The sequence below is a fragment of the Dromaius novaehollandiae genome, chromosome 2 (assembly GCF_036370855.1).
Source record: "Dromaius novaehollandiae isolate bDroNov1 chromosome 2, bDroNov1.hap1, whole genome shotgun sequence".
Classification (NCBI taxonomy): domain Eukaryota; kingdom Metazoa; phylum Chordata; class Aves; order Casuariiformes; family Dromaiidae; genus Dromaius; species Dromaius novaehollandiae.
Genome location: NC_088099.1, coordinates 118,523,090 through 118,727,416, shown reverse-complemented (window position 1 = coordinate 118,727,416; position 204,327 = coordinate 118,523,090). Strand labels below are relative to the sequence as shown.

Below are 204,327 nucleotides of genomic sequence, written 5' to 3'. Positions count from 1 at the left end.
GCCCTCCCTTCACAGCCTGTGCATCCCATGAAGCTGTCCATAAGTCTCCCTGGGTAATCTGCCAAGGCCTGCCGGACAGTGGAGTAGGGACAACGTACGTGAGGATGATTGTATGTCCATTGCAGGTCTCACAGGTTGGAAGTAGAGACGATAGCTGTAGCTGACCTGGTAGATTTTGGAAAGTTCCTCTATACTGAGCTTGGTACATCAGAAGTGTCAGCAATTTTCAAAGCTGTGGATGTAGCACGCTAAAGACTACCTTCCAGCTCTCCGGTCTCTTGTAGCATTGACTGTTAGCTTGCAAAGCAGTACAGCTGATAATTGTGACCTGCTCTATTCACCTGTCATGTCCCAAGTGGGAAATAATATGTAAGATGAATAAATTTAAATGTATCTCACTTAAATACATACCTTATTTTAGGAAACTGAGAGCAACAGAAAAGGCCTAAGGAGAGGTCATTCTCAAGAGCTGGATTGATTAATATTTAGATTGCTTTTCCACTTTCCATTATGTGTGACTGGCTATGTGAACAGTCTCAAAAACTCTTACTGATTCATTTCTTAACCAGAAAAGTCTTATCTCATAATTCCAGGCTCTATGATTGGAAAAACAGCATGAAAACTGTTATGAATAGATAATGACTAGTGGGAAGAGGGAAGAACTGTGGAAAAATGGATTTGCTTCACAGACTGCTAAAAAAGCTATAGAAATGATAGTATGCTGAAATTCTGCATTTGTTTTTAAATGCTTGGGAAAAAAGCAGCAGATGTAATGAAATGTAAAATTACATTGACTTGTATGTGTGGGGTAAGTTGCAACTAAAATACTGTAATAATAAAGTCTACACATGCAAATTACAGTTTTTGTTCTGATATACAGATGTGGGCACTTGTTTAAGCAAGATGTCTATCTACAGGAATAGCTATACTTTACCAAATGTTTTTAGTGTTTTAAAAGGTAATTTCTACAATCTCAACTGTGCAGGCAGATATTTTGGGTAAAAAAAAAGATTGTTCTTAAATCTTTAGCAAGCTATCAGCTCGGCCACTCAGAAAGAAGACACTAGTTCCTTGCTATGTTCACTACAATTCCACCTTTTTGTGCTCTTATCTTACTTTGCTTAACTGTTTGCCTTGTGATTAATGATTAATCTCTGACACAATTATTTTATCTAGCCATATCTAATACAGTGCCATGGAGAGTCATCAAGAGATGTGAATGTGTCAGCTATGAAGAGCTGGCATAAATCAGCGTGATTTCATTCATTTCAGTGAAGCTGTAGTTTTATGCACCATTTGAGGAACTGAAAGGTCTAGATTTATCTGCCTAACTGATCTTTTTTGGTTGATTTGCTTCCATCTTTTTTCCATTTGCTACTACTGCAGTAGGCTGGAGGCTCATTAACATTGGTAGAATGCCAAAATCTGCTCTGTGTCTTTCCCCTTTTAAGTCTCCCTGTTCCTGCTGAAGGAAACAGGAAAAGAAAATGATGGAAAAGTAAACTGTGGCAAAACAGTCTGAGAAGAAGATACTGCCTCTCCCAAAAGTGGGTTTTAGCAGCAACCAACTAGGCTATAGCCAGAAGCAAGTAAGCAATCATGCAGCTCCTCTGAGAGAAGTGGCCACAGGAGCTGAGCTTCCTTTCTTTTAAGAGCTGATGAACTCTAGTGGTAATTTTTCATGTACTAGTTGAGAACACGTGAGAAATGCAAACAGAGAAAAGGAACAGTGATTATTTTTATTGAAAATGGCAAATAGTGTAAATTTGTAAAAGCATTGATCATAACTCATAATTTTTGTATAACTAAGGGATACTGCCCCATTTTTTATGATTCTCTCTTGCATATTAGTAGCAACTTACAGAAAGTGGAAAAATTAAATACAATATCAAACGATTGCCTCTCTTTTTCCTTTGCTGTTTTCATTTTCCTTGTGTTGACATTCCATTTTCTTATGCTTACTTTCTGTTTCCTTTAATCTTCACAGTTTGCAAACGATCACTAGGGCATCAGTATATGACTGTAGCATTTCTGATGTCATGCAGCTTTAGAAGATATTTGGAAAAAGAGCAGAGAGACTCTGCTACTTCCTTGTGTTGTGCTTTGGTAGGTGTACAAGGAGTATGTGAAGATAGAAGCAGGGGCAAGGTAATACCAGACCAGGGATACATCAACAGAAACATTTACTGTTCTTGGATGGAAATAATCATTTTGGTGTTATTAGAATAAATCTGTAGAGAAAACAGCCTGATTCTCAGATTTTGTACCTCTATATTTTTGCTTTCATTTTTTCCTCCTAATTGTCTAAATTGCAATGAGTGATGCAAGAATCCAGATCGATGTACTATTCTTGTTATTTATTTTATCACCAAACAAGACTCCTATGACACTTTGGTGCGACAATCCCTACCTAATAGCTAGTTATCCTACTTAAAATCAAGTCTTTAAAGGAAAAAACTCCAACAAATGAAAAGTATTTCATAAATGATATAAGCTTCTAGGGAGTTTTTTATTCATGTTAATGAAAAGAGTATCAAAATACATGTAGATTATATATAGGAATGGTTATGCTATGTTTTTGACTATCCTTTAGTTTTTTTTCTTTTCCTTCCCTCAAAAGTACACTTTTAGTGATCCAGAACTCAGAAGTTTGAAAACCGCTGAAAATGAGTATGTAACACTGGAACGGGAAACACTAAGTATGCTACTTGAAACAGCTCCTGGATTGCTACCTTATCCTTTAGCCTGCCATGACACTTTATATATCATGTAGTATTAAAAGTCACACCTTACTTACATTGTATTTTTCAGTTTGTTCTTACTATGACATAGGGACAAAATGTAACCGTGGATTTCATAAAGCAGGTGCCTTAGCTGTGCAGCATCCCAGGCCCTAAGCGGGCAGCTTTAGGAGACTCTACTGTGCTGGGCAGCCTGGCTGGTCTCCGCTCTGGCCGTGCTCAGCTTCAGCACCGTGTGAGATGGTAGGCAGATCACGCATACTAGGGTTTTTGCAGATACTTTATGCTTGGGTGTTTATTTTCTGGGTGCTCATGTTGAGATAGTCAAGGTTTGTGCTGCAGAAATGTTGAGTGCTCACCTTTGCTATGAAGGAGCACTTTTCTTTAAACATATAAAGCACTGTAAAGTACTAGTGCACTGTAAAATCAGACCTAAAACACTGAAAACTAGGATTTTTTTTGGTAGGCATGGCAGCTATCTGTAAGAAAAAAGTTGAATGTATGATATGATCACAACTGTGCTATGAATACATGTACATTAAAAGTTTTAAAGCAAAAAGATACATAGAAAGGTTCCCAAGAACATTATGTTCCTTCTAGAAAATAAAATGTACAGTAAGAAATGCTCATATCAATATATTGGATGAGGATAGATATTTAAAGAAATAAGAAATGTAAATGCATATTTTAATTCCTAATAAGCTTGATTATTTAAAAGGAAGAACACCATCTTTTGTTCTCTCACAGGTATTGCAAAGGCGCCTAAATCATGCCTTGCAAAAGGGCCTGCCTTCTTTCCCCACCCTTTTTGCCATACCATAGCATCTGCTTGTACTGTTTGAGGGCACCCTTGTCACCTGTGCTCTTCAGAATGGGGCTGCTGTAGATTTCATGGAGTAAAGACCATCTCGTTAACAGATCTGCACTTGCTCCGACCCATCTTCCAGCCTTAATGAATCCTGCTAAACCTATTGGCCTGCATGCAGTCTTGTGCTAACAAGACTACCCAGCTCAGCTTTTGGATCAGAGCTGGCTTGCTGGCTTGCAGCTAGCTTGGAACCTGAGGAAGAGAGCTTGGGTGGGCCTGCAAAAGGCCACGGAGGCACAGTCAGCGCAGGCAGTTCCTCCTTCCAACTTCTACTGCACACGCAAGCTGTGATTCCCTTAAGGTTTCTTCACTAAGAAAAAAGATGCTTGTAATAATGCTAACTTGTGCTTTACTATTTTAATGTAGTCAAGGTAATCTGTTCTTGTATTCATATTTATAAACCATGCTGCACTCTTTGTTTCTATACTCTTTATGTCAGTTTGTGTAAGGATCAAGGAAACCACCATCTGTCTATTCATCCTGTACTTAAGGAAAAAGGCATAAAGCTGTTATGTGAGGAAAAGACCAAAATGATCTCTGAGGAAAGAAAAGGAAAAGAGGAAAGTAGTGGTTCTTGATCTTGGGGAGGTCAGGAAGCATTTTCCTGCAGACAGAAACTCCGATTTTTCTCCTCGAGCAGAGCACCGTCTAGTGCCTTCGCAAATTCTGGAACCAAATGTTCTATAATGACTTGAGATGGGACCTGATTCTCTAAAGATTACACAGGGGAGAATGTATTCAACTTCAGACTGTACAGCATTAAATTAATAAATTAATTTCCTCTCCATGTTTATGACCCTACACTGAGCAATGAGTTCAGCCTTCATTCTTCTCCATGATAAACTGAAAAGACGTACGTTTTTAAGCTTCAGTTCTTAAGGCTTATTTTCAAGCCCTGGGCTGTTTTTATGGCCTTCCTCTTTGTATACCTTTCTTCAACTGTTTGGAAATGAAAATCACATTCTGAGAGTAGTAAGCTGTCAAGGCAACACCCTTCCTGCTTTCGGTATCTCTCCTTTCTATAACAAAAGTGGGCCAAAAAAGTGCAAATGTAGACAACCAAACAGTGGCAACAGTTCTCACAGCTATAGGTGGGAGAGGAGCTGATGAAGGTAATAGTGGTGAGGTTTCCAGGGGTGGTAGCTAGGAAGGGTCTGAAGAAAGGAAGAGGAGAGCTTAAAAATGTCTCATTCTGGCACTCCATTTCTTTTTATACATTTAAGTATTGGTTCAGTATCTTTAATCACAGCCTAATAGCAAGAGCTTTTGTATAAGTAGCTGACACTCATGTCTGTGCTTATTGTTCTTAATATCTTTAAAACTGTTCTTTTTATTGTCCTGAGTGCTCTTGGCCATTGTTATCACACTAATCCTTTAGCTTTCCTTATCAGTTATCTTTCACAGAGGATTCTGAGAATTGTAATTGCCATTAATTCGCCTTTCCCCTCTCCCACTTCAGTATCATTTTTCTGATGACAATTTGACCTTTTCTTTCGCATTTTCCCTATAATCCAAATGTATTTCATCCAAAATAGCTTTCTTTTCCATGTTTGTGTAATCATGGCTTTTGGGTGAACCGATGTCTTTAAGTACATCTTAGGTTTTTGACACTTTGCTCTTTAAATTCATATTCCCAGTTTGTTGTACCAACAGCAGTTTTAAACTTTGTGAAATTGGCTCTTTGACACTATGAACCATTCACATTACTCCCCAGTTCTGCGTTCTGTTTGCACAAAATAAGTTTAATCAGATCTTGTACCTAGGCAACTGCTAATTTTAGGTCAGTGATTGAATGAGCTTACATACTTGGGAAGAAATAAGTCCAATATTTAGTTACACTTTCTTGTGCACTGCTCTCTGCCGAGAAGTTAATGTTATCTTTGGACAGCCTGCGGACATTTTGTTGTTGGCTGCCCATTGCCACTGGAAGTCGGTTTTCTCCCTTTGTATCATGAGTGGCCGTTTCAACAGCAGCATGTCTCTCCCCCGACGAGGAGTCACGAGCAGCAGGACCCCGAGCAGCACGGGGGGACCCGCGGCAGCCCCAGGCCTCCACAACGTCTGCTGCTTCCTCCGGCGAGGCCCGTGAGCCGCCTCTGCAGGGCCCCCGCCCTGCGCCAGACGGCGACTGTTACGATACGAGCTCGGGCCAAGCAGCTGTCGCGACACGAGCCCTCTCGACTCTGGCCCAGGGGAGTGCCCCCAGCGGGGTGCTGCAGCGGGCAGGGAGCCAGGTTCAGGCCGAGGGAGCCGGGGAGGACGCCCGGGCGTTTCGAGGCCGGCTCCCGCCACGGCGGCCGTTGCGGCCGTTACCCGCCGCGGCGCGCAAGGCTGGCGGGGGGAACGGGGGAAGAGCGCGCCCCCCGCCCCTCCGAGAACCCAGCGGCGCGGCCCGCCCCGCCCTTCCGGTGCTGCGCGCGCACCGCGCCCTGCTTCCGGCGAACGGGCCCCGCTTGCAGCGTCATCCTCAGGGGCCGGTTTGAATGAGACCCCGAGGGCGGGGGCGCCGCGTCCGAGCCGCCGCCATCGCCCGCCCGCCCTGCTAGCGCACCTCGCCCCCGCCCGGCACCACCGCACCTCGCGGGACGCGCCGCCCGGCCCTCCGCCATGCCGCTCTTCTCAGGTGAGCCGGCCCCGCCCGCTGCCGCTGGCGCTGCCGTTGGCGCAGGCACGCGCTTCCCCCTCCCCCCCACCCCGCGCAAGCGGCCCCTCCCGCCTCTTTGCGGGGGCCCCGCCGGGGGGCACTGGGGCCAAAACGCTGGAGAGGCTTTTTTCCTGCTCCCCCCGAAAGAAGCCGTGCGGGGCTCAGCACGTGTCAGGCTCCGCTCGCCGGTTTGCTGCCTTGCCGGGCTCTGCGGCGAGAGCCGTTTTCGGGGCCCCGCCTGGGACGCAGAGCCCGGTCTTGGGAGGGGGAAGTGTTCGTGTGGCCTCGCTGCGGGGGCTGGAAAGCTTTGTCGGCGGCAAGACGGGCCGTTTCGACAAGATGCAGCTGCGCGAGTATCTGTGGGGCGAGTAGTACGTTGTGCCTCGCTGCTGGCCTTTATTTTTGTTTTGCACGAAGATGAGTGCTGCTGTCTGTCAAATGAACTGTACCTCTGCATCACTTCCTCCAAATTGAGGTTCATCTGCCTCTGCTCCTTTAAAGCTGTTATTTCTTAGTTAAAACCAGAGAAATTCCAGTTTTGTAAAATTGCATTGCATCCCGCTCACCCTTGTTTCCAGTAGCGGAAGTTTCTAATGATGACTGCAAGAGAAAGCCTCCCGCTCTCCAATGACTCTTCTAGGAGCAGTTACTGGTGTGTCCATGTTTTGCAGCTCGGGCCTCTTGTAGCATTTCAGTACATGAAGAACAGATTTTAGAAGACATCAGCACTCACTTGTGTCCCTCTTTCACTGCCATTTGAATTGTAGTTGACAAACTGGGATCTTGATGCTAACAAAACAGTGCTTTTCCTGGACTCCTAGCACATCTATATAAGCTGTGTTTTCCATTCAGTGTGGCAAACGTATCAGTCTGTTTTCTTAGTTTCCGTTGTTTTCAAATAACTCAGTTCTCTTTTATTTTGGAAACTTTTGCTCGATATTTCTGTTGTGATCTCTGAAATGAAGGCATTCATGCTCATCTCATATCTACTCTGAGTGCTGAGTTTTCAGAAACAGTGATGGTATAGATTAAAAACCACTTATTCTCCCGCGCATTTAACTTAGTGATGGTGGATGACTGTTCAAAAACGCAAGACTTAAATGTGTGCAGCAGACTTGTTCAGGGACTGAGTGGGTTGTCTCCCAAGGAAATGGGAAAGGACCTGTGCTTGGTAGATACTAAAAATGCAAAATAATAAATATGTTTTAAAGCATTTTAAAAAAAGGTCAGGCAAATTAAAAGGGACTTTCTGATAGAAATACTGAAATGCCAATAGTTTGAGCTGTTATGCAGGCTAATAATTTAGACTAAATCTTGGTTATTCTTCCTTATTTCCCTTCCTAAGTACTGTGTACACCTGAAATATTAACCTTTCTGGAAATTTTTTGTAATCACACCTTCTAAGAATTCTTTGTGGGGGGAAAAAAATAGAGTTGCCACAATAGATTTGCCTAAAACATAAGTACAGGCAGGAGGAAGCATATGACTTTCTCAAAGCATGGTGTTTCAACCACTTACAGTGCACTTGAGCAGGGTATTTCTGTGTGCTATATTTTGCAGATTTTCAGCAAAGCTGCAGCTGGCTAAAGTAGCCTTTTGAACATTTGAAAATGATTGGAAGTGGTTGAAGACTTATAAACTGTTGCTTAAAAACATGCTATTTATCCTAGAATTTTTTGTCTGCTCTTGGTTAGTAATAGATTTACCAAAGTGAAGTTAATATACCTTTGTGTCATTCTGCCTAACGTTTCTGCTGGTGATGCCTCTTTCCAGCCTTGAGAGGCACACTCGTATGACCAAATTTTGTTTGAGTTCCTAATTCCAGCCCTGCGCCCTTACTGGGGGTAAGGGCTTTTGGAGCTGAAACCTGTGGCAGCTGATTGTCCATCTTTGTATGCAACTTTAATAAACCACATTATTTGTGTGAACAGCATCAAAACTAAAGAATGTAATAGTGACTGTTTTATAGAGGGCACTGTAAGGTTAACATTCCATTAAAACAAAGCAGAAGGTATTTGATTTTATGCAGCCTCTCTTGATGCATGTTTAACATGTCATGTGGCTACTGGTATTGTTTACATGAAGGTACAACTACAGCTATCAAACAGTAACTTTGCCTCTTAAGAACATGGTACAGTTTGGCATTGAAGCGGAATGGAAATGCTATGGAAAACTTAACTGAAAGCATACAACTAAATTTGCTTCAGAAATTTGGTTGCAGTTAGCAGTACCAAGAGATTGTGAAAGTTAACTATCTAACTGCTTTTGTGAAGATTTACGTAAAGAATGCTACTGTTTTACTAAATGCTTTTACTAAATGTTTTACTAAACGCTTCTGTTTCATGCAATTATTGTTTGCAGAGTGGTTTCTCAGTATATATGTTGCTTTGGAAAAAATAAATTCTGATGGCTGAGACACTTTACCATAAAGGTGCACCTTAAGTTGATTATTGACAAGTTTGAGAATGAAATATTGAATGATATAAAAGTAGAATTTAAAATACTCATTTAGTCTTAGGATTTACCTTTTTGTGTGTTAGGAAATAATCTAGTTTCAAACTACTTTGTTTGCAGTCAACGTGAAATGGGGGAAAGAGAAATTCGATGGTGTGGAGCTTAACACTGATGAACCTCCAATGGTCTTCAAAGCTCAGTTGTTTGCACTGACTGGAGTTCAGCCAGCTAGACAGAAGGTTATGGTTAAAGGAGGAACTCTAAAGGTAGAAACCCATGCTTATGTATTATTTCTAACTATAATATAGTTAACAGTAACAGTAATTCAGAATGTTTCTCTAGGTGATCTTTCATGATACGTATTAAACTGACTGCCATTTTTCAGAAAGAATTCTGTATGATCTATTGCTTGCTACGAGAAAGTACTGGCAAAAGTGTGTTGATAAATGATTGGGAGATATAGGCTGCTATTTTAAAACTCTTTTTTGCTATTTTGTACCAAACTTTACTCTGCTTGGTGTTTCTGTTTTGTTTTTAATGTTCAGAATCTGAGTGCAACCTTTTTTAGCTTGTTTAAGAAGAATTTCTGTGTTGCGGGCCAGTGAAAACAAAGCAGACACGACAGTTCTCTGGCATTTCTTTGCTGGAGACTTATCTCAGTATAATGGAATACGGGCAACTTTCCTACAAAAAAGTTGTTTATATCTAAGCAGTGTTAGACAGTAAGCGAAGAACCTTCTTGAAAAGGTGACTTGGTTCCATTTTGTCAGACAGGACTTCATAATATGTTCATAATTCAATATTGTGGAGTCTTGAATGAAACACGATCGTATATTTAGAAATATGTGGTTAATGTTAATGAAAATACTTGCTTTTTCCTGTAAGAAAACTAATTTGTCTTTTATTTCACTTCAAATACAGGATGATGACTGGGGGAACATAAAAATAAAGAATGTAAGTTTTTGAGGAATAACTAAATTTTACCAGTTTGATTTTTATTTGGGGATTTAAAAGAGAATGTGAAATTTTTGCTGTTTCTGTTTGAGTTAGTAGTTATTTTTTAGAAGTCAAGACCTCAATGAAAAATAATTTTAGAGTATGGTTGTCATACCTAAGCATTCTTATGAAGTCCTCACCATTGATTTGTAAGAATTTTTCTTGCATCTGTGGAGCAATTGCAACATCTTCCTGAAGTACTTGGAGTATATTTTTCTTACTTAGAAGAATTACTGTGCTGGATCAAAACAGCAGTCCATCTGTGCAGTCTGTCCATGACCATAATAGCCAGAGATGTTATTTAGAGAGAGCTTGTGAACTTGGGCACTCTCTGTGATCCGTTGCACTTGTACTCCCTCAGCATGGAAAACCATTGCATTAGGAACGTTGGAAAGTACAACTCTGCCCGTTGCCTTTCGTGTCAGCCCGCTGAAATTCTCTCTTCCATGTTAAATAGGTTTATTTAAAAACAGTGCCGTTAGTGATGGTTATTTATTCATACCCTTGAATAGTTCAAAAAGAAAACAAAAAATGAATGTATTTGTGTTTCTTACCTTTGTAGTATTGTAACTGGGAACCACAAAGATTTTTTTGGGGGGGTCATTTTTGTTAATGCAGAAATCTCGTAACTCTGCTTGGTACAGGTTTTACTTCAGTTCTTATTAGAGCAAATTGAGCTAGGTTGTGTGACTCTTAACCTTGTAATTAGTTCCCCAGCGTCTGTTAGAGGCCAGTAGCAATATGCAGCTCTTGTAGCAGAATCATTCAGCAAAAACCCCAGTACATGATATTCCTGTCCTTTTCTGCATACTGTAATGCTAGTAGCTGCCTTTGTTGTCTTAATGTTTTATGCAGCTTTAGGGGTTTTATTTGCGTTGTCAAAGCAGTTTCCATTCTGTTATTGGATGGTCCCTCTTCCTTAGCATTGTATTTTTCAGGACCACCAGGTATTTTCTTCCCCTTTGATGGGTCTTACTGTGTAGAAGTACTCCTGTTGAATGCTGACAAACTCCTTTTCCTTATGCTATTATAGGAAGCATGGTAACATGACTAATTTTTTTTTTCTGAATGTTTTCTTGACCTCATACCTAAACTGACTTAGCCATTTTGGTTATTTTTTGTATTTTTTATTGTTTGTTTAGTTTCATGTTCCCAGAACTTGGTAGACCAAAGGATGGTACTTCCCTTTCCCACTTGCTTTTCAAATGAAAAAGCAATTCTAGATTCAGAGCTGTGGTCCTACTTTCACCAATAATCACCTGAAACATTTCCCTAGATCTTTGGCCAAAAATGAGGGGTTTTTTTTGTTACGCATAGAATTCTGAATTTGATGACTTGAAACTTCTGTTGATTGAGAATCTCAAAGATTGCAACTTTTTTCAGATTGGAAGGTAGCTGCTCAATTATCCTTTGTTCCAAGGTATCTTTTAAGTGGGAAGGAAGAGTGTTTGCACTGGAATCTCTAAGATAGTTGATCCCTAATGGTCTGTCAGGAAGGGAGCCTTCCTGAAAACTTTGCAGCAGGATATTTGATTGTTAAATTATTCACGATTGGAAATGTTGTCAGCTAGTGGCAAGCTGACCAGAATCAATGGAAACATCTAACAAAGATAATACTATGTTTTTGTTAAGTACTTTTTATTTGAGAAAGTTGTAGCTTTATTTTAAGACAGATTGACGGATTGTTGTCTTCTTTCTTTGTTTTTTTAGCAAGATGTAGTCTTGAACAGCAGTGCAATATCAATTTTGAAAAACTTGAGAGAAGGATATTGCCTGTCTCTGGGGAAATACCTGAACTGTGTTATAGATTTATTTAGTTATTTTTAAGGAAACAATTGTCCTTAAATATTAATCACTATTTTTACTGTGTTTCCAGGGGATGACCTTATTAATGGTGGGTTCTGCAGATGCACTTCCAGAAGAGCCAGTTTCTCGACCTGTCTTTGTAGAAGACATGACCGAGGAACAGTTAGCTTCAGCTGTAAGCATATTCTAACTTTGGTCTCTTGTAAACCTTTGAATAACATCAGATTTTTAAATACTTGTAAATACTTGCACTTGCTTAAGAGTTGATTTTAAAACTAATGTTTGTTTAGCATTTATAGTTTCTCAAACAAAAACAAATTCACACTGACGACCCAATTGCTAGCAGTGATGAAAAGTCTGGAATTTAACTTATATAACTAATACTTTTTTTTCTTGAGCAGACAGCTTAGTAAATTATCTAAAATAAAAATGGCATTGCTAATGCTTTCAAAGACAAACTTTTATTGCCCTGGCTGTATATTAATATCCTGAACTCTGCCTGAATAGGAGCTCTTAGATGTGCAAAATTGTTTCCTGGCTCATCTACAGCTGTGAAGGGAAACTAGGGCTGGCTTGGGATAGGGATTTTTGTTTTTGTTTTGCATGCAGAGCAATAGTTCTTTTACACATGTCTGTATGAAAATGGATCAGCAGCTTAGGACTGGTTATTTACTTCAACATTTAATGCTTTCTGTGGCAGCAGCAGCAGAGGGGTATTCATGTATTTTGAGACAAATCTTTTATGCAGACTGAGTTAACTGTGAGGCAAACACAGGAGATAATTCAGTGTCAGATAACATTTTGAAAAAGTCACACTGCATTTCTCTGATTCAAACTTGATATGTTGAATTTAAGTGTCTGTACTGAATATATGCATTAAAAATGGGGTACACAGCTAAATTAGTTCTCCATTTGTAAAACTGAGTGGTATTGTATGCTGTCCTACTTCAGCTTCATTAAACAGTTTTTTATAACTGACAAATACTCAAATATGTGGGTTTTTACCAAAAAAAAAAAAAAACTGTGCTATTATATTGTGATTTATAGTTGTTTCTGAAACTGGTTAGTTTAATTATTATTTGGCCTTCACACTTGTCGAAATCTCAGCAATCCACAAGCTGTCCAAAAAGATAATTGATCTGTTGCTAACTTTTGGAGAAAAGTGAAACATAATGCTTTTTGTTTCTAACTATCAACTTCATCCCATTCAGAGTTCTTCTGAAAACTGATTTTAATTAAAACATCAGTGTTGCATACAAATGTATTCATGTGGAAATTTCACGTAAAACTTCATCTTAAGGTCAAAACTTGAATGAGATTATAATTGAACTTTCTGAATGACTGCCTGCTTGAAGAATATGCTCATTAAACTAAACATGCACAGAAATAATACAGAGCATTTGCATTCCTGAATGTCCTTTAAAAGCACTGAATGGTGAAATTAAACTAATCAAAAAATAGATCTGAAAAGCTTCATAAAATAAAGTTTGATGGAATATGCCAGGTTTTGGGCATCTCAGATCATTTCTTTTCTGACAGGTTGATGTCAAATTATGGTACTTACACAAAAATGGTTACACATCTCTCAGACCTTCAAGCACCCTTGTAAATTTTTTTGGTAGATGGAATTACCATGCGGATTGACAAACCTTGGCAACACTTGCTACATGAATGCTACAGTTCAGTGTATCCGCTCTGTGCCAGAAGTGAAAGAGGCCCTTAAAAGGTACGATTCAGTATAAAAATATGACTAAAATGTTTTCTTTAGCTTGTGAAATAGACATTTTGTGCAGTAGTCATCTTTATATTGCTATGGTTTAACATAACAATCTGTTATTCAGTGTATCTATTACAGATTTAACATAACACTCCATCAAAGTTTATCCTATGGCTGTGATAATCTAGTCTTTTTTTAAAACTTAAGACTATATATATTTGTTGGAACTATATTTTAGTAGAGAGATGTAGTTTAAAAATTAATTCCTATCAAGACTTGTTTAAAATACTTAAACAGGCTACTGAATTTGTAACCCTGTTTTCTGGCACTAGTTCGTAGGATTTTCTACAGAAAGTACTGTACAAGAGTGCTATTCCTTTGAAGAATTTTTTTTTTCCATAGCTTTGTTGCATAACTTGTTTTCAGCTATGAAATTCTAAGGTGATGGACATCTTGTAGTTGGAGATAGGGAAGGAACCGTACGTATTTCTGTAGCAGAGAACTGGAAGAAGCTGGAGGTGCTGTGGATGTGTAAGGAACAGAAGAGACACTGATAAGAATCTGTTTAATTAGGTCTGATCATAGAATATTTTTTCTAATTTTTTTTTGTTTTCTTATTCTGGACTGAAAGGTGGAAATAATCTTTTTTGAGCAATCCATGAGAAACCTGTACTAAATGTATAAAGATCAGAGGAAGAAAAAAGTGCATGAAAGTATGGGCCTGAAGTTGTTCTCCAGGTGAATCATAATGAGAGAACCATCAGTATTTTAAAAATTGTGAGGACTAGGTAGAGCATTGCAGGCATTACTCATGGTTAGCTTCACTCATCTAAGCATCTTCGCTGCTTTTTTGATGCTTTGTTATCCAAATGGATTTTCTGGATATTGTAAACACTAGTTATTGAAGTACTTCACTTATAAATTTTTCTTCATTCTGTTAGCAAATGATCCTTGATTACTTTAACTCTGCTAACACAGGTTTATCAGCATGGAGAACCATTTGTAGAATACTGAAACTTTGTATTTTAAAGCTCTTTTTTGTTGTTTTTCAGTGTTGTCATTTTAGGAAAATCTGTATATTTCTACTTAAAGGGCTCTTAAGTTATTGCACTGAATCAAAGTATTTTACAAACTTATTTTACAAACATGCCAAATGTCAAAATGTACCATATAAAACTGGCAGACTGCAATACAAGATGTGGCCTTTTTGTCTGTGGGAAGGCAGACTCCCAAGCAGCTACTCTATTTTCCACTAAAGATTCAGCCTTTATTTGGCCTTCCCTGCTTAAGAAGGTGTATGGCAGTGGTAGAGAGGTGAATGGACTTAAATGGCGAAGCTTACTATTATTTTTATTTCTCATCAGCTGTTCTGTTACTCTCTCCAGAGGTATTCCCCTTTTGGTAGTGTGAGAGGAGGAAAGTTTCCTGCTCATCTTCCAGCCATAAATGGGATAAACTGAACTTAATAAACTAAAAAAACTAAAACTTTTTTTTAGCATTCAGTCTGAGATTAAAGCAAGCATGAGATCCTCCTTTTGCTTGAAGGCTTTGAGAAAGCCATCTGTTCCTCATGCAGGTGTTAAAGAAACCATTTGAGAAGGAGTGGTAAGATCTAGTAATATGAGTGGGCAATATCTCACCTCTCCCTGTTTTGCTTCTGCTGTGGTGAGTGGATGACTGCCCTCTTTCTTTGTATTTTGTCCATAATCTATCCTTGAATGCGTTTTCTCTGTCTCTTTGAAGAGCTTGTGGCAGATGTTTCAGAAATGGGTTAGCTTTTTTTTCAGACTTTTTCTCAGTTTCTTTATAGATAGGTTGTGTCTTTGGGGCAAATGGGTCGGGAAGCAACACTGATGCATACTTGCCAGGCTTCTCAGTTTGCATGTTATTTACCATCCCAAGAAAGCCAGTTTTTCTTTGCTTCCATGCAGTATTTGTGGAAGAACTGATATTTTGGTGTGAGTATGAGTACACATCGTCTTCAGTTACTTCAGTGGTGATTGATTTCATCTGCTACTTTTTTTTTTTAATCTAGCTGCCTCTTTTCTTTATGGTTTAAAAACAGATTGCTGTTCATGATTTAGTTTAATTGCATGGGAGGTATTTTTCATCTCTTTTAGGTATGGTGGTGCCTTAAGAGCTTCAGGAGAAATGGCCTCTGCTCAATACATTACTGCAGGTTGGTGTTGAGGGTTTTAGGCTAGTGTGTAATTTCCTGCTAATTGGAGATGAAAATTGTAGTCAAAGCTCTGTGTATGTTTCTTTAGTGCATATGTCTTAGGAATTTCAGATCTGCTAGCACTGGAGGACTCATTTTACTCTGTTACTAATGCCTTTAAGAGTTAGACTGACCATGACTGCGAAGCATACTTCTCTGCATATTGCCTAGCTGCATGCTAGGGAAGAATATGTTCAAGTGTGACATAGATATGAATGCTTTACATCTACGTCTCTTAGTGCTTTGCACATAGGCATAAAGTAATCGGAATTTTCTAAAGCAGACTCCTCCGTTCCTTGGTATGTTTGTTTTATTTAGAAATATTTTAGTGACAGTTTGTTGTTTCACTTAATGATGAGCTAACACCATACTCCTGGAATACGCATTCACTGATATTTTTTAATATATTTTATTTGGCTGAGCATTATTAAGGTGATAGCTGATGCTTTATCACTGGTCTTCGCCTTTACCCTAAAGACTCAGATTTCATAAATAGAAAAGAAAGTAGTATCTTCAAAAGGAAAGCTACTCTTTGTTGTGGTGATCTGGGTGCCCACAATGTGGGAGCTCATGATGGCCCCATATTTCCAAGCTCTAACTAGAATTCTAGTTAGACCCCTTACACTTGAGCAAGGGTACTACTTGTCCACTTTTTCTTTTTTTACTCTATTTCATTGCCCCACTAAGATGCTGGGCCAGGACACTGGGATTTCTACCAGTCCATTTAAGGAAAAACAAAACAATATAAGGAAGGAAAGGTCCAGTTTGTGGGTATGCCTGCTGATCGAATTTTGGGGTGGTAAGTTCAATGGTTACTCTATACAACCATGCCTGCCCCTCCCCTTTCCACTGCCTTTACTTTGTGTCCCTTATTTTCTTTTTAAGGTGACAGCTCTGCTTCTTAGGAGTCCTAATGGTTTAAGAACTGAGAGTCTTAGTTAACCCTTTGGTGCTGAGCTGATCAAGAACTCCTGCATGACACTTATGGCACTTTTTAATTGCTGTGTCATATCAGTTGTCCCTCTTCAGTGTTGAAGATATATCATAAGGAGAGGAAGAAACGGACCTTGGTTCCTTGCAGTCTTCCGTGTATTCACTAGTTCAAGAGTTTCATTCATTAGTGTCTCCACTTGTAAATGAGTGACCATGCAGACCATTGCCTACCTCACAGGGTTATTGTGAGGGTTAGCAGATGTCTCTGAAGTGGTTTGTGAATTTAAAATGCTGTAACATAAGTAGATAAGACATGTAGTAGTATGTCTGGGGCTAGAGAGAAAGCCATGTGTGTTGTCATGCAATCAGTAGCATTCATTGAATTGCACATAGTTATGAACTGTCTGCATGTATGCATACACATACTTGTTTTCCTGGGTGTTAAATTAAGCATGAGTATTGTCTACAGACTTTAGTTGAGAAAAATGAAAGATTTTTCCAGCAGTAGGTAAAACTTAAGTTGCTCTAGAGGATAGATTGTGAATGCCTTCTGTTTTTTCTAGGTGTAGTCCCATTGTGAAAATACTGTTCCTCAGATGTGTTTCACATGAAATCATAAGACCTCAAAAAATGTTTTTCTGTTAGCAGCCAGGAAAGACAAGGCACTATGTGCCAAACTCTCAGAATTGTCATCTTTATGCTTGCAAAGTTATGCTCACAAATGAGATTTTAGGTGCACCTGTTATGCCACCTGGCAAATTTAGCCCTATTGTGGAAAGATCGCATTTGACAATGTTAAATGTTCAATCTTTGAATGTTGCTGCCATCTTACTATTCTTTTCTAAAAAAATTCCTGCCATGTTTTAATTATTTTTCCACTTCTCAAAACATTCACTTACTTTTTCTTTAAGCTCTTAGAGACTTGTTTGATTCCATGGATAAAACTTCCTCCAGTATCCCGCCTATCATTCTCCTGCAGTTCTTACATATGGCCTTCCCCCAGTTTGCAGAGAAAGGTGATCAAGGCCAGTACCTTCAACAGGTAAAGGTTGCTCACTTAATTTATGGTTTGAAAATAAAGTATGAAACATTGAAAAGAGTACATTGGAAAGTGAGGGCAGGAGTATGTTAAAAACTTCTTCCCCTTGTGAAAGTAAACAATTCTTTTTATCCCAGAGATGTATTTGCTTTTGTATTGTGTAGAAAAGTTGAATGTAGTCTCAAGTGCCAAATTTAAAAAGGTGTGTTGGAATAGGAAGGGATTCTTAGTTAAGGAATCTTTGCATTTTACATTTGGTTTTACAATGTGAACATTGATGCTTTTAATATTACTTTTTAAATCATAACACCAGAAGTCAAATTTAATGTCCTTTTTCCTTCCTAGGATGCCAATGAATGCTGGGTACAGATGATGAGGGTACTACAGCAGAAACTGGAAGGCATAGAAGGTGATACAGTTATGGAGGTAATTGTAGACTTACTCTAACCAGAGTTAAGATTCACAATACCATACTCGTGAAGCACCTATATGTTTGTTAGGGTAATCAGTTTTCTGAGTTATTTACGATGTCTCTGTAGTCCAGTAAGTGAAACCGCTTCCTGTAGCGTAGTGCTACCTGTACTGTGTGAGTTATGCTCTGGAATGTGCCGTAGGAAGACTGTCTCTCTGGGCCTTGCATGGCATGTTTTGGACGAGGCTAGTGGTGACTCTGAACATGCAGCAGCTGGCCCTGATAACCTGCAACTTTAGCACATCAGAACTTGTTTCTGAAAAAGCATCCTTGTGCTACAGCACTCTTAGCTACATGAATGCTGTTTTAAACATAGAACTAATGTAATCAACCTAATAAGAAACTCCTTTAAGTTCTTCCAAGACTTTACCAGACTGAATCTCTTCTTTCTCTAAGCTGTTATCTGGAGAGTTTTGGTAGTGGCAGAGATCTGATAAATCTGTCTTAAAGTTTAGAGCAGTCTAACCTTGTGGCGGGGGGTGGAGAAAATTTTTTGATTGAAATCTCACTTGCTAATATGCTTTGAAATAGCTTTAACAACAGTGCTGTAAATACATTGTTTTAAAATGCTGTGTGGGGAGATTAACTAGGAGAAAATGTAAATATATAAAGGTGAAGGATTTCACTTTTAGAAGAATTGAAGAATTTTAAGAATTAAATCCTTTTTTATGTGTGAAGACTGTTCTTATGTGCTATTTAAAGTTACAGCATAAGAGAATTTGTTTTACAGACAGACTCTGGAGCTACAGCAGCAGCTTCTAAAAAGAAAAGTTTAATTGATCAGTTCTTCAGCATTGAATTTGAAACAGCGTATCCTAAAAACTAAGGCAAGACACAAAGAATGATAATGATTTGGTACTTTAGGAGTTGAGTGCCAGGAGAATGAAAAGCATCATCCAAAATAACATAGAAAATAAAGGTGCTTGTCAGGGAAGAGGGGGGATGATGTATTGCAGGTGTAAACAAAAGTTAAAATTACGATCAGGTATACTTTGAGAGAGAGGAAGATGTGGGGAGGAGGAATGGTAATGGAAATTTACATCAAGAAAAATACTGAGTTTAAATGCCAGGTTTCCTCCCCAGAGAAGATTTGCAGTTACCTGCTTCAGGGGTGCTGAGACAGTTTGCAGCTTATCCAAATAAAAGTAAATGTCTTCCTAAATAGCCTTTCTTTGGCTACTTACGGAAGTGTTGCTGATATGCTTAGCAACATGCCAGAATGTGGATGAAGGATGGCTTGACGAAAGATCGAGTTCTTAAGAAATAAATTAGCTGCACACAGTTAGGTGAGTAAGAAATTAATTCAGCTGACAACTTTCAAGTACTTTAGAGAGAACAAAGAGCAGGTGACCATATGGTACACATCTCTCATCCCAAGCATTATTCTCTCCCCCTTCTTCCACCTCAAAATCCTGGCCATCGTTAAACTGACTACCACTTTTCAGAAAGAATTACCCTTGGGCTTTGCCCTTTTAAAATAAGGAATCATTTCCTAAGATGAGGTAGTGTATCTCAAAGTGTGGTAGTAACGGTGAGTAAAGGCCTGCCTCTCTGTCCCTGTGTTGTGGTGTTTGTGATCCATGAAATAGTTGGGAAGAGCAGAATGAGTAGCGGAGAAGGAGGAATGGTGCTTTAGGCCAGTGGCAGGAGGAAGTTTGGTAGAAAAGTTATGTTGCAAGCCCTAAAAATGTGGTAATGGCAACATTTGTAGAACAGGTGCATGCAGAGCAGTCAGAAAAGTATCTTATTAGAAGTAAGTGGTTGAGAGAAAGGGATTGATGATAGAAGTATGGAAATGAATGGAATGACTGGAGGAATGAATATAAAACACTGAAAAAGCAGACCTCAGTGGAGAGGACAGATGAAAAGCAGGGGAGGGAGGCTGTGCACAGTCTGAAGAAATGGGAAGTCTAGGCAGCAGCAGGACTAGAACACTAGTAATTATAAACAACTAAGTGTAATATTGCAGGGGTCTCCTAAGGTTTGATGTTGGCAGCCAAGTAGTATCATCAGTGTCCTGCAGAAAGACAAAAACCAGGCAGGCTTTGCAAGCTTAAGTGCTGACTGAAGAACTTACCTTAGTATGCCGTCTGCCTCAGCTACCAGTCGTTATTAGATATACAAGAACAGATATATTACTAAGGTAGGGCTGTTCAGTGTTTCAAATCTTTGTTTTTATACCAAGAGAAATAAAAGTACTGTTGATGCACAAGGACAGGGTTATATTACTTGAATTCCTGTGCTGTTCAGCCTATCCTTTTACCTAGAGCATTAGTTCAGCTCTTGGTGCATGATGGTTTTCCTTAATTTTGCGAAGCATGAAATGTACAGAAGCTGAAGAAGAAGAGGTGACTAAAGGAAAGGAGAATCAGCTTCAGCTTAGTTGCTTTATCAATCAAGAAGTGAAATATCTGTTTACAGGACTAAAATTGGTAAGCCATTACAACTTCTTTTTGTTTAATTGACATTCTAAATTACCTGCTTTTTTTTCCATCTCTGACTTGGAATAGGCATCTGTTTTCCAAGCTTTACTCCATATCTTTTTCAAGATTTTTTTGGGTGTTGCAAAGAAGATGGAAGTGAAGATGAATTGTGTATTAATGTAAAGTAGAATTCAACAGAGCATTTTTTTTTCCTTTGGACCTTGACAGGGTCTTCCCTATGCAGTTATCCAGCTGCAAGCCAGTTTACTGCGGTTTTAACTTTAACAGAAGCTATTTGTTCAGTGGGCTTACACTCCAGACTGTAGCAGTACTGTGATTTAAGCATGCTGTAGTTGGTTCCAAAAAAGTCTGAAAGTCAGTTTTACAATAGGGTGGCATTTTCATTGCTATGTTCTTAAGAAATACGGGTGCTGAAACAAATAAGCTTAAATTTAATTTTGCAGATTTTTTTTTGTGTTAAATTTTCCAGGACACATTATGATCTTTATACTGACTATTTGAATAGGACTTCTTAAAGTAGTATGTGTTTTTTGTATGCGTTTCTCAATTTTGAGGTTTTCTGGAGCATCTGAAGTAGCAAGAAAAGCAGTTACTACAAAAAACTTCATTGTAGCTCCTATTACAGAGTATTAGTACAAAAGTAGAGATGGAAGCAGTATTCTAGTTTGTACAGGACTGGACCAACTTGCATGGCGCTCAGATAATCTTTGTATCTATTACTAGTAACAGAATTTAGAAGGAAGAGTGAAGTAGAGTAGGTAATCCTAACCAATTATAAACACTGTGAAAAAAGACACCTCCCTTCCAGGTCAAAAAATGTCTTTCAGAATTCATGTGCTGGATTGCCTGTAGCAAGAGAGGGTCACAACAGTAACAACCAGGCCTGTCTTTCTGAGTTTGGAAACGTCCCTGGAAGTTCACCAGCAGAATATCACCATCTGTCTGCTTATTTACTGCTCTGTCTCCTTTTTCAAAAACCAACTAAAAGACTGAGAATCAAGAAATGTGCAAATATTGCTGTTGCAAGAAAATTTAGGTGGTTCTTTTTTTCTTTACTTGTGTCCCGAGCATGGTATGACACATTTATAAGTAAATAAAGATACTTCATTTGCAAAATGCAGCTTTCTTGCAGAATAAAATTTTCTGAATTTTCTGCAGAGAGAAACTTTGTTAGCGTTGTTGGCGATCATGAATGACCATGGAGCTGAACAAATAAACATGCGTGGTCTGTGCCAAGGAATTCCAAAATTCAGTATGATGTAATGAGTGATGGCAACAGGTAGAATAGATTGGCAGAACAGATTGGCAGAACAAGATTTAGTTTGTGGTTTCTTTATCCATGCTGTGCCTTTCTTTAAGCTGTGCACTTTATAGTTAAACAGATCTTTATTTATTTATTTATAGCGTCTTCAAGAGGAAATCACCAAACTCTCTCCAACCTTGCAGAGAAACGCACTCTATATAAAATCTGTGAGTGGTTGTGCTGCTGCTGTTTTTATGTTACTTTTCACTGTTTTCGGTTTTCTGTCCCAAAGCACAAAGTCATTGCTGGAACAACATTTTATGTTTGTAAAGTATTTAGATGTTCAGTACCAAGAAACTGAATATTAGAAGTTGAAATTTATTTCTCTGAATACACTACTGTATGGAGTTTCAAGATGGGAGTTGTTGTATTCTTATATGTTGGAGTATAAATATATTCCAAGAATAGCCTGTAGTTTAGGATGAGCAGTGTTTAAGGTATAAATGATGTGTGAAAATCTGAAGTAACAGCTTCTTCTAAACTTTTTTTTTAGTCTAAGATTAGTCGCTTGCCGGCGTATCTGACTATTCAGATGGTTAGATTTTTTTACAAAGAGAAAGAATCTGTGAATGCCAAAGTTCTTAAGGTGAGTAACAGTTAACTGCATATTAAAGTTTAATCCTTCTTTATGCTTTTCATCGTTTCTTTTTTTTAATTAGAGCTACATGACTAGTACTTTCAAGTTATCTACACTTTAGTGTTTGCTTTTATATTACTCTAAGAAACATTAACAGTACAGCTTCTTTGCTTGAGTTCAAAACAGTTTTGTTACTAGTTGTGATGATGTGTGGCAAACTAGGCTTCCAGAGTAGACTCTGAGGGGTTTTTTGGTGAGGGAGAGAAGTTAAGTTGCTCCAGTGCTGATAGGATTTTTTTTTTCTCCCCACCAGTCTTTCAGAGGATAATATTTAATTAAGGAGAGGGCCTTGTTTTCAGTCCCTAAACTGCTCTGTAGTTGATGAGAAAATGTTTATGCTAATAAACACTTCCTGTATTAACTGTTTTAATTCTCATTTTCTGACTGGCAAGTGCAAGAATTAGTTGCAAGCAGCTAAATGTTCAGTTTTGCTTTCCTTTGGGCTGTCCGCTAGACCTCATAGGCTGCCCTGAGAGATTCATGGTAGATGATGCCTGTTCCTTACAAAGACAAGCAAGGGAATAGAGAGTGAAGCATTTTAGCAATTTTAAAAGACTGTTCAAATAACTTATGTTGGCATTTTTGCATGTATGCAGTCATTCTGCCTGCATTTTTTTCTTTAGATCTGTGTAGATATTTCCCTAGTATGAAAGTATGTCAGATACTCAAAAAATCTAAATATTTATATTGAATCTAGCAATTTAAGATAGTTTCTCTTTATGCCAAGTTAGATATTCTTCTGTAAAAATACCGTAGCCTTTAGTTAAGTACTGGCAGCAAGTGTTATTTTATACACTTCAGTATATCAAGTTCTCATAAATATGATTTAGTTGCATTTAATTGGACTTGGTGACATGCCTTTCAGTGGAATAATGCTTTAAGGTGGAATACCAATTATGCTAATAACCTTTATGCTTTTTTATTCCCAGGATGTTAAATTTCCTCTTATGTTGGATGTGTATGAGTTGTGTACACCAGAACTTCAGGAAAAAATGGTTTCCTATCGATCAAAATTCAAAGACCTAGAAGACAAAAAAGTAAATCAACAGCCAAAGAATGTAAGTCTCCTGACAATTTCTTGACCATTTTGATTAATGTAGTATTCCAATTAAGAGTTGTACACCTGAAATTCTTTTAAACAAATTTATGTAGTGATGCTATGGGCTACAATGTTGCATACTTTTTCCTGCGTGTCTGTTAATATAATCTAATTCCTCTATCATGTTCCCTGCGAGATCTCTGTACAAGCCCTTTCATGCTCTAATCAGAATTGTATGTTGGTGAATTGAATAAGGTTATTGATGGTCTAAAATGGTCTTTGGTTTCATGTGTTGATATACTTGAACAACTGGAAACCAGTTTGCTTACATTCACTAAGCTTAGATATCAGTTGATTGCAATCAGTGTTTAAATTTTCTGCCTGAAAAATAGTGACTTTGACTATCTTCCTTGAAATACTTTTTACTGAAGTTCAAGGAAACTCTGACTAGATCGCTGGTGGGTCTGCCTTGGTGCTAGGGGCAGTAGGAGTATAGAACCATGCAGCTGGCTTGCATGATTGTTTACTTGTGTACTTCGTAGTCATATTACTAGAGAAACCAGCGCAGAGCATTACTGTGTGCAGACCTTGGGGATCTTTTTCAGGTTGCCAAAAATCTGTGGGGAATAAATTGTCTTTTGTGGGAAAACCTGCTCTGAAGGCTCTGAAAGTTTTCAGACCTAAGAATTCAAATGTATTTGGGGGAAAGTATGGATGGTTCACTTTTGTATATGTTAATATGTATATATAAAATAAATATTTATAATTATTGTTTTCTGTATACTGCATCTATATAGATATACATACACATTTTTTCATTCAGAAATCAAAATTAAATAGTTTGTTACAGATGCAGGTTTCACAGGAATACCAATAAGGACTACAGCAAATGTGGCTTCCTTAAATATATTGCTTTCCCATTAGCATTCCAACCCCTTGGTATTGAACTTAGATCTATTTCATGTATTTTCATGAATGCAATATTTATTCTTGGTATGACTGGATGAGAAAGTGGCAGCACATTAGAGCTTGCCTTGGACAAATTTGTTTTTCCCCTTATTTTAAGAGTTAAAATGTCATCATACAAATACATCACTTACATTTTTATTTCAAAGTATATTCAAACATAGGGCATCTGCCTACCACTGTTATGCACAGAAGTTTTCTGTGAATTACACAAAACGATCTCTTCAAACGTTATTGCTTGCTGGTAGGTCACTTCTGCTTCAGTGGAGTATACCTATACTCTGCTCACCAACTTGAAAGGGGAAGGTACTGCCACTCGTCTGACTGATTAAATTCAGGATATATGTACTAGTGAGCTGAAAGACAATACTGTTTAAACCTTTTTGTAAGTGGTTTTATCTGCTGCCCTGTCTTGCATGTTATAAAATTGACTGCCCTTTTCTTTATGAAGAAAAAAGTAAACAAACTCAAACTTGGTTTTCTTAGCCATTGTTTGCTAGCCTTTTTCCTGTCCTATTTCTTGGCAGTTTCATTTAAGTATTTGGATAAGACTTGCATCTCGTTTAGACAGAAGCGTGGAGAGAGGGCTATTTTAAAACAATGTATTGGCACTTAGAATCTGCCTCCTGTATTTTGTTGTTGCTGCTTCTACTGCTAGGCAGTCCCTAACAAGGAATAAAACCTTCCATTGCAGGATCCTTTTGATGTTCCAGACCTGTAAGTGTGCTGGGTAAGCACTCGGGGTAACATATGCTAAAATGGTTACATATTTGCTTTAAAAAGTGATCTTGTTTATATTAGGGTTTTTGATGTCCAGCTGGAAATACTGTAATGGAATCTGTTTCAAGTTGAACAACAAAAAGGCTAGGCTTAGAAATGTCTTCAGAAGAACGTAGAGTTGGTATTTGATATGGCTGTACTAAAGCTTTTTCAAAACTATTCTACATTAATTTGTCATACTCTCTTTTCTAGTCTAGTAAAAGTGATGGTGCACAGAAAGAAGTTAAATATGAACCATTTTCTTTTCCTGATGGTGAGTATTGGGAAGTATACCTCTTGCTTAAGTGGACCTTGTGGTAGGGATATTTTGAGAACCCCCCTCTTTTTTTAATGCCTGTGAGAATGCATCCTCAAAAACTGACAGAACTGTAAGGATTGGATAGATCAGGCAAGTCTAAATGCTGTTAAGGTAGTCAAAGACATTCTTGTCATCTGTGGGATGAGTTTAAATTGTGGAAAATATGCACATCAAAAGACATTTGCATGTTACGTGCAATTGTGTTGTAAGCATCCTTGGCAGTGGCAGAAAGCTGAAATCAAAAAACATAAATAGGACTTTTTTAATTGCTGTGGTGTTATTGGCTAATGAATTTGGGGAACTGGGATCCTGGGTTCTAACCATAAGAAGTTCCTTTGAGGCAGTGAGTATATTTATGCAAGTTCTTGCAACTTTTTTGCTCTGTTTTTGAGGATGGCTATGATCAAGGATGAGAAGCCATGTCGGTGGTAGAATATTCAGGTTGCTTGGTATTAAAATGGAGAACTTCCCCAGTTCTGGAGGGGGCAGTTACCAGCTGAGCTTGAGCTGCTTGTAGATCACAGCACATGACCAGGCTTTACATGAATCCTGAGCTTATACAATTCCTGTTAGTGTGAACTCTGGTCACCTGTTTGACTACTTGATACTATGGCATATCTGTGTTAGCACACCCAAGTTGCCTCACTTGTGTGCTTGGTGTATTGTCAAGCTGTTGATTGAAGAGCAAAAGTCTCATCAGTTTTCTGAAAGCTTCAATAAAAGTGCTTTTCATCTGGTGCTCAGAAAACATCAGTGGGATTTTTGCTGCAATGCGAGCTCTAGTTAAGATTTCTGAAACAGTTGCCACAGTGAGTGATGCCACATATTATATACTTTTTTGATAATCATGCTGTAATACTGAAACATTTTTCCATGTTTCAGTCCAAATTCATGATGAAAAGAGATGTGGGACTCTTGAAATACTCACTAGCTTACTGGAAAAACATCTGTGAAAATAGTTTCCAAAACTAATGTGTACAAATGAGACAAATCTGCTTTTCAACTGTGATATGCTGTTGAGGTTAGTTCAGTGGGCTCAGTCTGCTTCTAAGATGTTTTAAAACAAGTAACTCATTACTCTTCCTTTAGTACAAAGCTTCTTTCTTCAGAGTTCAGTGCTGAGGATGGATGATACTGTGCAAAAATAATCTTGAAGATCCTGTTTATCCAAATTGTTACAGTTCAGTGCTTTGTCAGATGTGTAATGCACCATCTTAGAGGCAACGGGGAACATTGACTAGCTCAAGCGCACAGTGAAAATAAGATATGCTGGAGTGCAGAGAAGTGCAGCTAAGACACGGCAGGGACTATAACTCCCTTAGTACCTTCAGTCTGAATTAGCCAAGTTTTTCCATTCTGTAGGGTGTCCTAACTCTCTAGGTTATCTCTACATAGCCTAATTGAACTAACTGAAGGGTGGTTGACCTGTGTATTCAGGTATTCTCAGCAGTATTGCTGTACAGCATGTGCTCAGGAAGTCAGTCCAAAAGTATTACGGTGACTGGCTGTACATCATCTGTTTAATGCTTTGGGCTTACTGTATTTGTATTACACCCAATATATATATTTATATACACAGTATCCTCTAGGGGGCATGGCTGAAAGCTACTGCTTTTAGTTCATAATGACTTAAAATTATGCTGTAAATGAGGGTTTACACACCTACAGCAGTGCAGTAGGTCTAATATAGCTTTGGTCTGCATGCTGTTAGAACTGCTAAAACACTTCATGCAAGACTTACTTAACTCTTTTTTTTCCCCTCCTTCAGATACTGGTTCTAATAATTGCGGCTATTATGACCTGCAGGCAGTGCTAACGCATCAAGGCAGATCAAGTTCTTCTGGGCATTATGTGTCGTGGGTTAAAAGGAAACAAGGTAAAAAACCCCAACTAAACAAAAAAGCAGTGTTTAGAGAAAGAACCTAGCTGTAAAGGGTGCTTAAGGGGCTGTTAAACACTCCAGTTTTATGTGCCTACATTGCTAATAATCCTCTTGTCTGTCTTGCAGATGAATGGATTAAATTTGATGATGACAAAGTCAGCATTGTTACACCTGAAGATATTTTGCGGTTATCTGGGGGTGGAGACTGGCATATAGCTTATGTTCTACTCTATGGGCCTCGCAGAATTGAAGTAATTGAAGATGAAGCTGAACAGTAGTCTTCAGTTTTAGTCATTCTGCCTAGGTGTGAAATAAATGTTGATTACTGATCACTTTAACCCCAGAGCTTTAGCACGTGGATACATACTTTGTTCAGACTTTTTCATGTGAAGAAGGTTATTGTTTAAAAACTGATCCATGTACCAATTAGTCACTGCTGGACTGGACTGCCCACTGTGGTGGTGACAATACTTAAAATAGCTTTAATGTCTTGCAGAAGATAATTTTTTTTAAATGAGCCTCCTTCCCCCTTCCCCTCTAATGTCATCAAGTATTTATTACACACCTATTCTCACATTTGTTACTCTTGCATGGTCTATACCACAGTTCAGTAGCTGTCCATTCTCTCCTTTCCTGGCGGTTTTGTCAGGAAGGTAGAAGTAAAACTGTTGCCTCATTGCGTAACTCAGTGCTGCTGCCCATAGCCAACAACCATGGCTACAATCAAGTATTTTGTCCAGCCTGACCTGCTGATTCAGTCTGTTCTGTTGCTGGCATTTCATGACTTTAAAATAAATTGTGATCAATAACAATGTGTCTCCATTAAAAAATGGTCATGTCTTGATAGTGTAGTTAGTATGTGTTTGTCTTTACTACTTAGCCACTACTGAGCTGTATGTCTCAAAGCAGTTGTGGCATACTGTTGGCAGCTACTAATGATCTTAAATCCCTATGGTTTTTTTTTTTTAATTGCCTGTCATGGCACTTTTCCTATACAGAAGTCTATTATGGTAGGTTAAATCCGGAAAATTGAGATTCACTTACAGTAATTTCTGTTCTTTTCCCCATGGGAATATAGCAGATGTGAGCAATGGTGAGGCCAAAATAAAAAAGCATCTCAGCTACAGACAGAAAGCACCAGGCCATGAACAGCTAGTTCAGTTCAACTTCCACGTAGGGGATTTGATTTCTAACAAGTGTCCTGGTCCCTTGTGGGAGAGCTGCACTAGTAGTGTTAGTCCACATTCGTATGAAATAGCTTAAGTTGCATCTTCGTTAGCATTGACTGTACTGTGAGTTTAGCTGTGCCTCGCTTGCTTTCCCCTTCTAGAGGCAGTGACTTGATGACGTGAACTTCGCAAATAGTTGTTGTATCTTATAATTTCTGTGGATGATTATTGTACTGCCTCCATTACAGCACAGCTTCCAGTGTGAGCAGATGAAAGGCCTAAGGATGTTTTTTATTTTTTTTTTTTAAAAAAAAAAGCTTAAAGGCAAGTTTCACTACCACCTCATTGAGGAAGCCCCAGTGCAGTACTAAATCCACTTCTGTGTACACCACACAAATGGTACAGGTTCCTCTTTGTTTTTAGACACTTCTTCTGCCTGCTGTTAGGAAGGAAAGGCAGATAGAACACGTGGCTGGAGTTGCTGGTTTGTGGAACTACATTCTCCCCTCTGTGTCCCTATGATTAGTGCTTGCTCTCAAAACTCCTATTGTAGGCAGTTGAAAAACACCTGCTGCCAGGCTTTGGCTCAGCCTTCTGCTCTAAGCAACTGTTATGAAAAGGGAAGTGGTACCAACTGCATAACCTACCCCTATGAAATAAACAGGTCTTTATTACTGGTCATAGCCTGGTTATAAAAAAAAAAAAAGTTAATTACTTTTCCTTCCCAAGAAGTACCTGATCTCCCTTTTTTTTTTTGCTTTTTTTCCCCCTAATTATGAGATGTGTGCCTTTATCCCATCCAAAAATGTGCTTTAAGTTGTCTGACTGGGAAAAGATACTCTAAATAAATTAATTACTCGGACTCCAAAAACTCTCTAGGAGAAGCATAAGTTATTAGATCAATGTATCCTGTCATCTCAATTTCCAGTGGATTTTACTTTTTTCCAGGTATATCACACTGCACTTCTTACCTGTATCATAGGGAGCAGGGCATAAGTCAGTGGTAGGGATACTCACATTCAGTATCTCTCCCCTGGAGGCTCTTATTTCCATCCTTCTGTTTGAGGGCCAGACCAGTGCAGTCACATCTTTATGACACTATACTGAATAAACTGTCAGATGCAGAAGACAGATGCACTTCTCAGTAAAAAAAAAAAGTGATACTCACAAGGCTGCTCTGCTGCCAAGTCAGAGAAAGGGACCAAATCCAAAACAGACAACAGCTGAGTGCCAAGATCTCTTGTCTTGGACATCAGAGTGCTGAGATTACAGTTCACACCTGAAGAATCAAGAACATCAACCACGAGACACACATTCCCTCATTCGCTTCCTCTTGTAGCCTGCCTAATCCCCAGTTTTCTCAGCATCAAGAAGGCAACATTCATTTTACATCAGTAATGGAATAGGGTTCTCACTCCCCCCTCCCCCTTCAAGTAGAAATTGCAAATATTAATACCATGCTATTGCTCTGATTCCATAGGAGGCTGCAGTTCCAAGTGCAGAAATCCAGCCTCTTCTCAGACCAGCTTTTTGTTAGTCATCCCCACACCTGAATGATATGCCCAGGACCCTTAATCAATTGACATCTTTGTGTACCTTCTACCTCTCAAAAGCTGTGATAAGAGCTATGACCTCCCTAAAAAAAGATGGGAATCATCTTGCCAGCACACAACATTCCCCAGCAACCTGCTTGTGAAATTCAGCAATCATTTTTCCACATCATTTTTCCTAGTGCTCCAAGTCTGGCTAACACCACCACTAAAATGAGCCAGACCTTCAGATTTAAAAGTGAGAAACAGTCTTGGACTCATCAGACCTGTGCTCTAACACCAGTTTTTAGCTAGTTAAAAAAAAAAAAAAACACACACACACACACACACACACACACAAAAAAACTGATGTAACATATGGCACTGCAGCTATATGCTTCTATTGTACGTGAAAGTCTCAAACCTCGGTAGTCAATGCTTAAACTAAAAGCAGATTGCATATTGCTTTGAAGAGCTGTGGATGTACACGATCTAGTCAATCTTGCTCTCTGTAGAAACATTTTTGCATCAAACACTTCAGTTTCACATACCTACTGTGTGAAAAGCTTAATATATTTTCATTTTCCTGTCTTAATTTCATTGAGTATCCCATTTACTTACAGCATGAACTACAGAGTTAGACTTGTATTATTTTCAGCATTCACCCCACTGGCCCATACCAGCTTTCACTGATGCTCTCCCTGTTTAAATCCAAAGGGGGAAGCAGGCACAGAAAGTTCTAATCAATAGGTGTGTGGGCAGGAACCAGCCTCAGTGGTGTTAGCTAACCACTGTGGAAATTCAGAGCTATGATTTAATAGCTGAAACAGAATACTCCGCAGAGGGAAAAATTCTATGATACGTAGTTTTCCAACTACTCAGTAATTAGGATAAATTCCACTGAATTAGGTAAATTTTACCACAAGAAATATCCATGAAACAAACTGCAACCAGCTACAATTTAACACCACAAAAAGAGCCTTGATTTTTGAGAGAAAGCAAATCCTGCTACATGGAATAGTTTCTGCCCACCAAAGAAAGAGCTATGTCCTTACCATGAATTAACCCGCCACACAGTAATGAACTAAGACATAAAAATACAATGTTTACCCTGACTCAGAGGAGTTTGTACATAACCAGGCATAAATGTATATGCAGAGACTAAAGTTAATAATTATTAAAAACATGCATAAAAAAACCACCCCTAGTTATTGACTATTAATGACCAAAAAGAACCAGTTCTTCACCATGACAGAAGAATCCATGGCAGCAACCTTCCAAGGACACCAGTTCTTTACTGAAAGTAAATGCTATTTTCTCAAAGTTGAGTTGCAAACGTACAGCTTGATGGTCTACAGATCCCCAACACCTCAAATGATGAGTTAGAAGTCATTCATACCTATCCCTGCTCTGAGAAACCACACAAAAGATAGCATGTGGTTACACAGACCATCAACCACCCTGTCTGAAAGAAGTGGCCTTGGCTCTATTGATACCAAGCCATTCTACTACAGTCTGCACAGAAAGCTGCCTCTGCCTCCATCCTCCTTTTTACATTTCCATCATTTAAGCACAAAACTTGCTACTTCTGGGTCAGGATGACTAATCTTTCATTTCTCAGGAAGTCCAGACAACAAACAGTGTTATAAAAAGGTTTTATTGTTTATTGAACATAAGATACCTACCAAATATTTGTTACCTAGCAACAATAGTCATAATAACAACAACAAGAGTTAGACTCTGAAGTGAATTAACTACTGTTTTCAGTGTCATTTGTTAGGCTTTCTGCAAGGTCATTTAACCCAGCTTTGTTCAGTGCAGTAATCAGATTCTCAGGTGTTGCATGTGTCCCCTCTTGATCCTGCCAGGCAACCAGCAGCTGCTTGGCTCTCATTTTCATGTCTTCACTATCTGACTCAATCTGCCGTATATCAGAGTCCTTCATTTCCAAATAGGGGGCCAAAGCCTTCCATTGTTCTCCAAGCTTGCTAGCAAATGACTCAATTTGTTCACCAGTCATGGCTTTGTCCCGTTGTACCTCCGGACCTGGAAAAAAAAGAATCAAAGTGAGACTCAAGGAATATCTCAAGTAGATACAGCAACATCTGCCCCATTTTAAACCTGTTATTCACTAACAGACTGACTAACATGTTTCAGCTAGTCTTTAACTCCTACTCAATAGCTTTGAGTGCTCTCAAATGGATGGATTTTTTACAGAAGTATTATCTGTGTTTCAAGAGAAACATCCCTTATTGCCCATAGAAATGAAAAACTTGTTTCTTAAATATCACTTGCTTGACTGAGAAACAATTGCTGAAGTCTTAAGTACATCAGAACTGTCTCCTCCAAATTAAAACATTTTTCAGGCAGAGGCAGCTTTCTGTGCAGTTTTTACGAGTAGCCTGCAATGTTCCATACATAGGTCAAATAAAATGCAGAGTGGTCTTTAATATTTCATTGTCTTCTAGACTTATTTTAGTCACTTGATGCAGTTACCCCAAGTTAACTTGCCTCAGTTTGTGAAAAACAGTTTGCCTCCTTTTTACTGTGTTGCTAAAGGCTGAAACAGGAAGCAAGTCTGATGTTCCTACTAACAGCAGGAGCATGAAGAGGATATTCAGCTTAATAGGTAGTCAGTACTTCGAGGCTCTCATTCTGGCATCAAGATAAAAAACACTGAATACTGTGCTTTGCTCAGAATCCAATTGCTGCAGTGATTACACAAGTGGCTTTACAAATTTATACAGCTCACTGTGTTCTATAATCTGTGGCTTGCTTACCACCTATGTTCATTTCACACTACTCTAAAGAAAAAAAAAACTAAAGGATGAATTACCTATGCATGGAAGTTGATCATACTCTTAATTTTTTACATATATCTCACCCTTGCATCACCTTAAAAGCCAGCTGGCATGGACTTAAAGTTTTAACTCCTTCCAATGCTTATCAGTCACACTCATTTATCTGAACTAAAGCCATTACATCAAAGGGAAAGAATGGAAGACCATGAGCAATACAACAAAAGCACTCAGATCACTTCCATTATTTCTAAGCAACAGAGGGTACAGCAGACGGCACCTATCCCATCTTTGCTTTAAGACAGGATTTAAAGAAAGATGTAAATTCAACACAGTGAAACTGGGAAGGCTGCTTCAGGCAGTGTTAAGCTGAAGAACTTCTGCATTACTGGCAATGAGACTGTGGAAAAAAAGAGGTCAGGTGCTGGATGGAAAAGGGCAACAGAAGAGATATTTACAAAGACCCACAGAAGGCTTTCCAGTAACAGAAAAAAATCTTTGAACGAAATCATGAAGTGTACTGATAACCAGTCGTATCTGCTGTGAGAGTTCCATACCCTACATATCCAATTTGCCCATGCTGGATTCCAAGAGGTAGCATAGAGAGATACATCACATAAGGGAAAAGGTACGATGAGATGGAGGCATGAATGAGGATGGAAGAAGGCAGATTCACAGACACAGGAGACAGGGAAGGATAGTTAAGAGCAAGACATACTGAGGTTATAGGCAAGAGACAAAAGTGAAAGGACTATTTCACGCAGAGGAACAAGAGATGACATTTGTCAAGAAGGTTGCTCTTCTCACAGAGAAGGCTTTGCCTTTAAGACGTTTAAATGAAGTGGAAGTAAAGATCTCAGAGATGGAATATATCTGTTTCTGACAGCTGCGTAACTACCTACCCCAGCAGGTGCTAGAAGGAGACACTTACCCACAGCTATTAAAGAGTAGAAATAACAGGTGAGAGGGGCTGAGGAGCACTCAGGTGAGTATTTACACAGCAATGCTGACATTTTAACTATAAACATCTAGCAACATCGTAAACATACACCATTCAGCAGGAATGGTGGTAGAGGTTCCTCATGAAAGTGCTGATCCAACGTGAAAAAGTTGGACACTTTTAGCAGTATGACTCATGAAACTATGGAGTTACTAGTTGTGTGTGACCTGGCGAGGCTGCACCTTTCAGTATGAATGGGGGCACAGGTCAGCTTCAGGGTAACCACGATAGGTGACCCTGAGTAGAAAGTATGATAAAACACAGCTTCTACAATATGCATCAAGAGAGAAACTGTGAAAAGACCAAGAACATGCAAACCTTACTTTCATTGTTTTCCTTTAATAAAGCATCATTATCTTCCTCATCTTCATCTTCGCCTGTTTTTATTTCTTCAGAAGGAGGCTACAATGAGAGAACTAAGTATCATTGGATGAATTTTGTGTTTAAAGAGAAATTTTACAGCTGCATGATGATCCCTGGCATGTGTGTTAGAATGGAAAATTTGATAGGACCCCACCTGAGAATTTAAAATCTCCCAGTCTTCTGTATCCAAAACACTAGAACAAATGTTCTAATAAAACACAGTATTAATAAAAAAAGTCTTATGAAAGTATCCACTGACTTCACAGGGTTATCTCCTGTTCTTCTCACAATAACTACAACTAAACGTTACATACAGAGCTTCATAACTTTCTTAAAACAAACAAAAACCCCAACTTTACAGAAATCTGCATCACTGAGGAACATTTTTTATTCTTCTTCTTCACTAATTTTGTTCCTCTCCTAGTATCATCTGTACACTCAAACTTCTCTGTACAGTAGTTAAATGTGACAAACAAATAAGGAAACAACACTGCTTTGATTTAGCTATCGATCAGACAAGATGAACAAAAGGCTGCTTCTTCCTATGCTTCAATCACAGGCTTTACCTACGTATTTGTTTTTTGCCACAGCATCTGATAAATGACAGTAGTATCATCAGGAATACTGCATGAAGTCGTACTTTATATATTAAATATACATTAAACTCCCTCCACCCCCAATATTTTTTCTAAAACTCCTTTTAGCATCTAGTTAACCTTGATTGCTGAACAAACACAAAAGCTATACATTACAATCCAAGCTTCATAACTCAGTAGTTTCGCTTTACAGACAAGGAAGCTCTCCAATACAGAAGTATGGGTTCATACCCATAACAAACTGCTGGGCTGTGTGTTAAGTCAAAGGTTTAGGAAACGCCCCCCCTCAACTGGCAGTCTCTCTTATAATTGTGTATAAAGAGATCTGAAAGACCACACACCCCAAATTTGTATTGCTAAACATGCAAAGGGGTGAGTGCCTTCGACTTACTAGTCTACAGGTTTTATTTTTCTTTAAATATTTTGAAAGTCAGAGGGCTGACAGAAGAGCTCTGGTATCTTGCTGCATCAACTTAGCATAGCATCTTCATCTGCATACCCTGCCCCTTTACTAGGGGCGGCCATCCCAGTAGTCAGTCAGCAGGACAGCCTTAGCCAGAGCTACCCCTATTTGTGATCCAGAATGCCAGCTTACACCTTCAATTAAGTTGGTTTGCACTACAGCACTGAACTCAAGTATCTGGGGTACAAATATATTCCTGTCTACAAACTCTGCTATGGGTGCGGAAAATCTCAGATGACCATAGCCATTTGTTCACTGAATACAAGGCAGAGCTCAACAGTTAATTTGTAAGTCAATGTTACAGCTGTTAACTGTTTCAAAGTTCAGTGTTACTGAGATCTTCATGGATTAGACCAATTTTACTTGCTATTTTTAACTTTAGGGTACAAGCCTTTTCATTTCTTTTTTGTCCCCCTCTCCCCCTATGTCAAATGGTCTGCAGAAAAAGACAAGCAAGAAGTCAAATGAATTCAGAAATTACAGGACAGCACTACTTACAGGCAGCTCCTTGGCTAATTTGATTACCATGTTTTCTAGATATTCTGGTAAACTCTTGAATTGTTGGTTTGTTGGCTGGAAGAAGTGGGGACTTCTGCGTGCTAGTAATCTTAATGCTCTCCAGCCATAGTTAGAATTGTTCACAGCCCTATAATAAAATACAAGTTTGGTTGGTAACAATCTTTCATCTATAAAAGGACCGAAAAAGATCTGAGTCATTTCCTGACTAGTATCATTCTGTCCAAGCTTATAAAGCTTTTTGTACATTATTGGAGTCCTGCACAGATAATAGTAATACAGAGAACAGACTGTTTTCTTTAACAATCCAAACATGAGAAAGACGAAAATAAAGAGAAATAAAATAAACATCTACATACTTGTACTTATTTTCAACCATGTTTTCAGGATCTGCCTGTTCAATAGCTTCTTCAAAAAATTCCTCCAGTGTTGGCATATACTCCCTATAAAATAAAACAGAGTTTAATACTCCTCACATTCTCTCTTCTAGCAGAGCTGTTTTTTCAGCTACTTCATATACTTCTCAAACTACATGCACAGAGGCCGAAAAAAAGTCTAATCAAATTTAACATTTGCAATTAAGTAAAGAATCCATTAGCTACGTGTTGCTATGAGATTATTTACTACATAATCACTGAAGTGTATGAGTAGTTGCTAGCACTGCCTATTAAATGTGCTTAACTCTTCTGCTATTAGAAAGTGACAAGAACATCTGTAAAGACTGTTCAGTGAAAAAGGCTAGGGAGATGCAAGACAATTTTGGCAATGAGGAAATGAGACTTTCATAAAAAAGTCTGTTACAACTGGCTGGCTGCAGTAGAAATATACTCTTGCGTGCACAGCTCATGAACACTTGGGAATCAAAATGGCCGTTAGTTTTGTACAATTTAATAGGACAGAATAAGTAGCACATGGTCTCCTCCCCCATATACACGCACATTTCAGTTTCATCTGCAATCAGAGAAAGCAAGACTACTACTCCCCATTCCACTTACTTATGGTCACTAATTTTAGAGTGGAAAAAATACTAGGTAGCTTAATGTTGTACTCGCCAAGGCTTGCCTTGTAGTGGCTCCCACACTTGCTCAAACATGTTCATTTCACTGCCTGTGGCGGTACCTGTACCATTTGCTGAATGTAATTCAGTTAAAGTCCATTCAATATAGGTTTAAGGCTACACATATCAGAAGAAATTGATTTGAGGTGGACTCAAAACTGGCTGAACTGCCAGTTCAGCATTGTGATCAGCAGCACAAAGTCAAGTTGGAAGCCAGTCACTACTGGTGTCCCCCAGGGGTTGATACCGGAACCAATATTAACACCTTCACTAATGACCTGGAAGATGGGACAAAGTGCACCCTCAGCAGGTTTGCAGACAACACAAAATTAGGAGGAGTGGTGGATACACTAGATAGTTGTGCTGCCATTCAAAGGGACCTTGACAGGCTGAAGAAATGGCACAACAGGAACCTTGTGAAGGGAAATGCAAAGTCCTGCACCTGGCAGGGAATAACCCAATGCACCAGTACAGGCTGGGAGCTGACTGACTGGAGAGCAGTGTGGCAGAAATGGACTTGGGGTCCTGGTGGACAACCAGATGAACACAAGCCAGCAGTGTGCCCTAATGGCAAAGAAAGCCAGCAGCCTGCTGGGCTGCAATTAGACAGAGTGTTGCCAGCAGGCTGAGGGAAGCAATTCTTCCCCTCTGCTCAGCGCTAATGAGGCCACATCTGGAGTGCTGTGTCCAGTGCTGGGCTCCCCACTACAAGACAGACACGGACATAGAGAGGCTGAGAGGGCTGGGACTGTTCAGCCTGGAGAAGAGAAGGCTCAGGGGGGATCTTATCAATGCACATAATTACCTGATGGGGGCAGGGGGAGGGAGGAGAGGAAGAGTGAAAAAGACTAAGCCAGACTCTTCTCCACAGTGCCCAGTGGGAGGACAGGAGGCAATGGGCACAAACTGAAATACATGAGATTTGATTTGAGCATAAAGGAAAAAATTCTTTACTGTGAGGGTGACTGAGCACTAGAACTGGTTGCCCAGAGAGGCTGTGGAGTCCCCATCCTTGGAGATATCTGAAATCCAACTGGACACAGTCTTGAGTAACCTGCTCTAGTTAACCCTGCTTTGAGCAGGGGCGGCTGGAGTAGATGATCTCTAGAGGTCCCTTCCAACATCAGCTATTCTGTGATTCTGTGATTTAAAAGACAGTATTTGTGGTTCATAGGGGACATATTGAAAGATCAACTGGTTCTTAAAACAGCCAGCAGTTGCTCCCATAAGATATTAAAACAAGTATGTAAAGAACCATAACAAAAAAAAAAACAGTCACAATGATCAGGAAAGCTTGCTGCTTTGAAGATTACACTGCGTTCCTTAGACCTGTACGATACTGTGAGCCAAGATTATGTCACAGGTGCAGTGGTACAAATTAGGCTCCCAGTGACCTGATCTGTATTTCTCCTACCTAATGTTTGACAGAGACACGTCCCCTTCTATAAGGGAACCTAGTGATCAGTCAGGAAGAAGAAGAGCTCCAGTCTATAAACTCACTTTAATTTTGTTTTGAAAAGTAAGTTTTGTCCAGAAAAGCAGTGTCCCATGCATGTTTAAGTGCACCAATTTATTACTGGTATTGAAGGCTGCATCATGAAAACCCAGCTGATTTGAATCCTACTGTATTTTGCAGTATGCAAAAATCTTAATGCAAGCTACATTTTACCCCCCAAATTTATGTATGAAGAAGACAGACAAGAAAGTAATATCCCCATCTGAAAGAAGGGATGAGGAATCAAAGCAAAAAGTTACAGCCACTTGTCCATGTTCAGTCACAAAGTCTATAATAAAGCTTGGAACTGAATCCAGATCTCCTGGAATCTTTTCTTTCCTGCTAACCATGGCATGCATTTTCTTGGTTCATCTCAGTTTGCTTCATTTGTTTTATGAAGTTGGAGCACAACATAATCATACACAGGGAATCAGAAGTTTTGGTTTCAAGCACAGCTCCATCTTTAGCACTCTGTCTAGCAAAGACATCCCAGCCTCACAAGTAAGGAAAGCACTTCCCCTGCAGTGCTCTCAACCTCTGGAAAAGCAATTGATCTATTCAGGGAAACTGCACACCTAGTACCTCTTCCTCGGCATCCAGCCCTTCAGCCACTACTAGGGAAGTTATCTCCGGGAACTGTCTCATTCCTTACTCAAATTTCCATACTAGATACCAAGTCAGCACAAAAGGGAATGATGTACAACTATGAAGCAGAGTACATTATCAGTATTTCCTGTGACTGTGCAAGCAGAAGAGATAACCAAAAACTATATTTTTCTGCATCTGCATCACTAGTAGATCCAGTATACTCTGAAACAATTTTCTCTCATCTAGTACTATTAGAAGCACATACCTGTAGGCAAATCAACACCTAATAGCCTGCTAACTTCATTAGAGCCAGGCTTGGCAACTGTCCTTTATTATATAAGTTGCTCAAGTATACAATCACCCTCCATAACATAGAAGTTTTCATCTGGCTTTTAGCTTAGATTTTACTTTACTAAGTAATGAAAATTACTGACAGCACTTACACTAGTAAAGAAAACGAAAAGGAGATTTCAAGACAAAGTTCCATATAATTAGCTACTCTCAAGATACAAAGTGAAATGGCATACTATAAAGGATCACCCTACCTGCTTCCCTTATAGAATTCTGTAATAAATGTAGTTTTGTATAACCAGAGGGCTGGAAGCTAGCCTTAGGCAACAATCCACCTTTTCTTACCTACCTACTCTCAGATTTACAAGCTTCCATGTTGTCGGGACATAAATTCCAAAGACGTGTTAGCTCCTCACTGCAAAGAGAAGCATAAATCCGTATTAAACTCCATGTTCATCATTCAGTAAAGACACAAGAGACATGCTACAGAAATTCTCATCCCAAAGCCTTTATAACAAATCATACCATACAATGTCTGTGATATGACATATTAGGTATTACCAGAAGTGACAAAAATTCTACCCGATGTTGCAAAGTAGTAGGAAAACTGCGTATTAAATTTCCATTGCACTCCGTTGCTGATCTGTGATCAGAAACAGTATGAAACTCTCTTTCCAAACTAGAAAAGATTGGGCTGTTCTGTTTTGATACCTGAAATAATTTACCACTTTCTTTTTCAAAAAGGACATTTTACTAAACACCAGGTACAAGGTCTTCAAGGTCAAGACAAGGCCAAACTTTCCAGTCTGGGTTGGGTGAACAGTTACAATGAAAAGACTATAATTTCTCCTACAGAGAAAATGGAAAAATGTAGCACTTGGTAACACGCACAATAAGGCACTTTTGTTAGAGAGGATCCAGCAAGAAAAATTCTTTGCCCCAAGATAAAATACCAATGGGTGTTATTTTAAAAACCATGACATAGATACATTTTAAGCAAATATAAAGAAGAAAAAAGAATAAAAATTGATCCAGCAAGTACAAAAACACTGATTTTCACTCTGTAACTTAAGGACTATTTATAAAGTATCTATAAAAGATGACTAAGGAAAGGAAGCCTACTGCAAGTCTTAAACCAAATGACACATTCCTTGGATACTCTGTCTTAGTAATTCCAAAGTGAGGAAGTTTGAAAATTATTGACTAGAAAAAGCAGCCAGTAACAACAAAAAACAAGAACTCTGTAGCGAAAGAAGTCGACGTACTTCCCCATAAGGATTTTTTTGTTTGGTCCTTTTCCTAAGAAGTCCTCTGGAGCTGGCCTCTTTCTCACAGGCCTCATTGGCTTTGAATCTGGAGGTCTAAAGGAGGGGAAAGAAAAAAAAAAAGAAAAAAAAAGAAAAGAGATGTGTTCTAGTATCAAACCAGTAATATTAGAGAACAAAATTAGGCCAATTCAGTTCAGATGGCTTCCAGTTAAATCATAAAGAAGTATTCAGAGGGACTGTGATTCTTCGCATGGGGAGATAGAAGAAAGAAGACAGAGAAAGACAGAGAGAGAGCGAGAGAAAGAGAAAGAAAGAACATGAGAGAAAGTAAAGAAAAGATGAGGAAAGGGATTTGCCAGACACCAAAATTAGTTCATTCACAGATTTGAAGGTCTATCAGACTCCCGTTACAGAAAAGGAAGCAAATCACATTTATTCCAGCAGCGCATACTAAGTGTGATCTACCCCTGCTGCTGGCATCATCTGCACTATGATTGCAAGTTTTCTTTCCCCAAGTGCCCCTGATTTTATGGGATCAGCAAATGGAGATCCCAGACCACTGAGGTTAGGGTAAGACCTACCCAAGCTGAAACTCTGGCTGAGATCTAAAGAAGGAGACAGAATATTTATAAAAGTCAAATTTCAGAATTTTACACTTTTTTCCATCAGCAGTAATTCCTCTCTTCTCACCACCACCCTCCCTTTCATGCAAAAGGCTGAAATCAAGAAGAGGTGGTTCCACCTGATCTGTCCATGAAAGAAACTCCCAAAGAGATTATGACAGGGCTGCTCCTTGCTATGAAGGGGGTATAGTCTGTGCACAGAAAGAGTAAGTTTGGAAGAGGAATGCTTGGCCAGCACATCATGATAGTTAAATAAATATACCACTGAGCCAAAAAACAAGTTTTGCCACTATGTAGTAACTAATCACACAAGAAACCTTTTGATGGCTATATCCACCTAACCATTTTTTTCCTTTCAGGTAAGTGACCACCACCAAGTAACAAACCTAATTAAAAAAGGCATGTGAGAGAAGACTTGTTGGGTACACGGCCCTGTCAGAGTCGTAATCCCAAACAAAGACTCCTTTATAGGCAATCCAAACTGGTATACAGAAAAAGTGAGCCCCCAGCTTCTTCATCCTGGAGCATGTCCTTAGACAGGAAGGGTCACAACACGGTCAATCTCCCCAGTCACTGAATCCTTGGTATTAAGGGAACAAATGCTGCCATGAGACAGTGAGGAATGCTTCCCCTAGACCTGCACATACATGACCACCTCTTTGCTGGCATAATGAAGCCCTAAGATTTTTGGTACAAAATACACAGAAGGGACATCCACCTACACAAATCTCACAGTTGTGTGAATCATTAAGTACATACACACCACAGGCATATATTCCGAAGTCAAACATCATTTCAAATAACCATCAAGCTTCTACTTCATAATAAAGGTACCTTTCTTTCACAAAGCTTGGGCAGCCTTCATTTTTCCAAGAGTTCCAGTTTTCTTCAGTATTTAATATATGCTGGAGAAACAAAATATTTCAACTTATTAGGGTTACTTTCAAAGATGGCCCCAGAGTTTTAATTAAGGTATCATAATTAAGAGGAAAACTTTGTTTTAGCTGGTATGTTTCAGACTCTATTTTGTATATCATCAGTTGAATGTCTATCACAGGTACACTCTCAGGCAGCTGGTTTGGTTTATTTATAAACAGTATCTCTCTCTTTAATAACTATGGGAAAGGCTGTATTTCTTCTTCTCTAAGCAAGAAAATACATGCAGCCAAAGTAAAGGGAAAGAGGAAAGCAAGAGTAAGACAATCTTTTTTTTTTTTTTTATATTCCACTTGCATTTTATTCCTTTCCATGACTTTTCACACAGCATTCCTTTCTGTGAAGAAGCTGTCACTTTTTTTTTTTTTTTAATAACCAAACTCTCCTCTCTATATATGTGCACATATATGCACATTTCCATTTTGGTCCAGGAGAAGGAGAAAAACACATGTAAATGTGTTTAATGAAAGCATGGGAAAAACATGATACAAAATAAAAAGATTTTTTTTTTTTAAACTAAGATAGGATGAAATTCTCTCAGAGTTTATGCCTATGTTCCAAAAGCTAGTTTAAACTGATACTCCCTTTCTACTCTCTGTATACACTTTGTTCAGACATGCACCAAAGTACTTACCTCTACCATTTTTGAGAATCTTTCCCCATCTGGGGGATTTTCTGAAAGAAGCTATAATTGGGAGGGAAAAAATATGTTAATTTTTTGTTTGATACTTGTAGCAGAATACTAAGGGGAAAAAAAAGGTGGTTCTTGCTTCACAGATGGGTAATCTAATATTACATATGATAATCATTTTTTGGTATATTTTTTGTAGAAGTATCTATTGTACCAACCTGGTAAACTGCTTTCGTAGTATCTTCAATCCAAAGAGACTGTTCATCTGTTAGAACATAGTTTGAACTGGATTGCCAAATAAAAAAAAGGGAAAATAAAAATTGGCCTAACATACAAAGTACACAAATTTTTTAAAGATTTTTTTTGAAATTTCTCATTGCTTACATGTTTTTAAATGCAAGGAGTTCACCTACAGAGCAAAACAGCACTGAGGACCCAGTATTTACACTACACACTTTCTGAGACGGGTCTGGATCAGAGCTGAAACAGGTACTTTGAATCGGCTCTGGTCTGGTCCCAAGGACTGAACACGTAAGCTAGTGGAGCTGATTAGACGTGCTCCTGGAATACATCTTCAGTTTAGTTTCATCCAATAGAAAGTCCATCTGTATAATTCAAGATCACTCCTTAATGTGGACCCAAAGTACAGCAAGTGAGTACAATCAAGTGATTTACTGCAAAAAGCACACCCCAAACTAAAACACTATTGTAGACAACACCATTGTAAAAGAAACAACTGATTTACAGGCAGTAAACAGAACTTGAAAAACCTCAAAACATGAAGTCTATAGCATAATCTGCAGTCACTAAACAAGAGACACTACCTTCTTGGTATATCTAGAATTGTAATACAGTTGGCAAGTAGAAGCAGAAAGAAAACTGAAATAAATACAGTACCTAGGACATGGCTCACTTCATTCCCAAGAAGACATGAGAATTTTTTTTAAAGATGTTAGAAGTCAGATGAGAATCCAATTTTTGGTTTTCACTAATTAAAGAAGAATCTATTTGAAGCATATCTATTACAGCTCCATTTAAAATATTTAATAGCAGTGTAACACAAACCAGGTTTTATGAAGCACTAGGTACCTTAAATGGCAAATAAATACATAATTACGGCTAGCCAATAACTTGAGAAAGACTTTTGGAACTAGCTTCTCTTAATTAATAGGATGTAAAAAAGCTCACTATCTTTTTTTAAGGAAGAGAATAATCAGTATTATTTTGCAACACCTGCACCAAGTGTTATGCTACTCCATTTATATATTATTCCATCCTTGATCACCAACCAGTTGGTACTTTTAATGAACTGCGGTGTTAGTGAGTGTCATACAGTCAGTCTACAGTACAGAACCGCAACTCAGGAGAGCCGGATTCTACTCCTCTGCCACTGGATTGCCTTGGTAAATAATCTATAGAATAAGGATGATACTAACCTAGTTAGCAAAGTGCTTTGAGATCTGTTTATAAAAGGCACTAGATTACAGCTGAAAAACAGCTGCCTTTAATATTAATGATTACATGCAGATATGGTCAAGGGCACAGGAAATGAACAGACTGGTAGGTATTTCCTCAGTATAACATTAGATCGCATAGTAGAAAAGGATAGAGTTTTGTTCTGTCCTATCAATTTATAAAAGCAATAATCACCATTACTATTTCCTGATATTTTAGACAGAATTATGTAGCAAAAACCCAGCAAACAATGTTACATGAAGATCTCAGCGTCAATATAGATTCAAAATGAAGCCACATATGAATAGCTTCTGCTCGTCTAATGGCTTGCTGCTGCCTAAGGAGAGGTACTACTCCTTCCCTCTCCTAGTTGGCACTCACCTTAAGCCAGCTCTAATGCCCTCTACTCTTCTGAGATCCCATTCAACTCACTAATCTGGCAGAAAACTGACTCTACAAAGATGAGCAGATAGTTTTTTTGCTGAACAAACTTAAGAGAGTTCAACAAACACTAGAGCCACTGCAAGGGAGGGCAGAGAATCACACAGAGAGAAGAAAAAGGTAAGAATGAGACTTCCCCCTTCCAGCAATAATGAGCTGTTAAAGCCCTTCAAGCCATCTCCTATATTTACCAGTCCAGGGCTCCATAAGTTTCACAAGAGCTTTAGAACCTGCAAATGTAAGCTTTCTAAACACATTTTGGTTTGATTCAAAGTTCTTAGCTCCCCATCCCCAAAACACAAATATCCCCACATTACCTTTTAAATTTAACCTGTCCCTTTAGATACTGAAACAGTATTAGATACTGCAACAAGATGTGACGGCGAAAGTTACTGTCACTCAGCTGTAAATCCATCAACTAAACAAAAACAAAAGAATTACACATGTATTTTAAAGACACTAAGCATACATGCACACAACTGTAAAATCCAACAAAGATTTTTAGATAAACCAGATGGAGGTTTTTTTTGTTTTTTTTTTTTTTTTTAAAAACAGAAAGATGAGGATAAGGCACCACAGAACCTGTATCAAGCATCACCTATACTTTCAAGGCAGTGCTCCACAAAGTACAAGGATCAGTAAAACTGTCATACAGCACAGTTTGGAGAAGACAAATATCAAAATCCTAATGAAATCAACCACTCAGAAACGTGAGGAACCGAGTGTAAACAGTAAATTTCTATTTTTTTGTTAAACTAGTTTTATACTGCTGGACTTCACAGCATTCTACCTAAGACATCATTCACCTTGAAGTGAGCAAGAACTTGGAAAAACAAATATTGACTTTTGTTTTCAATAATGGAAAGACAGCTTGCTCACTCTTCCTATGAACTACTTGCTATGTCACAATTTGGCTACCAGAAATGGGAGCACCCTCATCAAAATTTGCACAACGATACACTGCTTGATTTATACCCATGTGCTGCAGCATGATAGATCATACAAAGGAAGCAGTTGAAGATTCTTTAGAGAAAAGGAGCTTTGATTATTAGGTGTTAATTAAGTGACCAGTTCTATATCTTTTATGTTATTTGTTTTAAAACTGTTGATACACAAGTCAAAAGTTTATTGGGAATTTACCTATTCTTCAATCCCAGAAAAAAGAAAACTCGTTTAGCATCAAGACTTATTTTCTGTCATCTGCTAATGCATGGATCTAAGAGTTAAAGGAATATATTATTCCAAAAGACAGACAAAGATTTTAGCATTAATTTCAACAGTGCTGTATTTTTGTGATAATGTTCATGGAATTCAAAACTCTCAGTATCTTTTTCAAAACAACTTTATACAAGACCATAGTGAGGCAGAAAATATTGTTAATGCACCATCTGCCAAGTGTAGAACATGTAATTGTAAATGCAATAAAAAGGCAACAGATCTTTAAATATTTACTCTCCTTTAACTTCCCTTCCTAGATGTAACAATACACATCAAATGCCATAAATATATCAGAAATAGGAAACACTGAATCATCAAGCGTCAGAGAGAATCCACAGAGAAAGAATAAAAAAAGAGAAGAAATCTTTCTAAAGAAAGTGGTCAGACATTGGAACAGGTTGCCCAGAGAGGTTGTGGAGTTTCTACCCTTGGAGATATTCAAAAGCTGACTGGACATGGCCTTGAGCAACTTGCTCTAGTTGGCCCTGCTTTGAGCACGGGGATGGACTAGATGATCTCCAGAGGTGCCTTCCAACCCCAGCTGTTCTGTGATTCTGAGAAAAGAAATCACCTACCTTTTCACTAGTTAGGAACTTTGCAAAATACACATGTTCTCCTCCTGTTTTTAGTTCTTCCAACTTTTTTCGGGAAGCCTGAGTGTCATCCAATTTGTAACTTTTGAAAACAGCCAAAACTTCTTCTGAGTACTATAAAACAAAGATATTTACCACATGGAAAAAACAGCTTTGCAGTTAATTAGAAAACTATACTAGACTTAGCACTGAGTGGAAAATCATTTGTAAACCTGTTATTAGCCTGTCAAAGAAACACCTATGTGCTAGAGTGACCAGTACATAAAGGTTCTCTGAAAGTCACACGTGTCTTAGACAGTGAAAGTTTTTCTTTTTTTAATCATTTCAGAATGTCTAATGTTTTGGAGCATTTAAAATATGCTAAGGATAAAAAAAAGTTATGGTTGCGAACAGTTCATGAATGCTTTCTTGTTTAGATGTTATCAAGAAACAAAAATCCATATGATGATATAGTGCTATATTCAAATATCACTTCAGTTGTTTGGAATATGTACAAGAAAGGTACAGAATGAAAATTACATTTGCAGTGCTACTCTTAAAATCTATTCAGAACCTTAAAACTAGTGAAGAAAAACTGTCAACAAAGTTCATCTGAGAGACCTAAGCTTGGTCCTATCCAGTCTCTCTGAACCATACTTATTTTTTTTTCCTTTTTCTTTTCCTTTTTTTTTATTAAAAAAAACATTGAGAATGCAAACCTTTTAAAACAAATTTTTAGCACGGTATCTGAGTGGATTTTATTTCTTATCACCAGAGCACAGAGAATGAGGATTTAAAAAAACAGACTTCTTACAATTAAATGAAAACTGAGTGGTAAACTGTGAAGAAACCAGGTAGCTTAGTGATAAATTGTGAAAAAAAACAGTATAGCTTAGTGATAAATCATCCTCAATATTCAGAGTGAGCAAAACTGAAACACTGCTAATAATTACCCAGCTGGCTCAAGGGGAGGTTCAAATCATTGCTTCTATAAAAAAATCTGAGTTTCATTAGAAACTTCTCCTGCACAGGATCCCACTGGGATCAACATGGCTCCATTTGAAAGCAATAAAAAAATGTATCTGCATTTAGTGTGAAAGATCTAGGACAAGGTAAAACTATTTTTCTTATTAGGAAAAAAAAATTCGCTAGCATAGGTTCTGCTTTTTGCAGCTGACAAATGATAAAAATGGTACTTCTAACATCATTGCAACATACGAAGTTTGACTTCCTGCCAGTTACAGCAACACTTTAGCTTTATTAGAGGATTTACTGTACATCTTAATAAACTGTTTAGTGTCAAAGGCTCATTCTAGAAAACAGCAAAATGCATTTCCCTATACACTATTATTTTTCAATTGCATTAGCAGTTGAATCTTGCACAATCACTCTTTTATTCATGGAAATGGCAATTTTTACATAGGCTTAAGAGCTGAAAGAACAAACTAAGATTACCTTAAGAAAAGTTTTCCATGAGACTTTCTCATAGCACTGCACAGGATTCCGAAAGTAATCTTGAAGTGACCAGAATTTTCTATACAGGTTATAATCTATTGGAATGGAACTGAACAAGAACAACAACAGGTATGAAAATCCATATTCAAATCAATATATTAAACTCAAATCCACTCAAGAATGTGCAATCACCCCAAATATCACTTATTTTGTAAGTAAAATAATGAAGCTAACAGTGAGCCCTTCTTGAGAAGACTAAAATTTAGAATTTTTCCCTAGAAGTTTTCCATCCAGTCTTTTGTTACTTTATTACCGTAAAAGAAGCACAAAAGGTAAGAAGTTTTACAGTATCTGGAGAATAAAGAGGAATACAGCCTTTTCTCCTAAAAGCATATAAAGTATGCATTCATTATCTCCCTAATACATTTTACCAGAACAAATTTTGTCAAGGTATTTGGGAGAATTGTGAAAGAGAGAAAACAATGAAAGTTTTTGGCCAGGGAACATTACTTTTTCAAATAATCTGTATATTTCTTTCCTCTTCCAGGCAACCTCCACTTAAACAGACTGACACACTGCCAGGTTGTGAATAATCTTAAGAGGGCAGGAAAAACATGATTCTAGAGACTGGATCTGAACATGGAGTTTAGTGCTAGTGATTTTCCACAGAATTGAGTTATTCACTTACAGTTTAATGAGAAACCAACACTAGGTTCATATTCCTCATTTACCAGACTTGATTTTCCACAACACCCCCAAAGCATGACCTAAAGCAGAACTTTCACCCACAGTAACAACTGTATATACTGCATGTTAATTAGACTGGTAACTTGTAGAAAATGACCATGAACATGAATGACACTGATTTTCTCAGGTCTTCTGGTTAAAACAAAGAATAACTTAGAACAAAGAGGAAAAAATCATGACAGATACAGAAATGACTACGCAAGACAGCTGCTGTTTGCTTAAAGTGGCCTCCCTCATTTTATTTAGAAGTGCCTCAAACAGATTGCTTTAATGACTATCTCCTGTACAGAAGCATAACAAAGTATTTTCACAGTCCAATGCTGCCTTTCCTATTGGAACCAGATTCATCTTATGGGAAACAATTCTAAGCAGCTCCAAGATCTGAAAATGCTAACATAGAATGAAGAAATTTATCTTGTCAGAGAAATAAAATTCGATCAAAGTGACAGCAAAAGATAGAACAAATATGACAGATGTGAAAAGAAACAGCAGCAGCAGGAGTCCATGCACCATTTCATTTCAGGGCTGCTCTCTAACAAGGGACTGGGCAGTGCAGCAGTAACTACTGTGATCCTAACGTGCAGGTGAGGAAGACCAGCAGATCAAAAAGCATGTATAAAAACAAAGAAACAAAAAAATACAAAGCCTGTATTTGTACAAGTCTTTTTCCCCATGCTGTAACAAGTCTACTATCTAATTATGTAAGGTAATAGAACAGCCATTTGATGCCTATGATGGCAAAAGCTCAGCCACATCACAACAGAGCTAGGAAGCAAACTGAAAAAATACACCATCTAATCACAGTTGTGCATATTACCACTAGCCAAAAAAATCTGTCAAAAAGCATGCTAGCCACAATGCTTTCCACATGCTGCATACCTTCCTCTTTCCATTAGGAGTGTGGTTAGTTAGAAAAAGCTTCACTGAATACATCTGCTCATATACAGTGCTCTGCCAATTTAAGAACACTGTAATTGCTTCAGCCAATTTAATGAAACTCTTTTCAACTATATCACTATGCCAATTATAATTCAGGTGCTGGCAATCTATTTTACCTTTAAGTAGTATGTAAGTTTATCCCTTCTTATGTTACAAGCCAGAAAATATAAATTACCTCCAAACTGTCATATAGTAGTCTACAAAATTTTTGTTAATACATCATTTATTACTGTTTTCAAAATTCAAGTCTTTAGCTGGGTAACACTGGATATGTTAAAAAACTAAAGGTCATTATGTCCTGATGTGGATTTCTCTTGCTCTTACTTCAAGAAATTCAATTTGTTTTTCAAAGCTTCCTACTAGGGACTAGCTACAACTACCCAAGTTTGAAAACCACTGCTTATATATCTATGAATATATCTGCTTTGGAGGAGATTCACTGTTTTTGTGGAATTCATCAGAACGTTGTATTGAGCAGCTTAAACTGTGCATTGTAGAACTGCTGTACGATCAAAATGTGTGGCTTTTTCAGTGCTTAATAATATACTCCAAAATAATAAAAAGTATAACTTCTTCAAGATAAGTAGAAATCCAAATATAACATTTAAGGGTATTTACAAAACTAGCTCTAAACAGTCACTTTATAAGATTCTGTTTCATCTTTTAGAATTGCTATAAGCTCACCAGCTTGTTGGTGCTTCATCATCTCCCATTTCACCTTCTTCTACATCCATTCCTTCCTCTCTCTCCTCTGTGTGCTAATGGGGAAAAAAAATTAAAAATTGATACAAATGCTACTGTAATTTGTACAGAGTTTTCATAGGGTTTTTTTGTTTATATATTTTATTACGCTTTAGATCACAAAGTTTAAGCTTGTAATTCAAAAGATCCCTACAGCATCATTCTAGTAAACTGCACAGCATGTTCCTGTCTTAACACCGTACTGTGCTTTGAAAAGTACAACTTCCCGTGCTTTCTACAGCCAGAAGCACAGCCTATTACAAACATTGAAGGGATAGCTTTATACTCTGTACACTACAGGGAAAACTTATTACAATAAGCGACAGTGCTCAACCCTGACATTCAAATCAAAATTTTATTTTCTCAAAGTTTGCACATTTTAATGTACTAACATGCCAATTTCCAGAATTAGCAGTTTGGCCTGGAAGAGAGGCAACTAAATTATGAACATAGAATTCAAAGTATCAATCACAGCGGTGTATTTCTGTGCAAACAACCTTATAGGCTCACAGAATGATTTTCTGTAGAATAAGTGGAAAGTGACATAGGAATTTTCACCTTCTGTCCTAGAGTGCTCTCGTGTTCATTGGTATTGAAAACTGTGACATTTTCCAGGTTAAACTGACTCTGCAAGTTAAGTCCTGTGGAAAACAAAGGGTCAGTCTTAGAAGCTGTGAAGTTCATTAGTTAGTTCATTCAGTTAGTTGTTTATTGGATATTATCATTAAATTATAACAAAGAATTTTAAATGAAAAACATCTGAAATCTGTGTTGGAAATCAAAACAAATGAAAGACACTTACAAGTTCTAGGGTAGACACAGTAACTTAAAAATAAGACAAAAGTTCCAAAGGATTTTGGTCTGCAGTGTAAACTTACAAGATTCAGCACACTTAGTCTTTGTTATATGTTAGTGTGATGAAATGCAAAATCTCACCTGATTTTTCTGAAAGAGGAAATAACCTAGCCAAGAACAGCTGAATTCTTCCACAGAAGACTGTGTTTTGTGACTTAGACAATCTTCTTAGGAGGTCTAAATGTTGTAAAAAGTAAAGATTATTAGCATTTATCCCCCTTCCAGTTTCTCAGTCGCAAACATTTGTTTAGGAGTTGCTAACTACATGACCTATACAGCTAATGAAAGGAAGGTAACATCTTCAGACCAACGATATTTTTCCCTAATGCATTCTATCAATTCTTTTAATTGCTACCATGGCTAGAGAAGTTAAGTTCAAAAGGAACCCTACTCAAACAAATACTGTCTCTGATACGAGCGTTATCATTGCTGAGGTATAAATATTTCTCAGATGTTCTTCTGTGATTGTCTACATTGATGAAAAAGATTACCCTAAGGTCAGAATGATATTTACATCAAACAGCAAGATTTATGAATATCTACTAAGATGAGCAGTCCACCTTTTAACTTTATTACTTATTGAAGACATCCTGATGTAATTCAGTTATTAAACTCACTTTCAACTGCTGTGATAGGGAGTTCTTTACTCCCTATGACCCCCATGAAAAACTATAACTCACCATTGCACATTCGTAGCAAATAATTTTTCCCCGCAGAATAAAACGTATTCTGAAATGGATTAAAGGCATCAAGATCATTAAGACATAGCAAAACCTCCTCGAGAGTATTGTTTTTAATTCAATCACATATCACGAGTAAATATGAGTCATTCCTACTGTTAGCTCTAAATTTGGGTTTTCCCTTAAGTAAGAGAGAGGTTTCACAAAAAGGCAACACAGAACAAGCAATCCCACTAATTTCAAGGAAGCATAAAACAAAATTTAAATCTAGACTCCATACATATAGTGGCAACAATGAATTGCAACAGCAGCATCTGATTTTCTCCCTGAAATACACTGATTTAAGTGTCACTGCCTTTATCCTTCCAGGTGCATTTTTTGTACAACCGTAAAGAGAAACATAACAAGATTTAGAGCATTCACAGCACTAGAAATTTTGCAGTAGGAGAAAGAAATTTTTAGGTATTTTAATTAATGATAAAGAACAATTCTTGAACAAAAGCATGGAAAGCAAGGTTATTTGAAATAGAATAGAGGGTCAAGAAATCCAGGCCAGGAAAACACTGAGAGAAACTGCAATATTCTTCGTGTATTCCTGAAGCAACCTATTAAGTTGCTGCCACTTGTGGTTCTGGCAGTACTGCAGTTTCAAACAGCAAACAAAGGATCTTGAGATCCAAGATTTCTTATGATCTCAAAGTAAAATGCAGGCAGGTTAAGACTTCTGCCTGAGACCTTGAATTCCCTCTTCAATTAACAGAAACTGCAGCACAAGAAGCTCAGCAGCTTGTCACGGAAGCTCTTCTACTGTTACCGCACTACTGTATGACAAGAGTGTAAAACCCTCAAATAGGCCCCAAAACACAGTTTGTTCTTCAAAAGCAGAAATATTTTAGGGCAACACATTCATTCTTGCTATAGTCCTGTAATGGAAAGCTAATTAAGGAAGTGACCAAGATGAATTCTTTCTCTGCAGATTAGAGAGTGGAGGAATCCCCTACAATTCCAGAGGAAGGAGTTGCATAAAAGATGAAGAGTGAAAGTACTCATACAAATCACGCATCATAAGTTAAATTTCCAGTTTCTGAACGTGAAACACACTGTAGACTGGGCAGAAAAGAGTTAAAACAGAATATCAAAAAAGAAATCATAATTTTGATTATTAATTTTCTGACCTCTTTTGCCCTGACTTTTTAAGCCTCAAAATAAAGCATACTCAGCGCGACTATTTTAACACAAATAGATACAAAAACAATTAACATTTCTTTGTAAAAATGGTTCAGATAGACAAAAGCTTTGTAATAACTATATTTTGGAAAAATACTTACAGATTTCCATGTAGCAACATTTTTCTCCACAAAAGTGAAGATTTTGTCACACTGATCCAAAGGCAGGCAATCCAGAACATCTCCCAGAAGCACAAAAGGGGTTGATGCAGTGCAAATACCTACAAAGAATGGGAAATACTTTATTCAGCAAATTTGAACTGAAATGAATAAAGATGTGCGGAAGTCAACGGACATTATGCTAAGAAAAAGTTCTCCTGGTTTCCTGAAAAGCCTAACAAAAACATCAAGGTAAAGTATGTACTTCCACTGAACCTACTGTACACATATTCAAATGAGCATTAGCATAGCTTTGCATTAACGTATAACAAATAATAAAGACGACGTAAAACTCAGAGTCACCAAAATGAAAAAATGAAATTAAAAAAGAAAAAAAGAAAAACTAAACAAAACCCAGCACCAACCACCAGCAACAACAAAACAAGTTTTGTTATGCTTCTTAGAAGGCTTTTGATGCAGGCCAAATGTAACAGTGTGAGCTTTCACACATGGTTCTTCGCTTACCCAGAAACTAGATTACACACCTTATGCCTCTCTCCCAATTACTGTGAAACAAAGTGAGCTTCTTTTAAAGCTTTTACTGACAACAGAAAACCTACATGGTAGATTTCCATGTTAGACTTCCAAATCCACAGCTGCTTCTACTAGAAACCTAAAAAGTTCAAATGTCTTTTCCTCAAGTAAAGCACCCCTGAAGTCAGTATACTGGTGCTCTGTACTTGCGTAGTGTCTGCATTCATAGTCATAGGTCATGTTCTTCTACAATTCATAAAACATATATCCATTAAATACATATTTACTAAAACAAAACCATATTTGATAGGTACAGGAAACATAAACAAATGGAAGCATGTCAAAGGTCGTTCAGATGATATTAGCACAGTGATCTCTGACACAAAAGACAGTTGTAACAACAGACTCAGGCATCTGAAAAACAGCTGTGTACTAACAGGTCAGTATCTGGGAGACTAGCACACATATTCAGGAGATGTTATCTGTGACTCTTGACAGTGACTGACAAAAAAACCTAGGATAAGCCTTTTCACCTTATAGTCTCATTGGCCTCACATCTGAAATCAGGATGGGAGACTTTTAAGCATTTTACAGAGGTCAACAGCAGTAGAAAATCCTGATTATGTTACAACCAAACCCACACACTTTCCACTATATATTTAAAGAAAAAGGTTCCAACACAGCTGCTGCAAATACAACTGAATTTAGTCATATTATACTTCACTCATCTCCTGCATGATAGATTTATTCCACCACTTACCTAAGGACCACATATTACCAAAGCTAACTGCTGTACTGTAGACTACTTAAAAGCAAGATGGTAAACAAATAAATCAAAAACCAAAACCTCCCAGCCCCTAAAACTGCTACCAGATTCAAGAAAAAGATGCTCACCTTCTGTGACTCCATTAATAGCAAGAGAAATAATTGCCAGGAGATTTTCACAAGGAGCTTTGTTTATCTAAACAAACACATGACAGGGTTGAACTTCTGTTTTGACATTAATATATTTAATGAAACCAAAATTCTTGTTTCCCAACAGACAGATTTTAACAGATTTTGACTCTCTACTTCCCAAAATTTCAAGCATTCTATCAATCAGACCCATCAATTACTATTTAAATTTTTTATGTAATGAGCAATATTTCTTGACCTCTTCTGGCCATTAAGGACCCTACAATACCTACTGTGCAGATGTTTGTTTATCTCTGAAAAAAAGTATCCCACATTCTGCCTAAATTGAAGTTATATCAAAACCAAAATAGTTTGAGTCCTTTCATCTACTGTCATGAAGTACATGCTAGTAACAGATAACCCACTCCACTCTGGAAGTGTAATTGTAGAATAATGCATATTTATGAAACATGACTTTAAGTCAGCAGATTTTCAGAAGCATCACAAAAAACTGCTGGAAAACGCTAAGTGAGCATCTCTCATCAGTGTGGTATCTGTAAAACCAGCAATTTCGTCCTACTTACCAGTCTTCTTTAATTGTCTATATTAAATCTTAATTACGTAACCTTTACATAATTTGTATTTTTTAATAAACATTATTTTCTAAAACTAAATTAAGTTGTTGTTAAATTACTATATGTTAACTTGCAAACAGAAGTTTCATTTACTTTAACAGGCTGTAGCAGTTTGAAGTACTTACTATTTCTTCTTCTACAATAACTCTAAAAGCTTGGTCCAAGGTGCACTTTTTTTCATTTTCACTGCAAATGCAAACATTCTACATTAGTTAGTGACAACTATTAAACACAAGATTAGTAAAAACGATCTGCATAGCCACCTTTTTAAACCAAGTGGCAGCTACTTACCTCCCAGGAATCTGGTTGAATGCATTCAGCAATGGTTTGATAGTTTTGTGATGCAGAGCCTCCCTGGTGGAAGTCTACACAAGGTAAACAAAAAAGATTACAAATGCATTAGGCAACCAAAGTTACTCTGATGGATCACTTTCTTCCTCTATCTGACAGAAAGCAGAAATACTAAGGAATCTATCTGTGACACACCATTCATCAATTTACAAAAGAATTTCTATTAACAACTTACCCATATAACCTAGCAGATCATCACACCTCAAATCAGGGCTAATAGTATGCTGTAAATAACATTTCTAAGTGAAATGTTAAAGAGCATACTATTATGACTGACACTGCATCTAGAACAGTTGAAAGATTCATACACAAACTTTCACCTGCCAGACAGGCAAGGTGGTGGTTTAAAAACATTACTTCTGATAGCAAGCTGATCTAAAAATTTTCTGTAATGAAATCAATAAAATGGAATAACTGCCTGTGCCTCAACTGCTTCTGTGCAAATCTCAACATCTTACTTTAAAACTCCAATAAACTGGACCTCCACTAGAAGAACTGAATGGACTGGGTACATACCCAGCTCAATCTGCACTGGTAAGAAAAAAGTATCATTCAGCAGAGGTGCAAAGAAGATAAGGACAATAAGCTATGGCACGTTTTACTGCAAAGGTTGAAATACATCAGCTTTTAATTTAATTTTAAATTAATTTTAGCTAACTAAACCATGGATACTTTTCTCATTTTAGCTCACCAGGTTAGGCTAAACTGGTATGAAAAGGCTTGCCCAAAAGTTTATACCATTTTCTTAAACTGAGTTTAGCACTCATTACATGAAAACACTCTTCAGAAAGATATCCCAGCTATAACTGCTTTCTGCAGTACTTAGAACATAGCCGAAGTTTTGCCACAGGCCTACTGAGGCTAACACATACCTCAGTGTTAGTCAGGACCTAAGCATCATTCAGCTGCATCCATTATAAACATTCAAATTTTTGTTCTGCTGATAGCTGCTGCTGTGGAGACTTTTTGCTGATATAGGATTCTTTGGTGTGCAACTGCTAATGTTAAAAAACCTGGATACAAAACTAGGGTAAGGTGAACTGAAACTAGGACAATTTTATTGTCATGTAATACATATCCTGACAAGGCCTATCATGCATTAGCTATGCATAAACACAGGTTAACGGTAGTTAATGCTCACGCAGAATAGCACTAAGATGATAAACTCACTCAAGAACTGGAAAGGGAAGAACCATCTGTCAAGATCCCCTCTCCCGCAGCAAAGGTAACAGCACCAAGCCAGTGATTTGTTCAGTCTGAGTGAATCAGCAATCAGGTGCAGCAGGCAATGGTGTGAGGTATCAAATTGTGTATTGTATTATACAAATTATAGCAAAATATAAGTTCATTAATAAAATTTCTAGTGTACATTCTTCTGTTCTTCACATTTGTCTTGACCTTGTAAAACTACAAATCTTGTAATAACATTACTGGGTGGTTTTAGAACACTATGGACATGGAGCTTTATCTGTTTCTCCAGCTGGATGAGTTTACCTCTTCACATAAACCCAAAGTAATAAAAGTAAGGAAGTGTTTGTACACTTTCCTACAACTTTCTTCATGACAGCAAAATAAAATACACCTATTGCTTTGGTATACATGTCAAGTCAAACTCTCCTCTGCACTCTATTCAACTTCACAGCACAGGAAGAAGGGAAAGCAGGTGAGTTCAGCTTTGAACTTGGTACCTGCCTTCACCCAGCTGCACACTTGGGCCTCGAGCAGCCATTTAACCTGCCGCTCCCTCACTGGTGCTCACCCTTTCCCCAATCCCCGTTCACTCAGGAAACCCAAACGAGCCGAGAGAAATCGTTTCCCGTAGCCTTCCTCCTCCCGCGGTGATGACTCTATACCGGCACTCTGGGCAGTACCGAGAGGCTCCAGGAGGGACTGCCAGACCCTCGGAGATAGAGGGGAGCCCGGCGGGCCGTTGCGGGGGTTAACGGCCGGCCGAGGGAGCCCAGCGCGCGCCCCAGCGGGCCGTTGGTGCAGCTGGCGGAGAGGGCGCGCTGCGCGCGCGCAGCTCGGCGGAAAGAGAGGGGGGAGGGGCGGCGCGCCGAGGCAGAGCGGCTACACCGACGCGAAAGGCAGCCTCCCCCCCTCCCTGGCTCGGACCCGCTCCGAGCGGCACAAGAGGAGCGAGAAGCTCCGGCCGAGCTCGCGCCGCCGCCGCCGGGCTCACCGTGAAGCGGAGTCGCGCCTCAGGCAGGCTGAAGAGCGGCGGCGACATCGTCCCGGCCGTCCGACGCTGCTCGGCGCGCGCTGATGACGCCGTCGCCCTCTCCTGCCGCGGCGCCAGGCCCGGCGGGGCCCACGCTCCCGCCCACTCGCGGCGGGCCGTCAGCGCCACTCTGAGCGCGTTGAGCCGGGGCGGGGGCGGGGGAGGCCGGAGCAGAGCCCCTGGGACCTTTCGTGTGTGGTAGAGGAGCACTGTCTCCTGGGGTGAAGGCTGGAGTTGAGTAAAGCTCTCTCTGTCATTCCACAACAGGCTTTTAAGTAAATAAGGATACGTGGTCTGTGACTGGATGCTTTTTAAAAAGCACGCGGTCAAGAATAGTTACTCAAAGAGCATGTTTCCAGTAGGTGGTTTCCACAGCAGTCTGTCCTGTTCCAAAGCGTATTTGTGATAAGGACTGACGCTTGTAGTGTCAGGCCGTTGCTAACTCGTGACAGATGTTTGGTAATAAAACATACCACATGTTGAATAGAGTAGGATAGAAGCACCTGGGAGCCTGTTCAATTTGAAGCACTGCCTGTTGATAACCTGTATCCTTGCAAAGGCAGCACTTTCATCTGGTGAATGAGTAATTTCTGAGCAATCACTATCCTGGTCAAAATAACCCTTATGTCTTTTAATGAATTTTAGGTTATTCATTCTTCACTCCAAAGTGAAAAACAATTTATAAACTTTCCCCAAACACAAGCTCTCCTTTATTGCTTCATTTGAGTAATTATGATCTCAAATGAAGCTGAAAAGATTATGGCATAAATCGGCATTATGATCATAATTAAGCATGCAAAATTAATATAACCAGCAACAGTTTGTCGCACTATCCCGAAAGGTCTGCCACTTTATGCTGAGGGAACCTCCACTTCTAATTTGCTGGGAGGGGAGCACTGGTCTGCCGGAAACCATGGGGGCTCTGCCCCCATGAGGGAGATGTCTCCCCGTGCGTACTGTGTCCTTTCTCAGCACTCTTTCCCTAACCATCCACTACTGGTCCCTGCTGGACCACAGTTCCACGAGCTGCTGATCCGTTGGTTTCTGACCACCGAAGGGAGACGGCTGGCTCCCTGCTGTTGTACTCCGCTGGAGATGATTCCTAAGGACACTGAACTCTGACCTATGGGAACTGTTCTGAGGCCCCATTCAGGTCCTCCGATATTATCCCTGTCTGGAGAGTCTACTGTAGCTCTGGCCAAAAATACGTAATGTCTGTAAGAAAGTATAGAACATCACGAAAAGTGAGATATTGCCAGAAATATTTCCATATTGCTTTTTTAATTGAGAAAATCAAACACGATTTTATGATGGATTTAAATTTGAAAACCTCTGCTATCGTTCTATTTTTGGCTTTTATTTTTTAAAATCTCTTCTGTCCTTCTTACCCTTCCATTCCTTCCTTTCTTTCCTCACAAAACCGCAATAACTTTAAATAAAGGAAAGGAAAGGATTGTCTCATTTATCTGAGCCCCCCTCTCCCTCCCATTCCCTCAGAATATATAATAGAGTGAAAGTTTGCCAGGAATTATCCAATTTTCATATTGAAAATAGATTTAAAAACCCTTGCAATTCTACTTTACAGTTAGAAATACAGGGAGCAATTCAGCGTGGTAAACAAAGGTGCTCAGTGCCATTATAGAGGTGCCAGAGTGCTGGAGGCATCTTCACAGGGCTGGCAGGTATGAGCCAGGAGCCAGGAGACCTGCATCCTTCAGAAGCAGCGGTTGGAGGCCACATGAGAGCCCCTTCCAAATCTAAAATGGCGCTGGAGACCTGAATTGCATTCACAGAAAAAAACAGTGGGATTCATCTCACTACCCTGCACATTAAGCTTGTTCTCCTTTGTACTGAGGAAGAGATACTGGCTTAGAGTTATCTCTAAGGCATGAGCCATCGCAGCAGAAGGTAGGCATCTAAAATAAGCTAGAGGAGTAATACCTTACAAATATCTGTTTCTCTGCATTTATTGGAATGCAAGCCCAGGTCACTTGACCAAATTTAAACACCTAAGGTTAGGTGAGATGAATCCTACCCTGGCATGTTTTTTCCTTTTTAGATGATACCTGAGTATAGAGACATTACAGGGTCAGCACTATACAAAACACCTAGAAAAGATGCATAGGTAATTATCTTGCTGAATAACACGGAACATACTTCAATTTTTCCTGCATCCCTTCCCCCTTTTGCTGTCAAGAGAGGCAGAGACTGTCCTGATTGAAATATAAGCAAGCTCATCCTGTAGTTTTTGTTAGCTAAATCTCCTGGTAAACAGAGTGGTTGTCTGTCTTTTTCAGATTGCTATTATGGTCTCCTGGGAAGGCTGGAGGAGAACTTTCTTATTCCTGTTGACATTTCCATCCTCAACAGTGTATGAAGAACTTGCGAAGGGCAGAGATGCACAACAAATGTATTTCCCCACCCACAACTCCTACCACTCTGAAAACAGGAACAACGTGTTAGCTGAACAATACTGAAGAAGCTCCCAGTGGAGTTGGAACATTGTTTTCAGCTGACTTACAGATGGTCATTTTTTTGAGCAGGAACATTGTTTTCAGCTGAGCTGCAAATAGTAATTTTTTTCTCAGGGAAGGGAAATATTGGCTATTTATATGCTCTTTTAAGTTTCTGAGTTGGTCTGCACTGCAGATACCCAACCAGCCAATTGTTTTCATCTCCTTTTAACTCTCCTTTTTAGTAGTCATTTATTTTTTGGTAAATCACTAGGAGAACTTGACGAATTTAGCTCAGAACTGAAGCACTCTGTATGTTGGATCACCTGTTTTGCCCTTTTGCAATACCAAAACTTCAGGCTTTCAATCAGATGTGCTGTCTGAGGTATGACATGTGCAAGCAACCCTTCTGCCAATGTCCGACTCTTCACTATGGCATTTCCGCAGTTGTCTTCTACTGTTGGCTCTGAATCCCTGAAGGGACCACATTTTCTGGGCATGTCTTGGAGCTACTGTTTGCAGTGTTCTGACATATGCTTTGATTTCTAGTAGTCCGCTGCCCTCTCTGGAACCGCAGTCCTGTCTTACATGGAGCTTTGGGCGTTAAATGCCCCGGCTTTTCGCCGCCAGGCACCAGCGGGCTGTAACTAGCCCTCGCTGCCTTGCCAAGAGAAGGGATCATTCATAGCTGCAGGTTAAGGCAGTTGGGTCAGCAGGTTGGCTCACCCAGGCCTGCACTGTGCCTGTGCTAGCTCAGCCATTCATGTCTGCACTGCTGCTTTCCAGAGGCAGAGCAGCCTGGGCCAGGACTGTGGGGGGCTAACGGGGTGGGCTTTTTGGGGGGGGGGAAAGTGTAGGAGGAGAAAACTTTTCAATCAGCAAAGTTGCTTGCAAGGGGAGGGTCTGACAGAATTGTCAGGAGCACTAGAAAATGGTATGCCTCTGCTGTGCTTTCCTTTTTTTGTGTGTATGGTGAAGCATTGTCATTGCTTTAGTCTGCATTTTAATTCAGTGAAGCTAAAGAAAGCCAAGCATATTGCCCCAGTGTGGTTTCCCACTTCTCCTGGGCATGCTATCTTATATCTAGCTGAAAAGCTCAGATTCTGCAAACTCCTGTTTCATAAGTGGGAAAAAATAAAATACTCAATATCTTTTCTTTTTGGGAGAGGCAAAAAAGTATTAAAATTAAATGTATTATTATTTAAATTAAATATTAAAATTATCTCTCAAAGTATAGAGGGAATTACATTTTTCCACTTGAGTGGTGTGATTGCAGTTAGTTATTCTACCAGTGGAGGGAAGTGTTTACACAGAAAACCAAGCTGCAAAGTCACAGCCACTCAGTTTGGTGGTTGCAGTTTCGCTTGTGGTTCGACTTCTGGCACTGATGTTGGTCTGCTAATGGAAAGCTGGTGGCACTCTGCTGGGGAAAGTTTGTCACTTCATCTGTAAATGTAACCATTGTATGACACTGTCTGAAAAGTGCAGAATGTGTCAGAACCATACCAGTTCCTTTCAAATCATAAGAAAGGCAGCTTCATAATATTGAAAATAGGCTTCACATGATTTATCATTTTGAATGAGTCGGTCACCTGCTTATACTGTGAGACATACTGAATATTATCTATTTAGGCTTAGAAAAAACTTTGCTTGGCTTTTACAAGGCTTTTTTGTTATTCCTCATCTCTTATTTTGATAAATTAAGGTATACTATAAGCTGAATAAAGGGCTGTTCTGAATATATCATTCGAGATTATTCTATTCCCCCCACCACTGTATGAATGAAAAGCAGAGAAGAGCTCTCCAAATAGTAAAAAAAAAAAAAAAAAAGAAAAAAAAAAAGAAACTCTTACAAAGATAATAAAAAGCCAGTAATGAGTGTCTTATGGAGATATTGCCAAAGCAAATGGAGTCTTTTTTAAAATACAAATATTCCTTCAGCCAGGACTGATGTTACAACTGAAGAGAGAGAAGGACTGCCAGCCTCCTGAAAAGCGGTCCTGTGCAATTGTTAGTGAGTACAGCATAGAAGGAGATTTCTTTTTCCAGAGTAGGAGCTGACAAGCAGGAAGAAAAATGTTACCATTGTGATTTATACCCACTTTTCACTTGATACAAGTACCGAATTTTTCCTCTGTTTGGAACTGTCTTTGTCACTTTCCCACAGATCTGATGCGGAGGGGGATCAACAGTGAGTTACTAGTGCTCATGTTGGGATATCAACAAACGAGCCTAGCAAGCTGGCCACAGGGACTGAAGATGTTAGCGCCCCAGCAGTCGCTCTGCGCCCCGGGGAGAGATTGCTGTTCCCACAGCACAGTCAGCAGCATGACAGTTCTGCTTGCTACTTGGCTGTCTCAGTGCAAAGTCTCGACAACTTGCTTTAAAGCCATCTTCACCAACCCTGTAAGCGAAGATGCCAAACTATTGATAAGCGGACAAAAATCGCTCTGTTTCAGGGATCAGAAGTTCATTCAGAGGAGTAGTGCTGTGCATCTGTAAGGCAGGAACAAATTAAAGCATCACAACTGTTTGCGAAGTGAAGAGGAGTCAGTGTCATAAATTAGATAGCAATATGTAAACTAACACTTTTCAAAAATACATCATCGATTGAGGCTGTGCTAGCTGGGAAGCTAAGGGGGCGAGCAAACATGTTAATATCACTTTCTTAAACCTAATCTAGACAAAATCTGGTTTTAGCCCAGAATTAAGACCTCTTAAAAACTTTCACCAGTTGAAAGTTCAGATGAATGAATGCAATTAATAAAAGCAGTATCTCAGAACATCTCTGTGCTCAGAGGGCAATTGAGAGAACAGAGATTGTATCACCTTGTGTAGATAGGCTGTGCAGTTTGAATTACAAAAGACTTCACTTAAACCAGACTCTGTCTTTCTGGATAAAAGCCCTTTCCCAGACCAAACTGAATTTCCATTATAGCTTCTGCTGTCATTCCTATGGAGTGATATATTTGGAGCCTCCAAAGCCTCCCTTCTCTGAAGGCACGAGTACCTGGAGCTTCGGTCCCCTCCTTTGCTGCCCTCCCTTGCACTCACAGAGCTCTTCAATGTTTTTAGCACTTTTCCTCCCTGGACAATATTCTACAACATTCATCTGCTTAGAATGGCTGGCATGAAAGGTGGATAAATCACCTTATTAGACTAGTTTAAGTAGCTTACCTGGTATTTCCAAACCAGTCATGGGAAGTTGCACAGGATAGAGCCTTTCATCTTCAAGACAATTAGAAACACTAATACACAAGCTACACTACCTTTGGTACATAATTTTCAAGTGACATCCTGCCAGCCATTTTAGTGTGTTACTGACTGTGAGATACAATTAATAATGTACATAGACTGATGAGGAAAAAGACAGATTAACACAAAAAATTCCCTTCAGGAAAGATTTAGTTACAGTTAAAAAAAAAAAAGGTGTATAGCAGGGAACTTTTATACCTTTTAGTAGTACTACCTTTAGTAGTAACAGTTTTCCCCAGGGAACTTTTATATTTGTTAAATCTCATGATGCTGTTCTATTGCATTTAATACTTCGTGTTTTTCTTCTCCATTTCCTGAATAAATTGCTCAGGAATGTATCCCATATGATCCCATTCCATCATGCCAGTTAGAGCAGAAATGTTTCATCAATATATTTTGATGGCATTTTTCAAATAATTTGTCCACTGTACCTAAAAAGGGTCAAATTTGTCACCAGATTGGTCTAGGTGACCTGAACTCACCTAGAAATCTGTTCCACACATGAATTTTTTGTTTTACAGAGAATGATTGATTTCCTACTTACATCTTTCATCTGGGACATGGGACTTATTAGTGCTGCTGTCCTAGAATATACCACTTTCTTAACAAGATGTAGATGGAAATATGGTCACTAATGGAAATGGGTTCTGGCCCATTAATTCACTTTAATGATCAAGACCAGGGTTTTGATCTGAGAGTGAAATAAAATGGGAGTCAGTGGAAGGTGAGAGCGTGGAATGATGCTCTTGAAGCATGCTAAAGGCATTTATAGGCTGATTCTGCCCAAACTAGAGCTCATTGTCTGCACCCACATTGAACCTTGAAAAACACATTGATTCTAACAAGAGGTGATGGTCAGATGACTCACTGTACCTAGATATGTGTAATGGCCTAAAAAAACAGAGTTGAAATCTGCCCTTTTTCATCACTGATTCTCAACAGTGAGCTGGGAAAGAGGAGGGGAATTTATTCATATTGGTCACTTTTTTGGTCTGTGTCTAAAACTCTATTTCTATACATTTTATTGTTGTTATTGTCATAATTATTGACATACACAATTTTTGCACATAAATATTAGTATTCTGTGGAAATAGTAGTCCATGAAATATTTTGAAATAATATTATTTGCTACCTTTAAAAGTTTCCTTTGTATTTGGCTAATTTATCATGGTTATCTAGGTGTCTAACTTTTTCAGTTGGCAAAAGCAGTTACCCTATATGGTTAGTTTTATCCCAATGCAGACAGTATGTGTCATTTTTGTTGCCAAAATAATTTACTAAACTTTATATCTCTATGCCACTAATACTGCAGAAATCTGGCTTTTTTCAAAAGCATCTGGCTGCTATTCACAGCTCCTTCCCTCCATCAGTAATATCTTCTGGATTATAAGCTAATAAAACTACTGTGAGTTCAGCAGAGACCTTGGATTAGCTTGACATTTTTATCTAGAATTTTCTTACAAAATACCTCTCATTTTGGGCATTCTCTGCTATGGAGAATGCAGCTTTCATTTTATTCACAATTCCCTTAGAATTTCAGCCTGGGTTATTAAAGAATTCAGCATTTTCTGGGCCACATGCCTATGTTCCTATACCATGAGTGCCTGGGTTTACTTCTTTTACATTAGTCATTGTTATGATTCCTGAAGCATGACATTGTGCTTGTGCTGCTGAATAGGGATAGGATTTTTGCAGATTCATTTCCTTTTGATTGCACTGCTGAGGCTTATTCCTTCCCCCTTGTCATCCTCTTTTTGATTGTTGATATTCAGGTAAAATACAGTTCTGCCCCAAAGAACTTGAAGACTAATTCAAACATAAATACTGCACACAAAAACAACCAACATCAGAGGCAGGGCACTAGAGGTGATGTGAAGACTTTCAAATGAACTTTTCTTTGAGAATGATTTTGCACTGAGAGCAAAGCTGCTTGGCACTCCAGGCATGGGGGGAAGATGACATGAAAATGAGAACCCTGGAAAGACATTGTGGAAAAGAGTAGGAATTAATAAAATGTAAGAAGGAGACAGAGTCAGAGTCTTGAAACTCTGTAGGATGAGCTTGGCCTCAATGAGGATCGGGAGAAGAAGCCCTTGGAGGAATCAAAGAGAAACTAATGGCAAATCCACTGTGCTGCAAGCACTCATCCTTTGGCAGTCAGTTCTGGCTCCATTGCTCTGTGTGGTTTAGCCTAGTCTGAATGACCTCTTACTGTCAGATGCATAGATAAGAGAACAAGAAGTAATCACCTCTTGTAGTTCAATCTGTAGAAGTACAGTCTGAAAAAGCTCTGCTCAGGTTGTGTAGCAGGAATTCATCCAAAAACTTCCTCAAACCAAGACAAACTACCTGGGCAAAATCTTTAAATCAGATGAAGCTGGTGCTCTGTAAGCTGTTGCTTCTGTCCTGTGCTTCAGCACACTTGCAGCACACAGTTTAAGGAGAAGGATTCTTTTAGCTTGGGTGCTGCATCATCACAAAGTATTGATCTCATGTGTTGGTTTTCTCCAAGGAAGAACAATGAAAAGAAAGAACGGAAAAAACCTTGATGTTAAAAATTATAAAGGAACATCATTAAATATATTAAAATAGCTAAAGTCTATAGTTAACAATATTATCAAAATACAAAGAAATGTAGGTAGGCCTGGAAAGAGAATTAGCAAACTGTGTGTCTCATCATCTGGCTTACTTCACTACTATGTCCCTTTCAACTTGATCTGTTTTTTTGTGTTGTAAAGAAAAGGTCTCCATGCCCAAGTTGAAGTTTGAGAAGTACCTTGTATTTTGTGGACCTGCTTTTCACCTCAGCCTGCTGCTGTCCAAATGTTAGTCTAGATTGTCTGTGCATGGGGTTTCTTTTCTCACCTTCTCAGACTGATTGTGGTTGGAAACTGCCAGCTCATGGCAACTGATGACATTCTTTAAGAGTTAGTTGGAGACAAAGTGGAAAATCCATCCGTGCCCACGTGTAAATTCTAACTAAGGCATGTGTCATTGATAAACTTTGCTATTGGGGCTCTCTGTTATACTATATTTATATCAATTTATAGCCTGAAAGAATATTGCTTTGGCTGCCTTTCAAAACATGAAAGCTGAGCATATGTGGATTCATTGAAAAGGAAATTAGTCACTCTCGTTGCTTCAGAGTATCCAGTCACTTTAAAATCCCAGGAACATCAATATACTTTTCCATGAAATAAATGCCCCAGAAGGTTTCTTGTTTTCAGCATTGTCTTAATGCAACTGTTTGTCCAACTACTAAAGCCCAGTTCATCTATTGAACTATGAGAAAGCAGTTGGAAGCATAGCTTGTTCAATCAGAAGAGTGAATAGACTTGAGATCAGCACGGTGCTTGTGTTTTGGTCAGTTATCTCAAAGTGCTTGCTGCTAATAGAAGTCGTCTTTTTCCAGGCCGCCATACATGTCACATGGCACTGGAAAAAGTTCACAAAGAGACCCACTGTCTTTTAACACTGAAAGTAGTAGTAATCCTAAAGCTATCTACTCTCTCACTCTCTGTTACACAAACACACACATTATTTTCTTAGCTTCACTAAGGTGAACTGTTTCTCTAGATGTAAAGAACTAGAACAGGTGCAGGAGATCATTATTCAAATGGTGCAACCCACCATGGTGATGCAACCCAACTCCTTTCCAAGGGATAGCGTTCCTAACCCTGTGACAAGTGGTGAGCAGGTTGCTGGGGACACTGCTATGGAAAGTCTTCCCCAGTCTCCCACCAGGGGACCAAAATGAGCACTAATATCCAAAATGGAAAAATGGCTTTGGTTAATAGCAGAAATCTCTTTGGCTCAGGGGCTGTTCTAAAGCTCTCCCTGGTCACCAATGGGAAAGAGTGGGAAAAAAGGTTGTTTTTCTCTGGGGTCCCTCCTAGATGAAGAAGAGCCATGAAGCCAGTCTCTTGAGGATCCTTGTATACTTGGTACTCACTTGTATACCTCTGTTTCTTCAGGTGGGCCCAGAACCCACCAACCTGTGGGGCCTAGATTAGGAGCATAGCCCTCCTAAGAACCTCCTCTAATAAAACTGAGGGTGATTCAGGTTTTTAGGGGCATGAGTGATGCTGTGGTGATGCCAGTGTCTGTACAGAGAGCCTACAGCAAGTAGGCTTTTCACTTAGGCACTTAGTTAAGTGTGGTAATTCAGGTAGGATGGATCTGAATGACAGTAGATAAGTTAAAGATCTCCTCTACTCATTTCATGCAGTTGTCCTGATCAGCGACTGGGGTAGACCAGAGCACTGGAACGATGATTTTCATACATTGTGCATGTCTACCCTTCCATCAGGCTGCAACCTCAGTATAACTGCTAAATTCACTTGCTAAGACAGTATCAGATCTGCCACTTTTCCAGATGGCTGCTTGCTTTAAATGTTTCTTACAAGACTAGTGAAAAATCTAATCAGCCTACTCACCTGGTTATGGTATTGAGACAAAGAATTTCTTATGAAAACTGAGAGTGAACTGCATATATTAAGAGATAAATCTAGCACTGTAGTGCTTGAATTGTCATTTTGATTGCTCTTCTTGTTTAGATGATTCTTCTGAATTTCTCACAAGTCCAGATATTTTCTGTGTTTTTTGTCCCATTACTCAGAATTTCAGTTTCCTTATGACATCTGGTAATGGCTTTGCTGGTATTTTTCTTCATAATGAGACTTAAATTCTCTAACTATTCTAATTTCTGCATAGTTACCAACAGCTAATTTTTTTATTGTTGAGGAGTTTGACAATCACGTAATTAAAATGAGAATGTTTGTATGGCAGCATAATAAATTCTGAACCATTGAACTGTGATCTTTGGGATTTGGGGTCTTTTGAGCTTGTGCTCATGGCTGTGATTGCAACAGATTCCTAACAGCAATTCAGAAACAAAGTTCACTAGGTTGCTGTTAATCTAAAGTCTACCAGGGCTTTTGCTTTGCTCAGATATAAATTGTGGAAGTTGAAAATCCAGATTAAGAGTCTGAAGCTCCCAAACCAGCAAACACTTAAGCACCACCTTAACCATGCGAGGAGCTCCAAATGAAAAATTCATCAACAAGTTCTTGTGCTTTGCTAGACCTGGGAGCTGGGTTGCAACCAAAGGAGAACAGTCACTAGCAGATAGAAGAGTTTGCCTGGCTCCTAGGAAATGTGCAAGTTAAACTCTATGAAATTTGGGGGGAGAAACTGAAAGTAGTTTTACTTTACTTGCCCCTAACTGCAAACTTATATGGCTTTCCAAACATTTTCTCCTTGTTTCCAAATTGTTTTTCTCTTACTTCAGAGCACGTTGGAGGAGAAAGGAGAACTCATTACACAGAGAAACACAGGCAAAGAGCTGCCAAACACAGGAAGTAAATGCACTGAAAAAAGTGAAAAATGTTTCTTTCTAATTTTTTAAGGTAGGATTAGGGATCTGAGGTGCTCCTGTGCTTCACAGAATCAATGATGCTCAGATGACAGTGCGGTTTCTAACTTAACAATAAAATACTCAAATGATAAAAAAATCTGACTAGAGATTTCTATCAATCACATCTTGTCTTGTTATATATAACTTATCTACTTTAATTTCATATGCAAGTGACTTCTGGGGTATGCAAGAGAACAGTAATAACTTTTCAAAATATTCACCTGAAGGTTCAAAGATTATTTGACCTTCTATTAGTATCTGGATAGACTAAATATAGCTGTAGGGGCCTTTTTTAAAGTCTACAGCTGGATAGGAATTTTTGTTTCAGTTACAGCCAGTGGAGCCACCCTCTTGCTGCAATTCTGGATCTAAGAACATTTTAAAATCTCAGTCTCCTTAACATAAGAAGAAGGATGCTTCTGCCTCCATCACATTTCAAATGCCTCCATCAATGTTTGTAAATCAGGGGGAGAGGCACTGCAAAGAAAGGCTACCTGAAGCAGAGCAAACAGTATGCACAAACCTTATCCTGGCTGTTTGAGCAGGGAGCACTTGGCACAAGGGAACTCAAGAGATGCTGGGGAGGAGCTAATCCTCCTTCCTGGCACAGCTCTGATGATGTTCTTCTTAGGTAGTCCATAGCCTTACTGCTCATGTGCTCCCTCTTTCACATAGTTTGGAGATGAAGGCTGGTAGACCTAGCCTTAGTTGTACATTATACATAGCAATAATAAAACTTTGTGTTTTTCCCCCCTCTTTTCTTTTTTCTTTTTTCTTTTTTCTTTTTTTTTCTTTTCTTTTTTTTTTTTTTGCCACTTTTGCAAAAGAAGGACCAGGACCTCCCTCAGAATGTCCTTCTCCTAAATCCAGTCCCATAACTTGGGTTTGTCTGCTCAGGATGGGCTTATCCTTCATTGCCTTATTTAAGGACAAGCCATAAATGGTTTAGTCAGCTGCTATCTGTTTTGTCCTGTAAATGAGGCAAAGGGTAATTTGAGTCAATTGATTACAAATATCTGGTGCACTAGTGGAATTTTATGGGTGTTTATATTTCTAGTCTATCTTCCAGCCAATTTTTTCAAAGTATTTTGCAGGTATTCCTGCCTGAATACTCACAAAACCTTTCGTTGGTTGGCAACTTTCATCAGCATCTGTAGTGAATAGTCAGTGAAACTGGGGTGAAGTCATTTAGACATTGAACAATGAAGCTACTGATATGTTTTAAGTTAAGCACATGTTTAAGTGATTTACCATATCAGGACTTCAAATGTTTGCCAAATGTCTTCCAGAAAATTGATGGTTAAGAGTAGTGTCCATATCTCCTAAACCTCCACCAGCCTCAGGCTTTAATTATTATAGCAAACTACTGTTTAATTTAGTAAAAAATTTTCATAAGCTGAGAAGAAAAATGAACTGTTTTGTTGTAGATTGCTGAATGTGGAAAACTTCTTCCTGTGACAGCGTTACGAGATAGGACTCAATCTAATTCCTTCCACTGAAAGAAAGACTGCAGAGACTGAGCGTGTTTGAAAAGAATCTATGAAGTAGGAGGATGGGCATCTTCTAGGTGAATCCTCTGTTGTTAGACTATAGAATTTTTAAAATAACAGACAAATTTCTCCTGGTATCCTGGAGGGCAAAAAGTGTTAACCTATCTCCAGATGCTGTTTGCCTAAACTGCAACTGCATTCAGTAATTCCCTATTAGACATGGTATAGCCTATTTTAAAATCACTACTTTGTTTCATTAAAGCAAGGTGGCGTATGTTTCAATACAGGGTTGTTCAGCAGTAGGTTGGAAGAAAGTAAAAGGTAAATGGTGGTGAACAGGACTAAAAAAGCAAATATTCATGGCAATTTTTTTATCTCCTGTAGCAGTTGGGGCTGTCTTTTTGACTCTTGCCTGTTCAGGAAGCCCAATCCTCACTGTTAGGTTGGTTCAGTAAGAAACTATGACTTACAAGTTCACCTGTTGGGTATCAGTCTAGGTGCCTTTCCTCCCATGTACATCCCTGTAGTTACAAGGATAGCCAAGTCTCTCAGCTTGCTAGTGAAACTAGTGTAATTGTAAATCCCCTCTCTTTTCTCCTTGCCAGCAAAAGACACTGACAGGTCCGTTCATTATTGGGAAGGTGTCAGTCAATGGAGGCCACCCATTCCTGCCCCATGTCCTCTGTTTAGGGGGGACTAGGCTGAGCACAGCCTGTGGGGAGGCAAACCCCACAGCCTTAGCCTTAAGCTGAAGGAGCAGCTTGTCTGTCCTATGTCTCTGCTGAGACTGTCAAATTTGTCACTTGTGATCACTGATACCTGTGCTGGCAAGTAGCTCATTTGGGAACCAGAATCAAAGCCACTAACTCCTTTCAGTCACCGCCACAGCAATGTGTTGTAGAGGGGCAGTGAGGGCAATGTCCTTCCCCTGTGATGCAGCTCACTTGAGGGCCGGGCTGTACAGCTGTACAGGTCCACCACATGGACCAAAAGGGAATGAGAAGCTTCTCAGGAGCTCTCTGTATTTCCCCAAAAACGTGGGAAGATTGCAGTGTCTCTGTGCTGCAGTTCTTTCCTGGAAGTCCCCTCTTTTACCAGCTCAGCAGAGAAGTTGGCAGAAACGTGGCTTCCTCCCATTTTGCTGACCAGAAGCTCAGTAAGGAAAGACATGATCTTTTTCAAGGGATGCCATAGTGTATACCCTTCCCTGCTCACGCCACAGCACCCTTTAGGAGTCCTGGAGCACATCCCGCCTCTGCTGTTTCTCACACATTTTGCCATTTCACTCACAACCACACTATTGGCACTGCTAAAAACAACTACTTCTCAGGCAAATTCAAGAGCTGAAGTTAACTGTTGCACTCAACAGCACTGCTCTTCTTCATTAAGTTTTTCTCCTCCCTCTCTGGTCAGCATGTCAATGACATGATTTGACCTGCTATATTAATTTCACAATTAGAAGCTGGTTTGCAAATCCTTTAGTAAGTGTTTTAACTAATATTTTCCAGGCTTCTCTAAGTGCACACAATTCATGCTCTAGAATTTAAACTATTTATGCCATTATAATCTCATTCTTATATGAACCAAACTAGACCAGATCAAGGTGCTACTTAGCAATAGTGGGTGCGTTTACCTGGTGCTCTCTTATGCTGTGGGTAGCTGAGATGTTCACAAGAGGGTGGCATATGACACAGCATGGTACCATGCTCTTCTGAACTGGCAGCTGCAGACTGGTCTAGACACCCTAGAGCATTTCAAAGGGCATGAAGCACCTATGAGTAAGCACCTGAATAAATCCCTTGCTCTCTGGTTTTGCTTTGTTAGACAGTAATTTTTTCTGAACAGAAGCAATGGGTCTGATTCTGCCATCCCATCAACATTACACCATTGTGGCTCCTCAGATGTATCACCTCATGCTGAGGAGAAGCACCTGCTGTGTGTTCCTGTCCCATGCCTGCACAGCCCCGATCACACTGACAAAAAACAACAAAAATACTGTCGTAAGTTCCATTTGTCATGTATTTTGGTTAATGATCAAAGAATTAACCTGTTCTCAGCTTTTTTGCAGTGGAAGTTCAGATCCTTCAGCTGATTTTGTTGCCCCCCTTTTCATATGTTCAGAGATTAGGGCTGGACCTTGCAAGCTGCTGCGTGTGCATGGGGAAGGAGCTGCCCCCGCCCTGACTGAGGCTGCTGGGCATGGGAGCACACCTGGATGCAGTGTCAGCCATTGCAGGTGAGCTCCCACGCAAGGGCTGTGGTGCAGGAGCTCCCAGAAGAACACTTTTCAGCTGGCAGTTAAACTGTTAAAATAAGACATACTTGGGCTTCAAGAAACTTTTTCTTGGCTTTCCGCATGGCAGGAGTGTCATCCCTCATGCTTTGCCTGTGGCATGAGGAGCATGCAGCTCAAAGCGTGGTCAGAGTGCTGGAGTCAGCTCCAGATGGCTCTATGTGGCCTCTCATATAGTGAGCACTCATTTATACTCTCTCTATACTTGAAACGAGAGCAATATTCCTGGCTTTTTCATCTGGTTTCACAGCCATATGTTTGTTCAGTATTTTTTATCCTGGCTAGTGCGATTACGAAGGAAATAGTGCAGCAGTCCTTGCGACTGAGGGAAAAGAGCAAATGAAAACCGACATCAGTCTCCTTACCCAGCGTGCCAACTACCACATAGTTATGGAAAATGCAGTGTGCATGATTTTGCTGCATGTGATCCAAAATGAAAAAATATGTCGCTATGTCATTTTAAAAAGTGTATCTACAGGGTTGAAGCAACCACGGGTGACGCTGTGCAGATGGTTTTCTCTTGCCAGGAAGAAGTGTATTGGGGCCAGGGTCTTTTAATCTGTCATATATATAAGCTAAGATTTACAATAGGAATCAGACTTGAAAATGTAAATGGATTTTCAATTGCAGAGTCTGCTCCATCATAATGGCTTTCATTCAAAGCTTTGTCTGGATAGAACAACAGCTGTTCTGCCTGTGTTTTTTTCTTGTTTTATTTTATTTTTAGACTGTTCTCATATGTAAAATGCCAGGAGATGGATGTAGACAGGGAGACCTCCTGGTGATGTCTGCTAAATAAATGAAGTGCTCCCAGGGATGCTTGAGTGAGACTGTACTTAAAGTGTTTTCTTCCTTATTTAATAGTGCAAACACACAGGAGAGAGTTGGTTTCAGCCAGTGAAGAGTCTTGGCCAGGACTTTTGGTAGTCATGCCCACTCCCAAACATGGCAAATCTGGATAAAATGGGATGTAGAGGTCTGATCTGCCTTCGAAATTTGCTTTGTGTTTGAAATCCCTGACTGCTGACTGTTGAGAGTCCCCAGATGGGTCCAAGTTTTGCCACCTAAAATTACTAAATGGGGAAAGCTGGGGGCCATTCGTTTATAAATGCCACCTTTAAAATTCTTACCTAAGGAAAGCACTTGGTGGATTGTAACACATGGATATGCAGAGCTGAACTGTCCCTGATTTGCTAATTCAACAGTTTTCTATGTTTTTGAAAACCAGACTACCTTCCTTATGTTTCACTAATTCCTCTTTTTCCACATCTGTATCTTGATACTGTTTATTACTATTATTAAAGACGCATGTTTGACTATTCATAAAGTGCACCTGTTCAGATGGAGATCTCAATGAGAGTGTAGTACTAAAATAGGAGTTATGGATACAAATATCATTGTGGACCTCTTTCCCAGAGCATACTCTGTTTTGTTGCTTGGAAACCTGCTGCATATTCTTGCTTTAATCTTTCTTCCAGAGTCTAGCTCTGCCCTTCTAATACAGCTGGAACGCTAGAAAAAAATTCTGTGTTTCAGAACTTGTGTAGGAGGAAAAGGATGCAAAGGACAAACAACCAAGCAACAAAACAAAAGCCCCAACCCAACTCCCTGGAGACTTGGAACCACCAGGAATTGTTGTTTGTGCTGGGAAAAGACTACATGATTTTAGGCACCAACTGAATGACATGCTTCTCTCAGGCCAAGGATATCATCTTTTCCCAACTGAGAATGGGAATTGTAAAAACCATGACAGTGCCCTATTATATTGTTTCTGAGAAGAGAGTGTCTCTGCGGTTGATCTTACTAGAAACGATGATGAGAATATCAGGGTTCATTTCCCTTCTCAATCATTCTCCACCTATTTCTGTCCTCCTACAGTTTCTGTGAAATACTACAGGGCTCCTCCTGTCCTTCTGATGGACCAGCAACAAGGCCATACATGCGGTTAGGTTTGTTTCTGTAAGCAGATAGCACTAAGCTGTCTGCTGTTCAAACGTCAGTTCATGCTGTTCTCACAGCAGTTAATCCAGGAACATTTTTTGCTTGTGTTCCCTGCTAGAGTGGGATACTGCAGTACCAGGGGATGTTTTTTCTGATTTCCACCTCCAGACTTTTATTTTGACATTAAAAAAAGAGTGAACAAAAACACATTTTTACTATTCAGAAAAATAATTTATCATCTGTTTTGTATGAATGGGGGTAATAGAGCTGGAATTAAGGAAACATCATCTTTGCAATATGCCCAGAGTTCAGAATGAGAGGGATTCCGGAAGAAACCTCTTCCAAAGTCACAGTTACAGACTTGCAGCTTGCACCAGCAGGACATCTGGCAAGGATGGCAAGGGCATGACTGCGAATGCTGGGAGTTTGGAAGCAATTCTCAGTGCCTGGAACCACAAAGATGTCTGCGCCTCAGATTTGTGTCTGGGCAAGACACATATATCAGAAAAAGTAACTAGCAGAAGTTACATGATAATCTCTGAATCAGAGATTTGCATCTTGAAGATCAAGAGTCTAAATCTGACCTCAGCTGAGATTCAAGAACACTGCTCTGATGTAAAAGCAGACTAAATGTGCTGAAGCTCAGCCCTACAGACTCATTTCTCAAACACTTTATAGAACACAGCACTACTTTATAGAAAGCAAACACCTCTAACTCATTCAGTTCAATTTTCTAATTCAATAGGAAATTCTAATTCAATACGAATTTCTAATTCAATAAGAAAACATCCTCCATACATGTTTTGTTGCTTTTTATCATCTAACAGTACTAGCAAGGAAACAGCATCAAAACTTCCACCATTCAGCAAGAAGCATGGTGTGTCCTTAGATAATCTTTTGCAAAGTTAGACCATGGTATCGGAGACAGACTCTGCCACAGGGCTCCTCTGGTTGTCAGGGGAATGTGTTCCCATCGTCCCTTAGTGCGTCTCAAGATGAATGGCTCCAAACTGACCACTATGGTTATGGTGACAATCCCAGGAGAGAAGATATTTAAGCTGAAGGACAGCACTGGAATGAGAACACATGTGTCTAAACTGGACATGATTGCATTCACACTTGTTATTAAAAGAAGTTTCCTAATAAAGTTCTTGAAGAGTAGCCAAAATGATTAAAGGGACAAAAAAAACCCGAATTATTTTTAAGATAGAACTTCATACTTTTTTTTGAGGATTTAATGACATTGGACTGCAGAGAACCAGAGAAGTCAATAGTCTCAGCAATCCTTTAACCTGCTCTCCTCTGATCAAGAGGTCTCTTCATAACTTAGTGTCATTTGTTACCTCTTATCCACACAAGGGATTGCTCACAACTGGGCTGATGTTGCTTTGCTGTGATCGCACTGAGGTCTGCTCTGCAAAACAACAGCAGAAAAGGCAGTCTCATACACCTAGGAGGCACCATTCTGTTTAATTTAGTATTGAAAATAAAACAAAAAACCCCCACCAGCATTAAGGCGTATGAAAATTAGTTTGCTCTATGCTAATGTTGGTTTCATTGGAAAAAATGGCCTCTAAAAATCAGCTCCCTGACGTATAAAAATAGACTACCCAAAACTGAATCATACTTTTGAAAACCTAAGACTGTAGTCTCTTTTTTTCCTCTAGCCAAAAAATGGGGATGGCAATACTTATATACCTCTGGGATGCGCTTTGGATAAGAAAATCCTAACCACATGTAAAATATTCTCAAAGAAAAGCATTATTTGCTTAGTGATTTGCTCTTATTGTTCTGAAATTAAAAAAAAAAAAAACCTCCACACAAATTTTGGAGCATCACACAGAGTTTATTTTGAAAAAGAAATCAAAGGATGTTTTTTTCATCTCTGAGCCAGATGGAAAGAAAAAACAAACGTATTCCATCCTAAGAAAGGAAACACATGAGAACTTTAAAAATTTTTTAGCCAAGCTTTTTTTTTTCCCCCCCCCCCTCAGAAAACTCCATGGAAAAAGTGAGGTGGAGACAGTGACCGAACGAATGACCTCTGGTCTTAGGAAGACCTGGCTTCTGGGGTACAATGGTTTTGTCCTCGCAGCACGATGCTTTCCTGCGTATGGACGCCCAAATTGGCCCTGAGTGAACGTAGGTGAGCGCTGACTGCAGCCTCGCCGTGGTGGTGGCCCCCTTCTCCATGAGCCTGCTGGGCTACGGGGAAGTGGAGCAGAGGGCCAGGCTCCTGCGGCCGGTCCCTCAACGGGCTCCTCCTAGGTGAGCTCAGACGTCCACACACATCAGCACGTGGAGGCTGCTGAGCGGCGCTCGGGCACCTGCATGCCGGGGCAATGTGACATTCGCCAAGGAGCAAACATCTCACAGAGGCATCCACGGAGGCAGGGAGGGAGGGAGGGAAGGAAAAGCAAGTCTGGAGCCATGGGCTGGAGACACTCTGTTCCCGTTGGATGCTGCGACTGCGCGAGAGGCTGTGCTTTTAACCAAGGAAGCCACACGGGGCCTTTGAGTGGTTTTGTTTTCTTACACGTGGATAAACTCAACATCCTCCACAGCCTTTCCCCTACTTACTGCCGAGCCGTTGCCTTTGACAGCCAGCGGCCACCCTCTGCCCGGCTCCTCCGCGCCGCCAGTGATCGCAGGCTAATCCCTGCTACTTGCTAAAAACAGAGGAGCTGTTTGCCAAGAACGGAAAATTAAAAGAGGGGCTCAGCCACTTGAAAGAGAATCAGCAAGATTAGATTAGCCATTATAAACAGCCAGTTTAAATTAGACACAATAATGGCTAATCTAGGGACTCATCCTGCTCCCTTGAAGTCAAGGCATCACGTGGAGGGGGGCAGGGGGGATGGGGACAGGGACACCATTCGAGGTGTTTTGCATTCTTCTGTGTAGATAGCGAACTTCAAAAGGTGACTCAGAGGCATTTTGTCTTTTGTTCAGCTTAGCCATTTAAAACCAATTATCTAGCATCTCGATGCTGCAAGAACAGCGTACTAAAACTACAATTAAGAGGTAAAATAGTCACAGTCATGCTTAGAACTAGCTGTGAGAGAATAGGCTTTAATTACAATAACTTGTTTTTCATCTATTTGATTTTTAATACCTCTGAAATGCCTCTGAGCCGTTGTACACACCAACCGGTATGTGTCACTTGGTCACACGAGCATGCACAGAATAAACAGCATTCGCTTCTATGTCGCCACCTCGTGCTTCCTTTATGGGCACAATTGCAGGTATTTATAGACATCAAAGAGGGTTGAGAGTTTGAAGATTATAAGTTCTAATCACCTGAAGGTGATTCAGAATAAATTAACGAGCTGAGTCAGAAATGAAATGGAGGAATCCAGCACTGGCTGAGGTAAGGCGCAATGACTTTGCACCCTCTCTCCCTTCCCCACTGCTTCGTGCAACAGGCGAAGCGCTCGCCAGTGAGGGAAAATATGCTCTCAGCGGGCTTGCATGTAGCTTGGTGTAAAACATGGAAAAGAGCGATGGAGATGTGTACTTGACATGCCAAGTTACAGTATATGTGCATATGAAGCCAAAACTCTAGCTGGGACAAAATAACCTCCCATCACTTAAAACTTTCCACACAACCTGCGTTATTGTTCAAACCATCCAGCAAGCCGACTTCATAGGGACGTTTTCCAGAGCCCATGCGGCAGCTCTCACTTCCATGACAATTTCTTGGCCTTCTCTGGGGTCCTGCTTGCATCCCTGCCAATCCCTCTCCTTTCCATGACAGTTTCTTGAGCTGCCTTAACACTTGCCCAGCTCTCGCAGTGATTTCGATCTTTGTTGCTGTTTGACACCTCCTTTTCCCGCTTGCAGGGATACTGGATCAGAAAGATGGTCTGCCTTGGCCTGCCTGCCTCTTCAGGCCAGATTTTAAGGATGACTGAACAAGCCAGGCATGTAAACAGAGCGTCCACCTCAGGCTGGTTTTGCCTCACACCTACTCGCTTTGCTTCCAACGTGTGAACAGGCTGCTCGAGACCAGGCACTTCTTGTTTCCCAGTTAAAGGTGGATAACACTGTTATATATAATTGCAAGCCAGAGTTGAAATTTGCTTTGAAATAAGTATTTAATTCATAAACATGTCACATCCTTAGATTGTCCTCATTCAGTGATGATTTCCATGGTAAGGCCAGACCATTGCCCACAGTTTAGCATAGCCGCCATGCAAGTTTTCAACAAGCTAAGCGGGCATCACTGATAAATGCTCCAGCCATTTTTTGTAGCATTATGTAGTCATGCATACAGCTGTAGCCGTTGATTGTGACTGCAGAGCGAACCTCTTCAGAGGAACTGGAGGGCATTAGATGACTCTCAGATTATCTCATCTTTAGATGTACCATCACTGCCACTGCTGATGGAAGAGAAAGATAGTGTCTTTTGGTTAAGCACAGAGCTAGGAAACAATACATCTGGAGCTTAAATGGAGGTTGTCATCAGCTTCTTGGGTGGACATAAGTCCAGCACTTCAGTAACAAGCAGGAAGAACTTCATTTAACTTGGTAGATGCTCAGAATTTACCTAAATATGCCAGCACTCAAAATGAAGATAGCAGTGCTTTTCTGAATCAGTGTGAAGCTCCATTCACTGAGGTTTGTGAGGCTCTCTGGAAATGCAAGGAATACTGTTGTACCTTTTTATCCAAAAATAGCAGTTTAACATTGTCGCTACAGGCACTTGTGTAAGTATGTATGTAAACACTACAGCATGTATCCACACACAACTCTTAGGTACAGAGTGTACAGTATAATCATGTTGTATTCAGAACTTCATGAAAAAGCAAAAAAGGAAAGTCTCAGGAAATCCAATGTGTTTCCAAAAAAGCCCTGCCTCCAAGACAGCTGCACTTCACTGGCCTTTCACTTTTTAATTAAATGTATGCAATTTTCGTTTTGTTCCTTTCTCATAGGTACCACAAGATAGATTCCCAAATGTAACTTTTTGGGTATTTTCTTGAAGTAAATTATAGCTAATATTAAAAAGTCTCCCCCCGAAACGAACACTGGAGGGAGTGCAGAATTCAGCGATGCAGCAGTCTTTACTTGGTTGTTCTTGGGAGTGATATCCGAAGCCCAAAATCTTGTCTCTTTCCAACAGAGCTGGAGTATTTCAACAAGCTCATCCGCGTTCAGCCAAGGTAAATGGGAGGTCAGGAGGCAATGCAAAAACAGCTCTCTTTCAGAGGAAGCCAGAACAACTTCCTTCATGGTGTAGCCAGTGGCCATACACAGAGTGTAAAAACTGGGAACCAAGAACAGGGTTTCTGCTAATGGACTTGAACTGGCTGCTAAGTTTTTAATCCCTGATAAGCTGCACTGCTGCCTAGATGACAGTTCCTGGGACTGAGGAGGAAACTGTCTGGGTGATGATATCATCTCATTAGCCACACTGCAGTCTGTTTGGTAGCATATTTTATTTTCTAGTTTGTTTGGGAAAGAAGTACTGCTCCAAGGAAATAATGAGATCAATTTACAAAGCACGTTAGTGAAATGCAAGTTGATTAGACTTTTCTAAGTATGGCACATTTTTATTACCAAATTTTAAAATCTATCTTAGAAAGAAACTATTTCAGCATATGCAGCTCTTTTGCTTCTGTTCTTAAAAAATTCATCATCTGGGCAGCAGCTATTAGAGCAGAACTCCCCATGAATATGGAGAAGGAATGAAAACATTTCAAAATCATTATAAGAAGTTGGTGATTTACTTCCGTGGCATTTTTTTCAAGAATGGAGGGAAGGCAGGAAGGCAAGAAGGAAGGAAGGAAGGAAGAAAGGAAGAAACGAAAGAAGGAAGGAAGGAAGAAAGGAAAGAAGGAAGGAAAAGCTTTTATTAGCAAGGTCTTTGCATAGGACCCTGATGGAACACTGACTGTGATCAGAGCTATAATGACTATCCAGTCCTTAGTCAACTTCATTGTTACACACACAGACTAGACTGCATACAATAAGGAAAACACTATCTAAAATCTGCTTTAAAAGTTATTTAACCAGAACAATTCATCTGGGAAAATACAAATATATCTAACTGGAAAAATATTTCTGTATAGCTGAGCTAGGCCTGATAGCAAACCATAATGAATTATTAGTACCTTTATTGTTTTCTTTGGCTCCTGTGCACTATATTTGTAAAAAAAAAGTCAGTAAAAAAGAGAACAATTGTAAAAAGCAAATATTTTGTACAAAAATACAAAGTTTTAAAAGCTCTTAAAAGTATATTCCATATTATTGATAAGAATTGGACTATATATATATATTTATATAAAATCTATATATTCGTGTATCTGTATAATTTTCCTACATTTGGGATTTTAGCAAATGAACATACTGTTTACACAGTTGCTTTATACGTTTTTCTATAAATGAATGACCAACAGTCTTACTCAGATTGACAGAATGTCTTTTCTCAAAAGACAAAGTTACTTATGTATGTGGTTACTGGTTGGGAAGAAAATCTGTAACTGAATTAGTCCAACTGTATTTCTGATAAGCTCCTGATGCTGTGGGTTGAAAGCCATGGAATAATTGCAGGATGCTGAAGAAGAGTTGCTGCTGAATTCCATTTAAACCAGTTTTCAGTGCTTGCTTTAACTCTTTCAATTTTGGTAGGAGATGTTGGTCTCTCCCAGGATCTTTCTTCTTCTTTAAGGAGATTTCCATAATATGTAGGTATCTGTAAATTCACAGCCTCTTACACTCCAAATATTTGCGCTGCAGTATGAGATAAAAAAGAAAAACAAACAGGAAAAAAGAAAACATGTAAAAAGCCTGTAACAGTTAAATGCTTTTCCAAAAAGGAAGCTTACTGAGATCAAGGTACCTCAAAAAATTTAAGGGAACTCCTATGCAAGTTCTGTAAGTGCAGGAGGAGAAATATCTGTAAAGCATGAAGTTTTGCTACAATAACAAATGTATATAGAAAAGGAAGAGCACCTTACACTGTTACATGCTGTCCTTCACTCTAGACACCCACATGGAGTTATACACACACAAAATGCATTTAACACTAACTCTCAGGATAGGGTCTATTTGTTTTTGGAAGGCTGGTCCCCAAGCCATCTTTAAAACCAGATTTGCCCACTGCACAGCCTATACAGGTCTATAAAAACAGCCTCTTGGGTGGCCAGGGTCTGGAGCACACGTGCCAAATCATGCCTGACATTTTAGGCACACTGAAGGTCTCCAGAAGATGGTCAAGATGTGGAGCATGCTATGTTATGGCTGCTTTGGAGGCTGGCCTTTAAGAATGCAATATATCTAGCATATGTATCGGACAGAGTATTAGAAAAGCTCAATCTGGGCTGGAGCTGAGTAGAAGAGGTCTAAGGGTGATGTTCCCTTTTCCTCAGCAGCACATTTCTATCGCATATGGCCATACATCTGGATCTTCTCTCTAGCTGTGCAATATTTACTTGAATTTGGCCTGCTACAGGTAGAGTGAAATAATCAAATGAAGTGCTTGCTCACCTTTGTCCATGTCTTTTTCACAAATGAAATTGTTAACATCTTCACAGTAAAAGTCATTCCAGAGCCCAGCGTAGATTAACCCGGCACAATCTTCCCCTGGCCCATGCCCATGGCTCCAGTTATCAGGTTGCCCGGTTTTCCAGTTTCTTTCAACAAAAGAGCAGTAGATATTATTGCACAACGCAGCCCACATGACAGTTTTTCACCACGAGAAAATTAACAAAAACATCATGAGATCTGTTCTGAATGGGAAATACACGTTGAAGCAAACAATACATGACTCTTGCAGAAAATGGAAAACAGATGTATTACAGGGAAGGGAATCTATTCAGCCCCAGGCTGCCAAAGCTCAAAGACCTAAAATTAGACTGGTGAACTTTATTTTAGTTCCTGAATGCACATGCACATACAATGCTACACGTGCACTGCTCCAAACCTGCAAAAGTCTGCTTCCTTCATTCCTGCCAGCAGATGGTACTAGGAATAGCTGGCAGGCTCACAAGCACTGCACGGGATAGCAGCGCGTGTCCCTCGGGAGCCGCGGAGGTGCTCCGGCTGCACCGAGACAGCCTCTCTGGAGGCACAGCAGAGCTTTACCTGTTTTACAGGCCCATGTTTGGATGGGAAGTGAATTTTCGGACTAACACATGATTAACAAAGTCTACACACACAGATCTTTTGCGATCAAAAAGCCTTGATGGTGTAACTTAACGCAGCATGTAAAGACATCGCAGCAAATGTTTCCTCATCCTGTTCTTGTTTAATAAGCGAGAAATGCTTCCAACATCGAGACTTAAAAGTTCCATTTTCTTGAAGAAACAGGTTGTTGAACAGAGCTTGTGATTGCTGGCTAATATGGTCCATACTCAGCTAAAAAACATGGCTGCCTGACAAAGGGTTTGACTAGGCACCTTTTGACTAGGCAGCTTTCCAGAAATAATTAAATACTTTGAAAATCAGTAACTGACAGTTCTGAGGTTACTACAGGGCACCTAAAACCACAGTGTAGTGGAAACCTATTGGAAGTAGTGGCTGAAGAGGGAATCAGTCACAGTGCTGCTATAAACAGAGAGAGAGATGAAGGGAGGGAGGAAAAGGGAAAAATATTATGGCGCATTTGAAATACATCTGACTTTTTCCATGTTTCTCATCAAAATGAATGCGAATGAGATCACAGCTAATCATTTTGTAACATCTGACTGACTGTAGCCTGTTTTTCTGGAGCACAGCAGGCTCAGTTCTATAAACTCTTTAGTCCACTCCTCAGTATTAAAAATTTGGGTGGTTGCAATCTGTCCCATTTAGGACAAATTAGGTGTAGCCCTACGATTCCTGGAGAGCTGCCAATTCAGTTCTCATCTGGCCAAAGTTTAGATACCATTGTTTCATGCATTTTCCTTATGTTTAATGCTTTCCACTTGGATTTGGGCTTTATCTAAAGGCTGGACATTTTTTATCAGAATGAGCACTCTATTTATAGCCAGTTGTAATGCAAATAAGGAAAATTCAAACCAAGGCAGAAAAAAACCTGTCTGCGCTTCCCATCTCCACTTTGTAATAAAAGTCAGGAGCAAATGTTTTGGCAAGAAACACTGTGCTGTGTAGTTATGTGATTCATTCAATATTCAGTTTTCCTCCTAGTGAGGAAATAAAGTCTTGTGTATGGTGAAGGGAGAGAGAAAAAAACAGTTCAGTGGCACCCTAAGTAAAGAATTATTTCACTGGCATCTACAAACCTCTGGATTCACTGGATAATTTCTAGATGCTGCTTTGAGAAGTGGCAGCAGGAACAGTAGCATCTGCAGAGAATAAACACCATTGTTCTTTATTTACGTACGTGTAAACTGGTAAGGATCCATCCAGCCATCTCCATTCATTTTCCTTCTCTGAATCCGTAAGCCCAATCCAGAAGCTGCCTTTCCCAAGAATCTGCCTTTTTAACCATTGCTGTGGAAGAAAGATCTCAGTCCATAACGAACAAACATGACCCTGTTCAGAGTTAATGAGCTACTCTTGCTTCATGAGCGTCTTTGTTATCAGAGCAGGAAGGGCTAAAGAGATTTTTCTAAGCTGAAGATATGTTTCATGAGTTAGCCTTGCAACCCCTTACGCTAGCATCCATAGTGCTGTTTGCACGCGAGGCAGAGAGAGCTAGTCATGCAAATTAGCTTGATAAAAAGCCACAGGCAACCTCATATAGATATATATGAAAAAAAAACCCCAGCAAAGAGTAAGCAGTTGTATCTTAATGTTCCCACTGCTACATAATCACCAAATAATTATCCTGAACAGTGGTTAACATATAGCTAGATTTATAGCTAGATAAAAACATTTGTCATAGTAGTCTTAGGCTGTGTGTTTTACAAAAGACAATTTAAAAATAAATTATTTTCAACACTGACAGAAAAATATATTCCGATAATACACAAGGTACAATGGACTCCATCTTCCAAGGTTCAAAACTCCTTCAGTTCTCACCACCTCTCCTGGGTGCTTCATGCCCATCAGCACCAGCTCAGCTCACACTACACATGGACTAACTGCTGAGCAGTCAGAGGGCAGACAAAATGCTAACTGGAGTCCATCACTGTGTCTACTTCCCTATATATGAATTCATGATGTTCTCGGCTTCCCACTTGCCCTGTAGCTTCCACATGCAGAATCCCCTAAGAGTCTCTCTTTGAAAAGCAGAAAGAGAAGTTAGTTACCTGTTCCTCTTTGTTGTCTATGATAACCAAACGTGATGCCTTCTCTTCACAGAATAACTTTGCCTCTTCGAAAATTTCTCTTTCAATTGAAAAGTAGTAACACTTTTCTGTATAGTTCTTCCAATGAGGAGAACAACCTGTGATGTGAAACTTTTGTGTTAAACCAATTACTGATAAATCAGTGAGCCAGCAGTATCTTTCCACATGGGGATAAAACTAAGTGGAGGATCACACACCCATCTACAGCATGCTATCATCTTTAGATAGTGTGAGAATGTGCTTGTCAGGACCCTGGCTCAGAATATGAAACCAAGGCTAAACTGCATGAGCAAGGGGACTATTTATTACTCATACTACTACTGCTTTCTCTTTAGCTGTAAATATTAACTTAAATCAATTTCAGAGCATCAGAGAGAAGACCAACAGGGAAGGCTTCACTTGAGAGTACTCCTTATTATGAATCTCAGAGATTAAGTGGAGACTAATGTAACAGAGGTAATTATAAACCACTGTCTCCCTGGTGGGCACTCTCTGCTAGGTAGATTTGTATCTCAGTAACAGAATCTACGCAGTGTGTAGATAGCTTACCATTAGCCTCAGGCACCGATGTAGGTTCACTTTGTAGTGCCATTGGCATTCCTGGACCTGGGGGCCCCGGTGGGCCAGGCGGGCCCTTTGGACCAGGCAGCCCAGGTACTCCAGGTAGCCCAGGCAATCCTCGAGGTCCTGGCACCCCTGGCTCTCCCACAGTTCCTTGCAGTCCTTGAAATCCTGGTGGGCCTTGTGGCCCAGGAGGACCATCTTTGCCTTGTGGCCCAGGTGGTCCTGGGTCTCCGCTTGGTCCTGGCAGACCCGTCTTGCCAGGAGAGCCTCTCTGACCTTTGGAGCCAGGTGATCCTCTTGAACCTTTCCCTCCTTTTTCTCCTGGTGGCCCAGTTGGCCCAGGTGGGCCCTTTTCACCTGCAGGTCCTGGAGGTCCTGGCTCTCCTTTCTCTCCTTTTTGTCCTTTTAGGCCAGAGGGGCCAAGAGGACCTGCAGGTCCTCTGTCACCTTTAGGTCCCCTTGGACCAGGAGGACCTGAAACAGTATAAACATTCAAAGTTTATTCAAAGTAAGTTCAGAAAACAAAACAGATAAGCCACTTGGGATCCCTGTTTAATGTATCTCAGACCAGCCATACTGGATATTCAGCACCTTGAAAACCCAACCAACAATACTTGTGAATGTACTGCTGCTTCTCAGGCATCATATAGCACTGCTCTTTCCTGAGCCTCCCTGAAGTACAAGATACAGAAGAAAAACTTCTGATGCACCTTATCCTGTGAGCTTGACAGTCACATAATGCCACAGGTGAAGTCCCTACAAGACAGTAAATAAATGCAGTATTACATTTTGATACTTCTGTTCTCTCATTCTGCTATGCTCCTTTTTCCTTCTAGCCTGTCTCTCCTCTCTTAGACTATCGGACTGCTGCTCCTGTGATGACCCCATTTGTTGCTTTGTCAATAATAGGTTGTCAAAAGGAGAAAAAAGATGGCTAGTGAGCAATAGGCCAGCCATGAAGAAAGACCAGAAGTATCATCTGCTAATTGGCTGGTTATAATAAGAAAAAGAACAATACATATGATAGGAAATGGGAATATTATAACAGCTTTTCATATATAAACAACAAAATAATTTTGGATTCTGATCATGGATAAGCAAATGCCTTGCCAATATCTTCTTTTTTTCCGAAACCTACATCAGAGATAAGTTCCTACACTGGAGTCATTCGGACCTGGTTGAAATGAGAAAGGTTAAGGTTATTGACATATAATCTGGGCTCTAATTCAGCCCTATTCTATTTGGAGAAAAGGATTTATATTTGTCATTAGAGTTTTAGGCCTGACTGGTTCATATCAGGTTGGCAGTATGAGTGTTCTTTTCATTTAGAAGAATAGCTGGCTGGGAAAAGCTTCCTAAACTTGATGTTATTTATTTCTGGAGAAAATAAAATATCCAAGGATTAAAAACTAAGCAAAGTAGGATGTGTTCTGGCAGGCTAACAACAGGCTTAAAGTGAAATAGCAACTTGTTTTTCAGTAAGGGTGGACCTTCCTGGGAATGGTCCAGTTTATATTTTTTAGCCGTTTCCTCCTTAGCAGAGATTGGTTTCTTGAGGTTCCACACCTTCACTAGCTTATTTTAGAAACTAAATCAAAAGCAGATCCAGTCAGTCAGTTGGAATAAAATTCTGCTAAGTCAGAACCTTCTTTCATAACATTCCCATTGCAGGTATGTAAAGAAAGGGTATGAAAATTAGTAAGGCAGGAAAATTCAAGCTATTCTTTCATTTCCAAAGCTTAGGATTAGATAATGGAAAAACCCAGGACTCTCTACCAACATGCTCTGGGAAAAAAACTTTCACAGAATTAAAGAAGTTCCTGCAAGCAGGAATTCAATATAGATCATGAGTATCATTAGAGAATTTGCATACCTTGCAGGATAGTGAAGTTCTTGATAAGCTGGCCATGTTTGGAATCTACCAGCTTCATTTCTTCCATAATTACTGACAAATTGGCAACTTCAACATCTAGTCTTGACCTCATCAAATCCTGTTGCATCTTGAGAGATGCAGAGTCTAAGCGAATATTGGCTAGTGTGCTGTTCATAAAAATCAGCTCATCTGAATGTTTACTTAAGGTGTCTGTACAAGTTGTCCTGACCTCATTGAGATTGCTAGTCAGTGTCCGTAGATGATGAGCAGTGTAGCTGATGTTGCTAATGATATTGACTATATCAGTCTCAAAGACCTGGAACCGCTCTTCTAGCTGGCTGAATTTGGCAGAAGTTCTGTTTTCATATTCTTTATGCTGTTCCTGGAGATCCTTTAGATTTTGTTCATTCGCTTGGGCAATTGTGGTGATGTTCTCCATTTGCCCACTGAAGGAGCTGAGCTGATTGTTCATGTCTTCAAGTGTATCATTGTTAGCTTTTGCCAATGCTGAGTTGTTGGCTGCTAAAGTCTGTAAATTTTGTACTTTCTCCTTAAGCCAATCAGTGTCCTTCTGGGCTTGAAGGACAACCTGCTGCAGATTTTGAAAGTCATTCTTGATTCTTAGAATAGCCAAACTTGTATCTTCCATTGACTTCTGCAGAACACTGATCAGATTTCTTTGCTGTATTTGTGTCAGGTTTAAGTTGTTCAGGTTCATGATGACCACATTATGAGAATGCACTTGGTTTTGCAAATTTGTTTGGATATTACTTGTGTCCTGTTGAAGATTGTTGATATAGCCAGTATATGCCTGAAGAGTCTTATTGACACTGATGATCATGAAAGAGTTGCTATCTAAGACACTTTTCATTTGGCTCTGTCTATCATCTAATACATTTCCAGACTCTTGCAGCTTCTCCAGTGTATCTTTGTTTCTGGTAGTTTTCTCCGCAATGTCATGAAGCTGCTGACGAAGAGCCAGAATATCAGATCTGAAACTAGACAGTTCAGTGTTTGTATTCATGGCTTTTTGTCCAGCTTGGTCATCTGTTAGACAGGAAAAAATTGAAAGGCTTTAGGATGCATTTTTTAAAACAGTACAAACAAGCACAGTATATTTTAAATACAGCTAGACTGTCAAAATGTTCTGTCAGTAGAACTTCTACACTATCTCTTCCAGAAGAGAGAAACCATAAAGCAAAGTTCTGCCACTAGAAATAGGTTAAGACCTTGTGTCTTGCTGAGGAGAACAGAATGGTGATTCTATTGTCATATACGGGAAAAACTACAGTTAAAAACTATGATAAATATATGCTTTCAAATACGGCTTGTATCCTGAATGATAAGCAGAATTCAAAATATTGGAGAAGTATCAATAAGTTTATGTTTTGAAGTTACAGCTGGCTTTTTATGGAAGTTCAGAAGCAGATTTTAACAGTTCATGTTTTCCCTTCCGTATTCTGGCAGTGAAATATTTTCACTGTGATTTAGTACATATAGTTATTTTTTTTAAATCTTGGTTTTACTTTTAGAAGAATTCTAATATCTATTTTAAAACAATCCGGGCTAGAGACAAAAGTTTTGCCAGCAGGCTACTCCAGCTATGATAGGATATGATGCATTTCTTTTTTTTCTCTCTAGCATACCACTAGTGCTTTTAATGACATTTCTTTTGCTGTTACTGTTCCCTCATGTTCTGAGTTTCAGGAAGGCAAAACCTTTAATCTTTGAGGAACATCTCTGTTCTTGCTTACACTGCTCTACAGTATACTTCTGGAAGCTTGCCTGACCGTGATTAAGCTTCTGAGGCTGCCCAGCTCGTCAATCAGGACACAGAAACTAAGGAAATGAGCAGCCAACACTCACTTTTAGGGAAGATTCCCTTTCTTGACCTCAGTCACTTCCCTCTGCTACACACAGTTCATACATTTTTGTCTTCATCTAAGTCCAGCTATGTTTATGAATTACAGAGTCTTAAGTCCATATAGATGATTCCAAAAGAGGGCAGGATGGTTTTCATAAACTGCAGTGAATACAGTTCGGTATGGAGCTTTCTTCTGGTATGTTTGGATGAGCCATGATGGCTAATAGCAAATGGTGGCATTCTGCAAATGGACACTTGGCCAGAGCACAGCTCCTCTCCCTGTCATTTGTCTCACTCTAGGATCTTCTCAGCCCTGTATTTACCTCTCAGTTATAGCTCAAATTATATTGTGTTCCTCATGCAGCTCTGACAACTGCCATGTCCACACATAGCTAATCCCTAAAGGCCTGTCTTTCATTTATGCCATGCTGCTATCCCTCTAACTTTACAACAGCTCTCTTACCTTTATGCCTCTCACACACATTGCCCCATAACTACTTTAACTTCTTCCATGGCAAGTCAACTTCAATGGGAACTGATGGTCCTGAGCATCTTGCCAGTTCTGGGCCATCCAGTCAATAGTGTACAAAATGCTTGTGCATGAGCTGGATCAAAGGTGCTCCAAGTTGTGATTTAATTAGCAAAACAACCCCAAAATGTTGCACGTGCTTTCAGGTGTAACACTTACTTCTACAAATGTATCACTGCAAGTACCTGCCACTGAATTATCCCATGTCTTTGAACTAAATGCAGTGTGTAAATGCTTCAGAATATATTTACTTTTTCAGGAGAAAAAAGAGTGTAAAAATTTATGATCAAGCTGCAAGCTATTAATTTTTCCAAGCAATGGATATCTCCATATATGGTGTATGAAGCTAAACAAAATATATTTCAAGAAGCAAATGCACATATGTGTATAAGTTTATATCTATATCTATATTAAGCTAATTATATAAATGATAAATTCATGTATACATGAACTGCTAATGAACAGCTTTGCTTCCTTTCCAGACAAGGAAGAAAAGTAGAAATGTATATCTAGCAAGTGGAATCCTTACACATGATCTTTTTCCATCTTCCTGCAAATTTAGAAGTGTGGTAGCACTTAAGAGAGCTGAACTCATAACAACTTTGTGTCCTGTACTCCCTGAGGTTTTTAGGGCACATTTCATGGAAGTTATCAACTTGCCTCGGGGCTAAGAGTTTTGAACAGTCTATTATTTGTGCACCCCTTAAAATGGACTTCAGTTTTGAATCTTAATTGCTAAAACAGCATCAGGATGACTGGGTGACAGATTCTCATTTGATTTAGAATCTCTTCTTTTGTGTAACAACTTCTGCTCTGTTTTACATCTCTCATTCAGAGAAGACTCTCTCCAGGACAACTTTTAAGTGTCTATTTAAGTAAAAATGATATCAGAGTGACTTCAGTGGGAACTGTGAATGTTAAAGTATGCTTAAAACGCTGTACTAAGTAGAGATGATCTTAACTATTTTTAAATGCTTTCTGAAGCAACTGAGAAATTGGAATATAAGTATTATATCTTGTCATGGTCAGAGATTTTACAGACAAATTCTCAGCTGCTATCTGCCAGGAAAATACCCCAAAGGCATAATGCAAAGGGGCTTTGCTTGCATGCAGATTACCTAATTTCTTCAGACCACTCTCCACCTCTGTGAGTTTTTCTGTATATCTTCTGTGGGACATTTCCAGACCACCTGTCACATTGTCCATTTTTTCTACAACTAGGAGAAAGAGAACAGTATGTTACGGAAAGAAGAAAAGTGAAATTATGAAAAAAAAAAGATAGTAAATGATAAAGCAAACCAGAAGAACACTACAAGCATCAAACATAAAAAAATCTTTAAAATTGCCTTACTTGCCACTAAACTCTGCTGTTGTTCTGTGAAATGTTGGAAAGATGATCTCTTATTTGCTCATGGGACCTGGCATTCTTCTAGAAACCTCTCCAATATGCCAACATCCACCGAACATTTTTTTGCTAAGGAACAGTGCCTCCCATGAATGAGGAAAACCCTCTTTGAGAGTTTTCCTCTTGAACCAAGGCCTTTTCTTTTAACGATATCTCCATGCTAAAAGCACACCACAGTGTGATGAACATAGACAAGTTCCTCAGGGCCCAGAAGTGAGGTAGAAGAATTGCTTTTATTTTGCTATGGGCAATTTGTCCTTAAAGTGAGCAAATATTTTTTTTTTCTGAGTCTTTAGATTATTAAAAATTGCCTCCTAGCTAGCAAACTTTAGTCTGAGACACCAATTTGAAGATGCAATTATTAAAATATTTTTGAACAACTTTTAAACATTTTGATAATGATACATAGCACTCCAAATGGTCTTGAAACCATTCTGGCTCATTAAGATTGAATGGATGGTCATTCAGCAAGTGCAGATTTATGGCTTTCTCTGATGTGCTCTTTATTTTGATAACTGATAATTTGCTGAGCCATTTTCCTGTCACTGGGACAAGTGGATGATTTGATAGCATTGATACAGAAATGGAAAAAGAGCCCGGAGAGGCTTACAGTGATAAAAATACGTATTGCTGAAGCAATGCTTGCAAGGCTAGAGGCAGCCTTCAGCTTCCACGCCAAACCTAGTTTGATATGCTATTGTATTCAAACCATAACCACAACTAGAAATGTCTTCTCAACACCAGATTGTTTAGTTCTTTGGCTATGCTGGGAGCAGAATGGATCTGCATCGACCCCACATGAGGCATGGTGCCAGCCCCCCCGGGTGCTTCCCAGGTCTTTGGATAGTTGTAGCGGACAGATGAATGAATTTTTTGCCTTAAACATTTCTTGGTGCATGGGGTGCAGGCAGGCCATAACCCCGAACAAGCCATCTGTCCCTGGCGGAAACAGGACTGGGCTGCTGCGACCCCTGAGATGGTCTCCCTGCGACCACCCAGAACACACCGAGCCTGCACTGAACGAGACCACAATCGGGCAGAGACTTTGGGATCCGTTTTTAGCACAACTTCTATAAAACTTGCTTGGCATGAGTGGCTAAATTTGCTGAAGCCTTAGGCCGCACTCCCTAGTTTGGTGAGAAAGGGCCCCAGAGCTGGTGCAGGCGGGAACCATAAGGGAGTTACCAGCAATTTGCATTCCTGTGCACTGCTGAAACAGTGCTAATTGCTGGAGTTACCACCTCTTTGTCAAGACCTTGAGAGATGATGGTGGGACCCGAGGAAGGAAGACACACCTATAGGATGGAAGACACACCTGTCGGCAGAAACTGCAACAGAAAAGATAAGGGAGAAAAGAAACAGCCTGCCTAGGAACAACGATGAGATCCAATAAGGAGCAGGAGACCCCAGACTCAAAAATTACTATTGGTCTGAACTACCACGTGGGGGGGGTGGGAAACTTAATTTGAAAAAGCTATAATTGCCCAGGGATCTCTTTGTTCAGGGTCCCTCTTTGGAGGTACCCAACTCGAGCTGTAACCACTGCACGCGTGTCATTCCGAGCTAACCTAGGGTCGGACCCAACTCGAGTTGTAATTACTGCACGCGCACCACCAAAACTTACACCCAGGGTGAAGAGGACCCACCTACCACCAGACGGGAGCCCCCCCCACTGCCGAGACTCCCAAAGGAAGAGGACCAACAGGACGCCGCTGGATCCACGGGTGGTGATATCTTTCTCTCTCTCTCTCTCTTTCTCCCTCTCTTTTGTTGAATGTTGGTAAGATCTGTTTTTGTCTAGCTAGTTGCAGTATTCGCCATTGAATTATCCTATTTGACCACATGCCTTGCCTTTGTGTTAATAAATCTTAAAACCGGTTGGCTGGTGTCGTTTCACCTTAATTCAGTCCAAGGGCATCACGAACTTGGTCGTTTGGCCCCAAGGGGAGGGAGGTCGTCCTGAACGACTCCTTTCGGGCCGCGACAATAGTGAAGCCAATTCTGCAGACCAGTGTAGGGGCAGGGGCTACCACTAACTCCTTCTGTCCCTGAGACAATCTGCAACCAGAAAATAACCTCAAAGAAGTTGCTGCCACATAGGGAACTCTTTTCTACCAGAAATGGGAATTTAGGGGATGTTTTGCTTCCTGCAAGAAACCATAAGCACCCCAGACCTTTAAGGCATAGCCCACCAAGGGCTCCTTCTTGATTCTTTATTAACTTGTTTTTCTGACCACAGGTACCACAGATACACCACAGCCTTTTAATGCTTCCAAAACATCAACAGGAAAAACAGCAGGCCAAAATTATCACTGGTGTAGCTGCACTGAGGTGAGTGAAGTTATACCAGAGAAAAAGTGTCAAGATTTTCTGAGGAGACCAGACATCCTTTGGTGAATTACCTTCTTTCTCCTTTCCCTACTGCTAACAAGTCAGCAAAACAGAGGCTTTACTGTGCTCATAAAAGTAGAGTCAGAGGCAGATTTCTGTATTTGGGATGATGGCAGCTGGCCTGCTAAATGCCAGATCCAGGCTACAATACTGACTGCGTTTTCAGGGGGATCATTGCTTAATACCCTCTGCCTTAGAAGGGATTTTTCCTCCCAGTGTAGCACTAACGTTTCACTGGTCCTTCTGCCTATTAAAGACACTCTTTGAAATGCTTTGTGCTGTTTTTCCTAAAAGAAGTCAGACTGATTCTCCGTTTTTCCTGCCCAAACTCTCTTCCAGGCTGGAGCCCAAATCAGCAGTCCTTCAGTTAGTTTTCCACTGATGCCTATATACATCTATGTATCACATGCAGTGAGCATGAGGACCATGTCTGCCTTTTCTTTTTGGTTAGCTCTAGGTAGCGCCTTGTGGTGTTCTGCTTTGTTTATGGATAGTCACTGTGAAGGACAAAACTCACTCCAGGCACTTAGAGATGACCTAGGGAAAGCATCTGGATTTAAAAATCAGGCCTCCTCCAAGTGTTTGTGCTGAACCTTGGCCTTGATGGGCAGTATCTCATCAGCTATAGATCTTGTTAATCCTGATTCAGTGTAATATTCACGTATTTTCTCCAGTTGTGCACATGAATATTTCTTAATATTAATGTAAGCAAAGTGCAGCTTCTTACTTTCATAATTCAAATGAATGCCAGTCTGTTGTTCAGCTCTAAAGCTTGTAAAACTGAGTTTTTATGCTATTCTATAACAACAGGAATTTTTCATGATTGAAAAATAATCTAACACTGGTAACTTGGATTAAAATGTTCTCCTGAAGAGTCTAAAGCGAACGAAAATAATAGAAATCCTGCCAATACATAGTAGCCTGTACTGGCAAGGAGCTGAAATTGAAAGGAATTGCAGATAGAACAGAGTATGCTATTTTCATTGTCAAAACTTGAAAAAATGCATTAAAAAGACTGTAGCTGGTCTGTAGCTATGAATGCTTCTTGTGTAGAACACCCCAAAAATATGTTAAAGCAGCGCTTTAATAAACCTTCCTGGTACTAGTTACAATTGGCTGTGATATCTGGGGAAGATTATGCTTGGCCTGAAAGATCACTAATGATCACTTTTAAAAGGTCATTCTATTGTCAATAGCTTGTCTCCAACAGAAAGTAGTAAATTTTAATTCTATTGTGTAACTGGGAACCAGATAACAGCCCTGAACCAGTAGAGTCTGGTCTGGAAGATGCTGGTTTAGAGAGCCTGGATAGAGAAGACTGCCTTCAAATACAGAAGGTATTGATTTTTGTCTATTTGACACTAAACTGTCAGTACCTTACCCCGATTAAGTGATGTGAAATGCAGAATTAGCTTTATTGGGCAAACTATTTCCTTTATTTTAATTCTGTCTCCCCTCAGAGGGCAAGCCGATGCTGGACTGTGAAGCGTGCAGCAGAGAGTCCAGAGCCAACTCCAAACCACTGGCTCCAGCAGCTGCAGCAGTCGAGAGCTCTGCCTAAGCTAACAGCAGAGTTAACTGAAGGATTTGCAGTGATGCAGGCAAAACTCAGCTTTGTCATCCCACAGACAAACCAATGTATATGTTTGCTTTGTACAGGAGCAGGATCTTAGCCTCCATTGTCAAACAAACCATGGATGACTTGATCGCCTGTCCAAACTCCCTCCCCAAGCAAGCTGTAGCTTATTTACCTTCCTGCACCCCTTCCTGCTACTGCCATGCAAGTGGAAAGGATGAACTGTGGGGAGAATGAGTAAAGAGAGCCATGGTCAAAGTAGGTTTCTGCTGCTCCCAAAAGTCTACTTCTCCCTAAAAAAAAAAAAAAAAGCAAAGTCTGTCTATGCCTCACGCTGGCTTTGGCTAGCTTCACCTTCATTCTCAGCTGGGTCAGATATCTCTACATTGTGATCTACAGGGCAAATATGTTTTCTGTCTTGAAGAACAGTCTCACTTTCTGATAAGGTCACTGTGGAAATTTGTTAAAGGTCCTCCAAAAGAAGCAAAAACTTTAAGTAGTTGCTGACCAGAACAGTGAGAAATGTCTGCACTGGACCCGCTCTCTGAGGCTCAGTCAAGAAGCAGGAAAGTCCCATCTCACCAGCATATGATGGCCTGAGATAATGGCAGGCAAATACTGTCTGAGAGACAGTTAAAATAAGTAGATGAAAGTCACAGTGGGCACTAGTCAAAAAACTTCAAAATAAAGACTGACCAGAAACAGACAACTATCAGAAATTCAAATTCAGAGCATGTTAACTTCCCTTATTGGAGTTAAGTCAGAGAATGATCATTCACTTTAAATAGACACTGGCTGGTGCCAGAAACATTATAACTTTGGGGATTTTTTTGCATTTAATTTAAGAAAGCATGTGTAAAAAAATAAAGATTGCTTTATTAAGGTTTTTAAAAATAATTCAGTATTTCTTCTGAAGGTAAACTAATAGTAAACTCAACTTGCCATTCCTTGATGACCTTGATGTTTAATTCATGTTTTGATTTCAGCTTTCTCCAGCTTACTATGCAGTTTTTACCACCAATTTGGAGTTTTGTTCTATGCTGATTTTGCCTCCCATTGAGTTATTTTTTGCCTGCCATATTTAATCCACTGATTAGTAGCTTTAACATTTTAAATCACAAAGGATATCTAAATACCATGTAGGAAATTAAAGTTTTAAAAGTAGTTTTGGGCTTTATAAACATAAGTGTAGGAGGCAAGTTTAATGGAAACTTAGCTAAGAGATTGAAAGAATCCCTGATGCCAGCAGAATTCCTTCTTTCAGTGTAACATCACAATAAAAAAGACAAGCCAAACTCTGATGCAGAGGGGAAAGTTCAAGAGCATTATAAAATTTTATTTTGAGTTCTGTTCTTCCTTTAAGGCTTAATTCCTTCCTAACCAACAAAAGTATCTCAATAATTTGTTTGACTATGTACTGTGATGTTTTTTTTCTGACTAAACTGGGGTTTTGCCTAACTCATGGTTTCCCTGCAAGTTAGTGCTTCAGGCATTGTGGAGACAAAGCTCTCAAAGTGGAGGATGCAAAAGGCAACATTTATACCTGACATGATAATTTGCTGCTTGGAGTTACTGAAGGGATACTTTGGACTGAAAAGGACTCTTCTCCAATGTATGCCTCCTTCCTTGGAATTTAGGTGGAGCAGATGCCAAGATGACTTAAGGACAGTGAACAAGACATGCATTAGCTGCGTTCCTATATTTTTTGCATTTTAGTGGGCAAGGAAATTCTTTTGTTCTCGCCCATGGTAAATGTTGCTTGGTAATGCTATGACAGAAATGCTAGTCATGCACAAATAACTAGCCAGGACAAGAAGTAAGGTTTGAATTGAGTGTAGCGATGAAGGGGCCTCAAGATGAGAACAGAGCTTGGGTAAAAGACAAGACTCTGCTAGAGGCCCGTAGAGAAAGCAGCTTAAAAACTGTGGATTGAGAAGAGGGAGGAAAACTCCCTCTTCCCAAGAGATTTTTTTGGGGCAGTTTTCTTATTCCTTTATTCTTACATTTACATGAACAAAGGTTTGCCAAAGCAGACACAGACCAGTGGTCCCTCCAACTTGATATACTGTTTCTGATGCCAAGTGAGATCTGATTCTTCTAGTAAGCCCCAGAAATGACAGCCATGTAATAAAACTCTCTTGAGGAAAATTCCTCTAAATCCCAGACATTTAGTGGCTGGGTTATAGCCTGGAATGATCACACCCTCACCTGCTGTAAGCAGATCTCCGCAGATTTATACCTCTCTAGCTTGTATAACCAAACAATTTTATCTTTATAGATCAAGGGCAAGTTTTTAAATCCTACAAAATTCTTTTCCTCAAAACCTCACTTTCAGAGGCCAGTTACACATTCTTTGGGAAAACATCTGATCAGTTATATACATACTGCTGTTCTTTACATTATGTTGTAATGTACTGCATTCTCTGTGGTTTATAGTGAAAAAGGAGCATCTATGTGACTCTATCTACCCTTCACATTCTCCCGTTTCCCTTGTTAAATTTTCCGTTTAACCCAAACAGTTTTCATCTTCTTCCCACTCTAAACTGTACCCAATCCTTTTAAATAAGTATTTATCCCTTTCTATTTCTACAACTTCCTTTTCTTTCACTGGCAAAGGACCAAAGGTGATGTCAGTTCTGCTAGGAGCACAGCTGCTGGCAGCACACAACACACTGCATGCTAATCACATGAGTATTTACTCTGCTTCTTGAAGGGTTTTGAAGCTACGCTTAGAGCCATACTCAAGGAAGCTAGTTTAAAGCTAGCCTGGTTTTCTCCACACCATTCTGCAGGATCCTGTTATAATACTCACAATGTACTCACTTTCTTTTCCTTTGCAGAGCCTCACATCTCATGCCTTTAACTTTTTAGCGCTGTGATTGCACAACAAGCAGACCGTGACATCAAACCATGCATAAGCACGCCTAAGTGGCTACAGGCAATTAGTCACCACTGTGTATGGCAGCTTTAAGCTGCTCTTTCCAATGTGCCCTACCTTGGACTTGCACAAAAGAAATTTCCTCCATTATCAGGTTGCCCAACTGCCAAGGGCTAGACTCTCTGAAATTACTGCCACATCTTCAAAGTGCCTATAGACTTTGCTCATTAAAATAATTGTAGGTAACCCAGTACACTGGCACTTCCTGGTAGAAACTTTCTTCCAGATATTTCAAAGTAATATTCATCCTACACTTTGTTCCTCTAATAAGTATTGTAATTATATTAATAAGATCATCCCTGGCCTTCCATTAAGTAAGACATTTATTCTGGAAAGATGCTGGTATGTATAAGGAAGCCCAGTGAAATCAAGGTATAGCAGGGGTGGGTGTCCTACAGATTCAGTCTTCAAAGATCAGCAACGTAACACCGAGCTGAGTCTTTCAGCTAATACTCTTTCATGATGGAAAAATGATCATTTTGTTCTAACCTTTTTCTTTTTTCAAATTTCTTAGATAATTTCTAATCTAATTTCAAAATTTCATAATTATTTGAAAGAGCAAATCTAAGGCTGCAGTTTGTTGATATGTGTGTCAATTGTACAAGAATTCCCATTGCCAAACATATTCATATCTGAGGTGAAAATGTAATAAATTGCCTAATATATGGAAATGCTCTTGGATGCTTAATTAAAAGTGAAATTTTGTGCTTGATACATACATACCTTTGTATCCCAGAATGGCTACTGTAATTGTTAACAAGGCACATAAAATATATAATAAGATGATGGAAAACTTCAGTGCCCAGTTATTTTTACATTTGGTACATTGAGTCCCCTCCTGAATACCTGCAAAAGAAAATTTAAAGAATTTTAAAACAAGGGCAAAGAACACATTGCTGGTTTTATCTCCCCATTTCTTCTCCTCCATCTTCTAAAGAATGAAATATTTATGTAAGCAGATGATAACTGGATACCTGTTTGCCTGTGCTGCCTGAATAGCCTCCACAGCTGTTAAAGTATCAGTTTAGTTATACAATCACTTTCGGGTTTCACAGTGTTAAAGAGAAGTAGGTTCTGTTTCACTGGAAAAAACGTGGCTTTACGGAGAGACAGTACTATTTTCGGAAGCTGCTAAGAGAGCTATGGAGAGCTTTGGAAGTCAAATGATTATTAGGATGGCCTCTGTCAGCATCACGCAGCAGCACCTCTCAGCATCCAGTCTCCCTACACCAGCAACAGGAGACAGTCAATACTCAGGCAGAATGAAAACACAGAAATAAAATAGTATTGTGAGAAGCTGATGAGCACTGGCCTTACTTTGCAACCATCACCACAAATGGCTACTATGTGAATGCTTTCTTTCCATAAGGAGAAAAACTTTGTTTTTGCTTGTTTGTTTGTTTGGAGAGTACTATTTCCAAAGAGACTAAGGGATACTACACTGGTAAATCTAGTGGTAGATCTATACTGGTAGAATCATGCTGATGAATTTTTCTGTGTAGACAAGTTTAAGGAAAAGGGCTTCAAGTTGATAAGTGAAAGTAAACCTTTACTGTTTGATATCTGAGCTTTTTACAGCATGTTTTGACACCAGTCAGTCTATTATAGCGGGAACCAATATTCCTGTTTTCTCCATGTGATCCTCTGGAACAGCTTGAAAGTGGTGGAAGATTTGAATAAGTTACCAAGAAAGTCAGGAGAAAGATGAATGTGTAAATACAAGAAAATATGATGACTGTGCTGGAATGAATGGGCTGGATTTATCCCTCCTTCCAATGTGCATTAAGTAGATCAGGATAAATGTAGCTTTCTGTGCCTGTTGAAAAACACATTTCTTTGATATTTTACTCTATTTGTGTACCATTAGCAGAGTCCTACAGGAAAGCTTCAAGCTCCAATAAATTGCATGTACCAGATTACTTAACTAATCAAAACTTGCTCCATAACTTTTTATGAGTAACTTATATTTCCCCTGAGGTGTAACCCACAGCTGATTTTACTTTTCCCAACTCATGACCTTCTGTAGAACAGCTTTTAATTTTTTTGTTGTTTAAGAGGAAAGCGCAAGGCATTTCCCCCGTGTTTATTGAGGACTGGTGACTGGCATACCAAGCTAAGTCAACTGTATTTATCTCTCAAGGAACAGCAGTTTCTAGTGACTTCCTTAAGCCTACAGTACTTGAAGGAGGGATTACCATACTGAAGCAACTCAGGAAGAGGATTCATACAACGTTTATTTGACAAGGCATTTTTCTCAATTCCCTTTGCACGTATATTAGCCTTGGACAAGGCAGAAATGCATCGCGCACAGGTCAGCTCCTCTTTCTACACTATGTTATCTCATGTTTCCTAAGCCTTTCAGTTCTGATGTCATATCCCATTGCCATGTGATGAAAGTGATGTCATGGATTTGCAATACTTGGGATTTAGGACCAGTTGGGCACATTCAGATGCTTTTTTTTTCAGATATATTAGGGGAAAATAAAACAACGATTGCAAGCATAAACCTAAGACCAGAAACTGCAGAGGGGGGAGGATTCTCTCCTCCCTGTGTAGGTGAAAAGGAAAGGAGCTGTCAGAGATGGGCAACTGCGGAGACCATTTAGTGGTGCTGGGACTTGGAAGAGTGGTACCTCCTGTGCCACAAAAGATACAGCAAAGAGTCCATAATTCAACAGACAAACTTCCTTATGGGTCCTGGTGTGTGGGCTGTTTTCCTTTGCTTCGCAGACAGTCACAAGGAGTTTGCTAGAGGGAAGTTCTGCTCGTTGAAGAAACCAGAGAACGTGTGGTTTTCCAAAGTTTTGTAGTAGATATTCAGAGACTGAAATTATTTCATAAGGGGGACTCATGGCATCTTGGGCACCTTTTTGCTGCTGTTAACTGGTACTGATGGACTTACTGAGTGCTATGTACTCTGTACTGAATGCCAGGTTCTTGTTCTGGAGGACTTAAAAATCAGATTCCAATTCTGCAAGTCTTCGAACATCCTACATACCAAAAACCACAGGAAGCTTGGGCACAACGCACACCACATTTGCCTTCTAACCCACACTGATAACAGAAAGCTTGATTTTAATATTAATGAAAGCAGTATCAGATCTGTAACTGAGAAGATCGATAGACCGCAGAGGTACAAAGTGCAGAGAAAACCAGAAGTAACTAAATCTCTGACAGCAACCGCACATAGAAAAGTTTCACTTGATTCCAGTGTCACATTAAGGTTACTCATTGTGTGACAAGACCTGATTTCTGTCACTGCACGTTGACTTCCTGGATAGTGCAATGGGCTGAAAGTTTGCTGATGTCACTGACTGTATTGCAGTTCATCATCTAATATTGTATATATTCCAATACTTCATAAAGATCACGTTTCACTTGTCTCAGTTCTCACTATCGCTGCTTCAATAAAACAGCACTTTGGCTTTTTGGAGCTTTCACTTGCGGCATATTTCAAACTGACATCAGAGCGGCACCCCAACAAAAGCCAGACCTTTCCATTTTTTAACAGTCCAGCCCTGTTGGTATCAATAACATAAACACAGCGTATTAAAGCAATCATATGGGCTAAAGTGATTCCATTAACTCAGCTGGGCTGGAACTCTACATTGCATTGCCTGCTTGCTCTTTCTGCATGCCAGCTTAAAACTGCAGCTGACTGTCATCTACCCCATGCTACCTTCATCTAACTTGCCCCAAATCCAGGGCTGTAATAAAAGCCAGGGAGCTTTAACAGCCTTCCTTTTTTTCTTTTTTTTTTTTTTTTTTTTCCCTAGAGATGGACACAGTAAACTCTGTCAGAACCACTGAATTTATTCTTTGTTACAAATACCTAGCTATTCATTCTGCTGCTAGTACCATCCGACCTTACAGTTTACTAAATGTATGAAAATTGCTAAAGACAGAGGTACCTAGAAGAAAAGATTTTGAAGAATGTTTCTGATGCCTTTTTGTGTGATTGAACAACCCAGGCTATAAGCAAAGGCAAAAGCTTGAAGGTAGCCCTCTCTGTGCAAGGATGAACCCTAATGTAACCAGGGCTCCCTAACCTCTCCAAACAAGGAACCTGGATTCCACTTGCACTGCAGTTCTTCACCACTATCCTGCTTTAGGACCAATCCCAGATAGGATTGTTCTGATCTGGAGATGCGTGTCACTGTGAGGACACTCTTTTTGTTAAAGGGTTGATCTGAAAAGACATGGTAACCAAAACATGAAGAAACAACAGCTGGGAGAAGATTCCCAGTGCTCACTGTGCTTACACAGAAGCCAGCAGGCTGGCATAAAATACATAGGTCTGTCATAAAAGCTCAGCATCAAGTATTGAAGGAAGCTATGCTTGGATTTTAATTTGACAAAGCTTTCACCAGAATCAATTGTGTTTTTACCCACTTGGGTGCCTGCTTTCATGGCTTACCCATAATTTAGTGTTCTTCCAGGAGATGTGTAATAGCTCCTCTAGAAAGCTGTAAAGCTGTAAAGTAAATGTACAGGGAAAGACCCTGCATGCCCCTTCCATTGATACAACAGATGTAAAACCTGCCAAACGGGGCTCTCGGCTTAAGTCAGATCTTCTCAGTTTGTTACTGTTGCTCCTTGTGCAGCATACTCCTCTCTGTGTTCGGTACACATGGTTTTAATGTTGGTCTGCTCCCAGACATTTGTCACTAACTTCAAAACCCAGGGAGTCAAGGTCACTTCCGGATGATGTGCATTTCTCACTGCTGATTTGATCAACATGTAATAAATATCAGATGGGACACAATGTGCCTCATTTCACTGGACACATGCTTTTTTTCCATTCCCTTTCCCGACTTATTTTAATAAGAGCTCTGGTTTTTCTATCTCACTGTTGGGAAGACATCTGGCCAAACAGACAGCGACCCAGTACAAAGAGATCCTGCTGGCTCACATGCTTTGGGGACCCCCTTCTCTGCAAACCAAGATGGTCACAAAAAAATATGCAAGTGAGACATCCCCCTGTTACCAGGCTTTGTAGTATTTGTTTTCATAGCATTACATTCCAGCGACTGAAGACTTTGTTCTCACGCAGGGGGTATACATCTGCAGATTCCTTTTGGGCTCCAGATAAAACTGAGTTCTTGGGGGGGAGGGGTTGACTGTTGTTGTTGTTGTTCTGTGTTTTTTACTGGGAGACTAGATACTTTTCCCTTCTGACATGGAGTAAACGCCCTGCAGAATGCCTGACTCCTCAAATGTGTTATGCTTCAGGAACTATGTCTTAAAACACTTGAGTATGACATGCACACATATTTCCTTGCTCAATAGTTGTTTTGGAGGGTATTTTTCTCTGCGTCCTTTTCTTGGCTCTGGCTTCAGGATCTTAGGTGGCCTCATAATATTTCTGCTAGCAGATCAGTATTTACAAAGATGTAAGGTAACCCTGACAAAAAAGTAGTGATAAGATAATTGAAGAAATGTAGTGCAGGAAGAAAAATACACACATTAGTTAGGAGAGCTTTTTCCCAATGTGATTTGTATATTAAAAGATAACATTCCTTGAAGCTCCAGGGGAAGACTGCGAGCCTAGTTTACAGCCTTAAAATGATAATTTCTTGAGACTAATGCTTTCAGAACTGATGAGCAGTAGGTCTAGTAACTATATTTAAAGGGGCATGAACACACTATGGAATATAATCAGCTTCTGTAAAACATGTAAGTAGGAATCAGATGTTGAGAAGTACTTAACTACACAGAGTTGCAAACAAGCACCCAGTGGGTGCCTAACTCACTAGCAAATGTAGATGATCCCATCAGGAATCCCATCAGGAACCTATTTCTAGATTTAAAAAACTAAATCCCTTGAAAAATCTGGCTGCAAGTGCTTAAATTGAGGCACCCAAGTGTGAAACAGCAGCTTTGTTCTAATAAGCATCATTAAGCATCAGGAGGAAAGTACATCTGTCCTTTGGGCAGATAGAGAGGATTTTCAAATTCAGGCATACATGAGTGCATGCGCATATATATATATGTGTGTGTATACATGTACATGTATATGTTTTGAGACAGAAAGCTTTTGTATTGACACAACATCAGCATATCGTTTTAGCACGGTCTGATCAAAAGCAGACACATCTTTGCCAACAACAAACCTCACATAGCTTTCAGTTTACCAGATCCAGGCAGCCACAAAATTCAAACCGAGATTTTCATCTTCTTTTCTGTGTGCTTTTAGAGGTTAATAATCTGCCCTTCATGGTAACAATTCCTGTGATCCTCTGTGAATGGTTTAGTTACAGTCAGCAAAACTCAAAGTTCAATGGCTCCATATGACTAACAGAAAGCACCTCACAAAACAATCATCCTTTATAATGGTTATAAATGGCAAAAGTTTAGACTGGTTTAAGCTTTGCTTTTTTAATTTGGAGATAAATCTTCTTCTTCTTTCAGTTTAGAGTATGTTCTTGTACTATCAAGGCTATAACTTGAGTGAGTGTAAATAGGCATGACCTTTCCTTTTCTACCTTTTCCCTATCTAAAGCATACTGATCCCTCCCCCCACATTAGGGTTATTAGAGTTATGGGATGGGGAGACCCTATAGCACGAAGTGGCAGCCATGGGAAGCATAGCATTTGTCGAGGCCTCTCTGAGCGCCTGGCTCTCCAGCTGCTGCACAGTCCCACGACCCCTCTCCTGCTCTGGGACCGAAATGCGGGTGGACACACAAATGTGGGGAACCGCGGCAAGGGCTAAAGGAGCAAATTTCATGGCTATTGCATAACAGGTCTGCAAGAAAGCATCGAGCCCGTAGGTTACCATTGTGGAGCGCCTTGCTGGTGAGATTCCCCTCTGCTGCCTTTATTCAGACTGAGCAGCTCCTTATTCCACTGCTCCCTCATCTGCCCAAATCCATACACAGGGCTTTTTTGGGGAAGAGCTATTGACCAGGTAAACCAAGACCCATAGTTTATTATATGTTAGAAAACAGGTGTGATACTGCCTAATCATGTCCTCTGTCAACCCCTGCTTCACTCCTTGGCCAGTCTCTTGCCATGATTTCCCTCCTCCTTGGCTCTGGGCCCTGTGAGTGGCAGCCTTCCTCCCACATCCACAGTCTTCTCCAGGCTGTCTCCTTAATGGCAAGAGGTCCTGCTAGCGCAGGTGCTGCAATGTTTGCTTACGGGTAGGTTGATTGTAACAGTCTGGTTAGGTCTATTTTCAGATTTTTACGATGCTGTTGGAAAAAACAGCACTAACATGCTGTCACTTGGTGTGGAATTTACTAGTGTTGCTTCTGCTTTTTTAGCCAACTAGGGACAAATGCAAGCTATGCTTATTTTGCAAAGGTTTCTGTTTGTTTACCAGGAAGCAATTAAAGCAGCTTAGCTTGAAGTCTAAGCGGTGGGTAGGTACTCACCTAACCAGTGCCAGTTTTCCTATGCCACGTGGAAAATCATGAAACATGGCAGCAAGACAGTGGCTGAAACAGCCACTCTATATTTCAAGTAAACACTGCAAGACAGTGCCTCTTTCTTCATAAATTAATAAATAAATTGACCAAACCTGAACCACTCCATCCTCACAAGTTTCTGCAGTGCCCTGCATAATCTGATTGCCCTGTTACATAGCTGATGGCTTGTGTGAATAAACTCAGGAGAGGGAAAAAAAAATCCTCAAAAGCTTGTCCTGTATATAAGAATTTATGTCTCCAAAGAGCTGCGCAACTCCTGCCAAGGAAAGCGTTGCCTGTTCCTGTGATTTTATCATAAGTTTCGCATTGTTGGGTTCCTTTTTCACCTTGATGCCCCTTTCTTCTAACTATTGTGTGAGAATTTCAGCTTGCAATTTAGGCGATCCGTATACTCCTAGACTGTTAACAAAAAAAAAAAAAAAAAAAAAAAAAAAGAAGAATCTTGAGAAGTGGTTCCTTAAGGCTGCAGGCCAGAAGACAAAAAAAAGTATCCACCGTTTACTGCTTCTCAGGATCCTTGCCCTAAAGTGCCACTCTGAGCACCGGCCTGGAAGGACTCTGCCCTGGGGATTGGGGCTGGCAGGAGAACAGGCTTCAGTGTTTCCACCCCGCCCTGAAGAAACTGGGGGGGCACTGAGCTCTCAGGTCAGGCTTGCTAGAAGAACGCAGGGTATTTCAATGGAAATAGTAGATTTTCTTCTCTCACACAGCTTGGAAACATCCCACCCTCCCTGATCTGCAGGCTGGGGTCCGAAATTCTGCACACAGGAGAGACAGGGTAAATTCTCCTCCACAAGACCGAATCTGTCAGAGGCAGCGGCCCCTTCCCATAAATCCATAATCCCACATCTGACATAATAAAGAGTCTCAGAGGGCCAACACTATTATCTCTGGAAAGCTTTCTGCCTAAGACATACTTTATTCTATGTAATGTACACAAACCCTTTCATTAAAGGAGGGAAGAGCCTTCATTTTTCAGCCTGGCCATCATCTCTCACTTATTTATATAACCCAGCCAGCATTTTCCCTTTGGCTTTGTTCTTCTTCACAGTAGACCAGAGATTCACAAAGAATTGTCAAAAATCCTAATTATACACTTCAGTAACCATCACCATTTAATTATATACTATTACCAAACAATGTCCTACTGTGATTAAACACTAAATATCTTAATTGAAAGGATACAAAAAAGCCCAACCACAACACAGGCTAAGCAGAGATTGCTGAGTGTCTGAACTGTACGTTACACAAATATTATGAGTAGAACTGAAGGACTATTGTGGTAAACCTTACAAAAAATCATGGACTTGCTACAGTTTAATGTCCAACGATAGAAATGTGGTAAGAAAATCACACTACCAGAGGGTCCAATATCCCACAGACTACTAGATTCAAACATATGTCTAGTGCTTAACTCAAACTGGAATAAAACCCAGTAAGTGCTGGTGCTGTTAAATAACTGTCTGGAACAAGAGAGATGTGTCTGCCCTCAGTTCATGAAAATCAAGCAAGGGATCACTCAGCGCACTTCTCTGGAACGAAAACCCAAAATCTAATTAAGCCACTTAGAAGACAGAAAAACTAGAGCAGTTAAAGGAAGATAAAAGTCATATATGAATTAAAGACCTGTTCATTGACAGGCAAGATAGTGACAATACTTTACAGCAAAAAGCCTCTCTCAAACTGTACCACTAAACAGATTTCAGACTGACTGGCAAGAAGATATATAGCCAGATCTATGGGGAGATCAAAGCCAGCTCTTTTGGACTGTGCAATAGCCTCCTAAGACAATTTGTGGATATTCCATCCAATGAGTTAATTAAAACTAGATTGAACGAAGCATTAGCAAAGATGGACCTGTCCTTCAGCGTTATGGCATTTAGCCAGATGGCTGAGTAATGTCATTTCTTCTCTTAACTGCCTAAATCTGTGCCCTCCATTCTTAAATAAGCAAGCTTCCTAATGAAACATAGCTGCTAATGAAGGTGGTATAATTTCATGACTAATGTACATAATTTTCAGTCTTAACTGAAATTACACTAGACTGAAAGGACAAAAAAGCTAACAGCCTCAAAGTATATATTTTTCCTAATAGTATGTATTTTTATAACACAGTACTTAGGTGTTAGTGACCTTAGTAATAGTATTACATGAACTGGTAAGTAGAAAAAATAACAACTCTGTGCTTTGTGGCTTTTGAGATACATTTCTTTAAAAGGGCAACATGATCTTGGCCAAGGCTGTAAGTCTGCTAGGTCATGATACAGGCCACCAGTGACACCTATACTGCAGGGGAACAGTGACATCCAAAGCACAGGTGAAAAACCCATTCTCCTTTCAGGAAGCCTTTATTGTTAGTTTTACTAACTTCTCTAATGCTTTGCGTTATTTTAGGGACAACACTAAAAAATGCTAGATTGGCTCTTTGCTTTATAGACTGAAGAAAAGCTCACCCTCTCCAAATGAACCCTCCAGTCATTAATAATGAGGCAATGTTTTTGTATTCACTCACATTGCCACAAATAGTATTCCAACTATGTACAAAAATTAAACTTTTTTAATGTGCGTTCCTAAGTCAAACGGGAATACTAGGAGACCATCTGTTCCATGAAAGTTTCTGTGGAATGTACATACGTGCACATGTGCACTTCTAATGGAATCTAGGCAGGTCATTTATTTAAACGTATTATAAAATCCCATGTGTCTCTGCAAAGTGTGCTTTTAAACTCTTGTGACTCATATGAATCTTATCCAATTCTCACTAGGCAAAAGGAAGCACACTGGATGCCCTTCTCATTCATCAGATTTTTTTTTTCACCTCCACTACCTGGTGGCGCAGAACAAAATAAAGTTTCATCCACATTGGACGGCATAAAAATTGTTTCTCTTTTTCCATTAGTGAAAAATACAGAACTGCTTTTGATGAGACTTTTTGGAGGAAAAAAAAATAATTGCCTGCGGACAATGAACAAGTATTCTGGCTTCATGTGGAAAAGCAAAAGTTCAAAAAAGTTCTAAAGATTGTGATTTGTTAGCATTAAAACGTGGAGGTATCTCTATTTACAGGCTTCGTTACATGTTCCAGCTGGAATATTGTAATGAAGAATTGACATCAACAGAGTTGAAAAAAGTTAAAACCTCAAATTAATATGCAGACCTTGACCTACCTTTATCCACTGGAGAAAGTGGTAAGGCTTCCATTGCCTTCATTGAGAGGAAGAATTGCCTCTTTTCCAAATGCAAAGTCTAACTGAGGACGCTATTTGCAATTTAAAATAGTTAGGCCCTCACAAAATAAGCATTGATGGTGTTTCTGCTAGTGCTGGCTACTTCACAATTACATAGACCCCTTATCTGGAATGAGACCAAGTGACTAGACTTTTGCACAGACATAAAGAGGGCCATGAGGAAGAGCACAGTAGGTCCTCATAAAAGAATGTGAGTGCAGAAAACACATTAAGTGTATGGAACCATGCTCTGTTCGCCTATTAAATTATGGCTGTCAATGAAAATAGCCCAAAGCCACTTCCCACTAGCCTTTTCCATGACCACTCTACAGTCCTAACACTGCATGGCTGAAACGTCATCACAAAACGAGAAGAGAGGATCCCTACATGCATTTAGCTCATGATCATAAATCTACTGGCTGTAAATTCATTTCTAATCTCCTGAGGCTACATGTTCAACTACAGGAGAGAACTTATGTTCAGGTATAAACACTGTTCCTCTGGAATTGCGCTGTTTGACTCCCCTCCGCTGAATCGAGAACACCGCATTAAATCATCTCCGAAGGAGAGTGGCTGACAGCAATAGGATTTATTTTTCACCTTGCTGTCCTTCTAAAACCACTTTCTAAAGATAGGGTGTTTTCTTCAGAAGTATTGCAGGCTTGATGGCAAAGACAATAATCCTGTTTCCATCCTCCACTCTCCAGCCTCCCACAACCAACCTCAGGCTTTACCTCCCTTTCCTGAATCTTACTTTTCAAAATAGATGGTTTCTGGTATGAATCTGGATTTCTAGGCTAAGAGGAAGGACCATGACCCAATTCAGCTACCATCTTTCATTTTTTCTCATTCTGTTCTCCTCTCTTCCCTCTCTCCTGTCTTCTCTATGTCCTGCAATATCTCTATCTCCTGAGCTCTCCCCACATCCTGGCTCATACACATCTCACTAGCATCCAATTTCCTGGATAAAAAGCAGGCTTAGAATAAATTCTTCATGCAGCCAGAACATTTTTCACACAGTTGTGCCAATGTGCACTGGCTGTGCAACAATGAGGTACAACAGTCCTGATAAATGGATTGTTTCCATGCAGTACCATCACAGTTTCTGTGATTTTACTTATTTAAAGATCCTCTGTATCTAAGGGGGAATTCTTATTCCATAAATTACTATAAGAAGCTTCCCACACAGAGGCAGAAGTGTGGCTGATAAATGCAATTCTTGGTTTCCCTCCTAATAATGAAATGAGCAAATGTGGAAAGTTTCTCTTCACAAGCAGCTGAAGAATAGTGGAATTAAATCTGCTTGTTACAACTGAGGAAAAACTATGCAGAATGGCATTCAGAGCACCGTAGTCACAGACAAGAAAAGTGACTAGCCAGAAGTCCAACAAGCATACGACCTACCTAATGTCAATGGAATCACATCGTTAAATAGATGAAAATTCTAGTGCAAACATAGAAATATGGAAGTTAACAAATCCATTCAAAGTGTTAACCTACTAAATCTGCAGAGCGTACATACGCCTCATAAAAATCTGCCATTTTTAGGCATCATGGGAAATTTATTAGACCACCCTCTAACAAAGCATTAAACATGTTGCTACAGTAATAATAGCACTAGTAGTAATACTAATAATACTGCTCTTCCTGGAACATAAACCCATTGCTGAATTTGTTAAAAAGAATCCATAATCCTTTACGCAGTAGCTTACGGAAAGCTAAGTATTTGCAAACTATTATTTAATAGAGTCAGGAAATTTGGCTCCGGAGCAGCACAGACAGGAGAGGTCTGTTGTGAGGCCACCGACTCCAGTGATTCCCATGTCCATAGGCGAGAGGCTGAGAGTCTCACCAGGCGTTTCAGGCTCATTGCTATGAGTTTTACCAGGGGACTGAGGGTTACACTGAGCGGCTTAAATTGATCCAAATGTTTTTCTTAGTCAGAAGAAAACAGTAAAAATTGGAAGATTTTACTACAAATTCTAGGTACTTTAATGGAGAGAAAATACTGAGTATTAAAGGGCCCTTTAACTAAGGGGCAGAAGGCATAACAGAAATCTATAGCTACAAGTGGGAATTTGCAAAATGTTATTTAATACCGGAAGTTGTAAGGGGAAACTGGTTTTTTTTTCTTAATTGATGTGTAAATATATTATTAGAAGTTCTTGAGAAATGTACAGTCCTATATATCAAATGACCCCAAACTAATCTTAGCTTGTGTTTCAGTGAAAGCAGCCCTAAGGTAACTGAAAATAGTATTTGCTTTTTTGGAGGGCAACAGTTCAGGAAAGGAGGAGGAAGAGAACCGAATGAACTCGGGCAGATGAGATGTGTAAATTTTTTATTTTCAAAAAATGATTCTTCCTGAGGCTAGGGCCAAAGTCTTTTAGACTGCATACCTAAATATCTGCCTTATAACTTACTCATTGGTTTTCAGTGCTCCTCTAGGATTTGAAAGTAACTTTATCATGCCTAGTAACTTTATGTCTTTAACACACTGAAGAATTTTGAAGTCCTCAAATAACAGCTATAATATTCCGGTTTCTCTACATACTGCTGAAAATACAGGGAAAATGGTCCCTTCCTATACTTAATGTAAAAGGTGGCAGACACTTAGAAAGTTTATGGAATTGCACTTACTTATGTCAGGCCTGAATTTGTTTTCCAATTCTTACTTTTTGGCAAATACTAAGATTAATTGCTCCTTGAAGCAAAAAAATGACTGAAGCAAATCTGGGGTCAATATTTAACTTCAGGGTCAATAAATCTTGATTTTTCACTCCAAAAGAAGTGAATATCTGCTGTTATTTATGCCATGCTCTGCAGCTGCTCTTTCGAACTCCAGCAGAGAAATACATCACACCCTTGACCCACCGTCTTTCAACTTTTAAGTGTGGAGACATTATAATTTATTTGCTCAATGCAAGTGTTAAATGTTTTCAGTAGATCACTGCACTAAATGTGCTTGCTCCTTATCACAATCTCAGTTACACAAGTGTAACCTCTCCAGCTTCCACAGTTACATGCAGTTTATATCAGTGTAGGTGCATCACAAACCATGAAGCTGGAAAACGTCTTTTCTTCCACGTCGAACTGAAAGCATATAACAAGAGCAGCAGGCTAAACAGCCAAACTGGCAGTTCAATGAAAATTTTAAATTAAAAAATTAACCCATGGCTCTATAACCTGCTTAAAGAAAATCTAATAAACTTCAAACTAACTCTTCCCTGTGTCTTCAGAATCCACAGGCACTGAATCACTGTAATGCTCTAAAACTTTTTAAAAGTAAGCTGAAAAATAATTTTCATGTATTAAGAGTAAAACATTTTCTAAAAATATCTGTTTCTCAGCAGTTTTATTTGACTTAGAACATTTATTTCTTGGCTGGTTCCTTGTATGTCAAATTTCAGCCCAATATGATTTTTTCCATGGCTGAACTATATACTCCTGAAAAGCACATGTGGAAATGTTGAAAATTGTAAACTATAGCTAATGGGACACATTACAAACAGGCCCATGAAAGGTAGAGCTTTCAGTGTGAGCGGAACCATTAACATGAATTTAATATAACACATTTTGTTTGTTAAGCATATTTCATACATCACCTCCTGGTACTCTGACAGAATCATATTTGAGCCTCCACAGAAAAGAAATATTTGGACACATAAGGTATGGCATTTTCACATCAGATACTAATGGCTTTCACTACTTCGCGTGCTCTTCTTGTTCTGCATTACCGGCCTGATCCCCAGCAAGTGACAATGTCCTGTTTGCTGGTTTGAATGATGAATTACTCTTTTTAAATAGCTAAGACAAGACTTTCTCTAATGTTGTGAAAACAAAAGCATTCAAAAATATTTTTAAGGAGAATAAATGGATTCAGCTCCTTCATATCCTCTTACGACAATACAATTTTTTATTGGCAAGATCAAAGGTAAAGTCTGTGCAATTTTACAAGACAAATGCAATGCAATTAGAGTGTAGAGTTGCGCACACTGATACAAATGAAACCCTAAAATAGATTAAACCACTTGATAAGTGTTCTGGCAGCTCTTGTCTCAAAGGATGAAAGAAGATATGCCCAATGAAAGCGTTATACTCCTTTAGAAATCTTAAGGGCAGTATAATTTGTTATGCAGGTTCTTTTCTCTTCCACTCCTTGTTTTATTGAGATCTTTGTTAAAGGAAAGTTAAAGGCACTTACGGAAATTTCCTTCAAGTGTTCTGCCAAGGTGCATGAGCAAATTCAGGTCAAAATCTTGCTGTACATGGACAGAAGCCAGAGTACAGAAGAACACTGTTTTTAATCACTATTTCATTAGTTACTAAACAGCTTAGCTGATCTGCAATATTTTGTACTGTCTGAAAATGGCACCCAGTGCTCTCTTTGTGGGAGATCCCTCTTTGGCCTCTCTTGGTTATTGACACAAACACTGTGAGGTTTCCAAAGGAACACAAAACTTAACACATAAGTGGTTATGAGCACAAGGCAGCCATTCAAGGAAACTGAATCATGGGAAAGTGGGGACCCTTTATAGAAAAGGCATGTCAACGTCATGCTTGGAGAGCAGCGACTCTGAAAAGGATATTGGGCGTTCAGGCGACAAATAAGATACCAAAGATTTGCCAGCATGATGTTTTGGCAAAAAGAGCAGATTCAGCTTCCAGGCTTGCTGCAATGAACAGGAAATTGGAAAGGCCTTGGAAAACACAGTGTTAACTGGAACCTGGTCTCCATAAGGACCCCCAAAGCCCAACCTACAGCTCTGGCTTTCAAGGCCTCTCAAACTTGAGACACCACCCAGAGCCTGGACAACCCTGGACAAGCTCAGTGGCTCTGGGCCAGGCCAGTTGTGTGAACGCCAAGAAAAAACGGCTCCTGGGGTTGGTGACCATGGCCAGCTTTGAGGGAGCCAGCAGCTCGAAGGGCCTCTGGCTCCACAGCAGCACAGACAGGAGGGGGCTGCTCTCAGGCCACCGGCTCCAGGAAGTCCCATGCCCACAGGCGGGAGGCTGCAAGTCTTAGCAGGCATTCAGGCTCAGCGCTACGAGTCCCACCAGGGGACTGAGGGTTACAGCAGGAGGCTTAAATTGATCCAAATGCTTTTCTTATTCAGAAGAAAACAGTAAAAATAAGAGATTTGACTGAAGAGTAGGTCCTTTAATGGAAAGGAAATCTGGGGTACTGAAGGGCACTTTAATTAAGAGGCAGAAGGCATAACATAAAACCGTTGCTACAAGTTGGAGGTAGAAGATGCCTGTTGGAAATGAAGCAAAAACTCAGGCAGCGGGGGTGATTACAACTGGAACAGAACACCATCACAGGGGATTCCCTCTGTTTTAATGTCTTTAGATTCAAGCCTGACTCCTCATTTAGAAGATACACTTTAGCCAAAACAAAGTCACTGGACTTAGTGCAGGAGTAACTGGATATAACCGTACGGCCTATCACACACAAGAAGTCAGAGAAGATTAAGGCTTTTTGGCTTTAATTTCTCTGAATGGAAATAGGTGTGTCTCTGCTCTGGCCTGCTGCACAGGAAGTACATGCATTTTGGGGGAAATCAACTGTGATGACAAGGCATCTCACCACCCCGAGGGGGACGTGCCTTTCAGATCCAGCTGAGTCCAGAATTAAAATGGGGAGAGAGCAAATAACCCTGCCAGATGTTTTATGGCCATGGACGGGGACAGTAGATGATAAGGGTGGGTGTAGCTCTGTACTCTGAAACACCACAGTTTTTTTTTCTTATAAAGTATAGGCCAAGTCTGTCTGTTCAAGAAACAAATAGGAATCAAAAGTGAATCAAAAGGAACACAGGCTGGAGGCTAATTAAAAGTCTGTTTCTATTAATACAGTGGGAGAAATTGTTCAGGGACAGTCCATTATGTTGAATCATGGCCCTGTAATGTTGCCAGAATTAACTCACCAAAGCTCTTGGTATCTTCAGTCCAGCTTGTTAAACACTACTGCTGAAAAATCACGTTATCTCTGTTACTTTTCCCAGCGAGCGTGCATCATCTGCAATGTGTAATGTGGCTGTTCTTGGCCAGGTTCTCCCATCATTCAGGTATCCAGAGGGACTATAGCAAAGGCAAAGACATGTCTCTTGTCCAGGAGTGAAAGGACACATTTTTGATTTTGGTCCTTCTTTTCTTTAATGCACTGAACCAACGTCCTAAAGCTGACTCTTCCAATCTGCAGAATCTTCTGCAGAACTGCTCACCAAACTTTGGAGGTGCTTTTAAAAAAAAGCACCCAAAGTGCAACATTTTCCTTGAAGAGTACACAAAGTATATGGGAAAATATGAGGGAATAACAATATTTCAGCCCATCAGCATAGACTGGGAAAAGATTATAGCACTAAACTACGCATATTGTAGCCACACAAATCAATGAAAATTTCCTGGTAATGCTAGTGACTGCTAAAAGGCACAGTGTGGAAAGTAAAGATTCAGGAGTAGGATTTGAAACAGCCAGCATTCTCTAGAAAACCAGAAGTGCTAGCTTTGACAGGCTTATAAAACCTATTTACTGAAGCAGCATTTGAGATTGAATTCACTGATATTCACAAAAAACAACTGAGATCCAGCTGGTCCTTACAGTTCTGCTCTGAGCATACTTTCTGCTGTATTAGCACTCCTGAGTTACAGCAGTAAAAGTAAATGTTGCATTTCAGGATGATTTGGTGCAGACTGAAAAAGTATAATGCATGATATAATAAGTTCAATACTGTAAGATTTGTAGAAGTATTAGACAGCTGTGCATGAAGGCTTAAGCATTAAAACAAGTTTTGTTGCAAACTTGCCTTTCTCTGCATCTGTTGGGATGGCTCCTTTAACTTGCAAGGGGACAGAGAAGGTTTCTTGTCAGCTTTTGACATCACAACTGGTAATCAATACATCAGCCTTTTATAGCCATTGAAGTTGTCCCTGGAGCTGTAGCTTTAATTATGCACCACCTTCATCAGAGCTGGCGAGGCCGTGTGCAGCTTTCAGCCATTACTCTCCCACCCCAGGAGACGGGGGCAACTGTGCTTTCGGTCTGCAGAGCGACAGGGACTCTGCCACGGAAATGGACCAGTCACGGTGTAGAAAGCGTGAGACACCTGCCCCTAAGGTCCACTCACGTCAAGAAAGTTCACATTCATACTGAGTGTTTTAGCAGTCTGTAGGTGCATTACTACTGTTTTTCACCTGGTTCATCTAGTCAGTGGCAGGGTGTGGAAACATGAATGCCCACTGCAGACAAAGTGATAGTGTAGTTCATCTGACTACAGCTATTAACAGATAAAATGCCATTGAAATATGGAGGGTGCCTTAAATTAACTGATTTTTTTTTTTTTTTTGCATTTCAACAAGGATGATTAATACGCTGCAAAAAGAGGGACTGAGGGCCTGTCTTCTAAATGCATCCCCATAGTACCTGACAATCTTCCAAAATGAAAAATTGCCTTTAATTTTTTTTAAGTGCTAGTGTTCAGATTCAGTGCCAGTTCCCACTGGCTTACTCCATCTTGGAGCTAAGTCACAGATTAATCTAGGCGACCCTCTTAGAGTAGCGAGGCCAAATTCTCTTTGTACCTGCTCCAGTGGGGTCTCACAGAGTTAATGTCCTTGCACAGATAAAACCCAGAGCACAGTTTGATATGCTGATTGTTGCCCATTCCCTGCTTTTTGACTCTTTTTATAAGTTTTTATAATTTTTATAAGTTTTTATAATTTTTATAAAATTTATATTTTAACTTTGCTTGATCAAGACTCTCTCTGGTGAATGTTCGTTTGTTTAAGCAGACTGAATTTGTTTAGCAGCCATTACAGCCTGAAACTCAGCTCTGAAAGATTATTATAATGAATTAGGATAATTTTCTCTAGTGTAAATTCACCTCATAAATCAAGTCTGGTATTCATATGGCCTTGCAGATGCACCAACTCACTTGCAGCTGTAGGCAGTCTGAAAATGGCAGGATTTGACCCTAAATCTGCACTTGTTTGATGACGCAAAGTATCATGACTTTCAAGTGAACAGATAATTTAAAGATGTTTTATAATACAGATTCTTAAGGAAATCTAGCACAAAATAGCATTGTCAGCAAAAAGAAGGAAAAAGTGGAAATTAGTGTTTTTTCTAGTTCTGGCCTCACTACAGTTTTTCAAATTTATTTTCCTCTGCCTCTGACATCAGTCAGTAGAGTATTTTTTCAGTCTTGATGCACTGTTCAGATCAGTGGAATGTGAAAGAGAGATGGTCTTCCCCCACAAGAATGTCAAGCACTTCCAGGTTCGAGGGAGGAACTAAATGAACAGCCTACATTTAAAAATTACCTGGCAGCTCCTGTTGAAATTGGGACCATTCATCAAAGAAACAGTTTAACGTTAAATACACAAGTAGGAGGTTAGCTGAAGTTGCTGGTGGTTCAGCCCTTTTGAAAGTTGGTCTATTATTTTTATCTAGGAAGTTCCTCCATACCCAAGGTCCCTGTTTTTAAGACTCTGGACCAATCCCAGTTCCAGTTTTTGTCAGTCAAAAAGTAACTAGAGCTCCTGATTTAGGCCAAGTAGACACAGTAAAGCATAAATCTTCACAAAGGCTCTAGAAAAAGAAACTTATGTATGATTGTATTTGGGACAAAAACAGAATTCATGTGTGTGGAGGAAGTCTGTGACTGCAGCAACCACAGGCTAGAAAAAAGAAGAAACTTTTTCTATCATTTTAACAGGTTTGTTCTTTTTTCCAATAGAAACCTCACTATCTTAGTCACAAACATTTTGCCCCCAAATTATTTTTCTAACATAATACCATTTTCAGTGCCACATTCACCAGATCTACAGTATTTTATGATGTTCATTATGAGAATTTTAACCGTGGTATTCTATATTTACATTTGTCCTTCAAATACAGATCGCCAGTCATCATACTGTCCACTCTCAATTGCACAGGAGCAAAAGTTAGTTACCAAGCAAGTAAAGTTTGAAAGATCTGGATTCTTTACTGCAGAGATACACCAAAGTCATAATCCAAGGCTTTCCATAGAGCTTGCTGCCCTTCTGTGCAAATTGTCTCTTTTGAGCCAAATTCTCATCTCCTCTATACCAATGCAAATCCAGAATAATTCCAGTGATGTCAGTGTAGTAACTCTAGATCTAAATTGATACAAATGAAAACAGAATAAGAACTGAGGTATTTAAGATATTATTTGTTGAGATAAACTATAGAAGCCCTGTCCAACAGCTCTGGTTTTGTGCTTTAAGATATCTTCTGGGACACCCCAAAAAGATGTGAAAAGAGCTATGTGACATCATACGGCTAATTTCCCCTATATGAACATATATGCAGCTAGACATTACACATCACTCCTGCTTGGTATCCCTCCTGCCTTTGCAGTATATTTCTCATCTGTTCAGGAATTCCAGCTCTCCATGTGATAATTAAAGCTTTATGCAATATGAGATTAAAACCAGAAGAAGCCTTTCCAATAGGTATTTACAATAATGTTCTGATTTTCCATGTTATTTCAAAAAGGAGCATAACAACAGCTCATTCCTTGCTGGTTTATGAATAAATCTCAGACTTCTAACTCAGGTTGAAGCTGTCATTAAGTCCTACAAATTCTTTCTTTAAATGCATCTACAATGAGCTTTCTCTACATTTTTTCTGCTAAAATTGTGGCCCCCAGGTTGGCCACCTCTTGACTCAATTATTAAAATCCCCTTGCCACTGAATTCTTTACATTTCTTCCCGTACCTCCCACTGAATAGCTCTAAGGCTATCACTGCTTCCTTTTCCCCTAATCTGACTTTATCATATTTCCTATATTCTCCTACTACTTCTCCATTCTTCTGCATTCAATTCTTCATCTCTGTAATACAGAAATATACCTATCAGTCTCTCCAGAGGTCCATTTATAGGCATCTTCTCTCTTCCAGCATCTCCCTTTTTGTACCCTTGGCTTTGCCCCTCCTTCACTTGTAACACTTGTGAAAAGCAATGGGAACTTGTATCTGCTCTCATCTCCCACGACCAGAACAGTACCCCGGTTCTTGTGCACAAAGAATCCTACCCCAGCTCCTTCAACTCTTCTGAATGCCTCTTCTGCAAAACTCTGATGCTCTCCAGATCCAATGACTGCATTACATGGGTGTCTGCAGCCTGACCTCCTCCTGCGTTTCCTATCGTGTCGCATACATCCATGCTTTTAACCTGGAAGCAATTCTGGGCAGGAATGCTACTGTCAGTTTTGAATATTTTACACTTTGAACAGTGCTAGGCAATGTAAAGTGTATTATAAATAACTTTGTGAATACAGTATTATACCTACTCCACCTGGAGCCTTCACAATGAGGTCCTTTGAAATACTGCAGAAAAAATTTGAAAGAGGAAAGAAAAAAAAAAAAACCCTAACACTCCTCCTAGCCCTCAAAAGAACAGGAGACAAGTAACCTAACCATTTCCATGGTAACATCCCTTCAACAAATATTCAGGGGAAAATGTGCTTTTCTAAAATCACAGATCCAGCGTTCATGTCGTAAGAAGTCTTAAGTTGATGGTATATCAAAAGACAGTTATCACAGCATTGATAAACTTGTTATCTGAACACTGCAGTTGTCAAAAAGATGTTTGTGCTAACCTCACAGCCTACCTGGCTGCTGAAAGAGGACACATAAAAGAAGTGGTGAGCCAGAAACAGCCTGATGTTAAACCTGTATTCAGGACCACATCCTTTCAAATGGCAGTTTAATCTCTAACAAGATGCGTAAGGATACAAAGACTATGTCTGTACAGCATAAAATACCTGGCAACTGTCAAGGATCAGCAGGGTTCACCACAGTCTGTGGGTTCTGAATGTATTGTCTAGAATGGACTATGGTTTCTACGGCTGAAAATGCCAGCAGAGGATGCAAACTTTGGAAAATACAGAAAACTCTGATCTACAAAGCAACTGGATTGTGGGGCAACTGACCCCACTTGACCAGTGTGTGTTTTCTTTATTTTAAATATTGCTGACTAAATATAAAAACCAAGAGTCTAAACCATTTTGGGAGGATAGATGACTGTTTCAGAAAGATGTGGGAAATCACCAGGACCTGATAATAGAATACCCTGCAGCTGCTGAGAGAGTAAATGCATTGCTTGGGTGTGTAAGCAAGCCCAGAGAGGTGGTATAACTGTGTCTAGTGACATTGTGCTAGAATAATGGAGCTCATTTTTGCATGCACTCAGTGAAAAACTGAAATGCAACAATGATTTGGACAGAATAGATAAAAGGAGGATAAAAACCTGCCTTAAAATGAGAGGCTAAAGAACCTCATTTTATTGAGTTTATCACAGACAAGGCTCATATTTTGTTCCTACATGAAACTTTTCCTGATAATACAGGGCTTTCTAGCAAGCAAAGTCATAATAAGAGCCAGTGTAGGGGACAGTGAGGTTAAACATATTTCTAGTAGACACAAGCTGATCATTTTTTATCAGAGATGATGATTAACAATGGGAAGCAGTGGAGAAGACATTTGATGAATTCTCTGTCACATGAAGTTTTAAAATTAAGACCGGATATCTTTTAAAAAGATATGTCTTAGCTCCAGAAAAAAAATTATGGGCATCATTCAGCAATTATTCTATCTTGTATTACGCAAAAGGTCAGATTACATGATCATAATGGTGCCCTCTACTTGTAAAGTTATGAGCTTATGCATTTTTAAAACACTTTGGTACAATTAACAGTTTTCAGAAACTTAAACTACATGATTATAAAAATGAGTCACTGTCTAGAGGGGGAGGATGAAGAGGGTATCTCACAACAGCTAGTAGCCAGCTGCTCTCCTTATAGGAAATGGACTCAACCACAAACAGCCAACATATAGATACCACATGAATGTCCATGCAAAAGACTCCCTGAGGGCAGAGAGGCTGCCTGAGCCATGTTTGGTTCTTCTTTGGGGAGGAGATCGGAAAGGAAAATATTCATAATAAATTGTGCTTGTTCACTTGTGCATTTGAAGAGATTTTTTATCTGAACTCAATTCCTGTTTCATCAGTGGCTAGATCTCTCACATTTAATCACTGTGCTTGAATTTCAGCTTGTGTTTGCAAAGCCACAGAGGTCAGGCCAATCACATTCAGACTGGCTGGACAGGCAAGACTCAGGTGTCAGCCAGAGCCCCACTGTGGTGGAGTCTCCCAGCCTGAAGACACAGCGGGCTCTTTCCACTCCAAAATCTGAGGGCGAGCTCCTGCATAGGCAGCATGTACCACCAGGGCAGTTGGGAGTTAAGCGTTCAAATTGTGAGCTAGCATGACAGTATAGGCTGGCATGCATTGCTTCGGAGGAAATCCCCATAGCCTATGGGTCAGCACATTTCTGTTAGGAAATCTGAGACAAAGCACAAACTAAACAGGCAACAGGCACGTATGTGCATAAAGAAACTGTTGAGTCCAGACATAGTTTGGCTTCAGTTCTTCTTAAAAAACAACCAAACAAAAAACCCCCAATATTTAAGTTATTACGGTTTTTAGTATTGTGAGGCATCAGGGTATGCTATTTAAAAGGGATCCCCTAAACAACATGTACAAAAATGCTTTTTCTTCTTCTTTTTTTTTTTTAAATCCATAGCCATGAATATTCCAGCATGCTTCAAGAGTCATTGTGGATAAGTGATGTCTGTACCCCACTGTAATTTTCACTGAGCCTAGGATCATGATTGTGCACACTGCAGTCATTGTTCTTAGTGATGGTTCACTTTCTCCTTGAGCACCATAAGAGCTTTCACCTCAGCTTTCAGTTTGCTGACAACTCTTGTAATTGAGAAGAATACTGACATGGTCTCTGGCTTTTCAATAACACCATTTACTAATAGATAACTTCTTTATTTTACTGCACTCATACATCATTAGCTAAACTCCAAATCTCCCTGAGAAAGAGCATGTGATCTGCCAGTAAGAGCCTTTGACTTGGGAGACTAACAGGTGTTCTCTGAGACCTTGCAAACGCACCATTCTACATGACTGCAAGTGTATTTGTCCTGCTAATGTGAGACAGGGAGCCAAGAGTCTCAAGTTAACACCAACCCATCCCTAGACTGAGGGCACCACAGCATTAATGCTGCTGAGTGCTGCACCAATATAGACACCTTAGCCCAGAACCTTTGTTTTGAGTCCCACTGCATCATAGAAACAGATACATCCCTCAACTCTTAGGTATTGAAAAAGAAGAAGAAGGACTAATGCATATACAAGTTTTGAGAAAGCTTTGAGAAAGACACTGGTATAATGCAACATACATTTTAATATAATACCATATTCCTAAACTTGCAAAATAAGGTTCCACTTTTGTCTTCACATTCAAACACTCAGAAAGCGTTATCTAAAATAGCTCATGAGGCCTGATACCACCCTCACAAGAACTGGTTTAAAACAGAATTACCTTCACTGGATACAACAGAATTCCTTCCCTGGAAAAAGAGGCTTTAATGAGCTTCAAATATCAGACTTACTGCAAGGACCACAAGCCAAAATCTACTTGACTTTCCCCCCTCAGCCTCCCTGTCTTGAAAAGCAAACTTCACATCTGCTTGTTATCAGTAGTTATCTCACAGCACGCCTCTGAATCATTTAGAAAACTCAAAGCGCATGTTTATCCCTGCTGAGGAACCAGTCATTATGATGCTATTTACAGGCCCCTGGTGACCCAAGCTCACTACATGGTGTAGAAAACTGCCAAAGATTTTGTCTCAGGGGTTCTCACTGCTGCTAGGTTTAATTACTTACCACCAGCTTTTCAGCTGTACGACTGCACTCCCTCCTTTAAAGCTGCATTGTGAGGCATGCCTATGTGAGGACATGTGGGAAAGCTGAGATAAATCAATTAGACATACGAAGCACGTTGCATGTAAATTACAGCAAGTTAAGTCCTCATGTGGTAGCTCTCCTTCAGGAGAACAGAAAGGCTTTTGCTTTCCTGCATAGACAACTTCAAAGCAGCACCATTTTACAATGGTAATATGTAGTGAAAAGCAATGAGGGGCAAGGAAGAGATGCAAATTGGCTGTGGGCAATACATTCATATCTAAAAATGAAAAAAGCTGACTGATTCTTACTGTGGAAGGATGATACTCCCTCCTGAGTAAAGGCTTGCCAGCTCAAGGGCTGCTTCTTACCAAATACGAGGCACATGACCTCTTCCAGTGCTTTTGTGCTTAGGTGGTCAAGATGAGCCTTACATTTCTCTCTGAATCACGATAGATTACTGCATCACTACAGGATGTTCAGAACAAGCTTACTGGTTGTGGGACAGAAGGTTTCATACGGGGCTAAGCTTCCCCTGACATTCAGAGCCTCAGATCAGACTCAGGCCATGTGATAACTGTGCAGAGTCAGCAGCTTTGCTCAGTATTTTCAGTCTTCAGAAAAGCCATTTAAAGCTCTGATCTTAGAGCAGGTATTCAGCTTGGAAGTGCTCCTTACTATACCAGAGAGAAAACTCCCAGCACCAAATCCAGACCTTTCCCATTCTGGAGCAAAAAGCTTAGGTTATTTGTTTCTCCCTGTGCAAGGAGGGGAAGTTTCTTCATATTAGTTTTTAAGCCTCTTGAAAATCTGTGCAGGGCTAGCTGCACATGCAGTTTTTTATGCTTTTGAGTCACAACAAAGCTCTATGTTGTTTGCTGACCAATGCATGTATCTTCAGCAGTGATGTATCTCTAGCTTTTTTCTGATCTAAGAGTGTTTCAATAAGTTAAAGTTCCCTCAAAGGTTACTTTCATAGACACACACCCAACTTCAACATCAAGAATCTCAAGACTGCCTCCTCATCTCATTTCACTAATGAATCTTTGCGCAAAGTTAACAGCATTATACATGAGTGTTGTAGCTTTTACTGCTTTCAGAGAACATCTTTGTGAATGGACATACAAAGAAGGGAACTACAAGGCCAGACTGTGATTCTCACAGTAAGCATGTGAGAACTTGCGTGAAGCTATTTACTGTATTTACTGTAGCATAGCTGTGTGATGTACCAGTTACAGACAGAGATATCTACTAAAAATTCTACAGAGAAGTTATAAGGTGTCTGCCATCTTTTTAGTTCAACCAAAAACCTAAAAGAATTAGGGGGGAAGAAAAACCCCAAATACTTCAGCAGATTGAAAACAGCTGAGTGTCACTGAGATTTCCATTTCTTCATGCGGAGAAATATCTGTAGCTGACAACTTCAACCACACGTTCTGCAAGCCTCCTCATTTCACACTGCAGGGGGGATGTTTATATATCCACTCACAAGCGTTATGTTCTTTAATAACATAATATAGAGAATTGGAAAAGGTTAGAGAGAAAGTACTTGGGTACAGATAGGTCAAAATCCAAATCTAAGTCTAACTTAACTATGCCTCAATTCTCATGTCCCTATTACCAAACTAGTGTAAAACAGTACATTTGACTACAGTTAATATTGCTGGCTTTATTTTGAGAACTCAATGGAAACTTGATGCTGGATTAAAAAAGGCTTCAACTTCAGTGTACTGTAGCACTGGGAAAAAGTTTAGAGACAAAGAGTACATACAAAATATCTGCTCTATAATATAAATAGATACTAAAAGTTTAGTTAACATTACATAGCAGTTTGACAGAGTAAAGTTTGAAGAAATCAAATTAGAACTGAAAAATGTGTACTCAGTTTATTTTGCCCATCATAGTGCTACTGGTCCAGTTCAGCAAGTACTATGGGGCTGCAACATTACTCAGAAAGGAAGCTCTTCCTTCATGAAACCAGTGCAGTAGTTTTCTTTGTTTCTCCAGTTTCTGGCTCGGACTGGGATTTGGCCTGATTCTTTTTGCTGAAGCTCAGCTTGACCTGGGATGAAACTCCAGAAGTGTACACTAGTGACATACAACAGGTAAAGACACTGATGGATTGGAAGGGGTCCTTTCTACTGCCATTGCTGAAGACTGTCATTCACCTCTCATGCAAGAAGGTCATGATTTGGAAGTGGCACCACCCTTCTGCCTATTTTCACACATAGTATTTGCATCACTGAAGGATTTACAACCTTATTTTTAGGTCTGCTACAGTTAACCAAAGCTAACTGCTACAGTTAACCAAAGCTTTCCTTTTATTAATTTATTTTTTCAAGACGTAACTATTGCAATGCACTCAAGCTTGGAGCTACCCCTGAAGATCATTCAGGGGTCACACACCGTGGCCTCCCAGCTGCTAGGAATTGCTCACCACAGGCAACATGTCACAACAACTCTTTCAACACACTGCACATTCTCATCTCTACTATATTAATCTAGGCTAGCTGAGACACGCAGAAGTTTAAAAAAAAAGCTAGCTTGCTTGGGTTGAAAAACCAAAGGCTTCATCCACACAAAGATTAGACAATGTCTCACTTCTGGGTACACTGCCATGTCAAGTGATTCCCAAGCTTTTAAGAGATGGACCCCACTGGTTCTGCTTTCTCCTCTTATGCCCTGCTCACTCCAGGATCACCCTGGAGCCTCCTTGTGCACAGACCTCGTGGGCAGAATCCTCCTGTGCCCCTCCAACTTGCTGCTATCTCTCCTGCTATCCCTTTGCTCTCCCCTTGCTGTGCAGGGATTTTCTGGGCCCCTGTGGTTCCTGTGACGCAAAGATGAAATCCAAACTGTTATGCCTGCAGCGCTGATTCCCTGTGCTGTGGCCTCCTCTACAACTCAGACTCCGCATACATCATTGACCTTGGGAAAAACGGGCACCTCCCAGTATGATTCAGAGAAGCCACTGAGCTGAGAAGAGATGCACAGAAGCCAGGAGGAAATGCTGGGCTAGTGACAAGGGTCTGAACACCACCTCTGTGACCAAGCTTGGGGCCTGTTCTGAGGCAGCAAGAGCATACTGGTGTCTGCTGGGTCTCGCAGCAGGGAGTTGTGATTGTACGCAGCTATCCCTTAAAGCCCGGAAAGGTGGAAGGTATATAACAGACAATGGTTATCTGGGACAAGTCAGGCTGGCTATAGGAGAACCAAAGCTGAGCCACAGCCTGTCTCTCAAGGCTGTGCTCTGATCACCAGTTCATCTAAGTGTGACTCTTAACAGTAAACACCACAGCAGAAAGACTAGCATAAGTAAGCACGTATGGAGTCTTTGAGAACACAAACCAACCTCTTTTGCATAAGAATGCAAGCAAAGCTGTTTGAATTTAGCTGGCTATTGTTTTGATCTGGATGCAGCCTGTTTATACTACCTAATTGTAGTCATTCCTGCGGCTTTGTTTGTTTGTTTACTACAGTGCTTGGGAGTTCAGGAAAATGTTGCAAAAGATTCAAATAGCAAAAATGGCGGTCATTCTTTAAGCTAATGTTTATAGTTTATAGGAACATGCATTACAGGATTGCAAAACTCCAGAATGTCTTTGGATAGTTTGGGGACAACTTATGCAGTGCTGAGAAACAGCTATTTCAGATGGAGTAGTGAACTCTTGTAGTATCAGGCATGCAAGATAAATCACTTATTCAAAGACAGTGGTAACACTACCAATAAGTTCAAACAAGATCACTACAAATTAAGTTCTACCATCATAAAAAAATCTATCTGAGAAGTTCTGAGATCAAGAAAAAGGGAAAGAGGTGAAAATTAAAACAGCTATATTAATTACTTACTTCCATTCTTTCTCAGAATCAAATCGTGTTTCTTGTAGGATTTTAAAAAGTGCAATATATAACAAGCCTTTTCAAAGAAGTTCATTTTTATGTGCACTTCATCAAATGGAAAGGAAACAAAATAGAACAAAAAGGAGAGACATCATAGGAAACTAGCTGTTTAGTTTACGCCTTTAGTCCTCAGCTCATCTGTACATAAGGTTTTGGGCTGAACAGTTAGGTTAGTTTTAACTTAATTAGTTCCTTACTAAGAAGTGTGGCATAGGGAGTAGAACTTCTTTCTTGTCACTTCCAAATGAAAGCAATCATCTGCTTTTCTGCTCATTTTTTAAGCTATTTTCAAGATCCCTTCTATTTTCACCTCTAACAGAGGCTTGAAATGGATGTGTGCTCTGTCTTATTTTCATAGAATCATAAAATGATGGAATAATTCGGGTAGGAAGGGCCCTTGGGAGGTCTCTAGTCCAACTTCCTGCTCCAAGCATGGTCAGCTGTGAGATCAGATCAGGCTGGTCAGGTCTTTGTCCAGCTGGGTCTTGAAAACCTCCAAGGATGGAGACTGCACGATCTCTCTGGGCAGCCTGTGCCACCGCCCAGCTGTCCTCGGTGTGAAAAATCATATCCAGTCTGAACCTCTCTTGTTTCAATTTATGTCTGTTGTCTCTCGTCCTCCCAATCATGCACCACTGTGAAGAGCCTGGCTCCGTCTTCTCCATAGGTGCTGTGGGACTGCTGTTAGATCCCTTCAAAGCCATCCCATCTCCAGGCGGAACAAGCCCCGGTTCCTCAGCTTCTCCTCACAGGACAAGTGCTCCAGCCCCGACCATCCTCGTGGGCCTCTACTGAACTCACTCCAGTTTATGCACATCTGTATTGTACTGGGGAGGGGCCCAAAACTGGGCATAGTTTCCAGATGTGGTCTAACAAGTGCCAAGTAAGGGGGGATGACAACTTGCCCCAACCTACTGGCTGTGCGGGAAAGGAAGCTGTTATAACAGCCCAGGAAGCTGTTATAACCTTATGCATTGCCAGGGCACTTTCCTGGCTCATATTCAGCCTGCCATATTCACCCAGACCCTAAGGGCCTTTTCAACAGACCTGCTCCTCAGCCTGTTTTATTCCTATGGCCTCTTCTTTCCCACATGCAGGATTTCCCATTTGTTATTCTTTAATTTTGTAGGGTTCCTGTTGGTCCATTCCTCCAGCCTGTTTAGATCCCTTTGAATGGCAACCCTGCCCTCAAGCCTGGTCCCCCCCTCCAGTTTGGTGCAATTTCCAAATTTGATGAGAGTGCCCTCCATTACCTCCTCCAGGTCACTGATGAAGATGTTCTGAGATGAGTTTGTATGACATACTTCCCATACTCTGGCATTTATACTCCAGAATTGTCCTTCTTTCCAGGATTTGTCAATCTTACTGATACATAGAGGAAAAGAGGCTGAACCTTCTCATATGCTGGTTGGAAAAAGTAAGGTCCACCTAAAGAAGCAGAGGTCCAGCATCTTATTTATCATGGATCAACGGGAAAGATCAGGAAGAAGGAGCTTATAGAGCTCCATGACAGTTAGGAGCTGCAATCTTGCTTTTAAAGAAGATATTTCTATTCTATATCCATTACATATGTATGCTTGAAAATCTTCCATGCCTTCAGAAGTAGAACCTACAATCCTGGAACAGTGAGGCTGAAACAATTCTCTAAGAGCACCATCACCATTCTTCTTTCTTTTAATGGCAATTAAGTGCTCTGACACATCCAAAATCACAGAAGCTTCCTTGCTAACCTCCTCGTGAACACTTTCAGGTGGAACATTCTCTGTACTCCCTTTGCTTCTCCTGCCTAAATTATCATATTTACATAGTCCTGTGTAACTTCTTTATTGTGACACTGATGACATTCACTTCTTGTGTGCGGTATATTTTCTACAAGTCATGAGTATTTAATTCAAGATATCTGTTCTCTGTTGCCTGACCTTGAAATTTTCTCTCAGAATCACTCAGGGTTTTGCTTTGCTTCTTTTTGTCCTTTATTTTGTTGAACCTCAACAAAAAGTGTTGAGATTTGCAGCCTCAGGTTCTCCCTCAATACTGAGGGTTTCTCTGGTTTGTGCTGAAATATCCATCTCACACTTTCTTCCTTCCATGTTCACATCTGGAGTTAGACATGATGTCATTAGTATGGTATGTCATCTGCCTCATCTCCCCTGGTAAAAATGAGGAAATTTGCTTGATGCTCAGCATTCATTCAAAAGTCCTAATGGAACACGAAACTACTGAGAGTGGCTTATCCATTCTGGCCATTCTGTGATCTGTCTGGGTTGTCAGAGCTTTTCGAAGGGATTTTAACACTCATTGCGTTGCTCTTAGAAAATACAACTTGTCTTTTTCACAAATTTTAATTCCTCTCTGCCCTTCCCCTAGCCTCAAATACCATTTCTGTGTCTTTAAAGGTGAATTCTTTTCTGTTTCCCTTTCAGTCCAGCAGAGAGATGGCCCCTTTTCTCTTTCAGTGGGATCCGGGCCTTCCTGCTGCAGCTGCTCCCTCCTGGCTGGCAGCCGACGCTCTCATCCAAGCTCTCTCTTAATGTAGTTTATTTTTCTCTGTCTTACTCGTTCCATTTTTTGCCTTTTCTTCAGGCTGGACATCTCTTAATCAGTCTCAGTCTTAGCCCTTTCCTCTCTCAATTCAGCCTTTTCTGCTCTTTTGGGTTTGGGAGTAAGGGGAACAAGGCTTCCTTGAAGTGATTTACTTACTCTCTTTGTGCCATTTTCCTTACTCTTCTCTTCCCCTGCCAGGAAGGTCAGGCAAGTTCCGACCTTGGGTAACGGTGCAAACTGGAACATTTGTGGTCACAACAGAAACGATTCTTTAATTAATTAAACGATCCAGAAATTACAGAAAAAAGCCAGCAGAGCTCTCCTGCTTACTGAGACCTAGAGTATTAAATCTTACAGTGCCTTCCAGTCTGAAGTTTACTCTCAGGGAATAAAGTCATGACTCTGATACCATCTTTCTATTTTTCTGCATTTCACTTTTACGGGTGCCAAGGGACTGTAACTTTAATAGGTGTTCAACACAATAATATGTTTTAGGAAAACCAGAGACTTCATGGGATTCCTACCCATTCTCATCAGGCTTCTCACTTACCCAGACATGCTTAGAGCTGTAACGTATCCACTGAAAGAGTTAGTCTCCTATTGACAGTGACTAATTTCATCAGCAAAATCATACCAACGCTTTTAATATGATACAGAAATGTCTTTAGTATGTGCTGCTGTAATTGTGATGAGCATTACACACCTAACAGGAACACCAACACCAAATCTGGTCCAACATGGAGAATGATAATATTTGAATAGAAATGTTCATATTTTGTGACAGTTCAGTTTCTCCTTGATAGACATTTTCTTTGGCTGAAGCAAGCTAATGTTGCTCAATGATGTGAATCAGTATTAATGTTTATGATAGACTTGTAACTGTTATTTGGCACACCTCTATCTGTGTGCAGTCACTCAGCAGCAATACCAGCCAGCAATATTTCTCAGCATTTCCTGATCATTCAAAAAAATTATTTTTAATGCTTATTTTAATTTTTTTAAAAATTAGCTCTTAAATGTCATGACAGGATGCTGTCAGCAACTTGTTTAGAACTATGACTGAAGGGCCACAATGTTGAGAGACTTCAGATATCTCACGGAATCTGTAAGATATAATGATATGAAATCTTTATTGGAAAAAAGTAGTGCCTACATTTGTGCCTATGGATGTCAGCAATCATGTACTATTGAATTCCCTGGAAACATGAACAGGGCCCTACAGTTTTCATCTGGAATGTTTCAAAGCCATATGGGCCTCAGCTGGGTATGAGAATTCGTCCTATCCTTATGAGAAAGAAATATGCTTTAGGAGTCTTTTTCGTCTGCCTAACGTGTTCATTGGGATAGAGCCACTCTCTCTAGGAATGCTGGGCTCACTGAACAAAGCAAATCATTTATGGAGAATACATGGCAATGTCAAAAGATCATTTGATTCCATGGTAGAGGTTTATTTCACCAGCTCTTAAACATCTAAGCTAATGTTTTTAGCAATGTCAGCTGGCATTAAAAACTAGGGCTGCCATTTGATACAAAACTATGATTACTGTAAACCATGAAGAATCCATGTAGAAGCAGTCCTTAATTAATAATCACATTTGCTTTATTACCCCCAAGTTTGCCATGCAGTGTTCAGTATCCTCCTTTTTTGAGAAGCCACACTTTTACCAGGCCATCTGCAGAAGAAAGTAACTGCGTTTAACAGAAGCCAGCCTTTATTTGGAGCTGCAGAGGGAACTAATTAAAGGTAACTGAAATCACAGCTGCTAAAAAAATTATATGGAATCTAAGTTATTTTGGAAAGCTCTCACTGTTTCTCAGTGTAATGTACGCAAAATATGACTGGAAATCTACCATGATGTTAAACAATATAATCATGGCAACCAATCTGGAGTCATGCACCTGGAATTCAATATGATACTAATTACAGAGATATGTGTAACACCCACGTATGTTTTGTGTGTGTGTACGCACAAACAACAGGCAAACATTTTATACATGGAACTTTTTAGTACTCTTACTAGCTGCATATAATCATGAAGACTCACGAGAGTGAAAGATGTATTGGCATTATAAAATTGTAATAAAGAGATGCCCACTCTTTTGCAAAGCAAAGCGTTTTATAATCACACATGGAACTGATTGTTGAGAATTAAATACATTAAGCATTACTCAACCAGTCTTCGGTTCAGAAAAATTTTCTTTCGATCATTTTCATGTAACCAAAAGGCTTACACTTCATATGTATACAAAGAATAACAGTACTGAAACTTGGAAAAAGAGTTTCAGATGAGATTTGAATTATTTGTGGTTGATCCAAACTCAGGGCTCAGTGGGGAGTTCAGATTTTACATTTGCAGAGGGATGTAGCTGTCAAAAAAAGGTAAAATCAATTCATAAAAAACAGCAGAAAACTAATCTGATTTTGTCATCTGGACCTTATTCAAAGTAAGTTCTTTAAACTGAAGAAGAAGGAGTTGCATTTGAATTCCCTTCTGCTTTAACTGTTTCTGTCCAAATGATGTTCATCATCATAAGATTTAAGTCTCTTTTTCAACTGATTAATATAACCGGCTCTGCAAAAGGCAGGCATTATTGTAGATCGGTCCTAAAGAGGATATGGCTTTACTTTTACAGGCACATTCTTCTCCTTATATCCAACATATTTGTTATTAATTGCACTAAACGTTTTGGGGTAGCAGTGAAACATTTTCCCCCAATACAGTAAAAAAGGGAGCAGGAGATGCTTGTAATATCAGGCAGCAGCTTGTTAATGACAGACTTTAAGCCTTCCACGAAGCTCACTGCATCAAACCTGAAGTCCTGATGGAGTCAAAATAAATTCCTCCGAACCCCAGTCTGTCTATAGCATGTTCCACTGGAGGAACCCCAGTGTTTCCACCCAAGAGATACAAAACTGCATAAATAACTTGGCGATGCCTCTGCCAGTCCACAGCGGGTGATGCACCGTGCTGCCTGGAGAGCTCAGTAGCTGATTCTGAGGTTACCAATTTGACTGGCAATACAATACTGGTATAGAAATGCAGGCCTGAACTGCTGCTTCAGATCATGTTGTAAGAAAACATATTCAGCGTATTTCATTTTCTATGTGGTGTGCACTCCATGACTCGACAGCAGAGCAAGACCTTGGTAGACGATTGCTCTAATTCTCTTTTGATTGCACATTCAGGAGTTTTACGCTTCGCAGAAAATCTGAATCACCATACCCAAGGGAGAATATGTGTGTTGCAATGAAGCCCGGCCTGACCACAGCAGGAGATCAGGCAGGAAAGAGTTTGAAACAGGCAAGTTGGTGTGCCCCTTGACAGGGTTTGTAAAACTTTCATTTAGGTGAAAAAAATCCAAGCCCTTTTTCGTGCAAACTGAGTGGGAACATTTGCTCTTTACCCTCTCCACACAAAAGAAAGTAATTATAGGTGTCATCATTCTGAATAAATGTGAGAACTCCCAGCTCAGATTTTCCTAGGATACTTTTGCCCATAGTTATAAATAAAAAAAGTCAGCTAGAAAAAATCCAAAGCAGCTTTTAGGGTCTGAATTTGCCAATCTGTCAAAAGACAGATTTCCACAAAGGTAAAGACAATTTTGACAAATCCCCAAAGCCACCACCATAGCCTTGCTTCCATTCTTCCATCTACAGAGAATTGTGACGGGTTTGTAACTCCAAATTTTAAAAACTCAATCCAGAAAGTTACTCAATTTAGAAAATTACTTTTTACGCCCTCTTACTTATCGGGTTATTTTCACCTGAACTTTCTCTTATTACTCTTTCCAGGTTCTATTACTCATCTTGAGTAAATTACTTTGCCTCAATTAGTTGACTTTCACTTCGCTCCTGTGAAGAAAAAAAAAGAGTGTGGAGGGCTATAATACAGTTATCACAGAGTTTATCCAGAGTATGCTAGGTTTTGCTGATAGCCCTGCTCTTATAAGTGGCAGCTCAGCCAACATGCAAATATCTAAGTACTGTACAGCCTCACAGAAAAAAAGTATTAGTAATATATTGTGAAAAAACAATCTCATGAGAACCCTGGTGACATCTCAGTACAAATATTACTTGGAAAGAAGAATGAATACCAGAAATTAATTCATTTTCATATATTGGGAACAGAATGCTGTCCCCCTGGAGATGAAGAGAAGGAATTAAGGCTGCAAATTGTCAGGACAACAGCTGCATTTACCACTTTGAGCAATATGTGGTTAGCAAACATCTATTGCTAAAAGACCGAAGTACAAATCTCCAACTCATATATTATTTTTGCCATCATATGTGGATCTGAAAGATGGAAATCTATCAAAGACATAGACAGAGTCTGAATGCTTTTGAAAATAAACACTTCCAAATAATACTAAGCACTAAACGTACTTCAGTGATAACACATACCAAGATACATCAGTGCATTCAACAACTCTTTATCTCTAAAGTGAACCAGAAAAAAACCGCCCCAAAACAACAACAGGCAAATGTTGAAGAAATATGTAAAGAATGAAGCTGATTTGTTTGCCATAACAGGCACTGAATAGGGCAGTGGATAAACCTTCAAACAGCCTGGCTAAAAGAATTCCTTCTTGAAAGCCTGCTTGGAGGGGGAGAGCGACAGTACTTAACAATATACATAACATAAAAGGATTATTTCCAGATAGTCAGGGACTGCAAAGCCTTCTTTGTGCCCTAAGAAATGTCCGATGCCTTAGGCAGGATTCAGCCCCAGATGCAGCAATTTTCACAAAATTATTTGCCTCATTGGAAAAAATTTTTTAAAAATGAATTCGATTTAAATTTTTCTCGTTACCTTCTTGTACCTCACACATGGTGGCACAGCTGAGGAAAGCCACCCCAGAAGCCAGCATGTCGGCTTGGAACGGATAATGTCCTTCCATTGCCTTCTACTGAGGCTTAGAGCAATTTGTGCAGTCAAAAGTGTCTCAATGACTAAATCCTGCTGAAATCAAAGAAACATTAAAACAGAAGCATAAAATATCACCTTGCTACATTAAAAGCAAGTGTGAATTAGAAATGCAGAATTAGTTCAGGACCATCTAGTCAAATATCCTGTCAATTCAAAGTATATTCTGTACAGTTTCTGTTTTTTTCTCCAAGTTATCTCTGATTGCAGTTCTAATGGACCCTCCATTAAACTGCGAAGCAAAAAAGCCTAAAAGAGGTATATGGAAGCCATAGATACCCTGTATTAGGCCTGCTCTCAATTACACCAGAGTTGGAAGGAGTGCAAATGAAAACCAGACTGACAGTCTGGGTATTTTATGTCTCACTGTGACCTGCAAATTTAGATACTTTCAAGAATATCATATATGAAGTTTGACCAATAAAAGGCCCAGAGATTGAATGATCTCAGCTTACAGCAATCTTTGTTTTGAGTTGATTAAAGCATCTTTCCCCATCTGAGATGGGGTTGTGGGTCACATGAATGAAAGGAGATGAAGAACACCCTGGTGTTGCCCTTTCAGATCAAATGTGTTAAGAATGACCCTGACGTGGCAGAAGTGTTGACTGACAGGCTCTTTGCCTCAGACACTGGAGAGGTTATGCAAATCACTGTTTATGAGCTGCTACAGAAGATGTGAGCCAAGTTTGGTAGAAACCACCACGCTGTTCCACTGGCTCATGAGCCCACCCAGAGGAACTGAAAACCTCAGACAATGTTCCTTTCTTATGGAATGAGAAAATGTCAAGCTGAATTTGAGAAAACTAAAAAATTGATTGACTTGGACTCCCGTGCCAGGATATTTATGTTCCAATTGCCTTCTTAAAGTAACAGCAGATAGTAGTTTCCATTTTCCTTTAAGCTACTTTTGAACAGGAGAAAGGGGCTGAAGAGTGACTTACAGCCTGTGCCAATAGAAAGGATTAAGGTTGTCAGGATACTATGATAAGAATTATGGTGCTTTCGCATTAGAATTTGGGATTGGAAGTACTTAAAGAGGGCCCTGACAGAGAAACTCAGAGGCTGTCCTCATTTTCTTGTCTATCTACTGCTCCTAACTGCCCCCCTTCACACTACAATGAGCATTGGAATAGAAAGGCTTTTGATTTTAGTTTGGAAATCAGCTCTAAGGCAAGCAAATATTAATAAAATACCAACATGTAGTTGAATGCATTCTCCAAATTCCTAAACATGGAGAAAAATTTCTGACAGAGTGATAGCACTGGAATGAATGTATTCTTTTATAGAAGGTAAGGACTGGCACCATTCAGAGAATGGCTGACAGAGAATGCATGTTTGTTTGCATGGATGTATATTTGTCACACAAGATAAATTCACATCTCATCACTCAGCTCTGCACCTTCCCCATCCGACTGCATTTTTCTTGGAGGGGGGTGCCTCGTATTCTGGTTGTAGCTGTACTGATGCTGAGCAGGGTAAAGGGTCACTTCAAGTGATAGCCACTGATCCTGCTCATGTATCCTCTTGCGAGACCCAAGCAATTCATGAGAGCCCTGTGGAAATGGCTGAGCACCCTCTATGCTGCATTAGCCACGCGCACAAGGAAGGATCCATCTCTCCATCGGACTCAGAGCATAACACTGTAAATAAAGAACGATGTTCTTGTTCTAGCAGCTCTGACACATAGGACTGTGATGTATTTGCCAACATGTTAAATGTTCAAGTACGTAACCACAAAGAGGAGAACAGAGGAGTGGGAAGACAAACCACACTTAGGTTATACAAGGCTATATCTTTATGGAGCAGAAAAACAGGCCTGAGTAAGCCCCTGGGCTGCCTCTTGGACAGTATGCTGTTTGCTTGTGGACTCTATCTGAAAAGTCTGGGAGACCGTAGAAGACTATGTCCTAACCTCTAACAAACTCAGACCTTATGAATTACTGCAGACAGTGATGATCCTTCAAAACTTTCATCTACATGAAAAAATATATTCAGATTCTTCAGAGAATCTTCTACAAGCAAAAGGAAGTTCTCCTGCTGAATGTCAAACAGTGAAGCTGTAACCTGGGAACCTGTATTGAGGGTAAATTATTAAATAATCAAAGGAATTAACAGTTCAGTTATTAAATCAGCCATTCAGCTGTATTCACAGACTAAGAAATGAGTAAAGAATTTCTAATGAATAACACAACCTGTAAATTAATTCCATAAAGAAGAGGATTTGGATAAACCTAGTAGTCAAAGAGAAGTAAAAGAAGCATGCAAAAGTTTGGAATTTAAATAGACTCATAAATACAAGACATGCAGCTGTAGGCGAACAACAAACTCCTTTAACATGCTGACTTTCTAAAGAGCTGCAGATATTTTGAATGTTTTCAGGATAGGCCGCCATGATTCGGGTCTTCATTTTTGCCAAGTAACAGAAAGAAAAGCAAGACAGCCCCTAGAAACACAGCATAATGCAGAGAAGGCAGAGTTAATGACTGAAATTATTGTTGCTGTTGGAATTATTATTGCATTATGCACAGGACAGGGTACAGTCCTACAATGCTATGGCATAACCTCTCCCTAATGCGCAAAGTGTATTACGGCAGGATGTGTCAGGGCCCTGGGGGTGCCCATAAACCGTATTCGCCCTGACCCGTCTCTCCTAGGTCCCCCACCCCATACCCTCACCCACAGGTTAGGAGCACCACTAAGTTCAGGCCTGGGCCCCCAGCCCTGGCCAGAGCTACGCTGTGGGTCAGCTTGTGCCCAGCCCTATCACATCTTACAGCTAAACCTTCGCAGCACCTAGTTTGCACCCTTGCACTTGCTGGAGTGCACAGTGTTGGCATAGAGATGCTTCCAGCACATGTGCTGCACCATATGCACATGAAAAAGCAGGTTCTTGCCCACCTGAGTGAGTGGTAGGGCTAAAAAGGGACTCTTGAAATCTTGGCCCTTTCTAGCTTCAGTGAGTAAGCTAATAAAGAAAGTCATAGAGACACTAATAAATAATGATAATTAAAACATATTCTGATGGTGACGGAGGAAAACGGATGATGAAGGTTAGAGAAGAAGCATAACTGTAAGGCAGTAGCTAAGCTTCCGGTTCTTACAAAAACAAGAGAGAGACTATGAAGGATGCCATATTGCACTTGGCTCTTGTCCTAAAATAATTCCACATTATAAATATTTGACGCAGCACTTAAAACTACTGCCTCCACAGGATTTAATGTAGTATAATGCAATACATCTGTTTGCTACCCACATGGTACAAAGAGTCTGAGTGGGTAAGATATTAAAAAGCAATGCAAAACCATATTGTACATCATTACTTCTGTGTTTATCATGCTGTGTTTATTAACTATTGAATGAAGACTGTGCAAAATGTTTCGTAATATTTGAATAGTGTGATCTTGTCCATTTTATTAAAACTCTGAGACTACATCAGCTCTGTTCCTATCTTGACTTTCTGTATTCATGAAAATTACCACGAGAAATTGTCTTGCATGGGCACTGCATTGCATGTGAAAAGTTAAGAGTACCTATATAAACATGTAGTAGCATAAGAAAGGTGTGGCCAAGTAATTTAAGGAAATATGCCTTTTTTTTATGTCTTCAATTTAGGTACTAGAAGTAAACCTAATTTCACCATCACCAGCTTATATATCTCAAAAAAATGGTGTATTGAAGATATGTGCATTAACCAAATTTAAAAAACCTTTCCACCACCCATGTTGCAGATAACTGAAACTTCCTTATTCTACTTCAAAAGAATTGTAGACTTGCCCTGCTTTGATAGTTATCTCCTGTGTTAGTTCCTCTGTTCAGCATCCTTCCCATTGACAGTTTATCTTTCTCAAATCATTAAGTGCTATAGCCAAAGAAAAATGTTAAAAAATTCACAAATTACATTAACAAATAAACAAACGAATGTGCAAACACATAGGAGACGATGCATGCTTTCGTTATTGCAAATCTGTTAGTCTCATGTCAGCAAACTCTACATTGGGTTTTTGTTCTTCTGACAGCAGTATAGACTGGTTTGAAAAGAAAGCTGCACTGAGAAGGTAATTACAACACAGACTTAGGGTTTTCACCTGGTACCATGACCGAAGTGTGCTAATCTGTGGTTCTTCCAAACTTCACAGAGTTTTTTGAACAAAAATAAAAAAGGGTGGCACAGTAAACCTTCTCAGCATCAGAGGATGGAATCTCTCTTTATTCACATTTTGCTTTAGTTAAAGCATTTTCACATTGTGGTAGAGCCAACTGGTCCACCAGGATTTTCAAAGGCCCAGACCAGCTCAGATGTCTTTTGTCCCTTTGGAAATGTCAAACGCTACCTCCCCAGGTTGAATTAGAAAGGCAAAGGTGCTCATGAAACACCGTACCACCAGGAGCTACGGCTGTGTCAGGCTCCCAGATCCCACCTGCCTTAAAAACATTTAAATGCCTGGAATATTGTCTGACACGTTACTCAGGGCTCTGGGTATTACAACAGCTACATTTTGGTAAGCTCAGTATCTGTGACAATCTTTTCCTACGCCTGAACCGCAACTTTTTATTTTTTCTGTTATCTGCCTATGAAGCAAATACTAATTTTTTGAAATCGCCTGCACATCTCTTGGAATATCAAAATGCGTAAGTCATTCAGCAGAGAAAACCAGAAGATTTAGGCACATTTTGGCCATGCCACTAGCTTGAATCTGTTACTGTATAACCTTTCATAACTGCGCCTGCTCTGGGAAAAGACACAAATCTCTCTTTTGTGGGAAGCTAGACAATTAGTCACTCTAAATAACAACGTATGAACTACAGCTAAAACCTAACCAGACTGGTAAACAGGAATTGCAAGACTGTGATTTTTGCTTCTTTACCCAGAGTTTCATAAGGATGAAATAACTGCTTAATTCAGCCTTTCTTTAGCACACAAACCAGGGGTGGTTCATGGGAACCATGCAGCTTACTCATGGAGCCATGATTTAACATAAATAGTAACATCTCGCAGTTCCTTTTGCCTGTGTGGCTCATCCCCAAGAAAATTTGGTATTTGCTAGTCAACTAGTCCACAGTTTGGGGATCTACAGGTTTCCGTCAGGCCAAGCTAATGACCAGAATGTAGCCTGTTGTCCATACACAATCTTCCACTCAAATGCACAAGAGCTGGATTCAGTACCCCTTCAGCCAACAGCTCTCCTCCTGCAAGAGCCAGGAAGTCAAGGTTACAGCATCTTATATAAAATATTAATTTTTCACACTGGACAATGTTCACACTTTTCTTTAGCAAATACCCCATCCATGGGTACTTGGTTATGGACAAATTTCTGATATCACACATACTGGGGGCTAACGCTGTGGTTGGGGGTTTCTAGGAATATGCCCCACTATACAGTAATGTGTTTTGCACATACATTAAAAAACAGGCTCTCCATGGAAAGGCAGATGACCCACTGTACTGGTTACAACTCTAAGCACAAAAGAGTAATCGATTTCATGTTCTTGGTGATTTTCTTCAGTTAGCAGAACTGGAAAAGAACATAAATTGGCTAAAATATGCCACTGACAACCTTGGTTAGCATCTGCACTTAAGCTAGTTTTATGGAGGTGCATATGCAGTCCTTTGTGCATTAAGTTTTTTTATGTATTATCTGTGTCATTTGTCAATTTGGGAATGCAAAAGATAAATAAGAATTAGATTGACTAATTTAGTTACATGACTTGATTAACAACTGGTTAGCTTTTTGTAGCTCTAAGTCATCATACTCTCCCTATCTTTACAGAGGTCATAATTAAGAATATATTATTCACCTCATTTGTTTGCAGTACAGATGGACCAGGCTGAGAGCAGCAAGAGTGAACTTGAAATGTGGGTCATGAGTTTGGATGGTTCCAAGAAGTTTCTGAGCTAAAATATTTGATCTCTTGAGCCTGGAGGACAGTTAGAGCAAAACTGGGCAGCACCGGCTTTTCTTTAATTAGCCTCCAGTTTGTGGTGTATGAGGGTTCAGAGCTTAAATTGATTCTTACATAACTCACAGTCCTGTTTTCTTTTTCCATCGATATTACTATTTCCATTGAAAAATATTTAGTTTTTAAAAAGGAGGGAAATGTGATAGTCATTTATTGCCCCCACACTGCTAAGAAATTCCACGCTTTTATGTGCAGGAAGCATTGTGTTGATTTTGGCTTCCCCATGGGTTAAAAATCTTGTTTAAATGTTGCAGAATCTAAATGCTCTTTGAGGTTTTTCTGTGTTGTTTTATGGAAAGGCTTCTGCCTGATTATTTACAGATGCTGTCTCTGAGAAAGCCAAAAATAGTCCTTTACTAATTCGAAATTTAAACTAGCATTTTTATTATTTTATTGTGTAACCAAGAAACTCTGCTCTGGGGTCTTCAGTTCAAAGAACAAAACAGAACACTTGGACTTTCCGTTGGCATCGCATGCAATGAAATTCCAGTTTCACTAACTCCAAGTGCAGGCAGACCTTCGGGTGCTGCCTAGCAGAAATGCAGCCTCCAAAGCATCTTGCAGCATAGACTTCCCAGGTTACACTACCACCATGGATTCACACTGTTAAAAGTTAGTTCTCCCACAGTAGCACAGAGTGTTTAAAACAATTTTAGGAATTACAACAGCCATTCAAGCCACACTGCTTTTCTATGGCTGCCCTGGCTGAGTGTCAGTAAAGGATTTTTTTTCAACCATTCATGAAGTGCTAAGATATTTCTTGAGTTCAGCAAGCAAGAAATGTGGCTCAGGCAGCTTAGCAAGCAAGAAAGTGTTTCATCATATGAAAAACTTCTCCAGAGTTTCTCTTCCCTTCTCCAAGGTTAAGGGGAGTTGTGGACTCGAACTAACAGGGGGACCACCCTCGCCAAAGGGTAGCTGGAGAGCTTGGATATCATCCTTGCACTCTGAAGGCAGCTTTTTACTCTTTTTCTTTCAGCAACGGGCAGCAGGCAGGTCGCACTTTCCTCGCTGCCTCAAGTGACTGTTTTTCTAGCCTGGTATATCCATGGTTGGGGTTTGCTTTACTCATCTAGGGACCGTGTGTTCGACTATTCCCACTTGACAGGTACAGCTGCTCTGGGGAGCCCAGCACAGGGCTGGGAACAGTGAAAACCGGGGAGCTGGGAGTCTGGCTGCTAAACTTTATTTCTATCTCCCCCAGCGCTATGATCAGTGCATGGTTTAAAAAAGTGTTCCTGACCCTGGTGGACTCTTCAGCCGCTCCAGACCCCTGTGTCATTTGGGAAATAGGAAGGAGAGTGGTGTATTGGAAACTTAGCATTACAGTAAACAAAAAGATACATTACTGTTATCATTACAAACATTTAAGCGTGAAATGCTGAGGATAAAACATACATTAATGTAATTTTCTGCCTGTCAGCAGGTACTAATATCAGCTAAGAGCTGCTGCTAACTCAGTCTGCACCAGCACTTGCCTAGATCAACGTGGCTTTGAAACAAAATAGGAGCTCTTTAGTGGATCACCAGCCATCAAAATCCACAAACTGAGTAACACACATATATTGCACAAAGTCTGTGGGCCTATGTAGCAGACCAAATCTCTTTTGAACAGACTAGCCTAAACTCTGGATAGTCTCTTTCAAATACAGGGCTTGGAATGTTTGTATTTATTTCCTACAGCCTAACTTCTTACCTGAAAATATCAATATGGATTTTCTGAAAATAACAGCAAACCTCTCTGAGGTGATTTCCTTTACAGACTTTTTTACTTGGTACATAACATGTAGTTGTTCTGTGGTTTCGTCTAAAAAAAAGGTAAACTGGACTATACCCAATTCCTGCAATAGGAAAATTCCTGCACTTCAGATAAACACAGCTGCCAAAGTGTTGAAGAGGCTGGTACAAGGACAAATAAATTAAGTTCATAACTGAAAGTACCAAAATATTATCACTTTATTTTGAATGGCAGAAACCTCTTGATAAGAACTACCATTATCAGATGTTAACTTTTTCCAAACAGATTTCTCCCAGACATGGAACCACTTCAGAAACATGATTACAAAATCAAATTTGATCTAAAATTGAGATCGGCTCTTTCCTTCCTGAAATTCACTAGCACTTGGATTCCTGCAGGTTCTGGATGGATGTAACTCATCTCCAACACTGGTACACTCGGATCTGCTCCTTCTGAATTGTGCCATGAGCTGGGACATAGGGCTGGAATTATGGAGTGATACAAGATGGTGAAGAGGGAGGAATTCCTAAAGGATGTATCCTAAAGATGGTGTTATACTTTTCGTTAAAATCCATTGCTCTGCATGACAGAGGCACCCTTTTTGTGTATGACCTTTGGAGGATGCTGCCTGACCAGCATGACTACAGATCATACACTGGAAAGACGGGTATGGTAAGTTTAGTCCTGTAAAGTTTCTTAGCTGCAATGCAAGTTGTTCATACGGGTACTGTTCTTATTCCTTGCAACTACATTTTGAAAGATAATTTACATGAAAGATAATTTGCACTGCTTTGCTACTGTTCACCCAAAGATTTTACAAGTATTACAAATACCTATAAATTTCTCTAACACTGCTGTTCCCCACCATTGCTGCAATTTAAGAACCTCTCATAGTAACACTAAACTTTTAGTAAGCATCAGAAAACTTCTGGCATTTATCTGTTGGGTTACAAGTTATTTGTTCTATGCCTTTTGTGTTTTATTTCTATCATGGATTGTGGATCTGAGATATGCTTGGGTAAACTTTCCTAATGTCCTATGAAGGTTAACTAGAGCCCCTTCATCAGTCTTGCTTTGTCCCCAGCTCCCTCACACTTTCTCCTGAGCTCTGTGGTCTGCTCTGTCCCAGAGATGGAAAACCACACAAACTTGGTAAAGAGTGTTTTCTCTCCCTCACCTTTTATGAAATCCCCAACGTGAAAGAGGCTTTGTAGCACAGAGCTGGAATACCGTCGGGATGGCCTGCCTCTCTTCCTGCTCTATAAACATGGCTCAAATTATTTTCTAATTGTTCCACATGCTCCATAGGAGCGCTGCTCTGCTGTGCGACTGCAAACAAATTCCTCGTCTCTGTGCCTCAGTGTACTGAAAGGATGTGCTTATTTTCCTTGTACTTATTTTCCTGGTTGAAACCATCAATAGTCACTGCAAGATGAGCAGTGATTTCTTACAGTTATTGAGAAAAAGATTTTCATAAAAACTCTTTTATCCCTCACCTTGCTGATGAATACGCAGGTTATCAATGACATAATACATGAGAAACCAAAAGATCTGTGTTCGAGACAGAATGATTTCCCTTTCTCTAATCAAAAAGAGAGTGGCTAGCAAAAATCTTTAGCATCATATTTCTTCAATAGGTCAAATGGATGTGCAAGATGTAACTGAGCATTTTCCTCTGTAAGTATATGCTGTGAGGGTGACAGTTCCTGAAATATGATTGTGTAAAGAAAATCCCTTCATGACTTTGGAAATCTGGTTCTGAAAGGAAAATTGTAGGATAATGGCCTCTGGTGAAATAATAATAGCAAAAATAATAATAATCAGGATACTTCCCTAATTCTACAAGCATTATTTTCATCACCATTGCACTCAACACTTGTGACTGATGGCCCTAACTCCTACACTGTTTTATTCTGTCATAACATGTGAGGTGGAAAGTAAACCCCACAGCTCTTTTATTTCTTCCTTATTCAAAAATCAGGAAGCTTCCTTTAACAACTATACCAACAATTAATTTCAAGCCAGAACAAATGTAAAAGGGAAGCTTGCACAATTGGCTGAGAATTGTATCCAACCTGCAATGTCACCATTTTTACAGTGGAATAAAACTGCTGCAGTTGGCCAACAGTACTGCACTGATAACAAGAGCATTAAGTGGCAAATCAATTTCTTCCCTTTTGAGGGATTTTCTTCTCCAACCTTTCCGCTTACCCATTTACAAGCCTCCAGGTACTATGAGGAAATCCGCCCAAAATTAAGTTCTTGTGTACTTACACTGACAAGACTAGCATCTAGCCAGAGCCTAAACCTGATCCCTTGTAAGAGCACTGGAGTGGACTAAATTTATTAGAGAACTGAGTCCTGAGCCCAAACAGCACATTGGATGCAAGTCAGTTAGAAAACTGACAGCCAGAAAACTGGCTCAGTACTTTGTAGGGCTGGCGTTTGATTAACCTACCTTGGACACCACTGCAGTAACTGAACATCTGAACATCACTGAACAGCACTGCGTCTGAATGCTAGTGGTACTAATTAAAGCGTGTTTTTCTGTCCCTGCATTACCCTGCAGCCATATAAGTGTGCATGTGAGAGTAGCATGAGCTACCTTCATGATGAAGAGTCTATGGTGGAGATGGCTCCTAGCATACAGATGCCTCGCTCTCCCTGTTTCATCATACCACCCCAGGGATTTCCCCAGGAATTTCACAGCCTTTCTTGTAACAAAGCACAAGTTTGAAAGATTCCCGCTATCTTCTCATATCTTCCGCCTGCTAACTACCGACTGCACACAGCTCTTACTGCCTTGTGCCGGCCCAGGTTTTAGCTGTGGTTACTCAACTCCTCCTGTAAAATTTCACTGTTTCTCTCTCATAACTGGGGAGAATTTTAAGCCACAATTAATGAGCCATGGCTAACATGCATCATGGCTAATATGTCATCAAGACTGTGTCTCTGAAAGCAGCAGTCTCTGCTGAGCATCGGTTCTTGTCTTCCCCACTTTGCCATACTTCTCTGTGTATCTTAGTAACTTGCATTATGTGCAACATCTTTTGTTGTTTAGCACTAATAGGATCCAGTTGAACTATGCATAATTGCATCCAGGTCTCCTTCAACGGATGGCTTGTTCCCTCTGTCAATGATCTAATAAGTAAAGAGACAGACCATAAAATGGAGGTGATTATTACACTGTGGTGCTCATGCTAACAGCTGGAAGAGATCATGGATTACCGAAGTTACATGGGCTTTGGGATGGCCTCTGCATAACATTTTTGAGACCCAGAGTATCTTTCAGTGACCATGTTAACATATCTTTTCATGTTTCTTTATCCTTCTTCCTAATGTTTGCTTCCTTCACCCCATTTCCTGCATGGTGAGGAAGGCTATTTAATCTCATCATGGGACTATCCTTGTAAAGGCAAGAGAGAAGAAACGTGGAAGAAGTCTGTAGCTCACAGTAATACTTAAATAATAGTTAATGGAGGATCCAAGACACTAAATTCTCTCTCATTAATACCATCTTAATTTAGTTAGCAACAATAAAAAGTCATCAATAGGCAGAAGAGATTGATGCCAGACAAGTTAGATTGGTGAAATGGCTCAAGTGAAAATTCCTTAGCTTGGCAGGGTTAGAGGTCAGTATTCCCAGGAGGACAGATTTGTCTCAGGAAACATTCCTGCTGAACGCTTCTTCTCAGGTTCAGATTCTGGTTTAACCAAAACACAAAAGCTGCAGTGAAGTTTCTGACTGCTGCCTTCTTTTCGCTTGCAGGCACAGACGAGGTGGCAAAGCCAAAAGCAGGGCCCCAGGAGCCCCCACCTCTGGGAAAAGGTGTGGGGACGAGGTGAGCTGAAGCAATACACCGCTGTCACTCTGCCACTCACCCTATCGCTGTGCTGTCAGGAAGCGGGGACTGCAGACCTAAGGAGAGGGATGAGTGCTGAACACTGCTTGTGAGAGGATGCGCTGAGCACTGCAGGGGCAGGTTGCTTACCTGCAGCACACGCCAGCAGCACTTCTGCTGGCAGATGGCAGTGCAAATGCATCGCTCAGGCCTGAGCAGCCTGGTTACACCTGGGTAGCTCTTGTTCTCCGAAGAGCTCCATCATCCTGCATTACCCAATGATGAAGCTACCCTTTCTTTACCGCTACTTGCTTAGCCAAGGACAGCTACACTTCATTAGTTTTCAGCAGTGAGCACACCCTAAAGTGACTCTAAAATCCTTCCTAGCAATTGAATCCCTCACTCCCCCAGCCATTCTCTAGCTCCTCTTGAGTCCACCAAAATCTTTTGGAGAGGAACACGGCAGGACAGCAGGACTCTTTCCAGAGTTCACCGGAAAAGCAACAATTCCCACCCTATTCATGTTGCATATTTTGGGAGAAAGGCTGTTGAGCTGAGTCTGAAGATGGGTCCATGCGGAGCTGATCCCTTGACAGCATCCTCTCGAAGAAAGCGAATATCATGACCGTCCACCTGCAAGGATCCAGCAAGAAGGGCTGCAACTCTCCAAAAAAACCCTGTTGACTATCAGACTATTGAAATAAACTATGCATCAAACTGTTATAATAAACTATGTTATAATAAACTATGCACAGAGAGGCACGAGCTGTCTGGCATGTTTTACTGGCTACCTTGCAGTTCTCAACATAATTCAGATGAAAAGCAAGACAGAGCTGGTGGACTCAGCTGCCTGCATAATCCAAGGGAAGACTTTCAGCCGTTTCAGTGGGCACTATGCCCATTTACACAGTCCCAAAATAAAGATGTAATTGAATACATGGGTTTTTGTCAGGAAGAACTGCACAAAAGTCAGTTCTCACTTGTTGCTCTCCTCCTTCATAATAAAATTCAGTTTGTTTATTTCTACTGAAAATGGCCTAACCATGTGAAACTTCGCTCTTTGATGTGAGCATATAATACAGTAAGCAAAAGTAACTTATGCAATAATTTCAGGTGCTGAACAGAATAAGTTAAATATCAGAAAGGGCAATAACTTGGACAGTTGCTTTTTTCATCACAGTAAAAATGTGAGTTCAGCAGGTTCTATCCTTTCTGCTTTTAGAGCCTTTCAGAAAAACACTGCCCCTCTGTTCTGGACAGGTCACACTCCTGCTTCACCCCAGCTGTGAGCCCTGATACCACCAGTGGAATTTGTACAACCTGAGCTGGTTTGTTTATATTTGCTTATGAAGAGCTGAGTTAGGTCTCACAGATGCTGATGTGGACGCAGGGTGACACCACAGAAGCCACAGACTTGTCTAAGCTCATGCCAGAGACACCAAAGTACTGTAATACCTTCTTCCATGATGCTGCTACAGCAAAGAGTCTGTCAGCAAATTCTGTTGCAGCAGACAACGTTTGGTGCAAACACAGTCCTGATCTGTGTGGGGCAGCTGAGCAGTTGCATAGCCACAAGTACATCGCTTGATATAAAACTTTTGCTGTACTGATCAGATGTAATGGGAATGTTACATCCCTCCTCATCCTCTGTCCCCATGGATATACCCAAGATATATCTTAGAAGCATTTTGAAACTATATTTTGAGCTCTCTAGATATGTTCTCAGTGATTCTTTGATCGTGCATGATAGACTCAATATATTATGACAGTCAAGCTCTGTTTGACAAAAAAACAAAAAAAAGAAATAACCAGAAACCTCTCAGTACATGTCCCTGTGTGGGTTCCAGATTACGAAGTTTAAACTACACAAGGATGGTTAATGCATAAAGTTGGTCTGTTCAAACAAACTATTTATTGCTTATAAAGACTTTGGGACTCAGTCGTTAAGTGGGGATGGTGTCATGAACTCATGGATGCTCACAGAATGCTGCCTCAGTATTGACTGAACTCCTCTGTGTTGCCTTTATTTTTTGATCTATTTAGGCCTCCCGCCTGGAAGCTGGCAAAGCTGACATGGTTGGCTGCTGTCACATAATTCCCTTGGCTTGCAGATTATTACCTATTCTTTGGTCATCTCAACTACTCAGACTAAAAGCTCTTTAATACCTGCACAGTTTATAGCGTAAACTTTGGTTAGCACCGGACGATACTGAAAGAAGCATCATTAATAACAGCAACAGCACACCATTTAGACATTATAAAGGGAAGAGTTGCTGGCTGCAAGCATGAGACATTTTGATCACTCCTCAGCTTTTGTCCACACATGAAACATACAGTTGCTATAAATGGAAGGGCATTCTGCAATAATTTTTTAGAGCAGTGTGCTATTGATTAAACCATAGTGAAGAATAAAACATTATTTGGAAATAAAAGCCAATGGAAGTTTTTGGTAAAATACTATTTCCATGGAATAAGGTAATTCCATCTGAAAAATTTTAATTTTACAAATATTTTCAGGTGTTCCTTCAGGACAGCCCTAAACTGAGCTCTAGGTAATGTTTAGATTCTGGACAACACAAGTGTGATTAAAAAAGCCTCAAAACATTCTATAAAGCTGAAAAACTATTTTCCTCAATTTCCTCAAGTGTGTTTATTTCAACATATGTGAGGTAACAATAAAACAAAAAAGGGAATTTGATAAGATTTCTAAATAAATCACTGTGATACCCCAAGCATCCCTGGTGAGGGAGCCAAGTCTCCTGGTGACAACTGAGACATAATTTATCTAATCTGGATTTCCCATGAAACCCAGCAACAACAATTTAATATCAAACTGGAATAAAGCAGAGTAGCTCAGTATTTCGGGAATTCTGAAATATCATTTCAACTGAAGATCTCAAAATAAAGCATTCTAAAGCATTTTCATGATGATTCTTTTTACAGCCTCCCCTCTTTGGGGGGTGGGGGGGCAAGAAAAATGTTAAAATGCCAGAGTTTTTCTCTGTGACAAAAGAGCCAAAAGTTTTGGAGAAGGTCTAGTATTAGAGCAGTATGTCAGTGTTCCATTCTCTTTGAACAGAGGTATTTCCTTATAAAAACAAACTAATATACTTGGAATTCAAGTGTAAATGGAACTCAAGTGCTGTGCAAAGCAATCATGTTTACTATGTGTAAGCCCTAAAATGAGATGCAAATGCTAGAAGCATCTGCTGCTTAGAAGCATCTCTTCTATATTGCAAATATCGGGGGTATTAATCATGCTGAGAACAGACTGAAAAAATACCTTTTCCATCCAGTCTGTCATTAAGCTCCTGATCTCACTGCTACAGAGTACTAAAAGCGACAACATGCAAAAAAAAATCTACGGGTAAAACACCCACTTGTAATAACCCGTGCAAGCGCTCTGGCTCTCCCTTCTTCTGCGCTGAGGCCAATCTCTAAATTGGAGTAACCCAGCAAGCGGAGGGGGCAGGTTTTTCCATATCTCCCCAATTCAAAGCTTGTTGCGCCGTATTGCAAAGCACGCAGTGAAAGCGGCGTTCAGAGAATGGATGCTGCCCTAGATGGCAAAACCTCTGGTCTATTTGGCAATTCCCGTGTCGAGCTGGACAAACTCACCTTTAGAGTGAAGCCCCTGTTTGAGCATTTTGTGCGCTGGCATGAAAGAGTTTTAGATAACCAAAGCGAGACAAACACCGAGAACAGAGATGCAGCCAGTGTGTTGCTGTTGTGTGGAGGTCTGTGTCATCATTGCTACAGGTTTTGCTTTCAGGACACAGATCTGCTTTCAACTGCCAGCTCCTGTCCAACTATGGCTTTCCCATATATATTCATGTAAACTTGTCAGCCAAGGGGACTGACTGATTTTTTCCAGTGTTAAAGGGAGCCACAGGCCTGGGTTGATCAGGGTTTGGAAAATCAAACTCAAAGCATGTAACGAATGTGCACCCTGAGCCAAAGCCACAGCACAGACGACTGGAGTAACACACATTGACAACCGGCCAAGGCAGGTGAAGCACAGGAAGGAAGAACATGACAGTTTATTATTTAAACATGAAAACTCTATTTTGAGAAAGTATTTTTCAGAGTAGCAGCTAAACAGAGATGAAGACCTTTGATTCTACTTGTTTTATCTATGACATGAGATATATACAAATGTATTCCATATATACAGAGTATCCAGACTCTTCAAAACGATATGATACCTAAGTTACCTGACAGATGCCTAATGAAGACACCAGCCTCCAAGCCTTTACTGATGAAGCCTTGATGTCAACAAAGGGAAAAATGCAAGTCTTGTAGAAGAAACTGTGGTAAACTGGGAGACTTTGCCAGCATCTGCCTCCTTCTCATTTTTGAAACAGACCATGCTTTTGCTAGTATACTTTCTCTAACATTTCGTCCTGTTGATGTGGTACCCACCACCACAGCTCATCACTGACACCAAATTATTCTAGATAGGCTTGACTGTATTTGAGTAAAGCAGTAAAAAATAACACACCACTTTCTAAAGCAGTGTTTGTGCTTAAGAAGAGGGGAACTTGGCAGAGGATTCGCAATTTTAGTTGTGCTTTATGAAGGCTGTTGAGGACCCAAATTTCTATGTGTGTATGAATATGATTATGGGGGTACGGGCATGGGATTGCCAAGGGCATCCTGTGACTAGGGGGCACGAGGGGCTCCTGGCTGCGTAGGCAACAGGATGAACCATTAACATGGATTCTTCCAGCCTTGCCCGCTCCCACCAGCCATTCGCAATCCTTGCTCTGGGCTCCTGAAGTTAGGCCAAAATAAATGGGGAGAAAAAAAAAATTCACATTTTGGGATAGAGGGATATGAGAGAAATATTCCTCTGGACATTTTTTCTTTTCCTTGGCAGCCACCGGACACTGCTCACAGGTTTGGTATGTCAGAAGTGGTCCCAGCAGGGAGAGCCCCATGCAGGTGAGGTAGCCATTTAATCAGGGCTGTCACCACCACAGAAGTGTTTCACCTTTGCAATGTACATGGTATTTATTTGTCCTCATCACACTAGACACAGATAATATAAAGCGAAAAAAACAGTAAAAATTGTATGGGTAATATGCTTTCAAAGGCAAGTGAACTATTGTGACCAGAAATCTGTGACAAGAATTCTGTTTGGCCAGTCCTGCCTTCATACTTCCTTCAATTGCAGTATTAACAGAGGAAAGGACATCACACTTCTATTATCTTGACTTCTTACATAACAGAGGAAAACAAACTTGGGCTCAAAATAATGCAAGAACCCCACACCAGGAAAAAAAAATGAAAAATTAACATTCCACATGTTCAAAGAATGTAAACAAAAATGTCATCACGCAGACATGCAGAAAACTGGTGTTACTCAATCCAAGCACTGCCAATTCTCCATCTAATAAATGGTTGGATCTTTAGACAATTGGAAACGACTCGTGAGAGCTTAGGGAACAACAGCGTTTGTTTTTCCTTCTGATTCCTCCTTATTAAAGGCTACAGGGAAATCACTGAGTTAGAAAGACTACCTCAATTATTCTTAATTGCTGCCAGCTCTGATTAACGCAGACCACGCTGATCCTGTGGCGCCCAGCAAAGGGCCCTTTTCCAGTCTCTTCACATCACGCTCCCTCCGGTTTCAAGGGAAATGCCATCCAGGGGACGACCGTAAGTCCGAGCTCGCGATTCACGGACGCTGGTGACATTCATGCCCACATTTTAGCGTCCAGCAATGCTTAGCGCGATTTTCCTCAATTATTCATTTTTGCCTTTACATTTCGGGCAGTGCTCCAAGTGATTTTACAAACAAAAACATAAGCAAGGTGCTCACGGCCGGCTCCAAGAGCGGGAGCGCCGTGCTGCCGCTTAGCCGGGAGCGCTAACGTGGCCGCAGCAGATCGCTCATGGGGCAGACGGGCCCCTGGCCTGCTGGGCCTGCTGCGTAAAAGCAGCAACAATCAGTTGCCTAAAATCTAGATGAGGAAAAAGGACTGCCTTGAGGGAGCTGAGTGAATATTCAGTCTTTTTTATTGAGCAGAATACAGGAAGTAAGATAAGCCTGGGCCTGGCTGCTTCTCCTTTGGTATGTATTTGCAAGTCATCTGGAGCACAATAAGCAGCAACGGATGTGATTCTTCCACACAGAGCAAGAAATAAAGATAGTGACTGGAGATCTGCAAGGTGGCAAACTCTGAGCTACTGCACTACTTACTTTTATCCTTTTCCCCAATAAAAGCCAAGAAAATACAGAGTGGGATAACACACATTATCAAATAGAGATGAAGATGGATATTGTTTTGAGGCATAAAATATCCCACAATGTGAAACCAAGCTCAACTATTAGCCATTTTATCACCACATTACCTGTGGCCATGTTCAACGTATCTTTTATCCATTAAAAATTAATAATACAACAGTGAGAATGTAAGAAATGTCCATTTCAAGTCAGTGCGCAGTAAATACCAAATTATTAGCTAAATAAAGGGACATAGACTCTCTTATGACTATTGCTCAGAGAGAAGATCTCGTACCGAATGTTGAACTGTGATCTTTATTTTTAGTAAATCCTATAGAGATCTGATGCAAAACTCCTCAAATAGGATCAACTATGTTATTGCAAAACTTTAAAGCATTCCCATGAGGTGCAATAATACTTTGATGCTACACAGGTCTTAACAAATTTGTTTATATTTTTATATCAGGTTCCTGAACTGTGGATGGGGGGAGAGGAAACTATGCAACTCACTCTTTATAATACCTTAGTACCTATAGTATCATAATACTGTAAAAGATTCTAATTTTTTACACTATTTAAAAGAAAAGATGAGCATGCAAAATTAAAATGCCCAGGTACAGATCGACAAAGATATTTAGGATCTTAAAACATATTTAGTTTCTACAGATGGTGCCCCAAGCTCCCTTAGCAGGTGTTAATGGACTGCACGACATATGCAATCATTGAGGAAATCAGTCCTGCTCACTGAGCGCCTCACTAATTCACTAAATGCAATGAAAATAAATGATGGGCTTTACTTTGATTTAAAACATTGCTCCTTTTCAGACCTCTCAGCTGGCTGCACAAGCACTGTTTAATTCACTGTCTTCAAACACTGGGATGACACAAATCCAGCCAAACAATTTCACACTTAAATACTAGTAGCAGCAATGCTGCTTTAGTCAATGGAGTTGTACCTATTTACAGCAGAACAAGTCAGAAAATCCTCCAGTCTCCTCCAATTTTCAAAAGCCTTTTTAGAATTGTTATGACAAAATTAGGTTATAGACAGCTGCTGTGATTTTTCAAAAAGATCTTGAGGCAAGAAACCCCATGAAGAACCACTTCTTTACCTACTGTGATTGCAGCTCTAACGCAGTAATCAGTATTTTAAGGCCTGGGAAATCTGCATGGAAAATCCAAAATCCTCATAACAGACTGTAACCTGAAGAGAAAACCAGTCTGCTTTGGGTATCTCATCTCCCGGAGAAAGAGCTGCGTATAAACTGCAGACTCTCCCCCTGCTCCCCCTTCCCACCTTCACTAAAACCTTCCACACGCCACAGTTCAAACATTTCAAAGAAGTCACTTTGACTTAAATGTCTCGTTTACTGGAAGTCTGCTGGCAACATCTTTATGAGTCGGTTGGAGAACAAGCAATGTAATCTGCAAAACTTTAAAGCAGCACATTTTAAAAAGGGGAAGTTTGCTAACTCTGTTTTCTCCCTCTTAGTAGTGGTCAGCTCTGGCAGCAAAACACGTTAAAAAACATGCGGGCCTTGCTAGAAAAAGATCAAAAGCTGATCAGATGGCACGGCCGGCTCCCATCCACCGAAGAAGAAAGAAGGAAAAACAAACAAATGGCGAGTTAAATTTTTCTTGCAGCTGCGAACCAAGGCAATGACGAAAATCGCCGAGGGCACCGCGGCAGCCCAGCTTGGCGCGCGTACACCTGAGCGAGGGCTACGAGTCGGTGGTGGTCAACCCCTTCTCCTCTGCAGGGCCCTGAAGGCTTTCGGGGTGGACGAGGGGTTCCCGGGTGACCCCAGAAGCAGGTTACACTGCACGGTCTTGCGCCACTTGCTGGCGGGCAAGGGGCTCCTGAGCCAAGCGCCGCGGCTTTTTTCAACGTCACCACAGACACCAGCACCGCACACCTCCTCCCCAGGCACGTCTTCCACCTTCATTCTGGCAGCAGCCAGCCTTCTTCACTTAACTCTCCTCCTTGCCGGGCCATCGCTGGCGATGAAGAGAAACAAGCGTTGGCGTTGGCGTTATTCAATATTGAACGACATTTGTCAGGGCTCCTGCAAACTCGTCGTGGAGATGAGGGATTTATGTACATGTAGGCCTGGGTTATCTGTCAGCACAGGAGGTCAGATGCGAGGGTAACCCCCACCTGTCCCCGCACAACCCTTATAGAGGCTCTCGCTGAACCAAATACCCTCTTATTCATTCATGTTTGTGAGGCTACACAGACCATGTCCTACTAAAAATGCGCTAAAATGTGTGGATAATGCACTTTTTTCTTTAAGATTTTCCTAAAGGGCCATGCTGGGACCCATATAAAAAGTAATGAGTTACATTTACAGCCTTGTAGATCCTTTCTAGAGAGGCGCAACGCCGGCTACGGGGTGAGCACATGCTCCACTTCTTTCCTCTGTGCTCTTTAAATGCTGAAGGAAGCGGGCGCCCATCGACTGCAGGGTTTATCCCGTAAATTAATAAACCCTCCACGGGGCTGGCGGACGCGGGCTGTGCAAAGGCGGTGGCGGCGGCAGCCCTTGGCCTGCTGACACAGCTGTGCTGGGCTCCCGCTCCTTCGCTGCGGCTCCGGGGGAGATTCAGTTACAGCGGAGAAATCATAACAAAGACAGGAAACAGATCAGCACTCTCTGGGTTTAACACCCTCTCCAGGGACTCTGCCGGTTTCCAAACGGCAGATGGTTTTAACCCTGTCCTGCAACACGTCTGCATCGCCTGCTCCGTGCTGATGAAGTCAGGCGCAGTATATAAAAGAAAGCAATTCAAGGCGGGGACGGCCTCAGCAGACCCTGGCTGGAGCAGCCTGAAGGATTTTATATTGCTTTCTATGAATGAGCTCAGAAATATGAACTGCACTGAACCGCGTCCAAGTAATAGTAGGCAAACCCTTGCAAGGGATAGTCGCGCTGAGCTGCGATCAGCAGACAGCACACCCGGCGCCCCGTTTCTTCGTGTTGCCCAGAGGGTTTTTGCTGCGGAGGGAGGTCCGACGCTCCTGCTGCGGACCCCACACTCGCTGCCACCCCGGTGCGTCTCTGTTTCGTCGCTGCGTCGTTCTCCGTTTTCGCTGCTCTCAGCACTGTGCTTCAAACACCGGGCAGGCAAAAAATCGAGCCACCCTCACTCAGCTTTATTAACTCCAGTGCCAAAAATACCTGGGCCCTTGACTGTACAGTTTTGGCGACTGAGTTAATGTAACATATCTACTGGACAGGAGACAGGTAGCCTTTCATAAAGCAGATCAGCTCTGCAGGACTGGGAGCATTTTGTTTAAAATAGCTTAAGCGAGGTTGTATAAACACGCCGCCAATTCCACGAAGTACCGACTCGCCTTTAGATGTTGGTTTTTCACTTTGCAGCAGAATGTTTTAGGAACAAATTCCACCTGCGATGTAAAGTATTATTCCACACAGGGAAGAAGGGTAGCAAACTACGTGATCCCTGAACTGAAGGCATTTGGGGAGAAAATAGGACAGTGTGACTGCAATGAGCACAACAGGACCCTCAGTGCCTCCTGGAAAGTCAGACATTGGCGAAACTGTCATTTCAAAAGGTGAAATGCGGTCACTTAAGAGTTATGAATCCATTTCAACTTTGAATCCATCAGCAAAAGGAGAGACAAGTGCCTGGAAAAAAATTCCTGCTGTGAATTTGCCTGAATAAAGGCTGCAGGACTGGACCGGGATCTCAGTTTCTTTCTAACAGAGCTGCCCCTAAGCATGTATCCACCACGGTGGTGATATCGCTGTGACGCACCGCGCTGCAAAGCGCTCGTAACTGGTAGAAATTGGAGGAGTTTCTTAATTCAGCTTCCACTGTATTAAAAGCATCTGAAAACTATTTAAAAGAAATAAGACATAGGAGTAGAGTATTATAAAAACCCAAACAAACCTCAAAACACACCCACCCTGGAAATGTCTCCCATTCACAGCTTCACTGACTATTTTCTTTTAACTCACCACAAGTCTTCCCAGAAGAACAACTGAAAAGACATTACAGAGTATTTATTTTGCTTTCTAAAATACTGTTTTAGAGAGCTCCCAGAAGGGAGAAAAATAAAGGGATTAAATTGTTGTGCCACATCAGCGTAATCAGCAAGCACGAAATCGAGAGAACTGAAGTGACATGACTATTCCTTTGGCATAAGATGCCTTTTAACTTTACAGTCAGCTCTTCTGATTCCTTTTGGAAAGACACTTAGTCTCTTCTAGGCCACCTAGAACACCCACTGGATAGATACATAATCCATATTACTGATTTATCTGGTAGCTCTTATGGTTGAGTTTTTGGTAATCTGCTTTCATGCATGTGAAACTTCATCCTTTGCAGGAACTGAAAGACTTAGCAAGGAGTCTTTTTTTCCACTGGAGACATAATTAGAGGCTTAATTGCAATTTGAACCAAGTGTACTATAAAGGGTTTGTTGCCGGGAAAATAGCTCCAGTTCTCTGTATTAAATCACAGAACTACTCAGAGTAACCGCTTGCATAGACATTTGAGAATAAAAATACAGACGCACAAGGTTGTATTTTGCAGGGGAGGCTTGCCAAGAATACTGGCTTCTTGGGAGTCAGGATGCTACGCTGCAACAGAGAAGCAGATGTGGCTATTGCTGCAAAGGTGGGCCCCAGCTTAACACCCTCTCATTCTGCGTGTCAACACACAAAATGGAAACCCGCTGAGCAAAGGGGTTAAACCTCTTTCTGTCTCTTCGTCTGTCCCAGGCCTGGAGTCAAAGTTTGCTCAAGCAGAAGGCGAACCGTGAATTTTATGGGGTTTACGGAGTGACAATCACACTCTGATAATGGTAGGCATTTCCTACAGCTACCAAATTCCTCTGCCATGTCATCTTGGGGTCTCAGTACCGAGGGCCTGAGGCTTACATGTGCTTTTTACCTTCTGCTGGACTAGTGCAGATGTAGACTGAATGGGCAGAGACAATGAGGGAAATAAGGGACTGGCTTTCCATTAGACAGAAAAAAGACAGGAGCCACCTCTGATTTGCTACAGCTATTACTTAGAAGAAAAAAAAAGATCATGGGGTTCCCTAATGGCACCACAGAATGGCATCTCCACAAAGCACTTTTTTTTCTGCACCTTGCCAAACTAAAACTTGAACAGTAAACGCCACTGAAAATGAGGGGAATCTTCCATGGATGTAGTTTCAAAAGCTGTTTTGGAGCCTGCAAAAAGCCTGCCTGTGATCCGTGATGGAGCAAAGACTAGCAGTGATGGAACAAACAGGGATTAAATTATGCATCTCTAAAAAAAAATGGTCTTGACTTCTGTGTTTGATAGCCCAAGACAGACACAATAAAGAAGGACATGTCTATTCCTCCTCCTCTTCCCGCAGTATTTCAGCTCCTCACACACACCAAACTCACTACTCTGACATCTTACAGTTTTCTCCTGATTTTATCTAGTGACCAACTCTTTTAAAGATGCACTAGTTTTACAGTTTTTAATATTCTGGAAAGCTTTTCAGATCCTCTGTAATGAACAGAAGAACCAAATGTTGGTTTGCTTGTTTACCCTTAAAACTGAGGCGTGCTGTGTATTCTCCAGCCCTGGCCTCTCTTGTGTTCTGCAAGGCATTTAGTAAAAATATTCTGCCTAGCTCTGAAATACGTAATTTTTTTGTTACAAATTTGTAAAAGAAGTTAAACATGTATCATTAATCAAGCAGAAATTTGTTTCCCTAAGGAGACAAATAAATTATGGAGTAATGTTCAGTTGGCCTGTTTTAGGAAAAATAGACAGCATCATTGTTCAAGGTAGCAAGATGACTTCTTAATTCTTGATCAGGAACTTGGAACAGGGAGAGAATAAGAACCACCTCGCAGCTTTTTGATTTATGGGGAATGGTATATGCGTTTATGAGGTATGGGGAACAGTATAACCAAGAACACATTGGGAGCACAAACTTTCAGATGGAACCTAAATGCAGTCTAAACATCCAAGGATCTGTTTTTTGAATACTGGAAATCATGCTGTCAGGTAGTCCAATATACTGACCCAAATCCAATTTGGATGCAGTCATAGAAAACTGAGCACATACATTTAAATATAAACATCTGCACACACAGTGACATGCAATAACTTCTGGGGACAAGTGATCTTAGCTGTGCACAGATGCTGTGTTGAAACTCGACAGCGGATGTTCAGGTTATTCTGGCCTCAGACTGTTCAAAATGTTAATTAAGGACAAGAGCTCTCCCTCTCCAAACTCTAGTCTTACAGGCCAGTTTTAAAATGAAATCATCAGTTACATGGGACATTATATGCACTATTTCCACCTGAAGCAATTAACTTCCGGGGAGAGGTGAGGAAAGAAGAAAATCTCTTAGGTCTATGTATTGTTATTTTTTGCTATCAGATTGTCCTCCATTATATGATAATGCAGAAATGTACGTAGGGAATCAATCTTTCTGTTACCAGCTGGCACTATGTACGCAGATTGTCTGAAATTATACCTTAACCTCTAAACAAAATACAAAAGGCTTACATTTTTTCTGCCATTGAACAGTACTGAGTGTATAATCTATTGTCCTAAACAAGCCTTGCAACTAAAGGCTTGCATGTCCAGTCCTGAGCTAATTTAAAATATAAAACCCAGCAGAATTTTCCATGTTCCTGGCCAAGACCTTGGTAACAAGCACAGAAGAACATGCTATATAAAGCAAATAAATAAGCATTTTCCAAACTCTTAAAATTTCAGATTTTGAAACATACACAGAGAAACCGAATTAAGCAGGCCCTCACATCCTTAAAAGAAAACCTAGCTGCTCTGCATCTTCACAGACTTATGAAACGGCTGTCGGAAATGATGTGACAAAGTCCTGTTATGCTGGGCCTTAATGTCTGCACAAGACTGGTAATGCAACATCTCCTAATGAGCCTTAGCTGGGCTGAACAGAGGTGGATCCCTGTGTCTTGCACTGTGTCTCCTGCAAAACCCTGGCCAACCCCATTAACAGTCACAAATTGAAACATAAAAAATGTATTTACTTTTTATTTATTTAAGGCATCACTCTCACGTTCGGGCTTGGTGGGTTTTCCAGATGCATTCCTGATCGAGCCGAAGGGCATCTGCAGAGCACGCAGCTCCCCTAGCACCAATTGCACAACACTTCTCCCTGTCGCCTTCGGGCTCTCCGTGAGGCTTCTCCGTCCCGTGTCTCTCCCGTGATGTCCGGCCACACCTTCCAGAATGTCAACCCCCTTGCTTAATCCCGCTGAGACAGGACAAATGGAAGCTCCTCTGCTCTCATGCTCCTTCACTTAGGTTTACCCATGAGTAGAAAGTTTATCAAGACTGGATTCCAGATTTTTTTTAACAAAGCTACAGACAACACTTTGTTACTGTCTGCAATAGGCTAACCCAGTCCAAAATGCTTTTAGATTCTTTATTTGCACTATCCCCATTCCCATTAGATCTCACAGGCTTTTTCCCCCGGGTCAGTCATTATCAGATCCTCCAGCTGGCAGCTGCCCCGTACTTCCGCAGAAAGCATTTATGCAATACCTAATACAGAGGTATGGAGTTGAAGTTACTCTGTGTAGTAACTCCAAATGACCACGAACCCGAAGCTCTTGTTCAGTTTGGAAGTCTCTTCAGGCAGCACTGACCTCCCTGCCCTGCAGCCATTTTAAAGATGGGTGTCTACCCTACAGTAGATGTTTAGGCTACCTAAAAGTAGGTGAAATGAAACCTACCCTGAGTCCTATATTTGGATTTCCTATGAAAATCCATAAAATCTGGTCTCTGAAAAGCATCCCTTCAAGAAATTTGCCAAGTACAACAAAGTGATGTATCGCATGTGTGAAGTCACCGGTCCCAGGACGCTGGCCTGGCTTGGGGCTGCTGCGTGCAGATGGGGGCGAGAGCAGAGACTGCCCAGTCCGGGCCCGCGAGGTTTCACACCTCCCTCACTGAGGCTCCCCCAGGAGAGTGGGAAGTGAGAAACCGGTGGTACAGAAGTGGAGAAGCTTGATGTAATATTAAATGACATCTTATGTCAAAACATTGTGGCATTTTCGTTCTAATGCTTCCTGGAGTTCACCAGACAAAACACTGTACTAACAATTTAATCTGATCTTTCCCCTTCGCTGGGACCCTGTTGAAATGGAGAGCATGAGACAAGATTGCTCCTTTAAATGTAACAAGTAGAATGATTATGAGGGCTTTTAAGTGAGACAGCAAAAGGCTGAGAGGCTTCCTAATCTGACAGCTGGGGGCTTATTGTATTAGTCAGTGCATATGTCTATCAACACATCTGTCAAGCTAAGTTGTACTATTTGTCTTGGTAGTGCTTATTTAAAACATCCAGCTTTTTTCTGTTAGCACACTTGACGTTCCTAACTTGCTGATGAAGTAACGAAGCAGCACTGTGTTATACAGACTGCAAATTTGGGGATCTGACTCGATGAGATGCTGAGCTGCTTTTGCAAAGAGCTTCATGCCTTGAAGAATCAGGTGTTGGGATGCTGTTTTCTGGTGTGTCACATAGCGGCAGTGTTAGAGCTCCCTGGTGTTTTGAGGAAATTCCCAAGAAATAAAAGGAATCTAGGAGGCCAATATCAGCAGCATCTGACAGGACGGAGTTTTGTTTTGGAGTGTTGTTAGATAAAACAACCAATGAATCTAAAGGTTTGACATAGTCTCAAGGGAAGACAGCACCCCCTTTTTCACTAGGTACCAGTGTGTCTGTTTTGAAACTGTCACGTGCGGTAAGTGCAACACAGGCTCTGAAGTAGATACAGAAAAGTAGATACGGAGAAACCAAAGTACAATTAGAAACATTTGAACACTCACAAAATTATAGCTAACAGGGCGTAGTAAAGAGTAGAATATAGCAGCAGCTAGCTATAAATGCTTACTTTTATTTTGAATAAAACTTAAATTCATTTGGGACTTTAGGAATTCTAATGAGTGCTGCAGTCACTCTGCATCACTGGGAGATTCTTCTAACAAGTACTTTCAACTATTTTATCTTCCCCTTCCTTCTTGTGATCGCTTATCTTTAATTTCTCCCACAGTTTTCCTGTGTTATTTCTTTTCATGATAACAAAACAGTACCGCACGTTGAAAATAAAATTCTTAGTTTACTTCTAAGGTATTAATTTCACAGATAATTGCATTACGAAGTTGAATAACTGAATATGCAGCCTAGGTGTTTTGGCAGCAACCTGATGTTAAGTATTTCATTATTTGTCCAGCTAGTTTAAGGGAAAATAAATACAAAATCCCCAGGTGTTGCTGATGGTGTGGCCAATATTTTTCATTCCATTCGTAAATATGACACTCTGTTAAGCCCACACACCTATTTTATAGCTCTAATGAAAAATAGAGTGCAAGATTCACACATAATGTTGACCATATTGCCTTTCAATGCATCCCAGTAAAAGACAGAGATTGATCAGACAGCTATGATTCCATGCATGCAAATGCAATGTATGAAGAAACATGTCAAGAATTTTAATTGTACGCAGGGCCTTTCTAGATAACAAAAAAACGTAACTAAGAGAAAATAGATTGCCTACATAACAACATACAGCTGGAATGACATCCATTGCTAAAAGGCCTCTTTATACATTTGGATTAGAAGGAGAAATGCCTTTAGCTAGGCACAGCGGGGCAGACTGGAGAGGGACAGATCCAAACCCACAGAATTCAACAGTTCTCATAGGTTCTGAGTACGTTAATATAGGACACAGATTTGTTAATTATTTTGGATCTCACTAAACTGCCTGACAGATTTGTCAGGATGCACAAACTATTTTCCATCTTCAGGAACATGAAAAGAATTAGCAGTTTAAAATTTGTGGTTTTAATATATCGGCAATCCATTTTCCATTTATATGTATATACATATATATATCCATTTATCCCGTTCCCTTCATATTGTACGAGACAGAAGGCACTGGCGGAGGACGAACACAGCTGTAAGCATGCAGGCACCTCAACAGGGGCTCCCTGTGCATGCTTCTCTGAAATGACAATACTGGTACAGATGGGGGTCACTTTTTTATCAAGTGTTCAATTCCCTGCCGGCTGCCTTAGTATGCTGAGTCTATACTGGAAAAGAAAAGAGAGACATTCTTACACGTGAGGTACCTCCACATAAGGAAGCACATGTACACTTAGGCCCAGGCATGAGAACTTCAGAGATCTTTCCCAATGTGCCTAGCTTTGGAAAGAGTCGCTCGATAGCGTACCTGGCTCTAAAATTTGCTGAGGTGAGCTGGAGGCTTCTGCCAGCAACGGCAGAGGCAGTGCTAACACCCATGAGGCCAAGAGCCTTTGCAGAATGTAGCCCGACATAAATGATGAAAGACCCGACATAAACTCCGTAACAACTGACCGCACTGGGCTGGCTCAGCCAGTCAGGGACTCGCGGGGAGAGGTCAGCCAAAGCCCCCGTGTGCCTTGCTGGCCATTGCAATCAAAAGAGTCGCTCCAAATGGAAGTTCCTGGCCAAAAGTGAACAGCCACACTAGCTCTGTCATTCAGAGCGGATTTAATTACCCTAGGACACACGCAGACAAAATCGTGATTTGATAAATACAACCGGATCATTGAACTGGAAACAACTTGCCAGACTTTCCTGGCTTTGTGAGTAATGGTGACCTCGTAGTTTTTTATTAATTTTGCAGGCATACGTATGAAAGAATGCCCAAAGAATGATGGGGCTTGTGGCATCTGAATCCCTCACCAGTCGTTTACAAACCATAAAGAAAAGTGGACAAATTCCTAAAGCTTAGATTCTTTTTTCACATTAGAGGCTAAAGGTTCGTGTGGATATAGCACACTACCGGCCTAATGCCAGACATTTTTTGTGTGTGTTATTACAGATTTGAACAATGGACTGGATTCATCTGGGGATAAAGATTAAAATCATTCTGTCTGTGCAGTGTTAATGAATAAATGCTATTCCTGAATGATCACAAACTTCCAAGAGATGAGTTTTAACAAAAGCTTACCGTGATCATGTCTGAACTGTTACTTATAGACAAAAAGAGTATGCGCTTTAATAAGTCCTATTGTAAAAAAGCATCCTGTCTCAAAGTTTGAATTTTTCACTGTAAACTGTTCATAAAGCTTTTATCCTGAAGCTCCCCAACTGTATCTTAGCAGAGGTGGAGAAATAATACACATCTTCTCTCTGTATAAAATACTATAAACAATATGTAGTGAGAAAATAGTTATTAAACGGATCTAGTTCAGCTGCTCCCAATCAGGAAAAAAAAATCTTATTTTCTCAGACTGTTTTAAAATGGGGGGTTTTCTCTCCACCCCTTTTTAACATAGCAGGTTTCACTTACTGTGTGACAGGATGATTTGTCCATTTCTGGGCCCGAAAGTCCTGCATTTAATTCTTTTGCTGATGCTGGAACGCTGCTATAGGGCTCTGCCAGGTCAGCGCTGACGTATGTGCCAAGTGCACATCTTCTGGCAGCGAGGTGACACCCCCAGGAGTTGTACGCCTGCAGAGTGGTGAGGTACTTCACTAGCGGTGGCCCGATAACACAGAGAGTGCCCTGACACAAACAGCCACACACTGGCCATTCCCCTGCAAGCCTGTGGTGGCTGCAGCAGTGAATAGTATCTCTGAGAGAAGTGACAGCCAGGTCAAGAAGTAGTTTGTGAAACCAAAGGACGCACAGTTACCCTACTAGTCCCACCAGTATCCAGCTGTTCCTGTTGTTGAATCAGTCTGTGGCTGAACGATCTGAATTTTGCCAATCCACTAACAAACCCCTGATTTATTTTTATTTTTAACAGAGCATCATGTTTCTGATGACCAGTGGTCACATGTAGCCTGCAAACGTGGCTAATTGTACAAGTGCAAACTCTGCACATTAGCTGCATGTCATAACCACTACAGGGTTCAAGCAGCATCACGGTATTTCACCATCACTTCCAAGTCTGGGAACTAAGTTGTCATAACTGCACAGCAGGGACATCATGATCCAGTGATCTCTTGCATGCCTCATGCACTGTACCTAAAAAAGTACCTATGTTATTTGGGAGAGCCCAAAGTCACTTTTATCCCTCATCTCCCATCACATATTGACCTAGTGCAATACTGAGGACTCCCGAGAATCAATGCACTGGAGTGCGCTGGAGTGCACCGGGACACAGAGGACCTTCCTCTACTAATGGCCTCAACGCTATGGCAGGGAAGCGCGAAGATGAAGTGGGGGAGGAGGAGAGAAATGGATCCTGGCTCATAATCTGGAGGATGGGGGATGACCAAGATGGGACGTACAATGGAGGGCAGGCCTATGGCCTCCAATTCTGGCTGTAGGGAAAGGGGTAATTATCTTACACAAGCTGTTTAGTCTTCTACTTATCTATAGTATATTAGCTCTGTTTTTTGATTCCTTCTGAGGTTGCTCTTTATCAGCAAGGTTTTCAGCTCATTCCTTGGAAGCCTGCTTTCTAAAACATTACCAATGGGCTTCAAAACAGCTCAAAGACCATCCCTACTGTTTCCAGATATTCCACATTGTGCCATAGCTTCAAACTAGGCAAAGAAAAACATCACATTGAAATCTGTACCTAAAATACTCTGTTCAGTAAAGCGGAGGTTATAAGTTCTGATGCATTAAAACAAAAAAACCCCCAAATCCACAATCACCTCTATATCTATTACCTGGGAATGCCACAAATCAGAAGACCAGCTCTGCTACCTCAAAGCCCATTAATTCCCTTTAATTCCCTCGTCCGCTGTTTTGCCCAGAGCCTGTATCTCAGAGGACAGTGTCACAACCCTGCTGTAAGCAGATCTCATCCTGATGTCTACTATCTAGAAACTGGACTGAGCTCTGAAGCCTGAGGTTTAGCATCCCTCTTGAGTCTTAATTCTAACTAGAAAGACTTAAAAGACATGTAATTTTGAAAAGTTCTGACCTTTCCTCACTGATTCTTTCCCAAAGAGGGAAAAAACATATAAACCAATGACATGCTGATTGAAGAAAGGGTTAACACTCGTGGCACTCTGGAAAAGGAAGATCAGTGGAGAGGTCTAGCTTGTTATCTTGAGCAGATAACTTCAAAGCAGCTGCAGCAGTGACTGATGATGAAGTAACAGTGATAAAAAACACGCTTTGTCATGGGCTTTCTCACTGCAACAACCCGGAGCCATGAGTCACCAGACAACACACTTTTGGCAGTTTCCATGCACATCTGTAGCAGCCATCAAAAGAAGTAAACAGCCCCTAACGTCAATCAGCTGGAAAGAGCGTTTTCCTCTACCTTCCTGACCCCCTGCAGCAAATTTGTTCTTTGCTCAAAAGGGGAAAAAATGCTGGTGTATATTTTTCTAGCATCCTGAAGTTGCCTATATCTGTCCTGATTGTTATTTAATATGTTAGTGTGCTATGTTTAGTATGTTTGGCTTAATATAACCAGTTAATATTCCACTGACTGGAAAACATAGTAGCAAGATAAATACTTTGACATTAGCTTATCTGAGGAGGAGGGAGAGAATGATTCAGAGAAAGAGGAAGCAGGGCATGTTGGCAGAATGAGGAATATTTAGTCTTCTTTTCAAAAGCTTCTTCCCCAAAACGAGGTTTGTCTGAAGATGCCTCCCTCCTTTTGCAGATCTGTTCCTTCCTTGAATCAAACTACAGGCAACAGCAACAAGGCAGCTAATAACAAACTCTTCAGCTGAACTCTAGGAAAGCGGTTTGGTCAAGGCTTTGCTTGCCAAATGCTGACCAACAAATGTTCCCAGGGGCCAGCAGTGACTCACCGCAAGCCATGTTTTTCATGGACCAGTTGTGCTTTAGCTGTCTCCCTCTTGGAGGACGTTATGATCCAAACAAGGCCTCCCACTTCCAAAAGCTGGAATCAAAGGCACTTGAGACAGAGTACTCCTACCACATCTTGTGTTGATGGTGCATACAAGGACTACTCCTATCACACTATGGCAACAGAACAGCTCTTGCGTGATGGAAGCAAAAAAATAACTGCTGCCGCTATTGCTGCCCATTCCAGCAGGCTATACACCAAAAGCACTGAGATTTCAACAGCGTCAGGCCAGCAGATAGGGTAGGACTCCGTTCAAAATGCTCTTTTATCAAGACTTTATATAACAATGTTTGGTTTTTGCCATGTGCTTCCCCCATATTGCCTTCCATTATGAGTGAGGACACAGGGCAAAGAGGGCATATCAGTTGGGACAAGAGGCTTCCTACTCTTCAGACAGGAGCTTGAACTGCTCAGTAACAACTTGTGGTGCTCCACTAGAAATGCTGACCTGGCTAGTCAGTGAATTTTGGTTTTTTAAAGGATTTGCATGTCACCTTGCTGAACGGAGGACCTAGTGCCAAAGAAAGTAGGCAACATAGCCAATACTGCTTAGGTTCATGGTTGCCCACTCCCTTGAGGTGTTACTCAGAAGCTGCCTGGAAATGCAGTGATAACTGTGCAAACGGGCATGCACAAAGTCCGATTTTCTGAAGCAGGGGAAATAATCCTTCAGAGGCCATAAAAGCATGTACACTTGTAGGCATACAGAAGAAATGCTGACGGCAGGGAGGTACTGAAACAAGGTCAGCATAGTTCTTCCCTGTGCTGCCCCACTATGTTGAGAAAGACAAGGGAGGGGGTATGACAGGAAGTTTGCACTCCAAAAATAACATGAACAAAGAAGGCTTCTTGGACCAGGATACTGAAGAATTACAAAATCCTCACTAGTATGAATGCTGTGACCTCATGGTCCCATTCACCCTATATACACAGCTCTCCTAAACCAAGGAATGGCCCGGGATGATTTGGAGTTTAACTCTCAAGTACTGCAGATATCAGGAAAACCTCCCTGAATGCTGCAGTTTTGTTTTCATGAAGAAGAAGGGATTACAGTTATTTCCTAAAAGTGGAACTAAGCTGTCTTTTCCCTTCTGTCACTTTGTGGTGTTCAGGTGTGAACAAGGACATGGGGAAATCTCCTCCTGCTGCCACTACCATGCTGCTTACCCTCTTCTGCCCCCTTTACCCTCACTGCAACGGCACACATATTTCTGGAAATGACATTACATTTTTAAGAGGAGAAATGACTCATGTTGTTAGCACTACATTATCTAGGGCAAAGGAGAACGAAAGGAAAGAAAACAAGTTAACATGAGAATATCCTGTTATGCCACAATAGTGCATTTACTAGGGATACCCACTCCTTGCTGAAACCTTTCACGGATCACTGCAAGAGCATGCCAACGAGAGGTGGCTAGAGAGTGGACAACATGAAGGGAAGCTATTTTTATAGGTGCTAATGATTCCTAATATTTTTTGCCCTCCTCAGCTGGAGGTGACAAAAATGAACAGTTAAAATTTCTTCCCATTTCTCAAGACTTTTTTTCTTGCTATTCTAGGGCCTAATCCAGAAAAAAAAGTAAGAAAAAAAATATGTGCAGTCTTATGGCAGGACTTTGCAAGCCACAGATGCTGGCTTTGTGGTTGGCTGACCTATCCAAAATAAAGCTCAGCAGCAGGGAGCGGTGGAGTAGTTCAGGGGGTAGAAGAGGTCATGCAAATGTGATCCCACCTCCCAAACACCATTATCTCCTTCTGCTACAAATATTCCTCCCCCTGCTCCTTTTGGGGTGGAGAGAATTGTTAAGTTTTGGTTTTTTTTTTTTTAAATTCAGCCTGCCTTTCCTATTGGTTTGCCAAAAGGGGTTGTTGAAAGTGACTCTTGTTCCAGCCTCTTTCCTGGGACAGAAGAACAAGGTGAACTTTTATCCCGACGGTTGATAGCGGATAAGGCAGCTATCAGTTTGGATGATGAACTCCTCAGAAGTCCCTCTCACGTTTTTGGCTGTGGGTGCTTTCTCCACTGCCAGAGTTGGCACTATGAGAGCTCGGAGCCCATCACGTTGCCTTGATGGTGGTTAGATGGAAAGGAGGCAGCCTGCCTCTCTGGGGGAAGCTGTAGCCTGCCGATATTGAGATACTTCCCCGAGCATCAGAGAGAGCCTGAAAGGCTGCTGAGCCTTATTCAGAGATGCACTGATGGCACTGATTTCTTCATGCTGGATGGCCATTTTTATGAACAAACATTAAAAAAAGAAAAGAAAGTGACTGACATCGTTTCAATAAAACTATTTAGTAGAAATGTTAGTTTAAGCAATTGTTTATAAAATGTAACACTGTACTGTATTAAGTCAAATCTTCTGGTATAGTCAATGGTAAGCATAGGCAAAAGTTTGACCACTTCTACAGAGAAGCAATAAAGAACCTGATCAGTTCTGTACAGGAGAGTTTAACTGGTTTTTGAATTTACTACTACATCCCAGGTCAGGAGCAGATAAAGCAGTGGTAAGGGATTCTCGTTAACAGAATTGGTTTCTGACACCTGAATACATTCACACCAAATATTTTTGTTTCTTTTTTTTGAGAGAAATGTATGGAATAGTTCCTGGCAAAGCTGCCAACGTAACTTCCATGAGCCTGCAGCAGATCCCACACTGCCATTCTAGGAATAGCTACAAACTGTGCTGTACATCAGTCTGAAGGCCTAAGGAAAGCCTAACTAGCAGAAGACATTTATGAGGTACAGTCTCTCTTTTACAGCCAGCAGATCCATTTCTGTTGAAGTGTTGACTTCATTTCCATAACACTATTTCATTCAATACTCAGATAATTAAACAGATCTCTTTTCATATCTGATCAGAGCTATTTCTGAAGTGTGTTTGCCAAAAAACTAAAATAAGCCTAAAAATAACTTTCTGTGGGTATATATTAGAGTGAAGTGGAAGCCCTATATGCTGCTGCCAAGGGAGGTTTTAATACCAACTATTTCACTTTGTTTAAGGACTAAGAAACTGCAGGCTGAAAGACCTGCTGCCACTTACCAAACCTCTTGTAGCCAAAGGACTGCACCTCCTCCTCTTCTGCAAAATCGTCTGGAGAGAGAAAGACACAGCAAGACGTTACTTCTTCCATTGGACAAAGATGGGAAGAATTTTTTTATGGGTGCACTACAATAAATGAATGCACTTGAAAGTGTCATTGATTTGCAAAGCATTTTACCCATCACTGAATTTCCTTTCCCTCCACTGTTCATGTTGCACCTCTGTCACCAGGCGGGTGACAGTTCGGAGCCTTTCCCTCCCCCTCTGTTTCCAGCAGAAATCCAGACTATATCTTGAGGTGATTCTGGGCCCTGGTTGGTGTGTAAGTACAGGCTGGAGCAGACCAGTCCCTCATCGCAAGGACAACCGCAGCTGGCACCTGCCACCAGGGCTGAGGTGCTCACTCACAACAGCTGTCAGAGCCACCAGTGCTGTTGGGCTCAGGCTCAACATGTTTTAGCTGGGCATCTGCGCAAAGCGGCACTTCTGCTTGGCTTTGCAATGTGTAGCTATGCTGAATAATGAGAGAGAGGAGTCAGAGGCTATGGCTGTCCATCCACCACCTCCCACATGCACTGGCTTCACTTGAAGAGACAAGACCCAACAAAAGATGGGGAACAGAACTGAAAACCTCAGAAAAATGACAAAAACAGAAAAAAGTTAAGCCCTTTTGTTCTCATCTTCTTAGCAGTAAAATGCTAATAATCACAAATGTATCTTGTTAGACGCTTAATTCTCTCCACTTCCTTCCAGCAGCAATACCACAAAGGAAAAGGCTGGGACCAGCACAATAAATATACCCACAGCTTCTTTTTTTAGAAAAAAAGGATATGCGTTGCATCTGTGTGGTCAGCCTCTTTCTACCAACCAAACCCTTTCTTCTGCTGAGACAGAGAGGAAGACAAGAGCCCAGAACCAGCTTTTCTATCAGTCAGATTGAACTTGCAGCAAGGGGAGCTCAGACCAAGCTGCTTTATCTCCTGTCTTCCCAATTTCTAAAGGGACGGAAAATAGATCGCTTTGTCCTCCCACAAGCACCATTCCACATGGTGGGGCATGCTGGCTCTCTTAAAATCGGCTTTATGACACTGATTCCCAAGAGGTGGTCAGCGTGGCCACGGTCAGTACTCCACAGCTACCCTATTCTGGGGAGCCATACCGCCTTTGCTGCATTTCTGAACAAAAGTCTACAGGCAAGCCTGCCTCCCAAGCTGCAAAATATGTTGCAGGAAAAAAAAAATCTGTGCTCTCCAAAATCTGCTGGCCTGGCTTTTGTTTGCATTGCAGCAGAGCCTTATCACCTCCCACTTCGGGGAAGGCAGACTCAGCACCACGTCAGGCACCACCACGCCACACCAGGCAGCTGCAGCAGCCGCTCGCAGAGCTGCGCCCTCCAAGGCCCTCATGCCACTCGTCCAGCACGTGATGCCAGGGAAGCTTATTCACTTGGAAACTCTCCATCCGGATCGTTTGCCCACACCAGGGGAGAAGTAAGCAGAAGCACAAAGGCCAGGCCAGCCAAGGAATTCATAGAAAGGAACATTTAACAAGTGGTAATGAAAAAGCAGACTCAAAACAGACAAGCATACACACTGGAGTGAGAGATCTGTGCTGGGTGAGCCCTTTGCTGTCCACAATTTTGTTGCAGATGAAGAGGCTGGTCTGCATCACCAGAGGCTGCAGCTAGTGCGGGGCACTACAGAGGCCTGAGAGGATGTATCCAAAGGTGAAGTCCTCCCAAAACATATATCTGTAAATATCAAGCTCTTGCAGGCTTGACAAAGTCTGAGTGTACATCTAGGAAAAATTTTAACCTACACCTCTTTCTAACCTGCAAAGTGCCACACATTGAAGCCTGGAAGACATCGCATGATGCAGCAAAGGTCATGACATGTATCGTTTTGTAGACCTTCACCCTTTACTCACACTGCACTTCTGATAAAACAGCTCAAAACCTTTTACCCATACTCCTAACTGGCTAGTACAGGTTTTGCTCACTGCCAGGGACATTCCTGTCCATATCTTAAGCTAGACTCCCAATTCAGATGTGTATTTAAGAAATGCAAGAACCAGTGGACACTTCCTTAGGCAAAACAAACACATCCTGATTTTGAAGGCAGCGAGAATCCTTTAAAAAAAAAAAAAACCCTCACAATTCTACCAAACGTTATCCAAAGACAAGGTCACCTGACAAAACATGACAAATACTAATAAACCAAGTGACCACGAACAGTCAACAACCAAGCTTCTCATCCCAACAGTGAAGTACTAAGGAAGAATCTTCCCCTCTTGCACAAAAGATAAAAGCTGCATAAAAAAGATATCAGTTCCAGGGCCCTTAACTTCCTGCCCTCTCTTCCTATCGGGGTAGGAACACAATCATTTTCTTTGTTTCGCAGGAGTGTAATCTGGCTGATTCGATCCATAGCTTATCTGATGCATGCAGCCAGGCCGTAGCTAAATCCTGTTGCTCCATCCTACGGACCTCCTCCCAGGCCCATGCTGTCAAACTCTTCTCTACACTCCCTGATCATCTTTCATATCAAGCACTTCTGCTTCCTCCCTGTCCACAGCCTTGGGCAATCAAAGCCATTCGAAACACTGCCTTGAAGGTCATCTTGGCTTCAAGGAATGTTTGCCAAAAGCCCCGCTCTATTCCTGCGGGTGCTAGATGGGATAAGTTAGCTGTTTAGTTCTTCATGCTTTGCCCAATAGCATTGCCCTCTGGCAACGTATTCATAAATGCATTTATATTCCTCTTGACTGTTTACTTTTTTATATTTGCAACACAGTGTGCTGTGCTTACTAGGGACGACTGGGCTGTTTTTTTCCTTTTTAGCTTTTAACACGTAATAATTTTTCATTAAATCTGCTGATATTGAAGAACACTTGTGGCATTTGAAACAAAGAAGTAGAGATGGGCAAGGGCTGCTTCATCAACAGGTAACCTTGCTTCTTGTTTATTAAAATCTAAAACAGCAGATAAAACTTTTTTAATCCATGTGAGTTGGTCTAGCAAGAGGCAAGAATTTATTTTAGGGGAAGTCTACTAAAATTATCTAGTAAACTAAGCTCAGTGGTGTTTAGTCACAACTCCTACTACACACTTTGCTCAAATCACATGCAAATATAATAAATAATCTTTACTAATATTAACTGCAATGCAACAAGTTTAAGGAAATTAGAGAAGGGAATAAGAAATGAATAAAACAAAAGCTTAGACTGAATTTTCAGAAATGTACAGGTTGGCATTCTGTGAAAAAAGAGAACAGGATTGGTTGAAACTCCCACCAGGTTACTGCTAAGAAATCTGTGTTTGAAATACTAAAAATAAATTTGATAAGCAAACCAATAAATTTAAGTCTTGAGACAAAGCCATTTGTTCCAGCCTTCTCCTCTCATTCCATTTTGGATGGTATTGTACTCACTGGAGATACCAAAAACTTGGCCCCTGGTTCTCTGGTACAAGTTCTAGTGCTGAAAATCTTGAAGTTTTGTCACAAGTTTTAGAAAAATAGTGGTATTTCTCAAAGCTTCACGATATCTTTGAATTGCAGAAATAAAGGAGAGCCTAAATTTTCATTTAAAAGAAAGCCTTCATTTTCATTTGTAGAGAAAACTATAAAAATATAATCTGTGATGAGTTACAGAGGTTAAAAAAATACACACCAACCAGCAAAGGAAATAGGAAGAAAACCTCCAGGATGTATTATGTGTTTATGCCCTCTGATTTTAAGGACAATTTCGAAAATCAGAATGAAACGAATTCATGAGTTTTGACCACCTGTGGTTCATACTACCGCAGCTTTGCTTTTTTACATCAGCAGTGCCCATTCACTTGAGTGGGGCTGCAACCGATACAAGAGAGTTTTGTTTGACATAGTGAAATATATAAGTTTGAAATGTTTTACTTTAGTTTAAATTCAACCCTTCTCATTTTCAAAGACGACCGGAATGAATGTAATATTTCCGTTACACACACATACATATTTATACGTAAGGATTATTTTCCTGGGTGAAAAACATAAAGGGCATACTTTTCCCTGAGGCAGATAACAAAGCAGAATCCATTGTAATATCCCAGCCAAAAGAATTAACTCTTTAGTATAGGAAAGACCGGCCATAATTCATTTTATAAGCTTGGCGTTCAGGACAGTGCAGCCTTAGGGACAGTTGGGAACATCACCTCAGGCATGTATCCTAGGGCACGGCAGCTCCCTCACTGTGCAAAATGGTGAGAGCCCTCAAAGCAATGCAAGGAAAACCTGCCCCCTCCCACACATGCAGGCAACACACGAGGGAACTGCACACGGGGCAGGTTAAAAGCATGGTTCACCCCCCAGCAAGCCTCCTTCAGGTTGCCAGGCAGAACATGGGAGCACGTGGAAAGAGGCTAGCTGCGGTTTCAGTCCCCACGTAGCACGTGCAAGGACGGGGGGGTTGGTGTTTTAGCCAGCGGGCATGAAATGCCAACACACGCAGGCGCTTTGCTGCCAAGTAACAGGGCTCTAATCTACAGTGCTCTCAGCTGGGAGGTGAAAGAGAGAGAATCTAGAACAAGAAAGAAGAAGAAAGCAGAAAAACTAGTTAAAATGAGATTTCTTATTCCACTGACTTCTGCTGAGCTCTGGCTGAAGGAGACGCCACTAAAAAAGTGGAACTTCCGAAAGAAGACACGTGAGCAACCAATTTTATTTAACCGTATTGAAGGATCATCTGAGATGTCCTTTTTCATTAGGTTTACAAGACTATCATTGGAGGACTACAGCAGATTGTCACTCAGAGCTTACAGCGAGCCACTAAAAGTAACTGGCTTTCTGTAGCTGAGCAGGACAGAAGTACATCAAATATTTAGGGAGTCAGTACAAAGCAAGAAAAAAAAGAAAAAAGAAAAGCCTTTGAGATGTTTTGGCAATAACCACACTCCACCAAGTACCAATGCCAACTTCTGGTTGCCTTCCAGTTATAAGTTATTACTGTAACACCTCTAATAAATAAAGTTGTAGAGTTAAATAAGTTACAGCACAATGCTTCAAGGGAGTGGAAATTATAAGAAGGCAGTTCAACTGGGGATTAACACAACTAACAGAGGGAATTCATTTAATCTAAAACAAATTAGACTCTCATTTGATTAATTTGCCAGAGGCAAAGCAAAAATCCATTGAGTAGAACTGTGTAATTTTTAGTTCTTGTTCTTAAATCTTAAATAAATTAATCATGGACCACTTATGAGTCAGTCTGAGGTCAAGTAAGAAAGAGCTGGCCTGGAGCCAAAAAGGATGCCAAATCTATCCTGTTGTACGGCCTATAACCACTGCGCCGCTCACTCTCTGCACTGGAACAGCATCAGACCTGGGAATCCTTCGGTGCAACATGATTTTAACGAAATTGTTTCAGTTTTATCCCCTTCTTTTTATGGATGTCATTGTTGGCATACAGAAGGTGTTACAGAAAGCTGCTAATGTACGTGTCCAGCTGTCACCTTTTAACAGCACATCACTAAATATAATTAACTAGTGAAGCAAACTAGACCTCAGTATCTTAGTGCTGGATCATATATTGGTTACAGACACCCGGCACCCAATTACTTCTAGAACTTTTGTGTGTTGTAAACGCAGGTTAAAAAAAGTAACCTTTATTTAAAGTCTTGAATTTAGAATGGGCACAAATATTCTACAGCATATTCTGAAATCAGTGGAAATATGCTTCAAGAGAGGATGAGGCATCTGGACTGAAAATTGTCATGCCAAGTTTCAACTCAGATATTAGAAGCTAATTTATAACCCCCCTGAAAACTGGATTTACAGTACATTATAACTTACCCGTAAGTACCATACTGGGAACTCAGGACTATAAGACTAATTTGTAGTAACAATGACATCCAGTATAAAGAGTTTCCTTTAAAATAAATCTCTCTATAATGTGTGTTCTCAAAGAGCTTTAACAGTTAGGGCCCCGCATTTCCCACTGACTTAATGGAAACTATATAGCTATATCCCTGTGCAACTCTGTAAATTTTGTTTTAATATTATCAAGAACAGATTTTTTTTTTTAACATTTGGAGAGATACTGTGCCAATTAGTTGAAAACGATGATATTCCCCTCCAAGCCATAAAACAGCAACAGTTCCTATAACAGCAGTGCAGACCTCTGCTCAGACCCATGCAGCAAGTGCATCCTGGACCCAGCTGAAGGTACCACCTGCAGTGTCCGAAAGCTCATCCTGTCTGCTCTCTCCCTCTCAGCCCTGTTACTGACAGGCAAAACTTGTCCCCTTGTGAGATTTCTCTAATATTAACAGCCGCTCAGAGAGAAGAGAACAGGGAGCACCAGTATCTTTCTCATATCACATTTCAAAAGGTTTTTGGAGCAGCCACCGGATTCATACGCGTTTTTGGTCACTGTTAGCCGGGTCTATATTCAAAGTGCTGACCTAGAGGTGAAACGGAGCCAGCAGAAGCACAGGCAAGCAGCTGCAGCCTTCAGATGTTGATGACTTCATCAGTCTAATTGGTTTCCACTCGTTTTCATAGCTTTTATTCTGGACAGTCTCCTGTTTGTACTAACAGGCTGTTCATTCCCCTCCGTCTTCACAGATGCTTCATTTCACTTGTCCTCTTCTTCCGCTTCCCTCTGCACGTTTTTCCTTATAGCCCCTTTTCATGTGAAAACGTCTTTCTCTTTTTGCTCCTATTCTGATAAGCCCTCCTCCAAAAAAGCCTGTCCCAGACTTAAAAACCCCAATCAAAAAACCCCTACCCTGCTGACAAAGTCACAAACTGACACGTCGCGCTCACAATGTCACCGCTGTTCGCGCTGTGCGCAATACACAGCTTTGCCGCCCAGTCCTTTGTCTGCCTTGTCTCCCCACACACCAAGCTCCTTAGGGCAAGGATTACACTTATTCTGCATTTGTAGAGCACCTGACTGGAAAAGAGCCCACATCCCGGCATCCTGGGGCATCCTTGGACATGTCGTTTTAGCCTGGATCCTAGCAACGAGACCAAGGCTTCTACCCACCTCTGTCCCTCAGGGGTCGATCTGGGAATCTATCCACTCTCCATACTGCAACGAAGCAAGAGGCAAGGTCCTGGACTCTGGATCCTCTGTTGAGCCTTACAATCCAAGACTTGGATTGTGTCTCTCAAAACATAACACATGCATAAAACAAAAAAATGAATCACAACAAATGGCTGCATTTCAATATTCTGGTTCCATCTACTCCCCCACTGGTATGGCCAAAAAAACCACAGAGCTCACTCAAAGAATGAAAAGAAGACAGAAGACACAGAAAGTCAGAGATATAGGAATGATGACCCTAGTTTTGCTTTTTAGGCACAAAACGAAAATGGTGAATGGGGGGCTTTCTTGAACAAAACTAAAATACTGCTTTTTAGCCCTCAAGTGCTACAGGTCAGTGCTACAGATCTGTCCAGTACTGGGGCCAGGAAGAACTGCATGGTGCGGAAGGTCAACCTTAGAAATTAAAAGTTTAAATCATATCCTATTTCAGAGTAATGATCTAAGAGCAAACAGATCATTAATGCACTGAAAAACCTTTCTTTCCTATCTGTATGTTAGAGGATAACATTAAAATGGCATACACCTTCACGAATGTGCTTCTATATTACCTCCCATAATTCATCCACTTTGTTTCCTAGTAACATCCCAGTCTTCACCTCAAATTTATGTACGAAAAGTAATTTTAGGGGGAAGCAGTCAGACTCCCAAAAGAATTCATCTTATGTTGATCCCTCATTTCTACAGACCACAAATTATTAGGAGGATCACGTTCACTTTCAATGCCTCATAAAAACTATTTTTATTTTGCTTTCCATTGGAGGAGGGCTGGAAGGAGGCAATCTCTGTTTTGACAGAGAATAAGAACCTCAGGATAAGAACATTTTGGGAATCTCTGAAGATAACTGGGCAGGCATACTTTGGAGCACTAAACTGCTTTCATCTTTGACATTTCTTCCAGCTCTCTTTCTTTATTCTGCTCTGGCTTTGCTTTGCAAGGCCTGAACAGCTGTATCTCTGCACAAGATTACGTTTCCCTCCTTATCTGGGTACCTAAGCAGGCAAAGGTGTTTGAACCTATAAGCCCAATGCTCTTTGAGTACAGATCTAAACAAAGTGTTAAGGAATTGTAACAATATATATTTTGGATATATTGGCAATACAGCGGCATTGCTCAGGATTTGGTCTGTGCTGTATCACACATTTATTACAACTGCTCATGCCTTTGAGCTTCTACGGTACGGTCCTGTGACATGTCCAACACACATCACTCAGAGCACGTGCATATGTTTCATGTTTATGTCACTATATCCATATAAGCACTGTTATGAGGACTAAGTAAAGGTTACTGGATCACTCCACTTCTAAACCTTTGTGCTAGATGCTTTCTGACTTCTGCAATGCACTCTGGACTGGAATTTGTGAAGTTTGCTGTTTGAAGTTTCTATCCAGGAAAGACCCATTTGCAGATGACTATTCATTTGGTTTTGAGCTCAAGAAGATTAAAGAGAGATACACTTTTCTCCATTAGTAGAAAATTACTGTTATTGCTTTATCTTTCGAAAATAGTGGTGGCATCAAAATGGTTAGAGAGAGAGAAAGCCGAAATCTAGCAAGAAGGTTGATATCATATAAATAGATTATTTACTTATTCTTAAGACTTGTTCAATAGAGTCAAGAAAGAGCAACTGAATTTTGCACTGCAGATCACATCCTAGATCCAAGTTAAAACACAGAAAGGATGATTTTAGCAAAACAGCCCAATACTTCATTAATTGTCTGGTAAAATGTGTACTGTGTAAGGTAAACCCAAGGTAAGCTGAACTGTCATACCTAGCTTTGGTCCACTGAAAACCCTACACACAAAGGGCACAAAACTCCTATGAGGAAACCAACCCACACTAAGAGAGCCGGACTTTGAGACTTAACCATTTCTGAGGCGGTTGCATCTTTAGCGATTTCAGCGCACGGATGAACCTGCCCTTCTGCCTCTCTTTGGACAAACGTTTCAAAATGACAGGAACTGCACAGGACAGGGCATTTGGTCACACGCTATTTCTCAAATAATACGTGAGACTCTTCCTCCACCCACAACCGTCGATATACAAGTGGTATAACAAGGTGCCTGGCACAGGAGACCAGGAGGAACTCGGCAAAGGATGCTCAGTGACAAGAAGGAGTTGAACAGCTCCAGATAACATAACACAGACCTCCTCTCTCAGCCTGGAGCAATAGCCCCAAAGCAACAGTCTTGGCTTCAGCGTTGCCTGATTTTGGGCATAGATACCAAATAATTATCTACATTTTAAACAGCAAAATACTTAACACTGGAACAGCCATGACAGTAGTGACTACAGATAGAGTTTAAAATAATAATCATAAAATATATTACAGACATGTAGAAAGAAGTTCTCAGTTTTAGCAACACTTGTCCCTGTCTTCAATTAGGCCCAATGGTTTTGAACATGTGTTGTTGTTTGACTATGAGGAAGCTGTTTTCATTTGTCTCCGAGGCAACAACTACTACCTCATAACTCAGTAAGTATCTAAAACTTAGACGTATCATTAGATAAAGATACATCTGACCCTAAAGTAGTCAAGTCCCTTTATAAATCACATGAATTGTTATTAGAAAGTATCACAAAGTTTGTGAGCTCAGTGTAGTTTACTGGAAGGAAGGCTGCAAGCATACGAAACATACAGTTCAATTTATTTTACTGATTTAAAACATAACACATTACGAATTCCAGCAATGGAAAATATAATTTATTCCTTACAGATATTTAATGATGTAATTATTTAGATATTCCTCCATTCTCCAGAGAGGGCAAATACAGAGACAGCTGCAATCAACAGATCATTTTATTATTCAGAAAATGTGTAGCTGCACCGAGTTCTAAAGTCCTAGAATTATCAACACCACCAGGTTGAAAGAGAAAATATGGAAAACCAAATGCGTATCCAGGACAGGAAAATGGAGTCAAAATTTATTTTGGCTAATAACTTCCATAACTCTTGCAATGCCACTTGATGATTTGTTTGAAGGCTTTTTGTTCTTTTGTTACTAGCACAGTCATTGAAGGATTTTTGCATATTATAACACTGATTTCCATAACTCTGGCGAGGGGAGGAAGTAAAATGGTTGAGACGGTACTTGGAGAAACAGAGAAGTAAGGACTACCAAGCAGCGTGAAGCACCTCGTTCTCGCTGTAGTGTGGGGCACCAATGTTTGCTCACAGGAGTAACATCTTCCCTCAAAATGCCGTTTCTCCACTTAGTACAGAAGAGCAATGGGTGCAGGACAGAAACAGAGGCAAGTCATCCTGGGTCGTGTCCTACACCTATGTAAAACTGCAGCAAAATGCTCGCTGGCATGAGCGGGATCCGAATGTAGTTCCTGGTTTCTTGCATCAAAGTACGCGGTCAGCCAAAAATGTCCTGTCATCCTCTGCCCCTCTCATCCTGCCTCCTCCCCGAAAAGGGCACAGCTCCAGGCCCCCAAAAAACAGAGCGTAAGACTTCCAGTGATAACACACATGCTTTTAAGTTACTGGATTCCCATTGCTTCGGTTTGTTCTTGCCATTACACTTATGCTGCTAATGACAAGCTGATGACAAAACTTTTGGCACAAATACCCTCTAAATCAAGAACATTATAAATACACTATTTTTTATACATTGCAGGGCCCTGTAGAGAGACCGTGTCACAATGCCAGAAGTTACTTAAATGGTGCGCGTGGGCTTGCGAAAACAACCCCCCCACAAAGCTTCTCCTCCCTCCGGGCAGCTACTCTGGCAAGTGAATAAATAATCACATCATTTGGTGTCCCAGACTCTGGAAACTAAGCGTAACTATCATGATGTTTACTGGCCGACTGGAATCGAACTCTGTAATCCAAGCACAGGCACACTGGTGCCCAAAAGCAATTTTCTCGTGTGTGTGCTTTTTCCTTCCACCCTTCGAGTTTATTTTTGTCTCTGAAGAAAAGCTGGACTCGACTCTCGCAAACTCCCAACGACTTCCTAAACTTTCCGTAATGTCCTTTGATGTTTTCATCGTAGCTATTCCCCAGTGTGTAAAGGCTCTGCCTTTTGCTGTAAGGCTATCAATTTTCATAAACAGGAGGCTTTCTTGTGAACCTCCTAATATAGCTTTACTCGGTTACAACCACAGCAAGTTGACAATCTGCTTCTTTATTAGATTTTAAAGGTGCACTGTCTAATATCTCACTCACAACTTTTCAGGACAGGGTCAACTGATAGAATTTGCATGTTTCACCCATTTAAAACAAAAAGAGGAGGAGAAAAAATGAGAGAGAAAGAGGAAAAGAATTCAAGTTTCAGCTTGAACAGATGCAAGGCAAAGACCAAATATTTTCCAGTCGGTGGATGCTGAGGAGAAATATGCCAAATACATTTCACAAGCCAGTTAAGCCTCTACTGGCACCTAATCACTGCCAGATGTTTAGAAGTAACACCAAGAACATCACAAAACGCTGGCAAAAAATAAACAAACAAATTAAGGAAAAATAAATGTCTTGTTCTGGGGACAGCAGAGAGGAGGGAGGGAGAAAACAAAAGGTAGGTGCCGAGCAAAAACGTGCTGGGGAGAGCAGAAATGACGAGAAGAGGGGGGACCCAGGGACAACTCCGCCGCCCGGGGCAGATTTTTGGCGCTCACCAGCGCAAACCACTCCGGGGTGCCGCGGCAGAGCCCCGGGCGTGGGGCCTCGCTCGCCCGCCCTCTGCACCGCCTGCGTGCGCCCTGCCTGCACTCTGCCCGCACCCTAACCTGCCCGCACCCCGAATGCTCCCTGCCCTGCCTGCACCCTGCGCGCATCCTGCCCGCGCCCTGCCCTGCGCGCCCCCCGCGCTGCCTGCACGCTGCCTGCACGCTGCCCGCATCCTGCCCTGCCTGCACTGTTCGCACCTTGCCCGCGCCCTGCCCGCACCTTGCTCGCCCTGTCCGCTCCCTGCCTGCACCCTGCCCGCACGGTGCCCTGCCCGGTGCCTGCCCGCACCCTCTCCGCTGCCTGCCCGCACGGTGCCCGCACTCTGCCCTGCCCGGGGCGGCCGCGGCGGCGGCGCACGTGTGCCCGCGGCGGCGGCGGCGGCGGGGCCGCGCTCCGCGCCCTACCTTTCATCTTGGCGCCGGGGCGGGTCACATAGGACGGGGGCGGCGGGCGGGGGCGGGCGGCGCTCCCTGCGCTACTGCCGGGCCATGCCGGGGCCGGGGCCGGGGCCGGCGCCGCGTCCCGCGGGCCCTGCTGCGAGCGCCCGCCCGCTGCCGCTGCCGCCGCTGCCGCCCGCGCTCCCTGCTCGGCCGCCGGCGGCACCGCGCTCTCGCCGCCAGCCCAGCGCGGCGCGGCCCGGCCCCGCGGAGCCGCGGCGCGGCCCCGCCCTCCCTCCCTCCGCCCCGGGGAAGGGGCCGCGGCCGGGGCCGGGGCCGGGGCCGGGGCCGGGGCCGGGGGCCGGGCCGGGGCGGGCGGCGGCGGCGCCCCCGTGCAGATGTGCTGCGGGCGCCCCCGGCAGCAGCCCGGCCGAGCCCCGGCCCGGCCCCCGCCGGTCGCCCACCCGGCGGCGGGGCGGCTGCCGCCTGGGAGAGGGCTTTGCGGCGGGCCTCGCCGGCACACGGAGCGAGCGTAAAGCCACCCCTGGTGCCCAACGAGTGTCGGCCCGCGGTGGCTCTCCAAGCCACGCCGCCTCCCCGGCGCGCAGAAGAACGCCCGCCGCACAGCCCGTGTCTGCGCCTACGGCCGTCGGTCGGAAAGACGTTGCGGGGCATGCAAAGGTTGGCGCAAGCGCTTGGGGGAAGGCTGCGGGTAGTCCTGTGGAAGTCAAGGGGACTGCTCACAGTGCATAAATTCAAGAATGTGTGTAAATATTTGTGGGACTGCGGATATAAGGGCAAGTCATCTTTTATTTCTCTAGTTCTGGAAGTTGCCAGGAATAGTGGATCATTTCTAGTCTCCTGTTTTCATGAAAGGCACGCATTGATTTTCTGCAGACCTACCCCTATTCGGGCTATCGATGACAGTGCTAAGCGTCTGTGATCCAGCTACAACTATTGATATCAATTTTGGCGAAGCAGTATTAGCACGATATGCACCACTTCTTTCTGGAGCCATCCAAAATAGCGAAGACACCAGAGAGCCTTTCCCATCTCAGAAAGCAGATGCACACAAATTTGCCTCAGCTTTGCCATTAGAGGTATCACAATGCGTTAAATGGTGGGAAACCCAAAGAAATGATTGTGCCACATGGTCTTTTCAGCCAGCGGATGGCTCCAATAATGGTCATAGCGTAACAAAAGGATTATGGTGCAGTATCGCATTAGTAGTTTAATACCAGGCCAAAAAGCACTGGAAACGTGTCAGGTAGAATCTCGCATAGACAAGGGACATAGGATTAAATTCACAAAAAGTGATACATGTAAAGCAAAAATTAAAGAACAGATTTAGAAATCTGAATTCCTTCGGTTGATCTGATGACTTGAATTGACCGACACTTTAGTGAGTTTAGCTGACTCAGGATTAGTACCTATTCTCTTTCAATTTGCTATTGCCAAAAATACTTGGTATCAATTGTGGGTCGCTAGTGTAGTAACCACTTCTTACTTTAAAGCAGAGCTCAAATATCAGAGAGACTTGACTCAGCTTTTAATTTACACTACAGTAGTTGACTGGATTGTCTGGTTTTTGTATGAGCCATGAGTAAAAAACACTTAAATCTGAACATAGTCATCAGGTAATTAAGAATGTCCTTTAGTGTTCTGTTGGATTAGGACAAAAGCACTCACAACGTTTATGAGACAGATTAATGCTTGATCAGTTGTGTGATTTTTTTTGGATCCCAAGTTATCTTATAATTTCTATTTTGAAGAAGTGATATTGTTCAGTTCCCCAAACTAAAAGCTAGCTAGAGTCTGATCCAAAGCCTGTAAGCATGTTTCCAAGAGGAAATCTTTCCAATAATTTTCATGGACTGTGGATGAAACCAGTAATGAAGAGGTATAATTTCTCCAAAGGAAAGTACTTTGGTTTGAAAACACGATACCAGATGAATTTTTTTTCTAAAAAAAACCCCATGACTTTAAAATTTTGACATCACAGAATGTACTGGGCAGGAATTTAGAAAATTCCTCAACCGTAGGAGCTACTGACGCTTTTATAACACCTTAGTGAGCTGAAGGATAGCAACCAAAAGATTGCTGAGACTTTCAATGAGTGAACTGCTGTGTCTGAGGAAAAAATATGCCTTGGCAATTTAAAGAAAAATGAGTATTTTGAACTCAAACACAAATTTATGATTGATTCATTAGGCCTGAAATCTAACTCCATTCTTGTCATTTTAAAATATGAATTAATTCATGTACATAGTGTGGCACTTCATATTTCTAAATTGTGCTTTTATATTCTCTTTTGCTTATGTGAATTGTATTCCATGTTGAAATTCTTGTAAATATTTTGTATATTTAAATAACTGATGAGCTTCTAACACTAGTTTAAAAATCTATACATTGGTAAAGAAATTCAGAAAAGTCAAGAACTGTTTCATGTGTCAAATCTTTCTGCTAAAATATTAGGGGAATTAGGCATTTTTTGTTTCAGTTTCTGAAGTAAGTGTTCCTTCTTCTCACTGGACCTTCTCCATCTACGCATAAGAAGGTATTGCTATTAGATACTATCACTATCCTTATCAACTCTTAAAATTTGTGAATCCACAGGAAGTGAGCGCAGAGTATGTTCCATGGAGATGGGGTAATTGAGCAAGTACAATTAATGAGCTTCTAGTTTGTTTTACAGACTTAGAGTGTTTTAAGTTGAGTTCCTTCTCTCTGAGGTTTATTGATGTTAGCATATACTCTCTCCATCAAACCAGGCTGATTAAACAGATGGGAGACTTCTAGAAGATCAAAAAAACACTGAGTAGCATACTTTAGAAATACTGGCTTTAAAAATCAGCAAGAGGATGTCCCTTTCCATCCCTAAACAGATTCTGTGCTCCAGTCTTTTCTCCATTTTTCTCTTTTTCAGTTGCTGTTTGCACAGCTCCCAGATATTATAGGTCTTGTTGGATGCATGCTCTGAAAATGATGGTCTGAAGAAGTACCTCCAGCGGAAACCTGTCCTGCGTTTATCCTCGCTCTGTCCACCCCAAGGTACCTGCAGGAGGCAGGTTGTGGACCACAGTTTTTTGTAGGGCTGCTGGTGTACCCTGGGGCAGGACACGGCAAAGGCAGCGGGGCAGCGCTGCGACGGACAATGCCGTCAGAGACATGGCAGTCCTCGTGGCACGTCCTTCCAACCAACCTGCGGGGAAAGTTTTGCTGGAAATGCCATCACAGGCCCCAAAGTTTGAACTGTTTCTCATTCGGAGCGAAACCAGATTGTTCCACAAAGGCTGCTCACAGCTAAACTGTGTTGTTTTCCCAGTGCAGCTGGGATGCAGCTGGTGCATCTTTCCCTTCCCATGTGAGCTCTGTGCAGAAGGAGGCTCAGCCAGGAGGAGGCTGAGAATTGCTCAAAGACACAGCCTGTGGCCTGAAAAGAAACTGAACTCAGTTTTCCCAAATTTCAGCCCTCGCTATGTGCTGATACCTGAGCGTACTTGGTTCCAGCTAAGAAAAGTAGCGTCTCTCCAGCACCAGGCAACTTCTCCATTGCCTGGACTTCAGACAGATGCTGACCCTGAACAACCAAACCATGTGCTGCTCATGTGCTAGAGCCTTCCCTCTTATTTCTGCTCAGATGTGAGCTCTCTCCTGAAGCTGGATCTCTCTGACCTTAAGTTGTGTCTCCATTTCTTACTATATGGGGATCAAGGAATAGTCCTACAAGCTGTGTGTAAAAACAGATTACATAACAGGGCACAACATGGAACCAATATTGCCCAGTCCTAGGCCTCCACAAGCTTGAACTTTTCATGTACTCTTTCATAGTTTTCAAGTTTCATTTAAAGCTGTGGTGAAATTTGCCAAACCTGATTACACTTCTTCTCTGACTAAAAGCACTGATGTCCTCAGAAAATGTTTCAAGCATATTTTCATATTCTTATATTTTTAGGAATCTGCTGGTATTTAGGCTGCATTCTAAGAACATCTGATTTCACAGAAATACTGCATTTTAGAGACTTTGCTGTTATCCTAGTTCAGGACATAAATTATGAGGTCTGTTTTTTCAACAGTATAACAATACCTTGCTATTGCAACATGCTGTCATGGCAGTCTGTCACAAAGTGATCCCCTATTGCAGCTAGATTCAGATTCAGAGAAGGTGTAGAGGGTCTAAACAAATTGTGTTTGTTTAGAACTGTTTACATCCATTTAATATGGCTTGGTTGTATGGAAGTCCAAGCTATGACAGTTTATTCACTCCTCTGTTCTCCAACCGTAAGCTATTGGACTGTTTGGCGAGTCTTAAAACGATGCTGGAAGCTTTGGTCCGTGCACATTAAGGTACATGTGTAGTTCTCTTCTGATTAGCAGTCTTCTAATTTCCTGAGACCAAGTGCAGTAAGAACAGCAACAATTTAATACAAAAATCTGTAAAAGAATTGAATGCACCATTGGAGAGAACCACATGTGACACAAGAACCATCTGTGGAAGATCATTTGTCTAAAGTAAGTACCATTTGGGTTCAATACAAAATGTTCATTTGAAAAGTAAAAGTTGAGGATTATAACATATTTTCATGATAAATCTTTTTCTCCACAACAATTTCATACTGTTGTTAATGACCATTTTGGATCTATGCCTAGAGCAAAGATATTATCCTTGGATCTGGTAATGAGTTTGTAAATGATCCTGAACAAATGGTGAAGAATTATTTACTAATAATTCTGTTCAATCCACAGATGAGCCTTTTCTTAATCGAGGTAATTATCAGCATAATTTGAGAGTATTTAATTATATAGACTTGTCTCTGACAAGTGAGTTTGTTTTTTGTTTCCCCTTTCCAATTTTGTTCATTAACTGGGAAGCTGAAGGAGATTCTGAAAGCAGCAGAACACCTGGTTATCTTTCAGTGTAACACAGTTATTCACATACTGACTTCTGTTCTGCGTATTGTTCGAATGTTGATCATGCTGAAGTCCATGCCCCATTTCACTTCTCTTTTGATTGTTGTGACCTTTTTCTTTTAGAAACTGTACTTCTTGGAAGGATAACCACCTAAGTTCTAGAATAGGCTGGACAGTCATGTTGCCCTAAATGTGAAGAAAACAAAATGCTGGAATGCAGTTAAAAGTACAGATATTATGATTACCTGCAGATGACATTTAGGGACCACTGTTTTATATTTTTGATATTTGATGAAACTCATCATTATGTTTCTTTCATATTTCAAATCAAGAGTGATTATTTCCAGTTCAGAAGTTTGGGAAATTCTATTCTGGCAATTTATAGACCATAAATTTCCTTGCACATTATTTTGTCGAAATTACTGAAAACAATTGTTGCTGTTGAGTCTGCTGAATATTTAAACCAATAAAATAGTCAACTTTTGTGCACCAGAATGTCACATAATGAAAAGTAATTCTATCACTATTAGAGTAAAATCAAGACCAAATAATTAGTGCCAGATTTTATTAAGGTGCTTGCATAAATAGCTTTTTATACATTAGTAATAAAATATCGTTTGGGCATAATGTTGGTTTCTTTCAGCACATGCAGCAAAATAATTCTGATTTCCTCTTCAGAGTACATTTTTGCCCATGGTCTAATAGAGTCAGCTCTTTGGCTGGATAGCAGGAGTATATCAGAATGATATCGGCCATGGTGTGGTTCACGTTCATGGAAGGAGGAAAACAAGAGAAGACACATTTTGTAATGTTTTGAGAATCTCCAAATGCCAATATCATTTGGCTTCCTTTTACCCTCAGCAAGGAGCCAGGGAAGCAGCAACCTGTCTCCCTTGCAGAAGTGGGCCCTGTCAGCCCAGAAAAGCGCTCCTGTGGCTGAAGTCATGCATTTCATGTGCAATTCGGAGAGAGACGGTTGTGTTATGCATGCTCCTGCCTAGCTGTGTAAGTGCCCCTAGAGGTGAGGTGTTGAGGAGAGGTGCCTTTGCCAGGCCCTCCCACAGTGGAGGGAGAGGGAGCTGGTGTAACCTAGTCCTTTATGGGGCATCTACAGTGTGTGGCTCAGTCCAGCTGAGTCTTTGCCCAGAATTCGCTGGTTCTGTTAATACAGGCTCACATGGCACATCCAAATACATCATTTCTGGTCATCCTCACTTCTTACCTTCCACTGCAGACCGCAATCCAACAGAGGCTAAGCTACTATGCCTTGCATACTGCTTGGCCACAGAGGAGGAGCACAGCAAGAAAAACAAATGAAAAGACAGTGTATCCTCCCTACTTTAACACTATTACAACTTATTTTGGCTTCTCAGCACATAAGTTACACCCACCAAGACTCCCTGACACTTCAACAAGTGGGTGTAAGTAGGTCCAGGGGAATATTAAATTATGACTCCTCATCTCTGAATTCAGCCCAAAAGTACAGAAAAACTTTGAAAATCAGGATTGGAATGATTCCAATGATTAAGTATTTTGCTTACCATGTAGAACACATCTGTAATTTATGTAAATTACTGTTTATGGAGAGCACTGAACCTTTGAAGTTTTGCTTGTTGGGGCATAATGACAATAACTCATAGCCACTCTAATAAGTATTTTTAGTCTTATTTACTAGGGTTACATTGGTCTTGCTTTTTAGACTAAACAGACTTCAAAAGGAATAGATGAACTGAAAGATAGGTAGTGATAAATAGTCCCTTGTATATTCTGAGTTCATATTGTCAACAGTTGCTTCTGATGCAGTATTTCTGTATTCTTTCACATAGATTATATGCCACTAGGTAGCCACTGAAAATATTAATTAGAGCTTTGGAGAGATACCATGTCTTTTTCATGGTATCAGACTTCATAAATACTACACACAAATAATTGTTGTCAAAAAACATTACTAAGGTTGTGAAGCGAAGCACTCCAGACCTAGGACATGCCAGAAGGAAGATTGCCTGTGTGATCTTAATTTTTCTGTATATGTTTGAAATTATTGATCAGACATTTATTCTCACTGATAAAAAGTATTGATCTAGGATTTAGGTTTCGATATATTAATTTTTTGTCTAATAACCCTCCTTTATTCAGTACAGAGAATGGACTGAACTCATTTAACAAACAGCTATTCAGTATTTTATTTTCTCTTCATTATTACTCTAGGTCCCATTCACTGCAACATTCAAGCTCTGCTCTGAAGATAAAATTATTAATTTCCTCTATGCCTGTCATCAGTGTAGCATTTGTATATTTCCCAAATGTTAATTAATCTTTGCAAACATCTTTGCAATCAAAAAGGAGTATTATTACCACTATTTTATAGGACTGAGCTACAGTAAGATTAAAATTAAAAGTTATCTTCTCATATGAAGTCTTTCATTTGAAATGCTTTGATTTCTCAGAGTACCCTGTATTACAGCCTATGTTTCTGCCGTGGACCCAGGGGCACTTTCCATCTTCCACTTCGTAAGTCCAGCTAAAAACCCTAGCCACATCCCCACAAGACCAAGCCAAACATTAAGCTGCCTCCGCCCTTCCCTCCCTGCTTTCCATGCATATGAAACCTGCAAAAAAGCAATCCTGCCATACACTGAGCCAAATCCCATATCTGGATGGCTGCAAGATCAGGACGTTAGGTGAACTGCATATAGCACATACCCTACGATCCAGACACAGTCACACACATTTCGTATGTTTGTAGGTGAGGTTGCCATTGACTTCCATTGCAGGTGTGAGTACTCAGCCCTTCTGCAAATGACACCACAAGATTCCTGTCAAGACTGATGAGAAAAACATGGGTAGTGATGGACTAGGATCGGTTGGATGTTGGCGAGTTGCTCACATCACATAGGAATTATTTCCTGTGTGAGATGTGAACTCTCTGCAGAGATCAGTTCTTTAGCACTGAAGCTACCTTCTTTGAAAATAAGAATTTCTCTGTTTTCTTGACTCTTGTACCCCGTTTCTCTCACACACTTTTTAACCTATACAACAAATGCAGCTGAACTCTTAAAGAAAGAGTTCCTCATGATACAAACCGGTGATATTTAAGTCTTGTAAAATGTTTTCTTCACTGTTCAGATTTTCACTGGGACAGGAAAAAAAGGCCATTCCAGACACAGACATTATTTACCCACCAAATTCTAGTACTCTGCTCCAAAGCCTGGGGAATGAGAGTTTTTAAAAGAAAATGCCCATAAGTTTTCAATATAGGCAACACTATATACATTTTCCCCTAGCTTCTTTCTTGGAAATGACTGCATTTTCCCCTAAAAATTATCAAGAAAGATCCAAACAAAAATCAGACAGAGGCATCCAGCCAGCAAGGGAAATTACAGCTAAAATGACTGAACTTTGGCGAAGTTATAAGGTCCTTATAATGGAAAGTATTGGGTAATCATAGTGAAAGGCCAGAAAAATGGATGAGGGATGAAGAGAGAATGACCATGATGGCCAGTGTTTTTAATCTTCCTTCTATCATGTAACCCTGTAAAGGGATAATATAACCAAAATGTGTTTGGAGATATCTGTGACAGGACATGAAGGGATGAGCTGATTATGACATTTGCTGTGTCAGTTGAGCCAGTCAGGCCTTCTACAAGCCATACAAAGTTTCCTCCCCATAGAAAAGTCATAGAGAGTTTTCTCCACCTGAGAAATATGAGAAGTGGGATAGGTGCATCTATCTCTCTCTGTCATCCACATAAGCTTACCTACAAGCCTACCTAAGCAATGAGAGAAAGTTTTTGGCTGCTGCTTCCAAGTTTAGGAAGTGCTACCTCCTTGGGATGCATATAGTAACACTTTGAAGTGCAGCGTTGTCATACTGTTGCATGTAATACTGTTTCCTTCACTAAAGGAGAGGGGGTATGCTTACTGATGGAGCAATTTTCAGTCAAAAACTGCCCAAATCAACCTGAACTGCAGAACAAGGGCATGAGCACCTCTTCACTCCAACTTTGCCCTGCACTATCCTCTGCCGCAACAGTGGAAGATCTGGAGATCTCTGGGGTTTCCTGGGCAATGGAAAATGGCAAGAGTAGGGAGGAGGGTGAAATGGAAAGCAGCAGTAGACACTGCATTCAGCCCATGTGTCATATGCAATGCAAGCAAGTGACATTTCCTAGGGGAAGGCAAACAAGAAAAGGCACCACAGGTACCACCTGACCACTATTCCTGGAGGTTTTTTGCAGGTTTAAACACGGAGGGGTTTGATTCTTCTGTTGTAATTAAATTTTCTGAGTTTAGGGTTACTAGTTTTGCACTGCATTAGACTTTTAAATTGGTTACAGGCAGCTGGTCTGCTTGTAATGTTCTTTTTTTCCCCCTAGAGATACTCACCTATGCAATAAAGTTCCATATTTCTATTTAGTAAATAGACGGTGTCAAAGTACTTGCAAAGAAATAAGTATCGAAATATATGCAGAAGTGCTTTAATGAAGTACCAGAGAACAAAAATCACTTGGAAACCTGACTTGTAACACAGATGCATTCAGGTTGGAGAGGACCTCAGAAGGTCTCTAGCCCAGCCTCTTGCTCAAAAGTATAGTCATCTGTGAGATCAGACCAGATTGCTCAGGGCTTTCTCCAGCCAGGTCTTCAAAACCTCCAAGGATGGAGACTGCATGACCTTTCTGAGAAACCTGTGCCCTGTCCTGGCTGTCCTCAGGGTGAAAAAGATTTTCCTTACATCCAGTCTGAACCTCTCTTGTTTCAGCTCATGCCCTTTGCCTCTTGTCTTCCCACCACACACCATTATGAAAAGCCTGACTCTGTCTTCTTCATAATGTCCCTGTAGGTACCAGGCAGCTGCTGTTAGGTCCTTTTGAAGCCATCTTGCCTTCAGGCTGAATAAGATTTCTCAAGAGGTCCCTGGCTCACTGCAACTGGTAATTTCTCTTCTCCTTGAACATTGCCTCTAGGCACAAAGGCCTGGGAGACCTTGTTGGAGAAGACTGAGGCTGAGAAGTCTTTGCTAAGCCTTATCTGCATCTGCTGTCATTTGCTCATATGCTACATTCAGCAGTGAGTCCACACTTTCCTTGTTCATCCTTTTACTGCTAGTGTAGTAGTAGAAACTCCTTGTGTTGCTCTTGGCATCCTTTGCCAGTTTCAGCTCTGAGCTTAGTTTTTCCTAACTCCATTCCTGCATTCCCAGGCAATATTTCTATATTGCTCCAATACCTTTCTTTGTTTTTACCTGCCCTTCCTTTCTGTATTGCAGCTCGTTCATGAGTTTCCTGTTTAGTCAAGCTGGTGTCCTGACACGTTTATTTATTTTTCTGAGTATCAAGATGGTGCATTTAAATACTTTGAGAGAGTCGTCCTTAAACACCCGCTAACCTCCTTGAGCCCCTTTGCCTTTCAGAACTGCCTCCCACAGGATCCTGCCTACCACTTCCCTGAATAAGTCAAAGCTTCCTCTCTTGAAGTCCAGGAACCCCTGCTTCAAAACCCATAAATACAGACACTTTTAATGCAATAAATCACAACAGTTGAACTGCTAGGCAGCTAAAAAGCAACCAGTTAAAAAAAATGACTAACATAGGCCAAAATCATAAAGTGCCATTTAAAGCCTAAATGACTGCAGCAGGCAACCCTTAACATTTTGTTTAATAGTTCCTGGTAATAAGCTAGTGTTGTTTATAAAGGAAAAGCATACAATGAAAGGATTACAGCACGTCTGCCATTGGCTTTGAAAACCAAGTAACATCCAGTGGTTAGTCTGAATGTTTGCCCCATTCAGCGCTTATGAAGAAACTAGGGTGTGTATTTCAGTATCACCTTGCTGCCAAGATGTGTAAAGCTAGGGCCACCCTATTATTTATTCCTAGCCTGTCTGGAATCTGCACTAGTGCTTTGGGTGTCTTTCCAATGTCATGGATTAACAAAGTGACTCATTGGTGTCTACTCCATGTGGGAAGACTTTCTTTAAGCTTCAGTTGCTGGGCAGGGTATAGTGGATCAGACTCAATTTTATATTTGCCACATTGGCATCCCAAATTTTTGTGACCTACCCGATCAGTCCTTTGGCCAGACAAGAGTCCACACAGTGCACATACTCTTAACAGCTGAGTATAAGACTGATTTATTTTCTTGGTTCTATCTGTCATAGTTTGGTCTTATTTGCCAGAGCAGGGAAATTTTGATAGGATTCCCTCAAAACAACAGTGAACATCAACAGTCTGTTGACAACAACATCATTATGTCAAAATAAGGTCCCAGCCACTGGAAGTGTATAAATCAGATCTCCTCAGTAGCCTGGCATTAAATGCCTACCTGTATTTTCCACATGGGCATACAGGAAGCTGCCCAACCGATTCTCTAAAGCCTGAAAAACAAAAAACAATGCTTCTTGCAGTAGGCATGTTCCTTCATTCTTTCAAAGAGGCAAATTTAGGATCTGTGCCTGGAAAGGCACATGGGAGGCTGGAGCAAACCCTTTGCACAGCTCTCTAAGGACCTACTCCATCATGTGGAAATTTTGGATCCAGTACTGGCCATTTCATTTGGTCACACCAAAGTGAGCTAGGTCTCCTCTAGCCCAGGACACAAATGGTGGTTTTACAATGTGTCTTCTTACCCACAGGCTGCCAAGTTTGCAAACCTGGAGCTCAACAGCTCATCTGAGTTCAACAACAATTCAATTTTTCCAAAGGCTTGCCAGCCTGCTTGGGAGCATTAACCACTCTGCACAGAGAGCTGGTCTGTGATCAGTAGCAGCTCATCAAACAGGTCCATGGTTTTGGCAGCATGTAAAATGGCTAGCACAAAGAGTTTGTACAGCTCAGACTATCAGATGCTCGCGGCAGTGCTCTTCTCTCCCTTAACCCCACCAGCCATTTCCTAAAAAGAATCTGCTAGGGATTTGTCCTCACAAATCTGCACCAGGTTAATATACATTAGGTGTAGGGTATTTGTGGCAATAGGATGAGGATGCTTTGAGCCAGTTTGCTTTGGCCTAGCTCACAGAAACAACAAGATATGCTGTGGTAAAGCCAGTTCATCTGTGTGAATCTGGTATGGGTCAGTTCACTTTCTGTTTCCCTCTGCAAACCTCCCTCAACCCAGCCAAAGAGCCTAACTTTATTTTATTGCATTGTATTTTACATATTCATAGTATTTGCTTGCAGTTAAAGAAAGCTGAGACATATAAGCCATTTTCATGTCATGTTAGCCCAGACACCATTTATTTCACAAAACTAAAATACAGAATGCAATGTAGCCCACTCAGTCCCACAGGAAAAGGGAGGAAAACATTTTGAGTTGCTCAAAATAACCGCAGGGAAATATAGTCCCATCCACATTCATTTCCAGAGAGGAATTTGAGGTTTGGATGATATATAAGAGAGGAATTACTGGGGGGAAAGGACTTCTCAGGCTCTGATGATAGTAGGACCTTCCAAAGTGCAGATGGATTTTATCATTTCTATAATTCTTCTAACCCTGAGTGTCTCATTTTGTGAGTGTGAACTGCCTCTTCTTCCCTGCCCCTTCCCTTTGGGCTCGTTTATCTTTGTGTATTAACACAATCATTAGCAGCAGCTCAGCGCCCCAGGGATGAGCGTGAGGACTGGCTGTATTTATTGGCTACAGAAATAACATTACCTTGCCCCTGAGAGGAACTGAGCTGCTGCCAGCAAATACAGTCAGCTCACTGATCCTTGGCTGTAATTACAGCTGTCTCTCATTTCCCCATCCTGTAGGGTGTGAGGTCCTTCTGAATAACTATAGTTTTTGGTAATCCTTCATGATCCCTTTGACCTTCTGGCAACCTTGGGATGAAGGAAGGGGACGCAGAAGTGCAACCTCCAATTTCAGAAAAAATGTGCAACATCTTCCATAAGAAGCGACATTACAATGAACTGACAGAAGGACAGTTCTAAACGTGTGTAAGCATCTGGAGAACAGTACTTACCTGTCCATACAAATGTCCTAAATAAGAAGTGGACGGTCTTTCTATCTGCACAGTTAGGTGCTTATCTGGGCACGTCCACGTACTCACATCCTTAACATCTTAGCACTAAGCTTTTAAAAAGAAAAATAATTACAGTAACACCCCACTTTTCTATTTATTCAAAAGACATCTTGTTATAGTGTTTGAGGTATTCATCTAGGGAAGAAGAGTTATTCATTTAGGAAGATGGCAGACCACAGATATCATCTTGGTCCAACTGAAGTCAGTTACAGTCGAATTTCAATTGATTTCAATGCATTTGATGTATATACTAGGTGCCTGTGAGGAACATTTTGGAGATAAGTTAAATCACGAACATGAGTTTTGCAACAGATATTTGAAAGAGATCGAGTCTGCAGCCCTTTTCATGTCCTGTTATAATGAATTCCCTTCCCAGTTCAACTTTTGATCCACCAGATATGAAAATCCTCTCTGCCTTGATACCAGGTACAATATATACTCCTGTGTTATGTGGCATGATCATGATCAAACTTGTGCCATGCAGCTAGCAGCAGACTGCTCCTGCAAGCCCTCCATCTCTTGCTGACTTTTATAGTTCCTCTATCACACAGTTACTGCAGGGAGTCATAATCCTGGAGAGAAATTCATCCACTGAAATAGCTATTCAGGCATGTGAACATCAGAGAAGAAATCTTGAAATGGATTTCTTATATGGTGGGGTCCAAATGTAAAGAATGTAGCACTGGGATGAGATCTGCTCTGCTAAGCAAGTGGGTTGCAGCATTTTATACCAGGGGAAGCTTTTTTCAGGGTGCTGCCTGTTCTCATAATGAGTTGCTCCCATCAAAAGTCATATCCGAATCTGAAGACTCTTGTGAAAACCCTGTGACTGCAGCCAATAATTGCAAATAACAAACGTGATAAGGTAGGTGGAAGTTCATCTTATATACACATGCAGGTAAACTGGACTGAGTGGATCATTTAGCGACAGTTTAAATTGCACAGTAAAGACTCTATTCTTGGTATTTTGTGGCAGCTTTCTGCTGCTCATACAGAACACCCCTATGACTGATATATTCAGGAAACATAAAATATTCACTCAGTTGTAGACCCTGGTGTTACAGAGTTAGCAGAATGACTCCAGTGATATGCTCTCCTCCTGCTATTGCTTGTAGTCTGTGATTGTGGGTTTCTTGTAACTGAACATCTTTAACTGTCTTATAAACTGTCAGCAGCTGATGTCTGATCTCATTTACACTCGTGGCCTAGAGAGATGTGCAGCCAGCCCAGGGCTGGGGAACTCAGAGATCACACGTGAAGAGCACGGTTACGATCCTGTCTGCTAAATGTTCTGTTGGAATTAACTGTTCATGCAGCCAATACTTTTGTTAATGTTTTTCTTGGCAAGAGTGAACTGAAATGTTTTGTATATAATTGCACAGTTTTACTTTGACTTATACTTCCCAACTATGCAGATGGGCAGCATTTTGGGCTATAAGAAATACTATATATAGTCTTACACTGTATATTGGGATGATGTATGAATTGACATTGGAACAATGATCAGATTCCTTCATGGTTTGTTAATATCATTCCAAATTTAAACAGTTTTGATTAAATGCTTGCTCAGATTCATGCTGTTTTATAGCCATGTAGTGTTTTTTGGAAAGAGGAATCTTCTTCTAACTTGTTTGTGTAAATACCGGTCCTGATCAGAACACAGAATTTATGTGTTTAGGCAATTTTGTAATTGCAAATTTATTTTTAATCTGAATCAAAAGAAAAATGACATTTGAAACCTATTTCCCCTACATGCAGTGGTACAGAAATTCAATAAGGCTGTACTTTAGCTGTTTTTAATTTTTGTTTTTGAGCTTAGAATTTGGTTTAAAATTTTAAATACTTACTATATTTCTTATTTTATGGCTTTAAATGTTTATATTGATGCTACTTTATGCTATTCTTAGTATTCTGAAATAAGCTCAAAACTTCAATAGTACTATTTTTGTTCTATTATTTAAAAAAAAATATTAAGTTCAGCTTCTGTTTACTGCTTATTGAAACATTTTGTCTTCTAAATGCAAATGTGTCCTGCTTCTATCAGGCTAAAACAGTTTATCAGACTGTTTGATTCCGATACAAACAGGAGATACTTGGATGGGAGTGACATACCAGTTCTTCGCAATAAACAGGAGACATTTTGCTCAAGGAAAGATGTTTCACTCAGAGTTAGATAGCAGCTCACATTAATGATTTAAAAAGATAATACCACCCAATAAGAGAATAAAATATTTCAACTGTAATGTCACTATGCATTACTTTATGCTATGCAGTCATAAATCAATTGCAGTAGATATAACATGCCATAAATTATAGAAATGATTTAAAAATGAATAAAAGACAAATGTAGACATATTTTCAGAATGCCAAAGTGAAGTTTCATAATGTATGAAGAATTTTATTTTCTTGAAATAATCAACATTTGTTCTGAATTCTTTTGGGGGGAGGGTGAGTTCATTCGTATCAACATATTTAAAAATATTTCAAATTTGATGAAAAGAGCACTATTGTATTGGAAAATGTTTTGATGGAAAAGCCACTGTTTTAGTACTGTTCTGAGACAGGATAGCAGTTTATTAGAAGTTGCATATCAAGGAAATGAACACATTTCAAGGAAATATGCAGGTATAGATGTAGATAATACTGCTGCTTCCTGAGAGGCAGTCTGAGCTCCCATTAAAGTCAATGGAAAAGATCCTATTTACTTTTAATTTCTTATAGGAGTAGGTATTGTTTAGTTCTGTCTTTAAAAGCTATTAAATATCTGCTAGTACTTCAAGTGCTCTTTCAAGGTGCTTTTTTAGAGCAGTTTTATTACTTTTGCCCTTTCTGATGGTGCTAGCTCTAGAGAGACCGGTAAGGTGGCATCTTTACCAACATCCTTCACTTTAAACTTTCACATTCAAAAGCTTGGAAGAGCAGAAGCTGCCACTGAATTCTTGGCCCTACTGAAGTCAATGGGATTTTTGCCACTGGTTTCACTGGAGCCAGGATTTCTCTGCATGTTGAGAGGATTACCTTCTTTTTGTATTTTATTGGCAGAAATGAAAGCCATGCAAATCCAATAAAGTTAAACAGACATATGACTGATTTGGAGGCATAACTCTTCTTTGTATCGATATTAGAGACAAATTGTGTTGGAACCTATCTGTGCTCAGTGCAAGTGCATGAGAGAGTGACAGCTGTTTCACGATAACATGCAAAATTGTTTGAAAGCCAGTTTCCTACACATCTGTAGGAAATAATGTTGCATCACTGTAGCACAATGTAGCAAAGCTCTGTATAAGCATAGATTATATAGGAGGGAAATGTGGTTTTATATAAAAACAGAGCAAGTTTTGCTCACACTCACGCACTTGTACCCAAAAGCACCCAGAGGTGTATATACCCAAATTGTCTTTTTGTTCAGCTTTCAGGCACCGAGATGTGAGTGATCTGGTCCAGGTCCACCTGGTGGTCCAGGTGGTCTGGTCAGGAATCTTTGACAGGGAGACATAGGCATACCAGCTATCAAGTCCCCATCACATCTCCTGGCATCTTCTTAGGTTGGTGACAAAAAGCTGGTTTTAGATGCATCTTTCTTGTACCATGCAGGAGTTGACAATGATTAGTTGTTCTGGCCTGTCCCACCTCTAAGCCTCCAGGGCTGGGTGTCCTGAGAATCTTCACGCATATCTGCTGGGATCCTGATGGCCTGCTAGTCTAGGCACCATGGATATCTGTTCCTTCTATAAACCCTTCTCTACTGTTCTTTCTGGTCTCCCCCCCACCCATCCCCCCCCCCCCCCCGCAACCTTCCCATTTGTTCTCCATTCATACAGTCCTAATGTTTATGTTCCTTTTACAATTCTCTACACATTGATGCAAAATTCAACAGACTTACTTCATTTGAAATGTTTTGAAGGTATATACTAATTTGAACTACTTGTGAACAAATACAGCTCCCTTTTCACATACTATACTTTGAAAATGGCTCCATTTTAATGCTAAGATTAACCTTCCCTCTCAGGAAAAAATCCATCAGAATAGATATTTTGTTAAGACTGTAAAACTTCTCTGAATAATTCCCATGTTTATATATATTTTTTGTATTACATCATATCTAGAGACCTCAACAAGACATATTTCTGTGAGTTTATGTTAAAAAGAATCATCCTTCTCAGCTTAACTGTTTGGCTATGTGATTAGAGACATCCAGCTGCTGGGGCCCCCTGGTGCTAAGCCCTGTAAGAGGAGTGAAAGATATTACTTTCTGTAAACCATAAACATCACATACTTTTGAAAAGATCTTGAATGAAGGGACAAGATAGTAAAGAGGTATCTTAAATCTATTGTCTAATGCTTAATGTAACTTTTGCCTTTTATAGACTATTGCATATGAAGAACTGTGTGAAGCTGACCAAATTAGAAACAAAACAGATAGGTTTCTATTGCAAGAATGAATGAAGGCTTTAAGATGAAATAAAAGAACAACCTTCCACCCACAAAACCAGTCCAAAAGTAAGATTTTGATTTATTTGATTCTACACACAATTTTGTCATTAAGCTTCACAGCATACTCTAAAGTTTTGCTATACTGTTATTCATGTTAAGCCACTGATTCCCATATGGTGGGCTAATGGCAAAAAACACTTGTGTCACCACAGCTGAGGAAAAGAGAAAGTCTGAGGCAGAGAGACAGAAGATTTCAGTGTACTCTCATACACTTTAACCTACATGGATATGCCGCTGTACATGATTTCTGGGCTTTTCTCCTCTGTCTTAAGGCATCTGCTTGAGCTTCTTTCAGTCTACAAGAGTAGAAGGGAGGGTGAAATTTAATGAAACCACAGTAAGAAAAAAAAGAAAAAGAAGAGTCAGCTAAGATCATCTAAGATCTTTAATTTTAGATAGATGTGCAGAGTTAGCTCAGCAGTTTTGCAATAAATGAGTCAAAATTGCAGATGGTCATGAAAAGAAGAAGCGAAGCTACTGATAGTAATATTAAAAGTTACATAAGCTAAACGCATGTGTGTGTACATGAAAACCTCGGGGTTCTAAGAACGAGACCCTGAAGCCTGATACGAAACCTATTCAAGTCCTCCCAGTGCCTGCGACTGCCCTGGCCCTGGCCTTTCAGGATGAAACTCCTTGGATTCTTTCTTCTTTTTTATAAACAGGGACAACAGATCGTGATTATCAATGTATATGCCAAGCTGTTCTCATCCTCTGAATGGCTCAAATGACAATTTTCAGAAGTCTTTCTGTAAGTGGGTGCTATATATAAATTAGGAGTTGGATGTATAAACATTCATTTATTTATTTGACTTAAAGCCTGGCTGTCCCACGGACTTCTGCTAGCCTAGCTGCATCCATGCTGGGCCTGAAGAGATGCAGACCCTGGCTGACACAGCTCTCCTGCAGAAACTCTTCTGCGCTTGCTGCTACCTGGCATCTACATTTTCCTCCAGATATAGGATAGGAGGGCTGGAGAAAATTGCAGCAGCAGCAGTATTGCATTGCATGTCCTAACCTGTGCCCACACGAGGAGCAGCTCGCTGAACAGTCAGGCACTAACTCCTGGAGAGCTGCAGTTCCTTCATTAATACCACCTGATGCAGCACTCGTCTCTGGCTGCAAAATATGGTTGCAGCTACAGAGATGCCCATCTTCACTGTGACTCACCCTGCCTGGTTACTACCATAGCTATTTCAGCAAAGATGGCCTGCTGGCTTGTGGTTTAAGGCAAGATTTATGTATCAGACAGGGGCATAAAAAAAAATCACTCCCAAACTGTCAGATTTATGCTAACAAACTCTGTGTGTATTTGCGATGTTGTTCTGTGAAGTCTTCTGACTGTATAAGCAGACAACTCTATTTATAGTTAGAAGTTATGTCTTCATGAAAGGCATTTGCCAGCATTTATCAGTCCTCCTTACCAAAATACCACATAATGGTTTCAGGGGCAAAAAGGAGTACAAGGATCACCTTGTGCAGTGTTGCCAAAATAGTTTTCACTACAGCCAAACTAATTACACTATGCTACAACCAACAGATTAGGCTAAGCTTCAAAAACCCGTTGATTAGTTTTATTTTCTCCCCTTTTGCCTGTTCCTTGTTTGCATCTGGGGGAATATGTGTGCATGCGTGTGTTCTTTTAATTTTTCACAATTGTTTTGTAGTCTCATTTCTGATGTCTTAGAGACCACACATTAAGGAACATTGGGTGCAGACTAATTGCAAGAGTTTCCTAGTAGCACGAATTTAAGCTTGAAATCCCTTCTGCTCTTTTCTTTTTCTTCCCACAAGCAACATTAAAATGCCAACAGACAGACAGACATTTTTTGTATGGGAGCATGTTTATCTTGCACCATCTGATTTGATTGCATGCTGGAAGTTTATACCCATCAGGGCACTGGACAGACAAACAAGTTACTCTGAAGTAAATTAAAAGCATGAACTTACATCATAGCTGCTTCTCAGTAATAACTGCAGTTACCTCCCATTTCCCCTTAGTCAGTGTAAAGTGGTTTATCTGCAGTCATGGATGGGTAAGCTAACTTCTGTTGACTACAGGGCAAAAGCACACACAGTAGCTGTACAATGAGATTATGGTTGTGATAATTTGTTCATCTGCTTCATTTTTTAGGCACACCACGATGGAGGGCAAGATCACCAAAACACAGGCAATGAAGCAATGAAATGCTGTGGAAAAACAAAGAAATATGTGCTTCATTTAAAATATTTATGTATGTGCTAAACTCCTTCCAAGTAAAGTAAATGAACACACCACAGAAATAGTGCTTCATATTTCTGTTAGATGTGGGGTATTTGTTAACATTGTTAGAAGAACACAAAGCCAGATGGCTTCATTTTGAATTGTTATATGGTGTTCTTTTTCCACTGTGCCTAACAAAAAATCATTTATGAAGCAAAAGAAAAAGCTCATTATATTACATAACTGTTAATTCAGCCTCAAAAAAAGAGAAGAAAATAAAAAAAAAGGCCATTTGGGATCCCATGGAAATATCATTGAATTGTTGAAGAAAATTTACTGCTTAAGACAAACATTGGATTAAATGACAACTATTATAATGGCACCTTCGTGGCCAGTGCATGCATTCATGGGAAAGTGGTTAACATTCTCTGAAAAGCAGATGAACCTTTTTGAGAAGCAAAAAGCTTTATAGGTTTTTCAAAGACAGTTGGAGCATTCTGAAAATTCGCACTGCTGGAAGTGCCTAGGAGCTCTGGATGACTGTGAAAATCTCATGCTACCAGTGCTTTTCTTATTGATCGCAGCACTCTCACAGCACCTGGAGCATGCAGTGCTATCCTGTCTCCAGACATGTTCATGTTAGACTGCAGTCTGGAAGCACAATGGTAGTATAAGGGTGTTTGCATGTGCCATACAATATAACTCCTTCGCCATTACTACGGTCTCCCAAAATAACAAGACTATAACTTGGCATTACAAAAGCCCCGCAAAATCCATAAGTAACAGTGTTGTTGCATGGCAGACGAAGACGATGAAGAAGAATAAGCCTAGACCTCCTGACTCCCTATCTTGTGATCTCGCCACTAGGCATCTTCCTGTTTTCCTTTGAAAATGTTGACAGCTTACTGGAGAGGAAAATCTACAAACATTACACATTCCACTGTCAAAAAAGGGCTTTGTTATTTGATATAGGAACTCTTTTAATTATTGTGGTAACTTCACAGCATGAGGTCGCAAAGGGCAAATTTGTTAGCAGTATTTATTAGTGATCTCCCCATGGGTAGCACACAAGTCCAAAAGAACTGGTTTGACACATTGGAGTTGCTTACAGTCTCATTCAAGAACATTTTAATAACAGGTATCATAACATTTTTGACTGGAAATAGTGAAGTTGGTGCTGATCCAGTCAGAACTGACCTGATTTTCCATCCATCATTTTAATCAACACCAAAACCTGTTCCAGCTCCTATTTCTTTGGATTTTAGTTTCAGGTAGAAACAGATGTACACAAATCCAAAGAGACAGTTTTCCCTGTAGGAGCCAAGAATTTAAACAAAACTTCATACATCTCCATTACCTTCACTGTACTTCAATAGTTTGAGTTTTCAGATAAATGCAAGATTGTTATTAACAGAACCAATTAGGCATCTGGATAGCTGATTTAAATGCTATCATTAGTCACAGAATATTTTTGTTGTGGATGGCTTATTTTCTCATGAATATTTCTATTAAATTTATTTGCAATAAGACATTTTTGCCATTTCTTCGTGAAGGAAATACTGAAGAGGTTAGGGCCAAAATATGTCACAGGCAAAAACTCTGCCCTTTAGTAAAAAGAAAAAAGTATTCAGCCTTGTAAAAAGATAACTTGTGGAAACCTATATCCTAAATTATTCTCAGTCTGAAGTCAGTAGCAAAGTTCTGTCATTTTTTTGCCTTCTCAAACCTAATGATAAATGGCACAATAGATTCAGCACTTTGACTAAGGGCTGAGAGAACCTGGCAAACTTTCTTGTTAAAAAAAAAAATTTCAACCTACAACTAACAAGCCAAAACACACATCTTGTAAGTAGTGCCAATGGAAAGGAAAACACCACCAGTAAGGACGAGAGTGTGCATGTTAGCTCTTAAAGAGTTTTGCAAAGTGAGTTGTGGATCATAAACCTCATTCTGCTCGCAGAAAAAAATAACATCCAAAGCAACTTCTCACATACATTGTGAGAGTGAGAGCTGGGAATTCAGGTAACCTCATTCTCTAGTCCAGCATCCTTTGTATTAATGGCCACAGTTTTCAAAGTATGTCTCTAAGTTTGTAATCCCTGGAGGTGTGCTTGCAATTCAGATACACCAGGTCATCTGCCTTGTCCTTGATATTAATAAAGTCCTCTGTAAGGTTCCCGGGTTTCCAGTGCTAGGGCTCCAAGGCACCATAGCCCATGCAGGCTGCTGTGTTTAGAGTGCTACTGTGGCATCTTAATTGAAGAGAGCGATAAACCAGAGTACCAGGTCCTAGCTTCTACTATAGGTGACAGAGAGAAAGAGCTGTGACATCTCAGCTGAGCAAACCATTTGCTACGGGCAAATATCTTAGATGTCATGACTGCTATGGCATCACATCCAAGAGCAGTGAGGCTGCTGGATCTTGAGTCCCTGTATGATCCCAGCTCACTCTACAAGGGAGCACGAGGAGAAGCAATGGGCCGTGTTAAGATTGCCCTCTCTAGGCTTTTAGTCCAGGTTTCACGATGCCTTCTACCGCTTGACTCTACCAGAAGCCAGGATTTGGCAGCCTCGGATTGCAGGTGGTCCAAAGGGCTCATGAAGCTCTTGAACTTTGACATCCTAGTAGCACCAATGTCCTCCTTAAGTGCTATAATAGGTGGTCTAAATGTGGCCCTAGCATCCTTTCCTGGCAATATGATCTGCAGGGGTAGACCTATATAATCAATCTTGCATATTCCCAGTGGAGCTAATGGTGTTACATATGGGCTGAAGAATCTCAGCTTTAAATAGCTCACCCTTGTAAACCTTTATAGCTCTTGTGGATGTTTGTATGAACATAATCCTGCACCTTCACAAGAAGGGTTCTTTTTCTGCCTTTACTGATCTGAACACGTGAAATACTTTGGATCACGTATATCATATAGCAGGGTCAAGCATTTTAATTTATAGAAGGTCACAGTTGCTACTCTGCTTAAACACCAATGGAATTTTTCAATATCCTTGAAGTAAATCCCTTTTTCAAAACAGTAAATGTTAGTATGACAGTATGTCAAACATGGATTTGTTTCAAGATTATTTACTTACAATTAGACAACTGTTCTGGCAGTCAGAGAGAGTAGTCAGCAAAATCAACATAATCTGAAAGAGCAGCAGGGATGGCTAGTGTTTTAGAATCCAAGGAATGTGGTTTTCATAAATTCCACAGCCTTATGACATGCTGCAAAACTAATTTGTTCTTTAAAGGTTTGTTTGTGCCTATTTAATATATATCTAAATTTTAAAGGGTTTATATTATATGAGGAAAAAGCAAATAGTGATTTCTCCATTTTTAACCTTGTGAGATGGACATTTGCCTAATAAGATCAAACTGTTTTCCATTTTTTTCACTTTTATTTTAATATATATATACATATACACATGTATACCTCTTAGAGCAGAATGGGGAATCAGCTAGTAGCAGCTGTGAAGAGTGAAATTCCCAAATACGAAAAGGCAATTATCTTGTCTGACATTCTGATCTGCTTTAATGACACCATTAGTACTGCTGAATGCTATAATTCTGGCTGTTCTTTGAAACTGCTCTTTCTCAATAAGCATTCCTTGTAAATCCTTGCTGCATGATTAGCTCTTTCCTAAGCCGAAAGCAAAAGGGAGAGCCCGTACTCGTGTGTGGGGAGGCAGTGTTCTAGAAGATGTTCTTCCTGATGTATGTTTTCAATAAAATCTTAATTACCCTCTTCACTGAGGCTATGTTGGCATGTTTCTGTTGGTGGATACAAGGCAGTACAGCTCGTATTTTTAAAGCAGGGCAGGGATAATGGAGGAGCTACAAAGCCTCCTGATGAGTCCCCACATGGGTATTTGGACATCTTTTATACGTGCCCGGGGGGCCGGGTTGGGGGTCGGTGTAACATGGCAGGGTGATGAGAAGTCAGACAGGATGCGCCTCTTTCCCTGCCGGCGGCACCACGCCTGGTTCGAGGCAGCGGCAGAGCTGCGGGAGGCCAAATGTTTGTACAGCAAAATAGCCATGGCCTGGCTGCCACCTTTGCCCGGGCCAGAGCTCTGGAAAAACAGGCTTGTCGCTGCTTCTGCTGCAGCCTCCGAGGTGGCCGTTTTCGGCAGGTGCCTGAGGAGGGCAGCTCTGCCAAGCAGCCCCGGCGGGAGCTCCTCTCCCCGGCGGGCTGCAGTGGGTCTGGCTGTGCTGCCTGTGCCCCCAGCTCCCACGGCACCTCTGCTCCTTG

At 40.5% G+C, this 204,327-nt stretch overlaps 3 protein-coding genes and 1 long non-coding RNA gene across 6 annotated transcripts; 2 read left to right on the top strand and 2 right to left on the bottom strand.

Annotated features, from left to right (window-relative positions):
- Window positions 1-6,001: 6,001 nt before the first annotated feature.
- USP14 (ubiquitin specific peptidase 14) lies at window positions 6,002-28,081 on the top strand. Its single transcript, XM_026122854.2, has 16 exons — window positions 6,002-6,232; window positions 8,828-8,973; window positions 9,629-9,661; window positions 11,580-11,684; window positions 13,132-13,235; window positions 15,347-15,405; window positions 17,289-17,419; window positions 17,762-17,842; window positions 18,619-18,698; window positions 20,206-20,320; window positions 21,737-21,802; window positions 22,129-22,221; window positions 23,202-23,330; window positions 25,250-25,310; window positions 27,124-27,231; window positions 27,364-28,081. The coding sequence occupies exons 1-16, from the start codon at window positions 6,217-6,219 to the stop codon at window positions 27,513-27,515; spliced, it is 1,479 nt and encodes a 492-aa protein (XP_025978639.1). The 5' UTR covers window positions 6,002-6,216; the 3' UTR covers window positions 27,516-28,081.
- Window positions 28,082-31,573: 3,492 nt separating this feature from the next.
- On the bottom strand, window positions 31,574-57,725 carry THOC1 (THO complex subunit 1). 2 transcript variants are annotated; one of them, XM_026122852.2, is made up of 22 exons: window positions 57,585-57,725; window positions 55,343-55,416; window positions 55,177-55,237; window positions 54,417-54,483; window positions 52,992-53,110; window positions 51,664-51,712; window positions 51,065-51,160; window positions 50,687-50,769; window positions 50,072-50,145; window positions 47,702-47,810; window positions 46,250-46,381; window positions 44,774-44,874; window positions 42,779-42,845; window positions 42,564-42,614; window positions 41,828-41,898; window positions 40,952-40,975; window positions 40,368-40,463; window positions 39,452-39,517; window positions 36,031-36,114; window positions 35,654-35,801; window positions 34,057-34,135; window positions 31,574-31,981 (listed from the first exon to the last, which is right to left on the bottom strand). In XM_026122852.2, the coding sequence occupies exons 1-22, from the start codon at window positions 57,630-57,632 to the stop codon at window positions 31,686-31,688; spliced, it is 1,995 nt and encodes a 664-aa protein (XP_025978637.1). In that variant the 5' UTR covers window positions 57,633-57,725; the 3' UTR covers window positions 31,574-31,685. The 2 variants fall into 2 exon arrangements, with proteins under 2 accessions (XP_025978637.1, XP_025978638.1); XM_026122853.2 differs by lacking the exon at window positions 40,952-40,975.
- Window positions 57,726-79,893: 22,168 nt separating this feature from the next.
- Window positions 79,894-180,742, bottom strand: COLEC12 (collectin subfamily member 12). 2 transcript variants are annotated; one of them, XM_064507276.1, is made up of 10 exons: window positions 180,477-180,742; window positions 168,319-168,369; window positions 98,573-98,695; window positions 90,658-90,756; window positions 87,147-88,193; window positions 85,259-85,747; window positions 84,671-84,807; window positions 83,800-83,909; window positions 81,963-82,108; window positions 79,894-81,206 (listed from the first exon to the last, which is right to left on the bottom strand). In XM_064507276.1, the coding sequence occupies exons 1-10, from the start codon at window positions 180,481-180,483 to the stop codon at window positions 81,187-81,189; spliced, it is 2,229 nt and encodes a 742-aa protein (XP_064363346.1). In that variant the 5' UTR covers window positions 180,484-180,742; the 3' UTR covers window positions 79,894-81,186. The 2 variants fall into 2 exon arrangements, with proteins under 2 accessions (XP_064363346.1, XP_064363347.1); XM_064507277.1 differs by lacking the exons at window positions 98,573-98,695; window positions 168,319-168,369; window positions 180,477-180,742 and adding an exon at window positions 95,087-95,193.
- A 65-nt stretch (window positions 180,743-180,807) lies between these two features.
- LOC112996986 (uncharacterized) lies at window positions 180,808-187,770 on the top strand. Its single transcript, XR_003262578.2, has 2 exons — window positions 180,808-181,130; window positions 183,376-187,770. It is a non-coding gene; the product is annotated as an uncharacterized LOC112996986 (long non-coding RNA).
- The last annotated feature ends 16,557 nt before the right edge of the window (window positions 187,771-204,327 follow it).

Excerpts from the sequence above, each read along its gene's own strand:
- USP14 (XM_026122854.2), top strand. Across the intron at positions 11,685-13,131 it reads AGGAACAGTTAGCTTCAGCT|ATGGAATTACCATGCGGATT; the intron begins GTAAGCATATTC and ends TTTTTTTGGTAG. Across the intron at positions 25,311-27,123 it reads ACCATTTTCTTTTCCTGATG|ATACTGGTTCTAATAATTGC; the intron begins GTGAGTATTGGG and ends CCCCTCCTTCAG.
- THOC1 (XM_026122852.2), bottom strand. The coding sequence starts at position 57,632 with ATGTCGCCGCCGCTCTTCAGCCTGCCTGAGGCGCGACTCCGCTTCACG. Across the intron at positions 55,417-57,584 it reads AGGCGCGACTCCGCTTCACG|ACTTCCACCAGGGAGGCTCT; the intron begins GTGAGCCCGGCG and ends TACCTTGTGTAG. Across the intron at positions 50,146-50,686 it reads AGAGCACTCTAGGACAGAAG|CACACAGAGGAGAGAGAGGA; the intron begins GTGAAAATTCCT and ends TTTCCCCATTAG.
- COLEC12 (XM_064507276.1), bottom strand. Across the intron at positions 98,696-168,318 it reads CTTTGGCTACAAGAGGTTTG|GTATTCAGGAGGGGACTCAA; the intron begins GTAAGTGGCAGC and ends TTTCTTTTGCAG. Across the intron at positions 81,207-81,962 it reads TGAAAAAGACATGGACAAAG|CGCAAATATTTGGAGTGTAA; the intron begins GTGAGCAAGCAC and ends CTCATACTGCAG.